General features: G+C 45.7%; 5 protein-coding genes and 1 long non-coding RNA gene across 9 annotated transcripts; 3 read left to right on the forward strand and 3 right to left on the reverse strand.

Moving 5' to 3' along the window:
* Positions 1–39,004: 39,004 nt before the first annotated feature.
* Positions 39,005–102,734, forward strand: JAM3 (junctional adhesion molecule 3). The gene is made up of 9 exons (XM_062197369.1): positions 39,005–39,117; positions 91,122–91,187; positions 92,316–92,429; positions 96,255–96,407; positions 96,744–96,946; positions 97,871–97,970; positions 99,709–99,838; positions 99,926–99,980; positions 100,246–102,734. Exons 1-9 carry the CDS (start codon positions 39,042–39,044, stop codon positions 100,279–100,281), a joined length of 933 nt encoding a protein of 310 aa, XP_062053353.1. The 5' UTR covers positions 39,005–39,041; the 3' UTR covers positions 100,282–102,734.
* A 710-nt stretch (positions 102,735–103,444) lies between these two features.
* NCAPD3 (non-SMC condensin II complex subunit D3) lies at positions 103,445–176,462 on the reverse strand. Its single transcript, XM_062197368.1, has 35 exons — positions 176,353–176,462; positions 171,403–171,557; positions 168,967–169,129; positions 166,412–166,596; positions 165,643–165,810; positions 165,503–165,564; positions 165,255–165,339; positions 162,735–162,868; positions 158,480–158,552; positions 156,582–156,707; positions 156,194–156,446; positions 155,312–155,368; positions 154,860–154,949; positions 150,174–150,247; positions 149,527–149,661; positions 146,792–147,012; positions 134,309–134,500; positions 133,543–133,640; positions 133,309–133,424; positions 129,555–129,662; positions 126,522–126,636; positions 126,352–126,426; positions 125,057–125,295; positions 124,159–124,238; positions 116,903–117,040; positions 116,446–116,579; positions 115,999–116,198; positions 113,493–113,603; positions 111,258–111,440; positions 110,501–110,664; positions 110,148–110,287; positions 108,614–108,691; positions 104,551–104,625; positions 104,409–104,469; positions 103,445–104,318 (listed from the first exon to the last, which is right to left on the reverse strand). Exons 1-35 carry the CDS (start codon positions 176,414–176,416, stop codon positions 104,210–104,212), a joined length of 4,461 nt encoding a protein of 1,486 aa, XP_062053352.1. The 5' UTR covers positions 176,417–176,462; the 3' UTR covers positions 103,445–104,209.
* A 979-nt stretch (positions 176,463–177,441) lies between these two features.
* On the forward strand, positions 177,442–196,734 carry VPS26B (VPS26 retromer complex component B). The gene is made up of 6 exons (XM_062197370.1): positions 177,442–177,754; positions 186,274–186,430; positions 191,809–191,973; positions 193,554–193,729; positions 195,584–195,726; positions 196,448–196,734. Exons 1-6 carry the CDS (start codon positions 177,532–177,534, stop codon positions 196,592–196,594), a joined length of 1,011 nt encoding a protein of 336 aa, XP_062053354.1. The 5' UTR covers positions 177,442–177,531; the 3' UTR covers positions 196,595–196,734.
* LOC133763574 (uncharacterized) lies at positions 190,118–193,560 on the reverse strand. The gene is made up of 3 exons (XR_009866425.1): positions 193,456–193,560; positions 191,286–191,337; positions 190,118–190,390 (listed from the first exon to the last, which is right to left on the reverse strand). It is a non-coding gene; the product is annotated as an uncharacterized LOC133763574 (long non-coding RNA).
* Positions 196,735–199,189: 2,455 nt separating the features above from the next.
* Positions 199,190–204,069, reverse strand: THYN1 (thymocyte nuclear protein 1). 3 transcript variants are annotated; one of them, XM_062197373.1, is made up of 8 exons: positions 203,988–204,057; positions 203,696–203,811; positions 202,091–202,257; positions 201,148–201,216; positions 200,768–200,860; positions 200,084–200,179; positions 199,704–199,854; positions 199,190–199,395 (listed from the first exon to the last, which is right to left on the reverse strand). In XM_062197373.1, exons 1-8 carry the CDS (start codon positions 204,017–204,019, stop codon positions 199,349–199,351), a joined length of 771 nt encoding a protein of 256 aa, XP_062053357.1. In that variant the 5' UTR covers positions 204,020–204,057; the 3' UTR covers positions 199,190–199,348. The 3 variants fall into 3 exon arrangements, with proteins under 3 accessions (XP_062053357.1, XP_062053356.1, XP_062053355.1); XM_062197372.1 differs by having other exon boundaries at positions 199,190–199,854; positions 204,031–204,069; XM_062197371.1 differs by having other exon boundaries at positions 199,190–199,854.
* Positions 204,070–204,168: 99 nt separating this feature from the next.
* On the forward strand, positions 204,169–217,533 carry ACAD8 (acyl-CoA dehydrogenase family member 8). Of its 2 annotated transcripts, XM_062197375.1 has the most exons (11): positions 204,169–204,326; positions 207,259–207,359; positions 207,811–207,980; positions 208,590–208,699; positions 209,092–209,168; positions 209,499–209,636; positions 212,249–212,384; positions 212,481–212,578; positions 212,917–213,069; positions 213,887–213,989; positions 216,721–217,533. In XM_062197375.1, exons 1-11 carry the CDS (start codon positions 204,224–204,226, stop codon positions 216,771–216,773), a joined length of 1,242 nt encoding a protein of 413 aa, XP_062053359.1. In that variant the 5' UTR covers positions 204,169–204,223; the 3' UTR covers positions 216,774–217,533. The 2 variants fall into 2 exon arrangements, with proteins under 2 accessions (XP_062053359.1, XP_062053360.1); XM_062197376.1 differs by lacking the exon at positions 212,917–213,069.
* Positions 217,534–256,680: the final 39,147 nt, after the last annotated feature.

A 256,680-nucleotide genomic window follows, 5' to 3' on the forward strand; every position in this document is an offset into this window, starting at 1 on the left:
CCTCAAGCTCAGCCTGACTTAGGGGTCCTGCTCCACTGCAGGATCAATCCTTAGGAAGTAGTCTGTCATTACGGGAAGAATTCGGGATTGGGAGTCAGAAGACACGGCTCTGTTCTCAGTTCTGCCGCCAGCAAACTGGGTGACCCTCAGCAAATCACCGAGCCTTTCCAGGCCTCAGTTTCCTTGTCAGTAACAACTGTTGTAGTCTAAGATTCACAATTGCTTCTCTGAGCTCCTTAATTCTATCCCACATCCCCCCTGCCCCTACCTAACAACAGCCCTGCCATTGACCCCGCCCCGACCCTATCCAGACCCACCAAGACAGAAAGAGCACAAGGCACTTGGTCTGTTGCTGTTATAGCTCCTTTTCTCCTCAGGCAGGAAGTCGAATTTAAATTGTGCCCCAATCAGTAAGAACGCGGGATGCTCAGGTCTCCTACACAAAGGATTACATAAAAACAGCTCACCTCTGATTTTCCTCTCTCTTTGTTCCTGTTCTTTTCCAATCACTCAGTCAAGTAATATGTATTAAGAGGATGTGTCTGCGAGGCGCCACACAGAAATGTCATCCGCCATGACAAGGCCCTTGTCCAGGAGGAACTTAGAATTCCACCAGGAAGCAGCACGGAGAGGGGTGTGAAAGGCGGCGTCGCCCTCCTGCAGCGTCTAATGCTTTTCAACATTTTAATGTTGCCTTGTTCGTTTTAGCTGTTCATTTTATACTAGTACCTCATTGTCGATGGCTGTCTTCCCAGGTCCGGAAAAAATCCAGCAGCCCTAAGACTCCAGAGCACTTGCTTACAGCCCCGGCACCCATGCCCTCTTCTCCCAGAGCCTTTGTACCTGGTCGTAGCTACCTAGTTCCAGCATCCCTGCGACCCAGTGCGAGGCTGTGACATTCAAGCAGTGTCGTCTGTACCAGCGAGTGGTGACACCCTCAGCAGAGGGAGTTTGTACAGGTGGTGGGGAGCTCCCCTTCTCCCCTCCTGGGGCCCCTGGGCTCCCAGATAGCTCCATGTTCCTGAGTTCTTTCTCCTAATTCCATCACTAAGCCTCTTAGAGATCAAGTGTGTCATGCTGCCTCCTCTCCTCCCTTACTCTTGACGACCAAGCACTCCACATCTGCTCCATAAATAATAACTTCTCTACAGCTCTTTGTAATTTACAGAAGGCTTGCACTTCTAGCTCCTCATTTAATCTTCTCAACAATGCTGTGAGATAGGATTATTATTGCTCCTTCTTGACTGATAAGAACCTGAGGCTCAGAGAGATTCAGTGAGCAGCCCAAGGCCTCCCAGCGGGACCAGCTGAGCTGAGCCGGGGATGTCAGCGGCTGCCGCTTTGTCAACCTCCTGCAAGGTCTCCCACGTGGAATTAAAGGGAGAAGCTCGATTTTCTCACCACTCCCCTGCACCACTAGGGTCTCATGCCTAGTAGGCTCTGGCAGGCTCGCGTGTCAAGCCCCTGCCCTGTTTCCTTATGCTATGTGAAAGCCCAGAATTCACAGCACAAGGAGAGCCAAAGGATACTCTGGTACCCACTTCCCCAGAAAGGACAAGGCAAAGTGGCCCAGATTGCCAATAGATCCCTCTGCAGTGAAAATGAGTGCTGAAAACATGCAGTGTGTGCTTTTTTTTTTTTTTTTCTTTTTTCCTGGACAGGAATAAAGAAGAAAAAAAAATCAGAAAAACCATAGAACATTGGCCCAGGCACTCCCAATGTAAAAATGAGACAACAGCAGACTGTGGACTGGGGGCACAGAGGGCAGTGTGCATTGTCAGGAGCTCTCCCTGGGGAAGAGGAGCTCTGTCAAAGGGTTCAGAATGGGCCCCTACATGGGTTTGTGTGGCTGGAGAGCAAACCTGCTACAGGGGCCACTGAGGAAGAGGTGGAGCCTACAGCTTGAGCAATGTTCATAAAGGAGAGGTGTGCAGAGCTCAGGGGGTGAGATCTGAGTCTCAAGGACAGGGAAAAGCAGGTGGCCCTATGACCACCATCCACGGCCTCTCCCAGCAGAGCCTCAGTTGGACCAAACTAGTTCCTGCATCTCTGCAACCCAGTGCAAGGGTTTGAAAGCTGTGACGTGCTGGTGGTGTCCATGCAAGCAAGCAATGGCACTCTTAGCAGACGCATGTTGTGAAAGCAGTAGGGACCCACCTTCGTGGGCAGCAGCCCTGGCTGAGAGGTGCACAGAGCTCCCTGAGGGCTGAGGCTACGGTCAGGAGCTTTGGCGAAGGCACATGACAGTTCAGCTCTGGTTCCTCCCTCCCGGATGGACCCCACTCCAGGTCACTGCCTGGATACCTTGAGCCTATGCTGGCTGCTTTGGTAGTGAGAAGGCAAATGCCAAGTGTTATTGTTTAAGTAGGATTTAGGTCCCGAATGGACTAATGTTAATGGATTAAAGATGGAAACTTGATCTAATAATGGCATCTGGGAGGTGGGCCTCCTGGGAGGTCTTTGGGCCACTAGAGGCGTGTTCTCAGTAGGTGGTTCTCCTGGGAGGGTTGGGTCCGTAAGCCAAACGTGCTTCCTGGTCACCATAGATTGCTCCTCAGCCATCCGTGAACCTCATCAGATGCCTGAACCAATGGGGCCGCCCAGTCCTAGACTGTGAACCTCCAACTGTAAACCTAAGCGGGCCTTCTTCCCACCTAAGCTGCTACCCTCAGGGATGACAGTTGTCACAACAGAAAGCTGACTCTTACACCACGCTTAGGAGGAGGCAGACAGAGAGCTAAGAGAAGTGTATTAGTCAGCTTTTTGTTGCTATAATGAAGCACCCAAGCCAAGCTACGTATGAAGGAAGGAAGGAGTTTTATTTTGGTGTACAGTTCTGGAGTGGCTCCATTTCTTTGGCCTCTGATGATGGTGTTCTTGCAGGCGAGAGGGAGTACATATGTTTCTGTGCTCTGTGGTCTCATAAACCCAGCGAGATTTAATCATGAGGGCTCCACCTTAATGACCCACTCCAATCCAGCAACTTCCCTGCCTCTAAATGCCACAGATTTCCACCCTCTAAATATCATTAACACAAATCGTTGGGGACCAAGCCTTTAGCACATGAGCCTTTGGGAGGCATCCAACCTCCAAACTAATGCCAACAGTAAAGGGATGGGAAGGGTGGGAGGACCAAAGGATATATGGGGGCAACAGGCAGGGGGCCTGAGGATGGGAAGGAGAAAGAAGTACAAAAACAGCTGTGAGGCCAGGTGATAATTGAGCAGACAAATGGGCTGGGCAAATGACACAGGACATGGCCACCCAGCCTCCCCTCCTGCCTCTGGTGGTCATGGTGACGCTAAACAGGCAGCAGGAGGTGCCACCACCTGCCACTCACTCACACCCTCCCCCTCCTCCCCCCACCCCAGCATCTCCCCCGGGGGCTGAGACAGACTGTGCAGCTCCTCACCCCCTGTTCCTTGAGTCACCACATCCCCTATTTCCCAAGCTCCGTCTCTGCATTCACCGGCCACAGCCAAGGGTTCAAAATCTAGAAGCCAAGATTCTGAGCACGGCCCCGCTCCTCATACGCTGCTGGCACTGGCGGCGTGACTTCTGGTCTGACACAGCAGTTTCTTCATTTATGAACCTCCCATGAGGGTTGTAAGAGGATAACAGAGCGGATGCAGGAGGATTGTGAAAGCACCAAAGGATGAGACTCTTTGGATCCTGAGTTTATTTCTGGGGCCAAAGCCCTTGGGTTCATAAAGGGGAGACAGCCCCGTTGTTTAGTGTCACCTGCCAGGGGTGCTGTGGCCTGCCTGTGGGGCCTCCACACTGTGGCTGCCTTGCTCCCAGCCAGAAGAGGCAGCACTGCAAAGACTGAGCCCTGCTTGGGTGGAAGGTAGGTGTGTTTATTAATTTTGTAGCCAATTAATCTGGACTATGGTCTGAGACAGGATCCTAAAGACCAAGAAGTTTTATTCCTGAAGCAGATTTAGGTTTTTAACAAGTCGAATAATCGAGGTGAATTTGCAAGGAGCCACTGAATATGTATGAGAGGGAGGGAGGGAGAGAGAGAGAGAGACTGGGGAAAGCAGCAGAAAAGCAAAAGGAAGAATGAGGAATAAGACAAAGAGGAGAAGGCCTGGGGGCGGAGGCGGGGGTGGGGGGTGGGGACCTGGAAATGATATGGCCAGATACCGGAAGGCAGGAATGCAGGCGCAGGACTCAGAAAGAGAGATAAAGAGGCCGGGAGGAGCCGAGCCAGGCTGCCGGTGGAGCAGGCAGATGGGACGACAGAGACAGAGAACAGAGCCACGGAGTGGGCACGCAGCGAGGCCTGGCAGCCAAGCCCTGTGGGTTTCCGTGGGAAGCAGATGCTTCCATGGGAGCAGCAGCTGATGGTCCTGAGCACGTGCAGCCTTGTTGACTCCAGGCCCAGCGTGGCCTCCCCGGCAGCCGGCCTTATCCTGGAGAAGCAACCCCGGGTCCAGGGAGGCAGGTGCGTGGCAACCCTGGCCCTGTGGGGGCTGCATGTCTCCTCCTCCATCCCCTTCCAGGCTCCACCCACCCCTCCATCTCCATCAGAGGCCTCGTGAATCCTGGGGAAGCCATGAGCTGCCACATCGCGCCTGGAAGGAAGCAGGCTGCGTTGGAGGGTGAGTGTGAGCCGCGGCGCACACAGGGGAGCACGCTGGCGGGAGGGGAAGCAGCTGGCTCTGGAGCCCGGTGCCAAGAGGCTAGACACGGGGGTGGGGACGGCCCTGCAGCACTGCTGGCTAGAGGGAGGGGCTGCAGGCTCACCCCTTCTGTACCAGACCCCTCTTGCCCCTGGCTGCCCAGTGTGCTCATCCGCAGCCCCTTACCACACCTGAGCCATCAAACTACATAACTTCTGGGCAGAAAGGGGCTCAGTGGCCACTGTGCACTGGCTGCATCAGGAGCACCCAGGGACCTCCTTGGCCTCAGGGTCTCTAGCTACTGCCTACAGGCCAGTCTGCAAGCTTGATGTGGTGATGCCCCTGCCAAGCCTTCCCTCTGGCAGGACAGGAGCCCAGAAGGAACTGGGAACCTACCACCACCCCCCCACTCCAAGTCCATAGACAACTCTCATGCCACCCTCCAAATGACAGCCTGACCATCAGGCTCCTCAGCACTCCCTACACACATACCCAAGGCCGAGGGTCCCTCCGGTGGCCCCAGATGTTCAAGAGCCAGTCCTGGGATGGAAGGCAGTGGAGGAGGGGCAGGAGGGCGGGGAATACAGTCTGGAGGGCAGGCGCAGTAGGAGTGAAAGACAGGTATCATGGGAGCCAGATGGGCCGAGCAGAAACAGAAGTTAAGTAGGAAGAGACGGATAAACAGCAGACACCAAGCAACCAGCCAAGCATATGCTTTGCAAGCAGGCAACACAAGCACCCAGTAGGGTTTGGGGTGGGAGAGGGGGCTGGGAGAGGGCCGTCAGGTTTGCCGCGGGCTGACTGATGTCTGGTCAGAGTAGGTGATCTCATCCCTCTCCACGGAGCCTCAGGAGAACAGAGCCGCGGCTCGGGCTGGCAAGAGAAAGAGGCATTTGGCAGGGTGGGGGAAAAAAGTGCTTGGGCTGGCTGCCCAAAGACTTGGTCTCTGATGGAAGAAACACAGTCTGAAACTTGAAAGACTGAAGAGGCAGGCGCCAGCCCCAAGACCCCAGAGCAGAGGCCCCTAAAGCTGGACCGGATTGAGGAGAGGGGCAGGGCGATGCCGCGTGCACACCCAGGCAGTCCTTGAGCTCTGCAGGTGCAGCGGCAGCTGCCCTGCTAAGGAAACCCATCCAGGCTGCAGCCCTCGATCAGGTGATGTCATCCCTTTGAGCTCCCGGCAGGGAAGGGGCGGGGCCAGGCTGGAGCTTTGCGGAGTTTGCAGGCTCCACCCCGCCCAGACCTGCCTCTGCTTCTGGGCCCTGCTACCCAGGTACTGCTGCAGAGCTGGGGGCAGGAGGAGAATAACCCACTGTAGAAACCAGGGCTGGGCAGGGGATGGGCTTCCCCAGGGCCCTCTTCCACCCCATCCACACTCATTCCCACATTCACTTAAGGGACCCCCAAGCTTCTGCGGGAGCTCAGCCTCAGCCTCTCCCCTCCCCTAGCCTGTGCACAAATGCTCAAAAGCACTGCCAAGTTCCAGGTGTCAGACTGGACTTTTTTTTGTCTGAGGCCAAAATACACTCAGGACGGTTTGTACTGAGCTCAAGGAATAAAGGCCCTGAGCTGAATACAAAGCCCCAAAGTCCCCGTGAATGATGGACCCTTCACCTCTCACACGTTCGTGCTGGACACAGGCCAGCCCCGTGCCAGCTGCTGGCCCCTTTCCAAAGCTGACATTGGCCCCGGTTTCCTGCCTTCCCTCCTCCAGAGCCACCCCCATCCTCCACCAGGCACTGTGGCTTAGAGCATTGGGGTTCCTGGGCTAGGCAGAAATCTGGTCTTCTCATGCCCATGGAGGCTATTGGGGGTTACCTTGGGCAGACCCAGACCTACCTGGGGAAGCACAGGTGCAAGAGCCAACGCTGGCTTGGTCTGTGAAACTCATCACCCCACACGGTTTCTTGCCAACTCAGCTGCTTGGCAAAGCACCGATGTCCAGGAGCAGAGAGGAGCTCTTCCAAGGTGCCAGCCCTTGGAAGGCTGGGAGCCAGGCCCATGTGTGCCCTGCACCCAGAGCAGATGCTCAGCTCAGTGCAGGAGCCTCTTAGCCCCTACTCTTAGGTTCTGTGGCTTACATCTGTCTGAGTTGGACAAACGTGGAGGTGAAGATGCTACTGGCAGGAGGGAAGGAGGGCCTGGGAGTGAAAATTTGACTGATTCACTGAGCCATGGACCAGGGCCTCTTGGTGAGACCAGCACTGGAGTCCAACTCCTACTGGGAAAATGCTGCCCTTGATGTTGCCAGCTCTTGGACTTTACTCAATGAAAAGAGACAAATGACCCTAATAGCCCAACTATCATGCAGTCGATGATTTCCAGGCTGCTTTCTTGTATATCACATCTTATTGCCCTATTTGGCTTTTTTTTTTTTTTGACAGGCAGAGTGGACAGTGAGAGAGACACAGAGAAAGGTCTTCCTTTTTTCCGTTGGTTCACCCCACAATGGCCGCTGCGGCCAGCGCGCTATGGCTGGCGCACCACGCTGAACCAAAGCCAGGAGACAGGTGCTTTTCCTGGTCTCCCATGCAGGTGCAGGGCCCAAGCACTTGGGCCATCCTCCACTGCACTCCCGGGCCATAGCAGAGAGCTGGACAGGAAGAGGAGCAACCGGGACAGAATCCGGCGCCCCAATCAGGACTAGAACCCGGTGTGCCGGTGCCACAGGCGGAGGATTAGCCTATTGAGCTACGGCGGCGCGACGGTGCCCTATTTGTTTTAATGGTGATAAAGCACTAGTCCATTGTCTGCATGAGGAAACTGAGGTAGGACTTGAATACCTACTTACGGAAGGCTTCACAAGGCATTTGGAGGTTTACAAAAATAAATGCGGGAAACGGCTTATTCTGAACGCAGCTGAACAGAGAACCCAGGCTCCCACACACATGGCACCAGAATCCTTCCCTTCCCTTCCCTCACACATCTCCACGAAGCTCAACAACATGAAGACTTGTGGCATTGCCACCCAGGGAGAAACTTCCACCCAGGGACAGGTGCATGAGGAAGAAATTAGGTAGGGAAATTGAGGGAATGATAATATGGAATGTGGGGTCCCCGGGCATGTGGGCTTGTAGGAGGGAGGTGGCCAGATGTGGATGGGCATGGCTTCTGGGTATGGCAGAATTGCAAAAGCTGTCCTTTCCTTTAAAAAATTAATTTATTTGAGAGACAGAGAAAGAGAGCAGTCATCCATCCTCAGGATCACTCCTCAAACAGCCCCAACAGCCAGAGGTGGATTAGGCAGAAGCCAGGAGCCAGGAACTCTGTCTAGGTCTCCCATGGGGATATAAGGGCTCAAGCACTTGACCCATTCTATGCTGCTTTCTCAGGGGCATTAGCAGGGAGCTGGACTGGAAGTGGAACAGCCAGGCTGGCACTGGCACTGGCACTCCTATGGGATCCTAGCATCACAGGTAGCATCTTAAGCCGCTATGCCTCAACACCACCCTGAGAGGTTGATTCTTGAGTGTGCTGAGGCTGAGATGATCTAAAGACCTGCAGCAGGGGACGGCGCCGCGGCTCACTAGGCTAATCCTCCGCCTTGCGGCGCCGGCACACCGGGTTCTAGTCCCGGTCGGGGCACCGATCCTGTCCCGGTTGCCCCTCTTCCAGGCCAGCTCTCTGCTGTGGCCAGGGAGTGCAGTGGAGGATGGCCCAAGTGCTTGGGCCCTGCACCCCATGGGAGACCAGGAGAAGCACCTGGCTCCTGCCATCGGATCAGCGCGGTGCGCCAGCCGCAGCACGCTACCGCGGCGGCCATTGGAGGGTGAACCAACGGCAAAAGGAAGACCTTTCTCTCTGTTTCTCTCTCACTGTCCACTCTGCCTGTTAAAAAAAAAAAAAAAAAAAAAAAAAAGACCTGCAGCAGGGCCAGAGTACTTGGACTCATCTTTTCGGGCCACCTTCTGTGGAAGCAGAACGGCCAGGTCTCAAACTGGCACTCTACTACGGATGCCAATGTCACAGGTGGCGGCTTAACCTGCTGTACCACAACTCCAGTCCCAAGACTGTTGTTTCTGTGTGCATATTATCTGCATATAGGAAGCGCATTCTAGCTGTAGGTATAAATATGCTCTTATGAAAGGACTTCAAAAAGTTCATGGAAATGGAATTTTTCACAAATGTGGGGAGATAGGTCCAAGAATGTGTGTGTAAGCATAAATGTGTATGCTTGAGTATACAAGCATGGACTGTGTACAGAGATGAGTTTGTGTGAAAAGAATGCTAGCACCAGGGTCAGCGCTATGGCACAATGGGTTAAAGTCCCGGCCTGGAGCACCGACATCCCATATGGGTGCCAGTTCAAGTCCTGGCTGCTCCCCTTCCACTGCAGCTCCCTGCTAATGCACCTGGGAAAGCAGTAAAAGATGGTCCAAGTCCTTGGACCCCTGTACCCATGTAGGAGACCTGGAAGAAACTCCTGGCTCCTGGCTTCGGGTCAGCTCAGCTCTGGCTGTTGCGGCCATTTGGGGAGTGAACCAGCAGATGAGAGACCTCTCTCTCTGTGCGTCTCTACCTCTCCCTGTAACTCTCATTCAAATAAATAAAAATTAAAAAGAAGAAAAGAACGCTAGCGCCAACAAAGGAGAGGCATTTCCTAGGACTGCTGGCTGAGACTAACTCAAGTTCCTCTCTGTCCTCCTTTCAAAGTGACTCACAGAAAACCTTCCTACCTGTGTCCAAACAGTGAATGTGCCCAGGCTGCAGTGGCTCTGGCAAAGCCATGCTACCTTGCAGTACCTCCTTCTTCACACTGCTTCCAATTCCGCAGAAGACAGAATTGGGGGAGGGACCTCAGTCCAGGCAGATCAATTATGGCTAATCACATTTAAATTCTGGCCCAGAGGTGCTGAGGAGGCCCTGGGAAAGAGACAGGAAAAATTGGAATGGATTTCAACGAGAGGACTTGGAGTTAGCCAGTTCTCTCAGTCCAGCGCTGCACTCCCCTCATGATGCCTGTAACCCAATTCTAGAGTCAGACCCTGAGGCCAGCCACTTTGTGCTAGGCTAGGGCAGAAGGCTTAAGATGGAAAACATAAAGAACTGTTCACATCCATGCACCTAAGAGTAGCACAGGGCAAGTGCTCCAGCCAGAGCACTTGGCAGGGACAGGACTCCTCTGAGCAAGGAGGCCTTGGGTCTCCCTAGTGCCCCTCTCCAGACATTGCCACAAGTCCCTGGGTGTAGAGAGCACTCGCACACCCACACACCAGCTCTGCTGCTCAGGGAATCTGTCTGCCACAGCCACCATGGCAAAGCCTCACTTCTCCATCTCCGGTGTTTGGGCTGCGCTGAGCTCTCCTCGTGGAACGCAGATTTATAAGTCTATAACCTCTGTCACAGCAATGGCAACCTCAGCTTTAATCATGAAATGGGGATGCTAAATCCTGGAGCCCCATAGCAGCCCCTGCAGCCTTGGCCCCAGCAGCCAGCTTCGGCTGCAGGGGGGAAGACTGACATGGAAGGAGGGCAGAGGACAAGGGGTGGGCAGGAACACGGCCAGCATGGACACTTGCAGAAGCTGGGAGCTCTTTTCTGGGCTCAAGTCCCCACCCCCTGGAGGGCTGCAGCACCAGAAACGGAGTGCCCTTCTCTCCTGAGTGGAGGACGCACCTGTATGACCACAATGCAGAGATTTAGAGAATGCACCTGTACGGCCATCATGCAGAGATTCAGAGTGGAAGAGACCTAGCTCTTCTTTAGGATCCTAGTCACAAGCACCCCACCCCCACCCCAAAGAAAGAAGGGGTTTGGCCAAAGCCGCAGAGCTCATCTGGGGCAACACCACGCCAAGATGGTAACTTATTAGGATTTTTGCAGATGGGTTTTTCAACAGTGTGGTGGAACTTAGAAATTTTTCACAAGACTAGACAGCAGCCAGCTTCCCCTAATCCACGCTGGCAGAACGCTGTGATTAAAATTCAGCTGCATAGCTCTTGCTGGGAAATGTGGTGATATATCCATCAGTGCAGGTCCCAGCAGCTGCCTCCCACTCTTAGAACAAGGGCTCTAAATCCAAAGTCCATGCATGAGCCTCTTGGAGCTCAGCCCCTCAAACCGTGGGCAGATTTCTGAGTGTCTGTGCTCCGGACATCTTTCTGAAGAGGGGTTCACAGTTTTAATTGATTTGCAAAGAGCTGCATGACATGGGGAAAGCTGAGAGGCACTGAGCTTCAAGAATCTCAGCTCAGGGGAAATCGAATCTAAGCAATCAGTTGCTAGGGACCTTAGCAGCATTCAGAGACACAAAGGGTTAGAGGATTGCACATTGTTCAGTATGAAAGAGGAAGTGTCTGTGTCCAGATGGGAGTTTGTCAAGGGAAGGACCCTTGCCTGTGTGCTCTCCTGGAGGGCCTGGGTCAGTGCCTGAGCCTAGCAGATGCACCCACAAACCATATTACTTATTAATCTCTGCAGTATTTCTCTTCCCATCTCTCTCCCATTTGGTCTCCAAGAATCGTGAGAATGATGTCATTAAGGGAGCCCCGCAGCAAAAACTGCAAGAATTATTTTGTAATTCAATGTTGAGCTTCCAGACCATTTCTGTCTATTGTTAGAAAGGTGTTAGAAACTGATCATCCTGGAGAAGCCAAGGCAGACAACCGAATGCAGAGTGCAGGCCTGTCTGTGCTGTGTGTGGTGGGTCCCGTGGGTGCCTGAGCTCCCTGGGGAAGCCTGGTTTCAGGGACAGAGGGGAATGGGGCAGCTGTGCATAGTTGCCTTGTGTCCTGCGAATAGAGCAAGACTAGAAAATCCACTGTCTCAGGGACTGCACTGCAGGAGTCTGCATGTGTGTTGTTGCCAAAAACAGAGGAGTTCTAAGCCCAAGTGGGCCCAGGCCTGACTTGGCCTCGGGGCGGGCTCCGGCTGCTGTGCTTCTCTCCATGCTGGGATTCTCCCTCCCTCGGCCCCACTTTGCAGCCTCAGCAGCTCAGCTGCTAAATCCACTGAGGACTGAGAAGCAGGAACAGCGGCAGGCTTTTAGCCTAGCAGTTAGGACCCTTGCTTCCTACATCAAATAATTAGGGGTTGATTCCTGGCTCCACTCCTGACCCCAGCTTCTTGCTAATGCAGACTTAGGAGGCAGCAGGTGATGGCTCTAGCCACTGGGCTTCTGCCAGCCACCTGGGAGACCCAGCCTGAGTTCCTGGCTCTGGCTTCCATTCCAGCGGGAAACATTGTGGGCATTTAGGGAGCAAACCAGTGGATGGCAGCTCTCTCTCTCTCTCTCTCTCTCTCTCTCTGCCTCTCTGCCTCTCACATAAAGACGGACATTATTTACAAAGAGAAGGAGAGGCAGGCACAGCAAGCAAGTGGGAGGAAGCTTGTCTGGGGAAGGAAGGGCCCCTCTCCGAGAAAACTGGGTCTCTGGTGGCCTCGCTGCCTTAGATGAGCTCTGGGAGGCGGGGCACAGCTGCTGCTTCTGCCCAGGTCTAAAAATAGCCACCTTCCTGATCATGTCCAGCCAGAGCTCCGAAGAGGACTCAGAGGCAGAAGGGACACAGGGTGGGGCCAGAGACAAGGGTCCCCCAAACAGGCAAAGAGCAGGTGCGGCAGGAGTGGGGAGAGCTCAGGCCTGGAACTGCCCCTCCACTTTGGCCTTCAGAATCTCTTGGAAGAAGGGGACTGGGTTTCTCAGCCCTGCATTTCTGAGGGACCAGGATCACACTCCGAAATCCAGCATCCGTGAAGTGCGGCCCAGGTGCCTGACGCCATTTTACACACCATGGATGTAAAAGGACCCTATGACCTGGGTGTCACTTTTGTTATTCCTCTTGAAGAAAGGAAAGCCCAGAGACATGAACTCCAGGTGAGTGGGTCCCACCAGGGCAGCCTGAGTGCAGAGCCCACCCCCAAGCCACAGCCACGGCCCCTGACTCGGCAGGCACACAGAGGCTCTGGTGCTAAAGCCCCAGCATTGCCAGGCAGGCCAGAGGAAGAGGGACTTTGGGGCTGAAGGGCTGTCTTCTGGAGGAGCTCATTATGATCTTGGACATGTGACATCCTGCTGGGATCACGGCCCCTTCGGTCAGTCCTTCGGGCTTGCTGCAAACGTTTCAGCAAACCTCTCCACTCAGTCTGTTCACCCTTGCATGTCTGCATGTCCCCACCTTCTGCAGGGATACCTGCCCAGCTAACCCCCGGAGCACCGGGGCCCCCAGAGACAAAGCAGCCATCACCTGGCCGTCTTGCTGTCTCGGGAAGCAGTGTAAAGATGGGGCAGGAGGGCCAGTTAAGGGCCCAAGCACCCACTAACAAGTGCATTTAGGTTTCACCAAGATAGGGGTGAAAGCAGGGAGGGCAGAAGGAAGGACAAGGGAAAGAGGGCACTGTGGCTTAGCAGGGAAAGCCACCGCCTGCAGTGCGGTGCATCCCATACGGGTGCCGGTTGGAGTCCTGGCTGCTCCACTTCCTATCCCACTCCCTGTTAACGCACCTGGGAAAGCAGTGGAAGGTGGTCCAAGTCCTTGGGCTCCTGTCCCCGCATGGGAGACCTGGAAGAAGCTCCTGGCTCCTGGTTTTGGATCAGTCCGGCTCTGGCTGTTGTGGCCATTTGGGGAGTGAATCAGCTTTGGAAGACCTCTCTCTCTCTCTGCCTTAGCCTCTCTGTATCTCTGCCTTTCAAATAAAAATAAATAAATCTTACAGAGAGGGGGAGGAAGTGGAGGGGAGGGGAGGAGGGAGAATGAAAAAGAAGGAGAGACTGTTGGAGGAAGGAGACAACTACCAGCCTGGTCCCCCTCCCAGCTGGAGGAGCCTAGGAGGGGAGGGCCCATCTTGCTGACCCTGCTCGGCAGAAGTCCAGCAGCCGTGGAAACACGAGCGCAGGCAGCCCCGGTGTCAGCGAGAGTGGGAAGGGAACGAGGAGCTGTGGTGGCCCTAGGATCTCAGTATGCTTCCTTCCTGTGTCCTCCACAGACCCCTGTGCTGGGCTCACCTTGTTTAAGGCCAAAAGCACACACCATCCTCCCGCAGAGACACTCATGCAATTAGCAAAACACATTCATAAATCTTGCATGGCGTCCGGAGCCGTCTCCTCTGCCCGGGCATGGGGGCCGGCGCTGGAGGCGCTTGTGCAGAGAGCTGTCTGGCCTCTGCCCTGTCAGGGCTTCCTGAACAATGCAGTGTGATCCTGAGTAGGACAGCAAGACCAGCCCTTCCAGCTGAGCCCCTTACAAGGAGGTGGGAGGGGGATCACAGAGAAGCCAGGGGAGACAGACACGGGAGTGACTCAGGCCTGAGCTGGGAGAGAGGCCATTCTACAGAGGCCCACGGGTCACCTCTGCTAGGTCTGGTGGTTTTACCTTGGGAGGACAGTGCGAGAGAGCAGACGGAGGGCGCCGGTGTGGCATCGTGAGCGTGACTCGGGGCATGTTGGTGTTTCTGTTCCCGTGCGCGTGTTTGCGTATATGTTTGTGCGCGAGAGGCTTCAGTCTGGAAAACTGGTGACTCACTAAAACAGGGAGTTTTCCGATCTGAAGAGCTTCTATTCAGCTATTTTTATCTCCTCTCGTCTCTTGGCCCTTTTTTCCCCTTGTCTTTTCCCAACCCAGAGGACCTGGGAGCTGTGAATCCCGGGTGTGCCTTTGCTCCTGTAAAGCAAAGGAGCTACTTGGAAGCCTAGAGCTGGGCACTGGCCAGAAGTTCAGCCATGAGTGCACATGGGAGGCGTGTGGGGGTGCAACGAGCAGACACTGACACAGACGTGATGCACACTGTTGTATTTGGGGATGGACGTGGGCATACCACGCACGCACGCCAGCCAGCCTGAGAGAGGCCAGAAGTGTCCCTGGAAAGTTTTATAACAGCTGCCAAAATGCGTATGGGGCTGGCTTACAGCCAACGCTGTGTGCACGTCACATCCTCCTCGCCCGCACATCAGCCCACACCCACCTCGCCCAGGCCCGCGTGCCTGCGCCCAAGTGGGAGCACAGCCATTAGGTCTGTGCCCTGTCTTGGGGATGACCCTGACGCCTATGTCTTCCCTGGCCCCAACATCATGATTCCTATCATAAATCCTTTCCCCACTGGTGGTCGCTAGGGGACATGAGACACCCAGCACGGCACTACACGCCTCCTGTGACTCATCTCCATGGGGGCCCTGAGGCCCCCTGTCCAGCCAGCAGACATGGCACTGTGTGAGGCTTGACAGTGCTTGGTGAGGCTGGGCGGGGCCTCTCATCCCAAGAACCCTGATCCTCTGGCCTGAAAGGGGGGAGGGGGGCTGGTGACTCTGATGGCTGTGGGAGCCAGGGGGATTCGACGTTGCAGGGTGGGAGCAGGCAGGAGCAGACTGCCTCCTCCAGGGCTCTGGGCCACCTACAAGTGCCTCAACCTTGACTCAGCTCACACGAGTGCCATTGTCACAGCAGATGACCAGTGGTCTCAGCACCACTGCACCCAGGAGAAGGCTTGAGCTGCCTGTCTGTCCATACCAGCACATACTTTGCACGCAGGCCCAGAGCAGCCCCCACCTGTAGGAGCGCATTCTTAGAAGACCATGAGAGAGACATACAGGGCTGCACTGGAGCAAGATCCAAGCTCCCTCCCTCAGTCGTTGGAGCCTGTAACTCACAGGCAGCTCTTGGGTATAGTCATGGTGGCTGAAATCCAGCCCCGTGCTGCTCCGTAAGCCATGTCCTCTGCTAAAGAGCTGTGTTGGCCCAGACAAGGGACTCCTGTGTCTCATTTGCCTGCCCAGAGGCACTGTGGTCCCTGGGGTTCAGCTGGAACAAGCTAGCCATCTATCCACCCACTCACTGTAATTCATGGTACTCTACAAGCAGTTGAGGATCAAACACTGGGTGCGAGACACTCCGAGCTGTCATTGCAGGGGCGAGGCAGCGAGCCAGCCGGAGCCCCTGTCCCCAGATCTCTGACTTCAGAAAGGCTAGCAGGGAAGAAGATGACTGCAAGATTAGCCATGACACAGTGTGCCCCTGAGGCTGACCTCGCAGGAGCGGTCACGGTCTCTTCCCACGGGGCCTCACGCTTGCGTGGGAAACAGGGCACATGCATTTTCTCCTTAAGTTTATTATTTTATTTGAGAGTTAGAGAGAGAGTTCCCATCCTTGGGTTCATGCACCAAATGCCTGCAAAGGCCAGTAACAGACCAGGCTGAAGCCGGGAGCGGGGACCTCAAACAGGGGCTCCAGCATTCGGGGCAGAAACCCACTCACTTAAGCCATGACCACTGCTTTCAGGGTCTTCATTAGCACAAAACTGGAGCCGTGTGTCAGGAATGGGGAATCAAACCCAGATACTCTGATGCAGGAGGTGGGCATCTTAACAGCTAGGCTAAACACCTGCACCCTTTACCTGGACCTGATGAATAGATTTCACCAGGTGGAGAAGGAGCGCCTCAGGTAGGGGGTCTGGCCTGACACAGCTGTGTTGCCGAGGAGTATAGCTGGGATCAGTAGGGAGGAATCAGGTCCAGCCAGCAGGCAGACGCAGGCTCCAGTCCTGCCTTGTCCAGTCTTTCTTTGCCTCTCTTCTTACCTTGCATGGAAGGAAAAAGTATTTTCACTGCTTGAAAGTTTTGCATACCCTCTGCTTGGGAACCTTCTAATCATCTGTAAAATGGACATAGGGATAGGGCTGGCCCCACAGGGATGTTGTCAAGATTCAACAAGTGACATCATGAGCTAAGGAAGTACTCAGTTTTAGTTCTTATCATTGGCCCGTTTTATAGCCTGTGACAATGAGTCCAAACCCATTCTCCTCTCAGAGGACATTTAGTCATGTCTGCAGATACTTTTGGCTGTCACAATGTGCTGGCACCGGTGGGTGGAGGCAGGGCTGGTGCTGAGCCTCCCACTGTGTTCAGGGAAGCCCCACAACCTCGTGTGACCAACCCGGGGGCAATGTGCGGGGACTGAGGTTCTGGGCAAGGGAGTCATGTTCTGCTAAGGCCAATAAGTGATGCTGATGGTCAAGCAGGGATGACATCACAATGCAGTATCCAGTAAGATGGCCACACAACTGGAGCGCTCCATCAGGAGTCACTGTCATTGAGTAAAATCCGAGAGGGGGTGGGAGGGCCCAGACATAAAGGCTTGAGCAAGAGGAGGATTCAGGACACTCCCTACGGGGTGGGGAAGGAAGGGGCAGGCACAGGGGCGTCAGGGGCCTCTGGAGTCTCCAGCTATGGACTCAGGCAGATGGTGAGGCAGCCTTTGATGGCTTAAGAGAAGTCTCCATTCGGAAACTGTATCCCCGAGATCCTGGCTGGGGGGAAGCATCCCCGACAGTCTGGATGTGTGAGTCAGCCATCTCTATTCCATCTGCTCCCACTGAAAGACTCACAAGACACACTCACCATGCCCATCAGGGTCCAGAAGTGGTGGGCATCTGACCGTACCCTTTCTCCCTCCTCTTCACATACAGCCCCCCTCCCTCACCAAGACGATGGCAACGTGAGGCTTTGAAAGAAGGATGGCTTCCCGAGGACCCACAGCAGGCAAGCCGCAGGACAAAGATGACCCCTCTGGGCTCCTGACATCCAGGACACGTCCCATCTTCCAAGCGATCAGACAACCTGTGGCTGCCATGGGCAGAGGCGAAGTTCTTGGGAAGCCCTGGGAAGACTCAGTCAGCTGACAGACTGAGTCTCCTCCCAACCTCAATTCCCCAGCCCTTGGATCAGCTCTAGGGAGACATTAGAAGAATTGGGGAAACCCAAGCAGTCAGGGCATCAGCAGGTGAGGCTGTGATGGTCCTGTCTTGTGTTCAGTGCAGGTAGAGGTATTGGAGCAACTTAAGATGTTGTTCCTGCCCTTAGAGATATTACTATTACAAGTCCAAGTGGGAAGTTTAAGATCAACAAGCAAAGAATGTTAAAAGGCAATTAAAGGGGCCCCTGGTATATAGTACAAGTTCTGAAGAGAGATTAGACCAGGGTGTTCTATCCCAGTGCCTTGGTCCTGAAGAGGCCCCTGTACCTCAAAATGTTCCAGCTACCTCCAACTAAACTATAGGCAACTTCCACCGTCTGCATCATGGATAGCAATGGAACTCCTGGAAGGTTGGGATTGAGTTCCAGAGTGCTGTGTTGAGAAGGATTCTGAGGCAGGGTGCGGGCTGAGCAAGGGTGCTGTGGTCAATGTGCCCATGCTTATGGGGATATCGTGGCAACATACTTGCTGCTTATTCACTGTTCCTGACGAAGAGCAACTGCCTGGGGTCATCCCTAAACCCCTTCCAACTCCCACATTCTATGATTCAAGTGTTCAATTTCAAGGCACTGGCTGGAAGCACAATGAGGCAGAGGAGGATGAGAGGTGTGTGGGCTGGGATGATCAGGGAAGGCATGGGGAAGGAGGCGGCACTTAGCAAGGCCTCGAGGTGGGAGAGTGTGAGTCGCTGTGCAGGAGGTGGGAGGACATTTACGTGTGTGAAAACAGGGCTGAGCACGGGCTGTTCTTGGCACAGGAAGGAGGAGGCCAGCATCACCATCATGTGCTGTCTCTGTTTGGGACAATGAAGATTAGATCTAGGAGGCCAGTTATGGACAGAAAGCAGAGGTAGCACATGTGGAGAGCTTACTAGGCAGTCAGACACAAGGCAAAGATGGCATCCCATCACTGGCTCTTCCATACTCAACATAGGAACCAGACTTCCCCAGGAAGTGGACACAGAGCGATCTAGGGACAGGATCAGGGTCACACATGAGTAAGTAGGTGCCCAAGTGCAGGGTGCAGCCCAGGCCATGTGAATCTGAGAGTTGTGGGCATAACCTCTGTGCTCTTTGCAAGCTCCAGTCTTAGAAGCTGGGCAGGGAGAAAACCCAGGGAGGCAGTTGGAACATCAGGGCTGACTGTATGGATTGGGAGGTCCAGACACAGGGCAGAAAAAGCTGTAGCTTGAGGGAGAAAGCCCCTGCCCTAAGCAAGCAATAGTACAAATGGACCTAAGCCAAGAATAAGATAGCATACAGGCACCAACTGCCACAGGAGATGTTCCCCAAGCCCTAATTCTCTAACGGAAACTAGGGGGACTTGGTCCTCACAGCTCTAGGGACAGGCATGAAATTCCAGGGTCGTGGGGCTCAGCACGTTGAGGGTAGGAACAGAGTCTCCACCAAGAGCTTGATACAGACGGTGGCTGAATAAAGGTCTCATTTCCAACAAAGCTTTACCCAGCCTTTGCCCCCGGGGTTGCAGCCTCCGGCCATCTCCGCTGCTGTCCCTGCCTGGCACCTGGTGGTGTGCTGGGGAACTTCTATTCTCTCTCCTTCTTTTCCTAGTCCTCTTTCCTCGCTTCTTCTTTTTCTTCCTCCTTACTTTCTTCCTCTGCTGGGTTCTGGGCAGCTCCAGCCTCTATGCTCAGCTTGGACTCTCCCAGACAGGTTCTGCTTTGTACCTCACTGTCCCCAGTCACCAAAGGTTTCATCACCCTTGGACTTGCCTATTTTAGTCTGTACTAGCAGGTGTTACTCAGCTTTTTATCACTATAGCAAAATACCTGAGGCAATTCACTTTGTTTAAAAATAAACAGGTTCGGCCAGCGCCGTGGCTCAACAGGCTAATCCTCCGCCTAGCGGTGCCGGCATACCAGGTTCTAGTCCCAGTCGGGGCGCTGGATTCTGTCCCGGTTGTCCCTCTTCCAGGCCAGCTCTCTGCTATGGCCCGGGAGTGCAGTGGAGGATGGCCCAAGTGCTTGGGCCCTGCACCTGCATGGGAGACCAGGAGAAGCACCTGGCTCCTGCCTTCAGATCAGCGTGGTTCCCTGGCTGCAGTGCGCTGTCCACGGTGGCCATTGGAGGGTGAAACAACGGCAAAGGAAGACCTTTCTCTCTGTCTCTCTCTCTCTCACTGTCCACTCTGCCTGTCAAAAATAAATAAATAAATAAACAGGTTCATGAAATTCACGATTTTGGAGGTTCACGTTCAGGCTTAGGTGGTCCCACGGGTTTGGCCTTTCATGGGAGCAGTGGATGACAGAAGAGGAACGTGGTCTTAAAAAGGATCACATGGATGGGGCCAGCACTGTGGCACAGCAGGTTAACGCGCTGGCCTGAAGCACCGGCATCCCATATAGGCTCTGGTTCTAGTTCCTGATGCTCCACTTCCCATCCAGCTCTCTGCTATGGCCTGGGAAAGCAGTAGAAGATGGCCCAAGTCCTTGGGCCCCTGCACCCACGTGGGAGACCCGGAAGAAGCTCCTGGCTCCTGGCTTCAGATTAGCACAGCTCTAGCCGTTGCAGCCAATTGGGCCAATTGGGGAGTGAATCAGTGGATGGAAGACCTCTCTCTCTCTCTCTCTCTCTCTCTCTCTGCCTCTCCTCTCTCTGTGTAACTCTGACTTTCAAATAAATAAAGAAAAATTAAAAAAAAAAATCACATGGCAATCCAGGCAGCAGATAGAGAAGCTGGACTCCACTCAGGCCTTATAACAAACCATCCCTCTAAGGACCTCCCACTAGACCCACTTGCCAAATGCCATAGTTGGATCAAGTTGTCCCCCACTCAGTGCAATGAACTTATGACCTTAGAGTTTGGATGTCTACGTGAGTGGGAAGCCACATCTTGTTCAGATCACAGCACCGTCAGCAGCAGCACCTTTGCCAAGGCATTGCAGCTCGGAAACCCGGGGATCAATAGGAAAGCAGCCTAGAGCTTCCTCAGCCCTTCCCACAACCTCCCTCACTGCCCAGCCTCTCGCTCTCGCTCTCTTTTTCTCCCTCCCACCCCCTCGGAGGTCTGTTCTTCTGTCAGGGAGCCTCTCTGGTCCTCTGGAACTTGCTGGCGTGGAGTAAGGACCAGAGCTGGAATGTTGGGCTGGAAGACCCCAGAAACCACCAGCTGCTGCTTCCCTCCCACCATCTCCTCGCTGAGAGCTCCCCCTTGTTGCTCAGTGCGTGCTTGTTGGCTGAACGCCTGATACTGCAGCTCTGTCCAGGAGTACGTTCTTCCTCTGGGCCACCGGGCCGGAGTGGCCATCCTCACTGTCAGGAAGTTCAGCCTCATTTCCCAGCTTTGTTTCTCAAGTGTGCCCACTCGTTCCTCTTCTGGCACGCAGGATGCATTCTGCCCCGGTGAAAAACAGCTCCCTTCTTGTCTTTTCCAAAGCTTACGGCCTTGGAGCACAAGAAAGAACATCTTCCTCCAGCAAGTGACAAAGGAGGACACACCCAGGCCCCAGGATGCAATCAGCTACTTCAGAGAGGCTCTTGCCGCCCCCCCCCAGCTCTGCACAGACCCCTGGACTTCTCTGTCTCTTCCCAGTGGACCCAGATCCCTTCATCCAGGTCAGTCTCCAGCGTCCTTGCTCCTCCCAACCTGTTTCTGCCTTCTCACCATCTGCATCTCTGTCCATTAACATATGTTCATGCACACACACACACATCATGTCAGGCCCTATCTGGAGCTGTTGCTGACAGACTTAGGTTGTGATAGGCAAGTCAGCTGTGCTGTTGGAGAACCAGGAGATAAGAAAATAGAGATGGTCACAGCTGCCAGCAGCGTTGGGCAGGGCTGTAGCCAGGAAAATGCCTGACCTGCCTCTGGGGCCTTGTGGACACAGGAGTCCCTGGGTGCTATGGGAGCCTGGCTTCCTGCAACACTCTTGGTGTTGAACTGCAAGGAGGGCAATGAGACGCCCCCAAAGGCATTGAGCCATTCCTGCAGGCTATGCAAAGACTATCTAAACTCTTCCCTGCCTTAGCCCCCAAGGACAGGGAAAGACCCCTGGCTCTGGCCATCAGGAGGAGCTGGGAGAAGTGGAACTACTGGGGAAAGGGTGGCAGTCACTCTGACGCCATCATACTCTGCTGCTGGAGGATAAAATCCCAGTTACATAAGGCTCCAACTGACTTGGTAGAAGTTATGACTAAGAAAACTTCCCCAACTTTCCAAAGACAGTTGGTGATCCTCCACCCTCCACTGTCAACTGGAGAGAACTAACCCCCCCCCCAAGCTCCCTGGCCCTGACTCATCCACACACAAACACTCCCCAACACTCTTTCCCAAAACAGTTCCCCTCCCACCCATCCACCCTCCTACCCACCCTGGGTGACAAAATGAACGCCCCAGAGATTTTGCCAAGTTCTCGCCCCACTGAGCTCAGGGAACACGAAATTCCCCAGAGAATGGAAAAGGAAGACCATGTCCCTTTCAAAGAAAATCACCACCCAACCCTCCAGCGACCACTGGGTTGTTTTCTAGATAGAGTCTACTACCCCTGAGCTCCTTATTCAAAAAGTGTCAGAGCTTCAACAAATCTCAGAGACCCCGATCCCCTCTCCTTTCCTGTGTGTTGATGCATCTACACCCATCAGTTCACTGATCTGTCTCTCCATCCATCAGGTAGTTGTTGAGTGCCTACTGTTTGCCATACATAGTCCAACCATTGGAGACTTGGCAGCTGTAGTCTGTTTCCTGAAGGAGCTGCCATACAGTGGGAGAGAAAGCAGTTGTTGCAAATCAGGGAAAGAATGCATTTTCTAGAAGTATCCTGAGAGCACCTCACTTACCTTGGGGTCATGGAGAGCATTGGTGGAGACTTACTGGGAGGAATTCTATTTAAGGGCAAAAAAATCCTTTTCATCTGATAAGAGGTCTGCTCCACACTTAATATGGCTAGAACACAGTGCTGTGTGAAGATGAATGTAACACAGTGTCCACAAATAGACACAGTGTCTCCTGGAGAGGACATGATTTAAAATTGCAGATGACCAGAATATACCGCGAAGCTCCAGACAGTGCTCCCAGGAGAGGGATCCATGCAGTTCCAGGGAGGGCTGATGTGAGGGTGAGGGGATGTGCCCGGGGCAGGGGGGGTGTGGCAGGGGCAGGGGAGAGGTCAGAAAAAGTCCCATGGAGGAAGAGGAACTTGGGTTTGCCTGGAGGACCGATGGGTTTGGAAGGCACAGATGGGATGTGGCAGGCATTCCTAGCAACGTTCTTTCTGTTTGGGGAAACCAGAATGTCCTCGTGTGTCTGTGCACACAGGAAGCGTGGTGGACGGGGCCTGAGCCAAGGTCAAGGGCTCCAGGGAGGAGGGGGGACTCTTCAGTGTAAAGCAAGGCAGTTTTCTCAAGGCCACAGGCCTTTGAAGTCCTCTTCAGCACTCCTTGCACATTTCTGTCCTTAACTCCCCTCTCCTTAGAGGGTCCCTGGATGCAAAGAGAGACGACACCCGGGTAGCAACCCAGACTGCTGGTCCTCCTTGCCTGCCTGTTTTGGGTGAGTACATAAATGCTTTCGAAGATGGTAGAAGCATCTGCCTAACAAGCTGAGGTGGGGCCTGGCTTGGATGCTTCCTAGCCCAGTTTGAAATATTTGGAATTCCTGTGGCAGGTCTCCTTTCTTCTTCCTCATCCTCATCAAGAATACAAATTCGCATTCACCTTCGACTGTTTTATGTGCATGCCTAGTTCTGGGCTCATGTCCACAAGCACAGACTCTTAAAATACTGGGACACAGAATTAAAATACTCTACACAGAACACTAAACGATTAAGCACTTAAAGTGAGCATTTGGCCTTAAAGGGCTACGTGGGAAGGGGGAGGGGGCGGGGCAGGTGGAAGGAACAAGAATTGTAATAGTACGAATTGACCACAAGGTGGAGCAGTGAGGCTGGGGAAATGGCGTATGCAGGACAGGAAGGGGGTCCTCCCCGTTAGCCATATAGCTCAGAAGACTGGAGATCAGGCTGCCCCGGGGGATCCTGGAGACTCTGTCGGGGAGGACTCGCAGAAGTGACTTTTGCTCTTGCTGCTTCTCCTCTCTTTTTGGAAGCCGTCTGTGACCCAGAGCAGGACCCAGGGCACCTGAGGGTCACTGCCGTTGGATCCTGCTGTGAGAAGCCGTGATTCAGATGGGAGAGGATCAGCCCTAAGTGCCAGTGCAAAGCTGAGAGGCTCTGTGAGCGACAGGGGGAGCTCTGTGTGTGTGTTTGTCCTTGAAGTTGGAGCTCTGTGGGGCAGGGTCAAAGATGCTTTTGTCTTAGTCTAAGGAGCTCTTTCCTGCAGGAAAACCACACCCTGGATGTTTGCGGCCCTGAAATTGGATGTTGTGAGGGTTTGAGCTTCGAAGTAGCACAGGTGAGCTTCCTTTTTGTTCTTCATCCAAAACCCATGCGACACGTAGATCACGCAAAGATCTCTCCCACGTCAGATCGTATCTGTCGATTGATGCACGTTCCAGCTAAAGCCCTTTCCAGACACTCCTCAATAGTTTTTTGCAAATGCTGCCGCAAGGCCCGCGGGTGAGCAGACACGACATATCCACCCTCCTCTCAGCCTCACACCCAGCGCCAAGCCGCTTCCACCCTCTCCACGTCCCCGCGGCGAGGACCTGCAGAGGACCTGTTTGCCTCCTACTCAGAAAGGCCAATGCTTGTGTGTGCGTGCACACACGTCCCCAAGAGCGCAGGCGCAGCGTCCTGTGGAGATGGGAGCAAGGATCCGGTCCAGCTGGAGGGCTGAGCTCATTTGACCTTGGAGTGCCCAGTGTGGAGAGAGAGGTGGGGGAGGAGAAACAGACGAGAAGTTCTGTCAGACTGCAACCTCTTCTGTGCAGCTTCTAGAACAAAGCGTGCGAGAGAAGAAGGAGCTTTTGATTTGGAATTTTCTATGAGGTCAGGGGCCTTGTGAGGAAGACACACCCGGGAGAAGCTGGTCTCTGTAGGGGAAGGAAGAAAGCCTCAGGTCCTTGGATTTGACCTTCCCAGGGCAACTAAGGGTCAGAACGATTTGCTGATGCAAAGGAAGTTATGTGTGCGTGGGTCTGTGTGTGTAAAAAAAGGTGGGGGGAGGGACAAGCAGGGAGAAGAAAGGACAGAGGAAGAGGCCGGGGGGGGGGGGGGGGCTCCCTGTAAGAGGGGTCTGCCCGGAAGCCCAGAGCAAGGGACATGCCTGAGGAATGGATAACTTAGGAGAGGGGAACGTGAGTCCGGTCTGAGGCGTGAGCAGGGAGAAGAAGGAATCCAGCAGACACGTGAGGGAGAGACAGGAGCAGCCCTGAGCCAGGCCTGCTGTGGGGCTGGGCTGGCCTGGCTGTGAGCACAGCGGGGCTTGGGGGAGGCCGCCCAGCTCATCTGTTACTTACGAACACAAGCTCAGCCTCAATCCTGATTAGCAGGAATTAGGTGGCATATGGCTAATCCTCCCTGCCACAGTTATTAATACTTTTCAGACTCTGCAGAGGGAGTCCGGAGGCTTCTCCCCGGGTGGCATCTGGGTGCAGGCAGGACAAGGCTGACACCTGCTGTGGGAGGGGCTCTAGCCCCAGGAGAACGAGGAGGTGGTGGAGAGGCAGAAGTGGCTGGAAAGCTTTCTGTGAGGCCTGGAAGAGACTCCTAATCCTTCACAAGTGTCTGCCACAGGCCCTTCCTTCTTCCAGATACCCCTGTGTCTCTCATTCCATTTAGAAAACCGGTGAGAGAGGGGAATATACAATATCCAAAAGAAGTGAAAGGGTTTAACCAAGGACCGGTGCTTCACAGGAAAGTTTGAGCATCCCCACTCCCCACCTGGTATATGGAAAATGCTGGCTAATGCACCGCACAGCTCAGGGAGACAAAATAGAAAGGGGAATTGTGTCAGTGCATGTGTGAGTGCATGTGTGTGTGTGTGTGTGTGTTGGGGTTTCTGAGAGTGCCTGGTGTGAAGCCCAATGCACCATGACAACTTGTTACAGGGTTTGCCTCTGGGGAGGGGCAAAGCCCACACTGTGCTGACAGTTGACCTGGGGGGAGGTGCTGCCCCCACGGGAAATGCAGAGCATGTGGGAAGCAGGTCAGGGAAGGGAAAGAAGCCACCAAGAGCACATTTCCAAGGACATCTCAGCCTCAGGGGACGCCTAGGGGAACTTGGGAGGAGAAATTATGTTTCTGAGTTTGTCCCAGCTAGAAGCAAGGACACTGTGCTCTCACTCCCCAGAAACAAGACTCCAGGAGGCAGAAACCGCCAGGCACTTGACGTCTTCTGTGCATGGGGGGGGGGGGGGTGGGCGGGTGGGACAGGTGCACCCCTGGCCGTCCTCTGAAAAGAACTGGAGTGCAGGATGTTTCTTCCCACTGTGTGCTATACGCATATGCACAGGAGGAATGTGTGAAATGATAGATGCTATTTCAGAGATGCCTCCAAAAATACTTTGGAACATGGAATGGGTGCTTTAATTCTGCCCAGGAAAGATCAGGTGGAGCTAGCTGTGATCCACATTGCTCCCCTACAGGACAGCCTGCAATTCCTCTCCTTCTCCAAACAACCCTGCCCTTTGCCAGACACCTATTCTCTCAGACTCCTGGTCTAGAAGATGGGTTTTTCCCTTATACACTTGTAAGGAGCACTCCTACATGACGAAAGTATATGCTTTGCTTTGAAAACATTTACTGGCTTTCTCATACTCCATATGTCTTCTTACCCCAGTTTTCTTGTTGATGTCATTGGATTAAGTCTCAGAGAATAGGCTATTATTGTTGCCGAGTTTTAGAAAGTGTAGTTATGTCTACCTCCTTACTAAACTTTTTCTTTCCATGGCTTCTTTCCAGACACAATTTCCTCCCCCATTTAAGCTTTTCTTTTAAAGCATCTTTTGGTATTTCTTTCTACAAGTAAAAGATGATAAGCTCTCTCAGATTTTTTGCCTTTGCTCTTTTTTATTTATTTGTTTGTTGAAAGGCAGAGTTACAGAGAAGGAGAGACAGAGAGAAAGAGAAGGGGGGAGAGAGAGAGAGAGAGAGAGAGAGAGAGAGAGAGAGAGAGAAGAGAGTTATCCACCATCTATTAGGTCATTCTTCAAATGGCTATAACAGTTAGGTCTGGGCCAGGCTGAAGCCAGGAGCCTGGAATTCTATCTGGGTATCCTATATGCGGGCAGGCAGCTCAGAAGTGGCGTAGCTAGGGCTCAAACTGGCATTTTATATGGGATGCCAGCATCATGGGCAGCAGCTTAACCCACTGAGCCTCAATGCCTTTGCCCCGGAATCATAATTTAGCTGGTGAGTCCTGGACTGACTTCTCATTTCTTGAGGACTTTGAAGTAATTATTCCAGTGTCTCCTGTGGCTGTGGTTTCATTGCAAATATCCAATCTTTTTAATGTAACTAATCTTGATATTTTTCTCTTTGGGTTCTAGTATTTTATTGCATTATGTTCGGGAATGACCATGCAACTCAGCAAATGGGATATCTCTTTATTCTGGGAAATTCTATTTGGGATAGCTTCTGCAAACTAAGGATCTGTGTCTTTCATCAATTCTGGAAAATTCTGAGCCATTGCCTCTTTCTTTATTTACATCTTTGTGATGTTATTCCACTGCAACTCTTATTCTATGCTGCACATCCCTGAACACCTCTCCCATAGCTCCCTGTCTTTACCTCCCTGGGATTCTTCCTCATAATCTCTTTAATTTCACTAGCTTTCTTTTCATCTACTCTTTAATTCTTCCCTTGAGGGCCTCCCATTTTGGCTTTGTTTTCCGACTAGCTGCATTTCTAAGAGTTCCATGAGGCTCTGTTTCTCATCCACCTGCCCTCTTTATTTCATCCGTCCTATCTCATAAGCTCCTTGTTTGATCATCCCCTTTAGGTTATTTCTTTGTCTCAGGCTCAGGCAGGGCTGATTCTCTTGGCAGGCTTTCCCCTGTGGTTGGTACCTTTGCTGTGAGCTCATCTTCATGGGGATTGCTTCGTTTTGTTCTGTGGGGGTCTTTTTTGTTCTCTGGGTACCCTTGGAAGAGTTTTGTGCTTGCTACTACAGACTGGGCTGAGGTTTCCCCAGCGTGAGAACAGGTGTTAATGGGCTGGGGACTTGATACTAGAAGTTCACACCCCACACCCACCTGGGACACAGGCATGGAGACTCAAGTTTCTCACCGGAATTTTTTTTTTTTTTTTCTTAGTTAGAGCCTAGGGAAAAACCTGATGGAATGCTTTTTGGTTTTTTGGTTTTTTAGTTTTTTTTTCCTGGCCATCTTCCCTCGAAGGAGCAGGATTTGAATTCCAGGGCCCTAATTTCCCCACTTAGTGGGTGTTGTCCCTGCTCCCCTAATTCCAGGGGATCCACTCCCCTACTCCTCCCTCACTCCCAGTATTTTGCCTCTGACTTGCAAGTTGATTGGGAGTCTCTTTCGCTAGTTCAAGTTCTGCATGCATTTTAACTTTTCTGTTCTCTTGCATTTAGAATTTTTCTGTGCAATGCTCCAGAGCAGCGGACAGCACCATCCTGAGGGCTACCAGATCCCTGGTTATCATTGACTCTCCTCCCTGCCCTTTCTACTGGACAATGGATATTCTGAGGCAGGAACCTGTGTGTGTGTCATCCATGGTTCTGAGTTCCCAGCTCGGTACCAGCCATGCACCCACAGAGTAATGCTTGTTGGGTGGGTGCGTAGATGATGGAAGGTGATTATCAGAAGTTATATTTCAGGTATTTCTCCATATACAGGAGGAAAATGTCTCCCAAAATTCTGAGTGTGAAGGTATTCCTTAGAGGAGGTTCTGCAAGGTGCATCATTGTGACCTCGGTGTGGGTGTGTGTTTCTGTAATTACCATCCTCACGTGTTTCTCGCACAACACTGTGCAGGAGGCTCTGGATATGTGCTAAGATGAGCTATGCTCCCAGTTAGTGGAAGGAGCCGATTTGGAAATCACGACTCTCACCTGATGTGAGAGAGAGCACTGGGTTTGTTATAATTTTACTCCTCTTGAAGATTGTGCTTTTTGGAAAGACAGTGCATAATAGGCCTGTGTGAGGAAGCCAAGAGGGCTCCATGGAGGCTCCAACAAGGGTTGAGGATTAAGGAAGTGTAAAGTACAATCTATGGGTAGGTGAGGACGATAGCCGGCTCTCTGAGTCCTAAGAACCATCTTCCTGCTGAAAGAGAGTGTTCGTGGGTTTTTAAGGAAACTACAAGAGAGGGGGATCTGGTCTGGTGAAATTGTCAAGGGGCCTCTAGCCTCTGGTGTCCAGCACCGAGGCTTGTCACCAGCTTCATGGCGAGACTTCTCTTCTCTGTTTCCTCATGGTGATGCCTGAGGGCCACAGGTGATGAGATTAGACCATGCTGGCCTAGCCAGGTCGTCCCGCTCTGCTTGTCTGTAAAGGAAGCTGCAATAAGGAACAATGCAATGTGTGCTTTGGGACATAGACAAGCAAAGAGCCAGCAGTCCAGCCCCGAATAATCAACAAGATGCCCTGTGTGAGCCACTTCTGCAACGTCTGTGCAACGTTTATACCTGGATACAAAAGTATTGAAGATTTGAGTAGCATACTAAATAAATTGACTTAAATGAATTTATATTTAGCACCTTTTATACAACTATTAAAGAATATGCTTGGGGCCTGCACTGTGGCACAGTGGGTTAAAGCCCTGGCCTGGAGCACTGGCATTCCATATGGGAGCCAGTTCTAGTCCCGGATGCTCCACTTCCAATCCAGCTCTCTCCTATGGCCTGGAAAAGCAGCAAAAGATAGCGCAAGTCCTTGGGCCCTTGCACCTACATGGGAGACCTGGAAGAAGCTCCTGGCTCCTGGTTTCGGATTGGTGCAGCTCCGGCCATTGTGGTCATCTGGGGAGTGAATCAGTGGATGGAAGACCTCTCTGTCTGTCTCTACCTCTGTATGTAACTCTGTCTTTCAAATAAATAAAATAAATCTTTACAAAAAGAATATGCTTTTGGGGGAAGAATTTATTCATTTATTTGAGAACACAGAGACAGACACACAGAGAAATCTCCCCCTTTCTGGACCACTCCTTGACTGCCTGCAAAGGTCAGGGCTGTGCCAGGCTAAAGTCAGGATCAAGGAACTCAATGTAGATCTCTTGTGTGAACGGCAGGAACCCCCCACCACTTGATCCAGCATCGCTGTTACTCAGGACTTCTGATAGCAGGAAGCTGGGGCTTAGAGCCAGAGCTGGGAATCAAACCCAGATACTCTGATGTAGGAGCAGATATTTTAACTGGTGAATTAACTGCCCTTACACTTTTTTTTTTTTTGGACAGGCAGAGTAGACAGTGAGAGAGAGAAGAGAGAGAGAAAGGTCTTCCTTTTCCATTGGTTCACCCCCCAAATGGCCGCTGTGGCCGGCGCACCGCACTGATCCGAATATAGGAGCCAGGTGCTTCTCCTGGTCTCCCATGCAGGTGCAGGGCCCAAGCACTTGGGCCATCCTCCACTGCCTTTCTGGGCCACAGCAGAGAGCTGGACAGGAAGAGGAGCAACAAGGACAGAATCCAGCACCCCGACCGGGACTAGAACCCGGGGTGCTGGCGCCACAGGCGGAGGATTAGCCTATTGAGCCACGGCGCCGGCCCACTTTCTTTTTTAAGCACACCCAGCACATTTTAAACAATCGTGTCTGGGGAGGGCATTAGGCCTGGTGGTTAAGATGCTGACTGACACAGCATCCCATATTGGAGAACATGGGTTCAATGCCTGGCTCCAGTTCCAGACTCCTGACTCTAGCTTCCCGCTAGTGTGGACCCTGGAAGACAGTGGTGATGGCTAGGGTGATTGGCTCCCTGCCACCAACATGGGAGACCTGAATTGAATTCTTTGCTCTCTGCTTCAGCCTGGCCCAATTCTAGCCATTGTGGGCCTTGGGAGAATGAATCAGTAGATGAGAACTCTCTGTCTCTCTGCTTCTCAAATAAATAAGTAAGTAAATAAATAAATAAATATTTTTAAAAGAATGTGTAAGACCTTAAAAACAGAACCATTTCTTTTTTTTTTTCCTCCAAAGAAACCTTTTATTTAATGAGTACAAATTCCATAAATACAACTTTAGGGATATAGTGATTCTTCCCACCATACCTGCCTTCCCATCCCTACTCCCACCCCACCTCCTCCTCCTTCTCCCATTCTCAGTCCCATTCTACATTAAGATTAATTTTCAATTAACTTTATACACAGAAGACCAACTTTATACTAAGTAAAGGTTTCAACAATTTGCACACACACACATACACAACACACACACAACTGTTTCAGAACAAGTTTTACACTTAATTCTCATAATACAACTCATTGAGGACAGAGGTCCTGCATAGGAGGTTAGTGCACAGTGACACCTGTTTATAATTAACACTCCTATGTATGGCGTCAGTGACCACTCAAGGCTCTTGACATGCACTGCCTAGGGTACGGAAGCCTTTTGAATCCACAATCTCTGTTAGTATTTAGACAAGGCCATAAGCAAAATGGAAGTTCTCTCCTCCCTTCAGAGAAAACTACATACTACTTTTATTTTTATTTTATTTTATTTTATTTTTTTATTTTTTAATTTTTGACAGGCAGAGTGGACAGTAGAGGGAGACAGAGAGAAAGGTCTTCCTTTTTGCCGTTGGTTCACCCTCCAATGGCCGCTGCGGTAGGCGCGCTGCGGCCGGCGCACCGCGCTGTTCCGATGGCAGGAGCCAGGTGCTTCTCCTGGTCTCCCATGGGGTGCAGGGCCCAAGAACTTGGGCCATCCTCCACTGCACTCCCTGGCCACAGCAGAGAGCTGGCCTGGAAGAGGGGCAACCGGGATAGGATCGGCACCCCGACCGGGACTAGAACCCGGTGTGCCGGCACCGCAAGGTGGAGGATTAGCCTACTGAGCCGCGGCGCTGGCCTAGAGAAAACTACATACTTCTTTTATGGCCATTTCTTTCCACTGGGGTCTCACAGAGATTCTTCATGTAGGACATTTTTTGCCCAGTGTCTTAGTTTTCCATGCCTGAAATGCTTTCATGAGTTTTTCAGCCAGACCAGAATGCCTTAAGGGCTGATTCTAAGGTCAGAGTGCTATTTAAAGTGATTTTCATTCCCTGAGTTTGCTGTGTGGACTGCTTCCCATGTTGCAACATTCTCTCCTTTTTAATTCTATTATTATTACCAGATGCTTGATCTTATTTATATGATACCTTTAACACTTAATCCCATCTATATATTCACTTTAACACTTAGTATGATCACATTAACACTTGAGATGGCATTTTTATTACCCAGCTTAATGGGATTTGGGGTCTCTTGGCAAGTTTTTAAACTGTACCCTTAGAAGTAAGTCTGTAGGAATGTATGCAGAACTATACAGCTTTACAGTTGCAAACTTCCTCCTCCCTCTCTTATTCCCACTCTTATTTTTTACTGAGATCTATTTTCAATTGATTTTATACACATCTATGTTAAGCAAAGAGTTCAACAAATTGTATGAAGAAGAAGAAGGAAAAAAGAACCATTTATAAGCCATGAAGTCTGTCTCAACAAAGACAAAACTTTTGATTCTATACAGAACTTGTTCTTGGTGATGGCAATATGGTTATCTGTTGAGAAACTAGTAAGTCAGACTTGTAAATGATGATGGCCATGAAGAGATCCTAAATGACATTGTAAAATACTTGGGAACAAGTGATGATGAAGACAATGTACATCGCTATTTATGGATGAAGTTAAAGCACTGTTAATAGCCCCAAAGACACATGCTAGCAAAGAATGAAGGCTGAGCTCAGTATTATGTTCTAGAAGTCTGAAAAAGAACTACAGAGAAAACACAACTTTGCAATGCCTTACAATAAAATGCAAAATAGATGCACACACAGTTTAATTCAGAAGAATAGAAGCAGGTTACCCAAATCATCTTGGAGAGACCTCTGGGTCAGGAAATACTTCCATGAGGACATGAAGCTTGAAGAGGCTCCTAAAAGACATGGTGAACATAGAAAACTGACAAGGCTGAAGGGGAGGGGATACTACAGCCAAAAGGTACTATATAACCAACTTCAGCAGCCTGGAGGAACCTGTAAGGTTTTTTTAAGATTTTATTTATTAATTTGAGAGGTAGAGTTACAGACAGTGATAGGAAGAGACAGAGAGAAAGGTCTTCCTTCCATTGGTGCACTCTCTAAATGGCCACAACAGCCAGAGCTGCGCCAATCACAAGCCAGGAGCCAGGAGCTTCCTCCCAGTCTCCCACATGGGTGCAGGGGCCCAAGGACTTGGGCCATCTTCTCTGCTTTCCCAGGACATAGCAGAGAGCTGGATTGGAAGAGGAGCAGCTGGGACTAGAACTGGCGCTCATATGGGATGTCGGAGCCACAGGCGGAGGATTAACCTACTGTGACACTGCACCAGCCCCAACTTGTAAGTTTTGAGGACTGCAATTTGCTCAGTGTGACAGACTCAAGAGGAGAGATGAGTTTGCAGTATGAGATGTTGAAGATGTGATGCTCATGAACGTGGGACTTCCTTTATCAGTCATGACTTCTTTAGCCATTGTAAGAGATTTCCTTCACTCATTCACTCCAACTTATTCCATCCGTTACTGCTCTAGGCACTGACCTTCTCAGCATTTTGAAAAGGAAAGTGGATATGGGAAGAACTGCCTGAAGATCATTTTATCAATGAAGATGAGAATGACAAAGCTTGCTGTAGACTTGTGGCTGTGGGGATGTCATTGCCTTCCTAAGGGGAGTGCACAAGGATAGTCTTGTGTCTTAAATCATAGCAGAGCTGCCCCCTATTCCCTTCTGGAGCCTGTCCTGGGCTGTGGTGGTTGCCAGGCTGAGGTACCCTGGACAAGCAATACTATAGAACTGTCTGGTTGGAAAAGAAAACATTGCCTGGAAGGAATGAATGGACTCAGGTGTGACCAGAAACAGAAGTGTCTTAGGGTTTGGATAGCTCCAGTTCTCTGTCCTTTGTTGGGCTCAGAGTGGTCATCCCACTGGAGTAGGCTCCTACTGAGCCTCTTGAGTGCTTCAACAATTGTGACATCACTCATGAAGAACAACCACATTCTCTCCTCTTGATCCTAAATAGGACTATAATTCCATGGGATTAAACTCAAACTATAGAGTCTTACCCAGAGCCCTTATCCAGTTGCTTAAGAGATGTTGTATTGAATAATATGCAGGCAAAAGTCTTCCTGTGGAATAATCCTTCACACTAGAGACCTGGGAAATAGAATCAAATCCCTATCATGTTCAGTCCTGGAACAGAATATCCAAATTCACTGCAGGGGCAAGCACAGAAAACACTCTCCCCCTTTCTGGAAGTGTCTGAGCGGTACAAGTGACCTTGCTAAACCCTGGGCTCAGAGGCTTCCGGAAGAATTGGTCCCATCCCAAAGCTCTGGAACAAGGGTTAACTTCAGCTGGAACTCTGTGTAAGGTGCAACATCCCTGTAGGGATGTTGTAGTAGAGGAGAGAGAACAGCAGAGGCCCTCCATCTCTCGTGCCTCCAGGAAGTAAACACTCAATGGTGCAATTTGTGTGAAGAGAAAATTACCTCTAATTGGAGGGCTGGGATAAAAATATCTGCAATCTGTAAACAAAGTAGTTGGAGCATCCTGGAGGCACACAACTGGAGCATCCCTGCACGGCTGGAATCCTATGTGACCACCCTGAGGGACAACTCGAGGCTGGTCCACCTGGGGTGGGCTCGCTGCAGAGCTCATGAGCAGCAGGGATTCCTGGGCTTTGCTCTAAGACAAGCCAAGGCAGCATGCATGTCCTTGAGGCTCTCCAGTGTCCCCAGGCCTGAATCACAGTCCAGGAAATAGCTTTTCACCTTCCCCCAGGTCCAGAGCAATGATTCAAGTCAAGTGGAGAAAAAAAAAGAGAGAGGGCTGGTCTGTTTCATCTCATTAAAGGTGTCCCTCCTGGAAGGGTGTCTGGGGACTGTTGTATACTGGTTGTCCTGGACACCCTTTCTCTGGTGTCTGTAGGAGGCACCAAGCCAAACCCTGTTTATTGTCATCTGCAGAGAAAGAACTGAATTGAAGCAGGCATCGTGACAGGAGCAGCATGGGTGATACTCTTCCTTGGGATAGGGTTTGTAATTCTTAGGGATACCAGTCTTGGGATAGCACATTCTGGGTCTGGCAGAGTCTGGGGATTCTGTTATGCATGGTTGTATCCGCTGTTGGTTTATCCACTGTTGTCATGGTGCTATATTATTTCCTTTATTTTTATTTATTGACATTTTATTTTCTTGTGCACTGGTGAGTAGAGAGCCCTTGATTGGTGAAGATGCAACCAGGGTATTTTAACTCCTGCTCCAGTGTAAGTGAGTGACTTACTTTAAAACCTGGTAAAAGACACACAAGACAAGATTACTTAAAGACACACACACATACACACACACATACAAAACATACACACGAGGTTTATTAAATAGATATGATAAAGGCCTCTCTCTAGAAAGCCACTTGACTAATTTTTGGCATTAGTATGTCTTTTGCTTTCTTTATAGACCACAAGCAGATTATCCTATTGGAGGAGACTGAGGTTATGTCTGCTATGGTTTTCCTAGATGGGGGGAACCCTCCTATTTAGGTAAAATGAAATAAGTACTTTGAAGAGAAGGAGCAGGGGATGAAGTGAAATGTGGGAGAGTATCATTGGAAATACTGCAAAGAAGGTGGGATTCGGGGTGGGGGGGATGGAACAACTGGAACGTAAGCCGACCTTTGGTGAGCCCTGAAGAGGAACATTTTAATGGACAAGTGTGGGGTCAGAGTCTTCCTTCAGAGGCTCCAACTTCTCTCGGGCTGTGAGAGTGGATTCCGCGTGTTATCCAGTGGAGCAACAGTGGCAGTGACAGAACAGAAACCGTGATCATGCTACTTTTTAAGAATGCGGTCACACCAAGAGAATAAACACACATTGATGTTGGACTCCAGCTTTGCTTCTTATTCCATCGGGTTGCCTCTGAAAGTCATTTTTTGTTGCAAGCCTCTTCAGAAATATTGTAGGCCGGCGCCGTGGCTTAACAGGCTAATCCTCCGCCTTGCAGTGCCGGCACACCGGGTTCTAGTCCTGGTTGGGGCACCAGATTCTATTCCGGTTGCCCCTCTTCCAGGCCAGCTCTCTACTATGGCCTGGGAAGGCAGTGGAGGATGGCCCAAGTCCTTGGGCCCTGCACCCACGTGGGAGACCAGGAGGAGGCACCTGGGGTCTGGCTTTGGATCAGCGAGATGCGCTGGCCGCAGCGGCCATTGGAGGGTGAACCAACGGCAAAAAGGAAGACCTTTCTCTCTGTCTCTCTCTCTCACTATCCACTCTGCCTGTCAAAAAAAAAAAAAAAAAAGAAATATTGTAACCATTTTTGCCTAATTTGAACCACAATAATGAGAGAAGGAAGGGGCATAAGGAATAAATATTTACTGAGCACTTAGTATGTTTCAGGTGTTAATCTCACATGATCCTCACAATAACCATTTGAGATAGTGTTATCCTAGTTTAAAGACAGGAATTCCAAGGTTTGGGGAAGTTAAGTAAGATTCCCAAGTTTACAAGAAACAGACTCCTCCAGTGTACCCAGGCGTGAGTCTCCCAGGAAGCCAACTCTTCGTTTGCCACTTGATTTACACATTGTCTTTGTATTGGACAGTACTGCAAATCATTGTTTAAGTTCAGCACAGGTGAATTTAGTGCCCTGAGTTTTTGTAAGAAACCTGTCTCTCTTTAGTAAGCCAGACTTTGGAACTAAACATACTCAGGTGGATCATGTTGTGTCAGGCACAGGCTCCATAATCCTGTTCATTGCTTCCAGAGCTTTGTTCTGGCCTCACTGAGCTCTGATCCCCTTCTGAATAGGGTCAGAGCTCTCCAGGAAACAGTGGAACCCCATGGAGAAGCAGACTACATCCCAGTGAAATGTGCCCTACCTGGCCCTGCCACAACTCTAGTTATGCCTCTATTCCAGAAACACGTCTCAGCCACTGAATGCCACCGGGACTCCACCAGGAAACATCAGCTTTTTTTAAAAAAATATTTATTTTATTTATTTGAAAGACAGAGTTACAGAGAGAGGGAGGGACAGAGAGAGAGAGGTCTTCCATCTGCTGGTTCACTCCGCAGATGGCTGCAATGGCTGGAGATGTGCCGATCCGAAGCCAGGAGCTTCTTCTGGGTCTCCCACGTGGGTGCAGGGGCTCAAGGACTTTGGCCACCTTCTTGCTTTCCCAGGAAACAGCAGAGAGCTGAATCAGAAAAGGAGCAGCCAGGACTAGAACCGGTGCCCATATGGAATGCCAGGACTTCAGGCCAGGGCTTTAACCCACTGCGCCATAGTGCCGGCCCCAACATCAGTGTTTTACAATGAAGCACCTGCCAGCCACTCTCCTAGGAATCTCTGCACCTTATAGAATATTCATGGGAGTCTTTCTTCGTAATCTCAGACTGAGTTTCAAAAATTTGCCAGCTGAGAAGAGCAGGTAAGAGGCAGAATCACGTTACAACGCTAAACACAGGAGATCCAGTAGAGGGGTGACAGACTCCTGTTTCTGAAAACTCCACAGTCAGACACAACCCACATTGACCATGTAACCAAAAAGGTGCATCCAATTAGGTAAATTTGCCTGGCCATGTGACCAGCAGCTCAAGAGATAGTGGAGAAAAGAGAGAGTAGGAAAACATTCTCAGTGGACCTGAGAATGTTTTCCTCTTAAATTTCTCTATTTTCTGTTTGGTGCAGAGAGAGAGGCCATCATTATAAAATAACTTATACACACATTTATTAGTGACTTTGGTACAGAAAGAAGGTTTAGGAAAGAAAATATCAATAGAATCATAATAGATTGGTATGCTATTTTACATTTTTATCTATCTTTATGAGATTTGGGGGGGGTAATTTCCATGTGGCAAAGGTTTGAGCAGTTTTAGAGATTTATAAGGAAGATAAAAGTGACGGAAGTCAAAGCATGTTCTTGGGACAACCTCAGCTGATTTCATGTCTCTTGGCATTTGTATACAAGGGTAATTTAAAAAGTTCATGAAACAGTGGAATTAAGAGCTAAGTGTATTTTGGTGTAAATATTTTTTTGAAATCCATGTAGTGTCTTCATAATATTCATTTCCATGAACTTTTTGAAGGGTCATTGTATAAATTTAGTAAATATTACATAAAAACAGTTCTACTTTGCAAAAGCTAAAAATATTAAAAACAGTAGGATGACTGTAACAGAAAAATTGAAGTCCTTAATTCAAACATTGAAAATATTAGTTTTTGGAAACTGTGGTATGTTTTACTAATACGTGTACTCATGTTGGACCTCTCAGTTGCAGAGATGCCCACTTGCTCAGGAGGACGCCCAAAGATCCAGACTCCAGACCAGTTGATGCAAAAAGCACGAGGTTTTTATTGGACGTTTGCGCAAACGGGCCCCCACCTCAGGTGGTGAGGAGCCCTGAGCGGCAGTTTCACACAGGTTATATAGGCAACGAATTAGCATATTCCTAATGCACATGCGTAGGATTGGTCAGTTCAGAGGGACCATTAACATATGGGAGAATGCTGGCGAAGAATGCTGGTGGAGAGTGCTGGTGGAAAATGCAGAGGTGGCACGGGATTGGCTGGTTCGGAGGGACAATTAGCATACTGGAGAATGCTGAGGGAGAGTGCTGAGGTGTTACAGGATTGGCCGGTTGCAGTGACATCATAAGTGCACGCCTAGAGACTCTCTGAAGGGGAGGGGCAGCTCTGCTCTGGGTGTGCCTAGAGATTCTCTGAAGGGGATTGACTTTTCCTTCCCAGAGAATGTCCTGCCTGCTAGACTCTGGGGAACATCTAACCTCTTAAGAAGCCCCTGATATTTGCCCAGGCCTAGTTTCTTGTCCCTCCCCCCATAAGGGTCCTTCACTCAGAATTGTTACTCTGTTGTTTCTGGGAACATTGGGCATGGACTTCCCATACTAGATAAAATATAATCTGTTTCAAGATTTTCCACAGTATTAAGTAACACTTGAAAGCCTGCTGCCCCCTTTAGCCCAATTTTTTATTCACTTTAACCTTCTCTTCACCTGTAAGATTCTGCTCCATTTTTCTTCCCCAGTCCTACCATCCTCTGGCATTCAGAAATCAGAGTAAAGAATTAGCTTACCTTCCCTATAATAAACTATCTGGGTATACTATCATGCTTTTAATCTACCCCAGAAACAAATCACAGTATTTTTTATTTTAGCAAGACATTGCTTTTATGTACTGTATAGTGTGCATCTTGCTTATGTTTTAAGCAGATTTCAGCGCCTTTCTTTCCATTGCATTTGTAATTGGGGACCCAAAAGATATGAGGGCAAACGTGCTTTCAAGATAATTGGACTGCCTCCTCATTCATAAAATAAGAGACACTTCATTTTCCCAATTTTAACGAGTGTTCCTTCTCAAACCTGTCGTGATGGACTCATTGTATAGCTACAGAAATGTATGCGTACCTCTCTTCAACAAGCTTCTTTGCCCTCCCCCCTACACACCAAATTCATTGAAAGAGACCCTTGGGTCCAGTCCAGAGCATCGCTGCATCCATAGCAACAGACTTCAGCTTCCTCTGTTACCATGGTACCGGCTCGGGCAGGCTGGGTGGTCGCTATGGTAACCGAGGGCGGGTCTCAGGGTCCCGGCCGTCCGGGCGCATGCGCGCGGGGACGGCCGGGCGAGCCGAAGCGCGCGGCGCCACCGCGGCCCCTCAGAAGGCTCGTCATGGCGCTGAGGCGGCGGCCCCCTCTCCGGCTCTGCGCCCGGCTGCCCGACTTCTTCCTGCTTCTGCTTCTCAGGGGTGAGTTCGCGCGTTTCCGCCGTGGGACAGTTGGGGTGCAGGAGCGATGCGGACGGAGCGAGCCGAAGCGGGCGGAGCCGTTCGGGGCAGGAATAGCGGTCCCGGCTGCGAGGACTCCGGGGTCCCGGGCCTCCGCGGCGGCGCTTTCCTGAGGGAGGGTCTGTGAGGAGCCGGGGCCGCCAGACCCCGGCCGGGGGCTCGTCCCAGGTCGTGGCTGATTCGAGCCGGTGGGCTAACCCAGGGCGGGGGTCCTGCCTCTCCGGCCAGGTCCGGGCGGGGGTCAGGAACTTGTGGAAAGCCCTGCGGAGCTGCGCCGAGCGGGGAGAGCCGGCGGAGGGGCGAAGCGCAGTTGGCGCCTGAAAAGTCCGAGGCCTCCGGGGTCCGCCGTGCACAAAGGGAGGGGGCCAGGAGCTCCCTTTCGGAGATCCAAGGGCCGGGGGCCCAGTTCAGACCCTTCCCTGTCCCCACCTGGCCGGAAGACCGCAGACCCTCACCCTGGAGGAGCATCAGGTCCGTTTCCACCGGGACGCGGGGCTAACCCGAGAGTTTGGTTCATTTTCGTCCGCGTTGTTCGGAGTTCTCGTTAGATCCGATTTCCCTGGACAGCCGGAGCCGAGCAACACGCGTTTACTGAACGGCGGCGTGCACTGTGCTGGGCGCGCGGCGCTGGGGTCTCAGTCCGCACAACTTGGCGGGGTGTTTTATTAGCCCATTTTCGGAGTCAGATCTTTTCCAAGGCTGCATTCCGACTAAGTCACGGAGAAGACTCAAACTCAGTGTTCGCCCAAAGCAGTACTCCACACTTCCTCCCCTTCCCTTGTAACCTTCCTCAGGTGGCCAAACCCTTGTAGCTGAAAAGTTTGTTCCCACGAAGAGGACACGGTTTGATGGTAAAGGAAATAAGAAGTTGATTAGATGAGGACAATGGCAGGCTTCCTTCTCAGACACCACTGTCCTCTGAATGAAGGTGTTTTGGAAATTTTTAAGGAGGCTTGCAAGGAAGGGAGCTGGCCTGGGGAATCAGCCGGAGAAGCAAACGTCTGGTGTATGTAGCTGTGGTAAGAGTGTCCAGATACCAGGCTTCTCTGTTTCATCACCGTGCTCCACGTGGTCCACAGGTGGTGAGATTAGACCTCACCTGGCCGGGTTACTCTGTGCTGGCTGTCTGCAAAAGAAGCTGCGATCAGGACAAGGCAGTGTGTGCCTTAGGATGTGGGCAAGCAGGGAGCCAGCAGTCCAGCCCCAAAGCATCAGCTAGATGCCCCCTGCATGAGACTCCTGCACAGTGGTCACCAACTTCCCAGCTTTACACTTAATCACAAGACCATTCACTTGTTAATTCCATAAGGAGTTAAAATTGTCAGTTATACCTGATTTTACCAGGACCCTCTTAAGTTCTGAAGTCGTTTTATTCTGTAGTTGTCACTGTCATCCCATGATGTTTTCCAGAAGGTACCGTTTAAAACATGAAGGGACTGTTTGGAAGTGGGGGTGGGCAGATTTAGGAAAACAAAGCATTCTTGTATTTCATGCTCATTCTAGTGGTATGTTTAGGGAGGTGGTAGTCAAAAGGGAGACTTACAGACAGAAGTGTTAGAAACAGGGCTCTGTGGCACAGAGTAAGTTTCAGCTCACTGAGGATGGCCATATACTTCTCCTGACAGTCCTCTCCAAAGCCAGATGTAGTTGGAGACAGAAGCGACAGGAGGCTGTCCAGGGACAAGGGTGTCAGGAATGCCCAGCTCCCACTGTGTTGGTCACACTGACATTGTCCTATTCACAGACTGGAACAGCTCTCTATTGTTGAAAAAGTCTGTTCACATGAAAGTTTGCAGTTTTTATGGCAGAAACATTTGGCAGTTTAGTTCAGGAGTTAAGTTTCAACTTGGTGGTTTGGTAATAAAACTAGAAAATGTTAAGGGCCTCCTAGACCCTTAACTTCTGATTTTGCTTTACTTGTCAAGCTTGTTTAACTGCAGAGCTAGGACGAAGAATCAACATTTTCAAGCTAAGACTAGTGACAAAGAAGATGGCAGGGAATATTGGTCTAATTTGAAGAGATGTAGTAAGTTTTCTTTAATAAGGGTCTCTTTATGTTATTTGCTTAGAGAAACCCACGCCTAAACTTTAATATCCCACAGATCATGATATCATGTCTTTTTAATTTTTATAATTATCCTTTTCAATTACTATTACTATTCAGTAATTTCATTTAAACCACTTTGTTTCCTGGTTAACAGCAAACATTTCTTTAGTAGTTGCCCTTTGTCAGGCTTTGTTGTAAGAATGTAGTATGTACTAGTTCTTATAATCTTGATACCAACTCTGAGAAGTTTTACTTTTATTTTTATTATATTGTGGATGAAGAAACAGAGTACGGAGAAATTCACTGATGTTCCCAGAATGATGTCCTATGTGTCTTTATGTGGAATCTTCACTTATTTGTATTAATCCAATTTGGTTACCTGAATTATTCCATTTTACAGTGGAGTTCTTATTAGGGATCAATTTAACCAAATTATCCAATGCTACAAGCTGTGTGATTTGTATATAAAATAGTCTTTTGTTAAAGTGGTGACAGGTGCAATCCAGCTTTACAAATGTTATGCCATATGTCTTTTTTGAATGATTAGGTAGTAATTACTGTTAGGCTTCCAGATCTTTTGATGTCCTGGAGAGAAGTGCTTCATTTAGAGTTAAAATAGTAACAGTTTGCATTCTTGGGATAAGATAGTTTGTATGCTAGAAGGTGACAAAAATCTGAAAATCAAGATTACCAGGAAATTTTTAAAAGAAAATTTGAATTGTTCCGTTTGCATCTGTTTGGATTCCTTAAATGTATTTTAGAATGGTCAACTCTTTTATGTTGTTTTTATTCTCTTTAATTATCTGAAAATTATAGCCACTGTTAGATTTGCCTGTGTTTTAAAAAAACAAAGAACACCTGTCTTGAAAACACAAAATGCTTCACATCAGCTGCTCATTCCCATATGACTTGTTGATGGGCATCTGTTCTGGAGTGCTTCAGGCTAGGGACACTGAATGGATAGTTACTCAAGATGCTTAAGCATAAGTAATTGGAGTATTACATCCAGACAGAATTATCTACAAAATCCCTGAACTCTATGGAATTTGTTCTTAAGGCAGCCCCATAGAGTTGGCTTAAATCAATCGCTTTGAAAGAAACCAGACTTTCTGAGATGGCCACATACTGTAACACAAGAAGCTATGGATTTAGTACATTCAACTAGCAGCTGTTAGAGATGTGATATTAGCAAATTCCTGCTCTGTAAGTTCCTTGAATTTTTTTAAAGCGCAAGTGGGGTAGGAGAAAGGAAAATCTATGTGAATGAAGTTAGGATAAGTGGAGTTGCTGAACAATACCCTAGTCATGAGTTGGATTCTCTTTTAAGATATGTTTGTAATCAGGTAGTATAAAAATAATGCAATAGGGTTGAATGCAAATTTAAAATTTTTGTATGCACCCTCTGAGTTCTAGCAGTATATGCAAATAGCTTCACTGGTGTATAAAGAGATCCTGGTAAGCACATTCTTTTACACCCAGTTTAGCAAGGACAGTATCCACTATGATACTGTACATGGAGAACTAAAGCCTTAATTTACTCTCTCTTTGCCACTTGTCATGGTATACAGAAAGCTTACTGAGAATTGTTTCCGATGTTCAAGGCATGCTGTAGTATTTCATGACAGTTTTCTTTGTTTTAAAATAGTATCTATTATGTGTTGTATTTACTACTGCTATTGGTGAAGAAACATCAACTAATACAATTAGGACTATATAAACATTTTTCCTTTTGTCTTTAATTTACAGAGTGTTCATAGGCTTCTATGGCTCAGCCTTCTTCTTGCAAATTATTGCCAAAATCAAATTTATACTGTTTCCTGTGTCTGACAACTTCAGTTTTTGATGATTCTTTGTATCTCTAAGCATAGCCCCCACCCCCATTTTTAAGCAAGTTTTTTTTAAAAAAATATTTATTGATTTATTTGAAAGGCAGAGTTAGAGGCAGAGGCAGAGAGAAAGAGAGAGAGAGAGAGAGAGAGAGAGAGTCTTCCATCTGCTGGTTCATTCCCCAGATGGTCACAACAGCCAGAGCTGTGCCAATCCAAAGCCAACAGCCAGTAGTTTCTTTCGGGTCTCCCACGTGGGTGCAGGGGCCCAAGGACTTGGGCCATCCTCCACTGCTATCCCAGGCCATAGCGGAGAGCTGGATCGGAAGTGGAGCAGCTGGGACTTGAATCAGCTCCTGGGTGCTGGCACTGCAGGTGGTAGCTATCCTGCTATGCCACAGTATCTTAGTCTGTAGTTCACTTCAGTGCAACAGACTTATTGAGTATCTTATGTCCCAGGCATAGTTCTTCATGTTAAGGGTGCAAAATGAATAAAGTGTCCTTTACCTTTGAAAAGCCAGAGTGATTGCTTGCTGAATTACATTGGCTTTTAGTTGTTGGGTGTGAATACATTATATCTTCTCAGCTATAATAAAAATTTTTTGGGACTGAAGCTGAATTTACCACTTTCTAGAGGTGACTCTAGTAAATATACAATTTGTCTCTCTGTTACTGAATAGCCAATTATCATTTCTTAAATACCCCTAAAATATATAGGAATTGTTGATGGATCTTAGTCCCAGTGGCCTTAGGAACTTTGGAAAGTCTTAGTTTTTACTATCGCAGTTTCTGTGAAAGAGAATGGTATTTCTTGACCTGGTTAAATTTCAAAATCTTTCAGGGTGGTTGTTTGGTATAGGGCTTACGATGCCACTTGGGAGGCCTACATCTCACTTTGGAATGCCTGGCTTTGAATTCCGTTTTTGCTCCCAATCCAGGCTTCCTTCTTAGGAACACCCTGGAAGCAACAGGTGATAGTTGAAGTAATTGGGTCCCAGCCACCCACATGGGAGACCCAGATTGAGTCTGACTCCTGGCCTTAACCTGGCCCAGTCTTGCCAGTTGGAGGCATTTTGGGAGTGAACCAAAGGATGGGAGATCTCTATCTCTGCTTTTCAAAGAAAATAAATAAATCCTTCCACCATCTATGTTATATAGTTTCAAAAGAAAAACATGGAGAGATGCTTAATTGAAGTGACATAAGCAGGTACTAAGAGCATATACTGTAGGATTAGAGTTATGCAAAATATGGTATACTCTGGTGAAAAATACCTGAAAGAAAATGAACCAAGATGTTGATAGGTGTTATTTCTGAGTGGTAGATCTTTTGGCTTATTGTTTCCTACTTTTTTGTTTTTCTGGCAGATTCTTTTATTCTTTTGCCCATTTTCCAGGTGGTTTTAAATCAGAGTGTTTTTTGTGTAATGAAAAAAATTTGCATTTTGTTTGGTTTTCAGTAGATACAAGAGTGGAATTTTAAATTTGGCACTAGTAATGGGAAAACTTCATTTGTTTAGTTTAATCGCTATCATGTGGATGGTGCCTTTCTCTAGCTTCTTAAGTAATGCCTGCCACGTTGGATGAAGGAGAGGCTGACTTGAAGGGCAGTTGTGTCATCAGGTGTTCTTTGTGACTCATTTGAGAGGTTGGTTGTCACTCGCTTTTGGGTGGAGAAGTTCCTTGTGGCATCCTTAGCAAATGGTTAACTGGAAATTGAAGGAGAGCCACTGAGAGTTTCTGGTCCCACTCTTCTTTTTGGGTAAAAAACCAAAATCTGAGTAATTGCTTTGGTTTGGCTTTCAGAGTTGGCCGCTGTTTATTAAGCACCTGCTTTGTGACAGCCAAGCAAGTCCTGGAGGATCTGTTTTCTTCCTTTTGGGTGATAAGACTACAAGGCCAAATGTACTTCCCTTGTAGACTCTGAAAGATGTTTCCTGAAGCAAGTGTCCCTGTCACTTCTTCCTGTCCCACATGAACTTCCTTGCTGGGTATCGTTCTCTAAGGGAAATATTTAATATCTTTAGAAAGAAGTGCAGCTGTCTGGAGGCTTACAGAGAATGAAGCAAATCCAAAGACATCTGCACTTTTTTTTGGGTGGGTGCTATTTTTTCCTCTAAAGTGTCTCTATTAAGATGCTGAGGGTCCGGTGTTGTGGTGTAAGTAGACTGAACCTCCACCTGTGGTGCCAGCATCCCATATGGGCGATGGTTCCTGTCCTGGCTGCTCCTCTTCCAATCCAGCTCTTTGCCATGGCCTGGGAAGGCAGTGGAAGCAGTGGAAGATGGCCCAAGTCCTTGGGCCCCTGCACCCATGTGAGAGATCCAGAAGAAGCTCCTGGCTCCTGGCTTCAGATGGGCCCGGCCCCTGCCATTTGGTGAGTGAACCAGTGGATGGAAGACCTTTCTCTCTGTCTCTGTAACTGTACCTCTCAAATAAATAAATCAACTTTGAAAAAAAAAGATGTTATGATATTTGATCATTGAATCTGTACTTATTTAGTAGTACCCATTTTTCGTGTCAGTAAAACCTTCCATGGCCAAAAGAGCAAATTTCTTTTTTTTAAGGATTATGTGGTATCTTTTCTTTAAACAGTTTTTTTTTTTTTAAGATTTATTTGTTTATTTGAGAGGCAAAGTTACAGAGAGGGAAAAACAGAGAGGTTTTCCATCGGTTGGTTTACTCCCCAAATGGCCACAGCAACCCGCCAGAACTAGCCAGATCCGAAGCCAGAAGCTAGGAGCCTCATCGGGGTCTCTCACACTCAGGCACTGGGCCATCTTCCACTGCTTTCTTAGGCCATCAGCAGGGAGCTGGATCGGAAGTAGAGCAGCTGAGATCCAGACCAGCACCCATATGGGATTATGGGATGGCAGCACTGCAGGTGGAAGCCCAGCCCACTTTGCCACAGTGCTGCCCCTGTAAATTTAAGATGGTATCTCCCTCAAACAGAAGGAACACACAGTTTAGTTAACAGAACAGCATTTGGTACATTTTATGTATTAAAAAGTGAGAACATTTACTCTGGGTTGGCCTGGAGAGAATTTCAGGAAAGAAGTGGACTTTTAGGAATACTTTTGATTTACATATGGCAGATTTGGGAGGATGGGGATGCTGAAAACCAGAAATGTAGGGGAAATGATATGAACTAAGGCATGGCCTGAGAAACATGTATATTGTATAATTCAGTAGTTTATGATAACAATAGCCACTGTTTATTAAAAGCTGTGGGCCACACGTTGTGCTGGTTACTTTATTTGATGTCTTGATGAGCTTGAGCAGTAGCAGAATGCCACAAACTAAAAAACAGACATTTGCTTCCCACAGTTATGGAGGCTGTTATGTCTAAGATCAAGGTACCAGCATATTTAGTTTTTGGTGAGGGTTCCTGCATGGTGGTGAGAGAGCTCTGTTTCTTCTTAAAAGGACACTAATCCCATGACAGGGGCTTCACACCCATGACCTTATCTAAACCTAATTACCTTCCAAGGCCCCACCTACTAATACCATCACATTAAGGGTTAGGATTTCATTATTTGAATTTTGTAGGGAACATATGCAGTTCAGAGTACTTAGGCTATCTTAATTGGCCTCAGCAATCAATTCTATAGATTTTATTTTGCAGATACTCAGTCTGAGATTTGAGCAGACCAATTACCTGGACCATGGTCACTGGAAAGGCATATTATCCATCACACAGAACATCAAGTAACTAGATTATAAAGCACTTTACGTGCCAGATTAAGAGATTTAGCCTTATTATGTAGGGTCTAGAGATTGATTTGGCAGTTTTAAATAGGGAAATGATAATGACCAAAATGGCTTAGGAATATTCATTTGATATTATAGTCAAGAAGATTGGAGAAGGAAAGTCAAGTAAGAAGCTATTAAAATAGTTGAGAGTAACTTCGTGGCTTAGTTCTCTTGATGTTGAACTAAAGTAGTCCACCCTTATCCATGGGGAATGTGTTTTAAGAACCCCAGTGAATGCCTGAAACCATAGACAGGACTGAAATCTATATATACTTGTACTGTGTTTTCCCCCTATAAACACATGAACAAATTTAATGCATGTTACATTTTTTTTTTTTTTGGACAGGCAGAGTGGACAGTGAGAGAGAGAGAGTCAGAGAGAAAGGTCTTCCTTTTGCTGTTGGTTCACCCTCCAATGGCCGCCGTGGCCGGCGTGCTACGGCCGGCGCACCGTGCTGATCTGAAGCCAGGAGCCAGGTGCTTTTCCTGGTCTCCCATGGGGTGCAGGGCCCAAGCACTTGGGCCATCCTCCACTGCACTCCCTGGCCACAGCAGAGAGCTGGCCTGGAAGAGGGGCAACTGGGACAGAATCCAGCACCCCGACTGGGATTAGAACCTGGTATGCCGGCGCCGCTAGGCGGAGGATTAGCCTATTAAGCCGCGGCGCCGGCCCACATCTTTTTTTTTTTTTTTTTTAAAGATTTATTTATTTATTTGAAATGCAGAGTTACAGAGAGTGAGAGCAGAGAGTGAGCGAGCTTCCATCAACTGGTCCACTCCCCAAAAGACCCCAATGGCCAGGACCAGGCCAGGGAGAAGCCAGCAGCCAGGAGCTTCATCCAGGTCTCCCACATGGGTGGCAGGGACCCACTTGGGCCATCATCTGCTGCCCTTCCAGGTACATTAGCAGGGAGGTGGATCAGAAATGAACCATGGGTCTGGCACTGTGACACAGTGAGTAAAGCTGCAGTCTGTGGTGCCAGCCATCCCTTGTGGGCACCGGCTTGAGATCCTGCTGCTCCACTTCCAGTCCAGCTTCCTGCTGATGTGCTTGGGAAAGCAGCGGAGGATGGCCCAAGTACTTGGGCTCCTGCACCCACGTTGGAAGTCTGAAGAGGTTCCTAGCTTCTGGTTTTGGCTTTTGGCTTTGGATTGGCCTGGCTCTGGCTCTGCCCCTCCACAACTCTGCCTTTTAAATAAATAAATAAATCTTAAAAGAAAAATGGAGGGGCCAGGACTGGAACTGGTGCCCATATGGGATGCCAGCACTATAGGTGGTGGCTTAACCCACTATGCCAAAACACTGGGTCTAACCTTTTACACCTTAACTAAGCACTAATAATGCACTGTGGCTGTAACTTTTGCAATTTTAAGTGTAACAGCAAAATTAGCAGGATTTTTTTTCCTTCTAAACTTTTTCACAGATGAAAGATTTCATTCGTACCATAAATCTTAGCAACTTTAGCATATGATTTTTTTTTCTTTCCTTGTTAAGTCAAGAATCTTTACTGTTTCACTTAAAAGAAACACTTTATGGCTCTATTTTGGCAATCTGAGTTTCCAGTGGCACTGGTCTTGTATTTTGAGGCCAGTATTAAGTAAAATAAAGATGTTTTGATCACAAGCATTGACATACACCAACCATCGATCTGATAATGGGGAGTAAATGGCTCAGGGGTGGGTAGCATATACAGCATGGATATGCTGGACAAAACGATGATTCACATCTGAAGTAGGACAGAGTGGGACAGCATGATCATCATGATCATCACACTACTCAGAGCAGCCTGCAACTTAAAAACATGAAGTGTTTACTTCTGGAAATTTCCATTTAATATTTTTGAACCTTGGTTGACTGTAAGTAACTGAAACCATGGATAAGGGGGCAAGACTTCTGTAGCAACAAGTATGCACATACTAATCTTGTTTTTGAAATATAGGTTTATTGGATATATACTTTTAGATTGGTGGCTGGTTTGATGTAAAACTTAGACTATATGTACTTTTTTTTCTTTAAAGATTTTATTTATTTGAGAGGCAGAGTTACAGACAGAGGGAGAGACAGAGAGAGGTCTTCCAGCTGCTGGTTCACTCCCCAAATGGCTGCAATGGCCAGTGCTGGGCCGATCCAAAGCCAGGCACCAGGAATTTTTTCCAGGTCTCCCAGGTGGGTGCAGGGGCCCAAGGACTTGGACCAACTTCCACTGCTTTCCCAGGCCATAAGCAGAGAGCTGGATTGGAAGAGGAGCAGCCGGAACATGAACCAGCATCCATATGGAATGCTGGCACTGCAGGTGGAGGCTTAGCATACTACACCACAATGTTGGCCTATGTGTACTTTCTGATTTCTGTTATTACAGTTGCAAAGTCTGTAATCAGTCCTGTTTTCAGTCTTTTCTAGGTTGAGTTTTCTCCAGCTGCTTTGAAGATCCTTTGTCTTTGCCACTCTGAAATGTTACTACAATGTATTTAGAGTGATTTTATTTATTTAAAATTGTATTCATTTATATGAGATGGAGAGAGAGCGAGCAAGCACATTCCTTTTCACTGGTTCATTTCTTAAATGCCTGCAATAGTCAGGGTGGGCTGGGTGAGAGCCAGTAGCTGTGAACTCAGTGTGGGACTTCCACATGGTATCAAGAACCCAATCATTTGGGCCATCACTGTTGCCTCCCTGGAAGCTGGAGTCAGGAGCCAGAAATGGGAATTGAGCCCAGGTACTCCATTGTGGAACATGAGTGTCTTAACTGCTAGGTTAAATGCCTGCTCTATGAACTTCTTTTTTATTTTTCTACTTGTTATGTGTTGTACTTTGTGTATCTGTGAATTTGTTTCCTGAGAAGTCTCAGATATCCCTTCAAATACTGCTTAGCTTCTGTGAATTCTTCTGGGACTGTGATTAAACATTTTCAGTCATCCTGTCTTCTAGGATTGCTAACTTTTTTGTCATCATTTCATATTCTTGCTTCTCTGTGCAGCTTTGCTTAACCTGTTCCTTCTTTTGATTAACACAAGAGTCATATGGCCTCCTGTAAGTGTTCATATTATTAGGTAATGTTTTTCTGTTTCAATCTAAAATATAATAATTTGTTATTTTGTTTGGTGTGTACATCCATAGGAGGTTCTGATAAGTCTGGGGGCAGGGATTGTGTGACTGTTTGCTAAGAATCATTGCTTTAAGGATGGGATTGTGTCACTTTGTAAATCTACCCAGTCCTACAGCTATAATTTCTGTCCTTGGATCAGTTTGTCTGAGAAGCAGCCATCTGTCAACAGAGACAATGGCAACTAAAAATGTGGAGTTCTACAGCTCTTCTGTAGTAGATAGCCACCTGAATCTGCAGCTGCTTGCTTTGCTAGTAGGAGCGATAGGGGAAGACATTCAGAGCCAGAGTGCAGAGATAACCCTGCTTTTCAGCTATACTCTGAGGTTCCAGTCCACAAGACGTGAAAAGCTGCTTCACTGAAAGGCTCAACCTTATGTGCTAGAGGTCAAAACCACCTACTGCATCTCTGGAAGGCCCCATTGTTTGCAGCCGTTCTGATACTTTCCTGGGGGAAGGAAGGAGCACAGCATCGTGGGTGGTAGGCATTCTGGATTCATTTCCCAGCTTTGCATGTGATTCGTTTTTTGAACCTTGGGGAAATAATACTGGTTTTAATCCAAATCACTTGAAAGTAATTTAAACCCCACCTCTCTCATACTGCCACCAAAACATCCACATTGCTTCCATTATAACACTAAGCCCCTTAGGTATGTTGTGTTTTATGTACAAATAAATGATTTTATAGGTTCACAAGATAATTTTTTAACTGATTAATTGAATCAGTTTATATTAGTTGCAGTTGCATTTGAAGAATTTGAAAACACAGTCAATGAAAATCTCTGTCATCTGAAAGTTTAGACATAAAATGTGTCTAGAAGAGCCAGGTAAGCTTTTTTTTTTTTTTTTTTTTTTTTTTAAGATTTATTTATTTATTTGAAAGGCAAAGTTGCAGAGAGGCAGATGCAGAGAGAGAGAGAGAGAGAGAGAGAGAGAGAGAGAGAGAATCTTCCATCCACTGGTTCTCTCCCCAGAAGGCTGTAATGGCCAGAGCTACGCCGATCTGAAGCCAGGAGCCAGGAGCTTCTTCTGGGTCTTCCATGTGGGTGCAGGGGCCCAAGGACTTGGGTCATCTTCTACTGCTTTCCCAGGACCATTTGAGATGCCAGTGCTGTAGACCGGGGCTTTAACCTACTGTGCCACAGCATCGGCCCCAAGCCAGGTAAACTTGATTTTGAAGCTCTGTCCACCTGAGAAGTTGAGAAATTTCATCTTTCAGAGCCTTAGGTTTTTCCCTGTGTAACCAGCCTCACCTGCTAGATTTAGTGTTTTAAGAGTTCCTGTGTTTGTTTACCGTGGGAAAAAAACTGCACACCTATTTGGTTGGGTTGGTATTCTCAATTCAGTCTGATTTCTTAGCATTAGATAATTAAGTTTTGCTTTGACCATATTTGATCCTGCTTTTAAATTCACTGGTAATAAAGAATGAGATTGAAACCTTAGCTGTGAGTCTTAGCACAGTAACACTAGGTATTTCAGTATCTGTTTACCAGACGCTGTTTAAGACCTTGAGGGAATATCAGAAGCCTATATTTTGAGCATTTTATAGGAAACAATGAAAGTCATGGACCCTCTCTACCAAAAAGTACTTCTATTTTTTTTTTGTGTGTGTGTGTGTGTGTATGAACAATTTTGGGGAGTTATGACTCCATTGAAGACCATTTTCTATCTCAGGTTGAGGAACCTGCTGCAGGGCGCAGGGTCCCTGTGGGGACACATACCTAGGGCATCTTCTGAAATAAACACCAGCCCCATGTGGAGTTCAGTAGTGGTATACAGCAGTACTATTTTATTTTTGTTATTTCCATTAATTCTGTTGAAGCTTGACTTTTCTGTTAGACTTTGAATGATTGGTGAGTGTTAGTGTCAAACATTTGGTCAAATTCTTTATGCATTTCCAGATTATTCTTTGGAGGTAGATCAGAGTAGAGATTTTGAGTTGAAAAACCATATTTGCTTGTAATTTTGGAGATTGCTTAATTCTGTAGTTTCCACTGTGTTTCATCATGGTCATATGACTCTGGAAGGTGTGCAGAGTTAAGTTGTAGGAAAAATGGACAACAAATGCTGAGATGAAGTTATTGCTGGAATTCCTCTTTTGTCTACCTCTGGTGTCCATTTTCAACCTCTTTTTCTGTCTCTTTTTCTGCTTTGCTGTGTCTCTAATCTAAGCAGTAGTGGTAAGAGGCTGTTTCATAACTGATGAAGGATTTGGACCTCATCAAAGCCAGAATAAATATTTTCCCCTGCTATTACCCTGCGGCTAATATCCCACATGCTGTTTGCGAATTATAACAAACTATTCCTGAGAGTGAGTTCAGAGGTAACTTTTTTGAGGAATTTGTTTTGTGTTTGATTCTCTCGTGAACTCACAGATTTTACTTTCTGCGCTGTTCTTGTCAAGTACAGGTCTTATGTGCAGAGCAGATAAAATCAGTAAAACTTGATTGTTTCTGTTATATGTGAGCAGCAGCTTTCAGCACACATTTTTTAATAATGATTTTTTTTATTTGACAGGTAGAGTTATAGACAGTGAGAGAGACAGAGAGAAAGATCTTCCTTCCGTTGGTTCACTCCCCAAATAGCTGATCTGAAGCCAGGAGCCAGGTGCTCCCTCCTGGTCTCCCATGCAGGTGCAGGGGCCCAAGGACCTGGGCCATTCTCTACTGCTTTCCCAGGCCATAGTAGAGAGCTGGATTGGAAGAGGAGCAGCTGGGACTAGAACCGGCGCTCATACAGGATGTTGGAGCCATAGGCGGAGGATTAACCAAGTGAGCCACAGCACTGGCCCCAGCACATATATTTTTAAAGCTCTTCTGGTGTAACCCCGAGGAAGAGAATTAGCTGGCATTGAGAGGCTGCAGTTTCAAGCCCCCTGACTTGCTTTTCTCTTTATCGCACATGTACTGCCATATAGTTGTGACCTGCTTGATTGCAAAGGCTCGGTTTCTAATAGAAATCTTTTTCCCATCAGGGGAGAGATCACCGGATTTGGCTGTCTGGATGCAAAACCAGGTTATTCTTTGTGTTCACTTTTTCCATAAAGGAGTGTGGAGATGGAGTTGAATTCTAAAAAAGTGTTGTTTTTTTTTTTTTCTCCTTTTGAGGTTATGACTGTGTAGTAAGGAGAAAAGAACATAAGATGCTGAGACTTTGATTTTCTACTGTGGGGGCTGTAGGATGTGTAGCATGGTCCTTGGCTCTAGAACTGCTCCATCCCTGTCTCTGAATACCCAGTGCATTGCCACTTTTCTTGTTATTGTGGCCTATCCATCCCATATTCAGGGCATTTTCTTCTTTTTTTATTTATCTGCTGCTCATTCTCCACCATCCAGCTTTGCTGACTTCTCTGTAAAGCTTTTTTCTATAGATTTCTAGTCTGAGATGATCTTTTCCTCTTCTGAATTCCTATTTAGGAGGAACTAGACTGAACTTGAATCTCAGCTCTGCTGTATGACTTGTCAAAGTCAGTTGCTTATCTATAATAGAGAATTAACAACGTTTAACTTTGTGTGGTTGTTTTGCCAAACACTGTATATAAAGCACCTGTTAAAGTATTTTAATAATAACAAAAATAACTCGAATATAGTAAACTTAAACTTAAGTAAGTTATGTGAACTACTTAGCAGAGTGCCTGGGAGAATAGTCAACTTTTGGGGCTGGGTGTTGTGGCATAGCAATAAAGCCACTGCCTGTGACCCTGGCATCCCAAATGGGTGCTGGTTTGAGCCCCAGTTGCTCCATTTCTGATCAAGCTACCTGCTAATGCACCTGGGAAAGCAGTGTAGGATGGCCCAAGCCATTTGAGACCCTGCATCCATGTGGGAGACCAGGAAGAGTCTCCTGGCTCCTGGCTGTGGTCTGGCCCACACCTGGATGTTGCAGCCATTTAGGGAGTGAACCAGCTGATGGAAGACATCTCTCTCTCTGGCTCTCTCTCTCTCTCTCCCTCTTTTCTCTCTCTCTCCCCTTCTCTGCTGCTCTGCCTTTCAAACAAATAAATATATCTTTTACAAAAAAATAAAGTTTCTGTCACATGTAAATTCTGAGATTATGGGGCATTTCATGTTTTCTTGTACAATGACTAATCTTAAATAAACTTTGATATGAGAACTGGCACTCTGATAATGGCATGCCAGTTGCTTAACCCAGCATACCATAATGCTGACCCCACAAATGAAAGTTTAGATAGAGGTTTTCCAAAATTTAACAACACTTCTTAAAATTGCATGATTTGCAATAATAAAAATTGTATTTTCCCTTGATATTACCAATAATTATGGAGTAGAAGGAAATCTTCTTAAACTATTTTATTACATATTTTGATTAACCTTGCTAAAGGAAAGTCTTAATTATTCTGTAATTTCCTAGATCATTATTATAAAATCATTGGTATATGAAAAAGGTGATCAAAGATCCTAAAATATATGGGAAAGACTATAGAATACCTAGGAATTAATAAAGTTCCTAGATTTAGGGTTATTTGTATTGCCAGCTTTTAAAATTTGTATATTTTTGGTAATATCTCTTTTCTTTTTAAGATTTATTTATTTATTTGGAAGTCAGAGTTACACACAGAGAGGAGAGGCAGAGAGAGAGAGAGATATGTCTTCCATCCACTGGTTCATTTTCCAAATGGCCACAATGGCCCAAGCTGTGCTGATCCAAAGCCAGGAACCAGGAGCTTCTTCTAGGTCTCCCACGCAGGTGCAGGAGCCCAAGGACTTGGGGCATCTTCTACTGCTCTCCCAGGCCATAGTAGAGAGCTGGATCAGAAGTGGAGCAGCCAGGTCTCGAACCAGCGCCCATATGGGATGCTGCCACTGCAGGCGCTGCTTAACCTGCTACGCCACAGCGCCAGCCTGGTAATTTCTGTTTTTTGTTTTTAATAAATATTCATTTTGCACCTAATTTTGTGTTCATAATTTTGAGTTTGCTTTCCTAGTGAAGGTCTCAGTATTCAATGAGCTTCAGGTTCCACTATGACTATTTCAATCAAAATCTTCCTTGAATCCTACCCTTTATATTATGTTAAGCTGTTAATTTGAATCTTTAATGGCAATATATATTTAATGTTATGTATTTTGACTCTTTAAATCTTGACTCTTTATATGGTTTGTGACCTGAGGACAGAAACCTTGTCTTTGGCCTAGGATTATGTTTAGAACATAATAGCTATGCCCAAATTCATTGTCTTCACAGTGTGTTGCAGAAGGGAGTTTTTGTTCTCTAGTTATGAGCTTGGGAAAGGAGGTAAGCACTTCACTGCAATGTTTCTGTTCAGTCATTACAGCCTTAAGGGATGGGAAGCCATGGACTAGTTTATGTGTTTGGTTTTTTTGTGGAAAATCTTTTTAAAGATTTATTTGAAAGAGTTACTGAGAGAGAACATACACACACGCAGAGAGAGAGAGAGAGAGATCTTTCCACCCACTGGTTCACGCCTCAGGTGCCTGCAATGGCTAGGGATGGGGCAGGCCAAAACTTAAGAGCCAGGAACTTCTTCCAAGTCTCCCATGTGGGTGGCAGGGCACAAACACTTGGGCCATCTTCTGCTGCTTTTTTTGGGTTATTAGCATGGAGCTGCATCAGAAGTAGATGCAGCTGGGGATGCCTGCATTGCAGGTGGCAGCTTTACATGCTACACGATAACGCTAACCCTGGCTTTTTTTTTTTTTTTTTTTTTTTTTTGCCAGGCAGAGTTAGACAGTGAGAGAGAGACAGAGAGAGACGGAGAGAGAGTTATAGACTGTAAGAGAGAGACAGAGAGAAGAAAGGTCTTCCGTTGGTTCACTCCCCTAATGGCTGCTATGGCCGGCGCTGGGCTGATCTGAAGCCAGTAGCCGGGTGCTTCCTCCTGGTCTCCCATGCGGGTGCAGGGACCCAAGCACTTGGGCCATCCTCCACTGCCCTCCCAGGCTACAGCAGAGAGCTGGAGTGGAAGAGGAGCAACCGGGACTAGTACCTGGCACCCCAACCAGGAGTAGAACCTAGGGTGCTGGTGCTGCAGGTGGAGGATTAGCCAAGTGAGCCATGGCGCTGGCCTTTGTTTTTAATTATTTATTTTATTTGAAAGGGACAGAGAGAGAAAGAGAAAGAAATAACTCCCATCTGCTGGTTCACTCACCAAATTCCCATAATAGCCAGGCTTGAGTTGGGCCGATGCCAGAAGCCTGAAACTCCATCCTAGCAGGGACCCAACTACCTGAGTCATCACTTACTGCCTCCCAGGATGTGCATTAGCGAAAGCTGGAATTGAGAATGGAACGAGTACTTGAATCCAACACTCTAATATCGGATGCTGTGTCCCGAGCAATGTCTTTTTTTTTTCCTAAAGATTTATTTATTTATTTGAAAGGCAGAGTTATAGAGAGGCAGAGAGAGAGAGAGAGAGAGAGGACTTCATTCCGCTGGTTCACTCCCCAGATGGCTGCACCAGCTGGAGCTGTGCCAATCTGAAGCCAGGAACCAGAAGCTTTTTCTGGGTTTCCCTTGTGGGTGCAAGGACCCAAGGACTTGGGCCATCTTCTGCTTTCCCAGACCAGAGAAGAGAGCTGGATCAGAAGAGAAGCAGCTGGGACTTGAACTGACGCCTTTGTGGGATGCTGGCATTGCAGGTGGTATCTTTACCTGCTACGCCACAGCACCGGCCCCACCCAAGCAATGCCTTAGCCACTGCACCAAATGCCTGCCCAATTTGTGTGTTTCTTAATCTTTATTTTAAAAAAGTTTGGAATTAGAAGACCTGGAGTTAGAGTTCCACTCTAGCCTCTGATTCTTTTTAGTTTTGAGTTGATAATAATAATCTCCTAAAATATCTGAATCCTGTTCTGTTAACATATAGAGGAAAGTATTAAACCCACTTTGCAGGATTACAAAGACCCAGTGAGGTTGTATATGGAAGTGATGTATAAGTTATAAGGTGTTTTACAAATGGAAAATATTATTGTCCACTTTGCTCTATTCCCACTGGATTCTTACCCTTCATCAATCCTCAGGTTTTCCAAAACTTTAGTTACAATCCTCACTTAAAGAACTTTTTTTTTTTTTTTTGAAAGAGTTACAGAGAGAGAGGGAGAGACAGAGACAGAGATCTTCCATCTGGGGTACACTGCCCAGGTGGTTGCAATGGCCAGAGCTGGGCCTGGCTGAAGCCAGGAGCCAGGAGTTTCTCCCAAGTGGGTGGCAGGGTCCTATCTTCTGCTTTCCCAGGGCATTATCAGGGAGCTGGATCAGAAGCGGTCAGGACAAGAACCAGCACCCAGATGGGATGCCAGTGTCACAGGCAGTGGCTTTACCACTATGGTACAACGCCAGCCTGAAGGACCTTTTATAAAAGCAGACCTTATGGCTTATTTTGATGAGATAGCAAGTTTTAAAATTTGTTTTCCTATGTTGGAAAAATATTTTATCTAAAGTACAGATTGTTGTATTGAGTTTTTCAAAAAAACAAAAATTTAGTTTTAAGTTTCATGAATAAAGAATAAAAATTTCTCTTTGACATTCTTGGATTTAAAAGATGGTTCAGTGATATTTGTAGAAAAGATTATGTCTCTTATGCCTGGGAGAAATTTTCATGCTTTTACTAGCATCTTGGAATAATAAGAGGTTTTAGTGGAAATTCCAGCATATTTTTAAATAAAGGGGCTGCCAGTATAAATCAGTGAGTTTACATTACAAACAAACAGCCTATTAAGTAAATAGCTATTAAGAATGGATGAGTTCAGGGGAAGAAAAAGGCATATGAACAAGGCAGGCGTCATGTTCCAAGGCTGGCTGCACCTGAGAGTTTTAGTACTGCCTTTCCACACTGTCAGTGGAAAGAAGCAACAGAAATCACATGTTCTGAGATTCTGATGCTGTATAGTGTTAGGGTGCTGAGTGAACGCTTTTCTTTGGTGTATTAGGGGAAAATATGGGAGAGTATGAAAGAAAACACTCTTAACAAATAAAATACCTCTGCTTAAGATCCAAAGCATGTGTAGTTTTCAAGAAATGCTGAAACAAACCACACTCTTGGGCATTTTAATCAAGCACTAGGTGTTAGCGACATTTTGGGCTGGGTAGCCTTTTGTCACTGGGGGCTATACTATGAATCCCACGAGTGCAGGGATCCAAGGACTTGGGCCATTTTCTACTGCAGGCAGTGGCTTTACCTGCTATGCCACAGCATTGGTGCCAATAAATAGGTCTTTTTTAAAAAAGGATTTTTCCGGGGCTGGTACTGTGGTGCGGGGGTTAAGCTGCTGTCTGCAGTGCTGGCATCACATATGGGCGCCGGTTCAAGTCCTGGCCCCTCCACTTCTGATCCAGCTCCCTGCTAATGTGCCTGAAAAAGCAGCAGAGGATGGCCCAAGTGCTTGGGCCCCTGCACCCACATGGGAGACCTGGAGGAAGCTCCTGGCTTCTGCTGGCTCAGCCCTGGCTGTTACAGCCGTTTGGGGAGTGAACCAGTGGATTGAATATCTCTGTCTCTCTCTCTAATCTCTCTCTCTCTCTCTTTCTTTCTCTCTCTCTGTAACTCTGACTTTCAAACAAATAAAATAAATTTTTATAAAAGGATTTTTCCTTGTTTTCCAATATATAGAAATTCATGTTTTCCTTAGGAACGTGAAGGGAAAGATATGAAAAAGGAAAACTAGATAAGACACACCAAGGTGGGTAAAATTGGTTGTGAGAAAAGAAACTGAATTTAAGGTAGGAAAGCTTAAAACTATTAGGTAAATACTTTGCTTCAGAGTCATTGTAAGTCATCTGAGCAACTGGATTGTGGCGTGCTTTCAAGCTCTTTGCCTTGAGCCTCTCTAGGTTTCAGCGTTATGTAGTTATAACCCTTTCTCTGACCGTTGTGTAACAAAGCCTTGTATCTTTTGAAAACTGACTATTGCAGTGTTGAGAAAACCTCTTAATGCTTGGCTTTGAAGGTGCTTTGTTTTATCTGTTGAAATCTTTGAATTTAGATATAGTTAGCTTGTTACATAATATAATTCTGAACATGTGTGAATTAACATTATGAAAGAAGTTTCAAACTCAGGGGTTTGCAGACTAAGACAAACTATAGAACACAACATTATACATTTAGAGTAGTTATAATCCATGGTTATGTTTACTTGCTGCATTTCCATTCCTCCTCCTGGTAAGTACATTATAAAATCTCTTAGGCTGAAGTATTGGCTAGCTTTTCTTAGAGGTTTTGTTTTTCTCTTTGGGCATCAGTATTCTTAGAGGCATTTTTCATTAGAAGTGTGACAGGACTGGCCAGCGCTGTGGCTCACTAGGCTAATTCTCTGCCTGTGGCGTCGGCTCCCCAGGTTCTAGTCCCAGTTGGGGCGCCGGTTCTGTCCCAGTTGCTCCTCTTCCAGTCCAGCTCTCTGCTGTGGCCCGGGAAGGCAGTAGAGGATGGCTCAAGTGCTTGTGCCCTGCATGGGAGACCAGGAGGAAGCACCTGGCTCCTGGCTTCGGATCGGCGCAGTGCACCAGCCATAGCGGCCATTTGTGGGGTGAACCAACGGAAGGAAGACCTTTCTCTCTGTCTCTCTACTGTCTAACTCTGCCTGTCAAAAAAAAAAAAAAAAAGGAATGTGACATGACTAAAAGCTAAACACTGTGTACTGACCTGGTACTAACAGGCACTTGGAAGTGGTCATCTGAGTTATATCTTTGGTAGACGTGGGATGAAGGATTTATAGCAGGCTAGGCCTGGAGTCAAAGCTGTATCATGTAAGTAAACGTGTGTGCTGCTGGGAGCAAGAGAGCCACTTCCATGTTGTGTTTGGGGATGTGGATTTGTTTTAACTTAAGAATTTATGCACAGTATAAATTTGTAAAGTTTAAAAGAAAAATAAGTACTTACAACAGGATGATTTTGGACATTTTTACATATTTATTCTAGTCATTTTGTGTTTTAAAAATAATTGAGTTCATAGTCTACCTGTAATTTTGTTTGAGAGAGACTCATAAACACAGAGAGAGTTTTCATCCACTACTTTACTCCCCAAATAACCACAATAGCTGAGACTGAGCCAGGCTGAAGTCAGGAGCCTAGACTTCCATTTCTGTCTCCTACTTGAGCCGTTCACTTGCTGTCTCCCAGGGTACACATTATCGGGAAGCTGAGACTCCAACCCAGGCACTCTGATGTGGGATGTTGGTGTCCCAAGTGGTGCCTAACTTTTGTGCCAACTGTCTGCTCCTCTAAATATAATTTTGTTTTCTGCTTTCCCCCCATTTCCTAGCCTAGAATTCTTTAAGTGCTTCCTGTTCCCTTAGTGCAAAGTCCCATGTCTTGTGCTTCTTCCTAACTCTCTGGTTTTCTCTCTCATTGGTAGCCTCTTGCTCACTGTAGTTGCACTTCCTTGGTTTCTTCAAGCTTTTTTTTTTTTTTCTACAGGCATAGTGGACAGTGAGAGAGAGAAACAGAGAGAAAGGTCTTCCTTTGCCCTTGGTTCACCCTCCAATGGCCGCCGCGGCTGGCACACTGCAGCTGGTGCACCGTGCTGATCTGAAGGCAGGAGCCAGGTGTTTCTCCTGGTCTCCCATGGGGTGCAGGGCCCAAGCACTTGGGCCATCCTCCACTGCACTCCCTGGCCACAGCAGAGAGCTGGCCTGGAAGAGAGGCAACCGGGACAGAATCTGGTGCCCCGACCGGGACTAGAACCCGGTGTGCCGGCGCCGCAGGCAGAAGATTAGCCCGTTGAGCCACGGCGCCGGCCTCTTCAAGCTTTTTCACACTGTTTTTTCAACACTGTTGCACATGCTGCTCATTGTATGGGTTATGTTCCATGGCCACTTTTTTACATGATTGAACTCTCAGATTTGTACCTCCTATTTATACTCTTTCCTAACCTTTTATGTTTTTGTTTTATAGGGTTGATTGCACTCATTTTTGTTTGTTGAATTTGCTTGTGGTTTATGGATAGATTTTATGTATGTATTATCAGAATACACTTAGAATGAAGGGGGCCCATGAGAACAGGAAGTTTTCGCTGTGTCTTGGTGCCTCTGTTTCAGTGTATGGTAACTATTCAGTTTTTTTGAAGAAATGAGTGATTTACATGGGTAAATGAAACAAGCAATCTGCTACTTTCACACTTGACACATTTGTCAAATGTGTTTTGTAGTGAATGTCTGAACCCTAATGATTGTGTTTTTCAATGTGCTAATAATATTAAATAATATAAACTTAGAATATTAAATATGCTTCTTGGAGGTACTGCTGTTCTTGACTGGGGTATCTGGGGTTCAGGTTTACCTTGCCAGGCTTCAGGGCTGGGGGTTGGATGCCATGGATGGTGCTCACCAGATGCTCCCTATTGATTTGGAATTAGGTCAGTAGAGTCAGGAACCTCTTCTTCCACAGACTCACCACTCCCTTCCTTGATCCTGCATAGTGTGAATTCAGGATCAGGTAACCCTCACACAATACTGAAACTTCTACATCAGGATGCTGTTAGTATCAGGCAGGGGTATGTTAGCACATTAGTTTTTCTTGATGCAGTAACAGGACCTGAGTGGAGCTTCAGGCCCCACTAACCCCACTCCATGTGCCAAAATAAGATGACCCAGGTGGGTCTTTTCTCTTGATACTCTTTGCAACTGAATGTCTAAGGTAACAGAAGAGGGGAGAGGTTTAGTTTGGTGAGCTTAGTGGTTCCAGTGTCCCCTGAACACAGAAGGTTGACTTTATCACTGAATTGTAGGAAATAAAATAAGAGCACCATGTTGCCAAATGTTTCCCAGCAGCTCCTGACAGGAGCACTGCCAGGTTCTATCTCAAATTGGTCCTTTGGAAATGTGGTTTAGGGCCTTGATGTGACAAGACTAGTAGCTTATAAATGTGGACAGTTTCAGGGCTGGTGCTGTGGCGTATCATGTAGAGCCACTGTCTGCCGTGCTCTGTGGCCACTGGTTCAAGTTCCAGTTGCTCCTCTTCTGATCCAGCTCTCTGCTATGGCCTGGGAAAGCGGTGGAAGATGGCCCAAGTGCTTGGGCCCCTGCACACACATGGGAGACCCAGAAGAAGCTCCTAACTCCTGGCTTCAGATTGGGGAAGCTCTGGCTATTGTGGCCATTTGGGGAGTGAACCAGTGGGTAGAAGACCTCTCTCTTTCTTTCTCTTTCTCTCTGCCTCTTTGTAACTCTGCCTTTTGAATAAATAAATCTTTAAAAAAAAAAAAAAAGGAATAACTTTAGCAGAGTGTGCAGCTGGAAAGGGTTTAAAAACTCGACAATTTCAGGTTCACTTTGAGATGTAGTAAATCAGAATTGTCATTAAAATAACAAAATTCTTGGAGATTTGCCTGCTCACCAGCATTGAAGTCACACTGTGTTATAATGTGTGGACCGAGTGGTTGCAAGTCAGGACACAAGCATTTGAAAACCTGTGACTTGATCATTTTTTTCTTAAAGGTTTATTTACTTGAAAGTCAGAGTTACACAGAGAGAGAAGGAGAGCAGAGAGAGAGGGAGAGAGAGAGGTCTTCTATCCACTGGTTCACTTCCCAATTGACCTCAATGGCCGGAGGTGTGCCAATCCGAAACCAGGAACCAGGAGCTTTTTCTGGATCTCCCACATGGGTGCAGGGGCCCAAAGACTTGGGCCATCTTCTACTGCTTTCCCAGGCTACAGCAGAGATTTGGATGGGAAGTGTAGCAGCCAGGACTCAATCCGGTGCCCATATGGGATACGAGTACTGCAGGCAGCGGCTTTACATGCTACACCACAGCGCCGGCCCCACATCTTAATCTTAGACCACAATGTTTAATGTGTTTGATATATTGAGTTGAGGGGAGAATATCCCCTATTTGCAATAGTCATAGATACTTAGAACAGGTATATTTTTCCATTTAGATTTGGACTATTTTGTTAATAAAACCTGATTTTGATAAGTGAAGAAACAATGTCAATTTATTTTCTCTCTTTGTGTTGAACCTTCTTCTTGTCACATTTGCTCAACAGACTCAATTCTGACAGTTTTTTTTTTTTTTTAAGATTTAGTACTAAAATTTAACACACAGCAAATGAATCATCTTTTCTTTGGTGACTTGAATACTCTGTTAACATTGTCTGGATTCTTAAGTCATTTACATATGCACTGATGGCACTAGAGTGAGCTGAGTTAGCATGAATAGAAAAGGGCCTGGATTCTCTGATTGTCTTCTTGGTCTGTTCACATCCACCCAAGAAGTCTGGGTCTGTGAACTTGTCCAGTGAGTTTGTATCCTGAGATAGCATTAAGTCAAGAGCTTTTATGCATTTTGTTTATCTTCATTATACTCCGAGCAAGTATGTAGCTGTGAGGTATATCACTTCCTCTGTTTTAAGGTTATTCTCAAATCCACTTGGGTATTTACCTGGGACTCTCTAATCACCTGCTTTTCCACTCACAGGCAGGTGGTCTTTTTGAAGTCTCATTTCTGTTATCCAAAAGCTGGTTCTGGATTTTACCTAGCCCCAGTCTTTTTTCTTTCAAGCAAAGAATGGTTCTGTTTGACGTTTCCACTGTCTCACGCTTTCTACTGCCGCCTTTGGTGGTTGGGGTGGTCATTTGATCAGTCATGAACACATTTGAATTCTTTCCTTTGGTAGTTACTGGCCAAAATTAACTCTTTATCTGTGCTGTACCAGTTAATAAGGGTTAGTAAGGAACACCTCAGTTTTTGGTTTCCTAAAATTTACCAAATTCTGTGTATTTAGTTTGCTTTGTAATTGTTAAATATTTGCTAAATGCCCACATTGTGCCTGGCACTGAATAGGACTGTTTGGGGATTGCCTAGATAGCTAACCCTGTTGTTTCTTGGGGTGGTGGAGGGGGGTTGAGGTAAGGGGTCCTTTTGTTGTAGATAATATAGGCAAGTCTTCCTAATTGTCTCCATACCCCACACCCTGCTTCCAGCAGAACTTCTTGAAATGCAAGAAAACAGCTTTGGGGTAGAATGGAAATAATGAATGTGACTTAATTTTCCCTTTATCTTCCTCCTCCCCCAGTAGTTTGAACTTTACATAGAAACAGTTTCTGAGAGGGAATCTCTTAAGTAAGAACTATGAAAGTTGGCAGGTTGTGGAAATGGTTTTTACTGTCTGTGGCTGATGTTCTGCACATTAGGCATTTGCCTGTTGGATTCTATCAGCTGGGTCACCTTGCTGTGCATCATGCACTCAGGAATAGGCAATATTAATGACACCTGCATTTTAGATTTGGTGAGATTTTTGAGTATGATGAACTTCTTGGAGCATTAATGATAGAACTGGCTTTTGTAGAGGCATCCCTTATTGGTACTTTGCTGCGCTGGCTTGCGGAGCAACTGTCAGTTTATTTCAGTAATGGAGAAGGGGAGACATCACAGGGAATGCAAAATCCAAATTGCAAAGAATGAACACCAATTTAAAATTATATTTTAGGGGCCGGCGCTGTGGTGTAGTGGATTAAAGCCCTGGACTGCATTGCCGGCACCCCATATAGGCGCTGGTTCTAGTCCCGGCTGCTCCTCTTCCAATCCAGCTCTCTGCTATGGCCTGGGATAGCAGTAGAAGATGGCCCAAGTCCTTGGGCCACTGCATCTGCATGGGAGATCTGGAGGGGGCTCCTGGCTCCAGGCTCCTGGCTTCAGATTGGCGCAGCTTCGGCCGTTGTGGACATCTGGGGAGTGAACCAGGGATGGAAAACCTCTCTCTCTGTCTCTTCCTCTTTCTGTAACTCTTTCAAATAAATAAAATAAATCTTAAAAAAAATTATATTTTATTAGGCCGGCACCGTGGCGTAGTGGGTAAAGCCACCATCTGCAGTGCCTGCATTCCATATGGGTGCCGGTTTGAGTCCTGGCTGCTCCACTTCTGATCCAGCTTTCTGCTATGGCCTGGGAAAGCAGTAGAAGATGGCCCAAGTCCTTGGGCCCCTGCATCCGTGTGGGAGACCCAGAAGAAGCTCCTGGCTTCAGATTGGCGCACCTCCGACCGTTTTGGTCAATTGGGGAATGAACCAGCGGATGGAAGACCTCTCTCTCTCTCTCTCTCTGCCTTTCCTTCTCTGTGTAACTATGACTTTCAAGTAAATAAATAAATCTTTAAAAAAATAAAAAATAAAATAAAATTATATTTTACTTGAAATAACATTTGTTCTTTCTCTGATCAAGTGTTGTTTGCCACAATTTATTGTTTCTTGACTTTTAATATTACAAGATACTAACTTTATGAGGCCCTTATATCATGGAAAGTAGTTTTAATGAGTAATCTTCAAACTTTTTGATTTAAAATATATTCTTAACTTTCTTATTATTCCATGTCTATATTTTTTCTTTGTTTTGTAAGATTAGTATTGAATTTATGGCATTATTAAGGACTCTAGTGTTTGAGGTCTTGAATATAATTGTGAGGACTGCCCAGCACTGTGGCGTAGTAGGCTAAGTCTCTGCCTCCTGTGCTGGCATCCCATGTGGGTGCTGGTTAATATCCTGGCTGCTCCTCTTGTGAACCAGCTCTGCTAATGGCCTGGGAAAGCACTGGAAGATGGCCCAAGTGCTTCGGCCCCTGCACCTGCATGGGAGACAGGAAGAAGCTCCTGGCTCCTAGCTTTGGATTGGCACAGCTCCAGCCTTTGCAGCCCTTTGGAGAGTAAACCATCAGATGGAAGACCTTTCTCTCTCTCTCTCTGTCCCTCTCTCTGTCTGTTACTCTACCTCTTGAATAATTAAACTATTAAAAAATTGTGAGAAATAGGGATTGTGAGGAGTAGGGATGGGCAATTGGCCTGGCAATTAAGATATAGTTGATACAACTCCATTTTTTTTTTAAATAAAGGATTTATTTATGTATTTGAAAAGCAGAGTTACAGACAGAGAGACCAGGGGTTGAGGGTAGGGTGGAAAGAGAGAGAGAGATACCTTTTATCCACTGGTTCACTTCCCAAATGGCCACAGTGGCTGGAGCTGGGCTAGACTGAAGCCTGGAACCAGGAGTTTCTTCTGAGTCTCCCACATGGGTGTAGGGGCACAAGTACTTGAACTTGTACTCTGCTGCTTTCCCAGGCACATTAGCAGGGAGCTGGATCAGAATGGAGCAACCAGGACTTGAACTGGAGCTCTTATGGGATGCCAGCACTGCAGGCAGTGGCTGTACTGGCTACACGACAGCACTGGCCGCAGGACACCCCCATTCTGTATTGGAGTCCAGTGAGTTCCATACCCACCTCTGGCTCCTAACTCTGGCTTCCTGCTAATGCAGACTCAGGGGAAGTTGTGATAGCTCAAGTGATTTATGGCCCAGGCCTTGCTCTCCAGGGAAGATGAGCTAAATACTGCTTTACCACAGCCTCACTACACATGCTTGTACATCACCTGTATCCTTAGTTTGTAAATCAGCTGCTTTTTAAGGAAGGAGTAGAAACAAAATTTCAACTACAGAGAGGAAAGCTAAAAACAGTTCCAAATAACTGAGGTCTCAGTGAAATAAGCTTAATGCTTGGAAAAAGCGCAGTAACCAAAATCAGATGAAACCTACTAGAAACTTCATGAGAGACATTTGGGACTTGCAAAATTAGCTTGAATGAAGTGGGAGAGAAAGTAAAACTATGTTTGAATGTGCAGGATTTTGCTTTTCCTGTTTATCAGTTAGAACCAGTAGTCCTTGAGGCTTTAATGCCAAGGCAAGTATACAGATTCTCTTTGTAGTTGTGTCAGCTGTCTTCCCTACGTGTTAGCCTTACCTCCAAGAAGATAGCTAAAGTAGTGAAGAGATAGCCTTTGTTGAATCATTAAAGGATGTTGTCAAAGTTCTGAACTGTGAATTAGACAAATAGCAAGACTTACCTTTTATCTTGTCTTCCTGAACAGGGTGCTCTCTGAGCTGGCTTGCAAGGTATAGCTCTACCTGCTGGTATTTGTGAGGGATAGCTCAGTAAGCCTTCTCCTTCTGCTGGTTGCCTTTCCCATTAATGCTGGCATTGGTGTTCCACTATCAGAGACAAACCCTTGGGTTAAATCAGTCTTCAGAAAGTCTCCTTAAATACACCTAGGTTGCATGACAGAGGAATGAGATGAGATAAAACTAAGTTGAAGGAAAACCCTAAGCAAATGGCTGTTGGCTTTAGAAAGGCTGGTCTTGGGACAGATTTGAGGGTTATATAAACAATTTTGTTCAAGTCTGTTTTTATTTTCTTAGTTTTCTTTTCTTTCCCGCTCTTCAGTATTTAGAGGAGGATTTAGGGATGCATACGTAAGAAGTCTGTTTCAGTCCTTCGCTCACTCGATGCCTTGCTCTCTGTATGCTGGTGGTACTGTAAAGACAGTATTTGTCAACTATGGTCAGCCATGATGTATTTACCAGTCAAATTCTTCTGGGCTTGGCCTGCTTGCCTTTCTTTCCAGATTTCTGCCCTCTGCATAATTCCTCACCCCTCACCAAACCTCATCATTTTCTGCTTTACCCAGTGAATATTTTCCAGTATTATTACCCTAAATGAACCAAGTGTTAAGTGTGCTATCTTTTGAAGTCACTTCTGTCTTTAATGTTAGACCTCTCTTTTAAAGAAAGTTAGATCTCTTTATATAGGAAAGTGATAATGTATCTTTTATTAAAGTGAACTGTTAGCTCAGTGGATATAAAGATAAAAATGTATCCTTATTACTTAATTTAAAGGGTTTCATTGAAACTAAATTAATAAATTGTTCTCAACATATTTGTCATTAGAAAAGTAGTTTGAGGTAAATTCCCTTCCCGTTTAAAAAAAGATCAGTATTTATTTCCTGACTCTGCGTCATCAATAAAGTGATCACGTTTTTCTGATCCAGACAGGTTTCTGTGACTCTTCTGTTCTCTAGGGCCCCTGTGCCTTCTGAAGTGCGATTGCTTTGTGCGTGACGTGCAGTGTTCCTTGGCGCCTTCCACCCACAGAGCCTTTTCTTGCTGAAGAGGAGGTGTAATGTAGGAAAATTATGAGGGCTTTTCAAACCTGTGTGAATCTATGGTGCAGATGGTGAGGAAAATCCCTTGGGGAGCTAAACATTGAATGGGTGATAGCAGATTTTAAGAATCCATAATTATACTCTGATTCTCTTGAAGATCACTTCAGAGTTCACACTCTTTTTATTTCTGCATCTGAACCCCAGTTCCCAGTAGTGAATTCTATGAGGGCAGTCTTGGGTTTGTACACTGATGAAACTCCAGTGTCTAGAAAGTGGTTCTTAAAATAACAATAATACTGGCTGACATTGATTGAATATTTTCTGTGTGTCAGGTACAGTACTGAACACTTTACATATGTTCTCTGATTTAATTCTTAACAACATGCATAGAGTACTATAATTAGCCTTGTTTTATGGATGAGTAAACAGAAGTCGATTAAGATCCAAGTCACAAGCACCTGGGAAGCAAATGGCTATAGAATTCAGACGAGACTGGGTGCGTTCAGGGTGGTATGGCTGTAGACAGCTATAGAATTCAACCTCAGGTGTTCTAGAGTTTCAGCTCTCAACCACTGTATTGAACTGCTTCCATAATTAGATGCTTAGTTTTAAAGTAAGTAGTTGTTGAGCAAAAGATGAATTAACCAAGCCTAAAATTAATTTTATGAATCACAGTGAAGTTTTATGTCTCCTGTAGAATTAAACCATGCATAGTTTAAGTGGTCAGCATGCATGCAAGCTGGTGTGCTTGGCGCTCCTTGCAATTCAGGAAGATACAACTCTTGTTATAAACAGCCTGCATGGGATAACAGTGTGAATGCTGTGAAAATGTCCTCTCTGTTCTTACCTTTCTTCAGATAACAGGTAGGAGCAGCTTAGTAGTGATACTTAAATTATGAACTTCACACATTACTGCTTAATGGTAATGATGAGTTAATGTGAGTCATTTACAGAATGGCTCTGTCATTTAAATACAAATTTAAGTGTGGATGTTCATCCCATTTCTAAAATAAGTGGTGTGTTCTGGGAACCACTGAGAATTTTCAAAGAGAACAGCCATAGAACCCTTTGATTTGATTTGGTGAATATTTATTCTTTTTTTTTTAAAGACTTATTTATTTGACAGGCAGAGTTATAGACAGAGAGAGAGAGAGAGAGAGATGGTCCATCTGCTGGTTCACTTCCCAAATGGCTGAAACAGTAAGAGCTGGGCTGATCTGAAGCCAAGGGCTAGGAGCTTCTGGGTCTCCCATGTGGATTCAGGGGCCCAAGCACTTGGGTCATCTTCCACTGCTTTCCCAGGCCATTAATAGAGAGCTGGATTGGAAGAGGAGTAACTGGAACATGAACCCAAGCCATATGGGATGCCGGCACTGCAGGTGGAGGCTTAACCTACTATGCCACAGCTCCAGCCCCCAGAATATTTATTCTAAGAGTGGTAGCAAGGAAATAAATTGGGTAAGGATTCCACATCCTAATGGAGAGAACATGGGCTGTGAGTTAGGGTGCTGGAATTTATGGTGTCTCCATTTAAAATTTCTATCATGAGTTTAGTTAAGGTATTCCTGTTGCTTGTAGCATTCTGACATCAGAAACTATCTTTAAGTATGCTAGAAAATGTAGTCATCTTTGTGCCTTCTTTCTTAATGATACAGTTTTATTGATAGAATTTTCAGTCTCCCACCCAGTATTGCATTTTATCATCTTAACACATCTAATCACATTTCCCCCTTGTTTATTATTTTTTCCTCCAGTTTTTATTGAGACTTGCCATGTGCCAGAAGTTATAAATCTTTTAAGTGTAATAACTCATTTGATTATCTCAATTATCTTATGGGGTAGGCGCTTGAACACTTCATAGTTGAGAAAACTGAGGTACAATGTTATTTAAAATAGTATAATAAAAGGTGGAATTTGTTTCAAACCCACACAGTCCAATCCCGGAACCTATACTGTCAATTACAACTCTATACTGCTAGATAATTTATTTCTCAAAATTCGTTCAGCACACATTATGAGCCCCTTCTATGTGGCAGTTACTGTCCTATGCACAGAGAATTCAGAAGTGACCAAGATGCAACCCCCCATCTAAAATTTTTGTTAATTTATTTGAAAGGCAGAGTTAGAGAGGGACACACACACACACACACAGATAGAGATCTTCCATCCTTCCATCTTCTGGTTCACTTACCAAATGGCCTCAACAGCCAGAAGTGGGCCAGTCCAAGCCAAGAGCTTCTTCCTGTTCTCCCACGTGGGTGCAGGGGCCGAAGTACTTGGACCAGCCTCTGTTGCTTTCCCAGGCACATTAGCAGAGAGCTGCATTGGAAGTGGAGCAGTCGGGATTCTAACTGTGCTCACCAGGGATGTAGGTGTCCCAAGCAGTGGCTTTACCTAATGTCACAACACTGGCCCCAAGATGCAGGCCTTTGATTTAAATGATCTCTCTGCAAGGGTACACTTGACTGGAGTGCTCTGTTAATGACCTTGCTGGTGATTTAATCAGTGCTTGGGGCCATTGCTCCTTACACAGAGGCAGCATATAGTAAACATCCAAGACTAGTCTGCGGTTTCAGGCCTCCAATGAAGCAGGGTTTTTCAGCCGATTCCCTTCTGGTTTCATGTTGGAAATGTATGGTGACAATCTCTTCCACTGTATAAAAAGGTAGGCTATCTTCACTTGGGGGCAAAGCAGTACTGCAGAATGGGTAAGGGCACTCTGAGGTGCCGATGGGGTTTCATCTTACTACCTAGTAGCCACGTGGCCTCTTTGTGAGTCAGTTTCCTCATCTGTTAACTGGCATAATTGCAATACCTACCTCAAAGGAGTGTTGAACGGAATATGAAAGTTCATTGTTTATAAGGCACATAGTAAGTACCCCAGGGAAGGTTAGCAAACGTGTATCTGTGTTCTGGTACCTAATTAGGGACATCTATGTGAGCATATATAATTTAATGCATACACACACATGTATACTGTAGTTTAGATGGTTTGACTTGAAATGTACATGTTTTTAATGTTAGTATATGGCCATATGAGATGGGTATTTTTTTTAAAAGATTTTTTTTTTTTTATTGATTTGAAAGAGTTACAGAGAGAGGTAGAAACAGAGAGAGGTCTTCCATCTGCTGGTTCACTCTCCATGTGGCCGCAATGGCTGGAGCTGCACCAATCCAAAGCCAGGAGCCAGGAGCTTCTTCCAGGTCTCCTACGTGGGTGCAGGGGCCCAAGCACTTGGGCCATCTTCTACTGCTTTCCCAGGCCATAGCAGAGAGCTGGACTGGAAGTGGAATAGCTGGGTCTCGAACCGGTGCCCATATGGGATGCCAGCACTGTAGGTGGTGGCTTTACTATGCCACAGCACTGGCCCCTCCCATGAAATTTTTTTAAAAATCAGCTAGCGTGTCCAGGGACCTAAGATGTAATGCAGACTATAACAAATGAAACTAACTATATTACAAATGACATAACCTCACTTGAAGAGATGAAGGGAGGGCTGACATTGTGGCATATGGAGTAAAGTCTCTGCCTGTGACACCAGCTGGTTAGAGTCCCAGCTGTTGATACAGCTCCTGCTAATGCACCTGGGAAAGCAGTAGAGGATGGCCCAGGTATTTGGGGCCTTGCACCTATATAGGAGACCCAGAAGCAGCTCCTGGCTCCAGTCTGGCCTAGTCCTGCACGTTGCAGCCGTTTGGGGAGTGAATCAGCAGATAAAGATTCTCTCTCTCTCTCTGCTTCTCCCTCTCTCTCTAACTGTGCCTTTCAAATAAATAAAATCTTTTTTTTTTTTTTTTTTTTTTTTTAACAGAGAGATGAAGGGAAAGAAGTTGACAAACAACTTTGGAAAATAGTGCTTTGACTGGATATCCTAAGGTTATCACAAAAAGAATTTTATACAAACAGTGTACTCTACTTGATAAATTTGTTTCTCACAGCAGTATGGGTTAGAAACTCTTGAAAATACATGTACACAAGGTTGAACAAATAACTACAAATACCTTACAGATAATGACAGCCAAGTCTCCCACAAAGAAAGAAGTTACAAATATGCAAGGGAAAAATGGCTAGAATTAAATCTGTTGTGTTGAATTAGTCAAAGATACCAGTATAAACCAATACTTACTTTAAGATATGTACAAATACAGAAATAAATACAGGGAGAAAATGGTTAAGTTCACAAAAGATAACTGAATCTTAGATAAATGTTTTGTTCTCATCCCAGATAACTGGAATTTTCATGTTCTTTCTAAATAATTCCTCTCAATGGTGAAAGATTTCATTTACAGCTTTTATAGATCCATAATTTAACAGGATACCCACACATCAAATGTCAGCCAGTTAAAATGGAAACCCAGTACATTCACAACATCCAAACACCTCAGTGATCTGGAGTCTGGCCTCTCCCTCCCACAGCTTCCATAACAACACAAATTCATGTTCAGATCCAAGGAAGGCAGAGGATCTCTTAAAATAGAAAAAGAATTTCTATGTAGAAAATACCCATCTCGGGGCTGGTGCTGTGGCGTAGCGGGTAAGGCCGCCGCCTGCACTGCCTGCATCCTTTATGGGCGCCAGTTCTAGTCCTGGCTGCTCCTCTTGCAATCCAGCTCTCCTATGGCCTGGGAAAGCAGTCTCTCCCCGTTTCTCTCTGTGTAAATCTGACTTTCAAGTGAAATAAATAATAAATCTTATAAAAATAAAAATTTTGGCTGGCGCCGTGGCTCACTAGGCTAATCCTCCACCTGCGGCCCCTGCACACCAGGTTCTAATCCCAGTTGGGGCACCAGATTCTGTCACGGTTGCTCCACTTCCTGTTCAGCTCTCTGCAGTGGAGGATGGCCCAAATCCTTGGGCCTTGCACCCGTGTGGGAGACCAGGAGGAGGCACCTGGCTCCTGGCTCCTGGCAGTGCACCAGCCGCAGCGGCCATTGAGGGGTGAACCAATGGAAAAGGAAGACCTTTCTCTCTGTCTCTCTCACTGCCCACTCTGCCTGTCAAAAAATAAAATAAAAATTTCACAGGAGGGGCTGATGCTGTGGCATAGCAGGTAAGGCCCTGCCTGCGGTGCCTGCATTCCATATGGGCGTTGGTTTGAGTCCTGGCTGCTCCACCTCCAATCCAGCTCTCTGCTAGCTCTCTCCTGGCTTAGGATCAGCGCAGCTCCAGCTGTTGCGGCCGGTTGGAAGACCTCTCTCTCTCTCTCTCTGCCTTTCATTTTCTCTCTGTGTAACTGACTTTCAAATAAATAAATAAATAAATAAATATATCTTAAAAAAAAAGTCACAGAGTAAAGTTCATTTTTGGTGTTATACAGTTTTAACAGTTTTGAAAAATACTTGAGTCATGTATTCCCCTAAAAATTCCATCATAGAACCCCTGTGTACCCCTGGCTTCTTTATTTATTTTTTTAAGATTTAAGATTTACTTATTTGAAAGGCAGAGTTACAGAGAGGCAGAGGCAGAGAGAGAGAGAGGTCCTCCATCCACTAGTTCACTCCCCAGAAGGCAGGAGTCAAGAGCTTCTTCCGGGTCTCCCACGTGGGTGCAAGGCCCAGGGACTTGGGCCATCTTCTACTGCTTTCCCAGGTCATAGCAGAGAGCTGGACTGGAAGTAGAGCAGCTGGGACTCAAACCAGTGCCCATATGGGAAGCTGGCACTGCAGGTGGCATCTTTACCTGCTATGCCATAACGTTGGCAACCCTGGATTCTTTTAAAAATGAAATTATTTATTAAAGTAAATTGTGTATATTGTTATTAAAACCAATAGAAAGTGCAAAAACCAGCCGGTGCCGCGGCTCACTTGGCAGATCCTCTGCCTGTGGCACAGGCACACCGGGTTCTAGTCCCGGTTGGGGCACTGGATTCTGTCCCGGTTGCTCCTCTTCCAGTCCAGCTCTCTGCTGTGGCCCAGGAAGGCAGTGGAGGATGGCCCAGGTCCTTGGGCCCTGCACCCACATGGGAGACCTGGAGGAAGCACCTGGCTCCTGGCTTTGGATTGGCGCAGTGCGCCGGCCACAGCATGCTGGCTGTGACGGCCATTTGTGGGGTGAACCAACGGAAAGGAAGGCCTTTCTCTCTGTCTCTCACTGTCTAGCTCTGCCTGTCAAAAAAAAGAAAAAGAAAAAGAAAGTACAAAAAAAAGTACATTTTGTCATAGTGTATTTGAGGTGAAAAATATGTAAGTTAGAGCTAGCTAGAGTCATTAGGTTATGTTAGGTTTTAATCAACAGTAAGGAAATCAAGTTGAGAAGACTATTACTTTGTTTCCATTTTATCCTAGAATCACTCTTTGATGTGGCTTTCCAGAGAATACTTTCTTCTCAAAATAGCCATCTCTGATTTTCCTGTCCATCGTATAGCAGTGAAAAACAGTGAACGCAGTAGTTAATCAGTTAAAAATAAGTCCAAGGTCACTATCCAAAGCCTGCAACTGTTAGTATTTCGAAGTCTCTGACTCTGTAATGACAAAACTTAGCTTTTACATTTGTATTCCATTTTCTATCATATTTCCTTGTTTTACATTTTTGTCACGGTCTTCTTTGTGTTCATCTTTTCTATAAACTATATTTTTAGTCCTGTTTATTTGGCACTAGACTGTAGATTTTATCTTAAATTGGCCTATTTTCTTCTTTCTTCTTAGACTAAAATTAAATTATTTATTAGTATTAGTTATATTTATTGGCTGTAGTTACATTTGTTGACTATACACAATCAGTACATAATATATGCATTGAATAGGTGTGCATTTACACAGATCTTAATTTGCACTACAAGTGGATTGAGTATTTGATTCTTTGTTGAGAAAAGAAAATGTCAGTTAGATTACTCTTTTTTTTTTTTTAATTTTTTTTTTTTTTTTTTGGCAGGCAGAGTGGATAGTAAGAGAGAGAGAGACAGAGAGAAAGGTCTTCCTTTTTGCTGTTGGTTCACCCTCCAATGGCTGCTGCGGCCAGCACATCTCACTGATCCGAAGCCAGGAGCCAGGTGCTTCTCCCGGTCTCCCATGGGGGTGCAGGGCCCAAGGACTTGGGCCATCCTCCACTGCCTTCCCGGGCCATAGCAGAGAGCTGGCCTGGAAGAGGGGCAACCGGGATAGAATCCGGCACCCCGACCAGGACTAGAACCCGGTGTGCCGGCGCCGCAAGGCAGAGGATCAGCCTGTTAAGCCACGGCGCTGGCCCACTCTTTTTTTTTTTTTTTTTTTAAGATTTATTTATTTATTTCTTAGGCAGAGTTACACAGAGAAGGAGAGGCAGAGAGAGAAAGAGGTCTTCCATCTGCTGGTTCACTCCTCAATTGGCCACACGGCTGGAGCCATGCCGATCTGAAGCCAGGAGCCAGGAGCTTCTTCCAGGTCTCCTACGTGGGTGCAGGGGCCCAAGGATTTGGGCCATCTTCCACTGCCTTTCCTGGCCATAGCAGAGAGCTAGATCAGAAGTGGAGCAGTCAGGACTTGAACCGGCGCCCATATGGGATGCCGGCACTGCAGGCAGCGACCTTACCCACTACACTACAGCACCAGCCCTTAGATTACTCTTTACAGGGGCTGGTGTTGTGGCACAGCAGGTTAAGCTGCCTCTTTTATTTAGTCGTGGCTACCCTGCATCCAGTCCAGCTTCCTGCTAATGTACTTGGGAAGACAGCAGAAGAAGGCCCAAGTACATAGGCCCTGCCTCTTATGTGGGAGACCAAGATTGAGCTCCTGTCTTCTGGTTTCAGCCTGGCCCAGTCCTGGCTGTTGTGGCCATTTGAAGATTGAATCAGCTGATGGAGCTCTTTTTGTCTCTCTCTGTCACTTTGCTTTTCAAATAAATAAATCTTTTAAAAATATTTATTTAAAGATTTATTAATTTATTTTGAGAGGTAGAGAGACAGAGAGAGGGAGAGACAGAAAAGTCTTCCATCCTCTGGTTCACTCCTCAAGTGGCTGCAATGGCTGGAGCTGAGCCTAACTGAAGCCAGGATCCAGAAGCTTCTTCTGGGTCTCCCATGCAGGTGCAGGGGCCAAAGCACTTGGACCATCTTCCACTACTTTCTCAGGCCATAAGCAGAGAGTTTGGATCAGAAGAGGAGCAGCTAGAACATGAATCAGCATCCTATGCCGCAGGTGGAGACTTAGCCTAATATGCCACAAGTACTGGCCCCATAAATAAATCTTTTAAAAATTACTCTTTTATAAGCATGTGACTGTGTGGTCATCATAGAAAAAAGTTTCCCTACCCCTGTATTAGAGGAATACTTGATCATTTATATTTTGTTCTACTTCAGGAGAGGCTGTACTAAAACTAATGTGAAGACTTCGGTTTTTTGTGAAGATCACCCTTCTGCTTTCTACAGCCCCTACCTAACACCTCAGTTACCACTGAACTCTTCTGTAGCATATTTATGTTTCTTTTAACATGTTTTTTGGCTTCAATATATTCTTCTTGTTGATATGTCACTGTAGTAAAACAAAAATAAAACAAATAACTAGTTTCTATCCTCTGTAAGGTGATAGGTGCAATTACCTTCCATTTTTTAGTCTGGAGTCCCTGATCTGGTTCATCCATTTCAAAGTAGGGTGATAACACAGCGCCGTCTTTCATTCTAACAGCTAAGGCTATTTCTTGAGTACCTTTGGATGATACAAAGACAGAGTAAGCCCTAGAGAGAATATGCTGGATGGACATTCGTGCATCATGTTCACAGTTGAACATACAGATGCAACTTTGAATTGTTCTCTTCAGCATGTGGGAGGACATAGGCCTCTCTGGGAATTCAGATATCAGAATCTGTAATCACATGCAAATAGTGTTTATGGACTGGGCCCATACACAGAATAACTTCATGCCAAAGTCTTATGCTCAGGGCAAGTGTTAGGGATAATACATTTCCAGATGAAGTATTTTACAGTACAAAATATGCCTTGACACATGTTCTCTGTTTAGTTGTACACATTTGTCATGCCTCAGTACCTCTGAGATGAGTCTCATGGCATCAGACATAAGTATTTTATGTGTTTATTTGTGCTTTAGAGTGAAAAATATTTTACACTTGGTCTGATTAGTCTTTAGTTAGAAGAAGTGACAGTGCCAGGTTCGTGCAAAGATGGTACCTGCTCTCCACCAAGCATTTGTGTAATTTAAAACTTATTTATTTAAGTGCAGAGCTAAGCAAATGGTGAGTAAAGGCAAATGCCGTGCAGTTCTACTGCATAGGTTTTCTGAACCATTGAAAAAACTGGAAATCATTGTGCCATTACAATCACTATGGTGCCATTATTCTGGGTCATTCTTCCCCTGCTCCTCCCTTTACTCTGCTTTCTCCCTGCCTATTCCCATCTGTCCCCTCTGTCTTTTCTGATGCCTTTATTTACCCTCCCTGCCTCAACCACTAGTTTAGGACATTTTATCCATATTTTTACCTGGTAGTTGGATGCTGAAAGAGCATGTTCTCCATGTGAAATGAAAATCTATAATTGCACAAAAACATGTGTGCTGAGGTATAAAGCAACCATATCCATAACCACTGACACTCAGAAATAACCCATATATGCCCCCACCTGGGAGTGGTTCAACAGACTGTGTTCCCTCCATACACTAAAATATTACTCAGCAACAACAAAAGAACCACTGATCCATTTCCAAACACTGGTCAGGTTCAAGTGTGCTGGTCTGGGTGAAAGAAGGCAGAGTGCAAGGCTGCATCCTGTGTGACTCTGCTGTGAACTGCTGCAGACATGAGATTGTAGGAACAGAGAAGAGATCAGTGACTGCCAGGGGTTTGGGATGGGAAGACCAAAGGGGTCCCCAGGGAATCCTGGGGTGAGTTGAGAGAACTGTTCTGCATCTTGACCGTGGTAAGTGGTTACATAGCTCCATGCATTGTCAAAACTAAGAACTGAGCACTAAAATACTGCACTTTACTATGCACTAATTTAAAAAACAAATTATAATAAAGATTCGTGAGCTCATAGTCCTGGACTGGTTCTCTTTACTGGAGGATGAAATCAGCTGATGTTCTCTTTGACCAGAGACATCATTGATGAGCTTGCCATTGTCTTCACAAAGCTTAACATTGCTTGAAGGATCAGAATCAGATGCATCTCACTGTAATATGCAAACTAGCTCAACGGCTAACAGAGACATGTCTCTAACACTGCACTGGGTGAGGTATGAAGGACAAGTGACTTCTCTTCTCAGATTCCATTTCCTTGCTAAAACAAAGATAAGAATCACAAAGGCTTTGTGACTATTAAAAGCATGCAAAGACTTAGGACAACGTTTGGCATGGGGGTTAAAATTCCATAGGTTGTCATTGTCTTTGATGACTTACTCATTTCCCCACCACGGGCTCTCTGAGCCTGCTTCCTCCAAAATGCCAGAGGAGTCTTGACTTACTACCATGTAGTGCAGAATGTTCTGAGGAGCACTAGAACTGGAATGGGGACGCATAGGGCTCCTTCCAGACTAGTTACCTCCAGAAACCCCACTGTCTCAGGTGAATGCTGGATGGAGTTTCTTGTTTGTTTTAAAGATTTATTTATTTGAAAGGCAGAGATACACGGGGGCGGGGGGGGGGCGGAGAGAAAGAGAGGGGGGAGGGAGGGATATCTTCCATCTGCTGATTAACTCACCACATGTCTGTAACAGCTAGGGCTGGGCCAGGCGAAGCCAGGAGCCAGGAACCCCATCTGGATTTCCCAAGTGGGTGCAAGGGCCCAAGGACTTGGGCCATCCTCTGCTGCTTTTCCCAGGTGCATTAGAAGGGAGCTGGATCCAAAGTGGAACAGCCAGGACTTGAACAGGTGCCCACGAGGGAATGCCAGCATCACAGGCGGTGGTTTAACCTACTATGCCACAATGCCGGGCTAGGTGGAGTTTTACTCTGGTCATCCCTGATGGGCATAACCAGATTTATGCCCAGAAAATATTTTATAGTTTAGGTTTGGATAGAGTAGAATCAAATAGAAACTACAAATAGTGTACTCAAAGAAAGAGCATCTCATCTGATGTCTTCCTGCTGGCTTACAATTGAAATATTACATGAGCCTGCCTAACTCTGTGTCTAGGATTGCTGCTGTGTGAGTTCTTCATAGATTTTGTATGCAGTGAAACAATGTGGGTTTTTCTGTCAAGAAGTACTATAACCATGACATTAGTATATCAGTATTCTCCAGGGAAACAGAATATTAGAAGGTAGGATTTATTACAAGGAATTGGATTATGCAGTTTTGAAGGCTGGCAAGTTAAAAATCTGTGTGGCAGCTGGAGACCCAGGAAAGCTCACGATGCAGACAGTTGAAAGGCAGTCTGCTGAGAAACCCCTTCTCTCTTAGGCAGAGGGGGTTCTCTGTGTTCTATTAGGCTGAACTGATTGCGTAAGGCTTTCCACATTATGGAAGGCGATCTATCATATATCAAGTTCGGATTTAATGTTAATCTCATCCAGGGGCTGGTGCTGTGGCATGGTGGGTTAGAGCCCTGGCCTGAAGCACCGGCATCCTTATGGGCGCTGATTCTAGTCCTGGCCGCTCCTCTTCTGATCAGCTCTCTGCTATGGCCTGGGATAGCAATAGAAGATGGCCCAAGTCCTTGAGCCCCTGCAGCCGCGTGAGAGACCCAGAAGAAGCTCCTGGCTACTGCTTCAGATGGGCGCAGCTCTGGCCGTTGCAGCCATCTGGGGAGTGAACCAGTGGATGGAAGACCTCTCTCTGTCTCTACCTCTCTGTCACTCTGTCTTTCAAATAAATAAAATAAATCTTAAAAAAAAAAAAATCTCATCCAAAAACACCCTGCAAGTTGACATAGAAAGTTATCTATCACATTAAGATTTACTTGGAATTTCATAATGTATTGTACTAAATTTTTAAGGGCATGTTTAGTTACTTAATCATTTCATTTGGTCTAGGTCACAGTCGGCAAGTGTAGTCAGGGTTTCACAGCTGTGTTCTTGGTAGAGTCTGTGTTTGAATAATTTCTTATATATATTTTTTGCTGAGTGTATGAGTGAATGGGTCTGGAAAATATTGGTATGTGTTCCTTTTCCCTCCAGTCTTGCTTTTAATAAATTCCTTTAAAATTGATTAAGAAAATGAGACATTATTCAAAAGATGCTATTTTATTGGATATTTCCTTCTCTTAGATAAGTTTTGCTAATCAAGCATACAGAAGAGGTTTGTTTTGAAGAAGGAACATGTAGCTATTCTCCACTGGAAAGCCTGTATTGCCACTTTATATTTAGACCTGCCCCAGCAGGCCAGTGCAGTCCCACAGTGATGCTTGCTGACGTGCACCCACACTAGTTGAGTCCTGGTCAGGGGAAAATTTCTTTTGAGCAGGAGACAAACTGGACAGAATGCCAGAAGGCTAAATATAACTCTTTAGAGAGCCAGACATACATAAATGACTTCTTAGTGAACAACACTTTGACTTGGAGTGAAAACATTTTCTAAAAGAGCTCTTGCTTTATGGGAATGAGTTTAAATACCCCACTAAATTTAATTTTTCATGGAAAAGTAACAGAGCCATTGTTTTTTTTTTTTTCTCTTTTAGTTGTCTCTGCAGTTAAATAACAGTGGCCATTGTTAGAGATAGCAGTCTTTATCTCTCCCGTCCCAGCGCTCTGTTCAGGAGTCCAGAGGTTTAATCTGAAGTGTCTTTTGTTTCCATAGGAGAGGAAAAAAGTGGTTTGCATGTTGAGATCTTCATCTAGGGATGTGGGTTGAATTGGCGTTTTTAGAATACAGTTTTTTGTGAACTCTTACTCTGCTTCAGGGTACTTACATCAGTGTGCCAAAGCTTTTAGGGAAATCAATTAAAATGAGCCAGCCTCTACTGAATTAGTTTGTGGACTGAAGTTAACATTACCTCAACATCTGCCAGTTGTATTTTTTATTATGCTGTTTTGTGTTACTGGTTCTTTTTGCCTGGGACCCTGAAAGCATTCTATAATCAGTAATTCTTCAGAATAGTAAAGGAAAACAGGCATGCCCAATAATAGGGCTGTGTTTCTGTGCACACACAACTGCAGATTTTGGGCCTGCCTCTCACAGAATGCGTGACTTAGGACTCCTCAGATTAGGCTGCACATTAGAATCATCTTGGAGGCTTGGGAAATAAAAACACAGATTTAGTTCTTTCCCAGCCTAAGCAGAGTTCAGGGTGTGTGTTCTAAGGCATGAGGAGGAGGGTTAGGATATGATATTCTTAACAAGCAAAGTAATCATCATATAACTTGCCTGGTATCAGATCCTCAGACCCTGAAAGAATTTCTGAAAATTGAAATAAACTACCGTTGTCCGCAGTTGCTAAAATTGTTCCAGTTAGGAAAGGGAAAGGGAAACAAAGAACACAGCAGCTCCAGAGAATACTCTGAGGAGCCGTGTGAACTAGGAAGGCCATTGTGATTGTCAGCGAGTCAGTATTTCCTCTGTAGCTTATCATTCCCATCTGCCTGCTCCCATTGCCCTTGCGTGCCTCAGCTCCACATCATCCCTGGAGGGAAGGGATGGCCATGTGAAGTTGACAGTGCCAGCTGCACATCTTGTCAGAGACTTGTTTTTTAGACTACTTCCCTTGCAAAGTCATCTAAGAAAGGGTTTTGCAAGAACAATGGGATATCAGTTTAGGCTACAGGGTCTGACTCACATCTTCCGTTTATTACTTCACATGTATTTGTTGCTGTCCTTTTTAGTTTTGGGTAGATTTTTTTTTTTTTTTGACAGGTAGAGTGGATAGTAAGAGAGAGAGACAGAGAGAAAGGTCTTCCTTTTTGCCGTTGGTTCACCCTCCAATGGCTGCTGCGGCCGGCGCATGGCGCTGATCCGAAGGCAGGAGCCAGGTGCTTCTCCTGGTCTCCCATGGGGGTGCAGGGCCCAAGCACTTGGGCCATCCTCCACTGCACTCCAGGGCCATAGCAGAGAGCTGGCCTGGAAGAGGGGCAACCGGGATAGAATCCGGCGCCCCGACCGGGACTAGAACCCGGTGTGCCGGCACCGCAAGGCGGAGGATTAGCCTGTTAAGCCACAGTGCCGGCCAGTTTTGGGTAGATTTTAATACTGAGTTTCTTATCAGAAAGATGCTTATGAACTAAAGCAGGAAGTAGGAATGGGGATTCAGAACTTCTGGCTTCTAGTTTTGCTTTGTGCTTGTAGCCATTAACCTCTGTAGGATCTGATCCCTTGTCTGGGATGTGAGCAGAATAATCTTTCGCCATGTCTATGGAATGCTAGGAGGTGGGATGAGTGATCATAATGAGCTGGGAGCCATCCAGATGATACTGAGGAGAATGTACAGTTCACTAAGGTTCCAGCAGCACAGTGTGCTCACCCTTTCCCTGTCACTTTATTCATTGTCAGAGTGCTGGTGGGAGATGGTTCAGAGATCGCTCTACTCCTCTTTGCTCTACCTTAGGCATCCATCCAGCTGGCAGTTGACAGTCCTGTTCGGAGAAAAGTATCCCCACAGAACAGTTTCAGTTCCCCACTTAAGCAGGATGGTCAGCTGACCTACAAGAGGCAGCACACTTGGTCAGTGTCAAAATAATGCTCCTTGTGAGTTCAAAATGTACACTTCTCTCTCTGCTTATCTCTCTGCACACTTCTGATTGCCTCCTTATATGTGAAAATGTATACTCTACATCACTGGTAGTTTGTTCATTGACATTCTTTCCTCAGCCCACCCTTGTCTTACCAGGAAATGCCCATATTTTCCTTGTACACCAGTGTCCAGAGGGTGGAGTGCTTGCAGTTGTTAGGCCTAGTTGCTTAGCCAGATGATACCAAGACTTAGAAATCAGAGGTGGACGTTTGTTGCAGCGGTTAAGCTATGGCTTGGAATGCCCACATCCCATAACAGAGTGCCTAGGTCATGTCCCAGCTCTACTTTCCATTCTGTCTTCCTGCTGATGTGTAGTCTGGGAGGCAACAGGTGATGGTGCAAGTGCCTACACGAGAGACCTAGTTTGAGTTCCCAGCTCTTAGTTTTGGCCTGACCCAGCCCTGGTGGTTATAGACATTTGGGGTGTGAACCAGAGGACAGGAGATTGATCTCTCTCTCTTTCAAATAAATAATAATTAAAGAAATATAAAAGGAAATATAAAATACATTGACTCCAGGGTCCTCTGGTTCTCTGTGTTTGCTTTGCTCAGGCTCCCTAACCAAATGAGGGGAAGGCTGTTGCTCCAAGGTGATGACTCATATGCAGATGAATGGCCATAGTGTGCTCCATCCCTGCCATCTCTCTTTGTTGTTTTTTGCTAGCCCGTGCTGCAGTGCCCTGCAGATTTATTTATATGCATCACTCTGTCATCTGTTTCTGAGAGCTGGGAGGAAAACCTGCCCGGGGAAAGGCCTGTGTTGTTTGAGGGAGTCCCTGTTTCTGCATGGGCAAGGCAGGATTCAGAGCAGGAATTCTTTATGCAGCAGTGCCTCTTTCCTGAGCTCCTTAGTAATGTAGCTAAATGTGAGCACACATAAGTGCGGACTACTGGGTAGGTCTAGGACTCTGCAGATCGAGATGATTTGGAAAATCTATGGCCAGAGCTAGGAGAGCAAAGGCAGCAACTTGTTCAGGCCTTCCTATGTAGAAAACTTTGCTATTTATGGCATGGGGACATGAGGCATGCATTTGGAATTAAATCTTTTTTGTGTGTAATCCTTCTGAATCCTGGTTTTGTTTCTTTCCCAAATCTCAGGGGATTATATAATCTGTTCAGTACCTAGTTCGGGTTTAAAGATAGCAGCAGTAACCTCTCTCTGCTTCCTTTTTCCTCCCCTCCCTTCCCCCTTTCGTCTTCCTTTCCTGATTCTCTTCCTCCTTCCCTCCCTTTTATTGTGATAATTTTGCATTGATACATTATTATTTACTTTTGGATCATCTTAGTGTCATTGAGCATGTGGAAAGTAAGTGGTTAGGTTATAGAGGAGGAATTCGCAAACTTTTTATTATCTCTTACTATGCTTCTTGTCAAGCATACACAGATGATATATAAAACAATCAACCAGGGGCTAGTGTTGTGGTTAAGCCACCTCTGTGATGCCGCATTTCACTCTGCTTCCAACTCCTGGCTTGCTGCTAATGCACCTGGGAAGGCAGCAGATGATTGCCCAAGTACGTGGGCCCCTGCCACCCCATGGGAGGCTCAGTGGAGTTCATGGTTCCTGGCTTTGGCCTGGTCTAGACCCAGTTGTTAGTTATTGCAGCCATTTAGAGATTGAACTAGTATATGCAAACATTCATTCTCTCCCTCTCTCTCTGCCTTTCAGGTAAATAAATATTTTTTAAAAGATTTATTTATTTATTTGAAAGAGTTACACAGAGAGAAGAGAGGCAGAGAGTGAGAGAGGTCTTTCATCTGATGGTTCACTCCCCAATTGGCCGCAATGGCCGGAGCTGCGCCGATCTAAAGCCAGCTTTTTCTGGGTCTCCCACGCAGGTGCAGGGACCCAAGGACTTGGGCCATCTTCTACTGCTTTCCCAGGCCATAGCAGAGAGCTAGATGGGAAGTGGAGCAGCCGGGTTTGAACCGGCACCCACATGGGATGCCAGTGCTTCAGGCCAGGGCGTTAACCCACTGCACCACAGCGCTGGGCCCAGGTAAATAAATCTTAATAGGAAACAACCAATACATTGTTTAATTAATCTCTTTCTTAGAGCCACAGTAAAAAAAAGAATTTCAGGCATCGGGATATAATGTTGGTCTTGGAGTCTAAAGGCAAAGCTTGAAGTACTAGCTTCCTTAGCTGTGGACTAGAGGTAGGCCAAGGCCATTTAGCAACATATCATGTGTGAATTGGAAATACCACCTGCCCTGTTTTGAAGAGTGATCCTAAGGGATGTATCTGAATCATTCATTTTCACTTCCTTCCTCACCTCTGGTATGTGACATGTCTGATGGCCCTGATTTCAAGGAGAAATAATGCCATTATAGTAAGCAATTCTAGAGGTTGATGCTTCTGGAAATACAGAACTAGTTTAATGCCTTTGAAACAAATAGGCCCAATGGAGAATGGAATGACAACCGCTGCTTCTAGGATGATGTTAAGAAGGGCTCAGAGGAGAAACGAAAGACAAGTAAGTGAGACTAGTGGGTCCTGAGGTGTCCTTTCCACCAGTGCCATACCTCATATCTTACCAGGTGTGTCTGTTGTTGTGGGACAGGTGCCTTTAGGCAAAAAGTGTTTATTGAGTCTCAGAGTGAATCAAAGAGTGGTTTCTGTCTTTTTTCTTTTTTTTTTTAAATTATTTATTTGAAAGACAGAGTGACAGACAGAGAGAGAGAGAGAGAGAGAGAGAGAGAGAGATCCTATCTGCTGGTTCACTCCCCAGATGGCCACAAAATCCAGGTCTAGGCCAGGCTGAAGCCAGGAGCCAGGAACTCGATCTTGGTTTCCCACATGGGTGGCAGGGGCCCAAGAATTTGAGCCATCTTCTACTGCCTTCCCAGGTGCATTAGCAGGAAGCTAGATTAGAAGCGAAGCAGCTCAGACTGGCACTCTGAGATGGGATGATGCCAGCATTGCAAACGGCAGCTTAGCCTGCAGTGCCACAATGCCAACCAGAGTGTTTCCTCTTGTGTGTATAAAAACAAAATCAAAGCCTTTTGGTTTTGTTGGTAGTTAAAAAGAGGTGTGGGGCTGGGGGAAGGAGGGAGGGATTCAGCCTTGGCCTGACACTGGAGCTACTGTATTTTTTGTGATAATTATCAGCTTAGGAACACATTAGCCTGAGGTTCAGTCTTCTTACTATAGCTGAGGAAGCTATTCCATGCAGGTTTTTTTTTTTTTTTTTTTAAAGACTTACTTATTTATTTGAAAGTTATAGTTACACACAGAAAAAAGGAAAGTCAGAGAGAGGGGTCCTCCATCCGCTGGTTCACTCCCCAGTTGGCTTCGATGGCCGGAGGTGGACCGATCTGAAGCCAGGAGCCAGGAGCTTCTTCTGGGTCTCCCATGCAGGTGCAGAAGCCCTAGGACTTGGGCCATCTTCCACTGCTTTCCTAGGCCATAGCAGAGAGCTGGATTGAAAGTGGAGCAGCTGGGACTTGAACTGGTGCCCATATGAGATGCCGACACTGCAGGCAGTGGCTTACCCGCTTCACCACAGTGCTGGCCCCTCCATACAGGTTTTTTTTTTTTTTTTTTAAAGAATTATTTTCATTTGAAAGAGTTACAGAGAGAGGTAGAGACAGAGAGAGAGGTCTTCCATCCGCTGATTCACTCCCTAGATGGCCACAATGGCCAGAGCTGCACCCATCTGAAGCCAGGAGCCAGGAGCTTCTTCTAGGTCTCCCACACGGGTGCAGGGACCTAAGGACTTGGGCTTTCCTTTACTGCTATCCCAGGCCATACCAGAGAGCTGAGTTGGAAGTGGAGCAGTCTGGACTAGAACCGGCACCCATATGGGATGCTGGCGCTTCAGGCCAGGGCTTTAATTCATTGTGCCACAGCACCGGCCCCTCCATGCAGTTTTTGTAAGTTCTATGTCATGTCTACTCAGTGCAGAGATGACAATCTGGGATGGACCCAGGGTTTGAATTCACAGAGCTCATCTCTTTCCCAGCTATGGTTACAAATCATGGTATGAAAGACCAACAACTTTGTCAACTGTGAACTCAAACATATTTTGATACTCAGAAATTTAGAATTTCTGGATTTGTTGTAAAGTCAGGGATCATTTTTACATATTCATTTTCATTTTCTCCCCCTCTTTTAATTCCTTCGGTGTTAGTTTGCTAGAGATAGCATGATAAAATACCACATACTGGTGAGTTAAAACAGTAGAAATTTATTTTCTCGTGGTTCTAGAGGTTGGAATTCCTAAATAAAGGTGCTGGCAGGGTTGCTTTCTCCTGAGGCTTCTGTTCTATGAGCATTCTGAGCTCTTTTTTTTTTTTTTTTTTAAGATTCATTTATTTATTTGAAAGAATTAGAGAGATCTTCCATCTGCTGGTTCACTCCCCAAATGGTTACAACTGTCAGGGCTGGGCCAGGCTAAAGTTAGGAGGCAGGAACTTCTTCAGGGTCACCCACTTGGGTGCAGGGACCCAAGTGTTTGGGCCATCTTCTGCTTCTTTCCCAGATGCATTAGCGGGGAGCTGGATCAAAAGTAGAGCAGCTGGGACATGAACTGACACCTATATGTATTGCTGGCACTAAAGGCAATGGCTTAACCCGTGCCACAGCGCCGGCCTTGACAATTCTGTTTTTAACAAAGTCTACCCATAGAGAAACCAGAGCCTAACCTTCTGGGATTTCATCAGAACCTAACTGACTTCTATCTCCCTCTAGCCATCTTGTCCAACTTAGGTACTGGGAAATACTTGTGAAGGTCACACTAAAACACAGGCTCACTAAAGGCTTGAGACCTAGTTGTAGGGCTATAGAATGCTCTGTCTTCTCTCCACACACCTAACCAGTTTGTTTTACTAAATCATGTCTAGCTTGCAACCAAAAATTAGAAGGCATACTAAAAGGTTAAACACATAATTTGAGGAGACAGAGCAAGCATCAGAATTCTGACGTGGCAAAGTTCTTCAAATTATCAGACTAGGGATTTAAAGCAATTGTGTTTAATATGCTGAAGGTTCTAATGGAATAAGTTGACAACAAGAACAGGTGGACAATGCAAGCAGAGAGATGGAAATTCTAAGAAAGAATCAAAAAGAAATGCTAGATATCAAAAAATTATAACAGAAATGTGAAACATCTTTGATGAACTCTTTAGGTAGACTGAACATAGCCATGGAAAGAATATCTTGTTAGGACATGTCAACAGAAACTTCCAAAACTGAAAGCACAGAGAAAGACAACAGAAAAAAAAAAGATCGTTATGTTCCTTAAAACTGTATATATATGGAATCTGTTCCCTTTTTATAAATAAATTTAAAAAAAGGAAAAAAAACTGGAACAGAATGTCCAAGAACTGTGGAAGAACTACAAAAAGTGTAATATATGAGTTTGTATAATACTAATACTAGAAAAAGAAGGGAACAAAAGAACTCTTTGAAGCAGTAATGATCAAGGATTTCCCCAAATTAATGTCAGACCCAAAACTGCAGATCCAAGTTCAGAGAATATACAGGATAAGTGCCACACATTCAGCACCTGGGCATGTCTCATCAAACTACAGACTACCAAAGACAAAGGCAAAATCTTAAGACAGAGGAGGAAAAGCACCTTACTTATAGAAGAGGAAGAATATGAATTACATAAAACTTCTCTTTAGAGGGGCTGATGTTGTGGTATATCTGGTAAAGCTGCCACCTGTGGTGCCGGTATCCCATTTGGGCACCTGTTCAAGTCCAGGCTGCTCTACTTCTTCTTCTTCTTTTCTTTGACAGGCAGAGTTAGACAGTGAGAGAGAGAAAGGTCTTCCTTCCGTTGGTTCACCCCCCAAATGGCCACTACGGCTGACGCTGCGCCAATCCAAAGCCAGGAGCCAGGTGCTTCTTCCTGGTCTCCCATGCAGGTGCAGGGGCCCAAGCACCTGGGCCATCCTTCACTGCCTTCCCAGGCCACAGCAGAGAGCTGGACTGGAAGAGGAGCAACCAGGACTAGAACCCGGTGCCCATATGGGATGCCAGCGCCACAAGTGAAAGATTAACCAAGTGAGCCATGGTGCCGGCCCCCCAGGCTGCTCTACTTCTAATCCAGCTCCCTGCTAATGGCCTGGGAGTGCAGTGGAAGATGGCCCAAGTTCATGGGCCCCTGCCACCCATGTGGGAGATCCGGGTGAAGCTCTTGGCTCCTGGCTTTGGCTTGGCCCAGGGCATTGTGGCCATCTGGGAGTGAACCATCAGATGAAAGATCTTTTACTCTTTCTTTCTCTTCCCTCTCTCTCTGTAACCATGACTTCCAAATACATAAATCTTTAAACAACAATAACAAAAACTTCTCTTTAAAACCCACATGAGCAAAAAGGGAGTGGAATGTTTCTAGTTTGTGTACATCACTTTAAATCTGCTGTGAATATTTGTGTCCAGGTTTTTGAGTGAAGTTGAATTTCCTTTTCTCTGGGATAAATAACTAAGAACACAATTGCTGGACCATATGATGGTTGCATGATTAGTTTTTTTTGAAGATTTATTTATTTATTTGAAAGGTAGAGTTACAGAGAGGCAGAGAGGCAGAGAGGCAGAGAGAGAGAGAGAGAGAGAGGTCGGTCTTCCATCTGCTGATTCACTCCCCAAATGGCTACAGTGGCCAAAGCTGCACTGATCTGAAGCCGGGAGCCTGGAGCTTCTTCTGGGTCTTCCATGCGGGTGCAGGGGCCCAAGGACTTGGACCATCATCTGCTGTGTTCCCAGGCCATAACAGAAAGTTGGATTGGAAGTGGAACAGCTGGGACTTAAACCAGCGCCCATATGGGATATGGGCACTGCAGGCAGCAGCTTTACCTGCTAAGCCACTGCACTAGCCCCTGAATGTTTATTTACAAAACTGATAAATTGTTTTCCATAGTGGCTATACAGGATCTCATTGCAGGAAAGCCTTCTTAATAGTTTGTTGTTTGTTTTTTTTAACCTGAAGAGGGTATACTGGACATTTCTGAACTATCTTTGCAGTTTATTTCAACACTAAAACTTATAGCATTATTTTTCAGTTTCTAAAACTATGATAGTAAATATCAAATCACTATGCTGTTTGGATTTCAGTGGATACACTAAAAAAAGTGAACATTTTTATTTTAAAATATTAACAATATCTAGAAATTATATGCTTTCGAACTATTCAAATTTACATTAAAAATTAGATGTTTTAAATATATTCTAGAGTCTATAGTCCTGTCAGATTCTTCTAGTGCATACATAAGTAAAAGAATCATCTGGCTTCATTGCATTCATGACCAGAGTATACATGTGGTGAAAATCCTTCGTTGGTCATGGGTCAATTGGCAGTGACTTGTGTGCTTCTGGCATTTCAGTTCAGCATTTGAAACTCTGCTTTTGGGTCTGTTTTCTTTTCCTTTTTGTAAAGATTTATTTACTTGAAAGTCAGAGTTACACACAGAGAGAGAGAGGTCCTCCATCCCTGGTTCACTCCCCAGTTGGCTGCAATGGTCAGAGCTGTGCCAATCCAAAGCCAAGAGCTTCTTCCAGGTCTCTCACACGGGTGCAGGGGCCCAAGGACTTGGGCCAACATCCACTGCTTTCCCAGGCCACAGCAGAGAGCTGGATCACAAGAAGAGGGCTGGGACTAGAATCGGCACCCATGTGGGATGCCGGCACTGTAGGCGGTGGCTTCACCTGCACACCACAGCACCGGCCCCTACTTTTGGGTCTTTAAAAACATCAGCAGCAGGTAGTTCACTTTAGAGGTCAAGATATACATATATATATATATATATATATATATATGCACATATACATATATATATATAATATTTCTCAGTTGCCTTCTTGCAAATTTGACTTTGTACAGACACTATCAGCTTTAGTGGCCTATGCATCTTTTATGTGCTCTAGTTCATCTGTTGTTTGCAACTTTACTGTTTCCATTGTTTTGGTGAATCAGCCTGCTTCTACAGAGAATCTACTTCTTGGTCTCTCTCTCTGTGTCTTTCTCTTTAAGATTTATTTATTTGAAAGGCAGAGTTATAGAGAGAGGGAGATATACACATACAGATCTTCCATCTGCTGGTTTACTCCCCAGAGGGCCACAACAGCTGGGCCTGGGCCAGGATGAAGCCAGGAGCTTCCTCTGGTTCTCCCACATGGGTGCAGGGACCCAAGGATTCAGGCCATCCTCTGTTGCTTTCTCAGGTGCATTAGCAGGGAGCTAGATTGGAAGTGGAGCACCCAGGGCTTGAACTGGTGCTTATATGGGATGCTGTTGCTGCAGGCGGCAGCGCAACCTGTTACCCCATAATGCCAGACCCTTCTGTGTTCTCTTGTGACTATAAGGCCTTTAACTTATTTTATTTCTGTGTCCTCATACTTCCCAAGAAAAGGAACAGAAAAAAGTGGAACAGAATGTCCAAGAACTGTGGAACAGTGTGTAATATATGAGTTTGTATAATGCTAGTACTAGGAAGAGAAGAAGGGAACAAAAGAACTATTTGAAGCAGTAATGACTGAGGATTTTCCATCCACTGTAGAGGACTTTGTTCTGGGATTGGGGAGAGTGAATTCTCAGAACGCTGCTCTTCTCCTGGGTCCTTCCAGTGACGGTCAGATTGGGAGACAAGGAAGTCAGCTTGCTGTACCCCACATGCTTTGTTTGGAATATAGCATTTTCCCATCCTCTGCGGTTGACCTGCATAGGAGGGAAAAATCTGACCTCAAAAAAACCAGAGTTTTCCAGGTGTTCCAGAGATGTATTGTGTCTGATTTTACTTTTGTTTTTCCTTTCAGGCTGCTTGATAGGAGCTGTAAACCTCAAATCCAGCAACCGAAACCCAGTGGTACAAGAATTTGAGAGTAAGTGCAAGAAAGACACTGAGGAGAAGGAACACCATCTAATGGACATCTGGTGGTCTTACAGCAGACTCTGGACATGTGTCTGTGTTGTGCAAGGAGATACAGGAGTGGCTCCTGGACAGTGCATGGGTGTCAAGGAAGCATCACATCTGTGGGCCAGTAGTGAGCTCTGTGTGGGTCTTATACTGGCTAACCTAATGGTTCCTGCCTAGCTTTGTGTATACAACAAAGAAACTTCGTACACAGTAGTGTGTCTTTCTGTGTGGGGTGTGTTCTAAGACTCCAATAGGATGCCTGAAACCATGCACAGGACCAAACCTTCTGTATACCCTGTCTTTTTCCTATACCTATGATAACATTTAACTGATAAAAGTAGGCACAGTAAGAGACTGACAGAGATAATAAAACAGTACAATTATAACAGTATACTGTAATGAAAGTTATGTGATCTTTGTCTCTCAAAACACACTGTTGTGCTGTACTCATCCTGGTGAGATGATACAGTGTCTGTCTTAGGAGGGAAAGTAAGGTGCATGACATAGGCACTGAGATGTGGTGTTGGTCTCTATGTAAGGGTTACTTAAACATAAGCACTATATTATCACAACAGTCAATCTGGTAACCAGGATGACGCCTAAGTGACTGAGGATTGGGTAGTACATACAGAGTGGATATGCTGCACAAGGAGATGATACACAACCTGGTCAGAGTGAGATAGAGTGAGATCTCGTCTCACTGCTATTAATTGCAACAGATTAAAACTTATGACTTGTTTATTTCTGAAATTTCCCATTTATGACTTTTGAACCACAGTTGATTTTAAGTAACTGAAACTGCAGAAAGTAAAACTGGAGATATGAGAGGACTCCTTTATACAAGAAAGATATTTAAAGGAAGGTGTGCTTTATGTAGTATAATTCTTGCTAATTTTGTATTTTTTTTTAGCAAAAATTCATCTTTTTGCAAAGTCTCATGGAGTCTGGAGGTGGCTAGGTTTATAATTTGCATGAAAAGTCCCTCTTAAACTAGAGATAGCCTACAGAATCTGTGTGCAAACGAACATGTTAAGTGTTAATGTTAAGTGTTCCACATTCACAGAGAGTTTTTTTCCCCCCCTTTACTCATTAGGTGTGGAACTGTCTTGTATCATTACGGATTCACAGACAAATGACCCCAGGATTGAATGGAAGAAAATTCAAGGGGACCAAACCACATACGTATTTTTTGACAACAAAATTCAGGGTATGATCCAATAGTACTTTCTGCTGATTACTTCTTTGTCCACAAGGCCCAGGTATACACAATGACCAGAAACTTACTTCAGACTGCTAATCTGCACCTGTAGCCATGACTGTTTTGGTTTTTAAAACATTTATTTTGGAAAATTTTGAACATACACAAAAGTGATGAGAATGGTATGGTGAGCCTCTGTACCTGTCACCTAGCTTCTACAACCGTCCCTTTCATTGGTTAGAATTCTAATCTGTTCACAACTCATCTTTTTGAGGAATCAAAAATCAGCATTTTCCTAGGCCATTTTATGGAGTGTGACATGAGTGATGTGAGTTAATCAAGAATAACATGTGAACAGCAAAGAGACAAAGTGTTTACTGAGCTGCTCACTGTGTCCAACACTATAGCAGGACCTCACCCCAGGGCCACTGGCACAGGGTGCCCTAGGATGACAGGAAGTGGTGGAGGTGGTATCTGGACAGTGGGTATAGAGTGATGAGGGGAGCATGGAGGAAGGTGTTGGACAAGAAAGAATGTTGTGTGTAAAGATGCAGAAGTCAGAGCTTAACTGCTGGGAAGAACTGCAGATTTTCCACTGCAGCTGGGGCTTGGTTAGAGAGCCAGGGGGCATGAGACTGGAGATGTGGCAGGGGAGGCCCACCCGGCCAGCTGGGCAGCACTGAGTGCCAGGTGAGCATGGACAGTGGGTAATGTCCAAGGGGAAATGACAAGTTCCATCTATGCTTTAGAAGATTGAGATGGTTGCTTTGAAGAGAAGAGTTGGACCTAGAGTTCTTTTGTCAAACCCTGGAGGTTGCTGACAGTGGCCTGAGCTAAGGTGCAGGCAGTGGAGAGAGATGCAAGGGGAGAATTGCTAGGGTGTGGCTGTTCCTTGGGGTGGGGTGGAGGGGTCAGGGTATAGAGAGTAGGAGTAGTAAACAGGAGGTACCAAGACAGGTTGTAAGTTGGGTGCCTTCAGAGTTTGCAAGAAGCTGAGAGTTCAGAGAGGAAGGTGGTATGGAAACAACCTAAACTGAGGTCTTTCTGCTTTGGATTCTCAGTGTCCTCAGGAGTTTCAGGCTGACTTCTGTCTCAGAAGACAAATCAGTGTTGTTTGGCCACCCAGGCTGATCCTGCTAAGTGTTACGCAGGCAGTTTACATCATCATAGAAACCAAGTGAGGGATTCTTTTAATTAATTAATTAATTTGAAAGTCAGAGTTACACAGGGAGAGAGGGGGAGAGACAGAGACAGAGATCTTCCATCCACTGGTTCACTCCCCAGGCGGCTGCAGTGGTCAGCACTGGGCCAGGCCAAAGCTAGGAGCGAGCAAGAAACTGCTTCTCGTTCCCACATGTGTGGCAGGAGCCCAAGTACTTGGGCCATCCTCCATTGCTCTTCCCAGGCCATTAGCAGGCAGCTGGATTGGAAGTGGAGCAGGTGGGACACAGACCAGTACACATATGGGATGCTGACGTTGCAGGTTGTGGCTTTACACCCTACATCACAATGTCAACCCCAAGTGAGAGTTTCTCTAGAGGACTTTCTCCTTCTGGGAATTACATACATTACACTGAGCTGTAGGGGTGTGGGAGTCCAAGGAAGAGGATTCATGCACAGAAGACTCTGGGGACAAACGAGGATATGCCCCTGCACCACTGGAGGACACAAAACACCTGGCTGAATTTTTACTTAGTATTTTATTACAAGGTAGAATACAAATACCCTGCTAATTATAGCTGTATAATAACCTTTAATTAGCCAGTGTCCATGAAACATTTGTCCTTTATCTTAAGCATTTTTTGATTTTGTTATATTTGGATAAATCCTTCACACAAGTCTTTGTCACCAGTTGTCAGGTTTAGTAATAGTTTCTGCTTTTTTGTGCAATTTTACTCTTTTAACTCATTCCTCTATTTGTTGTTGTTCAGGTTCCTTATGCTTCTTTGAAGGTTACTGTGTCTATTTGTGCCCATTCTTGTTTTATATGTTTTATATATATATGCATTTCTAAACATTTTTAATATTTTATATACTTTTAATTTTAGGTATATTTTAATTTTCATCTGCTTGTAAGTCAGAGAAAGAGAAATCCATCTTGCATCTACTGCTTCACTCCCCAGATACCCACAATAGCCAGGGGAGGGCCAGGCAGGCCAAAGCCAGGAGTCCAAAACTCCATCTGGGTCCCCGACATGGGTGGCAGGACCCCAAGCACTTGAGTCATCATCTGCTGCCTCCCAGGATCTATCAGCAGGAGGCTGGGTCAGAAGTGGAGCAGCAGGAAATTGAATACACACTTTGATACGGGTTACAAGCAGCCTAAGAAGCAGGTTGCATGCCACAACACTCATGCCCAAAATTTTTAAAAATTGAGATATAATTCATATAGCATAAATATTTCTTCTAAACTGCACAATTTAGTGCTGTTAGTATATTCACATGGTTGTGTAGCCATCAGCACTGTCACTTCCAGAAGCTTTTCATTAGCCCAAAAGGAAACCCCATGCTCGTAAGCAGTCACTCCCTGTGCCCCACAGCCCCTGGCAGCCCTTGGTATATTTGCTCGATGGATTTACCTGTTCTGGACACTTTATACAAATGAAGTCTTCCAGTCTTCTATGGTTGTCTTCTTTCACTTAGCATAATGTGTTCAAGGTTCATCATGTGGCAGCATCTGTAATGTCCTTTATGGCTGAGTTATACTGCATTGTAATTATACCAGTTGATGGGCATTTGGGATGTTTCCATTTTTTGGCTGTTACCAGTAATGCTGCCGTGCACATTCATGTACAAGTTTTTGTGTGAATGTAAGTTCTCAGTTCTCTGCGAGAAGTGACCAGAACAGTTTCTAGGTCATGTGATAGTTGGATGTTTCATATTTTTTAAGAAGCTGACAAACTTTTCCAAAGGCAGCTTTACCATTTCATGTCCCTACCAGCAGTGTACTTCCTCACATCCTTAGCAACACTTTCTATTGTCTGACTTTTTCTGGCAGACCTAGTTGATATGAAGAGGCAGTTCCCTGTGGTTTGATGTGCATTTCCCTGTTGACTGACACTGTTGAGCATCCTCTCATGTGTAGATTGGCCATTTGTGTATTTTCTATGGAGAAATGCCTTTTTGGATCTTATGCCCAGTTTTAAACTCACTTGTCCATTGTTGAATTGTAAATTCTTGATACTGCTACATTGTAGATACTAGTCCTTTGTCAAATAGACTTGGAAACACTTCCTGCAGTCCTGTACATTGCCTTTTCTTCTGCTGGTGTCCTTTGAAACACAACCTTTTAGTTTTGATGAAGTCTATTTTAACTACTTTTTTTTTGGTGCTTGTACTATTGATGTCATACCAAAGAAACCATTGCATAATCTAAGGTCGTGAAGATTTATGCCTGCTTTTTACTAACAGTTTATAACTCTTGATTATACAGAAAATGAAGTAGAGATTCAACTACCTTGTTTTGCATGTGGAAAAGCATCATTTATGGAAAGCCAAGGGTTTTATTCTTTTTACTTTTTTTTACCTTGTTTATTTTATTGGAATGGGGAATCTCTCTTGAGAGTGATAAAAAAGAGATGAGGATCCTGGCTTTAGCAAGACACACACATTGAGAGCTCCTCAAACACCTGGTACTATTTTTGGTGCCTGGGTTACAAACAGGAGAGAGTCATGACTGCAGTCCTCAGGGCACTCATTTCTGTTACATGGTATAAAGAAACAAACCAGTCTGCAGCCTGCTTATTCTGTATCACATTCTGGCCCCAGAAACCGCCCTCAAGTGGCAAAGAGAGCCTTAGAGTTTTTTGGTGCCCTGTATCTTCTTCTCTATAGGAGACTTGGCAGGTCGTGCGGAAGTACTGGGGCAGACTTCCCTGAAGATCTGGAATGTGACTCGGAAAGACTCAGCCCTTTACCGCTGTGAAGTTGTTGCTCGAAATGACCGCAAAGAAATTGATGAGATTACCATTGAGTTAATTGTGCAAGGTAGGTGCACGTGAAGGTAAACATTTTCACCTCTTTCAGGCTTCACGAGTCTCCATCTGTAGAATCAAAAAGGATTTTGATTTCTTTCCTTCCAGAGCTGTATCCCTGAGGGAAGCACGACTGGGAGGGAGGAAGTTTTGAGGCTTTGCCTGATTTGGGGTGGGAAGTGGTGCTTCTGCCACTTCCTCCCCATCTCCAGGAGGCACCTGCCACATAACCGTGGTGCACGGGCAGCTCAGCTGGCTTTCTTGTCTTTGGACCCAACTCACTGTGGGCTTTGACAGGGTAGAGCCATGTTGTTTCGATTTTAAACACCAACCCATATATTTCCTACAGTGAAGCCAGTAACCCCTGTCTGCAGAGTACCCAAGGCTGTCCCCGTTGGCAAGACTGCGACACTGCATTGCCAGGAGAGTGAGGGCTTTCCCCGGCCCTACTACAGCTGGTACCGCAATGATATGCCACTGCCGACGGACTCCAGGGTCAATCCCAGATTTCGAAATTCCTCTTTTCTCTTAAACTCTGAAACAGGCACCCTGGTAAGATATCTTCTAAGAGGTGATGATAGAGATGGGTGTTGGCGCCAGGGATGGTTACTGCTGAAAGAGCAATTAGGAGAGACAGTGGAACTACTTTGTAAGACAGGAGCTGAAAATGTTGGATATTCTACAGAAAAAAAAGCCCCTTTTTGCCTTTATAGGCAAGTAGGTTCTAAAGGGGGTGCAGTAAAGCAAGGGAACCTGGAGGTGAGAAGAGACTGCGGAGGGACATTAAATGTTATCAACAGACATTGTTAGCGTTGTGATTTGGATAATTAGCTGTAAAAGCAGTACGGGACAACCAGGGAAATTTTATTGGCTGGTTCTTTGATCATATTAAGCAATTAATTGCTTGCAGCAGCATCATGGAATTGTGGTTATGGTTTTTAAAAGTTCTTAACTTTTAGAGACGTATATTGAAGTATTTATGGATAAAACCTGTCTGACGTTTCTATCAGAACCCTGAGGTGGTGAGGGTTTGGGTGACGGGACAGGATGCTCCTGTGCTAGCAGACAGACAAGCTCACCACCAGACAGCTCCAGCAGTCTCATTCTCCTTGGGCAGGTGCCTTTGGTCTGTGGAATATCCAGCTGCATGGAGTCAGACATCAGGCAGATTATAATAGGATCCTTGATATTGTGTTGTCAAAATATTGCCTGATGAGCAGTCATTATCAGACCACTCTTTGGCCTCTTGTTCTAGATGTTGCCAGCTTTGGTATCTTCAGATACACAGGGGAGGTCATTGTTGGAAGCTCTTAGGGTGTCAGGGAAGAACCGCGACAGTGCCTGGGGAGCCACAGGCAGACCAGAAACAAACGAGCAGACTGGCTGCTTTCTGGACTTGGGCGCAGTGGGGACTCTGTCCCCTTAGGTCTACCTTGTTGATTGGTCTGTTTATTTCCTTGTCACTTCCTGGAACAGGTGTTCAGCGCTGTTCACAAGGAGGACTCCGGGCAGTATTTCTGTATTGCCTCCAATGATGCCGGCTCAGCCAGGTGTGAGGAGCAGGAGATGGAAGTTTGTGAGTCACTTTTTGAAAAGATTTCATCAAAGACTAGAGAGTGGATAGGACTTTTTTTTTTTTTTTTGACAGAGTGGACAATAAGAGACATACAGAGAGAAAGGTCTTCCTTTTGCCGTTGGTTGACCCTCCAATGGCCGCCGCGGTAGGTGTGCTGCGGCCGGTGCACCGCGCTGATCCGATGGCAGGAGCCAGGTGCTTCTCCTGGTCTCCCATGGGGTGCAGGGCCCAAGTATTTGGGCCATCCTCCACTGTACTCCCAGGCCACAGCAGAGAGCTGGCCTGGAAAAGGGGCAACCAGGACAGGATCTGTGGCCCGACCGGGACTAGAACCTGGTGTGCTGGCGCCGCAAGGCGGAGGATTAGCTTCGTGAGCAGCGGCGCCGGCTGGATAGGACATTTAATATTGAGTATTAGACCATCAGGTTGGACAGCTTTCTCCTGGAGCTGGCTGGAATGCACTGGGGCACACTGGGGATGAGTCTAGACAAGCAGGTTCCCAAGAAAGACTTCCTAGGTCTTCTGGTGTTGGAAACATGGCCAGTCACGTAGCATTCAGTGAGTTAATAAACTCCGGTTCCTTGGTAATTGATGGAATTATCAAACACGTGGTTGTGCAAGGCCTCCAGAAACCTGGCTCCAGAGTGGAGATGCTGAGGAGAGAGAATGTGTAGGCGCACCTCCTCACTCCTGGTGCTTTCGGTTCTCTCTTTCCTTCCTATTTGCAACCACCCTGATGATAAAGTCTGGGCCCATCCCAGATGTCTGCTGGAAATGTCTCTGTAAAATAAGCATTCCTGGTAGGGAAACCCTACACTAGAGTCATTTTCTCCTGAAGGAAAATTCCTGAGTTTTCTCCAGACCTATGGTATCTTTAGAGATGGAACTGGAACTGACATTTTAAATACAAATTCCAAGTTGATTTTCAAGGACTCACTCACATTTGAGAACCAGCATACTAGAGTAATGGAGAATTTTGAGTTTTCAAGTTAACTGACTTTTGTTGATAAATTCCCTGCATTTTTATGTGCATAAAGGAAACAGCCACCAGTGCTCTCACAGGGAAGTGCCTCGCCCAGCATGTAGAAATGATGAAGGGCGCCCAGGGACTTTCTTCTAAGAGGCCTGCAGATAGGAGGCTAGGGGGCCAGTGCAATAGAAGGGCAAGGTCTCTCCTAGTGGTTGTTTTGTTTTGAAGATTTATTTATGTATCTGAAGTACAGAGTTGCAGAGAGGAAGAGACAGAACAATCTCCCATCCACTGATTCACTCCCCAGATGGCCACCACAGCCAGGGCTGGGCCAGGATGAATCCAGGAGCTTCTTTCCAGTCTTAGAACTAGCTTTCTTCTTTCAAATAATTTACAAGAAAGGGAGATCCTGGAAATTATTTTTTACTCACTTTGGATTCCTGGCATCTAAACTTGTCCATACAATGTAACCATTTCTCCCATTAATAGCAGTCTTGGGCGTTTAGCCAGAGGATTTTAAATTTTTCTATATATTACCAAGCCCTTTTTAACATGGGATGCAGTGTCACTGCCTTTGAACTGTGTCAGCCTCTGTCCTTTTTACCCCTTCAGTCAGGGTCATGGTGTTCTCGATGAAGAACAGGTTGCTTTGGTTGGCTGGGGTGGGTAGACGGCCGAGTCTGGGAGGGAGAGGAAAGGGGCTGAGGGCTCCAGTCTTCCTAAGGAACAGATGGTCTGTGTCATCTTGTCCCTCAACTTCCTTTTCAGATGACCTCAACATCGCTGGCATCATTGGGGGTGTTCTGGTTGTCCTTGCCGTCCTGGCCCTGATAACGCTGGGCATCTGCTGTGCTTACAGACGTGGCTACTTCATCAACAACAGGCAGGATGGAGAGAGGTGAGCCCGCCTTGCCTGAAAAAATCTAAGCCCAAGCTAGCCTTGATCAGAGCATGAGGCAACTGAATTGCCCCCTTCTGTCCACAGTTATAAGACCCCAGGGAAGTCAGATGGAGTTAACTATATCAGGACAGACGAAGAGGTAAGTAGCTGGAAGTCCAGGTATGCCCAGCCATGCCCAGCCGGGAAACCAAGTGGGCCCCATAGGGAGATCTTTGAGATACTGTGTACGCCCTGCACCCCTCAGTCCTTCACGGTGGCGTGCACACACTAACGGGATTCACACTTGCTTTTAGTACGGCTCAGTCTCCAGGACACGTTTGGCCCACATTTGGTTTGCTAGTTTTTCGGTTTCTCACTGCCCCCGGGGTCTCTTGGCTGGCTGTTAATCTATATTGGCTTTGCAGGGTGACTTCAGGCACAAGTCATCATTTGTGATCTGAAACCTGGCCGAATGGCTGAGAGCAGTGCAAATACCTCTACTAGAACCTCCTGTCCGGGGCAGCCGTGAACCCGCCGAGTGCACCAGGACAGAGCTAGACACTCATGCAGAAGCTTTTTGTTTTGGCCAAAGTTGACCGCTACTCCTTTCTTACTCTTTTAACAAGCCACACGAATAAAAGGTTTTTCCTCAAGATGGGCATGGTAACCACAAGGAAACAGAATGAGCACACCGACTTGGATTCCCACGCGTATTAGGACAGCAGCTCTCAGGCACAGGCTCTGTGAAGCCAGTGTATTTGTCATTGGCTGTCAGGCAGCCAGATGGGCCCATGGGAGGTGACAAGGCAGCTGTGTGCCTGCCCTCGGCCCACATTTGCATCTGTGAACCCAGAAAAAGGCTCACATGATAGCCTTGTTCCACTGCCCACAGGCCCCCCACACTGTGTTCCTAAAGGCTCTGGTGGTTACTGTTGCAGTAGCCATCTTGGGAAATCTTTTTGGATCAGCATTTTATAAAAACAACCAAAAATCAGGAAGGTAAATCCTTGCTGGAAGTGGGGTCTTCTAATCTGGGGAACCCTGCATGTGCAAGAGGGTGTCAGCATTGAAGCAAAACCTCTGAAATAGGCTAAGTCAGAAATGGTACGGAAATACGCTTTTTTATGGGTCTTGTTTATTTTATAAAATTTTACATTCTAAATTTCTGCTAAAGATGTATTTTGATTATTGAGGAAAATTTCTATTTAAACTGTAAATATATTGTCATACAATGTTAACCTATTTTTTTAAACAAAGGTCAATTTAATGTAGAAGTTCCAAGCAAATAGTGTTGAATTGGAAAATATCAGTAATTAAGAGTATTTTATCCAAGAACTCCTCTCAAGAAAGCTTACTGGAACATTCCTTTTGCCACGTAAGGTTTAGCATTTTTCATAAGAGAACTTAGGACATCTGTACATCAGACAGTTGTTATTTAGGAAACCTTTGAAAAATTCTCATCTAGCAGTATTGAAATCTGTGTCTGCCCAAGCAAACCTAAGGCGCTCTCAGGTTAGCTTTGAACTGCCTCTCCCCAAGACCCCCAGAAGCCTTCAGGTGTCCACGTAGAGACCACTCTGTCCACCTCCCAGGGTGAGTCGCAGCCAGGATGCCCTCCCCGTCCATCTTTACAACCCCTGAGGTGCTGGACCCCTCGCCTCCACGGTGGTATGCACGCGTCCTGGAGCACTTGTGGCATCCCAGCCTTTGGGTTCTCGTGACAGACCTCTTTATGGCTGTGGACGGCTCACAAAACAAAGCAGTTACTGCCATTTCTAAAGTTCATTTTAATTAGTTGTGTAGTTCAATGAGGTTGTCCAGGGCCAAGGGCAATTTTGAAATCAAGTTTGTCCACTGCAGTATTTTTACAGAGGAATCCCACCGTTCCTCTTTGCCATGAAGAAAGCGCCCGGCACCACAGGTTCTCCGTCTGCTCACAATAAAGCATTGTGTGGCAGCAGCCAGCCTAGCCTTCTGAAGAATGTTGGGCAGTGCAGCCAGGGTAAAAAGCCTGATGGCGAGGACAGCACACGCCTGAATCAAAAGCAGTTTTCTAATTTTGATTTAAAATATTTTATCTGCCCGAGACAGTGCTCACTTTGTGGGGACATTAGAAACATCATCCAAAGCCTTTGTTCTTCAAGAGCAGATGTTCTTAGCCTCAGAGACACTGCTGGGCTACACTCATGATGTGAAGGGGTTTGAAGCAAGGAGTTTCTCAAAAGGAACATCTAATTCCATTGTGTGCCTAAAGGATGGTTTTTATGTAGAAAAACATAGTCACCCTGTGATTCAACTTTCAGTGTCTTAATTTTTTTGTACTTTGACAGTTTTTTTTTAATTGAATACTTGAGCCTTTTGTTGACTTTCCTTTGTAAGTTATGTGACATACTTTGTTATGGGATATTTTGCAGAAGTCATAGGCAACAGTACCTCTGTGGTACCTGTCTTCTTTTGCATTGCTATTTCGACTGCTTAGAGTTAAGACTGTCCCTTCATCTTCACCTCCTCTTGGTAGAGGGGATAGCTCCCCAGTCTAACTCTTGGGGCTTAACACTCTGCTCCCTTCTTGGCTATCGTAAGATGGGGTGGCCTGTTGCCTCCCTTCCTACACCCCAACCATCTACCCCAGTGCCACGGGAGCTGGATCTGTCAAAGGAGACAGCATTAAGGTATGGAGTTGGGGAAGCAGTTGCCTGTTACTGTGAAACTGTAGACAGAGCAGGAGCCCTCAAATATTTTTAAGATGTGAATGTGAGTTGAAGGCTCAAGGCCTGAACAGGCGGTGCTTCTAAGCTTTTGGTGTAGATGTTGCTGTACATAGATGTTACAGACTTGTACTAACACACCTATAATTTGATATTTGTTAAAACTCATTTATAAAAGCTTTAAATAAATCAATGTCTGCTCCATCCTTTCTTTCTTGTTTGTTCTTATGTTGGGTTTACTGCTTTTTGCTGGCATTTGGTTAGGAGTAGAGTACTGAAACTGGTCTCATCCTACCATCATCTACAGGGAAAGCAGAACTGGACTTGGCATGGTTGTTCACGCAAGAGTGACGAGTCCACATGTGTCTCAGGACACACCTGGGAAAGCCATGGTTATGGAGCGCAATGGCATCCTATCCCCAAACATGCATAAACAGTAACTTCATACGACTGTTCCTGTAATACTGGGATTAAAAGATATGAACAAACTTTTCTTTCTGGCCATTCCTGGACAAACACTGTTCCAAGTTTACTTAATGGTCCTCTCATTATTCCCTCCCCCCAACCCCCGGCAGTTCTCAGCAGAGCCGCACATAAACCTGCATCAGTGCTGCCCAGCCTAAGGGATACGACACTGGTTCTTCCTAAGCAGTTAGGAAGAGTGCAGTTAGGAGACAAACAGCTGTGTGAGAACAGGGACACAACCCTAAAGACAAATGAAGTCATTTTCCCAACAGCAAAGATTTAGTTTCATTCTTCTTGAATACTGCATATAAAAATAAAATGACAAGCAACAGAAACCTGTCCTAAATAAAGGAAGGTCCTACTGAATGCTGGATTTATTTATGTTTAACCTTTATTCATTTCAGAAAACTGTACACTTCTTAAAAATCTGCAATTATAAATAATAGAAAAAATATTACAGTGAAAATTTTGTTATTAACTATGGGAAAATATGTACTATCAGAATTCAAACAAGCTAACAGAAGCTTGACATATAAAAGAAAGCTGCAGTTCTCGAGTTGTGTTTTTTAAAAACTAGATTATGGCTTAATCAGAATGGACTTGACACTTTTCAAGTAGAATAAAGTTATAATATTAAATAGTTGAAGTTTAGGGTAAGAAAATCTAAATGTGGTGTTTCTCTATTATTTTACAAATTTTTAACCACACAATTCATTTCATTAAAAGAAATACAAAAGGTCTGCCAGCTAAGCACAGGTGAGCCATTAGAGAATGGCGACATCCAAGGACACGCTTTGGGGTTACCTAGTGAAGCGCCACTTGAGGCAGGCAGGAGGCAGTCCATCTGCCTGCCCACATGCACAAGACACCCGTGTTTCTCCACCGTTCCGGACCGCAGCTGTGCTGCCATCACGCACTCAAGCTGTGTGCAGCCCTTCAAGCTGGCCTGCATCACCAAGGTGCTGGCTACACATGCGTGTGGAATTCACGGATGACATGAGCAGTTCTGTTACCTGCAATGTGAAAGGCCCCATGTGTGGGGACCACTGCTGGCAGGCTGGGCCGAGCTTGCGGCTGGGTCCTGGATGTGGGCCTCGGCCCACTGGCCCAGAGATGATCGTGATGGTTTGTACGTAATAGAAAAGGGGAGAGAGGAGGAGAAAAGAAAAAGTCTCCTCAAACTCTTGCCTTCCTGGCACTTCTGGAGCACACGGCTTCAGTTGGCTGTTTTCAGGGGTGTCTTTCGCTGGGACCTCCTGCTGGGGGGTGGGTTGTCTTTATTCCTGGCTGGAGACTGCACATTCCACTGCTGAGGCTGTGGAGGCCTGGAGAATTAAAAGACACACACTCTGGCACTAAGAGGGAAAAAAACCTGATGAAAACATCTGCTTCCAAAGGAACTCGAGTGGACTTACGGTTTGTCCGGCAGTGATAAACATAAAACGTCGTTTCCGTGACTCTGCGTCTCAGTTTTCTCTGAAAGGAAATCAAGCACAAGCTCAGCTTTCCCAGGCCATTCAAAGGCAGCTGGCCCAACGGACAGGAGGGAGAACTTGCCTCTGGCTGAAAGAGGAGTCCGCGGTGTCCCTATGTAGCTGACCCCTGCTCCAAAGGTGACATCATTGATGGTCTCTGGGGAAAGGGGAGAAACAGCACAGTTAAGAAGGAGCTGGCAGAAGACATCCACAGTCACCTGAGCAAGCAGGTCAGAGTCTGCTCTGGTTTTCTTGCATTCCCTACAGAGCGTCTGAGTGCTCAGACCTCAACCTGACCCAGGACTTCACGGGGCTGAAGGCTCCTTCCAGCCAGGCACTCTCCCTTCCCCTGAGTCCCTCTGACCAGTCCTCTTCAGTTTGCTCTGCTGGCCTCGGAGCATCCACTGTTTGGCCTTCCGCCTGCACTGGTGTCTGCCTTGACTAGCCCCTCCTCCAGCTCAGATGCCTCTCGGGTCCAGTGGTACACTTGCTACTGCACCTCCCCTGAACTCTCTGTGGCTACCTCACCACTCAGAGTATTCCTCCTCCTTTATTTATTTTTTATTTTTTTAATTTTATTTTTTTCCAATATTTTATTTATTTGAGAGGCAGAGTTACAGACAGGGAAAGACGGAGAGAAAGGTCTTCCATCTGCTGCTTCACTCTCCAAATGGAGCCAGGCTGACAAGAAGCCAGGTCTCCCATGAGGGTGTAGGAGCCCAAAACTTTGGGTCATCTTCTACTGCTTTCCCAAGCCATAAAGCAGAGAGCTGGATTGGAAAAGGAGCAGCTGGGACACGAACTGGCACCCATATGGGATGCTGGCATCTCAGGTGGAGGCTTAGCCTACTATGCCAGAGCGGCAGCCCCAGCACGTTCCTTCTATGTTCCTAGCCAGTAAATGGCCCAGCCATGCTAGGAATATCAGGCATTACCAGCCACTCCTCCACATGAGATCAGTGACCAAGTCTTGTCAGTTCAGTCTTCTCAGTTTCCCTTCAGCCCATCACCGTGCTCCACCTCACTGTGCTCATCTCACCTGTCACCCTTAATCCCTCACAGTGCTCCCCACCCCACCAGGGCCACTCTTCTTCCAGTCCCCCTTAGGAGGCAGGAGAGCACAGACAAGCAGATGGTGTGAATTCTGCCTCTGGGACCCTTAAGTTGCTTCACTGCTGACATGGGAACCAAGACCTACCTACCTTCTAGGGGGTTGTCGGGATTCAGAGAAATCATTTGTGTAAAGTGCTTCATGCAGGACCTGCTATGAGGTAAGTGCTGGCGAACTGTCAGTGACTGCTGGGCTGTAACTTACTGGCTGTATGCCTGGTGTCACGGTACAGCACCTGCCCTGCTCAGGCACCTCCCAAGCACAGCCTAAACTCTGTCCTCTGAGCTGGCCCCGAGACACCTTTAGTTTCCTTCCCTTGCTAACACGCGTGTGTGTAGATCCCTGCTCTCAAACAGGCTCTGGCCTGTCACGCTTGCACGCCTAGCTGTTCTGCCTGCCCCCCCCCCCCCATCTATATAGCACACCAGACTGTCTTGGAGACCGGGGGGGTGCAGCCTTGCCCCACAGGGATGTGGCCCCTCCTGTGGCACTGTGCTCCTTGCGTAAGCTTCCATGAGCAACTCAGGACAGCACAGGCACAACACTGGCTGCTGACACCGAGCCAGAGCCCTACCCTCCTTTCTGCGACACGCTGGGAAGCGAGCTTTGGAATTCCTGCCATCCCCCCACACAGAAGCTGCCTTCTGAGTACTGACTGTATCTTTCTAGTCTACATTTTAAAAGCCATCAGTGTACCATGGTGCTGTGTGCCCAAGAGCTACTCAAGCATTCTTAGTAGACAAGGGTGGAGAATTCTGTGTTCACTGCCATGAAAATAGCTCAGTGCTGCTTGCTCCTGTTCCTGTGAGGTCCCCCTGGTGCTCTCATTTGAAATCCCTCCTCACACTCTGTGCCCTGCCTGTGTGGGTTCCAGGTAGTGAGCTGCATACCTGTACTAAAGCACCCATGCAGCGGCTCTTGGATCCCCAGTGCACTAGGCTTAGAATCAAAGGCAGAATCGTCTTTGCCACCTGAACTGCAGCAGTAAGAGGAACTTGCTACCATTCCCTCACCCTCCTCGATTTTCAGTTAAAATCCTACTCTCTTCCACTGAGCAAACCACTGTTTGTGAATACCCCTGGTGTGTTGTAACAGTTGAACTAGTAGCATTTCCCTGGTAGCTTTGCAGAGCTGAGATCACTTCCTGACAGTGAAACCCACTTAAGGTATGTTGTAAGAATGTGCACTTATAAACCACAGAGAAATCAGGATGGAGTGGTTCTTGGTTCTCTAATAGGAGACGCTCCTGCAAGGACGTCTTCCTGGTTCAGAATAGACTGATGGGCAGAAGTCGCGTCTTTAGGAGCCCTATGCCATGGAGCCTCGAGAAGGAATGAGCAGCACGACCCAGGGACCCCTGGGAGCAAAGACGGTGGCAACACGCACCCGAGGGCAGCATGAACGTACCACGCCAGGTGTCCCGCCCAGGAACACCCACCCACCAGTGCGATCAGGGCTCAGTGGAGAGCACAGCTCAAATGAGATACACCCTCCCCGACTCTCCAGCATATGGCACCCCGCTGCCAAAATAGAAGCACTGCTGCCCCTGAGCCAGGAACACAGAAAACTTTTGTTGGAAAGAGGCTAATTTTTTTACATACATAACATTCCACCTGTTCAGTATAGGCACAGGAAGCCAAAACTACCCACTGCCTTTAATGGCAAAAGCTGTCAGCTGTTGTCTGGGGAGATGTGGTGCAGAGTTCTGTCCCTGAGTCTCGCTGAAAAGGGGAACCTGGATGAACTTTATCTGGAACCCATTATGTATCTGGGAGCTGCCAGCACCACAGTAACAGAACCAACAGGCCAGCTGCTAGAACCCAGCGAGCAAACGTGAGCTGACTGAGGGCGACTCGGGGGCGGCCTGGCATCTTGCCACCGTGTCATCACAGAGATGAACCCGCGGTCATGATTGTCCTGCAATGCCCCCAAGGTCAACTGGGGAAGTGAGGCTGTAGTCAGAGGCCTGGCTCAGCTCCCCACCCTGCCGTGCAGCAACCATGGAACAGAGCTCTGGTTCACAGCCACCAGCTTCCCAGGTACTGCATGGCCTCGTGGAGCTGGCGGGGAGGAAACAGCAAGCGCACACCACAAACGTGTGTGGGCACCGCTGAGAGGGCCAGGAGGTGCGGGACGGGGCGTGCTGTAGCCTGAGGGGCTGCGGTGAGCGCATATGGAGGTTGAGTCAGGCAGGAGTGTGGCCTAATGCGGGCTCCCTGTGATGCCGGCACATGTCTGGGGTGCAGAGGGACACCCTGGGCACAGCTGTACCAACTTCCTCATGCTATTCTCCTCAAAGTAGTGTTTCTATGGGACTTGCAGCCATAAGAAGCTGTAAAGCAAACAACAGGATAAAATATTCTTCCAACTCCCCTCTACTGGGGTCTTCAAAACATTCATGGAAATGCATACTATGAAAAAACTATGCATGGATTTCAATCTTTTTTTGCACCAAGGCAAACTTATATTTTAATTACATTTTCTGAGAACTGAATGAAGCACCCTCATATTATGAAACTGAAGGAAAAGCATGGGCCGTGAAGCTAAAGCAGCAGACAGGAAGTGAGACGACACAGGTTCCCGGCACAGCTGGCAGTGCAGCGCTAGACATACTGCTGCCCTTCCAGTCTGTTTGCTCCGGAACTCCTGTGCATACACAGATTAGTGCTAACAGCTGACCACGGCTCGGGCAGAACCAGCAGCAAGGAGGGCTGCCTCTAGATGGTACTGTCTGATAGTCACATGACCTCTCTGGGGCCTCAGCTTCCCCTGTCACCCCAGAATCCCTCACAGGTTGCTGTGAAGTGTACCTGGTTAGTGGAAAGAGTACTTGCCAATCAATCACTAAGTGTTCACTTAACAAAAGTCATAACTGCGAAACATGCAGTGTGAAAAATGCCCCATGTTGCTGAGTATCAGGAGGCTCCTATCCAGTTAAAGGAACTGTCTTGTAACTAAGAGTTTTTACTACAGCAAATACATGAAGATGGAGGCAAGACTAGGAGAAGCCAACTTATTCAAATTAGTTACTTACTCTCGGGGGTGCTGATGGCTCGTTTAGTGACAAGGTCAATAGCTCCATTGGACACTTGCTCCAAACTGTATGAAGATGCTAGGATATAACACAAAAGTTAAAATAACCCACAACATGCCAAGGAACAAAACAACCAGATGAGAAAAACATAAGATGGACAATAAAGTTAAAATCCCCAATATTTAAAGTGTTCTTATAAAGAAGTAATTCAGAAAAAATATACAAATGAATGAGAAACATGAAGGGAAAAAAATCCATTCTCACCAGGATTTAAAGAACAGGAAATTAAAGCTATACCATTCTGGGGCTATAAAGCTCAGTCCAGACATGGCAAAATTATAAAACCAGTGCTTCTAAGTAGGAAGTGGACACTAGTGAGCCATAATCAAGAACACAATTTGGAGGGGTGGGCATCTAACATAGCAGTTAAGACTTTGGGAGGCAGCAAATCACTGACTGCCTGCCACTTGTATGGGAACCACGGATTGAATTCCCGGCTCCCAACCTTGACTCCCCAGCTGTTGTAGGCATTTTTGGAATGAATCAACAGATGAGTTCTTTCTCTATTTCTCTGCCTCTCAAACAAATAAAACCCCCAAAGATATGAAAAATTTTAACGCTACTACTAAAAATACAAATATATAATAGGGTAAACTATGGAGGATAGCCTGATGCTATCACAAGCCTTTTTTTTCCCCCCAGATTTTATTTATTTGTTGAGAGGTAGAGCTATAGATAGAGAGAGGGAGAGACAGAGAGAAAGGTCTTCTATCTGGTGGTTCTCACCCCAAATGGCCGCAACGGCTGGAGCTGAGCCTATCCGAAGCCAGGAGCCTCCTTTGGGTCTCCCATGTGGGTGCAGGCGCCTTAACACTTGGGCCATCTTCTACAGTTTTCCCAGGCCATAAGTAGAGAGCTGAATTGGGAGAGGAGCAGCCAGGACACAAACCAGTGTCCATATGGGATGCTGGCACCACAGGTAGAGGCTTAGCACTGGCCACATCACTGTCCCCTATCACAAGTCATGACCTTTGATGGCTGGGAAAAATCAGGATCACATACATGCAAGGATGTTTGTGACATTGTTGATATCAAAAAATCAGAAAACCCTACATTTCCAAGAATAGGGCAGTAATGAATATGCTTTGGTACTTCCACGGGATGGAATGCTACAGAATCACTAGTGGAAGTTCTGAAAGAAGAGTTCATGGAGAAAAATCTCACTGTTTATTATTGTGTGCATAGGGAAGCAGATTATTTATAAATGATACAAGTAAGATCATAAATGTATAAACAAAACTATGTGTGTGTGTGTGTGCGCAGTAGGAACACTGCCATGGTGAGGTCTGGAGTTCACTCCATTTGCCAAATCTCTTAGCACAAACATGCACTGCTTTATTACCCACAATCCTAAATCCTCAATTAATATTACTTGTTTAAAGATGGGAAAATAGAAACCATTTTAAAAGGAGTAAGAAGTAGCCTATTTTATTTGTAAGCTCTCACTCTGTCTGGGGCCAACCCGAAGGCTTACCGTGATTGCATGTTTTGTCCAGGCTTTCAGAATTCAAAGCGAAAGGCACAACTCCCAGGCTCCGGCTCTGATGCCTGCTCTTTGACTCCACTGCTTTCTTGACAGAATTCAAGATTGCAATGGTGCTCAGGGACATGGGCCTGTGGAGAACAAGAAGCCACACATGGTGACATTCACAGTGCAGGCCCTGCAGAGGCAGCACAGACACCACCGTGCCTTCCCATGTCCTTCCCAGAGCGCGGCTCATTGGCACGTGACCTCTAAGGGAGGGTGTGCTGATGCCTGGCGGGGACGGCAGAGCCTGGGGACGATAGCTGAGAACCCGTCCTTGGCTGCCCCACTGAGCTCTCTACCTGGCTTTGGGCATTAACATCTTCAATGGTCCCATTTCTTGTGTAGGAGGCAAGGTTGGTGCATGGCCAGTGCTTGACCAGGGAGCTGAGGGCTGGCACACGGCAGGGGGCACAGCAGGATTTTCTTGGCCAGGGGGAGCTGGCGTTTCTAAGCCCGGAGCAGCCTGTTAAGAGAAGAGGAATGGAATTGTCATGTGCTGTGAGCAAGTCCATACAAAATGTATCTTAAAACCGCATCAGCCCTAGGCAAGCAGAATTTTCTCTTCAGAAACAGAGAACTACCAGAAAACTGCCCTACGAGATGTAGCAGTAAAAACAACGGCGAGTGCAGTTTGTCCTCTTCTCTTTTTAACAGAGCAGATCTGTCTGGAATCCCCAGGGCAGGGAGAACACAGTGGTTCTGAATGTGGGGAGCAGGGAACCAAGCAAGACCCCAGGGGACACCGTACCCTAAGAGGTGACAAAGACTACAAATACTCAGGACGTCAAAGACCCCTGGGTGTCTACAGCCTTGGGCATCAGAAGTTCTGCCCCCTGGTGGCATCTTGCTCTCTGGGCATGTGTATGTTTCTCCAGATTCCTATCACAAGACTTCCAGGGCAGTCCCTGTGACACAGCCCTGGGGGAGGGCAGGCCTCAAGGTATCACAGGCAACAAAGGAACTGTGCCGTGGCCAGCAGGCAGCATAAGGTCTGACTCTTGCTGCAGAGGGCAGACTAGAGACCTAGTCACGCTTAAGGTGAAGCCTCCTGTTTACCTGTACTGCTTGCACCCCGTCAGCACTGTCCGTGGTCCTAGTCGCGTCCGCCAGTTTGGCCAGCTCTTGCTCTTGGGCTAGCTGTTCATTGTACTTCTTCATGTCATACTCAAGTTCTGATGCCAGTTGTTTGTCGACAGCAAAGAAGTCCTTGACTTCATCCCGGTAATCCTGCATCACCTCCTACAATATACCAGAAGCATCCTTGAATGTTTCCTTGGGTAGAAAAACAAGCCTATTTTATAAATAAGACTCCTGTTTCCGAGGACAGCCTTTCTACTGCAGTAACTAACAGGTTAACGCATCAAGGAAACACTAACTGCTCTTAGCGTGGACCACAGAAACAAGTGAACAGGCTGTGAGATTTCACTAATAGTTCTGATCTCTTAGGAAGCTTCCTGTCTCTGCTTCCCGTCAGGGCAACCTTCCAGTGCCTCCTGGGGGAAAGTCACAGTTCTGGCTTAGACAAGGTTCCTGGGTGCGTTACAGGACATGGTGCAGCCTGAGAGTGCTCATCTGTCTTGGTTAGTGTCCCCCACTGGCTCCCCATTGACCATGGCCCATCTCTGTGCCCTCCTGCAAAGATTTAGGTCCACCTGGGTAAGACATTCTTAGGTCTTCCAGGGGGCTGCCAGGGACACAGCCTCACTCCTAAGAGAAACCACAGCAGAGAACAGCATTGCAGGGGGACAAGGATCCATGGCCGTTCCAGCTGGGAGGGAGGAGGGAAACCCACCCTCCCTTTCAGCTGCTACTAAGAGTGGGTTCCACAGAGGAGGAAGAGAATCACGGAAGCCACAGAAATAAAGCACCCTTGGGGCACCCTCTGCAGATGTGATCAGAAATAGGATGCCAGTGATTCCATGTTATATGCAAAGTAGTTAGGCAACTGTTCCTAGTTACAGGAGTTTCGAGCTTCACTTCTGTGCAGCAAATACAAAAGTAGGCCTGTGCCATGTTGATGTACAGTTTCTGAAATTGTTTTACAAGACTTTGATAATAAAACCCTTAAACTTAAAAAAAAAAAAAAAGGAAATAGGTGTATGCTTGTCTGAAGTGTTTAGATGGTCTCATTAGCTTCTCAGTGCCTTTTTTCCCTGAGGCTTAAAATAGGGCAGTAAAAATGTAAGAATGGCAGTGGCTAACATGACGCTTAGGATGTCCACATCTTATACTGGAGTGCCTGGGTTTGAGTCTGGCTCTGCTCCTGATTCTAGCTTCTTGCTAATGTGCACCCCTGGGAGGAAGTAGTGATGGCTCAAGTAGTTGGGTCCCTGCTACCCACATGGGAGACTTGGATTGAGTTTTAGGATCCTGGCTTTGACCTGGCCCATCCTGGCTGTTGTAGGCATCTGGGGAGTGAACCAGCAGATGGGAGATCTCTCTCTTTCTCTGCACCTGTCTGTCCCTGTCTTTCTGCCTTTCAAATAAAAATTTTTAAAAATATAAAATAATCTAAAGTTCTCATTTTTTCCATGCAGTGAGCCTATCTTTCCCACCTTAGCTTCCCTAGGATAAAAGCTATTTGAAATACTATATTCAATGCCAATTTTACTGTAGCAATTTTTGGAAAAAGAAAATTCTTTCAAGAGGAAAAATGCATAATGTGAACAGAGAAATGACTCCATTCAATTAAAGGAAAAAATGCTGCATTTATTTCTGGGTGAAAGATTTTTCCAGAAAAATCTGAGGGCTTGTTTAGGTCTGTACTGTGAGTAAACACACCATGGCTTTGCCTGCATGGAGCTTCTCGGGGTTCTCCTATTGCACAACAGTAGCTCCAGCCCAGGGATGGTGTTGCCCAGGTTGGTGGTGGTGCCCAAGTCCCCAGACATGCTGTCACAGGACAGGGCAGTGACTCCCTGAGCTTGCCAATCTGAGACTGCAATACCCTTCACCAGGAAGTGCTTGGATGATGACTCTGTCACAGATCCCAGTCGAGAAAGTCTTCAAAATGGAATTCAACCCACTGAGGACTTGCCTGCTCAGCACAGTGAGTCAGCTCATCACAAACCCTACTGCGTGAGGAAAGGACAGCTTTAGGGGAACCTCTGGCCACACCTCCCCATCTTCTCTACCATCGTCACAGGCCTGTGTGACCTGGGTATTGCTAAGTAAACCCACATGCATTGTGAGTTCTGACTGTACACTGTCTGTGGCATCATAACTCGCAGGAGACCCTAAGGAAAGGACTGGTGCCTGGGCAGTGGTGACTGTGGTCTGCTCCTCACTTACCCTGAGATAGTTCATGAGCTCCCGCAGAGCTGGGATCTTGTTTTTCTCCAGCACGGTCTTCAGGGAGATGATAATTGGAATGATATTTTCTATGAAATTTCTCTTCTGAACCTGCAGTGACACAAAGGCCTGCTTTAGATGCGTAGACTTCAGAGAGACAAGCAAGTTTTCTTCATCAGCTCTCTCCACACAGCCGAGCTCACACACCCAGTTTATTTCTAATCTTTGGTTAAGACGCTTGGGGTGTACATAACATGGTGCTGTACGAGACCTTGTGAGCACAGCTAGCCAAGGAGGGTGGGGACACACACTGTACATATCTTCTACATGAGGAAAGGGAGTTAGAGCTGTGTTGAGTAACTTGAGAGGCAGCTCCAAATCTTCACATGAAGCCATAATGGGCCCTGAGCTCTGGCTCCACATCCAGTCCCTCCATCCCAACCCCTCCCTTCTGGGATGAGAACTGGCTCGCTCTGGCTACTGAAGAAACACTTTGTATTCCCATGAGGCAAATGATAAAGGTTTAAAAATGGCTGAGCATGAAGGCAGTTCGTTTGGCTCATCTCTCTCCCTTTCTCCTTGTTCTACACTTACGCAGCTGTGTACCAACCCACACAGTGGTGGGCATTTACACAGAATGGCCTGATTTGATCAAGTCCTCAAAGTGTGCAACTTCAAGGATCACTAATCATAAACATTTCATAATAAACCTCTCAGAATTAAAAATAACTCATTATATGGGGCACACATGTAGTATAGTGGTTAAGATGCTGCCTGGGAGGGACATCGCACATCCCATATTGGAGTGCCTGGGTTCAAGTCCCAGCTCAGCTTCTGATACAGCTTCCTCCTAATGTACCAGTGATAGTTCAAGTGCTTGAGTCCTTGCCTCCTATGTGGTTTGGAATATCTCTCCCTCTCTTTCTGTGTGTGTGTGTGTGTGTCTTTGCTTTTCAAATAAATATAATTCAATAAAAATTTAAAAACATCCTCATTACAGTAGCCTCCATAGCCACTCTTCTGAACTTGAGCAGCCTCTTTCTTATTTAAAGCCACCAGTGTCTGACCTGTAAACCAGTCATTTCTACAGGCTTATGAGAGTTCCCAGAAAGGGGTGGACACAAGTAGACAAATAAACGATTTCATAAATCTGAATCTGAGGGCAGGAGTATTCTTACAAAGCAGCCTAACTGCATTCACCAATAAGTTTCATCCTGTTTCTCTAGCCCAAACAGAGGTGACCCGTGGGAAGGAAGGGGTGAAGCAAGGACTCCTGACCAGCAAGGGTATGTCCCTGTAAGTAGCAAGGAGTTAAGGCCCTGTGGATGGAGAATGGCTGTGTAGGACAGAAGGGGGAGCCAGGAAGGAGCACTGGAGGCTTCTTGGGCAAGATGACCCTTGGGGTGTAGAGGGATCAGGTGAAGATGCAAGGCTGCTGCAGAGATGCGGTGTAAGGGCACAGAAAAAGGCAAGAACGCCCACAGCTGAGGGCTGGAGACACAGCCAGGCCAGGAGGCAGGATACTGGATGGGGCGAGGGCAGGCACACTAAGTTCTGTACACCCTGAAGGAGAATCAGAGAATTCAAAGATGACAGGGAGTCACCAATGCAATCTTTAAAGATTTCACCAGTGAGGTATAACTTACATATGATAAACTTACCAATTTTAAGCAAACAGTTCTGTGATTTTGATCAGAGTGTACACAAAGTAACCAGTACCACACAGCACTCACAGTCACACTAACACATTCCCTGCCACCCATCGTGATCAATCTGCCTCTAGCCTACTTTAAGCAGGGGACTAAAATGAACAAATCTGTATTGAAATATACTGTTCTGAGAGCAAGGCAGTGCACAGCCCATAGCAGAAAAAAACTAGACAGAAAGGGTGCCAGGGAAACACCTGGAGATGGCACAGACTTAGATAAAGCCATTCCGCACAGGCAGGACCAAACAGGGTCAGACCAAACAGGTAGGACCCCATGGCAAACTGGATTTGACAAAAGGCTATTTCTTTGGGTCAAAAGTCATAAGGGGTCAGGTGGGAAATTCAGATTGGCAATGGAGGACAGGCACAAGGACATGGGCCTGTTGAGGACTGTGGCAGCCAGGCTCCTGCCCAAAGTCATCCCAACTCAAACCTCACACTCACTGGCCAACAGAGCATGTGCCTGGTATGCCAGCCGCCACCTGGGGTAGCACCAGGCTCCCTTGATAAACTGGTGGACAATGGATTGTGTGAAAAGAAGAGACACAGAACAGGAAAATGAGATGACTGATTCTGTTTTGATGATAAGAGTGAGACACCTTGGCATGTCAAGGCCAGCAAGAGGAACTGGGTTCAGGTTCACAAAAAAGCTGGAACTCAAAACAGGTTAAGAATCAGCAGCACACAGGAGAGAGCTAAAGCCAAAGGTTCGGGTGAACACAGGGCCTCGGGCACAGCACCGAGAAGTGCAGTGTGGAGAAGCCAGTGCCAGGGCTCCTCAGGAAGAGCAACACTCACTTGTGAGATAAGCTTTTTCTGGGCCTCCTGCATGACGGCATTCGCCAGGGCCATGTCATCTTCTTCCATAAGCAGGTCCTTATCTGGTTTAGACCTCATGGCTAGAAGCTTGATTTCCTTGGAGCTGAGGACCTCAAATGTATCTGAGAGCAGCTCACTGGCTTCCATGTCCAGAGGGAGGACACCGTCGGCAAAGCATGCTGAGAGGAAGAGAAGAGGATCAGCCTGGGGGGCACACCAGCCCCCGGGGGGTAGGGCAAATTCCAAATCCCAGAACTGCGGGCCATGTGGGGCTGCCAGGGGTCTGCACGGGGCACAGCAGGTGCCAAAGGACAGAAGACAGGTATCCCTGCACCACTGGGACGCCCCTTGCTGCAGACCTGCTGGTGCATCGTCAACACAGCAGAGGTTTCAAAACACACTTCACTCCTTCCACACCAGGCCTACCCAAAATACTAAGGCAGATTTTGGAAGTGATGTTGAATCGCTGTTCATCTGTGAAGTATTCCAGGAGAAACTTGTAGATTTTCATTCGTTTCTCTTTGTTTGCTTTTCCTTTCAGTGAAAACAGCCGCTTCTCTCTGTGGTAGAACAGAACCATGTACCACGTCATGCGGGCACAGGTGACAAGGATTCAATGCAGCACTTCAACAGCACCCTAAAAGCTGTATGCAAATTCTCCAGCGCACTGACGAGATTCCAATGTGCACCATAAGATTTCTCTCGGGAATGGGGTCTCGGGCTGGAATTTTCTTATGTCACTCTGCCAAGGAAGTGACGACCACCACCACAAACACCTGGCTCAGGGTTTGTGTCCAACACCTACACGTGCCACAGCCCCACATCTCTCAAGGCTTGCCTGGTTCCCCTGAGCCACGGAGACTACCATGGCCGTTCCACTGACCTCTCTGACTGGGAGAATTTGTTATACTTCTCATGCTTCTCATAGTTGTTGAAGTGGAAGATGCACTCAATGAAGTGCTGGAAGAACATGACAGGGTTCCTCTTCAGCAACAGGTGAGCCAGGCAAAACTCTCCAAAGCTGCGAAGAAGAAAACAAAAGAAAGATTTGCTACCCATAGTCGACCTCTGCAATCATACCACGAACTCTGCCAAACAGAAGAGGACTGGGGATGGGTATTGTGGCATAATGGGTTAACTGCCTGCATGCATATCACAGTGCCTGGGATGGAGTCCCACTTCTGCTTCTAAACCAGCTTCCTGCTAATGTGCATCTGGGAGGCAGCAGCGATGGCTCAAGTCCCTGTCACCAATGTGGGAGATCCAAATGGAGTTTCTGACTGCTGGCTTTCACCTGATCCAGCCCTGGCTGTTGCTGGCATTTGAGAAATAGTGAACCAGCAGATGGAAGGTCTCTCTCTACCTTTCAAATAAATAAAAAAAAAAAAAAAAAAAAAAGAGAACTATAAATAAGGGTAAGAGTTTCTAAGCCCATCCCAATAAACACCATGATGAGATCAGAAGCAAGGGAGATTTGGCTTCTTTTGTCTGTGCCTGCACAATAGCTTCCTTTGGCATCCAAGGTCAATGTAAAAGCTTTCTCTACAAGGTTTCATTTCCAGATTCTACCAAGGTGCTATTATCCAGTTACAGCTGTAAGGAAAAAACAACCAACCAGCCTATTCCAAACTGCTGCTTCTCAACAGAGGTCTCAAGGCTGATCAAGTGACCAGGGTCACCTTAAAAAGAACACCCAAGCTGGCGCCGTGGCTCAATAGGCTAATCCTCCGCCTTGCAGCACCGGCACACCGGGTTCTAGTCCCGGTCGGGGCACTGGATTCTGTCCCGGTTGCCCCTCTTCCAGGCCAGCTCTCTGCTGTGGCCCGGGAGTGCAGTGGAGGATGGCCCAAGTGCTTGGGCCCTGCACCCCATGGGAGACCAGGAGAAGCACCTGGCTCCTGCCTTCGGATCAGCGTGGTGCGTCAGTTGCAGCGCGCCAGCTGCGGCGGCCATTGGAGGGTGAACCAACGGCAAAGGAAGACCTTTCTTTCTGTCTCTCTCTCTCACTGTCCACTCTGCCTGTCAAAAAAAAACCCAAACAAACAACAACAACAAAAAAAACACCTGGTCTCCATCCTCCACAATCACTAACAAAGAACAATTCTAGTAATGGAAACCGAGGGATTAGTGATGAGAATGTCAGCCGTTGGCTGCAAGGGGCAAGTCCCCTCTGCAGTGACTGACTTTCCCTGATTTTCCATCAATAGCAAACCCTGGGCACTATCCTTCTATCTGTGCCCCCAAACCTGGAAGGGGCTCTCTACATATCCGTCTAATACCCACTGTGGGACACAGACCCCTAGGAGCACACCAAGATGAAGGGAAAAATTCTAACATGTTTCCAAAGCCAAATGTAAACAGACAAAAGCCTGACTGCCTGCTGGCTTCTGTTTTACTGTGACAATGAGAAGGCTAAGGCACTGGATTGGTTTGTGGGACACATGAGCTACTGCAAGGCTGGAGGTGATCCATCCAAGCCACGGAGAACAGTATCTTAATCTCATTGCAGAGCTCAGAGGTAATTCGCACCAGGAGTACCAGTAAGCCCTCCACTGGGCAGGAACGTTGACAAGGACAATCTAAATGGTGTGCATGTGGCTTTGAAATGCTAGGACTTTGCACTAGGACTAGGATTGAGCCTCTCCTAATGGTGTTCTTTGGTTAAGATTCACACTAATCTATTCACGGCAACACGTCATATCACGATGGAAGGAAGCCTAGATAAAAATCCCTTGGCAGGGCTGGCGCTGTGGCACAGCTGGTTAATGCCCTGACTGAAGTGCCAGCATCCCAAAGGGGCGCCAGTTCAAGACCTGGCTGCTCCACGTCCGATCCAGCTCTCTGCTATGTACTGGGAAAGCAGTAGAAGGTGGTCCAAGTTCTTGGGCCCCTGCACCCGCATGGGAGACCTGGAAGAAGCTCCTGGCTCCTGGCTTCAGATCAGCGCAGCTCTAGCCATTGTAGCCAACTGGGGAGTGAAGCAGCAGATGGAAGACCTCTCTCTCTCTCTGCCTCTCCTCAGTGCAACTCCAACTTTCAAATAAATAAATAAATTTTAAAAAAATCCCATGGCAGATGATCACATTTTGATATTCATTCAGGAAATAGGGAAGCAGCCCGACTTACAAATATGCAAGCAAAAAAAAAATACAATTCTAATTAATAAAGGCAGTTCCTTGTGGAGTTTATTAAGGATGGTACAGGGCGCCTGTTTGATCTGAGTAATCAGTGTGTTCTGTGCAAACTGCATTATTCAGTGATGTGCTTTGAAAGGCAAAGGTCAGACACGAGATGAAGTTCCTTCTAAACAAGCGTTACTTTGGGAAACCCTCTATGAGAAGGAAGAAAACCACTAAGCAAATAAAAAATCGTCTCCCAGGGCAGGCATTTAGCACAGTGGCTAAGATGCCTTCTGTATTGGAGTGCCTGGATTTGAGTCCTGGCTCCTCCACTTCTGATCCAGCTTCCTGTTAATGTACCCTAGGAGGCAGTAGTGACGGCTCAAGAACTTGAGTCCCTTCCACCCATGTGGGAGACCTGGATGGAGTTCTGGGCTCCTGGCTTTGGACCTGGTCCAGCCTGGGCATTTGGGGAGTGAACCAGTGGCTGGGAGATCTCTCAGTCACTTTCTCTTTCTGCCTTTCAAATAAAGTGAAAATAAAGATGTAAAAATAATAATAGCAAATGATGAGTATGTCCCCTCTGTGGATTTTCGCGTAGTAAACCTGCCATGGAATAGCAGTTTCCACATCACCCTGAACTTCTTCCTCAGACTTGAAGTCATGCACCCAACAGCGTGAAGGCAGGACTTGGTGTCATATGCCAGTCTACTCAGAGTTTAGGTCGAGAATTCATACGGGTGGGAGAATATTGTAGAATCCATGTCTTACTGAAAAACTGGCCTAAGCAACTATACAAAGGAATTCAGCTGTATCAACAACTGTGCCAGGGTTCTCATGCTCAGAAGGAAAGCAGAGTCATGGAGCCGTCTATCACAAGATCCCTGAAACCATTCAGTAAGTGCTGGCCAGGCCTAACCTTGCTACTGCGTTTACTGGGGCTTCATTAAAGGGCAAGTTTCAACCTTGATCAGATGGGACTTACAGATCCTATGAACTTGATGAACTACAGAACAGGGACTATTTTATTTTCGCTTACCTTCTAAAAAGCTAAAAAAAAAAAAAAAAAAAAAAATTCCAAGCACCGCCTCCCAGAACATTCCTTTAGAGCAACAGAAAGTGGCATCTCTCCAAAATCTAGATCTGAAAACATCACTGACTCTAAGAAACCTCAGTGATCAAGGGGGTTGGTCTACCTCCTTCTCAGCCGCTCCTCACTCTTCAGGGAGAGTCCACAGGACCAGGAGGAATCACACCAGCGACTGCGGGACATCATCTAGAGGTCTGACACAGTAACCGCGTTGCATGGAAAACAACTCAGTCTGCATAATAACCTCGTAAAAGGAAATGATTATCCCTTACTAAGAACTGAAACCAGGGATCCAAACAGCCCAATGAGGCCACAAGGCAAATGCAGTTAGTTTACTTATGTTCTCAGTTTTAGTAGCAAATATAAAAATCAGGTTTCCTAGGGCCAATTCTGTGGCATAGTAGGTTAAGCTGCCATCTGCAACACTGGGATTGAGTCCCAGCTGTTCCATTTCCTATTCAGCTCCCTGATAATATATATAGGAAGGCAGTGGAAGACAGCCCAAGTACCTGGGCCCCTGCCACCCACATGGGAAACCTGGATGGAGTTCCAGGCCCCTGGTTTTCGCCCAGCCCAACCCTAGCTGTTGTGGCCACTTTGGGAGTGAACCAGTGGATGGAAACTCTCTCTATGTCTCTACCTCTCTGTTACTTTGCCTTTCAAATAAATAAAAATAATCTTAAAAACAAAACAAAACTGAATTCCTTGAGATTTCTTCCTGAGCCAGGTACCACTCTGAGCAAATGTTTGTTCTAGGAAAGCCACTACTAATGGCTTCCTACTCTTGATTTGGCCAAAAACACGAATCTACTTCAGGTTAGGACTGGGGCCCAGCACCATTTCTCCCAGAATTCCAACTGAAACTGCAGCAAGTGACTTTCCATATCCTTGTTTTCTTATCATTTGGCTTCCCTACATTGCTGTTTCTTCTTTCCTTTTTGTCTTCAGACCATCTACTGTGCTCTAGTGGGTAGACAGCTGCTACAAGAACAATACAAAGTGTGTGGCCAAGTGTTCCAAGGAAAAGACAGCTGAGGGAGGGGTCAGGGGAGGAGGGGAGAGGGCTGGCTCCTGGTTCCCACACTGCTCCTCCATCCGGTTCAGCTGCTGCAGTCGGCCTCTCCTGTCGGCTCCCGCCCCTCCCTGAGGTCTGGTTCCTGTTTCCTTCTCCATTTCAGGAGTGTCTTCAGTATCGAAAGGAGAGCTCATCTGACACCCTCATTGCAGGTCTGGTCTTATTATGTTCAGTTTCATCCACTGTGTACTCTGTGCCACACTCTGCAATCATGTCATGGTCTGTGTCACTGCACTGCCATTCAAACAGCCCGAGAGAACCAGGCTGCCTTGCTGTCCAGCTGACTTCCTCATCCTCCCCAGCTGTTCTGTAGTATCACTGAGCTCTCCAGATACCTGAGTACTTACTTGGCTTCCAAATCAAGTCATGTTTGTCTTTTTTCCCTTTTCTATCTCTGTAGTCCATTATTTTAGTCGCTTTCTTGTCTAGAAGCTCTCTGGCCTCTGCGTTCTTGCACTTCTGCAACATTTGCTTGTTACTTCGCTATCATCTTGTAATGATTACTACTCTACAAGGCCACCACCTAGTGGGCAGAGGGGAAAATGTATCATGCAGTACTGCAGGCCCCAAATTTCAGGTTTATGTGACCAGTCAAAAGTGCCATGTGAATTTGCTCATGCTAGAATCTTTGAGAAATCTAGCTGGACACAATAATAAACTCAAGGGGCTGGTAGTGGGTAAAGCTGCCGCCTGCAATGCCGGCATCCCATATGGGCGCTGGTTCAAGACCTAGCTGCTCCACTTCCGATCCAGCTCTCTGCTGTGGCCTGGAAAAGCAGTGGAAGATGGCCCAAGTCCTTGGGCCCCTGCACCTGTTTGGGAGACCCGGAGGAAGGTCCTGGCTCCTGGCTTCAGATCGGCCCAGTCCCAGCTGTTGCTGCCAATTGGGGAGTGAACCATTGGATGGAAGACCTCTCTCTCTCAAGACCTCTCTCTCTCTCTCTCTCTCTCTGCCTCTTCCTCTCTGTAACTCTGCCTTTCAAATAAATAAATGAATCTTTACAAAAAAATAAATTCAAAAAGCTCTGTCACTATAGTCTCCTCATAAGACTAGTATTACCAAATACATGGGGAAAATTAATATATGTAATATAAGCAGATGGGCCTAGCCTTTGGCCTAAACATCTAGGCACAGTACAGAACCAGTCATGAGTAAGTATCATGAAGGCAATGTATAGGTAGGAGCATGCGGTAAAGCTACTTGGTCCCCTTCCCAATTATACAAAGAGAAAGAAAGCGCAATAGCCTGAGCTTTCTTCTTCTGGTTCTACAGAGTATTAATTAGAACATTAACCTCTGCTAGTTTATTATGTGAAATGTTCCTCCTTGGAAAATTACACCCAAAGAAAACCAAGCAGAAATTCTTCCATGGAACTCAGACTAATTACTAGTGACAATATTTAGAATCAGAGGCACCTATTATTATAAGCTATTTATAGTGAATGAACTATAAAGTATGAAGGCCTTTCCCCACTGAGGTGGCTTTCACAATGGCATTCAACATTCCATTGTCCAACTGCAGACTTGCATTAAAAAGAATTATTCATACAACATAATCTAGGGTGGCACAATCTTTTAAAAATGATAGAGGAACAGGAATCGACAATTGGCCAAGTTACTCCCCTCCCCCCAGTTCTCAGGGAGCCTTGTGAGCTGTACACTCCGTTTCACACTGTGTAATTCTGTCTTCATTCCTCGAATTTCTCCATTACAATTTCTGAACTTAAAGTCTGAACTCTTTATCAAAACTCACATTTTGTGGCCAGCGCCACGGCTCAATAGGCTAATCCTCCGGGTTCTAGTCCCGGTCGGGGCACCGATCCTGTCCCGGTTGCCCCTCTTCCAGGCCAGCTCTCTGCTATGGCCCGGGAGTGCAGTGGAGGATGGCCCAAGTGCTTGGGCCCTGCACCCCATGGGAGACCAGAGAAGCACCTGGCTCCTGCCATTGGATCAGCGCAGTGCGCCGGTTGCAGCGCGCCTACCGCGGTGGCCATTGGAGGGTGAACCAACGGCAAAAAGGAAGACCTTTCTCTCTATCTCTCTCTCTCACTGTCCACTCTGCCTGTCAAAAATAAAAAAATAAAAACAAAAACAAACAAACAAACAAAAAAAACCAAAAAAACCTCACATTTTGGCTGGCGCTGCGGCTCAATAGGCTAATCCTCCACCTGCGGCACCAGCAGCCCGGGGTTCTCGTCCCAGTCGGGGCGCCAGATTCTGTCCCAGTTGCCCCTTTTCCAGGCCAGCTCTCTGCTATGGCCCTGGAGTGCAGTGGAGGATGGCCCAAGTGCTTGGGCCCTGTACCCATAAGGGAGACCAGGAGAAACACCTGGCTCCTGGCTACGGATCAGCGCGGTGTGCCGGCCACAGCATGCCAGCCGCAGCGGCCATTGGAGGGTGAACCAAGGGAAAAAGGAAGACCTTTCTCTGTGTCTCTCTCTCACTGTCCACTCTGCCTGTCAAAAAATAAAAAAATAAAAAAATAAAATAAAACTCACATTTTTGGAGACTAGAAATCACCTGATGTCAACTTTTCTATATAGTTTAATAGGATAGAGGCAGGTGCTACTTTTCCCTACTCCTTTAGCAAGAACATACAACATTTGCAAATGCAACCAATGCCAAGGTTATTTCATTATGAATCTGGACATGTTCACTTTTTTAATGTGTATAACAAACAAAGCTGTTTTCCTAGTATAGTTTAGCATTTCAAAAAGCAGCTCATTTTCCTGGCAGCTACCAAAAGCTCAATAAATCCTAAATATCTGAACTCTAAGCCAACACGAAAGAAACCTAGTGTTTACCAGAAATTAGGTAAACTGCTCAACTGTCCAATATGTGAGGGAAAGACTTACCTGGCAATGTCTGGGTGGGAATCTATCAGAGTACTGACAAATCGAAAGAACAGAGAGCCCTTCCATTTCACAAACTCTTCCTGTACAAAGAGAAACCAGCATATTTCAGGACAAATTTCAACACACAAACCTCTGATGTATCTGATCACACAAGCACCTGCTGATGTTCCCTTGTGTGACATCACACCTGCCAGCTATGGGTCTCGGGGCACGTGAGCACAGACATTAGCACTCGTTCCCCATCATCTTGAAAGCACCCACCATATATTACAAAGTGGTGCAGAGGAGCAGGAGGGTGGAACAGACTGAAAGCACATGGCTTCCCAGGGAGAGAGCCACTGGCACTCTGCAAGGTGCGCACTGCATGGAAAGAAGAGCATGTGAACCATGCGAGAATAGGTGTACAACCAGGTCAAATGCCTTCTTAAAGTAAAATGACTTTCTTCTCAATGCATAAAAAAAAAAAAATCTAATGCTCTATAGAACATTACCTTCCACTGAGCTCTTCCACACATTTGACACCGTGAGAGAACCCAGCACAAACATTTTACAATGAAGAAATTAAGTATGAGAAACATAAACTTTTCCAAGGTCAGGAGAATGACTGAACTGCAACTGTCTAATGTTTTTTTCTCTACATGGCACTGATCTGCAAGATCAAAATTTCACACCGCTTGACAGGATGTGTGAACAAACACTTAAAACCAATATCCATAAGTAATGATCTGTTTAAAAGGTTGCACTGAACATTAGAAGAGTGGTACTCCAAACCAGAGATGAGGCTAATTATTTGTGGATTCTACTACAAAGCAAGCACATTTCTTATGCTCCCCAAATATTCCCTCAAATAAAAAGCAATGGTGGAGAATTAGAAGGAGAGGTCTAACTCACTACACACCTGCAAGAGGTTGGTGAGCAAGATGAGTGTCTGCTTTCGGATGAAAGGGTCTGGGTCCTTCAGACACATGGCGATGTTAGGAATATACTTGTCCACCATGACAGTGTACCGGATGCAGAGATCACACATGACGATGATGACGTTGTTGCGGACAGCCACGTCTTCACAAACCTCAAGCTCTCGGACAAGGGCTGGGATGCTCTTCTTGGCAAGGTCCTCGTGCTGCAGGCACAGCTTCCCTGTTACAGAAGACAGGATGCTGTCTTGATTCTGCTGTATCCTAAGTCCATGCCTACATTTTCTCCAGGTTTATCTTGCTATGGATTGCATTTAAGCCAAGTTAAGAGATCGTGTCCACTGTCACAGACCAGAAATTAAAGGCAGAAGGACCCATCTTAAACATTAGAAAGTTCAAAATGCCTTAAGGAAAAATAAGTTAGATCAGGGGTTTCATAAGCTACATGTTATGGGATAGTCTTTACATTAATAAAACTACCTTCTTTTAAAAGTCAACATTGGGATGCTGCACTTACCTATTTACCTGGAAAACGACTAACAAGGCCCAACAGGTGATACATTTTACTTCTGGTTATACATATACTCCAGGGAGCTAAGTATCTTTAATGAATTTGAAGTTTAAGCTAGATAAGTAGGAAAAAATGCTCATCTCATTTATTTGATGTTGTTCATAGTTATAGGAGGGCTGTTGAGTTTTGTTTATGTTTGTTTTGTGGTCTGAGCAAGTTTTGCTCTTATTCTCAATTCTTAGATATCTGAAAAATAACTATTATTAGAAAAAACATTAATAACCCTTCTCTGACAAAAAGTATTCAACCAAACTAAGGGAAAAAAAAAAAAAACAATTCAAAAGAGGTCAATGTTTCTAGGAGCAATCTGAGTTCATGAGTTCATCTACCAATTCTGGAAAGTATTAAATAAACCATCTCCTTTTATAAACAACTTCAAATTTATTTTTCATTCCCAGAACTCAGCAAAGTGCCTAGAATACTGTTTTGATAAACAGACTTCATGGTGCTATATTATGAGCATAAAAAAAAGTCACAGGAACAGATATATTTGTAACAAATCAACATAATCCTACTAGAACAACAGCTCCTCATGAAGAGCCTTCTGAGTTTCCTGGTCTTGGGTCTCTGTTAGGCCTGCAGAGCTTATGGAGTTAAGAGTTGCACAAAGCATAAGCATGGCAGTGCACACCACACTGACATGGCTGGAACTATTCAGGAAAAGAGCTACCCACAGAACCAGACTGCGTAACCCCGCACTAGTCTTACCTAAGGTGATGACAGCATGTGCTCTGATCACAGAGGGCATGACAGAGCCTCTGACCTGGGAGGGCGGCTGGCTGGCTGTGGCATGGGAAAGGAGAAAGGTTTATTGGTGGTCTCTCAGCAGTGACTGCAGTCTCACAACATCCCTGTAGAGTATGATTTCAAGGCCTCACCGTGATCTGCATCAGCAGAGGAGGCCAGGATGGACTGAATCAGAAGGAAGACTCGCTTCTCCACACTGGCAGGACACAGCTGGGCTATATCCCCTAAGGTAAAAATGTACTTCACCTATAATGAGAAACAGTTTCACAATAAAAACAAGGCAAAAGAAAAATGAATACTTGCTAGACCAAGAACATGTCAAAGGCATACATTTTGGCCTCCAAGTTCTAGTTAAAAAAAAATTTTTTTTCTGTTGTTTCATAAACATATGGCCATTGTAAAAATTTGGGGCTGGTGCTGTGGCGTAGTGGTTAAGGCTGCCGCCTGCAGTGCCTGCATCTCATATGGGCGCCAGTTTGAGTCCCAGCTGCTCCACTTCTGATCCAGCTCTCTGCTATGGCTTGGGAAAGCAGTAGAAGATGGCCCAAGTGCTTGGGCCCCTGCACCCACGTGTAAGACCCGGAAGAAGCTCCTGTCTCCTGACTTAGGATCAGTGTAGCTCTGGCCACTGCAGCAAACTGGGGAGTGAAGCAGTGGATGGAAGACCTCTCTCTGCCTCTCCTCTCTGTGTAACTCTGTTTTTCAAATAAATCTTTAAAAAAATAAATAAAAAAAATAAAATCACTACTTAATGAAACTTAAAACTAGAATGAGATATAACTTTTTCATCTAAACCCAGACACTTCCACAGATAAAAGGGGTTGCTGCTATTAACAATGACGTTGTAACAGTGCAAGCCAGAATTGCCTTGGGTAATCTGGGACATAGAATCATCTACTTGTAATCCCATTACCCAAAGATGGTAACACTACTTTTCTGTATTACTTCCTTTTCAAACATTTCTATATTATAATCATATAGCTTTATACTTGCTTTTTCTAAACATTTACCAATCATACTATTTTGAAGCTGCAATTATTACTTTGCATATTTGGCATTTTTTATGTCAATATATCCAACAAGCAGCTGCAGTAAGTATGCCATTTAAAAATGACAGACATCATTATAATTTATTTCACCAATCCACTACCAATGAACATTTACCTAACCCTTTCTTATTGTTTATATTAGCTCTGGGGAACCCCTTTGCAACTGTGAATGCTGTTCAATTTCCTCATATGTGAAATCCAGGGTTATAGTATATTTTAAAACATATTTCCAAATTTTTCTCCAGATTATTTACTATCCAGAACCCCTACCCATCACAAACACAAACACCTGCTCCCTAAGCCACTGCTACCGTGTATTTATCAATGGCATTTAACTTCACAGTGATGTTTTGTTTACCTCAAAAATGGAGGGATGATACTGAACAGAAAAATGTCAAATCAAAGTTTATAAGACAAGAAAGCCAATAAATACACGTGGGTTTAAACAATCTTGAACATCCTGTATCTCTTAATGGATTAAATACAACATCTGAGGAGGGAAAACTCACTGGTCAGGAGAAGCATTTTCCTCAGTGAGGGCAGTGACTGCCCAAATGAATGAGAAGAGTAAGACCTTCCAGAATCCCAAGTCACATCCACGCTACACACTACACATCATGGTACTTGTACCACAAGTGTTCCTGTAATCACCGTGTGGCACAGTGGTCTTTTCCTTCTACACATTTACACCTGATCTGAAATCACTCAGAACCATAAGAGCTAGGCTGTCAAAACAGGAACTGAACACAGAAAAGAAAGACTCTACTTATTTTAATAGACGTGAGAAATGGACGGCTTTGTTTAAACGATGGCTTATACTGAAGAGAATCAGAGGCAGCTTATCTTATTGCATAGCACCAGATGATGGAATCAGATTTTCCAAAACACAGCCAATGAAATTGGCCAACTGGTTGGACATGACCTGGATCCCAGAAGTCTCTTACATGGAAACCATTTCTAAAGTAGGGGTGCCATATATGACAGTCTTGTTGCTCCAAGGGCATCTGTGCTTTGAACTGTCAAGTCTCTCATTTTCTTTTAGACATTACTTTACAGCTATTCTCCATTTCCAAGTTCTGATGTTCAAACAGCTAAGAAGACATGTTACAGCATCTTAAAAAACCAAAACAATCCAGAAGAACATAGAGCATACACAATTTATTATTTTTCTACCTTATTATTTCTAAACTTGACTCTACCAGCTTACAATACATATTGTGTTTTTCCTATTGGAATAATATTTCTCATAGGGGCCGGCAGCGATGCCAGGATCCCATATGGGTACTGGTTTCTGTTCCAGTTGCTGCACTAGTGATCCAGCTCTGGGCTAATGGGCTGGGAAAAGCAGCAGAAGATGGTCCAATTGTTTGGGCCCCTGCCACCAACATGGGAGACCTGGATGAAGCTTTTGGCTTCAGCCTACATCAGCCCTGGCTGTTGTGGTCACTTGGGAAGTGAACCGGTAGATGGAAGATCTCGCTGTCTCTTCCTTCTCTCTGTAACTCCAGCTTTCTAATAAATAAAATCTAACTGGATAAGTATATATCATCAAATTTTCCTCCATATAATAAGTATACAATAAAAAGAATGAACAAGTTGGCTGGCGCCGCGGCTCAATAGGCTAATCCTCCGCCTGCGTCGCTGGCACACCAGGTTCTAGTCCTGGTTGGGGTGCCGGATTCTGTCCCGGTTGCCCCTCTTCCTGTCCAGCTCTCTGCTGTGGCCAGGGAGTGCAGTGGAGGATGGCCCAGGTCCTTGGGCCCTGCACCCACATGGGAGACCAGGAGAAGCACCTGGCTCCTGGCTTCAGATCAGCGCGGTGCGCCGGCCGCAGCGGCCATTGGGGGGTGAACCAATGGAAAAGGAAAACCTTTCTCTCACTCTCTCTCTCTCACTGTCCACTCTGCCTGTCAAAAAAAAAAAAAAAAAAAAAAAAAAAAAGAATGAACAAGTTATCAATAAAAGAGATTCTTCTAAAAGCAGAGTTAAGTTCTAGGCTAGGAAAGCCCTTTTCTTGTTAGTATCATTTGAAATGCACATTACAAAACCATCTTTAAAAAACTCCCACTGGTCTGAAAGAAGAGGAAGGAATGCTTAGGAAAAGCAGCTGCTTACCAACAGGTCTTCGTCCACAGTCCCTGCTCCATGTTCCTTCAAAACAATGTTGGAGAGGTGGTGCTCACAGGTAGACAGCACATCCCCACACACTTGCTTTAGCAGGTCCTACGGTGAGCCAAAGATAATCTCTGAAGGGCCCAGTACACCTCCCACAGTACCCACCAACACTGTGTTCTCATAACAAGCTATGATCTCCAACTGCACCAGCCATCATGCTTGAGTATCTTTCATCTTTCTGCAAACTCTCCCAAACCACAGTGACACACTTTTAATAATCTAGCTACAAGGGGCCAGTGTTATGGCTTAGTGGGTAAAACCTTCATCTGTGAAGCCAACTTCCCATATGGCCACTGGTTCGTGTGCTGGGAGCTCCACTTCTGATCTAGCTCCCTGCTAATCACCTAGGAAAGCAGTGGAAGATGGCTCAAGTGTTTGGGCCCCTGACACCCATGTGGGAGACCTGGAAGAAGCTCCTGGCTCCTGGCTTTGGCCTGGCCCAGTCCTGGCTGTTGCAGCCATCTGGGTAGTGAACCAGTGGATGGGAAACTTCTCTCTCTGTGTCTCCCTCTCTGTTAACTCTTTCAAATAAATAAATAAATCTTTAAATAATGATTTAGCCATAAGAACTAGCTTAGTGGAATTTATAAGGAACAGTCTATCCGTCACCTATGGCTGCCATATAATGGCAAAAGGCAAATATTTACGAAGATCTAGTGCCCTGGTTAATAGACATCCATAATAGCACTATTCCTCCAATTTGCATAAAAAAGTAATTCTTCTGGCACATGTAGGTGGTGATTAACTACAGTGACAAACACTTGATTTTAAAAAAGACATAACAGGGAGATCAGTTGTTATTCTTCTGAACTGTATTCTTCAGAGGCAAGTTTTCAGTGTGTTATTGGCTATGATACCTTTAAGGGATTGGTGTACCACTTCTAACCGCACCTCTATCCCAAGGGAGAACTTCATTCCCTCTGAGAGATTGTTCCTAAACACCCAGATTAAGTTAAGTGCTTTCACTCCAGAAGTTTACTGTTACTGCACACATATGTTTACTTTAGGGTTGATCATATTATGTAGAAGTCCTATTTATTTATGTGTACATCTCCTCTACTACCCTGTAGGTGCCTTAGGAAGGAATGCTGAATCAGCTTCATTCAGTGTCTAACAGTAGCACTACCCCAACACAGCACCTAAGCAATGTTGCCAAACCACTAACAGCAGCGTATTTTTCAGTCTGACTCAGCTTAAAATGTATCAAAACAATCACTTTCAAAAGAACTATTGTACTTTAGATTGCAAAAAACTATAATAAAATTCTGCTGTAAGCAATAAACTATATAACCTGTTGGCTAGGAACCTCTGAAATTCATATGCATTTCCCTGATGAGAAGACAAAACCAACTTGTGGTAGAGCTCAAGAGGAGAACTTGAGTAGTGTGACTGGTAACTCTCAGAACCACAGCATCCACAAAAGCAGTCCAATAATCCAGTTTGGCATTCTCGCCACACTCCCACACAGAAGTGCCAGCTTCTACTGAGCACTTCCAATTACTAGGGGTGTAGGCTGAGGCAAGCCCCTCTATTTCAGGCACATCTCAGGATATTTTTTTTCAGGTGATCAGAATATGTTTCCTTATAATTCCTGCTTGAGGTATAGATTGGTTCCTGGGAATATCAAATACATTCAATTCTTCTTGGTGAAAGTCCTCCATATATTTGAATTTAGCTGAGCTCCCTATTCCATGCCATTTCCCTTCTTTATAAACACCCCAGGACCTTTTATAACTTGCTTTGTAATCCCTTCATCCAATTACTTTCCTGCAGATGTATTCAAAATTTCTCTCAGAAGTTCTCACTGAAGTTGAATTACAAGAACATGTCAACTTAGATTTAACCATCACATTATCAGGACCATCACCATTCTTATTCTACACACTATTTCTATTAACACAGTCTAAGCTCACATCAATATCTTAATGACTGCCACAGAACACTACCTACACCAAGCTTATATAAGACAAAAAAGCCCAAAGACCCAAGTCTTCATGGATACTGCAACTGAGTTATAATAATCCATTCTTTGGGTACTTCCTTGTTCTCAGTTAAATACAGAATATTCTATTACAGAGGGAAAAAAAGAGTTTTTAGAGCAAATAAATGGGTGAAATGGATTTACGCTATGCTAAGCTAAGATTCTGGAAAATCCCAAAGCCTTATTCTATTGCCTATCACTGAGGCAGGTGGTATTGGCAGAGCTAAAATTTTGGCCATTTGTCTAACATGGTAGTAAGTTTTACTCCTTTCCTAGCTCTCAGTTTCTAATGTGAAGACAACTTTTTCTTCTTCACAGGCCCTAATAATAGCATAACTTACTATTCTCAGGACAATGAGCCATCAGCAAGCATCAAATGATGTTTGGCCCTGATGGCACACCATAGAGCTAATTCTCTTTGCAGACACTGCTGGTGAAAGGAACACTGGGGAGGACTCTGAGACCCTAGCTGTAGCCCTGGCTCTGCCATCAGGAAGCTACGTGCCATGAAACTTGTGGAACTGCTTATCATAACCTGCCATGTAAATTTTTCCTGATTATCTTTTACATCATTCTTTCTTAATTTTTAATAGGACCACTATCATACTAGTTTTTTTCCTAATATTGTTCAATGCTATTCAAGTAGCTTCCTACTTTAAGTAATGTTTTCTTCAAGTATTTCATATAATATCTTGGATCCTGAGATAAACAGACAGATCAAATGCAAGTATCCCTTTCAACAGTTAAAGTGCTGAAAGGCAGATTCCAGGAAAACACCAGACACATATACATGAGAAATAGCTCAGCCGACTTGCCAGTAAATCACAAGCCTCACAGTTAAAATACATTGTAATTGTAGAAATGTAATAAGGGACTTTCTCCATAAGAAAAGGAAGCCAAGAAGGTAGCCACTTAGTTCAGATGGAAAACTTAAATATATTGCAAAAATTATTGGAATTCATTTTTGATTTCCATATTCATTATTAATAACCTCCAACCCTAAATTTGTTTCATTATCATCAGCACTGTAAAGGAGTATATCTCATGATAAAAACAGAGTATCTGGTAATGAAACTGTTAGAGATACTGATATGGAAACCTCCCTGGAGCCACAGTAATTGTCTTACCTAATTCACTGATTTGGATTTGTGTTCATGCACCTAGATAAGAGCCTTAGCTGTAGGCAGTGGGCAACTCTGGGGACATAGCAAAAACAGTTGAGTGATATAATCTATTGTAACAAGACAGGCAATTTCCAGGATTATGACTTATCAAAAGATCAGAAATTCTGAGGTCTGAGGGAACTTCCAGTTATGGTAGAGAATTGCCTATTAAATGTTCTTGGAATGAGGATGGAAATGAAGGATCTCCATGTCTCAGAAGCGTCTGGGTCACAACTCATGGAAGACAGATAACCTTGCCAAGTTCTCACCAGAAGATGAATGTCAATCAACAGGCATGCCTTACTAAATGACACTAAACCTGGAACCAAGGTGGTGGCTAAGCCAAGTGAACCAAGTTATTAACTAGATCTTCCTGGGAAAGGTCAACTGTTAGTCACATAGGTAATGCCTTGTTGTGGCAATAGCTGCTGGGGCCTACATATTCTTACAGGTGCTCTGTTCATAGAGAATACTCCTCAAACTTCAAAACAGAGTAATACATCTAGGTACATAAAGTAAGAAACATATTAAGGAGGGTTTGTGGCCTTACCTGCTCTTCCACCAGTGTCTCTGAGGAGGCTCTACAAAGCCTTTGCAAAGTGTCAACAGCTGAACTGATCAACTCGAGAGACCACTGAAATCCATTCAGCTTGCATTTGACGACATCTAAGAAGGAAGTCAAAACCCTTGAACCTTAGCTTCTTAACTACAGATATAAATATACAAAAGTCAAGTGAGCAGCAATGCCTTTTCAAGAACTAGGCAGCAACAGACACTCACTCACCTGTAACCTTGTCCCGGGTGCCCTTAGGAAGATGCTTTGCAATATGCCCAATAACACACAGAATGTGTCCCAAGGTGTCTGCACGGGGATTCTGTTGACTAGAGAAAGGGCAGGAGGAATAGCAGGACAGAAGCAAATTAAACACTGTTGCCAAACATGTTTCTTCTGGATGATTAACACTGGAGGAAACAGGGTAGGTAGCATGGCTTAGGATCCCAACTGTGAGGACAGGAAGGTACCGCATGTACCTGGACAAAGGGTGAGCTGCCACTTTAAAAGTCATTCTTATTTCTCATGGTTCTTTTCAGATCAGAATTTATTTTTTATTTATTTATAAAATTTTCTTTTATTCATTTTATTTGTTTGAAAGGCAAAGAAAGAGAGAGAGAGAGAGAGCGCGCTCTCCCATTCACTAGTTCTCTCTGTGAATCTCCTGGCTGGGCTAGGAAGAAGCCAAGAACAAGGGACTCTATCCTAGTCTCCCATGTAAGCGGCAGGGACATAACTATTTGAATCGTCACCTGCTGCCTCCCAGGGTGTGCATTAGCAGAAAGATAGAACTGGGGGTGAAAACAGGACTTGAACCCAGACATTCTGATACAGGATACAGGTAAGTGGCATCGTAACTGTAGGTCTATGTCAGAATTTAAAGAAAAGATCACTGTCCACAAGTAGCTAAGAAATAAGACATTCCTTGCTTAAGCCATAATCTTTGTTTCCAAGAATTTTTAGTGCCCACCAGTGGCTGGATTACAAGCATGCATACCTGCTGATCTTCTCCCAGGACTGTATTATCTTGGTGTGGTCCAGCTTGGGGGATGAGCAGGTGATCTTGGAGAGCAGCATCCAGGCTGGTGCAGAATGCTCTGTGCCAGTGTGAGAGATCATGTTGTTGATAAAAGTGGGGGAGAATTTATCTTTCTTGGACCAGATATGAAAAGCCTTATTTAAATAGCGGCTGAAAGAAAGACAGGGAAGCAGAGTTGTAACTATAAATATCAAAATAGTTCAGACTGGGCCTCACTGGAAGGGCACTAACTCCTACGCTCTGGGATCCCCTGGGGCACATAAATATCCACTCGCAGCTTCCTTGCTAGTAGCACATCTGATGCCAAACAGGTAGCTTTTGAATCTTTATTAAAAATTCATGTGAGAGCCTTCTTATCCTCATCCCCTCTAGAATTTCTTCACACACTGGATACCTTATTAATATCAAATATATCTACAGCCTATGGGGTCGTAGTGACAAAAAAGGGGAAAACTGTGCCTTTTCATTGGACAGACTGGACACGAACGGCATCCTAGCATTTAGATATGTTGATATTAAATTGAGTTAAACTTTGCTATAACCGCAGCTGGTGCTGTGGTGTTCTGGGTTAAACCACCGTCTGCAGTACTGGCATCTCATATGGGCACTGGTTCAAGGCCCAGCTGCTCCACTTCGGATCCAACTCCCTGCTGATGCATATGAGAAAGCAGTAGAAGACGGCCCAAGTCCTTAGGCCCCTGCATCACATCAGAGACCTGGCAGTTGCTGCTGGCTCTGAATCAGCCTACCTCTGGCTGTTTGGGGAGTGATCCAGCTGATAGAAGCGTGCTCTCGCTTGCTCTCTCTCTCCCACTCTCTCTGTAACTCTGCTTTCCAAATAAATAAAAATCTTTTTTTTTAACTTTTATTTAGTAAATATAAATTTCCAAAGTACAGTTTATGGACTACAATGGCTTTTCCCCCCCATAACTTCCCTCCCACCCGCAACCCTCCCATCTCCCGCTCCCTCTCCCCTTCCATTCACATCAAGATTCATTTTCAATTCTCTTTATATACATGAGATCAATTTAGTATATATTAAGTAAAGATTTCATCAGTTTGCACCCACACAGAACATAAAGTGTAAATTACTGTTTGAGTACTAGTTATAGCATTAATTCACACTGAACAACACATTAAGGACAGAGATCCTACATGAGGAGTAAGTACACAGTGACTCCTGTTTTTTGTTGACTTAACAAATTGACACTCTTGTTTATGGCGTCAGTAATCTCCCTAGGCTCTTGTCATGAGCTGCCAAAGCTATGGAAGTCTTTTGAGTTCGCCGACTTCAATCTTATTTAGACAAGGTCATAGTCAAAGTGGAAGTTCTCCCTCCTTCTTTGACGGCCCGTTCTTTCTACTGGGATCTCACTCACAGAGATCTTTCATTTTGTTTTCATTTTGTTTTGTCTTGTTTTTGCCAGAGTGTCTTGGCTTTCCATGCCTAAAATACTGTCATGGGCTCTTCAGCCATATCTGAATGCCTTAAGGGCTGATTCTGAGGCCAGAGTGCTGTTTAGGACATCTGCCATTCTATGAGTCTGCTGTGTATCCACTTCCTATGTTGGATCGTTCTCTCCCTTTTTTATTCTATCAGTTAGTATTAGCAGACACTAGTCTTGTTTATGTGATCCCTTTGACTCTTAGACCTATCAGTATGATCAATTGTGAACAGAAATTGATCACTTGAACTAGTGAGATGGCATTGGTACATGCAACCTTGATGGGATTGTGTTGGAATCCCCTGGCACATTTCTAACTCCACCATTTGGGGCAAGTTAGCTTGAGCATGTGTCCCAAATTGTACATCTCCTCCCTCTCTTATTCCCACTTTTATATTTAACAGGGATCACTTTTCAGTTAAATTTAAACACCTAAGAATAATTGTGTGTTAATTACAGAGTTCAACCAATAGTATTAAGTAGAACTAAAAGGGATAAAGTATTAATTGTACATCAACAGTCCAGACAAGGGCTGATCAAGTCACTGTTTCTCATAGTGTCCCTTTCACTTCAACAGGTTTCCTTTTTTTTTGACAGGCAGAGTGGACAGTGAGAGAGAGAGAGACAGAGAAAGGTCTTCCTTTGCCATTGGTTCACCCTCCAATGGCCACCACGGCCGGCACGCTGCAGCTGGCGCACCGTGCTGATCTGAAGGTGGGAGCCGGGTGCTTATCCTGGTCTCCCATGGGGTGCAGGGCCCAAGCACTTGGGCCATCCTCCACTGCACTCCCTGGCCACAGCAGAGAGCTGGCCTGGAAGAGGGGCAACCGGGACACGATCCGGCGCCCCGGCTGGGACTAAAACTTGGTGTGCTGGCACCGCTAGGCAGAGAATTAGCCTGTTGAGCCACGGCGCCGGCAGGTTTCCTTTTTGGTGCTTGGTTAGTTGTCAGTGATCAGGGAGGACATATGATATTTGTCCCTTTGGGACTGGCTTATTTCACTCAGCATGATGTTTTCCAGATTCCTCCATCTTGTTGCAAATGACTGGGTTTCATTGTTTTTGACTGCTGTATAGAGTACATATACCATACTTTCTTTATGCAGTCTACTGTCGATGGGCATTTGGGTTGATTCCACGTCTTAGCTATTGTGAATTGAGCAGCAATAAACATTAAGGTGCAGACCAATTTTTTGTTTGCCAATTTAATTTCCTTTGGGTAAATTCCAAGGAGTGGGATGGCTGGGTTGAATGGCAGGGTTATATTCAGGTTTCTGAGGAATCTCCAGACTGACTTCCATAGTGGCTTAACCAGTTTGCATTCCCACCAACAGTGGGTTAATGTCCCTTTTTCCCCACATCCTCGCCAGCATCTGTTGTTGGTAGATTTCTGAATGTGAGCCATTCTAACCGGGGTGAGGTGAAACCTCATTATGGTTTTGATTTGCATTTCCCTGACTGCTAAAGCTCCAGGCTCCTGGCTTTGGATCAGCCCAACTCTGTGGCCACGTGACAATTTGGGGAGTAAACCAGCAGACTGTCTCCTCCTTCCCCCTGAAACTGCCTTTCAAAATAGATAAATCTTTTTTGAAAAAACTTATTTAAAAAGAATCACATAAAATACTAGGTAGTATTTACTATATGAAGCCAATGAAACAAGAAAAGAATTCTTTATACTTGCAGTTTTGAAGTCTCAAATATAGCTCCTCTCTGACACTCTCACCCTCCACATGAGCTGGGCCATCCCAGCAAGTCTCCAGTATACCCTGGCCCACCAGGGCCATTGTGGCGCTCACCAGAATGCAACTCAACACCAGCAGGGCTGACCTCCACTGGCCTGTCCTGGAGAAAGTAACCAACTGCTGCCTGTGCCTTAGACTCTAGTCTCCCTGTTGGATCTTTTTTGCATTTCCCTTCCTTAATCTCTTTTCTTCTAATCACTGTAATTGCTGATTTTTGGAAACTTCTACTCTTGGCCGGTGCCGTGGCTTAACAGGCTAATCCTCTGCCTTGCGAGCACTGGCACACCGGGTTCTAGTCCTGGTGGGGGTGCCGGATTCTATCCCGGTTGCCCCTCTTCCAGGCCAGCTCTCTGCTATGGCCCGGGAAGGCAGTGGAGGATGGCCCAAGTCCTTGGGCCCTGCACCCGCAGGGGAGACCGGGAGAAGCGCCTGGCTCCTGGCTTTGGATCAGCACAATGCACCGGCCGCAGCAGCCAATGGAGGGTGAATCAACGGCAAAAAGGAAGACCTTTCTCTCTGTCTCTCTCTCACTATCCACTCTGCCTGTCAAAAAAAAAAAAAAAAAAAAAAAAAACAAACTTCCACTCTTAGGCCTCTTCTCTTAGCTGCAGACCTGATTCATTCCTAAGAGCTCCAAGAATCCCCAGCTTACATCCCAAGCTAGACTTCCATCTCCATACCCACTTTTCCCTACTTCTGTAAGCTAGAATTGAGCCAGGCAGGGATCAGCTATTTTCCTTGGACTCCGTGGAGACTTCAGACCTCTAAGCCATTGCACTGCCCTTTCCTGCCAGAAATTCTTTTTTTTTTTTTTTTTGGATAGATTTATTTATTTGAAAAGCAGAGTTACACACGGGTAACTTACTTAAAGGGGGGGAGACACAGAAAAACCTTTCATTCACTGGTTCACTCCCTAAATGGCTGCAATGGCTGCGGCTGAGCCAGGCCAAAGCCAGGAGCTTTGTCTGAGTTTCCCACATGAATGCAGAGGCCTAAGAACCTGGATCATCTTCATTGCTTTCCTAGGTGCATTAGCACAGAGCTGGAACAAAAGCAGGGCAGCCTGCTTATGAACTGTTGCTCATATAGGATGCAGGCATCACAGGTGGTGGCTTAACACAATGCATAATATCACTGGCCCCTGGAAATCCTCACTCGATGGCTGCTTGTCTAACTCCCAAACATTCCCTAATAGTAAACTCATCCCTCACCTCTGGGAAGTCACTCTAAGCTTAAAAAAAAAAAAAAAATTGAAGTCTCCAGAATGCTACACACTTTTTCTCTGTGCTCCCATAACTCACGTTCTATTTAAATTGTCATTTCATTTATTTACCTTTTTCCATAAGACTCAGAGCTACCTGAGTATAGGGAGTACACTGATTTATTCTGTGTATCTTTATACTTACAACAGGTCAGAGAAACAATGTCTTCAAAATATCTCTGTCAATTGAATAAAGCAACCATTTCCCCCAACCCTCAAGCCCATCCCTCACTTATTCTATCCCTTCCACTTAATTTGCAAGTTCAGAACCTTGTGAGGTCATTCTCTTCTTCCAAGATGGCACCTGGCAAGCTGAGAACACTGGAGGGAAAGAACATTAAGTTCCCACAGGATGGATGGCAGAAGGGCAGAGAGAAAGCCTGTTCCTAAAAGCCTTACTTAAAGGGTATCCACTATCCACGAGGGTGGGGCCCTCATGGCCACATCTACCTCTTATAGGCCTCATTCTCCAATACCAGTAAATTGATAACTAAATTTTAACATAAACTTTGAAGGTGAAAAACCAGAGGGGCCGGCGCCGCGGCTCACTTGGCTAATCCTCTGCCTGTGGCGCCGGCACCCCGGGTTCTAGTCCTGGTTGGGGCGCTGGATTCTGTCCCGGTTGCTCCTCTTCCAATCCAGCTCTCTGCTGTGGCCCAGGAAGGCAGTGGAGGATGGCCCAAGTGCTTGGGCCCTGCACCCACATGGGAGACCAGGAGGAAGCACCTGGCTCCTGGCTTCAGATCGGTGTAGCTCTGACTGTAGCATCAATTTGGGGGGTAAACCAACGGAAGGAAGACCTTTCTCTCACTAACTCTACCTGTCAAAAAACAAACAAACAAACAAACAAAACAAAAAGCCAAAGAGGATGCTAACAATCATTACTGAAAGAACTTTACTGAGGCACTGTAATGAGCCAGCTAATATATTTCTGTGGGACTTAGTGAGTGCTCAAAAGGAGATCTAATCTCTTCTCTAATTAGAGAGGAGTTATGGGCTGAATTGAGTGTCCTGCAAATTCATATTTTTGAGCCCTATCCCCTATAACCTCAGAGTGTGGCTGCATTTGGAAAAAAAGATTTTTAAATAGAGGCTATCAGAGCAGACCTTAATCCAGTCTGACAGGTGGCCTCATAAGAGGTAATGTGGGGGCTGGCACTGTGGCGTAGCTGGTGAGGCTGCAGCCTGCAGTGCCAACATCCCATATGTGAGCGGTTTGAGTCCTGGTTCTCAACTTCTGATCCATCTATTTGATATGGCCTGGGGAAGCAGTCTAAGTCCTTGAGCCCCTACACCCACATGGGAGACCTAGAGGAAGCTCCTAGATCCTTTGGATTGGTTCAGCTTTGGCTGTTGTGGCCATCTGGGGAGTGAACCAGCTGATGGAGATCTCTCTCTGCCTCTTTCAAATAAATAAATAAATCTTAAAAAAACAAACAAAAAGGCAATCTGGACACACAGACAGCACGGATAAGCAGGGAGTGAAGACCAAGTGGGGGGTCCAGTGCTGTGGTGCAGTGGGTTAACACCCTGGCCTAAAGCGCTGGCATCCCATATGGGCGCAAGTTCGAGATCCAGCTGCTCCCCTTCCCATCCAGCTCTCTGCTATGGCCTGGGAAAGCAGTGGAAGATGGCCCAAGTCCTTGGGCCCCTGTACCCGCGTGGGGGACCCGGAAGAAGCTTCTGGCTCCTGGCTTCAGGTTGGCGCTAATCTGGCTGAGGCAGCCAACTGAGGAGTGAACCATAGGATGGAAGACCTTGCTCTCTCTCTGCCTCTCTTCTCTCTGTGTAACTCTGACTTTCAAATAAATAAAAATAAATTTTTTTTTTTTTTTTTTTTTTTTTTTTAAAAAAGACCAATTGGGACATGGCTAGAAGGTGGCTATCTGCGGGCCAAGGAGAGGCCTTAACATAAGGCAATGCTGGCACCTTCCAGTTCCAGAACTGAGAAAGTAAACTTCCATTACTTAAGACACTCATGCTGTGGAAGTTTGCTATGGCGGTCCTAGGAAATTAAAACAAGGGCTAATCAATTAAAACTTTAAATTCAAAAAAATGCATGTTGCTATGGTTGATATGGTTGAATGCGTCTTCCAGAGGTGCCAGGGTTGGGAGCCTGCCCCTGCCCTCAGTGTAGCAGTGCTGAAAAATAGTGTGGAACTTTTAAGAAGAGGTGGGGCTTGATGGGGAGTAATCAGAAGTTTGAGGGTGCTGCCTTCGGAAAGGAACTGAATCTCATAGGAAGCTGGTTAGTTTTTGAGCACTGTTATAAAAGAGTGAGCCTGGCCCTTTCTCAGTCTCTCTCTGGTTTCCGTATGATCTCTGTCTTGCACTTGCCGGCTATACCACCATCTGTCACGACATAATATAGTCACGGGAGGCTCCAGCAGAGCTCATGCCATGCTGTTTTGAATTTTCAACCTCCAAAAGTACTAGAAAAATACATCTCTTTTCTTTATAAGTATTATCTTATCATCACAGAAAATCTACTCATTAATTTATCTAGAACTGTGTCCTTTAAAAAAAAAGAATATATTCTGAACATTCTATGAATCTGTGATACGTTCAGAGTTGTACCATGATTTCATCATTAGTGTTGTTTATTTGGGCCTTTTCTTCTTTCTCGGCAAATCTTGGCAGTAGTTTGTCTTTTCCATTAGGCTTTTTGAAGACTCAGTTTTTCCTTGTTTCCCAGTTTATTAACATCTGGTTTTCATTTTATTAATATTTAGTCTTTATTTTTTTAAAGATTTATTTATTTATTTGAAAGTCAGAGTTACAGAGAGAAGAAAGGCAGAGAGAGAGAGAGAGAGAGAGAGAGAGGTCTTCCATCCAATGGTTCACTCCCCAATTGGCTGCAAAGGCAGGAGCTTCACTGATCTGAAGCCAGGATCCAGGAGCTTCTTCTGGGTCTCCCACCCGGGTACAGGGGCCCAAGCACTTGGGCCATCTTCCACTGCTTTCCCAGGCCACAGCAGAGAGCTCGATTGGAAGCGGAGCAGCCGGGTCTAGAACTGGCGCCCATATGGGATGCCAGCGCTTCAGGCCAGGGTGTTAACCCGCTGCGCCACAGCACTGGCCCCATATTTAGTCTTAAATATTTCTTTTCTTCAAATTCCTTTAGTTACTTTTTCTAACTTACAAAATTGAGCATGTGGCTAATTTTCAGTCCTTTTGCTTTTCTAATGCACATTTAACATTAGGCTTTCCTTCTAAGAGCCCCTCCAGATACATTCTCATTTCCCCAAATCTCTCCATTCACTGGTTTGAGTTTGGAGTTATTTAGAATTATCTTTTGTTGATTCTGATATGCAGTGACACAGGAGGGGATAAGACAATGTTACCATAAACAAGGAGACACAGACCCACTGGGCCTGAGGAGTTACCAGATACATGCTTTGAAGTAACTATGCTTAATATACTCAAGGAAACAAAAAACAAGACTGAGAGTTCCAGCAGAGAACTGGAAACTATAACAAAGAACATTTAAATTGCAGAAATGAAAAATGCAATGATATTATCTCAATAGATTCAACAGTGGATTGCATACAAATAAAGAAGGCCAAGAATAATTAAGATACATTCAAGAACTGTACAGAGGCAGGGAAAGAAGAGCAGGACCCTGACTTCACTTGACAGCAGAACTTACAAAGCAACAATAATTAAGAGTGTGTGTTGAGGCCAGCACTGTGGCACAGCGGGATAACACCCTGGCCTGAAGCACCGGCATTCCATATGGGCACCGGTTCTAGTCCCAGCTGCTCCACTTCCTATCTAGCTCTCCGCTATGGCCTGGGATAGCAGTAGAAGATGGCCCAAGTGCTTGGGTCCCTGCACCCGTTTGGGAGACCTGGAAGAAACTCCTGGTTCCTGGCTTTGGATCAGCGCAGTTCCAGCCGTTGTGGCCAACTGGGGAGTGAACCATTGGATGGAAGAGCGCTCTCTCTCTCTCTCTCTCTCTGCCTTTCCTCTCTCTGTGTAACTCTGACTCTCAAGTAAAAAACAAATCTTTAAAAAAAAAAAAGAGTGTGTATTATAGACACCAGTAGGAACACATACATTAATGCAGTAAAACAGAACAGAGACTTTTATGCTAGAGTTAAGAATTCCTGATTTGTTCTAAAGATGGAACTGCAAAGCAGGAAGGAAAGGATGGTCTTTTTGATCAATAGTTTTATTTAGAAAAACATCAAAGTTGATCCCTGACTAGTAGAATACGCATAAATCAATGACAGATAAGTTTAACAGTGAAAACAAAAATAGTTTTTTAAAAAATCAGACCTCTAGGAGATTATATAGGAGAATATCTACACAACTCTGTGATAAGAAAATATTTCTTAAAAAAGTTATTAGCTGGAGCCAGAGCCATGGAACAGTGGGTAAAGCAGCTGCTTGCAGTGCTGGCATCCCATATGGATGCTTGGCTGCTCCACTTTGGAACAAGCTCCCTCCTAATATGCCTGGGAAGGCAGTGGAAGATGGTCCAAGTGCGTGGGCCCCTGCACCCACATGGGAGACCTAGATGAAGCTCTGGCTCTTGGCTTCAGCCTGGCCCAGCCCTAGCTATTGCAGCCATCTGGGGAATGAAGCAGCAGATGGAAGATCTTTCTCTCTCTGCCCCTCTCTCTCAAAAGAATAAATAAATCTTTTTAAAAAAATATTAGCCAGGGACTGGCACTGTGGCACAGAGGGTTAATGCCCTGGCCTGAAGTGCCTGCATCCCATATGGGCACCGGTTCAAGACCCGGCTGCTCCACTTCCGATCCAGCTCTCTGCTGTGGCCTGGGAAAGCAGTGGAAGATGGCCCAAGTGCTTGGGCCCCTGTACCCGGGTGGGAGACCCAGAAGAAGCTCCTGGACCCTGGCTTCAGATCAGTGAAGCTCCTGCCTTTGCAGCCAATTGGGGAGTGAACCACTGGATGGAAGACCTCTCTCTCTCTCTCTCTCTCTTTCCCTCTCCTCTCTCTGTGTAACTCTGACACTTGCAAATAGATAAATAAATTAAAAAAAAAAAAATATTAGGCTGGCGCCGTGGCTTAACAGGCTAATCCTCCGCCTTGCGGCACAGGCACACCGGGTTCTAGTCCCAGTCGGGGCACCAATCCTGTCCCGGTTGCCCCTCTTCCAGGCCAGCTCTCTGCTGTGGCCAGGGAGTGCAGTGGAGGATGGCCCAAGTGCTTGGGCCCTGCACCCCATGGGAGACCAGGAGAAGCACCTGGCTCCTGCCATCGGATCAGCGCGGTGCGCCGGCCACAGCGTGCCTACCGCGGCGGCCATTGGAGGGTGAACCAACGGCAAAAGGAAGACCTTTCTCTCTGTCTCCCTCTACTGTCCACTCTGCCTGTCAAAAAAAAATATGTATATTAGCCATAGAGAGAAACCACTGACAAACAGAACATCTCAGAAGATATCATGATGAGAGTAAAAAGGCAAACTAGAGCAGGAGAAGATGTTTGCACTGCCTGTGACAGCAGCTTGCACACAGAACATGTACTGAACACTTTCAGATGAACAAGCGAGAGCGACAGTCCAGTAAAAAACAGGACAAGAAATCTGAACAGGGAATTCACAAATGTATATATATGCTAATCCATGTATGAAAAAAGGCTCAATCTTGTTAGTCAACATGGCAGTGTAAATTGAAGTCATCATGCAATAGCACTATTCGTTCACTCAAATGGATAAAAAGAAAAAGACTGACATTCAGAATGTTGGCCAAGATACAGAACAACCAGAACTGTCAAATACTATTAATGAAAACATAAATTGGTACAATCACACTGGAAAATTCACCAGCAGAATCTATTAAAGGTGACTAAGAATATACTCAACACCACCATTCCTGTGCATAAACTCAACAGATAGGTACACACATGTATTCCAAAAGATATAATCAAGAATATTCACAGTAGCATTAAACATAATAGCCAAAAATTAGAAGTAACTTAATTGGGGCCGTTGCTGTGGCATAGCATGTTAACCTGCCGCTTGCAATACTGCCATCCCATATGGGCGCCAGTTCGAGACCCAGCTGCTCCACTTGTGATCCAGCTCTCTGCTACGATCTGGGAAAGCAGTGGAGGATGGCCCAAGTTCTTGGGCCCCTGCACCCGCGTGGGAGATCTGGAAGAAACTCCTGGCTCCTGGCTTTGGACTGTCACAGCTCCAGCTGTGGCCAGCTGGGGGGTGATCCAGTGAATGCAGGACCTCTCTGCCTCTGCCTCTCCTTCTCTCTCTGTGTAACTCTTTCAAATAAACAAATAAATCTTAAAAAAAAAGTAACTTAATTATCCATTAATAGTTAGATTAGTAAATTGTGGTTTAGTCATAAATGTCATTCCTATGTGGGTGTATATAGGAACAAAAGTACATAAGCTATAGCTGTATAAACAATAACCCAAATGAATTTTATACTATGTTGAGTGAAACAAGGCAGACACACAAAAGAATACAGATTACAGGGCAAACTGCCGCCTGCATCCCATGTGGGAGCCAGTTCATGTGGCAGCTGCTCCACTTTGGATCCAGTTCTTTGCTAATGTGTCTGGAAAGGCAGCAGAGGATTGGGTCCCTGCCACCCACTTGGGAGACCCAGAAGAAGCTCCTGGCTCCTGACTTCCCGTGGTCATCTGGGAAGTGAATCAGATGAAAGATCTCCCTCTTTCTGTAACTATCCCTTTCCAATAAATTAATACATCTTTAAAAAAAAGAATACAGAGCAAATGATTCAGTTTACTCAGAGACTTAAGAACAGAAGACAGCAGCATGTGGTGCTAAGAACACAGGAGCAGTCACAGCCAAGGAGGAGTGGGAGCAATGACTGTAAGGATGAAGACACTTCCCAGCCCTGGGAGGCAGAGGTAGAGTTCCAGTCCTTGGCCTGGCAAATACACACATGTGTATTACATGGGGCACATAAACATACGGGTCCATTTTCCTTATTTATTGACCCATGGTTTGCCTTCTGTTCTATGCTTCAATGTAAAAGTTAAAACAAAAACAAGGGGGGCCTTCCAACAGCTTCTGCTGAAGCACACCAGCCCTCTCTGCTTTTCTGTGAAGAATGGCTCCCGCCTTCCATCACATTGCTGTGCTTTACTGTGCTGCCTGTGCGGAATCAGCATCCTTTAAAGTGAAAATGCAGGCGACTCTCTTGCTGGCTAAACCCTCCCTTAGAGAAATCTCAGCAAAGCACATAGCTGGAACTGAGAAAATATTTACTGAATGAATACAGTCTCAATCATGAAGTTTTAATACTTAAAGGGATCTTAGGAGATTATGTCATTCAATTGGCTGCTCTTACAAATAGGAAACTAAAGCCCAGAGAAGGGATGTGCCAAGGTCATAGAGCATTCATATAGATACTAATTCTATCATTCTTTCTGTTATATAAGATATGTACTATATTTAAATGAAGAAGCAAAATATTTCTGGTATGATAAAGAAATAAAAGAACAAACAAAAGGCAGCCAACATAGTTCAAACACAACTAGTAATAAGATTCCTGCAGTAGAGATTAAAATTTATCACAACCAGTATTAAGTCCTAACTACAGTGCCACTGTGTACACAATATGAATCAGTAAATGTTATCAAATCAAATAAAAAATACTGCATTGTGATCAAGTCCACCAAACCAATCACATGTTAGAAAAAGTTTAACCTGCAAGAATAAGCAGCTATATTTCCCAATAACCAGTAGTGGGGAAAGGCAGTATTAACATGCCAAGTCCATCCGTTTTCTACTCCATATAGGATACCAATCTCACTCTGCGGGGTGCTAAGGGGAATCCAAGGAAGTTCGCAAGGCTATCTCAGAAACAGTCACCATAACGGTAATAAAGGGTCTAAAGATGGGCAAAAAAAGAAGACTGAGATTGAGTTTCACATATACTGACTAATTTGGAAGACTGATATGTCAAGATCACTGAAGGAATGTATTAATAAAAGCTGTATAGCCTTGCTTAAGGGATACAAACCAGACAGTTACCATACCTTAGTTCCTGGCTTTCTGTCGTGAGGAGAGCAAGAAGTGCCCATGCGAGTACCTGGCTGTCGTCCCCACCGTCAAATTTACTGTGATGCTTAATGTTTTGCAGCAGGAGCTGGTCAAGGCACTCCAGGGCCTTCTCTTGCACAGTGCTCTCACAGTCCATCACCACAGGGATGACTCCCATCAGCCAGGCTTTCTGGATCTGGACGCATCTTGGGTGGGCCTTAGGATTGCAAAATGACGACGTCAGAAGGTCTGACGTTATCAGAGGTCTAAACACAAGTCCATGAAGTTATGATCAACATTTTGAGAAACAAGTTAAGCATATTCACATACACAACTGCAAACAGACCATAAAGTGAAAGGAAATCAATATTTAAAATATATGCAAAAACAAAGTTTTAACTCCAGCTTATTAATCAGTGTGTACTGAAATTTCAAACTTCATTATTTTATTAGTAGTAAATCCATCATTTCTTCAGCATTCAAAAGCAAAAGCAAATAATAAAGTTATCCTAAGGAGCAATTAGCACAGATGCTGGTGGAAAAATTAAAAATATATATTGCTTATTGCCTTCTCCATAAAATAAAAAAAACATGTTTCTAAAATTTTTCAACAGTTAATTAGTTGGTAGAAGTAAATTATATATAGTATTAGTACATCTGCTGCTTTGGCAATATCATCTATACGTGTGTACGTGTGTGTGTGTGTGTGTTTCAAAGATTTATGTATTTGAAAGGCACAGTGAGAGAGGGAGAGAGGAGCAAGGGAAAGAGACAGAGGGAGTGAGAGGAAGATACATCTTCCACCCACAGGTTCACTGCCCAAATGTCAGCAATAGCCAGGGCTGGGCCAGGCCAAAGCCAGAAGCCAGGAGCCAGGAACTGTATCTAGATCTTCTATGTGCATGGTATGGGCCCAAGCATTTGGGCCATCACCTGCTGCCTTTGGAGGTGCAACAGCAGAAGCTGGAATGGAAGTGGAGCAAACTGGGACTTTAAGTAGCACCCACAAGTGGCAGCTTAAATTTGACAAAAATTAATCTGGGCTTCTGGTTTACCAAAATTAATTAGAAAAAAAAATTTTATGTGATATTTAAGCTGAAGTTAAACAATGACAAAATTAGTGTTCCAGGAATGTGTGTATGCTGCTTTTTGGGATACGTGCATCCCATATCAGAATGCCAGTTTGAGTCACTGCTGCTCTGATTCTGATCCAGCTCCCTGTCTTTCCTAGGAAAGCAGATGAAGATGAAGATGGTTCAAGTATTTGGGACTTTGCTACTCATATAGATGACCTGCTGAGTCCTGGGTGCCTGGCTTTGGCCTGGCCCAGCCCCAGCCAGGCATTTGAGGAGTGAGTCAGCAGATGGAAGATGTATCTTTCTTTCTGTCTCTCTGACACTGTGTCTTTCAAATAAATAAATATTAAAAAAAAAAAGATTAATGATACCAAGCATTAGTTCTATATTGGTCAGCTTATTGCTACTACAACAAAATTCTTGACAGATACTAACATAATAAAGAGAAGAGTTTTATTTTGCTCATAGCTCTGGAGCTTCCAGTTGAAGATCAGAAGGCCCTTAGTTTGGCCTCTGAGGAAGGTGGCAATGATGGGGTGAGGAGTATGTGTGGAGGAAGGATCACAAGGTGAGCCAGGAGGCAGAGTGGGTGGGCCTGATCTGGTTTATATAATCAACACTCTCACAAGAATCTACCTTCAGAGGGAACACTCTCAACGTCCTAACCACCTCCAACTAATGACAGGCATTGTGGAGCAGCAGCAACACCAATGTCAGAGTGCCAGCTTGAGTCTTGGATATCCATTTCTGATCCAGCTCTCTGGTAGTGCACCTGGGAAGGCAGAAGGAAATGGCTCAAGTGCTTGGGTACCATACAAATGTGCAAGATCAGGATAGAATTCCTGGCTCCTGGTTTCAGCCTGGTCCCGACCTGGCTGTTGGTAACCATTTGGGGAGTGAACCAGTGGATGGAAGATCTCATACTCTGTCACTCTGCCTTTCAAATAAATAAACAAATCTAAAACAAAACAAAACTCCTACTAGGCCCACTTAAATTCTTAAAATATTGTAATTGGATGATATTTCTACCCTCTTAGTATTATTAACATATAACCTTGGGGTTCATTGTTATTTTTAAAGATTTACTTGCTCATTTAAAAGGCAAAGTGACAAAGCAGGAGAGACAGAGAGAAAGAGAGATCTTTCTTATGCTGCTTCACTCCCCCATATGGTTGCAATGTCCAGGACTGGGCCAGGCTGAAGGTAGGAGCCAGGAAATCCATCCGGGTCTTCCACATGGACACCAAGCACTTGGGCCATCTTTCACTGCTTTCCAAGGTGCATTAACAGGGAGCTGGATTGGAAACAGAATAGCCAGGACTTGACCCAGTGCCTTGACATGGAATGGTGGAGCTACAAGTAATGGTTTAATTCACTGCACTGTAATGCTGGCCCCAAAATTTGGGGTTTAAACATAGGCATGAAGTCAGTAGCCAAATTTTGTTCAAACCAAAACAAAATTACATTTAACAGGAAGCATTGCCTCTCAAATGCCATCTACAGATGTCTCCTTTCCCCTTACACTGTACAGTCCTATAGCTGACTTGGTAGAGTTTCTAGTGGTCAACTCAACGTTTAGCAAGAGGTTATTAGTGCACAGAATTACTTTTAGTGTAAAATACCATGTATTAGGTTCATAATGCCTTGCTTCTCACCATGAGAAGTTCAGTAAGGGATTGCAGAGCCTGCTTCCGGACAGACACTGCAGGGTCTCTGCACTGGTCCTGCAGAATTGACAGGTCTTCCTCCATACCCAAGATGTCACAGTGTTTCAAAATACTCACTAACACCTGGAAGACACATGTGACACAAAGTCAGTGTGCAAGAGGACATTTCATTAAGCTTGTAGCTCTTTAAAACTTTTAGAGTCCACCCCTCTTCCTACAATATCCAGGAAACTTCTTGAATCAGGTAAAAGCTAAAGAAATCATGACATGCCTTTTACATACATGGATATCTAGCAATTCATGAACTTACTGAAATTCAGCCATGGTTCCAGATTAAGAATAGCTTTCTTTTTTCTGTTGCTTATATTTTATTTTTAATAATCCCTTTTCTAAACAGAAGAAATTAAAGATATAAATTTGTGATTTAACTCAATGAAAAAGCTAAAAGAGCAAATAATCTTTTAGGCCATCTAGACAATTCATATGTAACAGAACCAAAGCCAACTAACAAATTAAGTGAAAAGCAAGTTGAGTGATGAAAGTGGCCTACAGGTTTTAAAAATATCCCCTCATTCCCAAGCTCTTAGTCTTCAACAACAGAGTGTATTTAAAAAACATGTAGGAAAACCTCCCACCTGGAGTGCAGACTTCCTCACATTGGTCTTTTCATCCCTGATTCTTTTCCTCAGCATTTCCATGACGCATCTTTCTGTTGAGGGAATGCCAGCGAGTCAGTATAGTCTGAGGAAGATGGACAGCATTTAATATTTCACCACACAATACCAGGAAAATATGTTCAACTTAAAGACTCACTACTTAGCATGCTTTAAATCCTAAGAAATCAGAGAAAAAAAAAAAAAAAAGAAAAAAGAAAAAATGGAGTAATTAGTTATTCACTATTAAGAGCATACATTTTGGAATATTAAAAATTTGATTTTAGGGGCTGGTGTTGTAGCTCTGTGAGCTAAGCTGCTGCCTGCACACATTCAAGTGCTGGTTTCAGTACCCACTGCTCTGCTTCTGAGCTAGTTCCCTGCTAATGTGCCCAGGAAAGCAGCTGAAAATGGCTCAAGTACTTGGGCCCCTGCCACTCATATGGGAGACCAGGATGGAATTCCTGGCTGCTGGCTTCACCCTGACCAGCCCCACCTGTTGGCAGCCATCTGGGGAGTCAAACAGCAGATGGAAGATATTCTCTCTCTCTTTTCTCTCTCTCTCTGCCTTTCAAATAAACAGATTTGAAAAAAAGAAAAAAATGGTTTTAAATCTTGGCCCCCACTTCTAAAATTCCAAATGAATTATTCAACTCCTCTGTTTCGTGTAGCTATAAATAGGAATATCTACCCCAAAGGTTGTTTAAAGATTTGGTGAGATAATGTATAACAGCAGCTTTAAAACTCTTTACCAAAGGCCTCTTCACACTCTGACAAATTGCTGAGGATCCCAAAGAGCTTTTACAAGTGGATAATATCTTAATATGAGTTAGAAAGTTAAACTGATAATTATAAAAGTACTTACTAATCCATTTAAAAATATTAAGACATGTTATTACAAATAGCATTTTAAAAACGAAATATAACCACATATTCCAAAACAAACAGAGATGTTTTGACATAATTATGAACTCAATATTCACTTTGGAGATCCCTTAACCCTTTAGGGGACCCAAACCATACTTTGGGAGCTGCTGATATACAAGAGTAATACAATGTGGGAAAAACCAATGTAAATTCCACTACTGTCACAGAATAACCACATGATCATTTCAATAGATGCAGAGAAAGTACCTGCAGGGTCCAATACCCCTTTATGACAAAAACACTCAACAAATTGGAATGGAAGAAAACTTCCTTACACTGACAAAGGTCATCCTGAGAAAGCCCACAGCTAACACTGCTCAGTGGTGAAGACCAAAAGCTTTCCCTCTAGATTCAGAAAAAAAGCAGGACACTTGTTGTTCCCACTTCTATTCAACACTGTGCTAGAAACTTTAGCTATAGCGAATAAGCAAGAAAAGGAAATAAAAAGTCCCAGATGGGGGAGGGAGGAGGAAGCAAAACTATCTCTAGTTCTAGGAGATTTGACATAGAAAATTCAAAGGAATCCACGCACAAAAAAAAATATTTCAGAGCTAGTAAATATAGCAAGGTTGCAGGATATAAGATCAATAATCACAAATAGTTTGTAAAAACTAGCAGAGGACAATTTGAAAATAAAATTAAGAGAGAAATATATTTATAATAGCAACAGAAAGAAAGAAATACTTGAGACTAAATGTAAAGAACAACTATATATCAATAAACACACCAAAGACCTAAATACATAAAGAAGCATCCAGTGTTGATGGCCTGGAGGACTAAAAATGTTAAGATGGCAACACTTCCCACGTTGTCTAACAGATCAATCCCCATCAAAACCCAAGATAGCCATTTTTGCAGATCATGATGGCTGATCCTCAAATTCATATGGGAATACAAGGGACCCAGAAGAGTTGAATCAATTTTGAAAAAAAAAAAAATAATTACCTCCTGAGTTCAAAACTCATTTTTGAAGGAAACTAGAAAGTATCACCCCAAAATATTCCTCTATAGCAGAAATTTTGAGACTGAAGGCAATTACCCAACAGCAAGCAGGAGAAGAGTTCTCATTGTCGCCTTTACCGCCTGAAGGCAGTACATAAATCCTCTTCACGGAGACAATAGGTTCTTACCATCACGGAGACAGCACAAGAATGCACAAACCTTATGCATTAGTTTCTCCCCATGTATTTACTTTCCTATAGTTTCTCACCCTTGCAAGTCCCAAATTATTTTCTATTGCCTTATCATTTCTCTATAAATTCATTGCTTTTTGTTGAAGATGCTACACAGTAGAGAGCTATTGCCACTGCCTTGAGTTTACTTGGCATTGAGATTTTTAAACATGGTGTCTACCATAAAACGTCTTTTTCGTTTTCTCATTAATTTTTTGTTATAGGGGTCTCTCCCAAACTCATGAGTGTTGATGCCAGCACTGTGGTACAGCAGGTTAAGCCAACATGTGTGATGCTGGGATCCCATATGGGCGCTGGTTTGAGTCCTGGCTGCTCCACTTGGGCCCCTGCCATGCATTTGGGAAATCCAGATGAAGCTCCAGGCTCCTGGTTTTGGACTGGACCAGCCCTAGACTATTGAAGCCATTAGGGAAGTGAAAGAGCAGATGGAAGATCTCTGTCTCTCTTTAACTCTGCCTTTCAAATAAATAAAAATAAATCTTTTTTTTTTTTTTAAAGTACTCATGAGTGTTGAGAAAAAAATTAATTTTCCTCTTTCATACTATAAGGTATCAGTAGTCAATAAAGTGTGGTCCCAGCATACAGATAGGCATGTAGATCAGAGGTATAAAATTCAGAGTATAGAAATATGCTTGTATGTATGCAGTCAATTTTCTGCAAGAGGCCAAGACCATTTAAAAGTGAAGGAATAGTCTTTCAAAAAAATGATGTGATGTCAACTGGTTATTCACAAGCAAAGAGTAAAGGTAGATCCCTGCATCATACTATTTGCAAAAGTTTACCCAAAATGAATCAAAGACGTAACTATGAGAACTAAAACTATAAAATTCTTAGAAAAAAACAGCAGTAAATCTTTGTGACCTTGTATTAAGCAATGATGTCTTAGCTATGACACCAAAAACACAAATAAAAAACTATAAATTAGACTTCATCAAAATAAAATGTTTTCTGCTTCAAAGAACAATACCAAGAAAGTGAAACGATAACCTACAGAATGGGAAAAATTACAGAACTGCAGACAGTGGCTTTACCTACTTTGCCACAGTGCTGACCCTCCAGCTCCCTTCTAATGTTCCTAGGAAACAGCAGTTGATGACTCAAGTACTTGAGTTCCTGCCACACATGTGGGAGACTCAGATGAAGTTTTTGACTTTTGGCCTTGGCCTAGCCCATCCCAGCTGTTGTGGGCATTTGGGGAAAAAGTCAGCAGAAGAAAGATCTTTCTCTCTTGCTGTCAAATAAATAAAAGGAGACATGACAAGCGTTGATGAAGAGAAATTGTCACACATTGCTAGTGGGATTGTAAAATGGAGCAGCGACTTTGGTAAACAGTTTGGTGTATCCTTGATATGTTAAACAGTCACCACAAGACCCAGCAGCTCCAGTCCTACATATATATTCAAAAGGAGTGAAAACATATGCCCACCCAAAAATATGTACAAGAATGTTCACAGCACTATTACTTATAATAACCAAAAAATGGAAATGACCCAAATGTGTACCAACTGATAAATGGGTAAACAAGGTATGGTATATCATACAATGTAATATTATTCAGCCATGAAGAGACAAAGTTTTATATATATATATATATATATATATATATACACACACACACATATATATACATACACACACACATATATATACACACACACATGCATATGTATATACATATATAACAATATGGATGAATCCTGAAAACATGCTAGGTGAAGGAATTCAGACACAGAAAACCACATATTGTAGAATTCTATTTATATGGAATGTCCTAAATGGGCAATTCTACAGGGACAGAAAGTGAGTGAGTGGGTGCCAGAGGCAGGAGGATTCGGGAATGAAAAGTGATTGCTAATGTATATGATTTCTTTTTCAGCTGAAAATGTTCTGGAATTAGATTATACAATCCTGTGATGATGATGATGATGATGATTTTACAGATTTATTTATTTTCAGACAGAGAGAAAGACAGAAAGAAAGAGAGATCATCCACCTGCTATTTCAGTCCCCAAATGGTAGCAATGGCTGGGGCTGGGCCAGGCTGAAGCCAGGAGCCTGGAATTCCTTCCATGTCTCGCACATGGGTGACAGGGACCCAAGTATGTGGGCCATCATCTGTTGCTTTCCAAGGCATGTTAACAGGGGGATTATTATCTTTTCTCCTTCTTTTGTGATAAGTTTTCCAACACAAATTTAATCTCTATTTCAGACTTCCTGGTAACAGGTTCTTTTATTTGTCAGCAATCTCAATAGTTCACAACAGTTAACTTAAATAAGAAACTAAAAATATTTACTAATATTCTCTTTAGTATAACATGTACACTGGAGTTTAATATATGATACCTGGAATATAGCTTATTCATTATCTTAAAATGAAATGTTAAAGGTATAACAGAAGTTACTCTGAATAGAAGAAGAAAAAAGACACTTCAATTTTTAAGGGTGAATTCATGAAAAACAAACAAGCAAGCAAGCATTTTAGACTCTGTTTATGGCTATCTGAAATCCAACGGTATCATCCATCTCTTAGGGATAAAATCTGACATACCCCTGGCTCCAACAGATTTACCACTGCCATCCATGTTGGTCTCCTCTGAGGGAACAGAAGGGTTAAGAGTCTGCCTTTGAGAAGAAAAAGCTTAAAAAAACAAAAGGCACAATCAATAAAGTAAAAATATATTTTATACTTTTAATAATATTAGTATGACATGTTACTCATTTAAGTTACATTATTACTGAAGTGAACTTCTAATTTTTTGATGAAGAAGTATAACAATATAGATAAATACATGAGTTCTATAAAAAGACTGTAGAAAAATGGAATTAAGAGACAGGTTTATTTGGGTACAAAAATTTTGAAATCCATGCATTATTTTTTCATAATATGCATTTTCCATGAAGTTTTTGAAGATTCCTCATATGGAGGACAAAAAAATTCAAATATACAGCAAAGTTTCAAAAGACAATTATTGAACATTTGAAATTGTATTGATTTGTTACCTGATGAATTTCTTGCTAAGGTACCAGGATGACTCTCTACTCCTAGAACTGTAGGACCTAAAAATAGATAAGAGGGAAAACAGTCACAGGGTTATAAACCCTAAGTAAATGTCCACAGAAGAATCAAAATGGAGATAACCAGACCCATAAGCCATGTTTTCAGACAAGGTAGACAGATTCTACCTTGCTGATAACTGATCATCTCTTCTGCACTGAGTATGTTCTTGAAATGGATATTGGGCCCAAGACAAGTAATGCTCAACAGAGCAAATTAATAGTGAAAGCAACAACTACACCTCTAAAACATGAATATTTGAAATACTTTTTTTTTTTTTTTTTTTTGACAGGCAGAGTGGATAGTGAGAGAGAGACAGAGAGGAAGGTCTTCCTTTTGCCGTTGGTTCACCCTCCAATGGCCGCCGCGGTAGCGCGCTGCGGCCGGCGCACCGCGCTGTTCCGATGGCAGGAGCCAGGTGCTTATCCTGGTCTCCCATGGGGTGCAGGGCCCAAGCACTTGGGCCATCCTCCACTGCACTCCCTGGCCACAGCAGAGAGCTGGCCTGGAAGAGGGGCAACCGGGACAGGATTGGTGCCCCGACTGGGACTAGAACCCGGTGTGCCGGCGCCGCAAGGCGGAGGATTAGCCTGTTGAGCCACGGCGCCGGCCGAATATTTGAAATACTTTTAAAAGGCCTTTTAAATATACCAGGCTTGCCTATTTAAAAAGTTATTCAACAATCAAATATATGGAAAATGGCTTCTGAAGTAGAACTAGTTCATACCATATATATAATTTTCATTATAACAAAGCATTATTTCCTTGCAGTTCTTTTCTTGTTAAGCACAGCACCAGTTTCATTTCACAACAGCCACTACACTTACTGTTAATAAGGAGTTCCAGCAAACTCTCTGATGCACTGGCCACAGACAGCTCCAGACAGTGTGCAAAGCTGGACAGTGCCTTGCTGCGGACAGTAGGTGCCTTGTCTAAACATCGGTCAAACATGATTTCCTGAACCAAGAACTTATGCTTGATGAACTTCTGATGCTCCAAGGGGACAGTATTATCTGCCTCTCTTTCAGGCAGTTCTAACAGAGCTAAGACAACATCAAGTGTAAAAACTCGGTGTGGGATCTGGTAAAGCAAGATCATAAGAATCACTGTCAGACAGGAATAAGAACCGAAGGAACCCTTCTCCTGCATTCCGATGTGTCTGGCATCCAAAGATTCCAGAGCCAGGACCCAAGATTATGCAGACAGATGTTCTACCTTGGAGCTTCGTGAGTATTTGTAAAGCCAGGTGATAAATGCAGCATACTCCCCACAAGGGAGTTTACTGAGCAGCTGCACCAGGGCCTGGGCGGCAGAAGTCCTATACTCAGATTTATCAATCACCTGAAACAGAAAAAAAGAGAAGCTATCCAGCCAGTATCGACCTGCAGGACAACTGAAACGCTTGTGAAGATACAGGTTGAAAATCAGTGAGTGAGTACTCCTTTATGACCTTTAAATGTCATATAAATAACTGAAAGTTTTAGGATTCAGATGCCTTAGAAATGATCTTATTAAGAAATCTATAAGGGCCAGTACTGTGGCATAGCAGGTAAAGCCGCCGCCTGCAGTGCTGGCATCCCATATGGGCACCAATTTGAGTCCTCAGCTGCTCCACTTCCAATCCAACTCTCTGTTGTGGCCTGGGAAAGCAGCAGAAGATGACCCAAGTCCTTTGGCCCTTGCCTCTGCGTGGGAGACAAGGGAGAAGCTCTTGGCTCCTGGCTTCAGATTTGTGCAGCTTTGGTGGTTGCGGCCAATTGGGGAGTGAATCAGTGGATGGGAGACCTCTCTCTCTGTGTAACACTTTCTTTTTTTAAAAAAAGATTTATTTATTTGAAAGCCAGAGTTATACAGGGAGAGAAGAGGCAGAGAGAGAGAGAGAAAGGTCTTCCACCCAATAGTTCACTCCCCAATTGGCTGCAACAGCCAGAGCTGCGCCAATCCGAAGCCATGAGCCAAGAGATTCTTCCCGGTCTCTCATGCAAGTGCAGGGGCCCAAGGACTTGGGCCATCTTCTACTGCTTTCCCAGGTCGTAGCAGAGAGCTGGATCGGAAGTGAAACAGCCAGGTCTTGAACCGGCGAACATATGGAATGCTAGCGCTTCAGGCCAGGGCTTTAACTCGCTGCGCCACAGTGCTGGCCCCTGTATAACTTTCAAATAAATAATTAAATCTTAAAAAAAAAAAAAAGAAATCTATAAACCCTCAACTCAGAAAAATGCATATATAAACTAGCACAGAATTTCAGAGAGTTTATGAATTCTTAGGCTCTATACAGTTCAAATTAAGAATCACTTGTTGAAATGTTAAAATTTATGAGGGGCTGGCACTGTGGCACAGTGGGTTAGGAAGCTGCCTATAATGGTGGCATCCCAGATAGGAGGGTCAGATTGAGTCCTGGCTCCTCTGCTTATGATTTGGTTCATTGCTAAAGTGCCTGGGAAAGCAGACAAAGATGGCCCAAATGCTTGGGCTCCTGCCACCCATGTGGGAGACTCAGATGGAGTTCAGGCTCCCGGCTTTGTCCTAGACCAGCCTTGGCTGCTGCAGCCATTTGGGGAGGGAACCAGCACATGGAAAATTCCTCTCTCTCTCTATGATACAATGTCTTTCAAGTAAATAAATAAAATCTTTGAAAGAAGAAAAAGAATTTAAGAGATAACCAGGGAAATTTGAACACTGAAAGCATAAGGAGTTAATGTGTATTTTTTAGGTCTGTTACTATTTTGAGGTCATTTTTAAAGAGTTCTTATGCTTCAGAGATACAGATTGAAATACTATACTTAAAAGGACAGGATGGAATTTGCTTTAAAAATAAAAAAATCCAGTGTGCAGGTATGTGGAGGTAGGGAAGGGGAATAAATCATCCAAAACTGTCAAAGTGGGTGAGGTGTATGTGGTGGTTCGTCCCCTTATACTCCATGTTTGCATCGAATTTGACATCTTATTTTTTAATAGAACACTTCACCTAGGAGAACATCTCTTACTACTTTTAGTAATGATGCAGACTCACTTCCAAGAGCAAATACACACACACACAAGAGCAAACACACACATTTCTCTGCATATGTTATTTACTGAAATATTATTATTATTACTAAGGCAAATGGTACCTTGGCACAGATGTGTTGCAGTAAGATACGAAGAACTGGGAATACACTTTCCTTCAGTTCATCCACAAGTGAACTATTTGAAAGAAAAGAGCACAGGTACTGTTTACAATATGACTATTATTAAAACAAAACAATAATTCTCCTTGACTGTTCTCAAAAACTACCATCCTTGTATTTTAGAAATTCTTTTTTTTTTTTTTTACTTTTTTTTTTTAACTTTTATTTAATGAATATAAATTTCCAGTGTACAGCTTATGGATTACAATGGCTTCCCCCTCCCATAACTTCCCTCCCACCCACAACCCTCCCCTCTCCCTCTCCCTCTCCCCTTCCATTCACATCAAGATTCATTTTCAATTCTCTTTATATACAGAAGATCAATTTAGTATAAAGATTTCAACAGTTTGCACCCACATAGAAACACAAAGTGAAACATACTGTTTGAGTACTAGTTATAGCATTAAATCAAAATGTACAGTACATTAAGGACAGAGATCCCACATGAGGAGCAAGTGCACAGTGGCTCTTGTTGTTGACCCAACAAATTGACATTCTAGTTTATGGCGCCAGTAACCACCCTAGGCTGTCGTCATGAGTTGCCAAGGCTATGGAAGCCTTCCAAGTTTGCTGACTCTGATCATATTTAGACAAGGTCATAAAAGACAAGGTGAGGATAGTAACCAATGATCCTAAGAGTGGCATTTACCAGGTTTGAACAATTATACAGCATTAAGTGGGGAAGAGGACCATCAGTACACACAGGTTAGGAGTAGAGCCATTGGTGGTAGAGTAGAGGTTATGATTACAAAGGAATGAGGCCCAAGTGTGCTAGACAGGGTCTAGAACAAAGGACAGAGTCATTATTAGATGTGCTAAGAAAGGTGCTGTCTAAGCTAAAATTAAGTTTTCTGATTGAGAGGCAAATAGAACCTGATAGAAGGGGCTTGATAATAATCTGGTGGGCTTTAGGCCTTGTAAGTTAAGAGGCCCAGACCTATCTATCTCTTCACATGGGGTATATCCTAAGGGAGGTATGAACCTCCTAGGGGAAGGCACTCTGTTGACTTTCATTACTTGGCTGGCCTGGGAGGAGAGCTGGCCAGGTAAAGGCAGGGGGCATCTCTAACAAGAAATTTACAGTTCTGCCTGCAATGTTGCTGACCCTACTTGACCATACCCTCAGCTGCGGTGGTCACTTTGGAAGTTGGGCTGAGTGAAGGGCTTTTCAGCTTAGAGCCAATAAGATCTGTGGCTCTGACCTGGGCATCCTTCGACTCCAGGGCAGGTCCATTTCCAGTGATCCAACTCTTGGCAGAGCTGCCAGGGCTCTTCACAAGCTGACTTCTGCTGAAGCCCAGGCTTACCACATTGAAAGCCACTGCAGTGGACTGGCCTGTTGGGTCTACTTGAGGGCAGATCACTGTACAGATCAGCCATTAATAGGCCTGCCACCCATTGCTTCTGATGCCTAGCTTTCTTTTCCTCCTGGTTTGTGTTAAAGCAGACCAGAGGATGCAAGTCAAGGGAGTGCCCGTATCCCATCTCTAATCTTCGGTGGCCTAAACTACAAGTCTATAGTCACAGGCATGTTCTGTAGTAGTTTTTCTAAGGTAGACAATGCCCATGAGGAAAATTAGATTCTAACTTTAAAACTTTCTTTCCCTTTGGTCTGAAAGGGAGGTTTTTTCTACTTACTGTATACTTCGCTGATGGCGAAGTGAATCTAGCTATGAGATTATTATTTAAGTTCTTATTTTGGCTATGCTATTACAGAAAAATGTTAGCCATCTCTTTTATAAGGTCTAAAGATTAAATTGTGCATCCTACAGATTCCTTCATAATAGAATTAGTTTCCTACCTTAAAGAGAATAGAGAAATGAAAGAATAAGTTGGGCTTAGGATAGAGAAATGAGGGAGCAAGTCCTAGATCGCTTGCTGACAATAGCAATATTACATGAATACTTAGCAAACCGTTTCAACCATTAGATAACAACTTAAGAAAACATTTACCAGAAGGTCCAATGCCTTCTATAAATTTTAAGAATCATGTATTTGAAAACACCTCTTAAATATCTAACATGGTGTAGTTTGAAAAGATGCTTAAAGATGTGTTACACACAGAAACATAGAAACATGGTCACCAATATGAAAGAAGGTAAAGGAAGGAAACCTCACAGCAAAAGATCACAGGAAGCTCAATTTCTCTTTGACATAGAATTAAACTCTGATGCTCTGTTAAAGCAATGTGTTAAAGTAATCTAAAAACAAAAAGCAATTCAAATCAATTGGCAATTTACAAAAAGAGTTAAAGATTTTAAAAGCTATTATTAAAATTGCTATATTGGTCTATTATGCTATGTTATATGTGTGTACATATTGTATGTCCACATAGGAAATTTTATTAAGAGTTTTATTTTAAATGGCTTATAGATAAGATTGTCCATAAATTTAAGCTGCTAAAATCAATCAAAGATACATTTTAATTTGTGTGACCTGAATCTGTGTATCATATGTTTTAAACTTGTTGGTAGAAAGAAACTAAAAACATTTTATATGGTTGTGCTTAAGTATTTTAGAAATTCTAAACATTAAAAACAATCTACGTCCACAGTACAAGAATTGTTTAAACAAAATAAAGAGTGAAGATAGAATGTGTCCTGGTGGAAAACTGTTAAGGTTCCTCAAATGCGCAATTTTAGATAGCTGTCACTGGGTGGTCAAGTCTTCAACAGACAGCAGACGCGATTTGCTTAAGGCTCATTCAGCACTTACTAACTTTTATAGTAAGATGAAAATATATCCTTTTGGGATACAAACAAAAATAAAAATAGAGTAAAGTGCAGTACCACCTGGTGGTAGCTCTGTGAAATGCTGCTACTCTAATATATTTGCAGTATTCTACAAACTTTAACCCAAGAAGAATTTACGGGTGCCAGTTCATGTCCTGGCTGCTCCTCTTCCATTCCAGCTCCCTGCTAATTGCCTGGGGAAGAAGATGGCCAAAGTGCTTGGGCTCCTGCACCCACATGGGAGACCCAGAAGAAGCTCCTGCTCCTGACTTCCAACTGGCTCAGCTCTGGCCATAGCGGCCATTTGGGGAGTGAATTAGCTCTCTCTGTCTGTAACTCTGCCTCTCAAATAAACAAATAACATGTTAAAAAAAATAAAAAATAAAGAACTTACTAGAAAGAGCAAATTTGATTCACTTTTAACACTAAGTTTACTCGTAGCATTTTGTGAACATTGTTGCAACTGGCACTATGATGAATTCTCATGGGAAAGCTACAGTGTTTCCACTTAAATCATCTTAGTTACTTAATGCTTAAAAAAAATCCTTAGAGACATTGCCTCAGGTCTGCAACCACACTATATACTGTACATTCCTACAGGTATGGAGATACCACATACACCTACTTGCTACTACCCCCACATTGAATGACCAGTAATCAGTAAAGGAGAGAGAAAAGCTGATGTCACAGCAACTATGCTCTTCCCAATAAAGCTAAGACTTGGGGTTTTACTTATGCACATGTTTGTCTGCTAACACACTCCCAAGTGTCCATAATGGCCAGGGCTAGACTGGGCTGGGAACACAATCCAGATCTTCCACACGGGCAGCAAGAACTCAATTACTTGAGTAATCAAGTAATCAAGTAACTGCTCCTCTCAGGATCTGCATTAGCAGGAAGCTGGGTCAGGAGTCACAGCTGGGAATCAAATACATAAGCCAAACACCGGCTCCCAGGCACAGGGTTTTTTTTTAAGTGAAGCTGAGTGATTCAGTCTATCAATGACTGTTAAGAAAGGAAGAAGTAGCTTAATCCTCTTCTTCAGGAAGTATTTTCTGTGAGGGGACAGGAATAAAAAAGCAAGAAAACCAAGGAAAGAGTGGCAAAGAGTTGCAAAGTAGAAAGAAAAGCAAGAGGCAGACTTGCTGGAGTGGCTAACACTACAACAGGGAAAGAGAGGTAACTGTCCTGAGAAGCTGCCCCACAGGCTGGATGGATTTGACCTGGAGGCGGGGCTCTGGCCCAAGACTTGCAGGCCCCTTATCTCTCTAACAGTGCCCGGACACAAGCACTACCAGGAGTGACCACATGAACCACAGTAGCTACAAGGTGGTTTGTTTTGACTCCCATAAATCACCATCAGGCCAGATATTCCAACTCCCAAGGTATCAGAAATTTAGTTAGCATAAAGCCCAGATGACTGAGAGAGAGTAAAAGAGTAAAAATTCAGCATCCGTGTGCCTCACCTGATAAACTGGACTGCTTGATTTCTTCGACTGATGACTTGTGAAGTAACGGTAAGTGGGGCACGATGAGATCCTTCACCTTCTTCTAACATTAATATGACATTTAGCATTTGATGGAAGACACAACTGATAACCTAGAAAAGGACAGAAAATTCAATTTAACAAAAAGAGAATCCAAGGCCTTCAAAGACAGCTATGAAGACTAAACTAGTTCAAGCCCTCTGAAGGAAGCCAGGTTAACAAAATTTCTGGCTGGATACTAGGGACATGCTTCCTGGACAATTTCAGCTATTCAATCAATGCACAATGTACAAGAACTGCTTATAGACAATAGTGAGAACTGTCTTCTTTCTCGCCCCACCCCTGCATGGTATAACCCCAAATTGTGGGCAAATGGGGAACTGTCACTTATAAATGGCAACAAATGGGCCGGCGCCGCAGCTCAATAGGCTAATCCTCTGCCTGTGGCGCCGGCACACGGGGTTCTAGTCCTAGGCAGGGCGCCGGATTCTGTCCCGGTTGCCCCTCTTCCAGTCCAGCTCTCTGCTATGGCCTAGGAGTGCAGTGGAGGATGGCCCAAGTCATTGGGCCCTGCACCCACATGAGAGACCAGGAAAAGCACCTGGCTCCTGGCTTCGGATCAGCGCGGTGCGCCAGCCGCAGCAGCCATTGGAGGGTGAACCAACGGTAAAGGAAGACCTTTCTCTCTGTCTCTCTCTCTCACTGTCCACTCTGCCTGTCAAAAATTAAAAAATAAATAAATAAATGGCAACAAATGCTACTACCATTCCCTTATTTAAAAAGGAGTTAGAACATTATCATACAATTGTGTTTTACCTAAAGTTTAAAAAGCCCCTTCTGATATATTACCTCAAGTAATTCAGCTGATTAGTTTGTTCACTCAGTAAAACAAACTTTCACTGAAAACCAAGTATTTGGTCGCTTTTACATTAAACATTTCCATTATATATATATATATATATATATATATACACACATACACACACACACAAGATTTTACTATATTTCAGTCACACAACTATATGACTATGTGACTAATTCACATTTTATATAAAATAAACTCCAAAATTAGGCTGTCCATAAAGATCTGGCTAAAATTGAGAGTGGACAACGTCAAATCAATACTTTCCCAACTTAAAAAATACGACACTTTTAGAGTGACAGTGAATGTAAAAGGATATATTTTCCATCTATTTTATCTTTTAAGATTTTAAAAAGGGTCTCAAAATTATTTATTAATTAAAGATTTATTTATTTATTGGAAAGGCAGAGTTACAGAGAGAGAGAGAGGGAAAGAGCTGGAGAAATTTTCCATCCACTGGTTCACTGTCCAAACAGCCACAATGGCTGGGGCTGAGCCAGGCTGAAGCTAGGTGTTTCATCTGGGTGTCCTACACAGGTGACAGGGGCCCAAGTACTTGGGTCATCTTCCACTATTTTCCCAGGCACGTTAGCAGGGAGCTGGATTGGAAGTGGAGCAGCCAGGAAATGAACTGGCTCCCATATGGGATGCTGGTGTTGTAGGCAGCAGCTTAATTCACTGTGCCACAAAACCGGCCCGAAAAAGGGCCTGGAAATTAAAGGCACTATTCTGAATTCTATCACATTCATATTTCAAACACATGAAAATGACAGATATAATAAACTATAAAATATCAAACACTTGCTAAACAATATGCATTCTGGTCAGCATTTGACACATCTAATTTCATTTAATCCTGTGACAAACTTAAGAAGAAGTTAAGACTTCATCCTTTTTGTTCAGATATGAAATCTGAGGCTTTCATAGACTGAGTAACTCAGACAAGGACACATTGCTAGTGAGTGGTGGAGCCAGAACATGAACAGAGATATGCAAACCCCAAAATCATTGCCATTTAAAAAACCATTATTTATTTACTATTTTTTTTTTTTTTTGTGGGAGGAAGACAGACAGACAAGGGCTCCAATTTGGCTGGTTTATTCCCCCAAAGCCTGCAATTGCTGTGATTGTCTTTCAAATAAACAACAACAAAAAATTTTTTTAAAAAGCAATTTAGGGGACAAAATCCAGGTATCAGTGCTAACTGGGAATAATAGTCTGTACAATTTCTTTAGAATATCAACTTAAGTAATACAAATACTAATTGAGACACTGAAGCACACATGACTTGCCCAGGGAAACCTGACAATTCTGTCTCTTCTACTCTTTAGAATGATGTGGTGAGTATTAAAAAATAACTGTTCTGTAGCTTATCTGCTCTTAATTCCCACTGGAAACTTTTTTTGTTTGAAACCTAACAATAATTTGCTAGGGACCCTAAGTATTTGGATATAAATTGGGTATTACAGAGTAGCTAGCAAACAGAAATTGTGATGGCATTTGTAGTACAAATAGTACATGATCATGACAATTTACTATTAAATAGTTACTACTTCATATGTTTTAATGCCTTCCCATTGTATGCTGCATTTGCTTGTAATCCAAGCAGTAGTTAAACTGGAACCTATTTCTTTTACCTTATCTCCTCCATGGATTGGGGAACACAGCAAATACAATCCATGATAGGCCAGCTCTGGAATATATTTTACTTGGTGAAGGCTTCTAAAGAAAAAGAAAAGATGAATATGATTCCCTTTGGGATAATATTTAACTCTACAAACAATATTAAAAGGAATAAATTCTAACAGTGTGTCTATCAGTATCAGACAACATTTATACTTCTGGAGCAAAATTATACTATATTTAAATTGTAGCAATGGCTCACCTGGTTTGGGTAACACAAAATTCATGGGGAACTGGCTCAAAATTAGTTAATGCAACAAAGACCTGTAAAACAGATACCAAGAAAAAGTTAGTAAGTATTAGCCATTAACTCTGCCCAAAGTTCCTGGAATTATCACTCACTTCTATACAATTCTGTATACATTGTGGCTTTTCTTTCAGGGAAAACTTGGGCAGAAGCCTCAAAAAATTCTTCAAAAGGTGAAAGATGGCATTTCTAATTTGTGAAAGGTCCCGTGCAGAAAAACAAATATTCTCCTCATCATCTTCTTCTTCTATAGTTTCATCCATCTAGAGAATGAACAAATGTGGGGCAACTATTTAGTAATACCCTGTGCCAAAGATTTCAGTTTACCCAACCAAGTCCAGTTAAACTCCAGATAGGAGCTGAGTCACTGAGGTGACCTGACTTTGATTAAGTCCCCTGACTGGTGGAAGTCTCCATGGCTACAATGGTAAATCAGTCTGCCACTGCACTTTTTGGTCACCAAGAATTCCTTTGCTTCTTAGAAGTTTTGATGTCAATGAACCTCTATCATCCCACCCGGACACAGAAGAATCTGGAATTAACATAATTATATTATGGTCTTACAGTCATAAGTACTCAGGACACTTCAACCATTCTCTCTAATGACAATAAGACAATGTGGCAAACATATCAAGCAAACAAAGCTTGGGAGAGATGAGCAAGGAGATTGGAAAAATGGAAAGAAAGGAACCTGGATGCCCAAGAGGCAACTTAAATCAGATTAGACAGCTAATGATAGTTTAGACTCTTTTGGTTATAATCATGATGCCCCAAACCATAGTTATATTAAAGAAAAAGACAACCTTGAAAAAAATCAAAATCATGTGTTAGTACAGATGTTTGATTATTCCACTTACTTCTTACCTCAATATCCTCTTTCCTGAGTGGTTTCCCTCTTTTTCTGTTTCCCCTTGGATTAGTCTGAGAGCTCTTAGGCTGCTCTTTCTTTCTTTTCCGACTCAAGTTAAATTCTTGGGGCCAGCTCTTCTTTAGGATTTGAATGCATTTGTCAAACATCACTGGGTGGAAAACCTGGTTGGCTATACTGCCTATTCATAAAAAGTAAACAGTAAGCAGATTAGTTTTAATTATTTAGAAATACATCTGTAACAACAGATTTTTAAAAAATTTAAAAAGTAAGAAAACATGTTTTTCACTAAGGCTAACAGTGAACTTTTAGTAAAAAAGTATCATTTTCAATTTCAGCCTTAGGGGTGAGCAATAGTGCCTAATCAGAAATAAATACAGTTATGCACTATATTAACAATGTTTCAGTTAATGACACAGGCCCATAATGGAGGTTCCAAGAAGTTCCAATGGAGCTGAGAAATTCCTATCACATAGTGATGTGACAGTCAACTTATGACATCATAGCCATGATAAAGCCGACTACAACACATGACTTCCAGGTGTGGTGATGCTGATGTAAACAATGCTGCCATGCCAGTCACATAGACAGCACAATTATGTACAATACATAACACTTGATAATGAAGATAAAAGACTATGCTAATAGTTCATGTATTTACTTTTTTAGCATTATTTCACAGTACATTCGTATCAAAAAAACAAAAAAAGTTGAGGGTAGGGGCCAGCACTGTGGCACAGCCTGGGGGCGCTGGTTCAAGTCCCAGCTGCTCCACTTCTGATCCAGCTCCCTGCTAATGTGCCTGAGAAAGCAGCAGAGGATGGCCCAAGTCCTTGGGCCCCGCACCTCTTTTTTCAGAGAAAAAGTTCAGTTACAAATGATATACTACAGTCAAGCCTCACTCAGCGATGCAGATATGCTCTGAGAAATATGTCCAGAGCTGACTTTTGTCATTGTGCAAACATCATATAGAGTGCATTTACAGAAACCTGAACAGTATAGGTCAATTACTTGAAGTGTCCTTCTAATGCAGGAAGCATGAGATGGGTGAAACTGCTACATGCTATTTTACAGGAAATTTTTAAGAAAGAGTACAGTTCTAAATAACAATAAAAAGCAAAACATAGTGAACACATAAACCAGTAACAGTCATTTATTACCAATTATTACATATGGCACACAATTGTATGTACTATACTTTTATGCAGTATAGTAGACTGTTCACACCAGCATCACTACAACAGGTGAGTAACACATTGCACAGTGCTGTTATGAAGGCTATGATGTCACCAGGCTACAAGACTAGTGATTTTATTTCCATCATCATCTTACGGGACTACTGTCATATGTGTAGTCTATCACTGACCAAAACATATGCATGCATGATTATTTAGCAACTACGTTCTTTAGGAACTTACTTCAAAAGTCATCATGGGAGATTAATAATAATATAATTCAGTGTTCAAGGCTTTAAATATCTTTTTAGCTGTTTCCAAACCATACAGAAGAAATTTTTAACATTTATTATGAGCATTCATATAAGTAATGACAAGTTGCCTATTCTGTAATTTTCTTAAACATAAGAACACTGGGTTCTTCAGCTCAATCTCTATGCCTTGGGTTTGGAGTATGGAGGAGGATGGTAAGGATGCCTACAGAAAGAACAGCAACCGAAGGAAGCAGCACAGTGCTCATAAATCCTCTATTCTAGTGCTTTCTTTTATCAGTTATTAGCTACTCTCACACTTTCTTGATTAGAAGGGTTTTAATCTGTTTTTCAATACCCACACAGGAGACATCTAACACAATGACTCCCCACAGCAGTGTTTCAGAATCTGGGCAACAGGCAGTCAGCAGAACACAGGGCAATATCAGAATTTTATCCTAGGGTCGTAGAGTGTGGGTGGATGGATCACTTGCAGTTTAAAACTTCCCATTCAGCCTATCCCTTTCTAATTATTTCTATAAGGTTATGGACACAGCATAATTTCAGAAAGCAAACACAAATAATGCAAAAGTGGAAAGATTCTTTTCAAATGCCTGTAATATGCCATGTTCTTGCTCTCATTTAATCCTCCCAACAACCCCATAAGATGGGTCACCACTTCCTCATTTTATAAGCACAGTGCAAGTATTGAAAACAATGTAGAAGGAACAATGACAAAAGGATTGTTTTAGCCTACCAAGGATGGCCATCCCTCTGTATCTGCAAGGAGTTTCTGCTAGATTCCCACCCCTTACCAAATTCATAGATGCCCAAGTCTCTTATATAAAATGCCACAATATTTGCACAGCACCTATGCACAGTCCCCTGTATACTTTAAATCATCTCTACATTATTTCTAATACCTAACATAATGTAAATTCTATGTAACTAGTTGTTTTACTGAACTGTAGGAACAATGACAAGAAAAAGTCCATACACTTCCAGTGCAGTCAGCCATCTTAGAACTGACCACCTCGTACATGTCAATATAACATTTTTTTCTGAATATTTTCAATTCACGGTTGGTTGAGCCCATTGATAACAGAGGACCAGTTGTATACATACCTGGTATTTCTAGTAGCAAAAAATAAAGTCCAGCAGCATGAAGGCCATACTCTCGGTATTGTACACTGATACTTCTCTTATGGACTATTTGAACAAAGTGATAGAATAATGCCACCAAAGCACTGTGGGAAATATTGTTCTCAATGAGGAAGGTCCAAATGCTCTGGGGGAGAAGGTAAATTACAAAAGCTAAAAATTAGAGAAATGGATAAATCATCTTTTTTTATTTGTACACATACTTAATACCTTACACAAACAGGAAGAGACCAAGCTGGCTCCTAATGATAAATGCATGCCATCTTTAGAAGACTAAAACAAAAACATCAAACTTAAAAAATTATAAAGTAAGTAAACATGTAAGAAATGTATTCAATTTTCAGGAAAAAAATCTTTTTTAAGTTTGAAGCATATAAATTTCTCAAATTGTTATGGCTTAAAACTACGCTAATACTTTTGGAATCATAATTACTCAAAAAAGTTACTCCTTTATCTATGTTAAATGTACCTGAATCCATTTATCACTAATTACTGATGAAATCTGAGAAATTTCTTTAAGCTTGATTGGCTTATATCTGAAAGGCAGGGTGACAGAGAGAAGGAGAGAGAGAGAGAGAGAGATCTTCCATCAGCTGGTTCATTTCCCAAATGCCTATATGAGCTAAAGCTGGGTCAGGCCAAAGCCAGAAGCCAGGAACTCCACCTAAGTTTTTCATGTGGATGACAGGAACCCAAGCACTTGGACCACCATGTGCTGCCCCCAAGACAGGAAGAAGGATCAGAAGCAGGGGCAGGACTCAATCCCAGGCACTATGAAGTTGGATGCAGAAGTCTCAAGTGGCAGTTTAACCTTCTGCGCCACAATGCCTACCCCAAAGCAATTTCTAAATGTGCTACAGATCATGGACAATGGGAGCAGGAAAGTAAACTCCTGAAAATTCCTCCCTCAGAAGTTTTCAAAGGTAATCTAGGTGAGAGGAAATAAACTCTAGAATATAAACCAGTTTTATTAATGTTATTGCTGTTCCATGCTTTTTCCTAATAAACACAGAAAGAGGATATTCTTTTTAGTATATGTACTGATGAAGTGAACTCAATATAGGTTATGCTTATAAATTAAACATAACAAGAACTAAATATGGCTTATTCTTGGATGTCTTTAAAAAAAAAAGGGTTACAAAATTCAAGAAACTAGACTCTGAACTTCCTGCTTCTTTGAAAAGACAGAGAATGCAGTAGGTACTGGCAGAAATTACCCACAATTTGTAGCATATACCACCTTGGCACCCTCCTCTCCTTCATTAGGAAGTTTCGGCAAGAAGTATCATCTTCTTTACAGCTATCACATCCTGCTAAGGCCAGTTGCACCTACACTCGTCCAGCCTGGACTACCCAATCACTGGGGCTCCATCTGATTGTCGCTTTGGCAAGGCAGAATTTCTCCTTTCAGAGAATTCTTCTCCTGCTCTTCCATTCCATATTTCTAACTACCTCTTATACCTCCCAAGCATCTCCTAACACAGTGCCACATGCCAAAGCTTACAAATGGAACTCATAATTTTCCCACTTGATGTTGCTCTTTCTCCCATACTGCTCACCTAAGGTTAACAATATCCTCTTCCTCCTACTGTTGAAATCTTGGGGATCTCTGACTTCTTTCACTTATTCTCTATACCCAATGCCCAATTAATTTAGCATTTAACACCATCACCTAGGAATCTGATAAAGGCTGCCTGGTTTACAAAACCCTATTAATTCTACATCAAAAAAATGTCCCTAGTTTTTACTTTTAGTTTTCCACCCTGGTTCTCATAATTCTAACTCCAGACTGTACCGTTAATATTCTTAATACCGAGACTACCATAATAGTTGCCCCAAGGCATTTCCCTATGTACAATCTTTTCCCCCACTTCAGTCAACCTTCAGTCAAGAACATTTGTCCTAAAACACATTTGTTCACATGACTTAAGTCTTTCGTACACTGTAATCTCTTCCACACAGGGCCAGCTGGAAAGATTAAACAAGTTAATAAACACATGATGCTTACATGAGAAAATCATACAGTGAATACCCTATTAAAATATGCAAATCCCAAAGTCAAACCCCACTTACTCTTAGTCTGTGTCCCACTGTGAGTTGAAAACTCTGCATACACTCATACCACACTACTCACAATTCTCTCAACACATCCACTGTGGTTCCATCCCCAGAAATGCCATACAACCCTAACTTCTGCTTTCAACACTCTACCCATCTGTCAAGACTCACCTCCCACCTTTTCCTTTTCCCAAATCATGCTGTATTCCTTTTTCTAAGGCCCTATTAGAGGACACCAGCACTTCTCCTAGAGCATTTTTTACAATGTGGCTCACTATTTTAGGACCTCTAGATGCTAGTGCTAGATGACTAGCTTAATTTATTTTATTTGTTTATTTTTACCTCTGTGGATCCGTGTTCTTCAGTGGCAAAGGGGAAAAGACTTTCATAGAGTTTTGTGAATGCATTCAATCCAGTCTCTATGATCTCTGCTTCTATGTTGGGATCCAAAGGCTCAGTCTCTGTGAAGTCCAGTTCCCACACTGTGTCCACCCATTCTAGGGGAAAATGCAATGAATTTAATGAAGTGCTATATAGCAACTCATGAAACTGATCACTTTTAGACACAAGGCACATTCAAGAGAAGAAAAGTTTATTAGACACAATTCACATTTAAATGTAACAATATAGGTTTAGCATAAAGAACAGTAGAATAGAACTCTTTTTCTTTCTTTTTTAGAATCAACTGACATTTAGCTATTAAGTTAGTCACCCTCCAAATACACCAAAATAGAACACTTTTTAGATACTTTTAGGGACTGACACTTGACAACACTTGATGCTCAGGCTTCCCCATGTTTTCCTTCAGGAGAAGAAAGAGAGGTTAATCAAAGATGGCTGAAGATGCTTCTCCTCCGAAACCCATAACCAAGACAATACACCCACGCCCTTGGACAGTGATGCTGCATGTTACACAAGAGTTTCAACTACAGGAAATGAGCCAGACTCAACACCACAGAAATACTCAGTGATGCCAAAATGCACAGATGAAAAGAATGCACGATAGTAGTATAGTGACAGTAATGCAGTGTTCTAACTGAATTCCTTGCCAATCTCATGCTCTCTGACTTTTCTAACAAATTATTTCTTCAGTGTTTTTGTTATTTCCCTAACATCCCTAAAATTAGGACTGGATGGAAAGATGTGGACATCTTGGACAAGTAAATCATTAAGTGTGTCTTCAAATTAATATTCTTCAAATATCTGTTGATCACTGATTTGAAAGCAGGGTATGAGAGACAGATGGCTTCAACATTTCTTGCATAGCTCTGAGCACTATAGTGCATTCAGCAAATGAACAGTCTTACAGTTATCCAACTCCATCCTCCTTAGAACACAATCTACCTATCCTATCATAATCCATCACTGGAGCTTGACCCTGGAGGACAAAGTCCTTGCATCCCAAATGGCTTTCATCGCCTTCCTGCCAAAGACAAAAAATATGCTGCCTGAAAGAAGACCTGAAAAACCTAAGTGCATCTCTCTATATTTCCAGTGACTTTTTCTGCAGTAAAGTGTTATTTCCAAACGTATAATTGGTTGGACCTGTTCACATACCTTCACCAGTAGCTGGGGCATTTCCAGTCTTGGTGTTTCTGGTGTAAATTAATTGAGCTCTGTGCTTTAAAACCAGTTTGCTAAGTCCTTTACTCAGGAGCTCCTGAAGGGTTCCCTAACCAGGGAATCTCAAATCTTTAGTCTCTCAGAGACCACAGTTAGGATTATAAGCTTGTAGTTGGGAATTTTCTTAGAAGTTGTCATAAGCAGCTCTGTCAAACAGGATCAGTTTGCTGAGTTTGTCCTGAACTTTGTCTTTGGATCACTTTCTCTTTGAGGCCTTGCCACAAGATTTGTTCGTAGGTCTTTATCTTTCTTGACTTATTTTCTGTTGTCTCTCTTCTTCTTGGCCTTGGAAGGGTGGTATTACAAAGTTTGGACAGCAGCAACCACTGCAGCCTTGCTGAGACGTCAGGAGAAAGCTCCAGTAATGTTCTCATGCACATTGCAGATGACAGCAAAACATCTCACTTCTTATTTTGGCTTTCTTTACAATTACTCTCTCCACTACTTTATTACTCTCCCTACTACTCTACTCTCTACAGTAGCATCAACCCAATTAAAAAAAAAAAACTTATTTATTTACTTGAGAAGAATAATTAAAGACAGAGGGAGGGGGAGACAAAAAGAGGTCTTCCAATCTCTTAGTTCACTCTCCAAATGGCCCCAACAGCCGGAGCTGGGCTGATCTGAAGCCAGGAGCTTCTTCCAAGTCTCCCATGCAGGTACAGGAGTCCAAGCACTTGGGCCATCTTCTTCTGCTTTCTCAGGCCATCAGCAGGGATGCTGGATTGGAAGTGGAGCAGCCAGGACTCAAACTAGTGCCCATATGGAATACTGGTGCCGCAGGTGGATGCTTAGCTTATTATGCCACAGCACCAGCCCCCAGCATCAACCTATTTTGGAAGGCAGTAGCTAGCCCTAATTTCTAGTCCTCCTAAAATCATCAGTATGTTTTGAGTCACTTCATTGGTGACACTCTTGAGCCTCTACAACCTCACTTATAAGATGTAGGTAATAATGCCTATCAAATGTTCTAATGGGAAGACCTATTATGTAATGGCAAGACGTCAAGATGAAGGCAGCCAGCAGAAAAGAAGGAAAGGGGGGAAAATGGCCACTTCTGTTTCACTCTTCACAGACTTAACACTTGTAAAACACAACTTAAAAGTGATAAATTCTATACACTGACTTTTTTTTTCTTTCTTTCAGGGAACAAAAAAAACTGCAAAGATTTTAACAGCAGACCACCTTGGCCGAGTTCACTGTCACAAGTGTTCAACGAGAAGATAGTTTGGGGACAACAGATTAACCATGTACAATGTTTAGCATCTCATGGGAGTAAATAAAGTCATATGAAATCAAGGATTAAGGCAAGAGAGGGAAAATCTTTGAAGAGAAGCAATTTTGGTATTGAGGGATAAAACAAAGATGAGGTTCTGCTGTTCCTTAGGTCCATCCCAAGGATGCATAAGAGAAAAAAGTCTATTAATCCTGCAAAAGGAGATGCTAGAACAGACCCAAAAGGTAAAGTCATTCTACCTGCTGTGGCCAAACAACAACTGGGTAAAATAAGTCCTTTCTCCTACAAATTCACCCTCCAGGTTCTCAAGAGACTCATTTCCACCAGGTTCTGACAATTTCCTCACTTTTTTCAGTCTTTCTATCAATTTTATCTGTATTTACACAAGTGACAAGAAGAGAGAAGCCCACAATGTGTACTTTCTAAGGTCCATGAAATCCTAGGGACAGCTGCACACATTCCAAGCGGAAGATGTCAACAGGTGGGTCTCGATTCAAGAATAATCTTTAAAAAGGGATTCGAATGAAGAATGATGGTAGGTCTGGGAATCAATGAGAAAAGCACTACAGGATGAGTGGATACTAGACATTCCAGCTTAGAAGAAATCTTCCCATGGACTTGAATTTAACATGCTTTAGTTAATGACTCATTCACTCGGTTTCCTAGTCACTCTACTAACACACCACAAACATGTTCCTCCCTCCCCCCCAAAAAAAGAGTCTCTGCATGTTTTCCCGCCTCTGTCTCTCATATAGTTTTCTGCTTCGTTCATACACACATTTTTTTTTTTTTTTTTTTTACAGGCAGAGTGGACAGTGAGAGAGAGACAGACAGAAAGGTCTTCCTTTTGCCGTTGGTTCACCCTCCAATGGCCGCCGCGGTAGGCGCGCTGCGGCCGGCGCACCGCGCTGATCCGATGGCAGGAGCCAGGTGCTTCTCCTGGTCTCCCATGGGGTGCAGGGCCCAAGGACTTGGGCCATCCTCCACTGCACTCCCTGGCCACAGCAGAGAGCTGGCCTGGAAGAGGGGCAACTGGGACAGAATCCAGCACCCCGACCGGGACTAGAACCCGGTGTGCCGGCGCCGCAAGGCGGAGGATTAGCCTAGTGAGCCGTGGCGCCGGCCTATACACACATTTTAAAACCCACATCAGTACTTCTGATCTCATTACTGGATCACAACAACGGTCCAAATGCATAAAGAATAGACCTGGCACTCTGTTACTGACCCTACTTTTACATGGCTTTAGACTTCCATCAAATCACTTAATCCTCACTACCTATTTTCCCAACTGTCAAATGGAGATAACTCCTGCTCTACTCACTTCACTTAGGATGGAAGAAGTGAAACAGTCAGTTAGTCAGCAATCATTAAGAAGACTGTGTTAAGTTCTAGGGATACAAAAGTGAATGCTAGAAGATTCTTGTCCATCAAGATCTCACCATCTAACACTTATAATAAGAAACTAGGGTTATGATAGAAAAAAGACCAGCAAATTTGAGTCAGACAGAGTAAGACTACTATACTCTGAGTATGTGCCTCTCCTTCATCACAGGTATTACAAGACTCTTGACAAAAATAATGTGTAAGACACCCAATAAGTGTATGAGCATTATTTGTCAATGGATGAATGTGAAATTCCTAGCAGATATAGAATGCAAGCTGTAAAATAAGAGACGGTACAGTAGGAAATGCCAGTACTACAGGAGAAGGAATAGAGACGGGGAGGATGATTCTTCAACCGAATCAGAAATCGAGTGTTTGCCAGGGAAAGAAGTGCAGAAACGTGCATCCCAGGTGGGGAGCATAGCATGACAGAGTACAGCAGGACATGCACAGTGCTTAAAAAGGAACAAAATAATTACGGCACAGAGTTTGAACTCAGCATTTATCCATCAATAATTACGTGCCAGGTACTAGGTTCATCCCTGTAACTTCATGAGGTAAGACATTATATAACCCTCGTTTGACAGATAAAGAAACTGAGGCCCAGCAAGCTCAAAGCAAGCTGCCCGCAGATACCTGCACGCTAAACGGACCCAAATAACTCCGGGAGATTCAAAACCGCATTCGCCAAAACGGGAAGTTCCCAACACACCCGCATGCCCTACCTCGTTGCTTATCTTTGCATACGCGATTTTAAGCTTCAAATAGGGTCACCATTTTACAACACCTCGGACACCTCTTCAAGGTTGCGTCAGTTTTTTTCTTCCCCAGACTGCAATCCTAACTAGACTCAAATCAATGCGATCGTTCTTTGTCCTCGCCCAGCCCGGTTTTAGGCTCGAGGTGCGGTCACTTGACAGTTCCTGAGGTAAACCCGGCAGGCCACGGTCCTGAGGTGGCACGACCCCAGGAAACCCAGACAACACCGAGGGCCCCGAGCCGCCTCCCCAGCCCTGCCCCCGGGACGCGCGCCTGCGTCTGCTCACCGAGGCTGAGATCCACCGGGCACCACGGCTGCAGGCCGCTCCCCAGGCCCCGCAGCGCCTCCATGATCCCCCGGCGCCGCGCGCCTCCGCGGGGCTCAACTTTCAAAGCTCGCTCCCGCGCGCGCTCCGAGACGTTCCTGCGGGCCAATCACAACGCACGAAATTTCCCGCGACCAATCAGCGCGCCGAGTCGTTCTCACAGGCGTCACCACTCAGCTGGGTCGTCAGCCGCATGCGCAAAAGAGGGGCGAGCTGCGGACGCGGGTTTTTTTTTTTTTTAAGCCCGTTAAAGTAAGGACCCGGAACTAGGGTAAAGCTTACTGCGTCCTTCCTGCCTCATTTTCCATAAGAGACCTTGTAACGAGAATTTGGAACAGGGTGCTTTCTGTAATAACTATCACCCTTGCCCTCTGTCGAGTGATGTTTCGCGTGCGTGTCAAAGGGCGCTTTGCTCCGTAAGCTGATCTGAATGTGGACGGTAGCCCAATGTTTACAGAGTTAAAACGACAATGGAAAAAGAACCAAAAACATTTCGAGAGGACAACTGCAGTTCTGAATTCGTAGGTCGGCTGGGCCCGAACTTAACTGGAATGAGGCCTTGGCTGCCATGTCAAGTAAGGGAAAGGCCTTCCTCCTTCTGTCGCACATGCGCAGTGAGCGCACCGCCTGGCGGCCTGGAGGCCGCAGCGAGGGAGAGGCGTGCGCGCATGCGCGCGGCTTCTCCAGCGCATCCGGGCTGGAGCTGCCCTCCCCCTCCCCCTCCCCCGCCCGAAGCCGCCGAGGCACTTCGGTGGGTTGCACCGCTGGAGGTTGGGCGGCTGGCTGCGCTGCTCGGCGCCAGACCCCACCCGGTGGGCGGCAGGCCGCGCACGCCCGGCTCTGCGGGGGCTGCCCTCCCCGGGGTTGCACGGCAGACCCTCGCCCGCTCCCCGGCGCCGTCGCTCGGGCTGGCTCGGGGCTGGCGTGCGCGCTGCGCGGCGCCTCGGTGCTCCGCTGCTCGGGCGCTGCAGCCCGCAGTCGCTGCCTCCCCCGGGCGGCCGGGCAGCTGGCCGTCGCCCACCGCCGAGCCGGAGCCGCGCAGCCAGGCCGCGGCCCTCTGGCCTGCCCACCCTTAGGGCAGCGCGCGCCCCGGACGCAGGAGCGGTCCTCGCCGAGCCGGGCGCGGCCCCCCGCGGGGAGATGAGCTTCTTCGGCTTCGGGCAGAGCGTGGAGGTGGACATCCTGCTGAACGATGCAGAGAGTCGCAAGCGGGCCGAGCACAAGACGGAGGATGGGAAGAAGGAGAAATATTTCCTCTTCTACGACGGGGAGACCGTCTCTGGCAAGGTGAGCCTCGCGCTCAAGAACCCCAACAAGCGGCTGGAGCACCAGGGCATCAAGATCGAGTTCATCGGGCAGATCGGTGAGTGGCCGGCCTGCCCCCGACCCTCGCGCAGGGCAGCCCCGGGGCCTGGGCTTCGGCCTCCCGCGCGGCCGGGCCTCCCCGCGGGGTGACAGCGCGCCGCCGCGGGTGGGGACCGAGCGTCCCGGGCGAGCTCGCTGCTGGTGCCAGCCCAGCCCCGGCACATGGCCGCTGACCCCGGGATTTCGCAGGCAGGTGCTGGCGCGGAGCCTGCAGGTGGGTGTGTAGGGCGAGCATGCTGCCCGCAGCGGGGAGACCCTTAGTGCAGCCGGGCTCCGCCGCGCCCTGTTCTCTAGCGACGTGGTGTGGGCGCGGGCCCATGCGTGCCCTGTTGGCTCAGCTCGGCCCGGAGCTCCTTAGCCTTGCACGTGGCCGAGGAAGACCTGGAATCCGCAGCCTCCGCCGGCCTGCCTACCTGCCTCGCCTGCGTTTCTCAGACTTTCCTGTTAGTTTTCCGCTGGACTGGTTTTATCCGTTAAGACGGAGAAACAATGTTTCTAGAACGACAATGAACGGAACCCACATCTGAACGCCCGCGGCCTCTTCAGGCAGTGAGCATCCATCATTAGGAGACAGCCAAAGGCAGTTAACAGCTGAAAGGCGGTTTGCAGAGCTGCCTGCCCATCAAGGCTGGGGTGCCTGGTATTAAAACGCTCAGGTGCTTCTAAAATAGACCCTTTCTGCCATTCAGTTGGAAGGAGTTTGCCCAGTAAATCCTCCATGGGCTGCATACACCCCTGGCAGAGAACACCCTACCTTGTACATGCACCGCTGTGTTTAAAGACTGGGAAAGCCTCTGGCATCCTGAGCCTGCAGCACAGAATCGGGTCTCCCGTTTCACTAAGGCAGGACACACTGCAGGGTAGGCAGGGGGGAGGTGAAGGGGTCCTGGTGGCCCGACTCTGCAGCCCACACTGCCTCTGCTTACTGAAGCCAGCTGAAACCAGCCTGAAGACAGAGCTGGTCCTATGGGGTCCTTTATTGTTCTTTGTGCAACCAGAACGTGAGAGGCCCACTCCTGTCCTGGAAGGGGGGCTGAGGAGTGGTCTCTGGCCTCCTGCTCGCTGGACCCCAGGGTTTCTTTGCCAGCCAGACGTGCTTCTGCATCAGGTGGTAGCTGCATGGCCAGCCTCCCCACCAGATAACAGGAGGACCCCTCCTTTTGACCACAGAAGCATCTTGAGATACACCCCACCCCCAGCACTCCCCCAGCAGACAGGAGGAACTCCGAGCATTTTCTGTTAGGGATAACCGTACAAAGTAGTTGAGAAGTTCTTGCCTTCCAGGAAATGATATTTCTGAGTAGTTGTTTTAAAGTTACTGCATCCCTTGTTTGGCTTCATAATGCCAATGTACACAGGAGTGTTTGGTATGTGTCTACTCCATCACGCCGAGGTGCTGGTACAGTGCCCATATGTGGAAGATAACCCAGAATGGCTCCTACCCCTAACAGCAGGAAATGAGCTGCTAGAGGAATGGTGTCAGTGTCCCCCTGGTGTAAACGGGAGGCTGCTGGCTGTGACTGCTCCTCCTGGCTTCCCTTCCAACTTCTTAACCTTCGGACGTCATCCCTCTAAGAACTCTTCCTGGGCACTGTGGGCCGAGTTGACCACGGGACTCTGGGAAAGTTAGGCCCCTCTCTGGATCTCAGCTTTCTTAGCTGTTCAGCGAGACTAATAAAATTGCCTGATGAGAGTGTTGAGCATGTCAGGGGATTGTAGATCAGGCCCTTATAAAGGGTTCCTTTATGAAAATTAGAGCATTCGACATAACGATGTTCCCCTTAGCAGATTCAATTATTAGTCACTGGCTTACTGCTCTTCCCCCTAGGTCTCTCCAGATGACATTACACTTGGGCAAGTGCGTGTTTCAGCCTTTGCCTTAAAGCTTCTGCTCCAGTCGTGTGGGCCATTTCCAGCTGCGTGGTTAAAGGACTCGGTTCACTCTCGATTATTATGGATACATGAGAGACTAGTAATAGAACAATACAGAGTGATGAGCAAAACCTGTGTTTTTCTTATTTAGCTCTGGGATGTATTCCTTGGTCAAGAACAAGGCATTGATGTATAAGGAAGTTTGTGTTCATAGAACACATGTTGATCCTAAACACACACTGGCCTATTTTCTCTTTTTCCCATTTTATCCTCCTGGTCCCCTACAGAAGCAGGGTGTGACGTGTCCGTGTCACACACCTACAGCAGTCACTGTGAATCGACCTCAGGGCACCAGAGCAGAGCTGGAGTGATTTTGCTGAAGTTGCGGTCTTGTGGTTTTCTCCTTCACTGCATTCTTAGACTGTGTGCGAAGTGGGCGGAGCTTCTTCTGTCGGGGTCTGAGGTCTGGCTGTACGGGTGATGTATATGGGGCTAAGAAAGTTGATGTCATTCAGCTGGCCACCATGCATCCCCCTTCCCCTCTGATTTTGGACAGGATTTTGGGAGGCAGGCAGGAAGAGGTGCTATTGTGTGCCCCGTCCCATCTCACTCTGTAACTTGCTCTGGCTGAGGCCCATCTGTGCCCATGACTTCACTGTCTTCGCGTTTCTGATCACCCTTACAACCGTTTCTTGGTCCTGACCCAAACTCTGCTGTGGCTTTCACACCTGTATTTCCAGTTGCCTGCTGGGCATATCCACTGGGATCCCCCTCCGATGCTTTTCCTACTTGTAGCAGTCCTGGCCTTCATGCCTTTGTTTTTCTCTTTTTTTAAAATTTTTAAATTTTTTAAAATTTTTTGACAGGCAGAGTGGATAGTGAGAGAGAGAGACAGAGAGAAAGGTCTTCCTTTTTGCCGTTGGTTCACCCTCCAATGGCTGCTGCGGCCGGCTCATCGCACTGATCCGAAGCCAGGAGCCAGGTGCTTCTCCCGGTCTCCCATGCGGGTGCAGGGCCCAAGCACTTGGGCCATCCTCCACTGTACTCCCGGGCCATAGCAGAGAGCTGGCCTGGAAGAGGGGCAACCGGGACAGAATCCGGCGCCCCAATCGGGACTAGAACCTGGTGTGCCGGCGCCACAAGGCGGAAGATTAGCCTGTTAAGCCACGGCGCCAGCTCTGTTTTTCTCTTATGCTCTGTAAGGGTGAGCTTTCTAAAGGGCACCTGTAACATTGTCAGTCTCCTCCTGAAAATTGTTCTCTGTCCTCTGTTTAAAGGGGAAAGTTACGTCCAGCTCCCTCCTGAGTGGATCCCTGCCTCTCGTTCAGGCCTCATTTCTCCCTAACCCTTTGTCTTTACCATCTGCAGCTTCCTCAGAATACCCTACCCTTCTAGAATCTTGGCCTCTCCTCTTTGTACATTGTCATCTTTCTGCAAGGAATGTCATAACATTCCACATACCCAAACTGTTATTCATGGCTCCACAGCCGTCAGAAACGTCAGGGCCACCAGAAAGCCTCCCCACACTTGCCCAGCTCTTCCTCCAGGGGCTTCATTGATATCTCAAGCAGGAATTGACAAGGTTCTGACGTGTTTTTTAATTCAGGGACTACCTGCAGCCCATCAGGAGGCTGGTAGCTAATCTCCAGTCTTAGCACATAGAAGGTGCTGAGTAAATGTTTGTTAGCTTGATATACCACTGGTCAGATCCAAGAATTCATAGAAACTATATTTTATTTTCTATTCTCTCCTCCTAGATATGCCAGTATTATTTATTTATTTTTAAAGATTTATTTATTTGAAAGGCAGAGCTACAGAGAAGCAGAGAGAGAGAGAGAGAGAGAGGGAGGTCTCCCATCCGTTGGATCACTCCACGAATGGCCACAATGGCTGGAGCTGTGCCGATCTGAATCCAGGAGCCAGGAGCTTCCTCCAGGTCTTCCCACATGGGTACAGGGGCCCAAGCACTTGGGCCATCCTCTACTGCTTTCCTAGGCCATAGGAGCTGGATCGGAAGTAGAGCAGCCGGGACTCGGGCTGGTGCCCATATGGGATGCTGGTGCTGCAGGCAGCAGCTTTACCCACTAAGCCACAGTGTTGGCCCCGCCAGTATTGTTTTAATGAAGGAGGTGCACAGGATGGCTTTCGTAGTTACTGTTCACTAGCTGGGCTTCCTGCTTGCGTTGATAACTGGGATGACTCACGACAGGCCTGCGCCCACAGGAGCAGCACCCACCCCGAGTCAGCTGGGGTCAGGAAGCATTAAAGCCCATGGCAGTCGCCTGCTTTTGCAGCTTCCTTTCATCACTCTCCCACGCCACACTGATGCTGGTTTCTCCCTGTACTGTAGAACACCCCTAATCTGAAAATCCAGAATCCAAATTTGGAGTTCTGCCATGACACTGAAAAAGTTTCAGATTTCAGAATTTTGGATTAGGGGTGCTCAGTTGGTAAGGTCTGTGCAAATGCTCCAAAAGTCAAACAACAACAACAACAACAAAAAGTCAAAAGACCCCTGGAATCTGAGAGATTTCTGGTCCCCAGCCTTCTGGATAAGGAATACTCAGACCTGTGGTCCTCTCAGGCCTGCACCAGCTGTGCATTGCTGCAGTTCGAGTGTTTCTCCCCGAGATTGTAAGATCTTACTTAGTTATGTCTCCTGGGCCAGGCCCATGGGACAGACAGTCTAAGACTGGGGCAGTGCCCCAGCTAATGGCTCACATCCTTAGTTAGATGCTTGGCATTTAAAGAGCACCGAGGGAGGAAGCATCGCTGTTAGGATCAGAGGAGACCATTGTGCAGCCAGAATCCTTTGGGGAGCACTGGTGGCTGCTATGAGGATCACCTCAGCAACTAACGTGGTGAGATAAACCAAGCACACACGAGCATCCCTATCCTCCAAAACCAAGCAGATATTAGCTTTCATTTTTTTTTTTTTTTTAAGTTTTAATGAACACATCATTACCACATCAGTCTTGTACTTCTGAGTTTTGTGTATCTCGGTTCATTAGCACACATGGTGACTCATGGCGTTGATTCTGGCCTTCTCGATACGCTGCTGGCCGGGTTTGGAGCAGAGCAGAGGTGGATACAGGCAGAGGGGGCGTGATTGCACCCGCAGACTTAGCAAGAAGCAGGAGATGTGTTGGGGTGTGACTGGTTGGCTCTGCTGGTCAACCAGCAAATGGGTAGGAAAATCAGATGACAAGCCCTTGCAGACTTACGTTTCTTCCAAGACTGGCACAAGGCTGGGACTACACAGGATCCTGGCCCAGCAGCAAGTTTTAGGGTCATGGGATCGGCCTGTGATGCAAATCTGGCTCAATTTCCTTCCAAAGTGCCAAATTCACATCTTGGCCATTGGCCGCAAGTTTTACCATGAAAACTTCCTGAATATAAAAGTTATTTCCTCCTGTTAGACTGAAAAGGAAGCCAAGGACCGAGAAGTTACCTTAAATAAACCTAACAGTTCCTCCTTCTAGCCTGAAATGTCTGGTCTTGGAGGGCTTTGGTGGTAGGGATGAATTAGGGATGATTTTGTGATTGCTTCTTTAGGATGGAATGGAGGCATTTTATAGTCCTTAGGGGCCCAAAGCTCTTGCTAGAACAGTCTTGGATTTCTATCCTAATTTCTATTCTAATTTAGGTGGGATAAAACCAGATTTTCTGGCAAATAGCAAAGTAGAGCTGTTGTTGCTGTCCCTTTGCTCCACAATGTTTGCCAAAGCTTGTAAATCATAAATTTAAAAGTCTGAGTTAGCCCTACTCTGACCACACACTGGCCACTCCCCCCCCACCCCCCCGCTCATTAGCAGGGAGCTGGATCACAAGCGGAGCAGCCAGGACTCAAACCGGCACCCATATGCATTGTTGGCATCACAGGCAGTGGCTTTACTCATCATCACTGTGCCACAGTGCCAGCCCCCGGCGGCCGCTCTTCCATGGCTATTTACATGGGTGCAGGAGGAGCCGTGCTAGGAAGAATGTGATGCTGTGCAGGGCAGGACTTCTGCCAGAGGCCCCTGCTGGGCCGGGCAGACTGCTCGCTTCTGCACTGTTGCTAGGATCCTCCACTGCTGGCCGCCTGAGTCCTCTGTGAGCCCTCTGTTTTGTTTATCTCTCAGCTTGCCTTTCTGCTGTGTGATCATGTTTGTGTATTTTCCATCCTTTTCTTCCCATCTTCCTCTTAATGTTGGGATTTCCAACTTTAATTTCATGGACATTGGGGTCTTCCTCTGCCTGCCACTGTTCCTTGAAACTGAGGCCAGAGTGTCTTGCTTGGGAACTGAGGGACCGAATTCCCAAGTTAAGGGTTCAGTTCTTATGTAAGTACCAGCACCATGAACACGGGCTCAGGTAGTGAGAGCAGAGGAGCCCCTGGGACTGGGACTGGCCTGGGCTCTGTGCCTGCACTGCCCCTGCACTGCCTGCCTTTTACTAGGAGCAGTTACTGGGTTATTCCCATTTCCCCCTGCAGTTGGGAATTGTCATCTCCAATCTCAGGGTTTTGTGGATTATCACTTACTACCCAGAATGCTGCCTGCTGCTAAAACCATTTAGTGTTTGGAAGAAAAGGTACACATTGTTTGTAATAAAAGATTCATCAGAGTGTGACTACATAGGAAATCAGCCACAAATGTGACCACAGAACACATTGTCAATTCATGCAGACGTGAAGTTCCTTGTAGGGGATTACCTGTGCTCCTACCACCTTCACGGGTTGGGTGAGTATCATGACCGAGTCCTTTCTGCTTCAGAGTGCCCCTCTGTGTAGGGGAAAAGATTTCCTATGGCATAAGTAGGTCGACCAGCGAGTGGGTGGATTTGCACACAGATTGCAAACCACCGTGTCAAACAGTTTTCTGTTTCTGGGCATGGTCTTTCCCATGGAGCTGAGCACTGCTGGCTCTAGAAAGGCAAGCAATCTGACTTCTTGGGCCAAGATTCTAATCAGGCCTCCAGGCTTACGCTGTCTGGGGTCTCCCAGAGCCAGCTGTTCCCCACAACCCCGAGTGTGCAGGTTAACTGAGAGAAACCTGGGACCAGCATCGTGGGCAGTTGTCCCACGATCCCTCTCTGTTTCTTTTCTCATAGAAGCAGCAGGTGTACTCTGCCTGCTTCATTTTCCCAGTCTTCCCATCCTGCTGCAGGTTGCAGCCTAGTATAGGACTTGAACCCAGAAATACCCGAGGGGCAGTAGCTTGAACCACAAGATGGCCACATTTCGTCGTCACAGCTTGAAGTGTCTGTTACTGCAGGGCTCAGTACTGGAGGGTGCCTGGCAGCTGAGGGTATAGGGCTTCGGTGCAGAATGGAAAGAAGGACCTTGTGCTATGTGTAGCAAAACTTAAATAGCAGAACATGAATAGACAGGAAATGATGTAGAACAAGCAGACACCGTGAGCTTACCATAAAGAAATACCAGAACTGTTTCCTGAAGAGGATAGATTTAGAGCAGCGCTTTCCCAAGTGTGGTCCTTACTGCCCCAGGCAGCTTATTAAAAGTATAACTCTTCAGGCCCCAGCCCTGACCTCCTGAACCGACAGCTCTAGGGACAGGGCCTAGCGTTCTGTGTTTTAACCAGTCCTGGAGGGGTCCTGGTGCACACTGAAGTTTGAAAACCACTGACTTGGTTGGAGAGAAAAGCATCCAAGCTTCCACGTCAGACGGGCTGCAGACCTTCCTTTTTGAGTGACAGCAGCGTCTTTGTTCTGCATCCTTAGCCTGCGCTGCCTCCTCTGCGCCTCACCCCTCGTCATACCCATTCCCAGAAATAGACGCCCCCCAGGAGGGGCCCTGCTCCCCTCCCAGCCCTTCACCCAGCTCTGTGACTCCAACCCAGGCAGGCACTGAAGCGCACCATGCCTCAGTCTGTGTTAAGTGGGGGTGACGTGGTCTGCCCAGCTATGTCATGAAATTACATGGAAGAGACAATTAAATAACTGTACAAATCCTCTCAAAAAGTTAGAACAGTTAAAAGGAGAAGCTTCTTAGCTGGCGCCGTGGCTTAACAGGCTAATCCTCCGCCTTGCGGCGCCGGCACACCAGGTTCTAGTCCCGGTTGGGGTGCCGGATTCTATCCCGGTTGCCCCTCTTCCAGGCCAGCTCTCTGCTATGGCCCGGGAAGGCAGTGGAGGATGGCCCAAGTGCTTGGGCCCTGCACCCGCATGGGAGACCAGGAGAAGCACCTGGCTCCTGGCTTCGGATCAGTGCGATGAGCCGGCCGCAGCGGCCATTGGAGGGTGAACCAATGGCAAAAAGGAAGACCTTTCTCTCTGTCTCTCTCTCTCACTATCCACTCTGCCTGTCAAAAAATAAAAATAAATAAATAAATAAAATTAAAATAAAAAAGGAGGAGCTTCTTAAAGAAATGGAGCCTTTTTGATGCCAGCATCCGTGACTTCTCTGTTAATAAAGATGCTGTGCACCTGTCCTGGAGCAGGCTTCTCTCAGGTTCTTCCTGGGCCGTGGGATTTCACTGTGTAAAATGCAAGAGTCTATGGAAAGAGGGGTGGGAAGGAGACCAGCATACGGGGAATGCAGGGGTGGAGGCACCAGAAGAGGAGAGGCTGGAGGGGCCTGCCTTGTGGGGAGGTCTTTCGGAGCCTGGGGTCTGATGGCCGAGGTCATTGCTCTCTCTCCAGAACTCTACTACGACCGCGGGAACCACCATGAGTTTGTGTCCCTGGTGAAGGACCTGGCTCGACCCGGAGAAATCACCCAGTCACAGGCCTTTGACTTTGAGTTCACCCATGTGGAGAAGCCGTATGAGTCGTATACAGGGCAGAATGTGAAGCTGCGGTAAGTCGTTCTCACTTCCTCCATGCGTGCCCCGAGCCCAGCCCCACAGCTCCTGTGTTCTGAGCACCTGGAGCCCGAGCCCAGTCCTGTGGAGGGGCCCACGGCTCTCCTGTTTTCTGAGCACCTGGAGGTGGATGGAGAAGGAGGAGCCTTTCAGACTGTGGTACACAGGTCATTGTGTAACACCCCGTGGCTTGTAATGTTTGTCAGGTTCTGTGGTGTACATTTGTATCAATGCCACCCCTGGTTCCATCCTGCCAGCCTGGGAGAGGTAGGTAGCTGTGTTTACAGAGCATTCCCACTGCACAGAGACACCAGATGGACATTCCTTCAAGAGTGAAGAGCTTCGGGAAACATAGGAAAATAATTAGGAAGGAAGCTACAGGTTTTCAGACTGTGTTGCCTTTGTTTCCAATATATTTCATTTAATTGTCTAAGTTTCTATAATTTAAATATCTGCCGCTCATAAAGCTCCTGAAAATTCAATAATCAGTTTTTGTAACTGCTGGCCGAGGCATAGCCCTTGGGGAATCCAGAGGTCCTGACCCACCTGGCTCCACACCTCCACACAATATCAGTGAGGGTCTGGGCTCCGCAACTCAGCTTCCTCACTTGAAAAATGAGCAGCAGATTTGGATTCAGCTCTGCACCTGTCCTCTCCATCTTTTGGGGATGACAAGAAAATAAAACATAACACAGTGTGACACACTTTTTTAAAAAAAGAAATATTGCATGTGTTCTAAGTACTTGGAATTGTTTTTACTGCTGCAGTCATGGGAACCGTGAGCACAGGCGTTGATGCCAGGGCCCACGGAGTGCGGACTCTTGGCTGCATCCCTGCAGTACGTGAAGTCCCAGGGATAAAGCAGACTCCTGTGTCACACTGCATACCCAGCGCAGGTCAACAGATGAGCTCATTTTCCACTCCCTTCTCCCACTCTCTCCTCTGCCATTGGAGCAGTGTTCCTGGGTTCTCTGCACACCTTGCAGGGGTCTCAGCACTGATGTTACCCGCACTAAATACAGTGTTTCATAACTGCACTCGGAAGGCAAAGGCAGGATTATTATTAGAAGTCATCCCTGAAGCTTGGCTATGGATTTATTCTTTTTTTTGGGGGGGGAGGGGGGCAGTGGATTTGTCAAGTTTTTTTTTTTTTTTTTTTTTTTGAAGATTTATATATTTGAAAGGCAGAGTGACAGAGGGAGACAGAGATCTTCCATCCTCTGCTTCACTCCCGAGCTGCCTACAACAACATGTGGCTGGACCAGGGTGAAGCCAGGAGGCTGGAACTCCAGCTAGACTCCCATGTCAGTGGCAGGGACCACTGACGTGATTTAGGCCATTATCTGCTTTTCAGTTGCATTAGCAGGAAGCTGGATTTGAAGCAGAGGAGCTGGGACTTGAAAATCAGCACTCCAACATGGGATGTGGGCATCTCAAGCAGCGGCTTAATTCTCTGTGGCCATAATGGCTGGCCCGTGAAGGGGTTTATGTCAGAAAGAAAGGTGTTGAGAACAGTATGACAGTTCTTCAAAAAGTTAAACACAGAATTACATGGTCCACCAATTCTGCTCCTGGCTATACATCCAGCAATATTGAAATAGGATCTGAAATAGGATCCAGAACAGATATTTGCACACTCGTGTTCATATCAGTATTATTCACAATAACCAAAAGATAGAAGCAAACTATGTCTGTTGATGGGTGAGCAGATAAACAAAATGTGGGGGTGAGCATTATGGCACAGTAGGTTAAACTGCTGTCGGTGACCCCGACATCCCCTATGAGCATGAGGTAAAGGCCCAGCTGCTCCTCTTCTGCTCCAGCTCCCTGTTAATGTGCCTGGGAAAGCAGCACAAGATGACCCTTGAGCCCCTGCCACACACATGTGGGAGATTTGCATGAGTTCCTAGTTTTAGCCTGATCCATCCCTGGCCGTTGCAGCCTTTTGGGGCATATAGAAAATCTCTCTTTTCTCTCTGTATCTGTATCTCTGACTTTGCCTTTCAAAGGAAATAAAATAAGTTTTAAAAAATGTGGTATAGGCATAAAGTGGAATACTATACACTCTTAAAAAGGAAGGGAATTGTGTCATATGCTGCAGTGTGGATGAACCTTAAGGACATTATGCTAAGTGAAATAAGCCAGTCGTAAGAAGACAAATGCTGTGTGATTCTACTTATATGAGGTCCCTAGAACTGTCAGATCATAGAGACAGAGGAGAAGGGTGCTTGCTAGAGGCTGAGGGGAAGGGAAGAAGGGAGCTGCCCTCAGTGGGGATGTTGACAAGCTCTGGAGGTGCGTGGTGGTGATGGTCACACACAGTGCGAATGTACCTAATCCTGCTTTGAACTAGACAGTTAAAAATAGCTAAGAGGGTAAATTTCAAGTTATGTATATTTTACCATAATTTAAAAAATAAAAATATTACCATCCAAATTAGATGAAGACTTTAGAATTCATATTGAAAAAGAGAAGAGGTGAAGGTAAGCAAATTAGTTGAGGACAGTTTATAGAAGATGAGCTTGTGTCTTAGTGACAGGGTGGATGGAAAACTTGAAAAGATTGTGTTGCCTCTTTTTCCCTTTATTTTTAGGCAGAAGAGATTCTTTCCTTTTTAAAGATTTTGGTTTATTTATTAGAGAGAGAGAGATCTTCCATCTGCTGGTTCATTCCCCAAATGACCTCAATGGTTGGGGTTTGTCCATACCAAAGCCAGGAGCCAGGAACTCCCTCTCCCACGTAGGTGGCAGGGCCCAACCACTTGGGCCTGCTGCCTTCCCAATTATATTAGCAGAGAGCTGGATCAGAAGTGGAATAGCTGGGACTCGAACTGGCACTTTGATATGGGATGCCAGAGAGATTCTTTTGAAAGTGTAAAGTCAATAGGTAGCACTTGGGGGGGTGGGGGGGGATATGGGAACAAAACTGTTCCAAGGCCGTTACGAGGCCCTAAGAACTTGACTTCGGTAAACACAATGGGAAGAGGTGGAAAACAAAGAATTCAGTAGATACCAGCAGAATTTACTGATGGGCAGAGGCTTACAGCATTGGAGATGGGGACAGAGGGCACTGGGAGGAAGAAACAATTTGGAAATACCATGATTCGTCCTCTTCTCGAGAGGGATTTGAGGTGCTGGCAAAATAGACAGGTGTACAAGTCCACCGGACAGTTGAAACACAAGCCTGGTGCTGAGGACAGAGGGACCCTTAGAAATGAGTCGGGAATCATCTGCTCCAGGTAGTGAGTGATAGCTTTGTCCAGGAGGGTGAAGCTCAGGGAGGGGAGAGCTGGGACCCACAGAAGGATGTGAGGGAGGGGGTGGGAAGGCACGCCGTATCCTGTGGCGCCATGGGACCAGCGTGTCAAAGACAAGGAAGTGTTTTACTCCACACAGAAGGAAAGGCCATTGGATTTGGCAACTGAAGGGCCACTAGTTCCTTTCTGGAGAGCAGTTTCTGTTGGGTGGTGGTTAGGCAGTCTGAAGCCACGGTCAGTGGTCAGCACAGGACCTGGCTTGTGACAGCGTTTGCTGAAAAAGTAGAAGGAAGGTGGGGCCCGTCAAGAGTGAACAGGGAAAGCAGAACGATCAAGATGCCAGGCAGAGGTTCCCACATTCAAGTCACTTGGAAAGCTTTAAAAAATTGTGTCTGTGTCCCTGTCCAGGGCAATTAGATGTCAGAGGTACTTGGGCATCAGGATTTTTTTTTTAAAGATTTATTTATTTGTTTGAAAGATAGAGTTATAGGGCTGGGGGGCGGGGTGGCCAGAGAGAAAGAGAGAGAGAAGGATCTTCCATCCGCTGGTTCACTCCCCAGATGGTTACAGTGGCTGCAGCTGCACTGATCTGAATTCAGGAGCCAGGAGCCAGGGCTTCTTCCGGGACTCCCACATAGGTGCAGGGGCCAAAGGACTCGGGACATCTTATACTGCTTTTCCAGGTGCATTAGCAAGGAAGCTGGATTGGAAGTAGAGTAGCTGGGAGTCGAACTGGCGCCCATATGGGATGCTGGCCCTGCAGACCAGGGCTTTAACCCGCTGCGCCCCAGGGCCGGCCCCAGCATCTGCCTGCTCCTCAGATGACTAGTAACGCACACCCAGGTTGGGAATCCTTGTGCCAGATGGAGGAGAACAGGCTTGAGAGACAGCGGTGCTGTTGGGAGGAGTGAGTGGGTGAAGAAGAGACACGTTTAGGCGCACAAAGCAGAGAAGGGAGAGAATGTTGCCTTGGAAGGCCTTCGTCTCTGAACGAGTGAAAAACAGTGTCTTCCGCAGACAGGGATGGGGTGAGGGGGTTGGGGAGCCTGAGCAATTGAAAAAGGTAACAAATGGCCTGGGCAATGTGATGGATGTTACTGAGGTGAGCAAAGAGGAGCACCAAGAAGCCAGCAGTGCCACGTGGAGGGTGGTACCCTTGTAACTTTCTTCAGCAGTGCTTAAGGAAGTGGAGATGATCCAAGTTTTATTTATCAGAAAGTGTGATTAAAGGGGTGCTTTTTCCCTCTTTGGGTGTTAGTGTAGTGTTAAGGCAAGGGGACAAGGATTCCAGGGCCCCCCCCAGGGACTGTTCCTATGTCTTCTTTCCAGTTTGTCCCCTGCCATAGCAGCCCCCTTCTCCAGGGATCCTAAGTTCAGCTAGACATTTGTTATTCAAACAGACCAGGTCCTCTTGTTGCTTTACGTGTAAGGTTTGTGTTTCCACTCTCAGCCCTTGGCACTGGATTGCGCCATCTGAATTGGCACTGTCCGTGTATTCTCACTGTTCCTGTTTATTTGCCCATCTCCCTCAGTAGCCTGTGGGTTCCCATGAGACTGCATCGTATTCACCCCATGCCAAGCCCAGTGCTCAGTACCTGTATGCAGCGCGAATAGCCGGCTTCATTTCTGTGTTCCCTCTTCTTTCACCTATGCGGGACATGAAAAATGTTTGTTGATCGAATACTGTTAAATGAGCAGGTGTGCCAGTATGTGGGTAGGAGACAGATCTCTGCACTCAAAAAGCCAGGAGTTGAAGAAATAAAGCATGTACCCAAACATATGATAGACAGTGGCAGGGGCCACGAAGGACGTGAGAACAGCATAGGGAAACATTCTTACTTGGAACAGAGTTCTTAACCCAGGAACATGGGTTCCAAAGTTGGATTTGGGAAAAGGGACTTAGAATCCCCTAGAGTTATAGTTACAGAATTTTGGGTGTAGGTGTATATGTGTATTTTCTCCTGGGAAGAGGGTTTGCAAACTCTCAAAGGCATACGAAGTCGCCAGAAATTAAGAATGAATCCCTATAAGGGATTCACCCAACTGGGCCACTCTAGTCCCTGTGTCTGGGTAGCATCTGGAGGCTGGGTGAGTTCACTCAAGCGCTCCCTCTTCCAGCTATTTCCTTCGAGCCACCATTAGCCGCCGCCTCAACGATGTTGTCAAAGAGATGGACATCGTGGTTCACACACTCAGCACATACCCGGAGCTGAACTCATCCATCAAGATGGAGGTTGGCATCGAGGACTGCCTGCACATTGAGTTTGAGTATAATAAATCCAAGTAAGTGTCCCAGGGCAGTGGATTAGCTATCAAGGGAGGTTAAGATTGATGGAGCAGTGACTCAGACATTTCATCATGACATGGTGTGGAGGGAGACAACTGAAATGAAACAGAGAAAGTCTGCGTTAAGCCAGTTACATTTAGTTTGTCCAGGAAATAAAAGCATCCAAAGGCTGTGGGGAGTGGGAGCTGAGTCAGGTGGCTTGCCTTTGAAGGGACTGAGAGCAGAATTTTTTTTTTTTTTTTAACTGGGAACATACTTGGTCTCTGGAACCTGGGTGAAGGAAAGATGTGTTTTTGCCCCACCACCTGACCCGGTGAAACAACCAGAGCAGCCCAGCACCAGTGCTGCCGGGCCTGGCCCCACGTGTGAAACTGGGGTTGGGCAAGCTGGGAGGAAGGCAGTTCTGGGCCTAGCAAGGGCACAGGCTGCTTGTCCTTTCTCCTAACAGTCTGAGTGGCCCATTAATGCCCCAGCCACAGGTGAAAGCAGCAGTGTCTCCTCCAAGAGCCTACAACAATACACACAAGACCAGATCTTTTCAGAGTCGTTTACATATAGTCAGGGGCCAGGTACTTCCAGACTACCTGCGCTGTGTGAGAGTGCATGAGTTAACGTGTAATAGGAAGGATTTATACGTAAGAGGAAGACTTGGAAACAGGTCCTATTCTGCCAATAACAAGTTGCACAAAAGTTAGTTAGTTCCACCATTTTTGTACCTCAGTTTTTCATCTGAAAAACAAGGGGCATGGACCATGTCCATGGCTTTCAAACAAACCCAGGAAGTGGGAGGTGAAGGAAGAACCGGGGCTGGAGCCCTGAGGCCTCCTATCGCTCTTCAATCCAAGAGCAGGTCTCTGTCTCTTACATAGGAATGCTTCCATCTGGAGTAAAGTAACAAGTGACAAAAGTCTGAAAGCCCCAGAGTCCATGGTCTCCCTGCATCCCCTGTGAAATGCTGCAGGTGTCCTGCACGTTTGTGCTGACGTTACCCACGCAGTGCCTGCAGTCCGCTCCGTCGGCTCTGAACAGAAGAGGGGCCTTGAAGTGGTGGGGGCCATGCATGCTGGGGAACTCGGATTCTGGGTCCGCCTCCTGTCTCTACCCCATACTCCCAAATTTCCTTTTCTTCATTGGTATCATAAAGAGTTCCAAGGCTCCAAGTTCCAAAGTCCCTGCCAGCACGTCATGTTCTATGAGCTTCGGGTTTGAAGATTTTGCCCTCTTTGTACTTGCTGATACAGAGGTGTACACATATAGACTGACTGACTTTTGACCAGGCCAAAGAGAGAACCCTCAATGGCTCTGAAAGTGTACAATGTGGAGAAATTCACAGCAGCTCACAAAGCCTAGAGACCGGGCACTGAGGCAGAGAGACAGTGGCAGGGATGGAAGTCACCTAGGTTGAGGTGGAGAAGAGTTGGGAAGTCCACAGCACAGGTGGGAGGCTGGGGGTGTAGGCGTGTACATTGCATCATTACCTGTAAGGTGCATGGCCGTGGCGGTGTACTCTCCACTGACACAGAATGGAGCCGGCCACTGCACCAGCATCTTCCTCTTTTTACTTTCTGTTCCTCAGATACCACTTGAAAGATGTCATCGTAGGGAAGATATACTTCCTGCTGGTGAGAATCAAAATCAAGCACATGGAGATAGACATCATCAAGCGGGAGACAACAGGCACCGGCCCCAACGTGTACCACGAGAATGACACGATAGCCAAGTATGAGATCATGGACGGGGCGCCGGTGCGAGGTGAGTCTCCTGCCCAGGGCCTGCACGGAGTTCGGGAGGGTCCGGGGGAGTGCACGGGATCCATACTTTATTATTAACAACTCATACTTTATTATTATTATTATTATTATTATTAGAGCAGAATTACAGAGAGGGAGAGAGGAAAGAGAGAGAGAGAAAGTGTCTTCATCCATTAGTGTACTCCCTAAAAGGCTGCAATGGTCATGGCTGGGCCAGGCCGGAGCCAGGAGCCAGGAGCTTCTGTGTCTCCCAAGTAGGTGCAGGGGCCCAAGAACTTGGGCCATCTTTTGCTGCTTTCCCAGGTGCATTAGCAGGGAGCTGGATCGGAAGTGGAACAGCCAGGGCTCAAACCAGTGCCCATATGGGATGCTGGCATGGCAGGCAGTGTCTTAACCTGTTAGGCCACAGTGCCAGCCCCAACCCGTAATTCCTTAGTCTCTGTGTACCGCGGATGCTAACATGGAGAAAAGGAACACCATGTCTCCTACCCTGCCTTTACCCAGGAGAGCTTCAGTTGATCTCATTTATATTCTGGGCTAGCACTGAACATTTAGTCTCAAGAGTCCTAACTCTCTTGTAAAAATGTGTTTGAAAAGTCCTTGTTTACCAGATACAGCTTGAAAATTTTAGTTTTTTCCATTGACATGTTGACATTCTTCCTTGCTTCAGAATAAGAGATGCATGCAGAGTGGTCATTTTTGTTTCCGAGTTCCAGCTCTGACAGAAAGTCTCAGTTCTTATTCATCAAGTGTGGTCTGGCCCACTGGCAGGTGTGCGGCAGAACCGGGAACACAGTGGAATGGGCCCTCCTCGTCCCCTGCAGCCACTGTTGCAGCGGGGGCGAGGAGTGGACAGCTCTTTGCTGTTCGGTTTGGGGGTAGCAGTCATGCACACTCCTCACTGAGTCCACAGCATCGGCGAGCAGGCCCTCATTCTGAAGTGTCCGATGCTTGTGGAGTTTGTTTATCCCATAGCCTGATGTGTGTGGGAGGAGGAGTGTCACAGATTCAGCAGCCCTGAACCCTAGAGACACTCTCATTGGTTCCTGGGTGTCACCGTGCCAGGCCCTTGTGGGGCAGGGGTCAAGACCGAGCTCTCTTAACTCTGCAGTGTTTTATTTTCCTCACCATCTGTGCACCCAGGGCCAACTGTCATTTTTCCTGTACAGATGAAATGGGGCACTGAGAAATAACACAAAGCAGCAGCTAATTAAAAGAGCACTTATATTTAGCTTTGGACGACATGATAGGCTTGGCCTTTCTCAGTAGAATTACTGTCCTGGTTTTGTTCTGCAGGAAAGAAATGGTGATAAGAGCTAAAAGTGACCTAAAATATCATGCAGTCCAGAGAAGGCAACAGACTCACTCAGGAGTTTAGTTAATGGAGAACAAGGGGCAGAATGAAGATTGTGTTTTCTGCTGTGCCCATTTATATTGGGGCTGTATTTGGGGGTGGGGGGAGCAAACTAACTTAGAATGGAGGGAGATGGCACTGGCACTGAAATTGCTGGGTAACATGGTAACTCAGCTGCCTCCTGAAGACCCAGTAACAAGACGTATTGCGTGTTATCAATAAGTGCTTCACAGTTGTGTCCTTGTGCCGTCCACTCAGTATTCTCAGTGGGGCAGTGGTGAGAGGACAGGAGCCACAAGGAGTCCTGTACTAGAAGTGTCACATTTCTGCTTTCAGTTGACTGCTGGGTAGCAGAGTGCAGGTTCCCCAGAGGCAGATGCATTCACTGTTGTGTGCCAGGCTGTGGACAGGCAGCATCTCACCTGCTGTGGTCACAGGGATCTGGTGGAAGGCAGAGTGGGTCACTTGGCCCCTTGTTCTGATTCCGGCTTCACCCGACAGGAGAGTCCATCCCGATCCGGCTCTTCCTAGCAGGGTACGAGCTCACGCCCACCATGCGGGACATCAACAAGAAGTTCTCTGTGCGCTATTACCTCAACCTGGTGCTGATAGACGAGGAGGAACGGCGCTACTTCAAGCAGCAGGTGAGGAACAGGCACCTCCTTCAGACCCCTGGTTGCCCTGGGGACAGAACAGGAAGGTTCCAATTCTAACAGACAGACTTAGCAGAATGGCTCAGGGAGGAAGTTTTTTTTTTTTTCCAAGATTTATTTGAAAGGCAGAGTTACAGTAGAGGTCTTCCATCTGCTGTTTCACTCCCCAAATGGCCACAACAACTGGGGCTGCACCAGACTGAAGCCAGGAGCCAGGAGCTTCTCCCGGGTCTCCCAAGTGGGTGCAGGGGCCCAAAGGACTTGGCCCTTCTGCTGCTGCTTTCCCAGGTGCATTAGCAGGGGGCTGGATAGGAAGTAGAGCAGCTGGGACTCGACCGGCGCCCATATGGGATACCTACACTGCAGATGGTGGGCTAACCCGGTGCACCAGGGAGGAAGCTTCCAACCTGTCTCTGTGCCACTTATCATTTTAGCCAGAGATGGTGATAGTAGGTTAGCCAGATTCCCACGGCAAAAATGAGGATTTCGCTTGGTACTCGGAATCTGCTTTCTGGGGCCTCCCTCCTGTAACCATGTTCCCCTTCTGGCCCAGGAAGGAGCCAGGAAAGACTTAGCAGCCACTGCCTTTGGTGAGAGATCGACAGGGGAAGATTCTTGTCCGAGTCCCCAGAACCAAGTTGGGAACCTCTGGGAGACCCATCCCCTACCTCCTTCTCAGTGTTGCCTTGTCCCGCTCTCCCCAATCCTGCAGGAAGTGGTGTTGTGGCGGAAGGGTGACATCGTTCGCAAGAGCATGTCCCACCAGGCAGCCATTGCCTCACAGCGCTTCGAGGGCACAACCTCCCTAGGTGAGGTGCGGACCCCAGGCCAGCTGTCCGACAACAACAGCAGACAGTAGGCCCCCAGGGCCAGAAGCTGCTGGGCTCCACCCCAGCACCCCCATCTACTAAACACCAGCGGCTGGGGGAGGGGGAGGACGGTGTGAGACTCAGCTGACTGCTACTTGCAACCCGAAAACAAATCATGTTTTTGACTTCATTCTTTCCTCTGGAGAACCCAAGGGGCACGGGTGGGGAAGCAGCCTCCTTGGGATTCCGTGGCTGACTGGGGATTGGGAGACGCAGCGTCCAGGAAGCTGGTCTCCAGGGAGTAAGCCTTCTGCTGAAGTCCTTGTGGGGCTGCCTCATGTCTTAAAGGCAGGCAGAGTGTGCGTCCATGTCTCCTGGTTTTTGGAGCTTCCTGATTCAGGGTCTGGGGCTGTCCCTGGGATTCTGAGCCGCCAGTGGGGCCCTAGGTGGTCATGTCTTACACTCCCCTCTGCTGTCCCTGAGGCGGTGGCAGAAGGAGGTGGACTTCCCCATCCTGACTGGTGGAGGGGGAAGCCTCAAGATCAGAAAGCTACCTCTTTGGGAGTCTTGTATGTGGTGCTTTGAAGTCTCCACAAGCCACCGTCCTGCTGGCCTCCCTCTGCCGGGACCCAGGCACCTGCCTTCTCCATCTTCTCTGGATTGTCAGTAGCATCCTGAGGCAGAAGCCAGGAGACAGGCCTGGGGCTGACCATTCTTCACCCCTAAGAAATGCCTGGGCACAGAGGCCCTGGGGCAGCCGTCACGCGCCAGTGACAGCAGCGTGAAGCCCAGGTCAGGCCAGGCCCCCTGAGGAAGAAGGGGTCTGTGCATGGTGCCTGACGCCTTCACCGTGTGGCCACGCCACTTGGTAACACCGCAGTCTGGGTGGTTCTGGAGTACTTGCTTGTTGTGCCCCAACCAGCCCTAAACAAAGAGAGTCTGTTCCTTTAAGAAGAGATCCTGGGAAGGGGCTCTGACCCTAAGAGCAGACCCTTGTCACTCCTTGCCCTCCATTTAATTTCCAGGACTGGGCTTGACTTAAACACTTGGAGAGATTTTTGTTCTTAATCCCACCTCGAGTCCCTTCACCCAACCTACAAGTTAAGGGAGGGAGAAGGGGGCCGACGACTCTGCTTCCCCAGCTCCTGAATAATTTTGCTTGCCAAGTTATGTCTTCATCTTCCCCAGCTGACTGACCCAAGTCCAGGACCATTGGTAGTTTTCTTTTGAAAACACATAAAACACACACTCTGGTGTATATTCTTATTACGCTAGACAAGTGGGCAGTTTTTCCTCTGTCGCTCTGTGCTTGGGCCTAGAGCCCTAAAGGGGTTCACAGTCCTTTTCTGCATCACCTCGGAATCACCAGGCATCACCTGCCAGTGGCCTCCCTGTGAGTCTAATATTTGGCAGCCTAAGTTTGCAGTAATTTGGGAAGTAGAGAGGTTGGTTCCCCTGTCATCTTTCTGTTAGTGTGGAACCTAAGGCCCACCCTTTTCCTCAGGAATCAACACAGAGTAGGGCTCGTGGATCAGAGCTGAGAGTTGGGGGGAGGGCCTTCGGGGTGATACGTGAGGCTGGGGGCAACAGAACAAGGAAGATAAGCATGTTCAGGTGCGACACACAATCCCCAGGGAACAGGACCACCTGTCCTGTTGCCCTTGGATGACCAAGGCTGGGGCTCACGTGTATGAGGGAGGCAGTTTCTGTGTTCCCTGGCCTTTTCAGAACGTGAGACACGGCTTGGGAGGTCCCCCTCTCAATAGCTGGTATTCTTCATTAGAAAGCACTTGTCCATTCCTCCGCCTCCCGACTGACAACACAAGGTCCCCTTCCAGCTTCCCTAACATTTCAACCTTTCTCCTGCAAGAACTAGAATATAGAATTTGCTTTCTCTTGGGAGCTGTGTACAAGCCAGCCAGGTCTTCTGTCTTCTTGTACTCCACCCCCACTCTCTACTTCTCTGTCCAACTGTGAAAGTGAGGGGAGCCTCCTGCTCCCCCTCCTTTAAGGTCCCCATTCCTAGGAGGGCATAGGTACTAAACCAAGCAGTGCAACTTGTAATTAAGCAGCTGCAGTGTTTACATGTTTCTTAATGTGTTGTCTTTTCAATGGCTGTATTTAAAAGAAGAACACTTGTTTTAATGGTCTAATTAAAGGAAGCCCCTGTGGCTTTGGAGGCATTGTGCCCATGGTCCATCAGGGTCTCTGGTCTCTTCTGTCTCACACTGTCCCACCTCTGGCACTCCAGAAAGACACGTGCCTGCCCTAACTCCAGCACAGCACCTGCTGGCTCGGTGAATGATAGCACTTGGTGGGCCACCTGAGAAATGAATTGTGTTTTACCACTGTCTCACAGCTTATTCTGAAACTGTTCATGGGTCAAGCTTCTGTGGTCCCAGATGACTTCCAGGGCAGGTGGGGAGGGCTGGAATAGAAAGACCAACCGCTAGTTGTGGTGGCTGTTAACACACCAGGTCTCAGTCCTACACCTATTTGCATTTGCTCTGTAACCACTGATGACAGTCAAGGAAGCTGGAAGAGGCAGTCCTGCATCTTGGAGCCAAAGGAACCAGCCTGAAGGTAAGAGTTCAGCAGGGGACTGTTATGCACCCAATGTGGTTTTAGAAGAAAAGCCTTCCGACTTTGAGATCAACGTTTTATTGAAAAAAGTACACAAAACCCACCTTTGTACAAAACACCATGTGAATGTAACAAGCAACCCTTCTTACACCTTCCTTTATCTTAGGAAAGCTTCACTTCTTTGAAGTAATGTCTTGCTCATGCCCACAGCACTGTCTCAGTTAACTTGGTTCCTTTTCTTCCAGGCTCAAAATAAAATCAAACTTTTCTATCAAAAAGGGGAAAAAGGAAGGGAGGAACTAGGTGTTAAGTTGTCAGATACTGCTACGTATGTCACACGTGGTTTAAGCACACTGCCATTCATTCAGAAACCATGGAGTGACCAAGTGCCAAGCACTGCTGAGTACTGGGTTCAGAGTCATGGGTAACTCAGGACATACTCCCTGCTCTGTGGCTTTTCAGGTGAGGACACTGACTCACAGAGGTTAACACCGTGCCCAGGCTGAATCAGCCAGCAAGTGGGGATTCCCAGGGTCATTCCAGGGGGAGGACTATAGGGAAATGGCCCACTCTTACCTTGTGTCAGGGGCTGAACTGACAGTCTCTGGCGGGTAAAGAGAGCCATGTTTTTTAAGGGGCCACCCGTGGCTTTGTGAGCCTGGTGATGGGTTTTGAGCTCAGCCAGAGGGATGAAACGCTTCATCATCCGGACAAACTGTACATCCACCTACATGACAACAACATATGGAACACAAAGAGATACCCAGCCATCTGCGCTTGTTCTGCTTGCAGAGAGCTCCTATGGGCAGGGCTGCGAATGCTGTTGTCTCCAAAGTCAGCATAACCTCCAGTGGGCAGGAGCTGGGCTGTGTTGACCTAATAGCACCCTAGACCCTCCTCCTCCCTTTGTCCAACATTCCCTTCTCATGAAATAAATAGGAATAGTCAGTCTTTACCATGGACCATTTGGGGTTGTCTTCTTTGCTGGATGGGTCATAGTGGGGACTGTTTTTCTCAAACTGGGTATGGTCTGGGTAAGCCTCCTTTACAATCTGAAACCAAAACCAGTGTCCAGTCGTTTGTCTGCACAACCCACTCCAAGGCCAATCTTTAATCCAGGTCTACCCTTCACTTACTAGCTTGCACATTCTTGCCCCATTTGTCTTGTTGAGCCCAAATGCCTGGAAATTAATATATAGTCTCAGGCAAGCATAGTTAGGCTTTTACAAAAAGTCTTGAAGCATGTTCTAAAACCAAATGGTAGATGTTTTTATTGGTACCACTGGTTTTTACCATCTGCACAGTTGTTAATTTTATCCAGATAACTCTCAGCTTGTAGGAGCTATAGCATGAAGCCTATTCTTGAATGATAAACCAAGGATTAGACCTGGAGAGAAATCTTGTGCTTATGGGAGCTGAAAGGAAGGGTGGCCTTGTTTTAATCCTTGTCCTACAGGAAGGGGCCATGGCCTTCCTGTATGTCACATGTCACAGTTTCTCCCTGTGATATCCAGTGACAGGGGATATGGGCAGGAAGCTGCTTATTTTTCTGTTAACCAATTTAAGCTGTGTCCTTTTAAACCTATAGGAGTAAGTCTCCCTAGAGGGAGAGGGATTGAGAACAAAACTCTCCAACTAACCTTCATAAGGCCTGCGATGCCTGGCTGTTTGCAGTTGCTATGGTAGAAGAAGGCTTCTTCTTCCAGCTTCATGGATCTAAGGAAGTTCCGAGCCTGTCCCATGGGAGAATAAATAAGAATTTTCTCCGCTAGCTTTTCTAAAAAGAAGTCAGTCTGCTTTTTATAGTTGGATTTTTTTTGTTTTGCAGCCTCCCCCCAACTCATAATAAAGATGCTCCCCTTTTGCCAAGACACCCAGACTGGTACCAGGGCTCTGGCAGATTTCATTACACAGGCAGAGTAACTGAAGTATTTTTGAATGCATTTTCAGGTTAACTTGTCCAAGAGGTTCTGCTATCCCATTGTGTGGCTCTTGGGTGTCCTACCCCTTACATTCTTACCTGGTAGTTGCGAACACCATCCCAGCATGCTGTCTGCTTGGGTTGGGCTTTGAGATCCTCAATACCAAACTAGGCAAGAAGAAACAAAGTCTGTTGTCAAACATTCCTTGGCCAACTGTAAGCACGCAGTTCCCACCTCCACACTGAAGGAGCTACGGACTGTAATGCAAGTGTATTGTTTAGTGCAAAGCAGCTGCACAGAGTGGTGATGATGGTGAATGTAAGCCTTGTGTTATCTTGTTATCCTTGCCAATTAAGAGGATTAGTTGAATGGATAATCCAGATGATAAAGTAATCTGCTGGCTATATGCATACCACTTATTAAAAGTATTCCATATTTCATCCAGAATATTTCTACTTTATTTTCCCTAGGCTATTATTACAACAGTTTTACATACATTCCCTGAATGTAAACTGGTTTACATGGGTTCTGTGTGGGCAGGGAGACACCTGGCAGCAACACATGTGGTTAAGGGAAAAGCAGGCAAGACTGAGGTTGGAAAATGTAGCCCATGCTTGATTCTGTAAATAAAGTTTTTCTTGAACACCATCACACCTGTTTGTTTATGTCCTGTCTATGGCCAATTTTTGCTACAAGGACAGACTTGGAACAGATACTTGAAGACCTCAAGCCTACAATAGTTATTACCTGACCCACTGCAGATAAAAAGTTTTCCTACCTCTGCCTAGACAAAAGTGGCACAACACAGATACAGGTTGAGCATACCTAATCCAAAACTCTCAAAATGGTTCAAAATCCCAAAGTTTTCTGAACATCAGCAAAACCTGAGAACTCAAAAATCTGAAACACCTCTAACCTCTATAGTTGATGGTAATAAATCCTGCTAATTTGATTCATCTTTACCTTGTCTAACCCTTCCAGGATCAGAAGCCGGCTACAGAACCGTTTGGGGTCCCATGTTCACTTCTCACCCGATCTCACCTTCACATCCACACCTTTCTCTAGCCGGCTTTCTGGCTCTGACTTCATCAGCCAGTGGCTGTGTGGCGTCTTCTCACGGTCTGTGGAGGGTGGAGCTTTCTGAGGGCTGCAGTTCCCCACTTCAGCTGAGTTTTCAGTTCTGGTACATTTTTCAGATAGCCTCTGATCTGCAACAGGAGAAGAAAAAGAAATCTTATGCTTGCTGAGAGGTTTGTTATAGTCCGTTGTGGGAAAAGCTTAGATTTTGGCATCAGACCTGGATTCAGATCCTGGTTCCATCAATTACTACCTGTACCGGCCACTCTTACAGATAGATTCCAGTTTATAAAAACTGGACTAGAGTGTGTACTCTGGGATACCTTCTGGATTATCCATTCAGTAAGAACACTTTACAAGGCTATTTAAATTAATGGTCCTGGCAGTAGTTGACAGATGGTTTCCTTCCCTTACTCCCTCTGCTCAGACTACACTCCCCAGGAAACTGAGCAACTTGGAGTTGTTTTAAAAATTAAATGGGGTAATACAAAGGGCTTACACAATGCCTGGCATTGTAATACATCTCAAATATTAACCATCATTACCATCTCACACTTCCTTCCTTGTACACTATGCTTCATGGCCTCGTTCTGCTTCTTGGAAGATGAAAACAGAAGCTAGAAAAATTCACGACCTTGTAGACATGGTAAAGATTGGATCTGATTCCAAAAGAATTAACAGAAAGGTACTTGGAACATAGTAGGCCACCCAGCAGCTAACAATTGTTAAATTCTTACTACATGAAGGGCCCCAAGCTCTCTGCTACCCTAACTCTAACTTGGCTAACCTACATAACCTATGGGATGTTCTTTTCGTCTTCTGGGTAGTGCTCCAGATCACACATCCAGTAATGGTAGGATCAAGATACCAGCTTAAGACTGGTCACTCTGGGTCTATCTGAATGGCCCCACCAATGACCATACTGTGCTGGCCCTATATTTAATCTGTTTCTACCTCTATCATTTGTGGCTGTCTAACGCTCTGAACTCAGCAAGCCTTCCTAGCCTGTCTAGAGGTGACAGTTAATAAGCACACCGCAAACTCTTCGTATTTGTTAACGACTTCAGTGGGTTGGAGTCAGTCTGGAATCCTTGCCATGCCCTAGAGACGTGTTTTCTCTACGTTCTTTATATCTGCTCTATGTCACTCATCCTTGTGAAGATGAAAATGGCACGATGTTCTTTGTGTACTAACACTGCGCTTGCGGAAAAGCCTTTCCATTCTTTAAAGCTGGATTCAAAGCCTGTTTTCCCAAGCGCTGCCATGTTATTCCAGGAATTCAGTCTCCGCTGAACCTGTCTGCTTGTTTCCCGAGAGCAGCAAACGTAGATTCTGACCTTAGTGCATGCCACCCCGTATAGCAAATACTCTTCCTGTTTAACAAAGATCTGTTTGAAAAAACAAGCAGAAGGGACTGTGGGGAGGAAGCTTAGCAGGAAGAGAAAACTTGTAAAGAGATTAGGGATGACGGAATGGAAGACCGCAAAGCAGGGAGCAGAGAATCAACACATTAAACGGCTTTTTTTTTTTTTTAAGGCGATGCCTTTTTGCAGCCTGAGTGCAGCTCACCTGGGCCAGCAGCCTCAGCCAGCCTCTTCCGGGGTCTTGGCATCGTCTCCCCTGCAGGGCGCGCAAGTGCGGAGGATTCTGGAACCGCGAGAAGCAACTCTACCGCCCCCAAAAGCCTAGGCAGAACAAGATGGAGGCCATGAGAGGACGCCTAAGGGCCTCAGAGTTTTTGCGAAGAACGCAGACAGCTATGCTTAAGCCATTCAAATCGTGCCCTCCGTTATCTGCGCCGTTTGCAGCTCGCATACCCACCCCCCACCCCCAAACTCTCAGTTTCCTTCACCCCTCTCACCCCTCCGCACAGCGGACCCCACCGGAGGGCATGCAGTCAGTACCCGCGGGGTTAGGCTGAAGCCAAGACAGTGGGGCTTACGTCCTGCGGATCTCTGGGAGTTGTAGTCCCCGCGCCTTGGCAGCTCGGGGACTGCAACTGAGTGGACTACAACTCCCAGAGTGCAACGGGCTAAGGGGTCGTCTCTGCAAGTCCCGGCCCGCGCCAGGCAGCTGAAGTCGCTGTCTCCTGCTGCGATGCTGGTCTTCGGCTGTCGGCCCCTCAGGGCTCTCTTGGGAGCCCTGGGTGGCAGTCTCCGGGCCCCCGCCAGCCACCGGAGCTTGACTTCTTGCATCGACCGTAAGGCTGGCTCCGAGCTAGGGAGGGACAGTTGTCCGGGACCCGGACAGGCATGGGTGGAGGGCAATGCGGTGGTGCGGGCCCCGGGGGTGGTTACCTGGCTGACAACTCCTTCACCTGCGGACCCGCTCCCCGCTCCGCCGCGTCCCACCAGCTCGGGGCCAGCTCCCCCGCTCCGCTCGGTCCAGTCACCCCCAAACCAGCTCCCCGCACCCTCCGGTCACTCCCGGGGTTCCCACTCGACCCCGTGATCCTCTGGCCAGATACCGACCCCCCACCCCGGTGTCGGAGCCTTTGATTTGGTTGTTATCGGGGCCCCAGTATCTCTTCTATAACTTGCAGTGCTTTGTAAAGATTGCTTCCCTAAGGGGAGTTAGGTAGTAGCTGATGGACTGCTCAGTGCTAGCCTCTATTCCGAGAGCTGCCAAGAACTCAACAGGTGGAACTACGTGTTGCTCAACTTGAAAGTAATTCATTTATCACCCACATAGCTAATATCTTTGTGTTCCATTTTCGATTAACTATTTTTCAGCCGCGGTGAAACAAACTAATCTGGCCTTAGACCCAGATAGAGCTCACCTTTGCCATTCTAAAAGAAACTGGTGCCCATCGCTGACCAGTGGAAGAACGGCCAGGCCCACTGTGGACCAACCAGAGGCCCCCGCGCTGAGCTGATTGCACATTGCTCATCCCTGATTCATTACCTTTACTCCCTGGGGAGCCTGGGAAGGAAGCCATAGCCGCCTGGCTCCTTGCTCTGGGCATTGCAACAGAAACCTACTTTTCCCACCAGCCCACTGATGGGCTTACTGTACCTTGAATAAGTGGACATGGTTTTAGGGGCTCTATAGCAACTCCTCCAGCCAGTTTTGGGCGCTGTGCCATAGCACTCTATCCTGTGCCCCTGGGGCCAGCTCCCCTCTCCTCCACTTGTCCTGGGCCAACAACCATCCCACTCACTCCCATACCAGCCCCTCCCTACCCCACATCCATCTCCCTGCTGTCCAGTCATCCCTAGATGCTTAGAAAAGTGAAGAAACTTGGGGCTTTCTGTTTGTGTTTGTTTTTTAAGATCATCACATTAGGTCGTTAAGGTGATGAGGTTGTTAAACGATAATTGCTGGTGGTGATAGATGAACAAAAGTTCCAGGTAACTGAAGACGATTTGCTGACATAAGTAGATTTATAACTTAACACCTTTAGCTGTAAAGCATTTTTACCGTTGAAATTCCCGTAGGAAAAGTAACTATTATTGTAATTACAAAACTGTCAGAGATTATAAAACTGACTATAAAACTATAAAAATGTCTTTAGACAGCAGGCATATATTTGAATGTGAGTAGCTGGGAGTAGACCCCGGGGGACTTAATTAGTCCCAGCCAGTTTATGATTTTGTTTGCCAATCACCTAACTATATTTTGCTTCTGAAATTTAAAACATTTATTTTAAATAAATGACACATTTCTTTATAGCAGAATGAATTCCTTAGCTTGATATAAGATCTATAAAATGCACTATGATATAGAATACTGCTTTCTTCTTTGTATCCTAAAATTCCTTCAAGAAGTACCCTGTGCTCACACTTAGGGTTTTGGTAAACAATGTAACCTTGATTGATACCAAAGCAAATTTCTGTAGCAACAAGATGTTTGCATTATAATCGTTTACGTCATCCTTGTGTAAATGAATGTTCTTCAGCACTGCCATGTGGTAGACACTGAAGAAATATTCTTTTGTGAATGATCTTTGGAGTGTGAGCAATGGCAGCATTTCCACAAGAACATGTGAATCAATGACCTGACCCCTAGCCGGGGAGCAATGAATTGTTTATCCCTCTCCATACTCCTGAGTAACATAATCAACATAGACTTTTGCTCTGGGCTTTCAAGGTAGCCTAGTGTGGGTTTCATGTTTTAATGAGTGCTGAGACAGAGGACAGCAGTGTTTTCTCCGGGCATAGCCTTTATGTACGCCCTTTTCCTTCATTGCCAAATAAACCAATTGCTCAATTGATCTTTTAAGATGGAGATATTGATACATTCAAATAGATAGGGTAGGAATTTTTCAAGATATCAGTACAGAAAACTTAGGCTCTCCCATAGGTGGGGGGATGTTTACCATAATTTGAGGGTCAGTGTGTTTTCATTATTTTTTTTTTTTTGAGATTTATTTATTTATTTATTTGAAAGTCAAGAGTTACAGAGAGGCAGAGGCAGAGGGAAAGAGAGGTCTTCTATCTAATAGTTCACTCCACAAATGGCCACAATGGCTAGAACTGAGCCTATCTGAAGCCAGGAGCCAGGAGCTTCTTCCAGGTCTCCCAAGTGAGTGCAGGGCCCAACACTTGAGCCTTTCTCCACTGCCTTCCCTGGCTATAGTGGAGAGCCAGACTGAAGTGGAGCAGCCAGGACTTGAACTAGCGTCCATATGGGATGCTGGCACCACAAGCAGCGGCTTTACCCCCTATGCCACAACGCCGGCCCTTATTCATTATTTTTTAATATGGATTATGAGAAATGGAGTATTTGGAAAAAATCAGTAGGTAAATGATTTCAGCCAGTCCAGTTGGGAGTTAAGGAGGAAGGGAAAAGGTGACGGTGTTTGATCCCTTCAGGCGACTGCACACTCTGATCCTGTTTGTACCTCAGTTCTTCCTCATTTATTTTACTGTGACCTCTGCTTATCTAGGACTCCTATTTAGTGGGTAGGGTGGTAACATATGCCTGAGCAGTCACCAGGGAACTATCCTAGGTTTCTCTGTGTGTGTCTGAGGACTGTCTCCTGCATCTGAGGGACTGACTAATAACAGCTGAAGCCATTCTCCTGCTGAGGCTACAGTAGGTCCACTGTCTCAGCTTCCTGCTGCTTCTTGCTGGCAGCACGCTTTCCTGATGCTGGTCCTGGAACTGAACATATGCACTCCTGCCCACAGCTTCCATGGGACTAAATGAAGAACAGAAAGAATTTCAGAAAGTGGCCTTTGACTTTGCCGCCCGGGAAATGGCCCCAAATATGGCAGAGTGGGACCAGAAGGTAGGAGTTTTCCCTGTGACTAGATGTTCCAACAAATGCCGCATGCAGTGACCCTCATCTTCATCTCCTTATACCCGTAATGGGCCATTGTCCATTCTTTTACTACAAGTGAAAGGAGTGGGCATTGGTGATTGCTTTTGAGGAAGGCATTCTGATCTTTTTGTAGATACTTTTTTTTTTTTTTTTTTGGTAAATTGAACAGGATTTGGATCTACTTAAAAAAACAGTTCTATAAATCATGAAACTTTTCAAGATCAGAACAACAGTTCTTAGAGACTGCATGTTAACTCATGCCACTGTGAGATGACAAACAGGCATATTAACCAGAGAATCTGTACACTGTCCAAATGCAAATCTCCCATGCCCTCCAACCCCTGCCCCATTGTATTCTCTAAAGGAAAATCCACCTCTGACTTAGTCACCTGAGACTCTGCTCTTTTTTCATAATTAGGAGCTATTTCCAGTGGATATGATGCAGAAGGCAGCCCAGCTGGGCTTTGGGGGAGTGTACGTGCGAACAGATGTAGGGGGCTCTGGCCTGTCACGGCTTGATACCTCTGTCATCTTTGAAGCCTTGGCCACAGGCTGTACCAGCACCACAGCCTATATGAGCATCCACAAGTGAGTGTCCCGGCTTGAAAAGCACAGTAGAGTGTCCTCGGGGGTTGAGTGGGAAATATCGGACCCATGGAGAGAAAATGGAGCTTCTCAGGCAGATTGCCCTTGAGGAACTAGCCTGCCCAGAATGCCCTCTGGGTCTGTTGCTGCCTGTTAGACTTGATTCTGTTGTCTTGGACCTTGCTGACGGCATTGGATCTGCCAGCCTTCTCAGAGTCCTAACCTGAGCGGGTGTCATCAGACTTCTCTAGTCCCGTGGTCAGGATCTTGTTACCTTTTTTCTCAGTCCAAATATGAAACCTCCAGTAGCCAGAGAAATTAAGACAAAGTACATGTAACTGCTTTGCCGGGGTCCTCTGTACATAACTAGAAGTAGAACACCCAGGGGAGAAATACCTGGTTATCTCTGGGCAGTGTATATTCTAGGAGGTTGTTTTAATCCGGTCCTGTCTTTAAAGTTGAATCTTCTCAATTGTGACTTTTCCCTTCCCACTGTGCCTTCTGCTCTTTCTCCTTGGCTGCCCTTTGCTCTCTTTCCCCACCCCTGCCCCGATTTCCATTTCTTTTCCCTCTGTTTCTGTCAATGTCTTGTCTTCTTTATGTACCTATCAGCATGTGTGCCTGGATGATTGATAGCTTTGGAAATGAGGATCAGAGGCACAAATTTTGCCCACCGCTCTGTGCCATGGAGAAGTTTGCTTCCTACTGCCTCACTGAACCAGGTGGGTTTGCTCTGCTGTGGGCAAGAGCCAGCAAGAGAGAGATGACTTTGGTAGAGTCATCAAGTACCCCTTCTCGCCCATCGACACACATAGCCACTGTTGACCAAGCAGTTTTGTCATGGGGTACAGGAGTAATACAGTTCTGTGACCTGATGTCATAGGACTGAGAGGCCGGTAGGTCAGGGGACCTCTTGGCTGCAGAACGGAGGCTCAGTGCCAGCTGCTGGTGTGTTGGGAGATGGACACTGGTCTGACCAGCAGTTCCTTTGAATATGTGGATTTTAAAGTACCGCCCCCTAAGCTGTTGCCCCCTAAAGATGGTCTCCTGAGGAGGTGGAATTGTGCGGGACTCCTTGACCCCCTCGCTGCTCCCTTTTTGATCCCTGCCTCAGGAAGTGGGAGTGATGCTGCTTCCCTGTTGACCTCAGCGAAACGACAAGGAGATCATTACATCCTCAATGGCTCCAAGGTACCGACAGACTGCCCACTGTCTGTTCGTATTCCCATGTGATTTTTAAGTGCTGGGGAGAGAACTTCTGACCCATTTCCCTGTATTCACGCTCACTATCGCTGTCTCTTTTGATTTGATTCCAGATAATTTCACTCATTTTTGTCTCTCCTTTGATTGTCTAATCAACTAAATCCCCTTTTGTCCAGTGACTGTGGCTGTGGTTTATCCCTCTTTAGGCTCTCTGTGCCATTATGCCTTTTAGCGTCCTGTTGTTGGGAGGGCCCCAGGGATTTCCCCAGACATTAGGCATTCCCTGATCCCTGTGCACCCCCTCCTGCTACCCCACAGGCCTTCATCAGTGGTGCTGGTGAATCAGATATCTACGTGGTCATGTGCCGAACAGGAGGGCCAGGCCCCAAGGGCATCTCGTGCATACTCGTTGAGAAGGGGACCCCTGGCCTCAGCTTTGGCAAGAAGGAGAAGAAGGTGAGGGATGACTGGGCAGGAAGCAATTCGAGTTATGAGACTCTGCCACTTGCCAGGCCAACTCTTGTTGTATTTTAGGAAACAGAAGTTCACATTGTGGTTGTACCTACTAACCTGCCTTTGAGGCAGTTGCTTCTGTTGGGATTTTCAACAGGAGCATGTAAAAATAGAATGTGGCATTGCTTAAAAAAAAAAAAAAAAGAATGGGGACCTTTTGGGAAAAGGACAAGATTTGCCATTAAAATCCACGAGCCATTTGTTTAGGTACAGTGACCTCTCCTACCTCCACTTCCTTCCTCTGTTTCTTACCTGGTATTTTTTGTACTTGTTATCCCAGAAAAAAGATACCTAGAGGCAATTGGTGATGATGAGAAGCATATGGGCTACCTTTCTTGTTTCAACAAAAATCAAGTAAAACTCATTGCAGATGATGGTGGGTATTTCCGTAATCTAGGAAGGACAGTAGATATCCCATAGATACCTAGAAAAGTAGGGGAATCCTAAGATTGTGCAGTGCCAAAGCCAGGCCATGAACAGCAGGCACACCATGGTATGCCCATGGTTGGCAATTAGAGTGAACCCATTTATATTTTTTTTAGCCCAATCAAAACTGTCATCTGCCTCTAGTTTGTACTGTGAATGGTTAGGACTTTTGGGGAGAACCAGATAATGAAATGATCCCTAAATATATGACTCTGGCGTCTCCATATTTTTCTGCATAATACTTCCAGACTGTTAGTAACTGCCAAGGAGTTATGGGTTTTAGGGCCTGTTTTGTAGACTAGCAGGCATTTACTACGTACTTGCTGTGTGCAACGCCTCCTGCTAATTCCTGGGGGGAATACAAAATTCTAAAAGTCATTCCTAGCATTGTTTGGGAAAACATATTTTCTTATCTGTGAATATATGATCTCTGAAGTTTTTTTCCTTTAAGATTTATTTATGAGAGAGGAGAGACAGAGAGAGAACTTCCATCCAGAGAGAGAGAGAGAGAGAGAGAGAGAGAGAGAACACTTCCATCCACCGGTTCATTTCCCAAATGGCCGCAATAACCAGGACCGATCCAGGCTGAACCCAGGAGCCAGGGGCTTCATTGTGTTCAGAGCAGCTGGTGCAATATAGAATAGTCACAGAGGACTGATGGAGATAAGACTGGAAAGACTTTAAGTTAGAAGCTTAGGAATGGAGTTTATTTTGTGCACCAAAAATTGCCATTGATGTATTAGTATAAGGGAATGATATGAAGGCAGTGGTGTTGTCAGAGCTGAAAGGGAGCTGGGAGGTGTTATACTGTTTGTGGTTTTCACACTTGCCTCATTAAGCTTGAGAGTTTTTTGAAGCATGGGAGTACCTGGAGGAAAAGATGAAAAGGATCAAGTAGTGAGGGCCCTAATTTATTTTATAGGGAAGATCAGAAAGGATTTGTTGGAAGGAAGAGGCTCTGCTGGGTTCTTCATCTGACTCCCTTGTGTCTAAGGAAAATGAAGGTCACCAAGAAGTTAAGTGATTTGCCCAAAGTTGAAAACTACAGCTAGATAGTTGCATGTCACAGACTCGGATATGCAAAATTGTGCTTGGGACAGACACACTCAGGGAATGTCCTGGTAAACCAGCTCTCTGAAAATAAAACCAAAAACAAAACACCTATTTGTAGAGTTTACCAATTTCTGTGGCATAAATACTCCCACCAGGGCTGATTCCAAGCCACCAATGTGATACCACGGAATGCAGAATAGGCAAAGATGTGTATCAACAGCTCTCATGAGCTGGTGCCAGGGCAGCAGTGGTCTCTGCCAGAGCAGTGTAGCCAGTGCATTCCCCCCAACTAGTAGCAACAGCGTCCTTTATAAAAGAGAAGTGTAGGGGCTGGCGTTGTGGCACACTAGGTTAATCCTCCGCCTGCGGCACTGGAATCCCATTTGGGCTCCGGGTTCTAGTCCTGGTTGCTCCTCTTCCAGTCCAACTGTCTACTGTGGCCCAGGAGGGCAGTGGAGGATGGTCCAAGAGCTTGAGCCCCTGTGCCCGCATGGGAGACCAGGAGGAGGCACCTGGCTCTTGGCTTCGGATCAGCATAGCTCCGGCCGTGGTGGCCATTTGGGGAGTGAACCAACAGAGGGAAGACCTTTCTGTCTCTCTCTCTCATTTCTGTAACTCTACTTGTCAAATAAATAAATAAAAATCTTAAAAAAAAAAAAGAGAGAAGTGTAACTATTGTGAAGGCCTTTTACAGTAAATTAAGCTTCTCCAAATAGTCTTTGTATTGTCTCTATTCTTATAAAAGGTTATACTCATAGAGGCATCAAAACAGAAGTTAGACCCTGCCCCAAACCCACAAGAAATCATGAGAAGTATTTGTGGATAGTTAGTCTGATAAGCTAGATATTAGAAAGATAATTCTCTTAATATGATTAAAAAATACTTTGCTGAAACAAGCATCTGTGTGAGTGTCGACAAGTCTTTAAATCTGAACTTTTCCTTTTTCCCTGTTTTAAGTTCTGGTGGGCCCAAGTCCCAGAGTACTGGGCCCAGTACTTCACAGGCTTCTGTCCCTTGGGAAAGCCGCCCTGCCCGGTGGATTGCTGGGCAGCCACCCAGTCCCTGATTTTCGCCAGGTGGGGTGGAACTCCCAGCCAACCCGAGCCGTGATCTTCGAAGACTGTGCTGTCCCTGTGGCCAACAGGATTGGGAATGAGGGGCAGGGCTTCCTCATTGCCATGAAAGGACTGAATGGAGGGAGGATCAACGTTGGTGAGGACATGCAAGGGCATGGCAGGAGGCGGTGGGCTGGGGCAGGCAGCACCGTCCTTCAGGCTCAGGGGAAATATTGACCCCCTTCCTCTCCAGCTTCCTGCTCTCTGGGGGCTGCTCATGCTTCAGTCATCCTCACCCGAGACCACCTCAATGTCCGGAAGCAGTTTGGAGCACCTCTAGCTAGTAACCAGGTAATGTCTCAGCTGACTGCCTTTGCTTGCCACCCCTTAGCGCTGCTCCAGGGCCCACATTGTCTCAGAGAGCTCGGCTGAATTATAGTTTGTGGAGCCTGCCGCCATCTCACCCAGAACGTGTGCTTTATTTCTATCCATGATCTTTTTTTGGGAGGAAGTAATGTTAAAATGTAGAGCAAGGGAAGTTCACTTGGAATGTAGAAGGCAGGCAGGTTTCTCAGTAGAGGAGGCAGACAGAGCCTTTGGCCCCTTAGAATAGCCATGTCCATGTCCTTAGATCAGGTGCTGGCCTACAGTCCCTCCGTCACGTCTGGTTGTATTTCCCTTTGCTGCAGTACTTACAATTCAAACTGGCTGACATGGCGACAAGGCTGGTGGCCTCGCGGCTGATGATCCGCAGTGCGGCAGTAGCTCTGCAGGAGGAGCGGGAAGATGCAATAGCCCTGTGCTCCATGGCCAAGCTCTTTGCTACAGATGAATGCTTTGCTGTAAGTGATAAGGCCTTTCGCTCTCCTGGGAAGATCAGGGTGCAGACACTAGTCCCCGGGATGCTGAATGGCCAAGCCAACTTTGGATCCCAGCCCTCCTGGGATGTTTCAGGGGGTAGCCTGGGGCTTCAAATCCATAATATCCCATCATCCTGAAATAGAACATTCATAGAGACTTAAGTGGAGTCATACATTTTGCCACTTTCAGTTTCTGAGATAAATATTATGTCATTGAAATATTTGCAGAATTGAAAACTTGGGTCTTGATGGCTTTAGGATATGGATTAGGTTGTGAGCGGCTTCCACAGGACTTCGGCTAGTGGCCTTTTAGTCTGATCTGGGCCATTCCACGCTTCCTCATGTTGTTGATTTGACTGTGTTTCTAGACAAGACAATCCTTTTGGAAGGCTCAGAGCAGCATAGCGCCTCTTGCCCAAGGTTAGCACTGCTCTGTGTTTACCTTGTCTGAGACAAGGCCACCTCCACAGTGAGGCTGCCTGGCCACCAGGTGGCACCTGAGTGTCCTACAATCCCAGCTGGAGGGTTGTGGGCTGTGCCTCCCCAGCAGGTAATGTGTGGGAAAGGCAGTGGTCTGATCTACCTGTCCCCAGGGAGCTGACAAATTCGACAAATGAACGTCCCTTGCTGTCTGTGGCATGTGGAGTGTGGAGCCGGTCTTTGGGCTAGGCTGGTTGTTAGTGGGTTGTACTTCCTCATCAGATTACAGCGCACTGCCAGCCTGGGAACTCCAGGAGTGGGAAGCCACCTGCTCCACAGTTCCCAGAATCAGAGATCCTTAATCTTTGTCTCCCTACAGATCTGCAACCAGGCTTTACAGATGCATGGAGGCTATGGCTACCTGAAGGATTATGCTGTTCAGCAGTTTGTGCGTGACTGCAGGGTCCACCAGATTCTAGAAGGTGAAAATGGTCATTGTTCCTCTCTGAACGATGACAAGCTCAGTTCTTGCCCCAGCATGTCTGCCCTCGGTCGTCAGAGCCCCACCAGCATGTCTGCCCTTGGTCGTCAGAGCCCTACCAGGCAGTGTTTTCCAGCTTCACCCTTTCCTCCCCCAACCCTGCTGTGGAATGACCTAGGGGTGCATTCGAAAGAGCACTGGCCTGAGAGATAGGACACTGTGCTATGTCGCCATGGGTAAGGCACCGGACCGCACCCCTCTTCTGCTCTTTTTTCTTTGTAGATGTGAGAGAAGGCTCTAAGGAGATAATATATGAGAAAGCATGTTGAAAACACAGCAGTAGCTTTTGGCTTGGTGTGGTGGAGTACCTGTTGGTCCTCAGCATTCCCAGAACCTCTATGGCAGCATGATCATCAGGGAGCAGCCACAGAGTGGATTACCAGATGCTCTGAGAGATCCTGTGTCAGTATTGCTGGTGGAGTTTTGAATAAAACTCCATGGGTTATCCTCCATGGGTAACTTCTTGGTAGTATCAGACATTCTGTCTGGGAAGCATGTAAGCCACTGGAATCAGGCTCAGGGTGTGGCCTTCCCTGCTGTCCACAGTGCATGCGTAAATCCTGAGAGGACAGAACTATTGCTCCCGCTGGAGGAGATAGCTGGGACTGTTCCACTGTGGGACAAGCACCTGGGCAGAGGTTCTGCGATCAGCTGAAGTGACGCAGGGCTGCTTTCATGGGACCAGGGGAGAAGCCTGCCAGCAGTAGCCTCCCTTCCTCTTCCAAAGCATGCTTCTCAAACCTGACCGCCTGGTCATTCCTGGAGGGCTTCGTAAGACAGATTATGGGTCTCCACACCTTGAGTCCTGCCGCTGGGTCCAGCTGGGGCCCAACAGTGTGTCTCACAGCAGGTGTTCCAGTGCGGCTGTGCTGCTATGTGGGAAACACACTTTGTGACCCACTGTTTGGGTGTTAAGTCTGAATCCTGGGCTTTGCTAGGTTAGCCTGCTGCTTTGTGGCCCCTAAAGTATGCTGAGGAGCTGGGGTGCTAGTGCTCAGATCAGACTGCTTCTGTTACTCTTGCAACTATTTTCTCACTCGGGTTTTGTGAAGACTTCACTTTCATTCTTTTTATTTTTTCATTTTATTTAAGCTATAGAAGTTTCATGTATTTCATATATACAGATTAAGGAACATAGTGACTCTTCCCTACCACCCTCCCTCTCACCCACATTTCAACCTTTCCTCCTCCTCCCTCTCACATTCCCACTCTTAATTTTTACAAAGATCTATTTTCAGTTTACTTAATGATCGTATAGTTTCCCCTTCACCAAGTAACAGATTTCAACAGATAGTATGAAGAGAAAAAAAAAAAAACACTGTTCCTCAATTCCTCAATGGATTATAATAGTCATCGAATCTCACAATGTCTATTTTACTCCAATACATTACATTTCAGGGAATTAGTTACCTCGATTCAGGGAAAACATACAGTATCTGTCATCTGGGCTTAGTTCACTAAGTATAATGGTTTCCAGTTGCATCCATTTTGTTGCAAAATACAGGATTTTTGTTTTTTTACAGCTGAGTAGTACTCCATAGTGTATATATATTATAATTCGTTTATCTAATCAACAATTGATGAGCATCTGGATTGATCCCATATCTTAGCTATTGTGAATTGTGTTGCAATGAACATGGGGGTAAAGATAACTCTTTCATATACTGATTTCTTTTGGTTTGGGTAAATTCCCAGGAGTGGGATGGCTGGGTCATATGGTAGGTCTGTATTCAGATTTCTGAGATAGCTCCATACTGCCTTCCACAGTAGCTGCACCAGTTTACATTCAGTGGACCAGGGATCACCATCATTCTAACTCTTTTAATCCTGCCATCCTAGATGAGAAAAGCCAAATACATTTATTTCAAATCACCTTGTCATCCACTTGTAGAGAAGCTGGGACTGGCCACTTTGTCATTCATTTCATCATGGACTTCACTGTTGGAATAATCTGATGTTTTAAAGTTGGCTTTTTGAGATTGTGTGATTCCTCCACATTTCCCATAAAAGTCACTATTAAACATGAAGCAAATAATTGATCCCCTCCTTTAAGGGAAAATGTTTTTATTTTTTCAACAACTAAAGAACTGTGTATTCATTGTTGAAAAATTGCATAGAAAGTAGAAGAAAAATAATCACTCATGTTTCTACATCCAGAATTAATATTTTAAAATATATCCTTTGGAGTTTTTCCTATGCTTTTGTAGGTATATGTAAAATGATAGAATTTTACTCTTTCTGTCCTGCCTTTTAATATAAGCATTTTGCCATCAGAAAAGTTTTTTAAATTTTTTAACATATCATTCCTCTTTTCCAATAGGCTTCTAAAAATTAAAAACACAGATATTCAAAATTCCAAATAATCTTAGCCCTTGATGCCCAGGTAATCCAGAAAGATCTGTCAAAAGTCATAGATTTGGAGTAGTCTCCCATTTGCTCATTCTACCTTGCTGTACATGTGGATGTGTGACTTGGAAGCCTCCTTGCCTAGGTACCTCCTTTGAGGCTTTTCCTTATTTTTTTTCTGTATTTTGGAGAGAAGTCTGTGATAATCCTATTCCCCCCAGGGATTAAAACAATTCTGGTTCACATCCACAGTCACCCTGAACTAGTTAGACTTGGAGCCGTCAGGTCGAAGCATTGCGGGCTAAGTCTTCCTTCTTCCCCTGCAGGCAGCAATGAAGTGATGAGGATGCTGATCTCCCGAAGCCTGCTCCAGGAGTAGCAGCCCCACACGACGTCCAGGCATGGAGTACCCTCAGCGGCTGCAGTCCGTGCCGAGTGGTTCCTCGTGGGCTGCTCCATGCTAAGTGGATGATGGATTCGATTGAAGGAGTGGGCTCTAGAGGAACCTGACTGTGCTGGCATCAGTGTTGACTGACTACAGCAGAGTCCTCAGGGGAAATGGAAGAGCTACCCTGATGAGAACGTCACAAAGCATACTACCTTGATTTCCTGGCGCCTGAGAGGCGACCAGTGAAGGTACCCTGTCAAACCGAGGTCCTTGCTTGGATCCCAATTGTCTTGATTTGTCTGCATCCTGCTGGTCCACTGAATCCTGATTCTAGGAGCCATTGAGGCTTTTCCTGATGGTAGAGCCAAGGATATGGAGAGGGAACTGGAGAGAGAATGCGCTCCTATCTGTTTTGCTTGTAGCACAGCTACAGGGCAGAAGGTTTCTGTAGATCACTCCTCTGGATATAGATCATGGTACAATGAGCAACTGGGACACTACCCCAAACCTGTGATTTATGACAAATCTCCACGCCTAGCCTGCCTGAACATCAAGGGCTGAGATGACTAGGAATGTTGAATATTTGTTATTTTTCATTTTGAGAAGCCTGTGGTCTAGAAATGGAATGCAGGGTTTCTATAACCCTTTCTCATATATTGAGTATAATTTTTTTTTCTGAGTTTCTGAGTTGCTCTTTATAAATGTTTTTGATCACCACCTTGATAAATAAAATCTACCCCTTTCTAGACTATGTCTCTGGTTTTACTAAAGTTTTTATATTATGTTTTTACCTAGGCACTTAGGACTGTTCATACACTTTAAAATTTTATTTGATTAAACATTTAACTAGATTTTGGAGTAGTCAAAAATTTCGCCTTGATCAATAGCTTTGGAAGTAGAGCATTGTTTATGATGTATGAAAGGAGATTTAAAGTACTATTCGATGAGGGGACTTTTGGGGAAACCCTGTTATAAATATGCAGAAATTTTGTTAACTACAAGTGTTTACAGAGAACAAAATACGTATCCTTAGCTGCTGCAAATATTTTCTTCAGAATAAGGAACTGGGTTAGGCACCTCTTGGGGAGCAGTGTGTGAATGTACTACAAAGTTTAAAATGTGTTTCTGCCACCCAAAACTTTATTTAATGGGGGAACTAAGGCATGACTGTAGTGCGAAGTAACTCTGAGATTGAGAAGGCAACATGGTCAAACCAAGGTAGGAAGGGGTACATAGAGAAGAGTGAAGCTTTCACTCTGTTTGATGAGAGTCCAAAGAGTCAGTCTCAGACAGCGAAGGACCAGGAGCAGAAGTTCAGGATTTGTGTGGGAGCTATTTGCACCTTTGTTAATTATGGTTGGGGTTGACCTGGAACAGAATGAAAATAAAAGTTCATTCTAGGTGGAGAGTTATGAAAGCCAAGGTTAGGGTTTTACTTGCTAAGTGGTAGACAGCCATGGAAGATTTTTAGTGAAGAAGATTTGAAGAGATCAATCTGTGCTTAAGAACATTCTGGAATGCATGTGTGGGATGACTGGGGATAGGCAGAAAGAGGGTTTTGAAATAGGAAGGTGAAAGGAAAGCAGAAAGGAGAAAATGCAGATGGCCTCAGAGTACCCAGTGTGGGAGTTGAAGCCCTGCCTCCTCATTGGGCTGCTTTCTGGTCTTCGGTTCTGAGGGGCACCTGTTCAGACTCAAACACATGCTTGGTTGCCATCACTGTAAGATCTTAATGAACTGACAGCTAGGAAGAATCCATTTCTTACTGTCACCCTCAGTTATTATTTAACGATTTCAGTTTCCCAATAATCTGGCAAGAAGTTTGACACCTGTAGCAAGTGAACATCATATACTTTGAGCTACTCTGTACCATCCTCTATCTGGCTATTTCATAAAGCAGAGCAAAAATGTATCTTAAGGAAAACCTATGTGCTGGGTGCACAGGATATATACAATTAACCAAATATAGCTTATGCTCGGATGGGTCTTGTGGACTGGAAAGGCTGATCAACAGGAAGCAGAGTTTGATACATGTAGAATGCTTTGGGGTGTGGGACATTCTGTCATCAACACATTGACCCTAAAGTCAGCATTGGGTCTCCAGGTTGTCTTAACCCTAGTAAACACTTCATGCTATCTCATAGTTTGTGTGTGTGTATGTATGTGTGTGTAAATTTAATGGCTTTAATTATATGTATTTTTTTTTTAAAGTTTAGGTTGCCTATTACAATTTCCTCTTCATCCTGTGTAGATTTGATAAGTTAGAAACTCACCGGTTTTTTGCTTATCTGCTTATGCGTTTGCTTTGAAACCCTGAGCTTCCTCCAAAGCCTTTCCCTGTGAATTATTTCACAGATCCCTGATTTTCACAAGAAGGACCTCACACAGAGTAGGCACTCGATAGATACCTGTGATATCGATCTGAATCTGAGTATCAGCCCTGTTGAAAATAGCAGCTACCAAGCCCCCTGGTAGGTTCAAAGATTGGGTTCTTGATTCAAGCTGCTGTGTCGGGTTTGATTGCCAGCTTCTCTGGGAGCCATGACTTTTGGCAAAAAAATCATTTAAAATCATTAGCTTGTCTTCTCCTATGTAAACCAGTAATAATAAAAGCTCCTACCTCATAGGATAGTTGGTGAATCAAATGAAACAATTCATACCTAGGGCTCATGACAATCTGTTAAGCAAAAGCACTCAATAAACATTAGTCAACAATTATTAACCTGGTTTATAGATGAACATAGTGAACCATAGGAAAACGGCTTGCCCAGTCTTACACAGGTGGCTGACTGAAGTTTCTACAAGAGGCTCTTCCAGGAACCTTCAGAATAGCTAAGACAGTGATTAGTCTGCCTCTCTTTGAAGTCAGTGTGCAGGTTCTGTATTCCTTTTGCCAAGCACATGAATACAGTGCTAAACTTTCTGCTAAGGTCTTTTTTTTTTTTTTTGACAGGCAGAATTAGAGAGAGAGAGACAGAGAGAAAGGTTTTCTTTTTCCGTTGGTTCACCTCTCAAGTGGCCACTATGACCTGCGAACTGCACCGATCCAAAGCCGGGAGCCAGGTGCTTCCTCCTGGTCTCCCATGCAGGTGCAGGGCCCAAGGACCTGGGCCATCCTCCACTGCACTCTCGGGCCACAGCAGAGAGCTGGACTGGAAGAGGAGTAACCAGGACAGAATCCAGCACCCCAACGGGACTAGAACCCGGAGTGCCAGCGCCGCAGGCAGAGGATTAGCCTTGTGAGCAGTGGCACTGGCCTCTCTCAAGGTCTTATAAAGGGTCTACATGGGAAAAGGAGCCAGAATCTTAACTTTCATTCACTTCACAGTGAATTTCCCATTGTTCATCCTCTTTATTTAGACATTTTCATATATATTCTTCTCACTTAAAATTTGTTTTCTCTTGGGCTGGCGCCGTGGCTCAACAGGCTAATCCTCCGCCTAGCAGCGCCAGCACACTGGGTTCTAGTCCCGGTCGGGGTGCTGGATTCTGTCCCGGTTGCCCGTCTTCCAGGCCAGCTCTCTGCTATGGTCCAGGAGTGCAGTGTGCAGTGGAGGATGGCCCAGGTGCTTGGGCCCTGCACCCACATGGTAGACCAGGAGAAGCACCTGGCTCCTGCGTGCCAGCTGCAGCGGCCATTGGAGGGTGAACCAACAGCAAAGGAAGACCTTTCTCTCTGTCTCTCTCTCTCTCACTGTCCACTCTGCCTGTCAAAAAAAAAAATTTGTTTTCTCTTTGGCTTGTTATACAAATATACAGAAAGGCTTGTTATTTCTGAGTATACAAATCAGCAGAACACCACACAAATGTATGCTCTCCTCATCAGAGTGGACAGGTGGTTGACTGCCTCAATGATTAGTGGTAAGACCAGATCACAGGACCAGTGCTGTGGCATAGCAGGTAAAGCTGCTGCCAGCAGTGCCAGCATCCAATATGGACACCAGTTGGAGTCCCAGCGCTCCACTTCCGATCCAGCTCTCTGCTATGGCCTGGGAAAGCAGAAGAAGGTGGCCCAAGGACTGCACCCACGTGGAAGACCTGGAAGAAGCTCCTGGCTCTTGGCTTCGGATCGGTTCAGCTCCAGCTGTTGCAGCCATTGGGAAGTGAACCAGTGGATGGAAAACCTCTCTCTCTCTCTCTCTCTCTCTCTCTCTCTCTCTCTCTCTCTGCCTCTGCCCCTGCCTCTCTGTAACTCTGCCTTTCAAATAAATAAATCTTAAAAAAAAAAGAAAAAAAGACCGGATCACATGCAGCACTATTTTAACATTTCTGGATGAGCAAACCCACTGCCAGGAACAGAATAGGGACCTCAAGAAGATGGAAGGCAGAATGAGGGACCCCATGGACCCGTCTTTCTGACTGAAGATCAAGTCTCAGATGCTTAGTAACCTGTCGCAGAGAATGAGTAAGAGAGGGGAAAAGAAGCCAAGATGGACAAAATGTTCTTTCACAGCTTCGAATGGTGGAAAAATTGCTTCAGCTCACTCAAGGGTGAAAAGATAGGGCCTTAACAGCTGCTGGAGGCTGCATCAGATTTCGCTCGCTCTCATTTCTTTGTAAACAGGGATAGAACCTGTGTCCCAGTTCCTTCTACCTTTCTCTCCTGGTTGCTTGTTCTTTTTCACTCAGTCTCTGGATTGATAGCCCAGCACACTGGGTCTGGGGAGACTACTAGAATTCTCAACTCCGAGCCACACAACAGAAGGGAGCCTCAGCTCTGCCTCTGCTCAGGCATCTTAAGCTCCAACGGGACAGAAGGAAGGGTGACCTGTTTTCCTTACCACAACAAGACATCAGGAGTAGGGCATCCCAAGTCTTAGGGGCTGTTGTGCTTTGGAGAGGGGGCCTGGGGTCTATTTTCAGGACTGGTTCAAGTCTACCTCCCCAATGTTAATGTGGGCATTACACTTCTGTTAGGTACCTTCCCCCAGTTTCTCACACAGAACTCTTGCTCCTAGAGGTATTACTGCTTTCCATTTTATATGTAAACCGGTGCATGGTATAAGATTTCTTTTTAATTTTATTTATTTATTTGAAGCCAGAAGGAGAGAGAGAGAGAGAGAGAGAGAGAGAGAGAGAGAGAGAGAAAGAGATCTTCCATCTGCAGGTTTACTCCTCAAATGGCCACAACAGCCTAGCCTGGTCCAAGCTGAAGCCAGAAGCCAAGAATTCCATCCAGGTCTCACATGGGTGGCAGGTGCCTAAGCACTCAGGCCGTCTTCTGCTGCCTTTCCAGGTGCATCAGCAGGAAGCTGGATCGGAATCAAAATAGGCAGATCCTGACCTGTCCTTTGCAATGGGATGCTGGCTGTGCAGGCAGCGGCTTAACCTGCTGTGCCACACGACCAGCTCCAGCATAGTATTCCTCCACTGATCTCTGAGAACACTTCATACAAACAATATTAAAACATAAAAGAGTGCTGTATGACAAAGAGTTAGATTTTATTATGTTGTAACTGGGTTTTCACATGCCAAAGAATAAAATTTGACCCATCTCTTACTCAAAATAGATGAAAATCTAAAGTAAATGAAAGACTGATCTGGAGCTGTGAAATGCCTAGAGGAATGTAGGGGAAGGTGTATGACACTGCTTCTGGCAATGACTTTGGATATGACCCTGAAAGCACAGACAGCAAGAGCAAAAAATAAGTGGGAGTACAGCAAGCTAAAAGTCTTCTGCACAGCAGAGAGTGCAAAGGCAACCTGTGGAACAGGAAAGCATACATCAGCTATAAGGACCCATTAACTTTTATTTAATGAATATAAATTTCCAAAGTACAGCTTATGGATTACAATGGCTCCCCCCCCATAACTTCCCCCCCACCCACAACCCTCCCCTTTCCCGCTCCCTCTCCCCTTCCATTCACATCAAGATTCATTTTCAATTCTCTTTATATACAGAAGATCAGTTTAGTATATATTAAGTAAAGATTTCAACAGTTTGCCCCCACATAGCAACACAGAGTGAAAAAATACTGTTGGAGTACTAGTTATAGCATTAAATAACAGTGTACAGCACATTAAAGACAGAGATCCTACATGATTTTTTAAAAAAATTAATGTTCTATGCAATTTCCAATTTAACACCAGTTTTTTTTCATTTTCAATTATCTTTATATACAGAAGATCAATTCAGTATATACTAAGTAAAGATTTCATCAGTTTGCAACCACACAGAAACACGAAGTGTAAAAATACTGTTTCAGTACTAGTTATTGCATCACTTCACATTAGACAACACATTAAGGACAGATCCCACATGAGATGTAAGTACACAGTGACTCCTGTTGTTGACTTAACAATTTGATACTCTTGTTTATGGCATCAGTAATCTCCCTAGGCTCTAGTCATGAGTTGCCAAGGCTATGGAAGCCTTTAGGGTTCACCGACTTCAATCTTATTCTGGCATGGTCATAGTCAAAGTGGAAGTTCTCTCCTCCCTTCAGAGAAAGGTACCTCCTTCTTCGATGGCCCCGTTCTTTCCACTGGGATCTCACTCGCAGAGATCTTTCATTTTGTTTTATTTTTTTTTCCAGGGTGTCTTGACTTTCCATGCCTACAATACTCACGTGGGCTCTTCAGCCAGATCCGAATGCCTTAAGGGCTGATTCTGAGGCCAGAGTGCTGTTTAGGACATCTGCCATTCTATGAGTCTGCTGTGTATCCCGCTTCCCATGTTGGATCATTCTCTCCCTTTTTGATTCTATCAGTTAGTATTAACAGACACTAGTCTTGTTTGCGTGATCCCTTTGACTCTTAGACCTATCAGAGTCATCAATTGTGAACTGAAATTGATCAAATGGACTAGTGAGATGGCATTGGTACATACCACCTTGATGGGATTGTATTGGAATCCCCTGGCACATTTCTAACTCCACCATTTGGGGCAAGTCCGATTGAGCATGTCCCAAATTGTACATCTCCTCCCTCTCTGTTTCCCACTCTTATATTTAACAGGGATCACTTTTCAGTTAAAATTTAAACACCTAAGAATAATTGTGTGTTAATTACAGAGTTCAACCACTAGTACTAGAACAACAACAACAACAAAAAATACTAAAACGGATAAAGTATTACATTGTACATCAACAGTCAGGACAAGAGCTGATCAGGTCATTGTTTCTTATAGTGAAGGACCTGATTTCTAAAATATATGAGGACCACCAACAATTCGAAAGCAAGACAATAAATAACTTGGTGGGGAATGGTGATGAAGGACACTGATGGATTTCAAGATGGGGAGAAGCTTAAAGACTGGCTTTTCTGAAAGCTGTCCTGTGGAGGTGTAGGTAGTGTACTGAGTAGGATAAGACTGGGAAGGGAGCCTTGTTAGACAGCTGGAGATAGGTGACCAAGGTGATGGGGGAGTGGACATGAGGGTGGGAGAGAAGTACAAGCAACCACCACAAAGGAAGGCTGCGAAGACTTGGCCCCAGGATAGATGTGGGAGGAAGGAGCTAAGATACTCTCCTCCTCCCTCACCCCATGCTGGGGAAGACAGAGAAATGAGGAAACAGGAGGAGGAAAGTTTCGCAGATAGGAGCAATCAGCTCAATTCTCTAGCAGGGAATACATGCTCCTCAGTGTAGGTGGTGAGCCGTGGGTGTGGCTCTCAGGGAAGAGACACGCTGCACCTGCCAAGGCTTGTGCACCCCAGACTGAGCAGAGCAGCCTGTCCCTTATTAACTGCTTCTAGAACTTCCATGCAGTTCCTCTTCTGGAATTTACTTTGTGTAGTCTTCTGGGCCTTGAAAATCTGTTCTCTTTGCCCTCCTTCTGCAAACTTTCCACTGTTTTCCCTGTTTGCTGATGCTTGGGCCAACCTGGTTTACTCACAAGTGAAAGAATTTGCTGTACATGTGAGACTCTATTTTGACTTATGTGTTTAATGTGATGCTACTACCCGAAGGTATAGCCAGACAAGTGCTGAAGACCCAGTTGTCTTCAAAACGAGACTTGGTTGCAGAGTTGGTAAACATTGCTGGGAGCTTTGAGAACTGGAGCCTCTAATGGAAGGGCTCCTGAGGAAGAGAGCCAGAATCCAGTCACCCCACAGAAGCTGGAACCCCTTCAGGGCAGAGCAGCCAGCGCAACTCAGGATGAGCGCAGGATTTGAATGCCAGATAACTAATGAGTAATTTTTAAAAGATTTATTCTTTATTTATTTATTTGGAGACAGAATTACAGACAGAGAGGGAGAGACAGAGAGAGAAGTCTTCCATCTGCTGGTTAACTCCCCAGTGGCTGCAGTGGCTGGGGCTGGGCTGATCTGAAGCCAGGAGCCAGGAGCCAGGAGCTTCTTCGGGTCTCTCATGTGGGTGCAGGGGCCCAAGCAGTTGGACAATCTTCCACTGCTTTCCAATGCTATTAGCAGGGAACTAGATCAGAAGAGGAGCAGCCAGAACATGAACTGGCATCCATATGGGATGCTGGCACTGCAGGCAGAGGCTTAACCTACTACATCACAGTGCTGGTCCCTAATGAGTAATTTTTTTTTCTTTTTTTATTTTTTATTTTTTTTTTTTTATTTTTTTGACAGGCAGAGTGGACAGTGAGAGAGAGACAGAGAGAAAGGTCTTCCTTTTGCCGTTGGTTCACCCTCCAATGGCCGCCGCGGTAGGCGCGCTGCGGCCAGCGCAGTGCGCTGATCCGATGGCAGGAGCCAGGTACTTATCCTGGTCTCCCATGGGGTGCAGGGCCCAAGCACTTGGGCCATCCTCCACTGCACTCCCTCGCCACAGCAGAGAGCTGGCCTGGAAGAGGGGCAACCGGGACAGGATCGGTGCCCCGACCGGGACTAGAACCCAGTGTGCCGGCGCTGCAAGGCGGAGGATTAGCCTAGTGAGCTGCAGCGCCGGCTCCTAATGAGTAATTTTTGAAAAAGATTTATTTATTTACTTGAAATGTGGAGTGAGGGAGCGAGAAAACCACCCAAACTAGGTTGAAGCCAAGGGCCTTGAGCTCCATCTGCATCTCCCACATGAGGGTGTTTTTATTTATTTATTTATTTATTTATTTATTTTTTGACAGAGTTAGACAGTGTGAGAGAGACAGAGAGAAAGGTCTTCCTTCTGTTGGTTCACCCCTCAAATGGCCGCTACGGCTGGAACTATGCCGAGCCGAAGCCAGGAGCCAGGTGCTTCCTCCAGGTCTCCCACACAGGTGCAGGCATCCAAGCACTTGAGCCATCCTCCACCACCCTCCTGGGCCACAGCAGAGAGCTGGACTGGAAGAGGAGCAGCTGGGACTAGAACCCGATGTCCATATGGGATGCTGGCGCCTCAGGCTGAGGATTAGCCTAGTGGGCCACGGCGCCGGCCCCGCACATGAGGTTTTTGGTCATTGCCCACTGCTTTATCAGGCACATTAACAGGTAGATGGATAGTTAGCAGAGCAGCTGAGATTAGAACTGGTAGTCTAATATGGTATGCTGGTAGGTCCAGCAACAACCTAATCCACTGTGCCACAATGCCAGCCCCGTGAGTACTGTTTTAGTATATGTATGCCCTATGCAATATTTGGTGCATGACTATACTAAGAAAATATTTTTGTTGTTTTTTTTTTTCACTTTTAAATGTAACTGGATATCCTGTGTTTATTTGCCAGATTGAGCAGCCCATCCCCAGGAGCATCTCTAATCGCTTTTTTTCCTACCTATGTTGCAAATGAAACATTGTGAGATTTTCTCAAAAATTCCTCTGATGTGGGCTCTAGGAGATAGGTAAATTCCAAGAGAGACCTGAACACTTGTGACCTCTCTGCCCTGCCTCGTCCTTCTCCTTAGGACCTACCATCACCTGACATATGAGCATATCTTTTTTTTTTTTAAAAAAAGATTTATTTATTTGAAAGTTGGAATTACACACAGAGAGGAGAGGCAGGGAGAGAGAGAGGTCTTCCATCCAATGGTTCACTCCCCAAGTGGCCGCAACGGCTGGAACTGCGTCGATCTGAGGCCAGGAGCCAGGAGCTTCTTTTGGGTCTCCCATGTGGGTGCAGGGGCCCAAGGAGCTGGGCCATCTTGTACTGCTTTCCCAGCCCGTAGCAGAGAGCTGGATTGGAAGTGGAACAGCCGGGTCTCGAACCGGCACCCATATGTGATGCCGGCGCTTCAGGCCAGGGCGTTAACCCACTGTGCCACAGCGCCAGCCCCATGAATATTTTTTACTGATCGTTCTTCTCACTGGACTTTTAATTCTTTACTGGCAGGATTCTTTTCTGTATTTCTTCGGTACCTAAACCATGCCTACCATTGGAGAAATGTTACTTATTTGGGTGAGAGAATTAATTTCTAATCCACCCCTTTGAAAACATTTGGTCTGTCTCTGCTGGAAACATTCTCTTTATTTATGGCATGGTAAAAATGACAAAAGAAGTGTTTCCAAGCAGAAACAGCAGGAAACTTTAGTGTAAAGTGAAGGATGAGGCTGCCTACATCAGCATCCCCTATAGAGTTTGTTAAAACACAAAATCCTTCATCTCATCCAAGATCTTCACAGCAGGATCCAAGAATCAGTGTTTGGTTTTGCAAGGCTTGTTCTAGATGTAGCCAGTCCACAGATTGGCAGCTAGGCACTATGACCTATTCAAAAGTCATATGTGGCAGGGACTCTGGGGAATGTGGCAAGGACCTCCACCCCCTTAGGTTAAAAAAAGAAAGAAAAAAAAAACAGGTAGAGGCAGAAATGGTAGAGGCTATTCAGAGGGGGCTCTCTGGGAATGGGGCAGTGGTGGTGGTGGTGCAAAGAGCTTTCTGAAAAGTACTGCAATGTTGCAACCAGGTCAACTAAAGCAATGCAGGCAGGCCAGCTGCAGCGATTGGGGTGCGTGGAGGTGTGACTTAATCTGGCGGTTTCATAAGTAGTGCTGGAGCTCTAAGCTAGCCAATCAAAAGTTGTGTAACTGAATGTGTGTTTGAAGACTTAAAGTTGTTTGTGCTAGGGTATATAAGACAATGCCCTGCTTTGTTCAGGGGCCCAGACTCTTGATACAAATCCTCCAGGACTGCTGGCAAGAGCAAATGCTGTTTTCCTGTTAAGAGCCTTGGAGTCCCATGCCTCTCCAAGATTCCTGCTGCAGTAAGGCTTCCAGGAGGACAAAGTGCTTGCTTTCATTGTTCTTTGAAAGCCTGGGCTACAGGACACCATTGACATGATGTTATATGGGTTCAGTGGTGTCCTCCAAAAAGATAATGCTGACATTCTACCTCTCAGCAGCTCACCATGGGAGCTTTGGAGGAAACAGGGTCTTGGCAGATATGGTTCATTACGGTGTGATCATTCCTGATCAGGGTGAACGCTAATCCAGCATGACAGGTGTACTCATAGGAAGGTGGCCACATGAAGACACAGGCCCTGGGAGAACACCACATGACAATGGAGGCAGAGGCTGGAGTGATGCTAAGCCAAGGGACACCCAGATTTGCCAGCCAGAAGCTAGGGGAGCAGTTTGGGATCCATCAGAAGAAACCAGCTCTGCTGATGCTTTGCTTTCGGACTTGCGGCCTCTGTAGTCAAAAAACAAAATTGCTCTGTGTGTGTGTGTGTGTGTGTTTAATGACCCAGTTTGCAGTCCTTGGTTATGCCAGCCCTTGCAAACTAATATATGTGGCAAAGGGAATTCAGGCCCCGGTTCCCAGCAGGGGAGAGGGTGACACCACAAGTGTTTGACTGGGTATGCTGGTTATTCTCTGCCTCCTTGCACACTTCTTTCTCCGTGCCAGTCTCTGTGGACTCCATTATTCAGGTGTCCTTGAGAGCAGGCTTCTGGTTGGGTTCAGCTAAAGGAAGTAGGTTGGTCAGCAGATCAGAAGGTGACGGGGGGCAGATCAGTGTCCTTTCCTGCCTCCTCCCTGCTTCGGTGCCGGGTCTCTGGCTGGAGTCACCTCCCCCCTGCGTGATGCATCTTGTGTGTGATGGCCCCTGCACTGACCTCAGCTCTTTCTGGACTCCAGTGCTGGGTCTTGAGTCCCTGCCCTACACCATGCTTTGGGCCATGTTCCTGTGGTACCTCATCTTGTGCTAGGTTTGGCAGTCAGGGAGACAATAGCCTGGACTCTGGACTCTCCTGTACCATGCTCCAGGTACCTGAGACCCTGGAACTGATTGTTCAGGTGCACCAGTGTTGCCTTCCAAGACAGCCAAAGCTGCTTGCCTGCCCGCCCCCACCTCCACCAGCTGGGGGTGGGAAGATATGGGCTGGTTGGTGCTCTTGCTTTGGGACTCACACATGTTAGGTGGCAGGCCCAGCTCTGACAATGCTTTACCTTTCCTTTCCTTTGCTCCTTCAGCCTTAGGGGTGTAACTGCTCCTTTTTATTAGTGCTTCACCAATCTAGGTTGTTTTCTTAACACTGCCCACTCCTTTCTAAGTAATCTCTGACATCTGAACTGTATGAGGCACATTCTGTTTCTGTCAGGACCCTAACTGATACCCTGTGTGAGAGATGGTTGCTGCTAGTGCACAGTGACTCCTGTTGTTGACTTAACAAATCGACACTGTTGTTTATGGCATCAGTAATCACCCTAGGCTCTTGCCATGAGTTGCCAAGGCTATGGAAGCCTTTTGAGTTCACCGACTCTTATCATATTTAGACAAGGTCATAGTCAAAGTGGAAGTTCTCTCCTCCCTTCAGAGAAAGGTACCTCCTTCTTTGATGACTTGTTCTTTCCACTGGGATCTCACTCGCGGAGATCTTTCATTTAGGTCATTTTTTTTTTTTTTGATAGAGTGTCTTGGATTTCCATGCCTGAAATACTCTCATGGGCTTTTCAGCTGGATCTGAATGCCTTAAGGGCTGATTCTGAGGCCAGAGTGCTATTTAGGACATCTGCCATTCTATGAGTCTGCTGTGTATCCCGCTTCCCATGTTCGATCATTCTCTTTCTTTTTTATTCTATCGGTTGGTATTTTCAGACACTAGTCTTGTTTATGTGATCCCTTTGATTCTTAGTCCTATCATTATGATCAATTGTGAACAGAAATTGATCAAATGGACTAGTGAGATGGCATTGGTACATGCAACCTTGATGGGATTGAATTGGAATCCTCTGGTATGTTTCTAACTCTACCGTTTGGGGCAAATCAGCTTGAGCATGTCCCAAATTGTACATCTCTCCCCTCTCTTATTCCCACTCTTATATTTAACAGGGATCACTTTTCAGTTAAGTTTCAACACTTAAGAATAACTGTGTATTAATTACAGAATTAAACCAATAGTATTAAGTAGAAAAGACAAAAAAATACTAAGAGGGATAATGTATTAAATTGTTCATCAACAGTCAGGGAAAGGGCTGATCAAGTCACCATTTCTCATAGTGTCCATTTCACTTTAACAGGTTTCTTTTTTGGTGCTCGGTTAGTTGTCACTGATCAGGGAGAACATATGATATTTGTCCCTCTGGGACTGGCTTATTTCACTCAGCATAATGTTTTCCAGATTCCTCCATCTTGTTGCAAATGACTGGGTTTCATTGTTTTTGACTGCTGTATAGTATTCTATAGAGTAAATATCCCATAATTTCTTTATCCAGTCTACTGTTGATGGGCATTTAGGTTGATTCCAGGTCTTAGCTATTGTGAATTGAGCAGCAATAAACATTAATGTGCAGACCAATTTTTTGTTTGCCAATTTAATTTCCTTTGGGTAAATTCCAAGGAGTGGGATGGCTGGGTTGAATGGTAGGGTTATATTCAGGTTTCTGAGGACTCTCCAGACTGACTTCCATAGTGGCTTAATCAGTTTGCATTCCCACCAACAGTGGGTTAGTGTCCCTTTTTCCCCACATCCTCGCCAGCATCTGTTGGTGGATTTCTGAATGTGAGCCATTCTAACCGGGGTGAGGTGAAACCTCATTGAGGTTTTGATTTGCATTTCCCTGATTGCTAGTGATCCTGAACATTTTTTCATGTGTCTGTTGGCCATTTGGATTTCCTCTTTTGAAAAATGTCTATTGAAGTCCTTGGCCCATCTCTTAAGTGGGTTGTTTGTTTTGTTGTTGTGGAGTTTCTTGATCTCTTTGTAGATTCTGGCTATTAATCCTTTATCTGTAGCATAGTTTGCAAATATTTTTTCCCATTCTGTCAGTTGCCTCTTCACTCTCCTGACTGTTTCTTTTGAAGTACAGAAACTTCTCAATTTGATGCAATCCCAATAGTTGATTTTGGCTTTGATTGCCTGCGCCTCCAGGGTCTTTTCCAGGAAGTCTTTGCCAGTGCCAATATCTTGCAGGGTTTCTCCAATGTTCTCTAATAATTTGATGGTGTTGGGTCATAAATTTAGGTCTTTAATCCATGTTGAGTAGATTTTTGTGGAAGGTGGAAGGTAAGGGTCTTGCTTCATGATTCTGCACGTGGAAATCCAGTTTTCCCAGCACCATTTGTTGAATAGACTGTCCTTACTCCAGGGATTGGTTTTTGGATCCTTGATCAAATATAAGTTGGCTGTAGATGTTTGGGTTGATTTCTGGTGTTTCTATTCTGTTCCATGGTCTATCCATCTGTTTCTGTACCAGTACCATGCTATTTTGATAACAGCTGCCCTGTAGTATGTCCTGAAATCTGGAATCAGTGCAACACTCTCACAGATGATTTAGCATAGCAGGCGTTTGTGGGGTCTAAAGTTCCTTTTTTAAAGGTAAAAACACTATTTTTAGGATTGGAGTATGGGTAGGGACACACAGTGGAAAATGGTGACCCAAGCTCCTGAAGTCTCTTTAAATGTGTTTATGAGTCTCTAACCCCACGGTGTGCCCCTCCCAGCCCTGATTCATACTTCTTTGTCTTACTCTGGGCCCCAGTATTCTGATTCTTACAGCCCATTCCACTGCAGTCCGCTTGCTCTGTGACTTCCCAATGGTGGTCTTGGCCAATGAGAGCAATGCATAAAATCAGAAGGTGGGAGGAGAGAGACGTGGTATTTGTTCTGGCAGGGACACATCTCTTGATGACTTCAGCTTGTGTTAGATGATTCCACTGCCCTGGCTCTAGCACCTACCCAGGCGCTGGTAGCTGAGTTATTTCTCTCTGCTCCTCCACTCTTGCCGATTCCCTGCCCACACTGTCACTGGTTCCCTTAGCCCTGATCATCCCTCTACAAACTGTGCCTTCGGTCAAATCTCTCCAGAAGCAGAGTGTGTACTCTGTGTTCCACCTAGACTTTGAATGACACGGATGCTTAGAGAAGGCAAGATCCTTTCCCTTGTCCCTTCTTCCTAAAGCAGAGATTTGGATAGGATTTGTTTGTGCAGCAGTGTTGGGATGTGCAGATTTGGGGAGACGATTACATCATGGGGTTACCGTTCTTATGAAAAAATTAGCTTTTCTTGAGATGCTGTGTTAGGTCTCATGGTAGTGGATTAATTACCACAAGAGTGGGCTGTTATAAAGCAACATTCCACCTTTTTCTTCCACTCTCTTGAACGTAGGTTCTTCTTCTGCATGTACCCACTTTCCCTTCTACTTTGCTGCCGTGAGTTCATGCCTTCCGAAACCTTCACCTAAAGCCAAATTCAGGGGAACAAGCTCTGCTGATGTAATATATATCATTTGATATGTATAATATATAACATATGTACTATAACATATCTATATATAGTGTATATATAGTGTATAACATAGAAAGTTATTTGAGTGTATATTTCTATATATGTAAAATAAATTCTGGAGTTAAGTCCATGTTATGGATTGAATTGTGTGCATATATGAGTCAGATGATAGTTAGATGAGACTTTGGACTTGTAATTGATACTGGCATGTGTTAAGACTTCAGGGGCTGCTGAAATGGAGTAAATGTATTTTGTAATCAAAGGGGACATAAATTTGGGAGGCCACAGAGTGGATGCTATGAGCTGAATTGAATCCCTTCAAAATTCCTATGTCGAAGCCCTACCTCCAATGAAACTATGTTTGGTGATAGGGAGGGGATAAGAGGTCATTAAAGTTAAATGAGACCACGAGGATGAGGCCCTATTCCAACAGGATGGGTTAGGACAGACAGCAGCCATTCTCTCCACATGTGCAGAGTAAAGGCTATGTGAAAACACAGCAAACAGGTGACTCTGCAAACCTAGGAACGAGACCTCATCAGAAACCAACCCAGTGATCACCAACCTTGATCTTAGACTTCTGGCCTTCAGAGCTGTAAGAAAAGAACTGTCTGCTGCTTAAGCCACCCATCTGTGGTATTTCATCATAATAGCCTGTGGAGACTAATGCAGTTAATCTCATTAGAATCATGTGAGGCAATAAAGGGGGAAGGCGTGGCTTCTAAAATTAATCAGAACATATGTCTAAACACTGCAATAAGCAAATAGAAAATGAATTTTAAAAAAACCACATTAATATCCAAATCTATAAAATATTTAGATACAAATTTACAAAATGATGTGTAGTATCTCTACACTGAAATACAAGATACCACTGAAAGTAATGAAGGAAGTTCCAAAGAGATGAAAAGACATACCATACTGGTAAATAGAAGTTCTTACACCAACTGATCCAAAGATCAATTGGAATCAATGCAATTCAAACAAAATTCCAGCGGCACCTTTAATTTTAGTAGAGTTTAACAAGTTAATTTTAAAAATGTGTTGAGGGGCCAGTGTTGTGGCATAGCCACCACCTGTGATGCCGACATTCCATATGAGCCCTGCTTTGTGTCCCTGCTGCTCTACATCCAATGCAGCTCCATGTTAATGGCCTGGGAGAAGCAGCAGAAGATGGCCCAAATGTTTGGGCCCTGCCACCTATGTTTGAGACCTGGATGTCAGTTGTGAGTCTAATTGGAGATCTGTGAAACTAATCTGGCATTTCTCTTGTGCATATTTTATTTTTTAAAGATTTATTTATTTATAAATCAGTCAGAGTTACACAGAGAGAGGAGAGGCAGAGAGATAGAGAGAGAGGAAAAGAGAGAGAGAGAGGTCTTCCATTCGATGGTTCACTCCCCAGTTGGATGCAATGGCCAGAGCTGTGCCAATTCGAAGCCAGGATCCAGGAGCCTCCTCCAGGTCTCCCATGTGGGTGCAGGGGCCCAAGGATTTGGGCCATCTTGTACTGCTTTCCCAGGCCATAGCAGAGAGCTGGACAGGAAATGGAGCATCCGGGTCTTGAACTGGCACCCATATGGGATGCTGGCGCTTCAGGCCAGGGCGTTAACCCACTGTGCCACAGCGCCAGCCCCGTTGTGCGCATTTTAGAATCTTTATGTTTTACTGTTGACTACAATGTGTCGTGGTGAAAATCTTTTCTGGTCATATCTATTAGGAGTTTTATGTGCCTTGTGTACTTGGACATCCCTTTCTTTCTCCAGATTAGGGAGTTTTCTGTATTTATTTCACTGAATAGGCCTTTTAATCCATTCTCTCTTTCCACATCTTCAGAAACTCCTAAGACCTGTATGTTGAGTTGTTTGATAGTATCCCATAAATCTCCAATACTGTTTTTAATTTCTTCTTCTCTCTTTTTTTTGTTCTGACTGAGAAATTTCCAAAGATCTGTCTTTTTAAATTTTTTTTTTATTTTTATTTTTAGTTTTTGACAGGCAGAGTGGACAGTGAGAGAGAGAGACAGAGAGAAAGGTCTTCCTTTGCCGTTGGTTCACCCTCCATTGGCCGCCGCGGCCGGTGCGCTGCGGCCGGCGCACCGCACTGATCCCAAGGCAGGAGCCAGGTGCTTCTCCTGGTCTCTCATGGGGTGCAGGGCCCAAGCACTTGGGCCATCCTCCACTGCACTCCCAGGCCATAGCAGAGAGCTGACCTGGAAGGGGGGCAACCGGGACAGAATCCGGCGCCCCGACCGGGACTAGAACCTGGTGTGCTGGCGCCGCAAGGCAGAGGATTAGCCTGTTGAGCCACGGCACCGACCCCAAAGATTTGTCTTCTAGCTTGGACATTCTTTGCTCACCAAGTCTGTTGTTAGGCTTTCCAGTGACATACTGCATTCTTATTTTTTTTTTTAACTTGACATACTGAATTCTTCATTTCTAACATTTCAGTTTGATTTCTCTTTAAAATCTCAATCTAAGGAAAAATTTTTCTTGCACGTCATTTGTAGATTTCTTGAACTCATGAATTTCCTTCTCATTGCTTCTGAGTAATCCTATGATTAATCTTTTGAATTCATTTTCAGGCATTGCATCAATCTCTTCATCTTCACATTCTAATATTAAAGTATGGTGTTCTTTTGGGGGAGCCATGTTGTCTCCCTTATTCTGAGTTTCTGCATTTGCTTTTAGGAATTGTTGGTTTTCTGCTCTGATGGATTTTGTCTTTGAACTATGCCTCTGTGGCATAGTGGAGGATCCGCTCTTTCAGCAAATACCCAGAGGCACGTGCTGGGTGTGGCCAGGGTGCTCTGGTGAGTGCTGCTCAGCGGGGCAAGTTTCCAGGATGACACCCAGGTTGGGTGAGGTAGATCTCTTGTTAGCTGGAAGGAGGGTATGATCACCTCTGTTGGCATAATCACCCCCTCACCTCCTCTCTTCCAAGGTGTTCAATTCTCAGGGTTAGCCCTCGGTGGGTGCAACACTCACCAGCGCTGCCACTTGAACCACACTGAGGATCTATGAAGTCCTTGTGTGAACACAGTTCCTCTACAATGATCCATCCCAAGAAATCAAGAAGCTCTGAGCCTCTGGCAGTGCGCACAGCCACTGTCCAGAGACCCAGCCACACCCTGTGCCTTATCATGCAGCCACAGAATTCCCACAGTAACAGGGGCAGAGGATCCACTTTGCCCTCCTAGCCTACCCTGTCAATGAAAAGGCAGAGACATTCCTAGAGCCAGCTGCCTGTGGGTACTCCACCTTGGCGGCTTGAGTACCAGACCCTGTGATATATTGAAAGGCTGGGGGTACCTCACAGTCCTATGTGGGTGACCAGCCCTTCTGTCAGTCCTCCCAGACAGTCTCAAAGTCAGTGGGGAACGTGGATTTTTCCCTATGGTAGAATCCCTGGATCACACCCGTGCACAAGAACTGACTCAGCCACTTGCTGCTCATTGCAAAATGGTGGCTTCTCCCTGACGGAGAGCAGGTGCACAGAAGAGCTGCTGATTTCAGAATGGCGGCCCCTCCCCGGTGACACACCCGAGCTGCCACAGCTGCTGCTTGTGTCAAGTGGCGCCCTCTTCCAGCTGGTTGCTGGATGCCACTGTGGGAGCGTGAGGAGAGAGAAATGTGCCTTTTTTCCACTGGGTTAGAGGGGTATGCTGCAGGCAGAACTCACACCGCTCACTCACACTCTCCCCAGCTCTCTCGCCAGGGGCGTGGGCAGCTGCTGTCTGCTCTCACTTTGTTCTCTGAAGCTGGCGCTCCCTCGGCTCTTGGCTGCTGCGGCAGTCGTGTGTTGTGTCTGTGCTTGTTGCTGCACGTCTGCACCTTCCGCGCTGATCCACAGCATCCTTCTTTCTTCTGGGGACTTTCCACTGCAGGTTGCTCTCCAGCTCTCCCCTAGGAATGCCTTTCCGCCACTTTTTCCCAGCTACTGCTTTCCCCTCGCCTAAAGCAGTATGTCTTTTCCCTATTCTGCCATCTCAAGGATCCCTCTATCTCTCTGGCTGAGTGTTCACATTTTTATTCTTTAACTTAATGTTTCATAGTACCTTACACTTTGAATCTGGAGTTTGCACACTTAGGAAATCAGAGCAAGAGTGGGATCAGAGAAAATTTGCTTGTTTTTGGAAGCCGTATAAAGGTTTACTGCCTTGTGTATGTATCACTTTGCACTACTGAAAAGTTCTTTGGAAATCAATAGAAGAAAAATTCCGCAATCCACACAATGGATCTGTGGTTTTAAAAGTTGCAGTGATTTTAGTGTGGCTTGTGAGGTCAAATTAGTCCAACCCTAATTTCACTTTGTTAGAATTGCTGTCTAAAACTAAATAGGGAAGAGTAAAGCTAAATTTCAATACTAGGGAAAAAAACCTTTCCAAATAAAATGTTCTTAACATAAAATAAGGGCATAATGCAGTCTGCAGCATAGCATTTTATCGTATTTCTCAGCTGTAGCTCTTCCACTGAGAAATTGGAGACCAATTTTTCATTATATCCTTCTCTTTCTGTAGCTTCAGGATAGGTTGGAAAAGGCTTAATATGAACAAGTTGTTGTGAGTTAAAAATTTCATTTATACATGTATACAACTTCTGAAAATAACACTTTAACATATATTTTCTGTTCTATAAAAATATTCTACATACATGCAAATGAGTTATTTCTTTGGAAAATTCCTACCCATAATAAGTAAATAATAATAATGATAATAATAATAATAGTAAAATAAAAGTCAACAATTACATCAGTGTTTCTAATGTTAAGATAACTGTGTGCTACCTACTGTTTAATTTCTGTAACTACCAACATTACAAATTCAAAATTATTATTAAAACCCAGTTTATAAAAATACATTTTAGAAATGCTTTTTAGCTTTCTGTGATATCTCCATACTATCTTCCATAATGGCTGTACTAGTTTACATTCCCTCCAACCTTTTTCCCCACATCCTTGACAATATTTATTGTCGATTTCTGTATGAGAGCCATTATAACTGGGGTGAGGTGAAACCTCATTGTGGTTTTCATTTGCATTTCCCTGACGGCTAGTGATCCTGAGCATTTTTTCATGTGTCTGTTGACCATTTGAATTTCCTCTTTTGAAAAATGCCTGTTCAAGTCTTTTGCCTATTTCTTAACTGGATTGTTTGTTTTGTTGCTGTTGAGTTTCTAGAGCTGTTTATACATTCTGGATGTCAATCTTTATCAGTTTCATAGTTGGGAAGTATTTTTTCCCACTCTGTTGGTTGCCTCTTCACTTTGGTGGGTGTTTGTTTTGTAGTACAGAATCTTCTCAGTTTGATGTAATCCCATTTGTCAATGTTGGCTTTGATTGCCTGTGCTTCTAGGGTCTTTTCCAAGAAGTCTTTGCCTATACCAATGTCTTGCAGAGTTTCCTCAATGTTCTTCTCTAGTAGTTTGATGTCCTGAGTTCATAGATTTAGATCCTTGATCCATTTTGAGTGGATTTTTCCATGAAGTGTAAGGTAGGGGTCTTCTGCATGTGGAGATCCAATTTTAACAACACTGTTTGTTGAAGAGACTGTCCTTTCTCCAGAGATTGATTTTGGTTCCTTTGTCAAAGATAAATTGGTTGCTGATGTAAGGATTGATTTCTGGAGTTTCTGTTCCGTTCCATTGGTCTACATGTGATCCAGCAATCCCACACCTGGGAATTTACCCAAGGGAAATTAAATTAGCAGATGAAAGAGTGATCTGTACCCCCATGTTTATTGCAGCTCAATCCACAGTAGCTAAAATATGGAATCAACTCAGATGTCCATCAACTGATGACTGGAAAAAGAAATTATGGTTTATATACACGATGGAATACTACTCAGTCATAAAAAAGAATGAAATCCTAGTTTTGTTTGCAATATAAATAGATGCAACTTTAAACCATTATACTTAGTGAAATAAGCCAGTCCCAAAAAGACAAATACTACTTATTTTCTCTGATCTGTGGTAACCAATAGAGTTCAAAAATGCAATGTGTAGGGTTGAAATGGACATTTTGAGCTTCCATGATTGTTTACAGCCCTGAACAGTGTTTTTTTTTTTTTTCTTATTATTTGGTGAACTCCTTACTTAGTGTAGGGTTGATCTTATGAGTATGAAGCAAACTGAAAGTAGATCATTGTACAGATAAAGAGAGGGAATAAGAGAGGAAGGAAGAGGAAGATAGGGAGAGTGGGCAGGAGGGAGGGTAAGGTGGGAAGTATTCTTATGTTCCTGAATCTGTATACAAAAATACATAAAATTTGTATACCTTAAATAATTGTTTTTTTTTAAAGAAATGCTTTTTAAAGATATATTTATGGCAAAATAAGATCACAAAAGAATGCATGATACTAAAATTATGCAAGACAGACCTATCATTTTTGACTTCAGCTGACTGCCAGCTCCCTTAAATTTAACAAGAGTATACAGAAACACTGTGTATAGATTAGCCAAAACTAGGGCTTTTTCAGAATTCATAATGAGTGCAAGACAAATGGCTTATTCAAAACGTCCATTTACTTACTGGAAGTGGTCAAAGCAGGAAAGGTTATAAAGCATTTTTTCTTTTTCTTTTCTTTTTTTAAATAGATATAGTCTTCTACCCAAAAGAGCAAGTTGTGCTTAACATTTCACTTCAGATCATTTGTCATGATCAGTTTTTTTTTTTTTCTTTTTTTTGACAGGCAGAGTGGACAGTGAGAGAGACAGAGAGAAAGGTCTTCCTTTACCATTGGTTCACCCTCCAATGGCCACTGTGGCAAGCGTGCTGCGGCCAGCACACCATGCTGATCCGAAGCCAGGAGCCAGGTGCTTCTCCTGGTCTCCCATGCGGGTGCAGGACGCAAGGACTTGGGCCATCCTCCACCGCACTCTTGGACCACAGCAGAGAGCTGGACTGGAAGAGGGGCAATCGGGACAGAATCTGGCGCCCCGACCGGGACTAGAACCCGGTGTGCTGGCGCTGTAGGTGGAGGATTAGCCTATTGAGCTGCGGCACCAACCTATGATTAGTTTTTAAAGGAAAAAATACTTTAGAAACAAATCGGTCTGCCTTAACGGATTGCAATCACACTGATGAAAGTGGAATCTTCTTTATGGTTGTGGCCAAAATCCAAACTACAGGGCAATCTTCAGAGAAACTGGAATGTAAAATGTTGAGTTCCACTTAGATAGCAATGTCATCAGCCTATCTAGTGTCATCAAACCCGACTTCATCATCATCCCCAGGCCCAAGTGTATCAGTGTCGTTGATGTTCTCATGCCCTGATGCTGGCTGTGTGTCCTCAGACTCCTGGCTTTGTCTGCATTGTATTTTAAGATGATATCAGCTTTGTTATCCCAATAGCCTCAGAGACCAACCAATATAACCTCTGAGATATTCATCCAAGCCTCTTATCTGTTTCCCCTGATGTGATATACTCTTTATTTCTTTTTTTTTTAAAGATTTATTTATCTTGAAAGGTAGAATTAGAGATAAATCTTCTATCTGCTGGTTCACTCCCTAAATGGCTGCAGTGGCTGTGCCTGAGCCAGGCGAAGCCAGGAGCCAGGAGCTTCTTCCAGGTCTCCCATGTAGGTGTGGGGGCTAAAGCTCTTGGGCCATCCTCCACTGCTTTCTGAGGCACATTAGCGGGGAGCTGGGTAGGAAGTGGAGCAGCTGGTCTTGAACCACTGGTGCCCATATGGAATGCTAGCATTGCAGACTTTACCTGCTATGCAGCAATGCTGGCCCTTTGGCAAAACCACTTTACACCATTAAAACAGATTGCTTCGGCCGGCGCCGCGGCTCACTAGGCTAATCCTCTGCCTTGCGGCGCCGGCACACCAGGTTCTAGTCCCGGTCGGAGCGCCGGATTCTGTCCCAGTTGCCCCTCTTCCAGGCCAGCTCTCTGCTATGGCCTGGGAGTGCATGGGGGATGGCCCAAGTCCTTGGGCCCTGCACCCCATGGGAGACCAGGAGAAGCACCTGGCTCCTGGCTTCGGATCAGTGCGGTGCGCTGGCCACAGCGAGCTGGCCCTGGCGGCCATTGGAGAGTGAACCAACGGTAAAAGGAAGACCTTTCTCTCAGTCTCTCTCCCCCACTGTCCACTCTGCCTGTCAAAAAAAAAATAAATAAAATAAAAAAACAGATTGCTTCTAGTCGTCCATTTGTTAGCATTCTGAGTACCTGAGCATACTCTTGTCTCTCCTCTTTGAGAGCCTGCTCTCTTTTTCAGATTAATTCTTATTGCACCTATGTGCCTGTGTTTACTTCTTTTACCTTTATTCTTAGACATAGTGGTGATGGTGGCCTCATGGTGATTCTAATTTATGGTGGTGGCTGTTTTAAGTTTGGGGAGTACAGGGGACAAAAGGGGGTATACCAAGAAATGTTTTATTTTTAATTGACACACAATTGCACATATTTGTGGGGACATGCAAATTTTTTATATTTCTATTGTGAACATTAGTTTAAAATTCTTTGAGGGCAGGAAAACTTTCTTATCACTATTTGTATTATAGAATCTAATATGTTGCCTTACACAAAAGGCATAAAAGGACTGCTGTATAAGTGACAAAAGACTACTCTTGTTTTGAATATATTTGCATTATTGTATACATCACAATCCAATGCATTTTTAAAAGCCTGTCAGATTCTTAGAGGATGTGGCCAAGTCTTACTCATGTGTGATTTCCCTATGTTTTAAAAAGTTAGTGGCTGGGCTGGTGCTGTGGCACAGTGGTTTAAAGCGCCGGCATCCCATATGGGTGCTGGTTCAAGTCCCAGCAGCTCCACTTCTGATCCAGCTCTCTGCTATGGCCTGGGAAAGCAGTGGAGGATGGCCCAAGTCCTTGGGCCCCTGCACCTATGTGGGAGATCGGGAGGAAGCTCGTGGCTCCTGCCTTCCGATCCGCGCAGCTCCAGCCATTGCAGCCAATTGGGGAGTGAACCAGGGGATGGAAGACCTCTCTCTCTCTGTCTCTCCTTCTCTCTATGTAACTCCGACTTTCAAATAAATAAATAAATGTTTAAAAAATATATTGGACAACATAACTAAACTTAATTACTAGAAAATAAGAACCCAAAGAAATAGAAGGATTTAACTGGGGCAAGCATATGGCTTGGAGGTTAAGGCACTGCTGGGGATACCTTCATCCCGTATCTAAGTACCTGAGTTTGACTTCCAGTTTTGGTTCCAGTTCTAGCTTCCTGCCTGTGCACATCTTTAGGGGAGAGGGGGGTGCTTCAGGTGATGGCTTAAGTAATTGTGTTCTTCCTGCCCGCAAGGAAGACTCGTATTGCGTTTCCACCTCCCAGCCTCAGCCTTGCCAGCCCCAGCTATTGCGGGCATTTGGGAGAGAGAATCAGCAGGTGGAAGATCATCTTTGTCTGTCTCTGTCTTTTTATATCTCTCCACTTTTCAAATAAATAAAAATAAATAAACTAAAATGTTTTAAAGTAAATTTAGTTAAAATTAAACAATTAGCAGATTGGGAAGTCAGTAGTAGAAATTAGCACTTCTGACTCTTGGTTCAGTAAGCTTTCTGTTCTTTTATTTTTCCTTTTTTCCTCTTGACCACCTCCCTCCCCCCTAAAGAAACCTTTTATTAAGGAATACAAACTTCATGCATTTCCTAAGCACAACTTTAGGAATATAGTGATTCTTCCCACCACACCTGCTCTCCTACCCACACTCCCACCCCTCCTCCTCCCTCTCCCATTACCAGTCCCATTCTCCACTAAGATCCATTTTCAGTTAACTTTATACAGAGAAGACCAACTCTAAGTAAAGAGTTCAAAAATTTGCACTCAACAGTAGAGATAAGGGCTGTTCAAAGTCATTGCATCATAAAGTTAATTTCACTTTTTAAAATTTTTTTAGAAACTTAATTAACTTTTAAAAAATTATTTATTTATTTATTTTTTGACAGGCAGAGTGGACAGTGAGAGAGAGAGACTGAGAGAAAGGTCTTCCTTTGCCATTGGTTCACCTTCCAATGGCCGCCACGGCCAGCACGCTGCGGCCAGTGCACCGCACTGATCCGAAGCCAGGAGCCAGGTGCTTCTCCTGGTCTCCCATGGGGTGCAGGGCCCAAGGACTTGGGCCATCCTCCACTGCACTCCCAGGCCATAGCAGAGAGCTGGCCTGGAAGAGGGGCAACCGGGACAGAATCCGGTGCCCCGACCGGGACTAGAACCTGGTGTGCCGGCGCCGCAAGGCGGAGCATTAGCCTATTGAGCTGCGGCGCTGGCCTGGAAACTTAATTAACTTTTAAGAGGCACCCAAGAATAATAAATAACTATAATTTATGAGACATAAGAATATCCTTCACTGGGGCCGGCGCCGTGGCTCACTTTGTTAATCCTTGGCCTACAGCGCCGGCATCCCATATGGGCACTGGATTCTATTCCTGGTTGCTCCTCTTCCAGTCCAGCTCTCTGCTGTGGCCTGGAAAGGCAGTGAAGGATGGCCCAGGTGCTTGGGCTCCTGCACCCGCATGGGAAACCAGGAGGAAGCACCTGGCTCCTGGCTTTAGATCGGTGCAGCGCCAGCTGTGGCGGCCATTTGGGGAGTGAACCAATGGAAGGAAGACCTCTCTCTCTCTCTCTCTCTCTCTCAGTCTGTAACTTTACTTGTCAAATAAGTAAAAAAAAAAAAAAAAGAATATCCTTCACTTAATACATTAAAAGAAAGGAAGTTCTTTAAAATGAGTTTTATCATTAATTAAGGAAGAACCTAAGAAAACAAGCAACGGAGTTGGACACTTAGGCATAATTACAACTTATGAGACATAAGAATATCCTCCATGTAATACACTAAAACAAAATAAATCTTTGAGAAGAAATTTTACTGTTAACTCTCATTATACAACTCTTTGAGGATAGAGGTCCTGCATGGGAAGTTAGTAGTACAGTGACTCCTGATGCTAATTTAACAATTAACACTCTTATGTATGCCATCAGTCACCACTCAAGGCTCTTGACATGAGCTGCCTAGGCTACGGAAGCCTTTTGAATCCAGAAACTCCATCAGTATTTAGGGAAGGCCATAAGCAAAGTGGAAGTTGTCTCCTCCCTTCAGAGAAAAGTACCTCCTTCTTTCATGGTCACTTCTATCCACTGGGGTCTCACCCACTGAGGTCCTTCATGTAGGACACATTTTGCCACAGTATCTTGGTTTTCCATGCCTGAAGTGCTCTTGTGAGCTTTTCAGCCAGATCTGAATGCCTTAAGGGCTGATTCTGAGGCTTGACCACATTTTATTACTTTGGTAGTTCAGATGACCATCTGATAAGACATTTCTTTTATCTTTATCAGATCTATCAGATATTTGTAGATTCTTATGGCTTTCTTGTTTTTTCAACCCTTATGTGTTTGTTTATTTTTTAAAGATTTATTTATTTATTTGAAAGGCAGAGTTAGAGAGAGAAGGAGAGAGCACGAGAGAGAGAGAGAGAGAGCAAGAGAGCTCTTCCATCCTCTGGCTCATGCCCCAAATGGTTGCAATGGCATGAGGCTGTGCTAGGCTGAAGCCAGGGACCTGAAACTCTATTCAGATTTCCTATGTGGGTGACAGGGGCCCAAGCACTTGGACCATCTTCCACTGTTTTCCCAGGCATATTAGCAGGGAGCTGGATTGGAAATGGAGAAGAGGAGACTCCAACTGGTACTCATATGGGCTGTCACCTTTGCAGGCAGCAACTTAACCCTTGGGCCACAATACCAGCCCAAGCTTTCTTGTTTTAAAGACAAATTTGATTTTCTTTTTTTCTTTAAGCAGCTCATTTAAATTTTAAAGAGAACTATTTTCAAAATTTCATTTACCTTGATCCATTAGAGAGCCTTGACCAAACCCCATAATTGTATGGTAATTGAATTAATTATTTGTAGGAACTCTATCAATTCTGATATCTAGTTTAATTAGTTTCTAAATTTTGGTAAATTTTACATTATACCATATCAGTTTTCTTCTCTATTATGAGCATTGTTCTGGACTTTGGATTGATTATTTAATTACTTTTATTGTGAAGAAAGTGTGGATTGTTAAATTGGAATTACTAGAGTTAGGGAAGATCAAAGGAACGCTAAGGACATCTAACTGCAGCCTGTGAAGGACTGGCCGGGACCCAGGAGTCTGGTTCTGATAGCAGAGATGCCTTTGTCTCTTCCCTTTGTTCTTTCTACTGCTCTTGCTAAATTCAGTCCCAGTGTCCAGCCAGAGGATGGGCATTTGACTTTAACTCTCCTCTCTGACCCCACTGTCATCTTTTGGATTGGGGCCTAAAACCAATGTGTTTCACTTGCTGGGTGCTCTGGGTATTCTGCCGATTCTCTGCCTCTTTCTTCTGTGTTGGATAATCATGTATTCTGTAACGATCTCTGAGGACCCCATGCCAGGTGACTGCTCACTTAGAGGGCATTTTGCTTAGACCCCAGGTTTCCTCTTGAGGGAGAATCATGCATCTTTTCTTGTGAGAATGATCTGTCATCCAGAGCTAATCTTCCCAAAGCCACATGAGCTTTATCCAAACTGTGCTTATGCATTTGTGGCTCATATTTGGTGGATCATGGGCCCCCAGTCAGCCATCTTGTGTTGTTTGTTCGGAGACCACTTCAGTAAGCAGAGTGGTAGGGTGAGTAGGCTATTGAGCTCCTAAATATATGGCATTTCCATAACTGAGACATGGTTTTCACTTCTTCAACCTGTGCTGGGTTTTTGGTTCTTTTCTAAACTCTACTTGTCATCTCAGCTTTAGCCAGGGAATGTTCCTAATGGAGGACAGCCAGTGTGATCTAACCAACACCTTGGGTTTCCTTTCTATAATAATTCATGGCATTTTTGGATGTCCTTTGGGAAAATAAAGAATATTGCCTATCTATCACTGGGGCTGGCGCTGTAGCACAGTGGGTTAACACCCTGGCCCGAACCACCGGCATCCCATATGGGCGCCGGTTCTAGACCCAACTGCTCTGCTTCCGATCCATCTCTCTGATATGGCCTGGGAAAGCAGCAGAAGATGGCCCAAGTCCTTGGGCCCCTGCACCCATGTGGGAGACCCAGAAGACATTCCTGGCTCCTGGCTCCTGGCTTCAGATCGGTGCAGCTCCGGCCGTTGCATCCAACTGGGGAGTGAACCATCGGATGGAAGACTTTTGTCTTTCTCTGCCTCTCCTCTCTCTGTGTAACTCTGACTTTCAAATAAATAAATAGATCTTTTTTAAAAAAAGAATATTGCCTATCTCCTACCATCAGTTTTTACTTTAACTAGGAATACTTGGATGGGTTTCTTTGGACAATCCTTTTAGTATAAATCAAAAGGCAACTTCAACTGAGTTATGGATATCATGATGGTCAATATTTTTAGGCTCAAAGGATCCAACTATGTCCATTTCAATCTCTAGGTAATTCACTTCTTAAAACCGCAGCTCACAAAGAGAGCCATTCTTTGAAGCATCTGAACATGAAACCCTTTCTCATCTGGTAACTGTTTTTATTACATTGGCCTTTTATGATGAAACTTGCTGTTCACGATATCTTCAGTCAATATGAGAATTTTGTGGCTAAGTTTAAAACAATTAACATCATAATCCTGCTGAAGCATACTTTTTTCTTCAGCCTAAGGGAAGGTGAATCATTTCCAAGAGATCAAAGTTTCTTTTTCCAAATGATTGCTTTTTCTTTGAGTCACCAAAGAAGTGCTTGGCTGCGTGCTTACTGATCCTCGAGCTTCTTGCCTAGATGTTCCCAAGCACTTTCTTCATCTAGATCACTGATTCAGAAGAGCTCTATTCATCAAGTAGCTTCCTATAGTATGTTCACTCAACAGATACTTCATGAGAACCTATAACGTACCAGGTGTTGCACCAGCTTGTCTGGATCCCATCCCATAGACAAAGAAAAATCATTTAAGTGTTGATTACTGCTCTGAATGAAGGAAAGAAAGGGCGGGGGGAAAAGAAGAATGGGGCCTGGGAAGGAGCTCAGTTAGAAAGAGAAGCGTTCAGTGTTGACACCTTAGTCTGAGACTTGGGGTAAGAAGGAGCTGCCACCCAGTGTGTGGGAGGGGAGTAATGCCAGGTCTAGAGGATGGCAAATGGAAAGGCTACAGGTCTAAGAGAGGACTGGGCAAGGAGACTTCTGTGCTGGAGGCAAGGAATAAAGGGAGGGTCCTGGGGGAGACAGATGGGCTGAGGACCAACAAGAGGGGATCTGTACAGACCATGGGATCTCACAATCTCAAAGGCAGTCCAGGCCCAGCTGTGATCATGATCAAGCATGCACACACATAGGGAAGTGGGGGGAGGAGATAGAGAGAGAGGGAGAGATCTTTCATCTTTTGGTTCACTCCCCAAATGGCTGCAACTGGTGGGGCTGGGCCAGGCTGAAGCTAGGAGTCTAGAACTCCGTCAGGGTCTCCCAGGAGGGTGACAGGGGCCCGGTGATCTGCTGCTGCTGCACCATAATGTCAGTGCCGGCCCCTGCCGTGAGACGATTTGATTCCTAAGGCTGCATTCTGTTCTGTGCAGAATAGACGCAGGAGGGCAGCCGTTACAGTAAAAGCAGCTGAAGTCACCTTAACTGCCCTGCATTTTGATACTTCACTTCTTTAAGGGAAGTTACTTCTCCCAGATCATTTTCTAGATAATAAGGAAAAGGAGACACAGGGGAAATGTTTCCCATTCTTTACCCTTGCCCCTCCCTCCCTTCTTTCTCTCCTCCCTGCCTTCCTTGCCTCCTTCTTTTTTATTCTTCCTTCTCTTACTGAGTAGTAGCTATGAATGCAGAATATTTCTCATATTTTCCCACTTACATACTCCTTTGAATAGTAAGTTAAAACATTTAGGACACTGTTTTTAATTTATGGCTAGGCTGTGAATAATCCACATATGAAGAAGATACTATTTGTTTGCTATTGAGATTAGATTCATATTTATTGGAAACTTAAGTACTAAGTAGAATATGCCAACCTGAAAAGGCCACGTGCTGATGACGCCAACTGTATGACATCTGCAAAAGGCAGTAAAATGACCAGTGTCTGTCAGGGAGGACTGGGGAAGGAAGGGTGACCAGGTGTGCACAAGGATCTTCAGAATTGCGAAGCTACTCTGTGTGATACTGTAATGGAGACACGCCATAATACTTGTGCAATTGTCCAAACTCCCAGAATGCCCAACACCCATGTAAGTAATGGGCTCTGGCTGATAATTAAGTGTCAGTGTAGGTGCCCTGATGATAACCCCTGTCCCACTTGGGTGGAGAGTGCTGATAGTGGGGGAGATATGCATGTGTGGAAGAAGGTATGAAAAATATCTGTAACTTCTGGTTAGTTTTGCTGTGATCCCAGAGCTGCACTTAATATAAATTCTATTTAAAAAAAAAAAAGACAAAATGAGCAAGGCACAAAAGGACCTTGAATTTCTATAGGCCTTTTTAAGGCCTACTTTCATGGTTTCTTATCTGAGATTTCTTTGTCTTTTAATTGTTGAATCTTTTCAGATATCTGGAACTACTATAGCATTGAATAAAATCTGGGGACACTAATCTAGGCCACTAATCTGGTTCTACAAGTTGATTTTAATTTCAACTTGTAAAAAACTTAATATTTATATTTTTGTGCTTATTTTTCATTTTATTTGACTAATTCCTGGAAATAACAACTTAAAAAAAAGTCCCCTTAACAAATGTGAGTCTAAGATAGGCTTCCTCCTTATGATTAAAAATTTGGAAAATTTAGTAATATAGGAGACTAATGTAACTCAATTGGAAGCTTCTATTCAAAGACAAGGATTTTTGTAGAGAATCTGATTCATCTGAGAATTCCTTCATTACAGGAAGATATTTTTCCTAGGTTGAGTGAGGATTGGGGGTTGCCTGCTAATGCAGTATTCATTGTTGCATACAAACTGTGTTCTTTTTAAAAAAGATTTATTTATTTGTTTGAAGGCAGAGCTACAGAGAGGCAGAGGAAGGGGGTGGGGTGGGATGGGGTCCTCCATCTGCTGGTTCATTCCCCAGATGGCTGCAATGGCAGGAGCTGTGCCAATCTGAAGCCAGGAGCCAGGAGTTTCCTCTGGGTCTCCCACATGGGTGCAGGGGCCTGAGAACTTGGGCCATCTTCCACTGCTTTCCCAGGCCACAGCAGAGAGCTGGATTGGAAGAGGAGCAGCTGGGACTAGAACCAGCACCCATATGGGATGCCGGCACTGCAGACGGCAGTTTTACCTGCTATGCCACAGCACCAGCCCCCACAAACTGTGTTCTGATAGAAAATGCTACTGGCATTTTCAGCCGTATCTAATACTTACTTGTTGAACACATGCTGTATGGCAGAAATACTTGCACTTGTGGTGCAGGGACAGAGGCTAGGATAGGGACACAAAAATGCTTACATTATGGTTTCTGCCACCAAAGAATGTATCCCCTCACTTGCTTTCACTAAGGATTAACACCCCAGGCAGGGCAGGGACCCCAGGATGGGCTTTCCTCTGTAGCTGGGTGCAGGTGCACACAGGTCTGCTCTGACAGGAGAGCCCTGCAGCTAGCAGGCTGTGGGCTCCTACAAAAACCTGTCCCCACGCTGAGGTATCCTGCATTCTCACCAGCCTCTCCAACTGTCTGGGGTTCCTGTTCTTGGCTGAGTTAGAGCCGACGCCCTGACCAGAACAAGCAGACATCCAGAATCTGACCACTTCCCTTTGTCTGCAGTGCTCCTACCCTGGTGCAAATTGCCATGCACTACATGCCATTTCCAAGTGAGTCTTGCCGCTTTCTTGTCCTTGCCTTGGGCAATTACACCACGGTAATGTGCATGTCAGCACATCTTGACTCAGGACACTTCAGTGGCTTCCCAGCTCAAGCAGAGCAAAAGTTACAGACCTTCTCCTGAGCACCAAGGCCTGCTGATCCTTCCTCCTCATTAACTTCTCAGTAACCTCTCACTAACCCTCAGCCTCCCTCCTGTACTGTGCCCACCTCTTCTCATGCCTCTGTGGCTTCCTCACACTTGCTGAAGAGCCTCTGTACTGGTAGTTCCTGCTGCCTGAGATGCTCCCCTCCCAGTAAAATGCTCACCCCCCTCACTTCCTAAAGGCAGTTAGGAAAGGTCTTCAAAAGGTTCTTAGAAAACACACATTATCAAAAACATGCATGGATTTAGAGGGTGGGTGCCTCTTTTTTGCACCAAAGTAAACTTATTTATTACTTCTACTTTTCACAAACTTAAAAAAAAAGATTTATTTGAAATGCAGGGTTACAGATACATGGAGATTTTGAGAGACAGAAGGAGAGGGAGGGAGGGAGGGAGGGAGGGAGGGAGGGAGAGAGAGAGAGAGAGAGAGAGAGAGAGAGAGAGAGAGAAAGATCATCATCCACCAGTTCACTCTCCAATGGCCAAAATGTCTAGGGCTAGGCCAGGCTGAATCCAGGAGCCTGGAACTCCATCCATATCTCCTACTTGGGTGGCAGAGTCCCAAGTACTTGGACCATTTTCCACTGCCTGCCCAGGTGCATTCACAGAGAGCTGAATTGGAAGTGGAGCAGCCAGGACACAGCAGTGCTCAGATGGGATGCTGGCATCACAAGTGGTAGCTTAACCACTGCAACACAATATCGGCCCCTTGCACAAACTTTTTGAAGCATCTTCGTACTCAAATGTTGTCATCTTATGAGGCTTTCTTTGGTCACCCTGCCTCAAATGGAATAGCTTCTATACAAATACCCTTCCCTTTCTTCTTTTTAAAAATCATTCACTACAGAATCTACCAGTGTAAGTTTTACATACTTATCTTTTCTGTTATTTCTCTGTTGCACTGGAAGAGTGAGCCCTGGGGCCAGTGTTGGGGTGCCACGGATTTAGCCACTCCTGTGACACCGGCATCCTGTATGAGAACTGGTTGAGTCCCAGCTGCTCTACTTCCTATCCAGCTCTCTGCTAATGTGCCTGGAAAAGCAGCAGAAGATTGGTTGAGGGTTTGGGCCCTTGTCTCTCACGTGGGGAGCCTGGATGGAGCGTCTAGCTCTGGGCTTTGGCCTGGCCTAGCCCCAGCCATTGTGGCCATTTGAGAAGTAAACTGGTGGGTGGACCATCTCTCTCTCTCTCAAATGCTCCACTCCAGTTCCTGCACACAAACCCAAATGTTCATGATATATTAAGGGTATGTGAGATATATCAGCCATCCTATATTCATCACGTCCTAATTTACCTGTTGGAGACACTCATTCTGGTCCAATGGGTTGTCTAACCAAGAACGATAGGTAAGTTCCATGGCTGTTCAGCAAGCCAAATGGAGACCCATAGCTACTGGCCAGGCATATCTTTCACTTCTTCGCTCTTGTAGGGAAAGTGAGCATCATTGGTTTAAGTCAGTGATAGGCCTCCTTGGGTCCTCACCACACCATTAGCAGGATTCAGGCAGTGTGGTCCTTTGTCCACTGGTGTTCTATCCTAAATGCACTAACTTATTCCATCTCTTTTGGCATCTTCATGTGTATTTTAAACTTACTTAACAAACTGTGTGACTTGAGTATCATAATTTGTTCTCTGTGTTTTTCCTTTGCAATACCTTTGGGATAACTTGACATAGAATACTTATAGGCCAACATTGCATCAAAGTAATTTCCCTATGAAAGATGCCACAAAGTATTAAAGTATATACTATAGAGCTCACAGCTTAATAGTACAGGTTTTGAAACTATGTCACCAGGGACGGAACCCTGGATCTGCCACCTACGGCTGTGTCATCATGGACAAGTTACCTAAACTCACTCTATCTCAGTTTCTGAATCCTTAAAATGTGGGATAAGAAAAGGATCTATCAAATAGTGTTATTATGATGATAAACAAATTACATAATGACTTTAGAACTGTGCCTAGCACAGGGTAAGCTCTCATTGCGTACTGGTCTGGAGTAGACAGAATAATAGAATAAAACACAGAATTCAGAAACAGCACCAATTATACATGGTAACTTAGTATATTTCTTTTCAAATTAATAAAGAGTTAAATTTGGGGAAAAATGAGTCATCCATATTGCAAACTGGTATTAAAACAATTTTTGATGATCCAAAGATTTAAATGAAAAACAAAACCTCTAGAAACATTAGAAGATATGATGAACCTTTGGTGCAGCAGTTAAGCTAACACTTGTGATGCCTGAATGTTATATTGGAGTACCAAAGTTTGAGTCTCAACTCTGCTTCTGATTTAGCTTTCTGCTAATAGCACCCTGGTCTTCAGTGTCAATCTGTTTGTCAATGCAACTAATTGGCATTACTATTCACCCACTATTAGCAACACACATATATGATGGTTTATGCCTAGTATTATAAGGTGTCCTCAGCTGCTTGCTTTGTTTAAATATCACATGGAACCATGAATGGGACATTTAGGGAAGTCAATGAATGGATGCTCAGCTTTCTGAAGATGATAGGTTCACCGTGCAAGCATCTTTTGGAGTTATGATACTTGGGTAGGAGGACTGACCCAGTCAACCTTGTTTCCCCTCTCAAAGCATTTCCTGCACATGCAAGCACTCTTGTCTCTCACAGCCTATAGGACAGACATAGCCACCTCTGATTTGAAGGTGAGAGATAGATAAAAGTGTTTCTGTTGTGGGAGTCTCGCTCCCAACTGTTTTATTCCAGGTTCTTGTCCCTGCATGAGATAAAGAGTTAAAGCAGAGACAAAAGTAACGTGCAAGAATGACAGCAGGATTTATTTAAAGAGACAGAGTGAGTGCACTTTCAGACATGAACGTGGGCAGCCCCACAAGGGGAGAGGTGCACCACCAGGAGAATCTGCCTCTGTGAGGAAAGGGAGAGAGAGAGGCCCCCAGACCAGTGGATTCCTTCGTTGGGTGAGGGGTGAATAAACAAATGGGCAGAGTTTGGGCAGGGTTTAGAGCACGTGATGTCTCATGGGAAGATTTTCATGGCGTCTCCACCTGCAGTTCAGTGTACACATGTGTCTTCTTCATGCTGGAGGAAGCTCAGGTGCATCATTGGAAAACAGGTGTACTGGATTGGCATGCCAGGGAGTGGAGTTAGGGAACAGGGCTGGAGACAAATTGAGGGAGCTCTCCCAACTCTTTTGTTCCCTACATGGAGTCTGAAAGGTATTAGACAAGAAGAAGTGGGAGAGGTGGAGTTTAATTTTTTATTCCAGGTCCTCGCCCTCTACCTGGAGAAGTATTCTAAGTACAGGCACATATATAGTGCACAAAATGATAAAGTTTATTTCAAAGGTGAGAAAGAAAACACACACATGCATGGGTGTAGTTGAGGAGTGGAGTGGGCCAGAGGGAGAAAGGGGGTGAGGGGAAGGAAATAGAGAGATGGCACCTCAGCACCAGCTTCAGTCTTGGTCTCTGATGAAAGGGGGTTAGGCATGTGCCAGCACCTCTTTTTATGAGGCAGTGGAGTCATCTAGGAGTTTTAGGATACTTTCATAAAATCCCACCTGAAGCTGAATACAGATGTTACACGGTGCCTTTTCCCCAGCACCCTGACGAAACAAGGCATTCAGGAACCAGGGTGTTCTGACTGACAAGTAGGATAGAATTACATGGGGCAGAGGCTTGTAACTTGTAACTTCCAGCTTCAAGCTATCCCACAGCAGAGAGGGGTTGTTTAGAATTTATTTTATGAACTCATTTCACCTGCACTGAGCACTCAGTCTTGAGTGTGTGTATGTGTGTGTATATGTGTATGTGTGTGTATAGGTATATGTGTGTGTATGTGTGTATATATGTTTGTGTGTGTATGTGTGTGTATAGGTGTGTGTGTGTGTGCGCGAGCTATGTGGGTGACTGTAATGCACTGACCAGCACTGGGAACCCTAATTCCCGGGGCTCCGTGAGTTTGGCTATTCTGGCACATCAGTGCAGAGGCAGAGGAAAGAGAAGGCATGCTGCTTGTCACTGAACTCTGCATCTGCAAGTAGGACTGCATACAGTTAAAGAAACAAGGAAGGAGTTTTTAAAAAACTTTTTTTTATTTTTAAAAAATATTTTACTTATTTGAAAGAGTTACAGAGAGAGCCAGAGAGCGAGAGCGAGAGCGAGAGCGAGAGAGAGAGAGAGAGAGAGAGGTCTTCCATTCTGCTGGTTCACTCCCCAAATGACTGCAACTGCCAGAGCTGAGCTGATCTGAAGCCAGGAGCCATGTGGGTGCAGGGGCCCAAGAACTTGGGCCATTTTCCACTGCTTTTCCAGGCCATAGCAGAGAGCTGGATCGGAAGAGGAGCAGCCGGGACATGAACCGGTGCTCATATGGGATGCCGGACTGCAGACTGGGGCTTTAACTCATTACGCCACAGCGCCTGCCCCAAAAGGTTTTTTTGTTTTTTGTTTTTTTTTTTTTTTAAATAGCAAAATATGAAGGTTCTTCAAAAATTATGGTGAAAATACTTTGAAATCCATGCATTTTTAAAAAATTATTTTTATTTATTTGAAAGAGTTATAGAGAGAGGTAGAGCCAGAGAGAGGGAAAGAAAGAGAGAGAGAGAGGTCTATCCACTGGTTCACTCCCCAATTGGCTGCAATAGCCAGAGCTGAGATGATTCAAAGCCAGGAGCCAGAAGCTTCTTCTAGGTCTCCCACGTGGGTGCAGGGGCCCAAGGACTTGGGCCATCTTCTACTGACTGCCCAGGCCATAGCAGAGAGCTGGATCAGAAGTGGAGCAGCCGGGATGCGAACTGGCACCCATATGGGATGCTGGCACTGCAGGCAGAGGCTTTACCAGCTAGGCCACAGCACCAGCCCCTTGCTGATATATTTGGAGAGCAGCACCAAGAGTAGAAAAGGGGTTGAATAAAGGAAGCAGAAGACAAGATGAACAGCAAGCACAATTAGCAAAAGCCACAAGAGGGGCCACCCGGGACACCGGCACCCAGTAAGAGTGTCAGTTCGAGTCCCCACTGCACCTCTTCTGATCCAACTCTCTCCTAATGCACCTGTCAAGGAGCAGAAGATGGCCCCTGCTACCCACGTGGGAAACCAGGATGAATTCCAGGCTCCTGGCTCCCACCAGGTCCTGCCCTAACCGTTGTAGCCATTTGGGGGAATGAATCAGTGGTTGGAAGATCTCTCTCTCCCCTTCTCTCTCTCTCCTCTCTCTCCCCCTCCCTCCCCCATCACTATGCCTTTCAAATAAATAAAATAAATATTAAAAAAAGAAAAAGTAGGTCAGCGCTGCGGATCAATAGGCTAATCCTCCGCCTGTGGCACCGGCACACTGGGTTCTAGTCCCGGTTGGGGCGCCGGATTCTGTCCCGGTTGCTCCTCTTCCAGTCCAGCTCTCTGCTGTGGCCCGGGAGGGCAGTGGAGGATGGCCCAAGTGCTTGGGCACTGCACCCGCATGGGAGACCAGGAGGAAGCACCTGGCTCCTGGCTTCGGATTTGCGCAGTGCCCAGCTGCAGCATGCCGGCCACAGCAGCCACTGAGGGGTGAACCAATGGAAAAGGAAAACCTTTCTCTTTATCATCTCTATCTCTATCTATCTCTATCTCTATCTCTATCTCTATCTCTATCATCTCTATCTCTATCTCTCTGCCTTTCTCTGTCCACTCTGCCTTTCAAAATAAATAAATAAATAAATAAAAAGAAAAAGAGGCATGAAAGGGAGAAATGGTTCATCGCAAGTCTTCCTCAAAATTAAATACTTTCCATCTTTAAGTGGCAGAGGCAGAGGAATGAGAGATCTGAGCTCCACTTCTTTTAGAGCGCGGACTATGTCCAAACGCAGCTGTGAGTTTTATACCGAGCTCTGTCTCCAACCAGGAGGGAGTCTACAGCCGTGCCTCCCACGCCAGCGACGCCAGGTTCTGGGGCCGACCGGGGAAGTTAAACCTGGTTGCAAATCAGAAGTCCGGTGAGGTACCAGCTCCACCTCCTCTCCCTGACTGTGCCCCTCAGGGTGCTGGAGGGGTGGGGGCCACTGCTGCAGACCTGTAGACCCCAAACTCTTAGAGCTGCTTGAGAAATGCCTGCGTGGGGCGGGGGAGGAGGCCGGCTGGTCCCTGCAGCTGCGGCTCACGCCGGCCAGGAGGGGCCGGTGTGGCTGGGATCGCGCTCTGGGAGACAATGGTTCACCTGCGATTAAGTGACTGGCGCCAGGGCAGGCCCGCTCTGCTCCTCCAAGTTGGCGGGCACTAGGGCTAGCTGCCCCGGGGATGCGCATCCAGCGCTGTAGTCCGGGGGCTGCAGAAGACTCAGCCCCCAGAGGACGGAGCGGGGACCGCAGGCTGAGCCCAACCTGGAGCGCACGCAGGGCTCTCGGTGGCCTTGGGCTGGCGCTAGGGAACTTCGAGAATCCCCAAAGCCAAAGCCCTCGGGCTTGGTCACGGTAGTGGAGCCTGCCGGCAGTGGCTGGCCCCGCAGGCGCTCAAAGCCGAGCGTTCCCGGGCGGCGATCAGGAGAAAGGCGTCGGGCGGGGCCTCTGGGGCTGCCCCAGGAGGTGTGCGCGCGCCCGGGGACAGGGCTGGAGGAGGACCGCGGGTGGGGGAAATGGTCTGCTGGGGATGTAAGCAGGAATGCGGGGCGGTGGGGAGGGGAAGGACTGGCCTAACGAGTCGCGGGTCAGAGGGGCGGGTCTGCCCCGGGGTGCCCTCCTCATCCGGAGCCTGGAGGCTGCCACAAGGAGCCAGAGCTGCGGAGCCTGCCGCGGAGTCCTGGAGCACAGGGTAAGGTGCACACTGGCCCCAGCGCTTCCCCCGAGCCCGGGCTCCCCGACAATGGTCCCAGGGCCTCTAGGCATCGCCCACAATGTGGGCTTTCCTGCCCTGCTCCACGGCCCTGGAGTCAAGGGCCTCCTGGACCGCTCCTGTGAGTAGAGATGCCTCACATTCTGGATTTTTTTTGGGGGGGGGGGTCCTGCCTCAGTTTCCCTGGCGGGTCTGTGTCGTTCCTCTTTCTCCAGGTCTTTGATGGAGCGTCCTAACTGGGAAGGAGGGCGCGCTACAGCTCCACTTCTCTCATCCTTGTTTTGTCTAATCCGCCTGCCCCCGTTCTGTGTTTCCTGTGATTCCCCGATTTTGTGCCTATCCAGCTCTGCCCAAAGTGATGGGGGAGGCAACAACAATGTTTTAGCGATCCTGTAACTCACGGTGGTCAGGCTCTGCTCTGGTGTTGGGGGTACAGCCAGCCCCTTGCATGAGCCTCTGAAATCCAAGGTACTTGCTATTGGCCTCAGTTGCAATGCTAATCCTGTTTGCTCTGTCCACCCTGGACTCCTAGACTTTTGTTTTAATTAATTAATTTGTTTGCAAGGCAGTTACAGAGAGATAGAGAGCTTCCAGTGGTTGGCTCACTCCCCAGATGGCCACAATGGCTGAGGCTGGGCCAGACTGAAGCGAGGAGCCAAGATCTC

The sequence above is a fragment of the Lepus europaeus genome, chromosome 7 (assembly GCF_033115175.1).
Source record: "Lepus europaeus isolate LE1 chromosome 7, mLepTim1.pri, whole genome shotgun sequence".
Lineage (NCBI taxonomy): Eukaryota > Metazoa > Chordata > Mammalia > Lagomorpha > Leporidae > Lepus > Lepus europaeus.

What these genes read in the sequence shown, in the direction of transcription:
- VPS26B (XM_062197370.1), top strand. Translation starts at nt 177,532, where the DNA reads ATGAGCTTCTTCGGCTTCGGGCAGAGCGTGGAGGTGGACATCCTGCTG. An exon ending in GGGCAGAATGTGAAGCTGCG is followed by an intron (nt 186,431 to 191,808) that starts GTAAGTCGTTCT and finishes TCCCTCTTCCAG; the next exon opens with CTATTTCCTTCGAGCCACCA. An exon ending in TTTGAGTATAATAAATCCAA is followed by an intron (nt 191,974 to 193,553) that starts GTAAGTGTCCCA and finishes TCTGTTCCTCAG; the next exon opens with ATACCACTTGAAAGATGTCA.
- JAM3 (XM_062197369.1), top strand. Translation starts at nt 39,042, where the DNA reads ATGGCGCTGAGGCGGCGGCCCCCTCTCCGGCTCTGCGCCCGGCTGCCC. An exon ending in ACTCTGAAACAGGCACCCTG is followed by an intron (nt 96,947 to 97,870) that starts GTAAGATATCTT and finishes TTCCTGGAACAG; the next exon opens with GTGTTCAGCGCTGTTCACAA. An exon ending in GGAGCAGGAGATGGAAGTTT is followed by an intron (nt 97,971 to 99,708) that starts GTGAGTCACTTT and finishes CTTCCTTTTCAG; the next exon opens with ATGACCTCAACATCGCTGGC.
- THYN1 (XM_062197371.1), bottom strand. Translation starts at nt 204,019, where the DNA reads ATGCCCTCCGGTGGGGTCCGCTGTGCGGAGGG. An exon ending in AGAAAGGTGTGGATGTGAAG is followed by an intron (nt 201,217 to 202,090) that starts GTGAGATCGGGT and finishes CTTCTTGCCTAG; the next exon opens with TTTGGTATTGAGGATCTCAA. An exon ending in GCATCGCAGGCCTTATGAAG is followed by an intron (nt 200,180 to 200,767) that starts GTTAGTTGGAGA and finishes TTTTGGTTTCAG; the next exon opens with ATTGTAAAGGAGGCTTACCC.
- ACAD8 (XM_062197375.1), top strand. Translation starts at nt 204,224, where the DNA reads ATGCTGGTCTTCGGCTGTCGGCCCCTCAGGGCTCTCTTGGGAGCCCTG. An exon ending in ACATCCTCAATGGCTCCAAG is followed by an intron (nt 209,169 to 209,498) that starts GTACCGACAGAC and finishes GCTACCCCACAG; the next exon opens with GCCTTCATCAGTGGTGCTGG. An exon ending in CTACAGATGAATGCTTTGCT is followed by an intron (nt 213,070 to 213,886) that starts GTAAGTGATAAG and finishes GTCTCCCTACAG; the next exon opens with ATCTGCAACCAGGCTTTACA.
- NCAPD3 (XM_062197368.1), bottom strand. Translation starts at nt 176,416, where the DNA reads ATGGAGGCGCTGCGGGGCCTGGGGAGCGGCCTGCAGCCGTGGTGCCCG. An exon ending in TTTTGTGTTACCCAAACCAG is followed by an intron (nt 165,340 to 165,502) that starts GTGAGCCATTGC and finishes CTTTTTCTTTAG; the next exon opens with AAGCCTTCACCAAGTAAAAT. An exon ending in TGCTCACCAACCTCTTGCAG is followed by an intron (nt 124,239 to 125,056) that starts GTGTGTAGTGAG and finishes CTCTTTGTACAG; the next exon opens with GAAGAGTTTGTGAAATGGAA.